The 288,358-nt window shown below is 39.0% G+C and overlaps 4 protein-coding genes and 1 pseudogene across 5 annotated transcripts; 1 reads left to right on the top strand and 4 right to left on the bottom strand.

The window, feature by feature from the left end:
* Nucleotides 1-18,885: 18,885 nt before the first annotated feature.
* On the bottom strand, nucleotides 18,886-22,899 carry IER5 (immediate early response 5). Its single transcript, XM_088154069.1, has one exon. It carries the CDS (start codon nucleotides 21,926-21,928, stop codon nucleotides 21,119-21,121), a length of 810 nt encoding a protein of 269 aa, XP_088010195.1. The 5' UTR covers nucleotides 21,929-22,899; the 3' UTR covers nucleotides 18,886-21,118.
* A 13,613-nt stretch (nucleotides 22,900-36,512) lies between these two features.
* On the top strand, nucleotides 36,513-61,635 carry STX6 (syntaxin 6). 2 transcript variants are annotated; one of them, XM_088153211.1, is made up of 8 exons: nucleotides 36,513-36,768; nucleotides 41,593-41,762; nucleotides 42,474-42,568; nucleotides 47,831-47,893; nucleotides 49,776-49,901; nucleotides 50,709-50,815; nucleotides 56,780-56,874; nucleotides 58,099-61,635. In XM_088153211.1, the coding sequence occupies exons 1-8, from the start codon at nucleotides 36,734-36,736 to the stop codon at nucleotides 58,173-58,175; spliced, it is 768 nt and encodes a 255-aa protein (XP_088009337.1). In that variant the 5' UTR covers nucleotides 36,513-36,733; the 3' UTR covers nucleotides 58,176-61,635. The 2 variants fall into 2 exon arrangements, with proteins under 2 accessions (XP_088009337.1, XP_088009338.1); XM_088153212.1 differs by having other exon boundaries at nucleotides 36,517-36,768; nucleotides 49,776-49,898.
* Nucleotides 61,636-85,229: 23,594 nt separating this feature from the next.
* Nucleotides 85,230-122,271, bottom strand: KIAA1614 (KIAA1614 ortholog). Its single transcript, XM_015890222.3, has 10 exons — nucleotides 121,440-122,271; nucleotides 119,093-120,070; nucleotides 116,189-116,252; nucleotides 105,683-105,826; nucleotides 101,500-103,106; nucleotides 97,504-97,690; nucleotides 92,295-92,550; nucleotides 91,068-91,195; nucleotides 90,201-90,385; nucleotides 85,230-85,930 (listed from the first exon to the last, which is right to left on the bottom strand). The coding sequence occupies exons 1-10, from the start codon at nucleotides 121,468-121,470 to the stop codon at nucleotides 85,737-85,739; spliced, it is 3,774 nt and encodes a 1,257-aa protein (XP_015745708.2). The 5' UTR covers nucleotides 121,471-122,271; the 3' UTR covers nucleotides 85,230-85,736.
* A 7,542-nt stretch (nucleotides 122,272-129,813) lies between these two features.
* XPR1 (xenotropic and polytropic retrovirus receptor 1) lies at nucleotides 129,814-229,447 on the bottom strand. The gene is made up of 15 exons (XM_088153466.1): nucleotides 228,978-229,447; nucleotides 213,342-213,393; nucleotides 181,907-182,008; nucleotides 178,975-179,198; nucleotides 176,359-176,508; nucleotides 175,827-175,910; nucleotides 174,642-174,723; nucleotides 166,662-166,849; nucleotides 161,506-161,685; nucleotides 159,218-159,383; nucleotides 158,254-158,448; nucleotides 144,221-144,387; nucleotides 143,040-143,179; nucleotides 142,005-142,226; nucleotides 129,814-135,615 (listed from the first exon to the last, which is right to left on the bottom strand). Exons 1-15 carry the CDS (start codon nucleotides 229,044-229,046, stop codon nucleotides 135,555-135,557), a joined length of 2,082 nt encoding a protein of 693 aa, XP_088009592.1. The 5' UTR covers nucleotides 229,047-229,447; the 3' UTR covers nucleotides 129,814-135,554.
* Nucleotides 184,859-187,786, bottom strand: LOC112541657 (dicarboxylate carrier UCP2 pseudogene; annotated as a pseudogene).
* Nucleotides 229,448-288,358: the final 58,911 nt, after the last annotated feature.

The following is a 288,358-nucleotide window of genomic DNA, read 5'->3' as shown; positions in this document are numbered from 1 at the left end:
GTTATCAGTGTTTCCTTCCTTCCTTCCTTCCTTCCTTCCTTCCTTCCTTCCTTCCTTCCTTCCTTCCTTCCTTCCTTCCTTCCTTCCTTCCTTCCTTCCAATATGAGGACATTGATGTCCTTTCTATCATGGAAGTAAACCTTCTGCTATACCAGTTCTTGCAGCCCCCCTGCCGCTTCTCTCCAACCTTTGGGACAGAACTGTCATGTGAGCTTCTGTGGAATTGCGGGGGGAGGGGGGGAACGGGACATTAGTGCAAAGACTCTTACACAAAGTGGGAAATTGAACTTACATACTGCTGGGAAAGGCAGGCAAAAAGAGTCCATGCAAGAGTAGTAATAGAGAGGGAAGGGGGGATCTGTGAAGCTGTTTTGTTTTGTTTTTTTCATTTCTTAGAATGAAAGATACTGAAGGAATAGCTTTGCTGCCCTTAGGTGATGTTGTCTTGGGAACAGGAAGGTTCATACAGGAGAGGATATGGGGGGAGCTGTCTCCTGAACATATGATCCAAAGAGTAAAAGCCCTACGATCTACGCTAGGAGTTGCTGCTGTATAATTTCACCTTGGGGAATCATTAAGACAGTGAAACAGGGAAAGGAGTGAGTTGAGACCGCTGCTGCCATTCCTTTCTTCTCAATCCGACAACAAACAAACAAAAAAAAATGGTCACAAGGGACTACTCTGGACAAAAACAGGGAAGATCCAATCAGGTCCAAAGCAAGACTGGACATTTCAGGAAAACATTCAAATGTTTCCCTTTGCACAGGCATCATTATTGATATTGTCCTTTTGATGGACAATATGGTGACTACAGTCCTTTTGCCTGCTCCATTTAAAGAAATGAAATGAAATGAAATGAAATGAAATGAAATGGGGATGCTGAGGGAGAGATGAAAATGTATCTCCCCCTTTCCCACCCCACAAAACAGGAGTACAGGAAAGGAATGGAGATTGCAGGTAAGGAAAGTGTGTGAGAGCCAACAATGTTCCCTTCTAAGGGTTTTCCAATCAGTATCAGAAGATAAGAAAAGCCCCTCTGGATCAGATCTATCTTGTCTGGTGTGTTATTTCCCACATCAGCACAGCCTGGTGCCTCCACAAAGTCTACAAGCAACAGCTTGAAGCCCCAACTGCTGCCCACAAACTAGCATTCAGTGTCATGCCCCTTTTGAACTAGGAAGAACCAAACCCATGTGCTTATATGTAGCCATGAAACCCTGTATTGCTTATTAGAGCGAATCCCTAGGACAGGCTTCCCCAACTTGATTTCTCCAGATATATTAGACTACAACTCAAAGAATTCCCAGCCACTATGGCCTTGATATCAGAGAGTACAACAATGATATTTTAATCTAGTGCTTCTTTCACCAAAAAAAAAAAACCTCTTGGCTCTTAATTCAGCATAAATGAATAGTGTAGATAACAGAAAGCAGTACATGTGGAAGGAAGGGGCTTCTTGTAATGAAAGTTCTTGCTATGAAAGTAAGTATATTAGAAATGGGTAAGTGTAAGATCAAATTTTCAGAAGACCCACTCTCCCTTCTTATCCCTCCCTCCCCACTTCGTTGGCCACCTGTGGCAAGAGAAGCATCTCTTGATCTCTTCTCTGTCCCCTGGGGATGGCAGGAGAAGTGGGTGGATGGCTCCTGTGGTTCCAAACCTGCAATCCCACACAGTGATCACTCTGTGGATTGCAGAAGACCTGCTGGTTTTCTGCTGCCAGGTATTGGCTTTTCTCACCCTGGTTCTCTCTCCCTGCCTACTTCTCACGTAGACAGAATCTCTATTCTGCGTCATCACAGAGGCAGAAAAGGGCTGGAAATGCAGCCAGACCATCTTTAAGTCAGCATAGCCTTTTGCTAGGTCACATACTGGATAACAGCACTATAGGGCTGTTGTGTGGAAGAGTGCAGTCTGTAATTCTCAGGTCAGACTTGTATTGCTGCTGTTGCTAAATCAAATCAGTTCAGTAAAGCTCTTTGGTAGAATAATGATTTGGTAATATCCTATCACCAATCATTATGCAGAAAAATCTCCTCTTTCACCCCTCCCTTCTACTCAGGAAGAGAGAAAATATTTCTGACACTTATTAGCACATTGCTTCCCAAATCCTGAAATTTGGTTTTGATTTCTTATAATTTACTAAATTCTCCCCAAAAGTATAAAAATTGCCATCAACCATTGAGCAAATCAGAAAAGACCAAGAGGGATTCCTTCTCATTTCAACTCTTCCTCCTCTTTACCCCTGTTTGTCTTTACCCCAAAGAAGCTAAGACATCTTTTATCACTCCAAGCCAGGCCAAGCAGTCTAGCACTGCTAGAAAGACAATTCTTTTTGTTGTTGTCATTGTTGTTTTTTTGTTTTTATCCTTCCAAACCCAGAACGTTTTTCTCACCAAGAAAGGAAACTTTTCTTTCTTTCTTTTTTATTTTCAGGCTGAGCTAGACACAGTACCTCTCATTAAGCACATCAGTCTGTGTATGCATGAAGGCATAAATGTTACATTTTAAAAATATTGGATTACAACTTTAGTTTTATTTCTCTGCTCTCCCTTTCTGTAGCTGAACTCTGTGTATGCACCATCAAAGAGAATCACTTCTCAAAATCCACTGCTTCCCCCACATTTCTTTTTTATAACACTAGCTTTCTCTTATTTAATTGACTGTATTAATTGCAATATATAGTGTTAATAATGCTTAGTAATACTAATAACAGACTATTAATTGGTTAAGAGTTTGGTGTAATTGCTAATATTGTAATTAGCAATACAAATACAAATGAATTATTTGTATTGCCTTGTATTCCGTTAGCCTCAAATATTATTTAATAAATTGTATTCATTGGCTATTAATTATAGTTTCATTGTTGGACTTCCAGAACACATAAACCTGTTTAATAACCTGCAGCAACCTTTCTCAACTGGGGTTCTATGAGAAATGGTGATTGAAAAAAAAATAGTTTGTCTTTTTACTTTGGGTACTGCACAATGCTAGTGTTCGCAATGCTAGGAATTTTTATGTGCTGCAACTCAGCTGCTGCGTTCTCTGAGACCTGAAAATTTTTTAAGGGTTCCACCAGGTAAAAAGTTTGAGAAAGGCTGACCTATAGTATTCAAGATCCTGACAGAATTGGCACTGCAGGATGTTCACATTTGTCACAGCTAACGAGAAACCATACATATCACTGAATGTGTGGTGGAAGAGTTTGCTACCACTAAATGGTGGTGACCAGGCAGTGATCAAGCAGTTCAGTTCTGATCTCTTAGCCAACAATACCTGTAAATTGGAGTATGAAAAATGGCACAGGAGTAAGCAAAAAGACGTCCCATTTTCCCCCTGCCCCGTCCCTGTCCTGCCATGTGAAACCCTTTGTTACTAGAAGCAGCAGAAAAGCTGTAATGCACTAATCTGGCCCAGAAGCAGAGACCCACAGCTGAAAGAACCTGACTCTTTCCCCCCATTTAAATCTACTTTCTATCCAGCACAGACAAGCGCTTCTCCAGAGAGCACTAGAACTGTTTTGTAAAAAGCAGAATTTAAAAAGAAGGTTTTGTGCTGTTTCAAAAGAGCACTAAACCCATAAGAAGACCACATCATGCTCAGCCAGCATTTTATGAAGACTTACCTGGGCAGCTACCTCTGCATAAATCAGGGAACCAGTCTCTCCTGAAGCCCAAGCCAAATGGCCACGGAAGGCAATGCCCAGCAACTGGCAGGGAAGGGGGTTGCCTACAGCAGCTTGAAGTAGCTAATAGGAGCTGGGCAGATCCCAGCCTATGACCCCCTAAATACAGTGTAAGCTATCTTTGCTGTGACTGAGGATGAGATGAAGGCAAGGTCATGCTGAAATATCTTTTAAAAATGCTTCACAGGGCACCTTCATGTTGTAGCCAGGAAGACATGAGGATGAGCCTTTAGTCGCATTCATTGCAACTCATGGTGCTGGAGTAGACTGAGGAGGGCAGGTGGGCCAAGGTTTGGTTCTGCCTTGTGAGATCCCCTTGAGGTCTGGCTCTCAACCTAAAGAATTCTCTATTCTTAACATTAGTGCTAGATAATTCCTCTCCTTGGTTTTTCCTAAATACCTGGTCAGCCCAGGCCTTTCTGCTCTAAAAACTATCCTGAGTCATTTGCTTTTGAGGACCACTAGAACACTGACCAAGCCTGCCAATCATTGGGTCTGCCTTTAGCGTCACTCCTCCTTGTTCAGCCAGACTAGATGAGGAGATCTGAGAACATTAAAGGATTGAGGATGGGAACTCTGAGATAGTACAGAGGACAAAATAAACATCTCTTCTATACCTACTTCAAAATTCCCCTTCTCTTGTCCAAGGAAGCCTGGTCCCTACATGCAAAAGAATGAGAAGGCAACAGAATGCTTTGATGGCAGAGGGTGGACTACATAATGGACTATGTAGTGAAATGTGATCCTACTTTAATAGGTATATCCAAAAGAATCAAGAAGAACAAAGAGGGTTAGTTGGGGTGGGTAAGCCATGTGCAAATAAACTAACTTTGAATTGTTTAACTGAAAACCTCTGTTACCATATTGGACCACTTACTGAGGTTCACATTTTTGAATTCATCAGTACACTTAAAGCCTTCCTACAAACAGCAGCATGGGAGATGTAATTTTCTCTTCTGATGTGTTAGTCATCTATCTGCAGGAAGGGTTGTTTTTAATATAGAAGAGTGTTTACTTGCTTCAGTGGAATTCATTTATCACCTCCGGGCTCCACTATCACACATTACGCAAGAATTCTTGCTACCTTGCTTGGTTTTCTGGCCAGTTAGATAGCTACCTGGGGACTCGTTCAGAGGGTATTTTCTCACAACACATAGTGATGATAATCCTGGATTCACTTGGTAGAGAGCAGCCACCCATTTTAGCTCTGGGTTGCAAAGATGCAGCCTGAACCAACAAAGGCTGATTATCCTTCCCCTCTTCGAGACTCTTTCCTTTAGTGGCTTCAGCTGCTGGTTTGGAGAGGTGCTGGGTTCCTCCCTGCCTCAGAGAGATGCTCAGTCCTGGGCCACGCCTGGCACTTCTCCCAGCCCTGTGTTGCCTTCCCACAGCAACAGTGCCCAGACAAAACAGCAGCTCCTCCTTTTCCACACCCCGCCAGCCTGGCGGGCCAGCCCTGATCTCCTCTTCCTGCATGCCTTGACCTGCTCTGATCTGCTTCAAAAGCCTGGCTCCCAGGTTTCCCTGGTAATAGACTGTCAGCAGCCAGCAAGGAAAGCTGGAAATGGAAAATAGAGGGCCATGGTGAAAGACACCAAAGAAGCTGCCCCTGGGGCCTAGCACGGGAGCCAAAAGCCAGGAAGGGCAAGACAAGGCGCCACGTGGGATGTGGACAGGAAATTCTGCTCTTGCGCCAGCTAGCAGGCTAGCCCCGGCTCACAGCTGCAGGGAGCCAGAGCAAGAGGAGGGAGACAGTTGGAATAATATTATTTCTTCCAGCAGCTGTACCTCATCCTTCCTCTCGAGCGTGCATGAAAACCAAGATGAGCTGTGGCCAAGGGTGCACAAAGCTATGTGAGGCTGCACATGATTGTGCCCTTTCATGCCAGGTTAATTTGTCCAGAATAACATTTTCCTATAGTGGCCAGTATAATTATACACTGCATTCAAGCCACTAATCTGTTCTTTTGGTGCTGAATGAATGCTCAAATTCACATCAGTGACACTGGATTTGCCCCACCAGAACTCCATGTTATTAGTTTTATTTGACTGAGCTGGGGTATCTGCTTTATAAACAGACTAAATTGCTGTGATCTTATGTCGGTGACTTTATGACAATAATACATATCATCCTTCTCACAGCTTCAGTTCAGTTGTATTTGAAAGATTTGCTAAGAGATAGTAATTCTGTCTTTATTTCTTTCATAAGCTTAAGCTACATTATGCTATAGAAAAGCTGCCATGTGTATTATGTGCAGAAATTAGCAATTCATTGTCAACTATTTTGGAAGTTGCTTGAAGGCACAGGTGGAGAAAGTGTGGTCCTCCAAGTGTACTGCAACTCCCAGCATTCTTCACTGTCAGTTGTACTGACTAAGGCTGTCAAAGTCTTAACTCATCAGTTTCTGAAGGGCCACAAATTCCCCATCCCGGCTTCAGCTTTTGTTGTCACAGAACTGGCATTATGTAGGAATTAACTTTATTTTCCTTTTATACATTGTATTTGTCTGTGTTTGTGCCTTCAAGTCAGAGTTGACTCCTGGTAACTGCCTGGACTAGTCCCTGCAGTTTTCTTGGCAAGATTTCAGAAGTGGTTTGCCATGGCCTGCTTCCTAGGGCTGAGAGAGAGGGACTGGCCCAAGGTCACCCAGCTGGCTTCGTGCCTGGCAAGTCTAGAACTCATGGTCTCCCAGTTTCTAGCCTGGAGCCTTAACCACATCCTCAAAATGTAAGTAAGGTGAAATTAACATATAGCATTCATCCTTAATCTATAGCTACCCAGGCCCCTAAACCAGTAGAAAAGGATTAAGCATTACAGAGCTGCCATATAATTTAAATGAAGAAATCCCACTGTGGAGTCCAAAAGCCTCAGGCAGAAACAAACTCACCATCCAATCCTTTGCACATTTACTCAGAGTAAATCCCACTGAATTCATTGCGGCTTACTTCTGGTTTCCAGTGAATAAAATTAGATCAGTCTGTCCCAGAGACATGTGGCTTCTTCCAGTAAAACCTCATCTAGGACAAGTCATCTGCTGTAGCCCAGCCTTGGGAGGCTCTTGGAAGAATGCCACTCATACTACTGTACATCCATCTAACTATGAGAAACTGGAAAATTAATTTGCTGGCTGGAAATTTAAATGGAATTTGGGCTGCACCCTTCAGGCAAAGGAGCTTCACTTCATATTCCAATGCAGAAGATACAGACCCTTCCAATCAGCTGGAGACCAGGGAAAGAAAAAACAACTAGCAAGGAAAGGGAATAAAAAGAGATGCATAAGGAAGTGGCGCTGAAAGTATTTCTTCCTTTAAGTGGAATCATAGGCCTTCACCCGTTAGGGACTTACAGCAACTTCAAGTCTGCCTGTCCTTCCTTCCTTCCTTCCTTCCTTCCTTCCTTCCTTCCTTCCTTCCTTCCTTCCTCCCATCAGTGTATATGGGACCCACTCACCAAGCAACTCTGAGCAGCTAACAAGGTTATCCAGTACAAGGATAAAACAAATAAAACCTAATAATGTAAAACATACTGCACCAGCAACCAGACACACAACTCATATAGTATAGACAGCTCATCTAGCTTCCTGGCCCAGAGCCTGGGAGAAGAATTGGGTTTTCAGGGCCTTGTTAGAGGCCAGCAGAGACAAAGCCAACCACATTTCAGGAGACAGGTTCTTCATCGGGCAGCCACTGTGACAGAGAAAGCATACCTTCCTACTGGGTCTCATAAGGTGGTAGTGTTTAATTAATAGAACCCAGAGCACCCCACCCCAGATCATATTTGAAAAGTAGAGATTACTGAAGTCAGATGGTCCCACAAATAACCAGGGTCATTGAAGAGCTTTATAGGTGACTGCCAGCTCCTTGAATTCTACCAGAAGCCCATTGGTAACCAGTGCAGCTCATTCAATACTAGTGTTACCTGGGCATTCAAAGATGTGTCCCATAACTACTCACACCACTGCATTCTGGACCAGCTGTAGCTTCTGAGTGGGCTTCAAGGGCAGCCCTGTGTACAGCAGATTGTAATAATCCAGGCACAAGGTGACTAGGGCATGAGTGACTGTGAGTAGGGCCCCTAATCCAGGAATAGGTGCAATTGGTGCATGAAATGGATTGTGCAAAGGTCATCCTAGCCACAGCTGCTATCTGCTCTTCCAGCAGGAGCCAGGAGTCTAGGGGAACCTCCAAATTGTGCACCAGTTCCATCTGTGGTAGTGCCACCGATTCAGAATGATTGATGGAAGATTTTCAGAGATTGTTGGCACCAGAACTCACAGCTTTATCTTGCTGTGGTTGAGACTAAACCTATTCATCCTGTCCAGACTTCCACAGCCTTCAAATACTGAAGGAGAATTCTAGCAGCATTGCTTGGTCAGCCTGGGCTGAGATATATAAGTGGGTATCAAAAGCATATGGATGATACATAACTCCATACTGCTAGATAACCTTGCCAAAAGCTCTCCCCTCCTACCACCCCAAAAGAACTGGCCCCAGAGGAAGGAGGAGAACCACTGCAACTCTGTGTCCAACACCTGCCCAGCTAGTGCTCTGCAGAGCTGTTAGGCTGGCCCCACTAGAGCCACTCCAGAAGGATACCATGATAGATGGTATCAAAAGCCTCCAAGAGCTCAAGAAGGACCAATATGGATGCACTACTCCCAGTGTCAATGATCATCCATAAGCACTATCCATGCTACTGCCCAGGCCTGAATCCTTACTAAAATGGGTTCAAATAATCCAGTTCCTCCAGGCCCTCTGAAACTACAGCCCAACTATCTCTGCTATAACAACTTGGAAAGTGGTTGGAAATGATCCAACAGCATTGGGATCTGTGATGGTTTCTTGAGGAGGGAACAGATCATTGCCTCTTCAAGAATGAATTTTCTCCCATTTGAACAAAGACAGCTGAAATAGAACAATTTCTTACGAGTATAAAACTTGGTTATTGCCTCCTGCCCGAACAGCCTTGGCTCATGGGGAGCATGTTAGATTACTCCAGGGCAATTATAGGGTAAGCCCTTTCAGGACATAGTTCCTTTGAAATATGAAGGTCTCAAGTCATTAACTGCTGGAAACCAGGCAAGTGTTTTTGCCTGCCTGGGATCATGAGAAGCAGATGTAGAAGCTATGCTTTCCAAGGAGCCTTGGGACCTGGCAATTTTAGGAAGAAGCTGGAGAAGCAAGTAGAAAACTACTGCCAGGCATACTTTGTGCACCAAATCGGGCTCCTTGTATATATGCTAGTTCTGGCCAATCTTGTCAGTCACAAGGCCCTTCCATACGAGGACTCAGAAGTGGCTCCAGACATCTGGGACCCCATGATGGTGGCTTCCAGCTGCAGGGTAATACAATTTTATATTTGAAAAGATGAAGCAGTGCAGAATTTCTGGGCAGCCTCTTTCCCTACTTGCCTCAGCCCCTACCTCCAGACTTCGGCTACCTTTAAGGGGAATTCTGGTTTGATGTTGAATTCTCTCTCTCTCTCTCTCTCTCTCTCTCTCTCTCTCTCTCTCTCTCTCTCTCTCCCCCCCCCCCCGTGTGTGTGTGTGTGTGTGTGTGTGTGTGTGTGTGTGTTTGCTTCTTCCCTTCTGTAGCGCAGGTGCAAAGCTCCAGGCTGCATGAGTATTTATTTCCCTTCCTTTTGTATAGAGTGAAACGATTGGGGTTACCTCTGCAGAGTTTCACCAGACAGCTTCGCCCTGCTCCAAATGTTCATTTTTTTGTTTGGGGCGGGGGGTTACATGAATACACCAGACAAGTACTGAAAACCTGGGCAGAGGCAAACTACCAATTTATTTCATTTCTCTTTCGAATGGAGTGCAGCTAGGGGATTTGTTGCTGCTGTTGCTGTTGCTGCTGCTGCTCAGAACCTGCAGATATACAGGTCAGGACACTGACTAAATGCTCTTTTTTGCAGGCTCCTATTGGCCAACTGGAGGGAGAACACTGATTGGCCCATTGCATTCCCATGTTCTGAGGTCTGCAAGAGAGACAGGCCTGTTTTGGGAGGACTGATGAGCAGAAAAGAAGTGCCCACAATGGCTGTTCTTGCACATCCTTATCTTGTCTTGTATCCACCTAAGTTGGGAATCTCATCTCCAGACTAGCACCCAGTTCTGGCTGTGAATGATGCACACCAGACAGGAAGACTGAATTGAAAATGAGGCTCAGCCCCAGAAAGCTTATGCATTCTTATATTTTGGAGTATGAGCTCAGACATCCCTGAGTGTTCAAAGCTCTAAGAATTAATTGCAGGGCATATAATGCAGACATTTTATGTGGGTATACTTTGGCTGCTTGCCCTGCCCTGATGCTAGGCAGATCTGGGCCAATTTGTAGATGTCGCCAAGGGATATGTGCGGTGAGAAACAAGACATCAGAGGTGCAGGTAGCAGCAGAGTCTTCACTGTCCCCATCTCCAAACATGCAACAGTCTGAACAGAAGCCCCTACCTGCAGGAATTTTGCAAACAATTCACCCATTTTTCAAAGTAACAATTTATGTAATGCATTTCCACCAATCAACACCTACATTATAATCCCCTTACAAAAACTCTCCGTGGCAGGCAAAGATTATTATTCACATATCTCAGGTAGAGAAAGAGGAAACTGAGGCTTAAAAGATACTCAGTTTTTGTCTGCCTGGCACCTTCAGGTGTGTTGGGACTACAGCTCCTAGAATTCCCAGTCATGATGGCTAGGCATTCTGGAAGCTGAAGTCCCAACCCATCTAAAAGGCATCAAGTTGGGGAAGGTGTTAAAGCAATTTGTCTGTGAAACAAGATAGCTCTAGCAACAATACATCATATTCTTAAACCCGGGTGGGCACCAATGGTTTCAAAGGAAGCTGGGGTAACCCAGTTTTAACAACCAATAGAACCACAACAAATTGATGCTAAATCCTTCCCTGAATTGTGGCTTGTCTCTCCCAAGTCCTCTATTTGGATATTTGACCCTCAGAATGATTCCAGTACTATAGCTGCTTGGCTAGGAGAAAAGTGCTTGGGAATGGGGCTAACCCAGAGATAAACTAGAGAGCCAGTTTGGTGCAGTGGTGAAGGCACCAGGCGAGGACCGGGAGTTCTAGACCCACCTTAGGCACGAAGCCAGCCGGGTGACCTTGGGCCAGTCCCTCTCTTTCAGCCCTAGGAAGGCGGCCATGGCAAACCACTTCCAAAATCTCGCCAAGAAAACTGCAGGATGATCCAGACAGTCACCAGGAGTCAAAACTGACTCGAAGACACCCCCCCCCAAAAGAGAGAAACTATGTGAGGGGTGAAATTACAGCCTTTCCCCCATCCTCAGATATCCTTCCCTTTAATTTCTTACCTTCATGCACACATAACTGTTGAAGATCAGATTTAACTATCAAGATCTGCTTGTAAGCCTTACTTTACTGCAACGGTATGATCTGAGAGCTGAGGCTAAATCTGCATCAAGGACTTTCTAGCCCACACTATGTCTCATCACCCATATTCCTTTACTGGCAGCAGTTTGTGCAATTGCAATAAAATGCTCCATTGTTCCTCCAACCCTAGTAGTCTTTCCTTTGCATTAGACATGTACAAACCTATCCTTAGGCTCAAGATTAATCCCCCCCAAAAACAAAGATGACAGCTGAGGTCAGACAATGTTGGCAGAAAGCGTGTGTGCGCAGTGTGGATGAAGAAGGGAAAAAAAATCCCCAGGAAGCTTCACGCGTTCCCCAAGCTAGAACGATAGCTGCAAAGAGCAGATGGCTGGGTGGGTTTTTTTTATGGCTGCATTAATAACTGTTGGCAAGAGAGCCAAAACCTCACTCTGCCCCAGCACACATGTGAAGGCAGGGGATACACACAGTGCTGGTGACACCGCCAAAATATCTTTGCTTTTGAATGAAAAAAACGGGGGGGGGGGCTACAGAATTACTGTTTTCTTGGCATCTGAGGTCACTTTGAAAGCTGGAAAAGAACCTGCCAGGAGTGTCCCTGGGTGTCATTACTTGAGGGTTAAAATCCTCACTACAGGTCACTACTGTAGATGGATGCTGCCATGTCTTAGAACTGTTCATCTGACAGAAAATTAAAACTGGGGACAGGGACTAAAGCGTTTCTTTCCAGAGATACAAGCAATATAACCTGGACTATTGTATGAATAAAATTCCTCACTATTTATTGTATCGGAGGAGCTCATGTTTTGTTGTGCAACAGAAAACAGAGCAACTTTCTGGAGTGTTGAGATTAGTGGAGTTTTGTTTTTTTTGGGGGGGTCAATTAATGGGATTTTTGCTTGTATTTATTATCTGTTCTTTGGTTTCTCTCTCATGTCAATAAAGGGTTAAACTATAAACTAAATGGCTCATTCACAGTTAAAGATCATTGCTGTTTTTTATCTGAGCTGCAACACAGTAGAAGCAAATAGTCACTGGGGAAAGAAGGGCTTCCTATTCCTTTAGAACAGTGGTGGGATCATAAGGTGGTTTACAAACTGTTCCAACCCTGGTCTTGAAGTCTCCAGAATGCCCCAGGTTTATGCCACTGAAATGGGGTGAAAAAGTGGCAATGTGGGTGGCACAATTTTTTCTGTGTCCAATTTAAGGCTTTCAATAGACACATTGCCTATTTTATGTGGGGGAGAAAGTCAGCTCCAATGACATCAGTCATCAGCTGGCCATGTCCCTCTGTTTCTTAGAAGCCAGCCAAGAAAATGCCGTCCCTGGCCACAAATGTTTGCCCACCTCTAGCTTAGCATTTTGTGTGAATCCAGTCAACTGTGACTGATTCAATAAACTGTGGTTTAAAAAGCCAAAGTTTAGCACAAAGAGGGAACTCAGACGCTAACTCCCCATCAAAATCCCTCCTCCAAACTACTGTTCACCATGCATTTTTCTTTCCTATGTACAGCAGGATTTAGATCATGAAAACAGTCTACTGCTATTTACTTCATTGTCAGCTGCTTTCTTTGATGGAATATGCTCCTTAATAAAGGACAATCCAATACAAAAATTGTGATAGCTCAACTTTTGATTTGAGCAAGTCATAACCATTGGAGGCATCTGCAAGGAGAGTCCCAGAGGTCCGAGGTCCAAGGCCAATGGCTTTGTTAAAGCTGACAGATGCCTCCCATGCATCTTCATCAAAGGGAAACTTGGCTCCCTTTTAGAGCTCCTCCCTTTTCCATTTCTGATTCCAGCTGCTCCATGTTAAAATCTGGCACACAGTCTCCAAAGAAAGGAGGAGCCCTGCTTTGAGATTCCAAATGTGCAGTGCTCCGTGTACTTTAAAAAAAAAAAAAAAACTAACCCCAACACTGTTGAGCAATTCTTGAAAAGTTTACTCTACCTGGTTCATATAAGAACTAGAACCATCATAGGAACTATAGCAAAATCCAGATTGCTTGTCTAGCAAAATCAGAGTCAATCTCATTTTGTTCTCAAACATCATCTTGGAAGAAAAGCACTTCCTTCCATCCCTTCTCTGCCCTACTCCATTCTACTTGACTCCCTCTCAGTTTTATGGTTCTTAAGCACACAATCTCACTCTGCTTCCATCTGAGCCTGTTTACGGTTGAGTCCTAGATTTCAATTCAGAATAAGTCCTTCTAAGTTTAATAAGTATCACTCCCTCCCAGAGAAGTGAGTGGAGGACTGTATCCTTACTTGCTTTTACTTCCAAAGCCCATATTTAGTAAACTGCCTTTTTGCAAATGAGCAGCAGCTGGTTGGAGAGAGAAGATGGAAACATTTTGACCTGCTCAGCCAAGGAGTTCTGTTTCTCATTACCATGCTTTGCAGCAGTGGATGGGTTCTAAGCCACGAGAGTAGGATTAAGATTGCCAGTCAGAAGCAAGGCACCATTTTCTTACTATCCTGAATCAGGACCATATTACTCTTTCCTAGATTGATACACAGACTGGCCCTGTTTTTCTTGAAGGAGCCTTATGTCTTAATCCATTGTCCAAATGTGAAAGAAAAGGTTCCCATACCCTGAATAGTTGTAGAAAAGGGGGAATTTCAGTTCATAGAATTATAACTTGCAAGCTACTCCCTAGTATTCTGAAAGCACGTGGGTCAGGAAAAATCTTCTGTTACTACACTTAGGAGTGATGGTCAAGGTACAAAATATCCCTTAAAACAAAGTGGTAGGCTTAGTTCTATCACAAACAACACCTCCTCTTCAGTAGTAAAGATGAGCCTTGAGTATGTGGGAGAGAGATGGTGTTAAATCCTAATCTGCTCTGAATTTATCTGATCTCTCAAGCAAGTGAAACATGGGTCCCATTGGTGATAATGCAAAATAATTGCCATAAATTAGCATTCCGTGAGCAGGTAGGCAAACAATATTAAGTTAATGAGTCAACACAGTGATGGATGTCTCTACAGATCTAGTATGCAGATTTCTAGTATGTCTGGAAACCCAAAAGTGCTTGGGCTACCTCTTGCTAGTTTCAGCTAATTGGTTAGCTAAAGTTCCCTAACCCCAATCCTTGCACAAAATGGCCCACAAGATGATTAATAACAGTAACATACAAAATAAAAGCAAGAAAAATCAAGAAAATAGTATTAAAAACTATAGAATAAATATAACATTTGGAGCACATTTACTGCAGCTGTAACAAATTACTTAATGAGATCAAGGACATGGACTTCTGGTAAAGTTCATCAGTTACAGGCTTCCTTTGGCAGGGAGTTCCAAATCCTGGGAAGGGTCTCCTTGAACTTTGCTTGATAATTACACATAAACAAGAGTCTCTTCCAAAAATCTGAAAGTCTGGCTTGTATAGGAAGATACAGTATGATCTCAAGTGGTGTAAAGCTGAGCATTCAGGTTCAGGCTAATCATGGGACTGAAATCAAATCCAGATAGGACTGTGTCCCTTTTATTGATCAGGGACATCTCTACCTTATCTGAATTAAGCTTCAGACTGCTATTATTCTAACCATTACCATGCACTCATTTAAAATTTAAAAAAATTCTTTGCATTTACATGGAAAGAAGAAACCGCATGTTACAGACAGTTTGGGAATATTGCAAACAGAGACAACATGAACTGAACAATTTCAGAAGATGGAATGGATTTGATGAGACCCTTAAATATTACAGTGTGATGGAGATGGAAATTAATACTAATGGATTTCACGTCATGGGATTAAAAACCTACCTTCCCAGATTTTTTTTTTGCTCCGAGTGGCAAAAGGGATACTAAGGAGCAAGGTGACAATATGCTAGTACTCCAGCTTGATGTCCTCCAAACTTTTAGCCCACAAAACAGACTGCCTCAAGAGATGGTGGACTTTCCTTCATCGGAAGGGTTTAAACAGAGATTGGATGGCAGTCAGTTGGGAATGCTGCACCATTAGGTAGGGATTGGATTAATCCAAGTTCCCTTCCACCATTTACACTGTATGATTCTATGAACATTTGTTATTCTGGATGGTATCAGGCTGGGAAACTCCTGTTTATAGCATACTGAATACAGCATGCATAAGCCTAATGCAGGCACACGTAGCATACATTTCTGGAGAAGTAAATTTCTTTCCCTCTCCCTTTGCTGTTCAGCACTACAAGGCTCTTGTGCCAGGCTAGCTGAAACCCCAGAGAGAAGCAACTATACTGCAAGATAGAGATTCACTGCAATATTTTATTGCCAGACCAGATTTAATCCCTTCATTTAGAACAGCTGAAGAATCACATCACAAACTGAATCCTGTCCACAGACCACCACTAAGTTGACTCTCCACTTCACCAGTCATTCTGAAAGTGGCAGAGACTTAACATTTAACTGCAGTCCCAGATATATCCATCTTCTTATCCCACCAACAACTTTACTGTTATTCTGATATCTCTAAATATCAGGACGGCCAGCTGTTTTTCAGTAAACTGCAGAAAGGTTGCATAAGGTATGCAGGCCCCAGAAGTCTCTTTCTCTCTTCAACAAGCTCACAGAATTCCAGACTGCTGAGATAAGCCATGGAGATCTATATAGATACGTTCATATTTTCCCAGGCTGGTCATCTAAGGTCATGTCTTTCCCAATAATAACAACTGTTGTCCCTCAACACAGCTTAGCTACAATTCTCATAATTCCTTGCTAATTTTCTAGCTATGAATTGTGGGGAAATTTGTGGGAGGGGATGGGGGTGTTTATTCATAACCAGCTATTCAGAGATACACTGCTTCAGAACAGGGAAGTTCCGCCTGTTTAATTTTGATATGGGGAACATTTTTCTTAAGGCAGGCTGTTGATCCATGGGGGAGGGAGAATGAAGGACACAGCAAACCAAGAACCATTGGGCCCCTTGTAAAAAATCTATGCTTCCTCTCCATATGCCAGTTTCTGCACTTGAAAAATCAGATAGTGTTGCAGTGTCTCTCATGATACCAGTATAGCACAGGGAGTCTTCGCTTGCTCCACACACAAAATGAAAGTTACCAGGCCCTTGGTGACTGCATGGACACCCCCGTGGATTTTTCTTGGTAACAGCCTGGAAACAATTTGCCTCTGTCATCTTTAGGGATATTTGCAGCTTTTCCGTTAGCCTGCAACCTGCTATGTCTTGCTGGTCTCCCAAGCACTAACCAGAAGCTGCCCCTGCTTAACTGTCACCTGATCATAGTTCTGTGCACGGGTTGTACCAACAATGCACACATTTTGTTCATCCAAAATATTTTTAACCTACCTCTGTATCAGGCATTCAGGTCTCTTTGTAGGGAACAACTAAGGTCTAGTTCAAATATTTGAAATTCTTCAAGTGGAAACAGTTGTCTATTTTCTGGACATCACAGATGTTTGGGGTACTTCCTGACACAAAACCAACATAGCAGAGAAGCTGAAATGGAAGAAAGCTCTCAGCCCAAGTTATTTCAGCCTCTGGTCACAAATTTTCTTAAAGAAATATAGGCAGGAGCTTTTTTATCTGAGGACATTTTTCTTAGCCTAACAGCAGCTCTTATTTCTCAAAAAAGTGGGCTTATTACCATTAACCCAGAAGGCAGACATAACTTACTATTCCTTGTCAATTTAATTTACTCACTCTAAAAAGACTTTCTTTGTTCAGTTGTAATTCCATTTATTTTGTTTGCCTCTCATATGGAAGTAAACTTTCCAGGTCACATTGTAATGAAACTTTTCTTTGCTGCTCCCCCTACACCTTATTCATAATTATCCTATTTTGGTCTTAATCCAACTCAGTAGCCTTCAGATTAAGGCTATGGGTCTTTTCATTCCTATCCATAATGGTCAGGGATATTATGGAGGTGGTATCCAAAATAACTGGAAGACACCAGGTTAGGAAAGCCTACTCTGCATTAGAAAAAGAACTATTTTATTCCACAGCTGGAGGAAAATGTTTAGATCAAAGATAATCTTCCTCATCCAGGTCCTTTCCAGGCATACTGGATTATCGATCCTATCATCCATAACCAGCAGAGTCATGAACCTGAGAGTGATATCTAAGGTACTCATTTGTTATAGGCAGGTAAAGATATTAATACTGAAAGCAGTCTGGAAAAAGAAAATCTAATATAAGCATTATTAGTGCCATTTACTTTTAACAATTTATATCCCCAAATTTCAGCACAGAAACATATAGATCAGAAAATCAGTTATAGCAAGAGCTACTAAACCTATTTTGGTGGAGTGACATTTACTGTTAGTAATTGGGTGGACCCTTTTATTTCCTGTGTCCTTGGTCATTTCCACAGAAGAGACTCCACCTTTCCCATAATTATTGTTAGCCTCTTTTTTTCCCCCATAGGCACAGTTGAATAAGAAACCTGCTTGAGAACTGTTACTGTAGCAGCTTCTGTATCCAGTCTAGTTTTCATTGAGGTGATTAACCAATGTTCATTTACAGATGGGGGCTCACATGAAGCAATGTTCCAGATGTCAACATCTTTAGTCAATAACGCATTCCTGAGAAAACCAGCTACCCTCTTCTGCACCACTATTAAACAATACAAGAACACGAAAGCAGAATGTTAGAAGCTGCTTGCCTGCAATCCATTTTCTTCCTCTAAAGACAAGAATGGGAATCAAGATCTCTTGAGAGTAAAAGATGTCCTTTCACTCAGCCCTCCGTTTCAAAGCTGGTAAAATGGCAAATGGGCACATTAAAACAAAACATCTTATACTACTTACCCAATTATATACATGCTTTTTGAAAGTAACCCTCCATACCTGACAATATCAAATTCTTAGTATAGCTTTCCCCAAACAGGTGTTGCCCAGATGTTTTGGATTACAACCTCTACCAGCCAATCTGTCCATTAGCATGGTGGAATAATAAGAAGTAGAGCCCCAACATGTCTGGACATGATCTGGGATCCCACAGTGCTTCCATGATATTCCTCCTTTGACTGAAGCAGCAACCATCCAGCTCTTCCTTCCTTCCTGCTGTTAGGGAAGAATGTAAGCAAACCACTAGCTCAACTTGTATTAGAAAACATTTTGCTTCCATTAAATTACTCCTCGCTTCCATTAGGATATTCCGTCAATAGGCATGCTAGAGTGAAAAATATGCAATTATACCATTTTCCTTTTCCACCTAACACCAAAGGCAGCAATGCCTATGGGCCAGTTTATAAACAGAGCAGGTTTAAGATGAATTAAAGATACAATTTATTTGCAACTTTTTGTTCTACACAGGTAGAAATTATTTTACAAACACAAACAGCCAGGAGCTTTCCTTAATTCTGTGTGCCACATCCACACATACCCAGTACCCTAAGGCTTGAAATCTCTTCTATTCATATGGTTGCTACCCATTTACAATTGCACCTTAATGGTGGTCTGGCACATAAAGATACAGAGAAGGGAAGGGAAGCTTAGGAAGGGAAATAGTGAAGCTAAAAATGTTATTTTGTAATTAATGTGTCATCTTTGAGACAGGAGCTATGGAGAGGGGAAATCAAAATTATAAGGGGCTAACCTACCTTGACTGCCAGTGAAAATTATTCTTCTCTCAAATCTGGGACATTTTCAATGGCACAGATGATATTGAAATCAGTGGGACTTTGGGCCACGGCTAACTTAAAACCCTATTAATTTTTTCTGTCTGCACTTTTCCCCCATAATTTTTATTGAAAGTTTTTATTACAATAGAAAAAACAAATACAAGCTAAACTCAGAGAAAGAGAAATAGAAAGAATAAAAAGTACAAAGAAAAAGAATTAAGATAAAAAGTATATAAAGAAGTGACTTCCAAACTTATGTCAAGTATAAACAAATTTGATAACTCTTCTCCCCCCATATGGTTCCAAATATTTCTTTCTACCATAATCCATCCCTTATTTATATTCATATCCATAAATCACTAACTTTTCAGTCCTGCTGTCAGCAAAAAGTCCATAAATGGTTACTGTCTGCACTTTGATTCACCCCTCTAGTCCCAGTTCCCAACTGAAGTGAAGCCTAAGTGCATTTACAGACTATTTAGTTAGTTGTTGAACTGTCTTTTTTTGTGAGTGTGTGTGTATATGTGGAGGGGGTCAAGGAAACACAGCCAAGAATAACCTACATCTGACATAACTTCAAAGAGTTGCCATGGCAATGAGACACTGTTAGTCTAGGCCACCATTTCAGGTGGAGATTCACATGACAGGATATTTCCCTTATAGGCATATTTCTGCCCAGAAGAAAAAAGCTAGAATGCATGCCTAATTTTCTAAGTGTTCTGCTTTTATTCTTTGTAGTAATAAATATTAAATTATTAAATCAAAATGAAATGTTCCAGAAGTAGTACACACCAGTCATTTTGCCTGTTTCTTCTATAAAACAAGCCTACTCAAAGCAATCACTCTTTTCAAAGTACATGGTACATGGAAGTGTAGAACTTTTCTAACTTGTAAGAATTCATGATGCGACCTCAGGATTTACTATGGAATTTATGTTGGTGAGGAAACAAAGCAAGTAGTTTTACCGGCTTCAAATCCTTCAGGCAGAGATGACAATTAGCATAAACAGTATTTGCCCTTGCAAGTTATAGACAACACAAAGTTTCTTCATTAGCTGCATTTAGGACAATACTGGGAGCTTGATCTGTGCCTGGTCAAAAGAGCTGTTCTGTCTGCTACAAGTCTAAGTTGCAGCTCTCAGACAGGTTCCTCAAGTATCCCAAGTGGGAGAATACTTACACTTTCCTTCGAGTAAAGCTGTCCATGGTACCAAACTAGCCTTCATCCATATATTGTGCCATAGATCAAGACAGGGTAGCCGTTCTCTTGCTATAAATGAGAAACTGGCACTGATTAAAACAGCAATTCCATAAGGTAGAGGTTTCTAAAGAACCTTTAGAGCAGTGGCTGGGGAATTCTGGGAGTTGAAGTCCACACATCTTCAAGGAGCCAAGGTTGAGAAACAGTACTTTAGAGTACCAGATTCTTCATGGACAGAGGTATCCAAGATAGCATCTATCAAAGTCAGATATAATTCCATCACATAAAGTGATGTTCTGCATGTAATGAAGGCTTACCAGCCAAGGGACTTTTATCTGCCACACTATACTCTGAAGGAGGCAATTCAGTCAGTTTCAATTATAGCTCCTGAAACACAATTCACATGTTACTTTCCCCTCCATCAGATTTGCAAAATGGGTCACTCAAGGACTGCCATTTGCCAATTCCCACGCTAAACTATTGTTTAGAAAAGAGATTATTCCTAAATTGCCCTTTCCTAGCCTGATGCTCTCCTGATACATGGGTCTGCCATCACTCCAGCCAGCATGGAGGGGTCTGTACTTGGCATCTGCACACTCCATCCCCAATCCTTGCCCAAATCCCCAGCCCAGAGATTGCAGAAACACATGTGTAATGTAACAATGTCAAAATATTTAATACGTGTTGCACACGCAGTTACATTTCATACAAAACACAACCAGAGAAAGAGCATACTGTACAAAACATCCATTAAGACCCACCTTCCTTCAAGGGCCTTTATATAACAAAGACCAGGAGCAATAAAAGCCCCAGGGAACTCCAAACCATAGATTTGTTAACACACCCCAGCAGCACCATCATCAATGCACCCTAGCAGGGTAAGAAAGCCCTCCTTCCTTTGGTCCCAAATGTCATCTGAGACTTATAGCAAACTGCAGTGGTTGCTTAGGGAACACGCTCTGCATGGTAGGATAACAAGGGGTCTGTTCTAACCTTCCCAAAAGCTTGAAGGTGGGGGGAGAGAGAAAGGGGGAAGGGAAATTCGGAGCAGGTGGAAACAAGCCGAAATGCTTTCATGCAGAATGAGACACTGCCGCCAAGGGCACTCAGGAGAGACGCGTGAAGGGGGCTGCTCTGATGGAGTCCATCACCACAGCCCCCGCCTCTCCTTAAGGAGGGGCAGCGCCTGGAGCGACGCGCAAGCCGGAGCCCTCGGAGCCCGCAAACCAATTCCCTCCAGCTTCTGAATCGATGCGGTCCCAAATTCTGCCCCCGGGATCAGCTGGGGAGGATGAAGAAGTTCAGAAGGCCACGATAGCCGTGCTCCAGGGGTTGAGGTTCCGCAGCACCGACTCCTCGCAACAGATTTGCCCGGGCTCTGCCTCAGCCGCTCCTGCCGCCTCCTCCTCCTCTTCCTCCTTCTCTTGCCGCCTTCCCCGCTGGCTGCTGCCTTCCCTCTCGCCCCCGCAGGACTTTTTGCTGAGTAGTCCAGAGAAACTGGAGCCGAAGATGCTGATGAGACTGGCCACATTGCCCGTCTCCATGTCGTCCTCTTCCTCCCTGCGGACCTTCTTCAGCGGCGAGCTCCCCGGAGACGGTTCCTCGGTCCCGCCGTCGGGCTTCACAGCAGCGTTCCGCTTTCTGGAGCAGTAGAGCGCAGGAGGAGCCTCCGCCGGCCGTTTGCCAGCTTCGCTCACGAAAGAGGAGCAGCAGCAGCAGCAGCCGCAGCAGCGTGGCAACCGCGGAACTTCCCAGTCCGGCGGCGGGAGCTTCCGGGACAACGGCGAAGCCCGGGGATCAGGCAACAACGCCGCCCGCGCTGGCGGCAGAAAGGCGCGAGGGGAAGAGAAGAAGGGCAGCGGCGGGTGCTCTCCTCCCTCCCCCGCGTCTCGGAGGGGATTCGCACCGGCGGCCGGCGGCGAGGGAGCCGCGGCGAGAGGAGGCGCAGGGGAGCAATCGAGTTCACTCAGGTAGACTTGCCGGGCGCTGCGCAGGACAAGCGACACGAGAAGATTTTTGTGCAATTTCACCCCGCCACGTTGACCCCGCGCACTGTACATCTTGCCTAGCGAGATGCTGACGATACGGTGAGCTTCCAGCTTGCACTCCATGCCGCCTTTCTGCCGATGCGTGGCAGGCAACTTACAGGGAATCGCCGCCAGCAGACAGCTGCCCTACACGAACAGGCGAAGGAAGCCTTCCCTAAAAAAAAAAAAAAAACCTAAACCGTTGCTCGTGCACACGCACAACACTCGGAGGTGTTTTTGTTTCCTTCCTAATCAATGAGAGCAAATCACAACGACATCGCGGCACAGAAACACCCGCCTGCATTCCACCACCGCCGAATGCAAACCTATTCGGGACGCGCGCCTTTTATATCGCCCCTCTGCGTTCCGACCAATCAGAACTCCCAGCCGTACCCGCCGTGCTTGAATCGTGTTTCCGCCAACCCCAGCGAGCCTCCGGCGCGCGCCTCCTTGCGCGTTCCCATCCCCGACCTTCGGCCAATGAGGAAGGTTGCGAGGATAAGGTTCCAGCGCTGCCTGTTTTTAAAAGAGGCAACGATAAACCTCGTGGGTTCTTGATAGGAATTGCGGGGAAGCCGGGCTTTATCTGGACACGAGTGTTCCGAGTTTCATCCTGGTGCCAAAGACATATATATTCGTAAAGATCCCGCGGCCACCACCTAGAGTTCTTCGATTGGGATTTGATGTGTGGATCTGTTGTTTTCCTTTTCAATTAGGTTCAGACAAACTGAACACGAACCAAAGCTACAAAGCTAGCAGATACCCAATGCTGGTTATTTGTTTTTCTTGTTAGTCGAACTGTCAACGGCTTCCCTCCTCTGCCTCTCCAAGGTTTAGCGTTAAAGTGCCTGCTGAATATGGAAGTGACAAGTTAACCCCTTACTTTCACTGTAATAGAAGAACAAAATAAGTTCACAGGAATTATTCAGAGAAATAATACTGATTTTGCATCATTCTAGGAAGTGCTTATTCAAAAAGCTTTGAACACATTATGTAATAATTGCACAGTCAAAATATGAATAACATGGTTGTATTCTAACAATAAATTCTCAGTATATCTACTAAGGTCAGGAATATATGGATGCCAATAGATTCCTGATTGCTTCAGTTATTCTTGCTTGATCTCTTTGGATTGTCTCATTAAACGGGGGGCGGGGGAGGTCTACAACAGTTCTGTTCCACCCACTGGAAGCTAAGTAGCAGACAGCACTGGATGACCATCTTCTCCCCTGTGCAATTCCATATTTCTACCGAGCCTCCAAAGCAGATTTGGACCACTTCTTGCTGATAAAACCCAACCTTTTCCCTGTTACATTTGAATTGGGAGAGGCTGTGCAGCTCCTAGACGAGTTTCTGAATGCAGCATAGGCTGGGTAGGGAGGGCCAGTAATAAATTAAGAACTAGTGATATAGTAGTCCTGTAGGTTGTTAGCTCCAAGGACCAAGAAATCAGTGTTTTACTTGTCCTTGACTGCAGTCCTCTTTATAGGAGTGGAAATGGAGTTTGGGGATTCACACAGAACCATCACTGTCACTAGAGAGCCAAGTGGCCGCAGTGATAAAGAACGCATTTTACTACGTTCAGCTGAAACACCAGGACAGGAATAGCTTCGCTTCAGGACCATAGGCAGTGATAACATCATGCCTCTATTATTGTCATGTATGCTATATGATACTATCCTTACATTTGGTCTGGAAGGCAGAGTTAGTGCAAAATGCAGCATCTTTGTACTGATGCAATACCATATAGCAAAGGATGTGTCAATGACTTAATGGACTTTACACCCAAATTTCCTCACATTGGGTGTAGCCCAATAGCCAGATCTTAATCTATTTTTAAAAAGTGATCTTAAGCAAAACTCCTTCTGCTTTTATCTAGAGCTGAGCTTCACTGAAATCACGTGACTGTTATTTTTTATTTAATATTCCAATACCATCTATGAAATGCAACCTAACTGCTTGCTGTCCAGATAATTCATTGCAAAATCCTATATATATTTACCCAGAGGTTCAATGGCAATTAAATCCAAATATGTGGGCATAGGATTACACTTTAAATGGGGTTTAGTATTTGTCTTTCTGACAAATACCACATTTCTTCACACATCTTGATTTTTTAGCTACAACATTGATTTATTTTTCTGATGAAGACTTTTTTGATTTCTGATTTGACAAATCTATATAAACATCAGTAAGTGAAGCTGGGCATATCTTGAGAATAAGAACATAATTGAACTCACTTCTGAGAAGAAATTCATAATATCAAGGATGAAACTTAAATCTGAGGCCCAGCAATTGTTTTTCTGTACCACTTCCTATCTAGAAAAAGGTTTACCTCTGGAAACTCAAGGTTAAGAATTCCTTTTTTAAAAAAAATGAATGTAAAGATTTGCTAGATCAGAACTCATTTAGTGATCTGTAGTTAAGCCTGTGCTTATCTAACCAGATATTAGGGAAAATTAGTAATAAATACAGGTTGATGTTAAATATCTTGTACAGAAGTAGAAGACAGAAATTTAATGCTGTAATTCTTTCTTGCTGACTGCCAGTTATTATTCCTGGATGTTGTCTGTCACTATGGTCTGTGGATGTAAATTTCCCTGTAGCCATTATTGAACAGGAATATTTCAATCATAAAAAGATTAAAACTTTGCAATAGAAACAGCAATAAGTTTCACTGAATTTATGGGCCTGAATTTAGGGAAGGCAGCAGAGAATTATAGTGTTAATCTGTTAGCAAAGATTATTTCCTCATAACTGTTGCTGGTACTGTACAGATGTCTGCATTCTTAATGGTCCAGAATAAACACAGGCCATGAGAAATGGCTATTTTAAGGTACAAGACTCCTTTTCCCAAACCAGATTCTGGATTCTCCTCATTAAATAGGGCATAAACCCTTTCTCAAGAAAGTATGAAAATAACCCATCACGATATATGCTATTTATAAAAAATAAAACCTATTCACCAAGATAAGTGGATAGAGATTTCCCTATCAATACAACAGTCTACAAGATAAATAAACTTAATGGGAAAATTTAATGACAGAATGAACTGTATTACATCAAATTTATCCAAGCTGCTTTTACATGTATGTATCTGAAAAATAAAAATAAATATTAGTAATCAGTAGCAGATTTAACAACAGGAAGTTTTCTTTTCATAACTGGCAGTTAAAAGGGCAGAACTGGAATGTATTTGCCTACTCAAAAATATCCACAAAACAATGACACAAAATCATTAATTATTGATATATCATCATCCATTTTCCATCTCCAGATTGCAAGCTTTTAAGATAATTATTTTTTTTAAACTTTGAAACTAGGATTCTTTAAACAATTTCTTCCTGTTATAAAGAGGATTTTGTCTATGTTTCAAAAGTAGTTTGACAGAAATATTTGCATACTCTAGAAAGCAATTTATCTCCCAAATTACTTTGCTAAAAAATTCCTTCAGTCTCTTCATCATTACATTACAGACAATATCACCCATTGGATTTAGCTTCCCACCAAAAGTGTAGTTAGTTTGTTCAACTAACAGTGTCTGGACTAACTACACTAAGGTTTGGTTCTGAGTCAGCTGAGATATTTGAAAGATGCTAAAAATAAACAGCTATTCAGTGAAAATGGCAAAAAGATAACAGGTAACAGTGAAAAGGCAGAAATGCTCCTATGTTGGCTCACTGTTCTCTATGAAGAGAACTTATAAAAAATTGTAAATTTTGTAAATGGGAACTGGTAAAAAATTGATTGAAGGAACAAGATTCCAGCTTGAACTTGATATACAGATAAACAGTGAATACCAGGGGCAGATGAATTGCATCCTAAAATACTGAGAGAAGTTGCTGGTACTAATGCTGTTGCTTAACCTCTATTATTTTAAAGAAATCCTGGAGAATGAGTAAAATAGGTTATGATTGGAGGTGGGCAAATGTCCCTTTCTTCAAAAGTTGGGGGAGGGGGAGGGAGGAAATGCTAGGGAACTACAGAATACTCAGTCTGACTCCATAGCTGGAAGGATTCTGCAGCAGGTTACAAAGTGATTGATCTGTAAGCAACTTGGAAAAAAATGCAGCGATTAGTAGAAATGATAATGGATTTGAAAGGAACAACTCTTGTCAAATTAATGTTAATGTTTTAATAAGTAGTGGGGATGCTATTTGCATAATATATCTTGACTATAAATGATATATGTTGATTTTAGCAAAACATGTTGATATTCTGATTAGCAAAATAGGTAAGTACAGTAGGTTGACTGGCATGTCTAAATGAATCTAGAACTGGTGGAAATTCATATTCAAAGAGTACTTATAAAACTGGAGTGAGATGCTACAGGATTTGGTTGTGGGCCCAGTATGCTTCAGTATTTTTATCAGTGACTTGGATGAAGAGTGGGGAATGTTTATCAAATCTGCAGATGAAACCAAACTGAGGGATACCAAATACTGTAGAAAACAAAAGCACAATTAGAAAAAATATTGACAGATTAGAGAAATACGCTAAAAATAACAGACAAATGTAAAGTTCTTCACTTAGGAAAAAGAAACAAAATGCTCAAATACAGCATGGAGTATAGCTGATCTGATAATAGTATATGAGGAAAAGAGTTTTGGAACTGTAGTTGGTCACAACCAGAATATAAGCCAGCAATAATGCACCTGCCAAAAAGGAAATGCAGTTTTAGGCTATATCAATATAACTAAAGTTTTCAAATCATGGGAAGTAATATTTCTACTCTATTCTGTATTGATCATACTTCATCACAAGTATTGTGTCCAATACTGAGCTCCACATTCTAATAAGGATTCAGACAAATTTGAATAGATGCAAAGAATGACAATGAAGATGATTAGGGGACTGAAAACGTTGTTTTGCAAGAAGAGAGTGAGGGAAGTTGTTCATCTTAGCTTTGAAAAAAGACAACTCAGAAGGCATATGATAGCTCTTTCCAAGAAGCTGAAAGAATACAATACAGATGGTGGTCAACATCTGTTCTCTATCATACCATTGTGCAGGACTTAGAATAATGGTCTTTAAGTTATAGAAAGATAGATGTTGCTTGATATTAGGAAAACTTCTAATGAATAGCAAGAACAGCTAAACAGTGGTTCCAATTACTGAAAGAAGAGGTGAGTTTGCCGATTGCATTCAAGCAGAGGATGGACAAACATCTGTCAGAGATGCTTTAATTTGGATTCCCATATGCACCAGGGGTTAAACAAAAAGGCCCAACTGCTGTGCTCTTCCAGCTTTGCTATTCTTTTCTTCTCAATAAATATGCTTAAATATGCATTACAATATAGAAAACATGTTAATAGTGGAATCCAAAAGTCAAAAGCAAAACAAAACACAATGCGAACAGTCTGTGACACATATAGCAAAGCAAAACCACTAGATCCTGTGGAAAGGCTTGGCTACTTTAAGGAGTTACGTCCAGGTACTACACGAGTACCCACGCACATTCCAGAACACTGTTTTGCCTTTGAATCCAAAGTACCGTACAGCCCAAATCTTTTTTAGTCCTTCATTGCTTGCATTACAGTCCCCAAATATGTACGTTTCAGCTTCTTGATCATCCCCTCATTGTAACAATCAGCCTTGTTTTCTAAGATGAAGGGACAATAGGCAAACACTGACGATGCATGCCCGTGAGGCACCCTTCAGATGTGTAAGGACTGAAATTCCTGCTAGTGTCTGGAAGGAACTGAGTTGATTGTCTGATGGACATGAAGTGTTCTGAACAGTCAAGGTTGGAGAAAGCAACAGAAAGAGAAGACAAAGACTGCAGAAAACAGGCAGTGACATTACCCTTTTAAGAAGACAAATGTTTTGGTACTAAAGCCCTCTCTTCTCCCCTGTGATTTCATCCTCCTCCTTCCTCCTCCCCCATTCCCCGACTGATGTAATTCTTTAGTAAATTTCAAACAGAGGCAGTCAGTCACATGGCTGCTTGCAAGGCCAACATCCTCTTAGGGGGCTGCATTGCCTGCCTTCTTGCCCCTGCGTGAGAGCAAGAGCCTGCTTTGATTTCCAGGGTGTGCGTGAAAGGGTTGTGGCTGCAGGCACACATGTGCCAGTGTTGCTCTTAAACAGCGGCTATGATTGGTTGCAGACTGTTTTTGTCTCTGTACCACGATTGGTTAGAATGGCTTACCACACACAGACAGACCCACAGGGGAATGTTAGTCTAGTGATGAGTAACCAAGCTAGTAATCGCATGTCCTCCTCTTTCCGGTTGCTTTTCTGCTTTTTCCTTCTATGGGCTCTCTCTGGATGTCTCTACCTTCCCAGAAAAATGCTCCCACCCACCTTGCCCGGGTGGGGTCACAGAGGGACACGGGGAGGGGGAAGGCTGCAAGAAAGAATGTACGTGTGTGCTAATCTCTCTGCGTGATCTTTCTGGTCTGGAAAGATTTGACAAACAATTAACAATCTTTCTCTCCAGTAGCTCAGCTGCTCATTCCAAAAATAGCTCCTTGGCAGAGGGAAGAAGGCAAGTCAAAGCTGACTTAAGAGGTGGCTTTTATGTATTTGTTTTCAATTCCATTAGATTTTTGCGGGGTGACTGCGGAACAGGTGATGATGGAGAAGGGGAAACCTTTTCACAGATGGGCTAAATCAAATCAGCAGGGAGCCATTCCCCTGCTCAGAAGGGAAAACAGACAGCCTGCAAGAAACCGTGAACAGGAAACAGCTTGTGAAAGTCATTTGCAATTGTCAAAGGTGTGCCTGCTGCCCATGAATGATTTGTTGTTCTGAGTTTATATTTATCAACCACTGGAAAAGCCCTTAGGGAGTGGATATGATTTGGTCGGACTATGCAGCATCATATCCTGGCTGCTCGATAACCACAGTTCACAGATAGAGCCTGTGAATTAATGCAAATGGGTGGATGCAAGCTAGAATTCAGGATGGGCAGTTCTAATCAGCAACATGTTGAGTGCTTTATATACAAAACTTCCACAATGAGGTATAGCTACACTTTTAGGACTAGATTCAAATTCCCACACTGATGAAGCCCAACAAAATACCGCTCCATCTACTTACAAATCAAATTTACAGGTTTAAAAAGGTCAAGTTCTGAATTGAGCTGGTTGCTATGGCCATGTAGCTCTCTTGGCAACAATACATCAGTGATTTGACATACCTTCTTCTGGGGTGTCTTTTCAATTTCTCTGTCTAGCCCACAACTTTGGGATTTCTTAGTAGCCTCTCATCCAAGCACCAACCATATTAGACCCTAATTCAACTTGTTGAGATCAGCCAAACTTGGCTAAGTGCTGCTGTGAAGATAAAAAGGGTGATGTAAGAGTCTTATAAGAGCAAATTTTAAGTAGCCCTGCTATGAGAGTGGGAAACAGGGAGGAGGGACACCACTGGCCAAGATGGCTTGGAATTCTAGGATCTCCCATGGAGGGTTATTTCCATAACCTAAATTTGCCCCTCCCAAATATTTGTTCCTTTGCAGACATGCATGCGCACATCTGTCTTGCCCCAAATACATTTTGCAGTGCAAAGTCTCAGTTACTTATTTATTTCTACCTAAATGGAGTAAGGTAAACGTTCTTCAATATTAGCAATGCCCTGCCTGTGGTTAAAAAAAAAAAAAAGCTTTGGGATGGATATGATGCAGCTCCATTGTATCCAGTCTTCTGGACATGTGGTTGGATGATCTTTGATGGCCCAATGGCATTCTACAGGGCAAATGTCTTGATACTCATTTCTCTCAATTTTGAATATTTGTCCTATGGCTACCAATGCCACACATCTAGAAAAAGCTTGTAAGTGGACAGGACACAGCCCTGTTACATCAAAGGGAGTTGGCTGGACTTACGGATGTATGATTTGGGATGGCCCAATACTAATTGTGAGACACGTCTCAGCTACAGCACTCCATCTATACAGATAACACAATCATTCAGTCTTCTACAAGATAACAGTATGAAGCTCAATGTTAATTTAAGTTGCCTTTTAAAAATGGATTAAACTAATTTGGATCTGCAATGGCTATTTTGCATGGATGATTAATTTGTGTCAAATTTGCATGTATTCTTAAATCCATTCCATCTTGTTTCCACCTGCAGCTATAAACTTTTATTTTTAAAAAGATACTCAAAGTTTGCATTTAAATACTTAGTTATATTCATGTTTACAACATATTTTATGCTAAATTAAGCATTTTTATGTGGGTGATCGTTAAACATTAATTTTTGCATGCCGTCTTGCATTCTCTTCCATATATTAGTCAAGGAAACATAAATCAGATCAATCCACTTAACAATGTGTGCTAACTGAATTATTGAATTCCTACACTCACAATAGCAACACGGAACCTCCATTTGCAGAAGCATTTTCTCTCTGTTTACCAAAGCTGAGAACAACATCAGTTCTCATTTTTGCATTTTTCAGAGGCCTCTTCTTGGCTACTCTTGAAGGCAGAATGCTATACTAGAACACCATAAGAGTTGAGCAGAATGAAAATATTAGTCGCTCTGCAGTGAGATGGGCAGTGACAAATTTGAAATAGAAATAAAAAATAGAAATTATGTCTGCACGAGTTCCGTCTTGGACTAAGATACCATGTTCCATCAGGACTAGGGCTACAACTGCAATATTGTATCCAAGGAATGTCAGTAATGTATTGATGCCCAGAAGGCCCAGAACAAACTCCTGTCATAAATCTTCTCTCAAGGTTTACACCGCAGGTTTTACAGTTATTTGGCCAATGTTTTTGAAGTTCCAATTTACTGATATTGCTGCAAAAATAGATCCTCCTCTTCTCTCTGTAAAAGCCACTAGAATAAACCAGAACAGAAATTAAGTATGTCTTAAAACCAGCATGAACTGCATAACACTACAATCTTCCTAGAGCAGACTTCCCAAGTCAACATTTATTGGATTTCAACTCCTATAATTCCCATCCTGCAGGCTTGTGGTTATTTAAAATAAACCAAGGTTTATTGTATTTTGGGTAGATGGGCACATTTGGAATCTTAACAAAAGTCTCAGGAGAGCCATCAGAGAATGGTTTTCTTAGGGGTTGACTTTGCAAAATCACTGTTGCAAAGCATACATTCACTTCTCGGAGCCCAGAGTTCTCTTTCCTCTTACATGCAGAGCACCCAAGAGCTACTCATAAAGATGGCTGGTAGTTGAAGGCTATGTCAATCTGAGGCACTTCCGTCTATCCAAAAAAATAATAATGAATCCTAGTTTCCACATGACACTTTACAGATACACATGGCCTAATCCTGATTTATCATCAGGGAAAGAGCCTAACCTATTCTGCAACTTGCATCATAACCTTGATGATGTCCTGGTGTTCAGCTATTAATATTAAAGTTTTCTCCATATTGTCTCATATTCTAATACACCCTGTGTCTGTAAATTCTGTATCAGAAGGGCAGAATCAGCATGAAAGGCACCCATCAGCAGAACAGTATGGTAGTGTGGGCAAGGTGAAGTCTTTATCCTATGCTTGGACAATTCTCTTTTTCCACTAAGGCAAAGAAGATCTTTGCTGCCTGAGGCAACCTTGCAAAGAGAAGAGCTGCCTCAGGGCTCTGCACAAAAATCTATGCCCAACCAGCTTTATTCAGCTGATGGAAGCTGTTGCTTTTCAGGGCAAAAGCCTTCTAACAAGCACCTTTGGTTGCTCAAGTCTGATTGCATGAGCTTGTGTGGGATCCCATGGTGTTTGTACATCTCGGAGAAGATAAAAGAATTCTCTCTGGCAACATGTCAACAACGAAGATCTTTCCCTACCAAATCCTTTCTGTAATGGGGAAAAAAAGTTTTTAGAAGATCAGAGCAGCCAACATGATAGGCTGCTTGAACTGCTGCTGGGTCTTGTTGTTTCTCTCACGACTGAGTAGAACTCCTATCGCGGTGCATCTTTGCAGTCCTGTCATCCCTTGAAAGCGTGTTGCAGTAATCAGCAGAAGCCCAAACAGAGGAGACGGTTTTTGGACTATGAAGAGAGGAAGGAGGCAGACGGTCCCCCTCTCTTTCAACTTTACTTGGGGGCGGGGGGAAGCCTTAGTAAGAATTTTCAGCTGCTAATAACCTAGTGCTGGGTGACAACGGAATACCTGAGGGAAAGGACGGTGGGCCTGAGCCTTGGGAATTCCGCTTCAATTCACAGCAAAGGCAAACAGGTCAGGCAAAAACATAACAAAGGAAGCCAGCAGAATAGACAGTGCCCTGCAAAAAGAAGTAAGGTCCAGCAGTTTTTGATTTTTTTTTAAAGACACAAAGAGACCATGTTTGTTTTGTGCCTCAAAATGCAATGAAAGTGTAGCCTCCTAGTAAAAGTAGGGACCTCATTCTGAAATCAGAGCTGCTTAGTGGGAGCAAAGAAAGACAGAGGGGAAAAATGGAGAAGAAAAAGAATGAGATGGACTCGGGAACTTCTCACTGGCATGAGCAAGAAACTGGGGCAGTCTTGGTGCTGCATGGTAAAACTGCTCCCTGACGCAGGCTTAATGACCGAAAGGTGCATTTGATGTCAAGATGGTGTATCTGTGCATTGGTAAAAGATGGACATACTCACAACCAAGGGCTGTATGCTGACCTCCTTGATGAATGAGAGTAACAACATCTAGCAAGATACATCCCACCATATAACATTTTGGTGCTTAGTTTTTATTTAGGAGAGAGACACTGATTTTGTAATGTTAGTTTTTAGCAGGCTAGATATGTCTCGTCAGTGGGAAAGAGCCATGCAGCCCTGAGGCAGATTGCTTTCTGCCACTAAGGTTGGAGTGGGATCGGTATGGCGACACAATTGGATAAGGCAGATTTTTATAATTTCATAGGAGAACAGTTGGCCTTCTTTTTCCTGGTAGTGCATTTTATTTAGAGAGCCAGTTTGGTGTAGCGGTTAAGGCATCAGGCTAGAAACCAGGAGACTTATAGTTCCGCCTGAGGCACAATTTCAGCTGGGTGACCTTGGGCGAGTCACTTTCTTTCAGCCCTAGGAAGGAGGCCATAGCAAGCTACTTCCGAAGCATCTTGCCAAGAAAACTGCAGGGATTTCTCCAGGCAGTTGCCAGGAGTCAAAAACTGACTCAAAGGCACCAAAAAAAAAAAAAAAATTAGTCAGTGTGGTTTAGCACAAAGATTGAGCTGCAGTATCTTGATGGTATGAGCTGGCTCAAGAGACACTGTGGATAAGATGAATCTAGGAAATGGCTGTCTGATTCTGAACTGGAATTCTTCCTCTCCCCCCCCCCTCCCCCTGCCAAAGCAGCAGCAGCGGAGATGTGGCTTTGAGGTTCTCCTAGACTTCACTTCTTTCTCAGCATCCAAGTAGCATTTGTAGCTTAGAGTGCTTTTAGCTAGACGTAATTGCCTGCTACCTCTCTTGGACAAGGTCGAGCAACCTAAATGAATCCATGTTCTAGATCAACTAGGTTGCTGCAATGTGCTCTCCATGGACCTGCCCGTGAAAATGACTCAAGTGCCGCAGTAACTGCAGAAGGCAACAACAAGAGTGCTGCCTGGAAGAAATTTTAGAGATCTTGTAAGACCTGCCCCTAAGGAAACTGCACTGGCTGCCTATATACTCCCAATCAAACTTGAAGATTTTAGTAATGCCATTCAAGGTCCTAAATGGTTTAGGACTTCAGTACTTGAAGAATCTGTTCTCCCAGGATATAGGTCTGAACAAACATTACAGGCTTCACAAGGGGCCCTCCTCAGCATCCTATGGCACATTATCTTTGTTATTTTTGTTGTGGTGCCCTGACTTTGGAATGTCCTATCCCAGCATCCACACTAGTTTTCAGCACTAGGTGAAAACCTGGCCAAAATGTAGGATTTAACCCCAACCTGGCTATGCCCTTCTGCTCCTTGTAAAAATCTGTGCCTCTCTGTTACTGTATTATGGTCCCTGCTGGTTTGTTTTTATTTCACTTCATTATTTATTTATGGACATAGCCGAACCTAAAACCCTTTGAATAATAAGCAGTTTAGCTAAAGAAACATTTAAATAAATAAAGAGTACATACATATACACCATTCAGAGACCATTTAAGGCTTGTTAAAAAGGCAGTTTAAGATTTCATTTAGTACAACAGCAGCCTTTTCTCTCTCCCCTCCCCGTTTTTTGTTTTTAAAATATATGACCGACCTAATAAAAAGGTTTTATAAATGCAAACGTTTGCTTGCTTATTTGTGACCTTGGGGATTGTTCCGTTTTTAAAAAAAATAGCTTTATTAAAATTTTAAACAAGAAAGATAAAAACTAACAGAAACTAATATTTAGAATGAAGAAAAGAAAGCAGAAAGGAAAGAAGGAAAAGACAAAGCCAAAAGTGCAGAAAAAAAAGAAAGAAAATATAATTTTATTTTACCTACTTGGAACCCAACAACTATTTTAAACAAACAGATATAATACCAATGTTGGAATTAATTAATATGGTCTGTAGCAGTTCTTTGACCTGGCACCCTCCAGATATGTTAGAATACAATTCCCATCATTCCCAGCCAGTACAGCTTTGCTGGTTGATGACGATCAGCATAATTGTCCACCACCTCTGGAGGGTGCCAGGTTGGAGAACTGCTGCAGACCATATTAATTAATTCTGCTAGTGTATAGAGAAATAGAGACTGTGCTTGTATCTTCTAACTGTTGCCCTCACCTAGCAATTTACAACAGTGCCTCTCTGGGAAGAAAATCTGGAAAAGCTGCAGAATTTTTGAAGGCCAGATAATCTCCCAGTGACTCTGTGTGGTTCACAAGTAAAGCTTACTCACAGATTGTATTATTAACCTTCAAATAGTAAATTGGGAAGATACCAGGCCAGCCCAAATCTAAGTCAGGGACATCCCCACGGGGGGCATCCAAAAAGTCAAGATGGCAGTCACAATTGTGTGACTGAAACCCCACTGCTCTTATAAGTGTTGCATGCAACCCATGTAAAAAAAGGGGCAAGACTCCAATCACATGGACACCATTTTGACTTTTTGGACCCTTCCTGTTGATGTCCCAATCCAAGTCCAAAATATTGTAACATTTGCCTCACGTGACTGATTTATATAGATGCTTTTAGACATAGATTTCATCTAAATGTGACACTTGCACATTTCCCAATCTGAACTGATATAAATTTGCTCAGTACTCTTGTGCTTTTATCTGCTGAATAACATGCAACTATTCAGCAAGCAGTCTTCTTCCCTTAGCCTACAGTTGGAGCATCAGCAGGGGAAATGTCAGTTATAACAGCCAGGTTCACATGTTATGCTAGCTTTAAATTAGCTTGGCTTTGGCTTATTGTGATGTTCAACCAGGCCACTGTGATTTCTAAATTATGATTTATGGCTTCATGTGTTAGGCAAATCCATCCAATTTAACAAACCAAAGCTAAATAAACTGTAGCTAAACAAACCACAGCTTAGTGAAAGAAACTTGAAAAAACAGTGTATAATCAAAATAGGAAATTCTGAGGAAGTAAAAACATACAATGGAGAGAAGCAACAACTCATAAAAGGCCTTTCAAAATGCAGAGGGTGGGAAAGTATTCACAAATACAACTACAATCATTATTTTATTTGCCAAAAATATGAATTCCCATGCTCTCGTAGATGGAATTATAGGGAGGGAGGGCTTGCTTATTTGAGTGGTCTTTGTATTTTCTTAATGCTTATTTAATAGTCCACAAATGCAGGAAAGTTTGAGAAACACTTATATAGATCATATCCATTTCCTCAGAGGCATCATCCTGAGTTAGTGGGTATATATACATATATCCTCTGGTTAGATGGGATGTGATAGTGACAGCAGCTATTTACAAAACAACAGTTGGGAATGATATATTGACTAAGTTTGTATAATACTCTAAGTCAACATATGACAGAGTGTGTTGTGTGAACTCAGCCATTGCAGTTTGTAAAGCAGAGTTTATGATTTAATTGCATGAATCAGCTGGTTGTGGTTTATTCAATAAACCATGCTTAAACAAACCATGGTTTTATGTGTCAGCAGAGACATTGTCAGTATGAAGGATAAAACTTGCAAGAACCCCCCCCCCAAAAAAAAAAATCTAAAAAGAGAGTATTAAAATGCCTGTAAGGTAAGGATACCATATTTGGGCAGCAAAAAATGAAGAGAGATACTTTTAACTCCTGTCAACTAGTAGTCCGGAATTTTGCAAATATGGTAGCCCTATCCAAGGACTTGCCAATTACCTTCCCCTTTCGAGGTAAAGCAGTTTTGTATTGAATTAGGTAAGCTGTTAAGCCAGGACACGGAAAACCCAGATCCATATTCACTTACAGTCATGGAGATTCACTAAGTGATTCTCTTTTAGTCCGCACAAGGCTGTTGTCCTCCTGGTCATAAAACTGGAAGAAATGCCTCATTAAGCCCCAGGAGGAAAGGTGGGAGATTAATCCAATGAATAATTAGCATATAATAAGCATTGCCTTTGATCACACTCAAGCCCTTTTGGAAAGACGATTTTTAAGTCACAGAAACCCAATAAACTGAGATAAAGAACCACCTCCTTCCCAGACTGTTTACAAATCCCCTCCGTTCCTGTAACTCCGGAGCATTTGATTCGACCGCACGCTCGGAGAGGAAGGCGGGGCTTCATGAGTTCCGTAGTCACGTGGGGCGAGGCCGATGTCCTTCTGCTCCAATAGGGAAGGTCGCGCTCCCTTCTCACGTGGAAGGGGCTCCTACGGCCAAGGGCGCTGAAACCAGCTGAGCAGAAAGAAGAGCGGGCGACTGAGAGGGAGTGTTGCTGGCGCTGATGCCCCTGCCCGTAAAAAAGGGCGAGCGGGAGTTGTAGCCTTGGAAGGGAACGTGCGGCCCAGCCTGGGAGGCTCTCGGCACGGCGCGGGGGGAAGCTTCGAGCCGAGCCCGCACGGCGACGGGCGCCAGACGTCATGTCCATGGAGGACCCCTTCTTTGTGGTGAAAGGGTGGGTGGACAGCCAGCGAGGAGGAGGAGGAGGAGGAGGAGGAGGAGGTGGCGGCGGCGGCGCGGCGCAGCGGGGGGGAGGAGGAGGAGGAGGAGGCGGCCTTCGCCAGGGTGTGGGTGGTATTCCCGGCCTAATCCTCCGTGAGATGGTCAGCCTGCCTCTGCCCTGCGTTTTAGTCGGAAAAGGGTCCTCTCCTTTGAAATGGTGCAAGTTTTAGTTTGTACCGCTTTGGACGTGAACCCGTAGTCTTTATTTCTGAGGGTTTCTCTGTCCCCCTCCCTGCTCTTTCTTGAATGGGGCAATCTTCCTGCTGTGCTTCCTGGGTTTTTGTCTTCCAAGTTACGTGTACGTGTGGTTGTTTAAAGGGGTAGGGGAAATGTTGTAAAAACGGCGCTTGCGGTTGTAAGGAGGTGTCGCTTCCTTTTAAGTGAGGATCAGCTCCACAGTAGAGGCAAATCTTGGTCTGTCTTAGCCAAGTCTCCATGCTATCTGGCAACTGCAACTCCTTGATAAAATCTCAGGCACAGACTTGTCTGAAGCATTGGTAGATAAAATCCTAATGGGATGCGGGGTGGGGCTAGGCTGGTTCTGCTTCCCTTGATCTGTATTATAGTCTGTGTTATGAAGCATGGAGGTTTGTACAGGTACAGTTGACCACCTTAATGAAAGATTTAAACAGTGAAAAGGAATAGTAGAAACGGGGAAAATCTAAATAGGTGACTTCTCTCAGTTAAACTGGGTAATAGCTGATCCACGACATATCAAATTAGTTTATATAGTTGTTTGATGCAGCATTTGTTTTCCTTAAAGAAGTTGGATGTATGAATGAAAGTTTTAGTGAATATCTGCTAGGGGTAACAGTAAAAAGATACTGCTACATCTAGAGACAGTGTATCTTTCAGTACTCCACACTAAGGAGTAGGGTGGTGCCAGGGCTTCGTATGCCCTCTTAATCCCTATTTTGTACCTCTCGGCCTTCTCCTAGTATGGTTGCCAAAAATCAAAGAATTATTTCCTAACATTTTGATGTGTAATGCATACAAAATGTAATGTAATTCCCACATTGATTTAAGAGAATTAAAAACAACCACTGCACCCTCTCCCAACTTTTCCTTAACCCCCAGGAAAAAAATCTTGCTCCTGTCTCTTTGTACCATCATTCCACTGTGATCCTTGATCTTATCCTAAAATACTGTGTGGCTTCATGCCAGCAAAATAATACTACGCTATTGTCTTTAGGTCTGGTTTATGAGATTTCCATTTGCACAGCAAGATACTTTTATACCCTGACAATTTTCAATGGCATATACTTGAATATACAACTTTAAAACATATATACTTAAATACACATTTAAATATTTTCCCCTGAATTTAATGAAGCCTCAAATGCCATATAGCTGAAGCATGCGTACAAGTTATTGTAAGAAAGAAATATAGGTATGTTTAGAATACATTAGATACTAGACAACCCTGTGACCTGTTGGGTCATCCTTTGAAAGAAAGATAGTACAGTCTGATGTGACCAGAATGAACATTTAATTTTCAGCTGACCAAATTTTTTTTTACCCCAATGGTGTACAATGATTATCTAAGAAGAGTATATATCATACATAGAAAAATAATTGTAGTGGCAAAGGAATGTCAGTAAGTCAATATTTACTTATCTAAACAGATAAACAGAGTGACCACAGACAGGTAAAAAAGCAGTGGGAGTAGGAGCGACTTCCAACTTCCTGACAGCTTCCCCATTGACTTTGCTTGTGGGAAGTTGTCAGGGAGTGTTAGAAATCACGATCACATGACCCCAGGGACCCTGCAATGGCCACAACTTTGTGAATAAAACTGGTGTGAGCATCATGGAAATTTCAGTTCCACAAGAGTAATGGGTCCTGAATTTTTTACACACTCTTTAAGTTACTGGATTTTAAGTATCTTGATTCAAAATTTGTTGTGGTATACTGCACTGTTTGGGCTAACAGATAAACACAATGAGAGTTTTAGTAGTATGCAGGTACATTAAATAGAATACAGTATGTGCACACATATGGATAGGCAGGAAGATTGCACATCATTCAGTTTTAATCAACCTTTCTAATATTTCTTTTTTCTACTTATATAAAGCAGCTTTTCTTGACCTGATCCTCTCCAGATGTGTTGGACAGCAACCCTCACCATCCTCAGTCAACATAGATGTGTTGGCTGAGAATAATAGAATTGTAGTCTAACACTCCTGAAAGACATTAGATTGGGGGAAGCTAATTAAAAGCTTAAGTGTGGGAATATATTAAGAAAAATAACAGTAAAATAACATTTGGTAACATGGGAATCATGTGTCTTCTAAGCACTGCAGTCTGTCCTCTCATGGAATAAAGAAAGAAGCTTTTCTTTTGAGGGCAGAGGATGTGCTTCACGTATAGGCTGCCATAAAGCACCTTCTCTGAAATTTACCTAGTGGCATATTATAAATTGACAGTTAACATGTTTTTAATGTCTCTTAAAATGTAATTTAGCAAATGAAACTTTCTCTATCCAACTTTTGAAATTATACATTGATTTTCAATAGAATATTTTTTCCAGTTGGAACTTTCTACACTGCAGTAAAATATAGTAGTTACTAACTTGTTGCATGTTCAGCTGTCTTTGCACAAGTTATATTTGATTGTGAAATACTATTATTGTCCCATACTGAATACACTATCATTTTGTTACTAAAAGGTACTGTATTTTGTTCCCTCATTTCACATGCTGAATTCATTATGTGCATAAGAGTCACTTACTGTGTAAATGGCATTCTATTAATATTTTGCTAATTTTGAATGAATCCTTGTGGGATTAAAGGCTGTAATGTTGTAAACTGTTTGGAGAAGCTCTTTTTCTTTCTCATTTGTTACCAAGGTCTCTCTAGTCAAAGACATAAAGGGGAAGGAGGGTAGAAAAATCTTTACTTTGCTAGTCTGGGAAAAAAAGACATCCTTTCACTGTCACTTTCTTTTTCCTACAACCAAATTGAGATGAATGAGAGTGTTTAACAGGGCCAAGTAACAAGGCATGAGCCCCCTCTCGTGTGTTCTCCTACTCAGAATTCCTTCTATAGGATTGAATTGCTGTGAGCAAATCCTTTCTTGGCATCCCTCTGCATTGTGTCATCACCTGTATGTTCACAACATTAACTTTTATCAAACATTTTGCTTTCTAACAAAGGACTCCCGTGAGTCCCTTCCAGCACACCTCTAGAGACAGAAAATGTATGATAAGTAGTATTTAAGATTTTCAGTAAAATGTTATACAAAGGTGTTCAATAAAATCTTATACAATAAAATGAGTACAGTGAATTTTCACCAAGTAAAATTTTGCTTCTTTAGATAATCCATCACTTAGATGAATGAAGTTGCAACATTAGTTCCAGAACAGGGCTGCATATTTTTTTAAAGTTTTATCAGTTGCAAAATATCTCAAAAATTTAAGGACAGAATCAACTGAACATTTTTCAGCAAATGAACACTTATTCATAGAAATCATTAAATGCTTAGGAAACTAGAAGAACACAGTTGCGTAGAAAAGAAAGGAGATGAATGGGAAATTCATCTTGTAGACGAATGGGCATAGCTAGAAGCTTCCTCTGAAGCCCCTGCTTTCCCTTACTCTGCCCTTTCTGGAGAGGTGAGGCAATGGAATCTTTGTCCTTTTAAACCCAGATTTGATGCTTCAGCTGCTGTGTTATGGAAAGTTAACAGTGTAGAATCTGATGTAACTGCATAAAGCACTGAGTAGCATGTAAGTTTTCTGACACAAATTTGTCTAAAATCAGCCCTTAGGATATTGAATTGCCAACATGTCAAACCAGTCTTCATTATAGTCATAGACCAGCATAATCACCAACATGTTATTTGCAATTTAAAAATATTCAGTGTGCTCTTTCCTGGACTGCCATAGTCTAGTCCAGTGTTTCTCAACCTTGGCCACTTGATGATGGGTGGACTTCAACTCCCAGAATTCCCTAGCCAGCATGCTGGCTGGGGAATTCTGGGAGTTGAAGTCCACTCATCGTCAAGTGGCCAAGGTTGAGAAACACTGGTCTAGTCTATCTGATATCAATGCATTCCTCCCCCTGACCCATCCCTTTTTTGCAACAGATCTTTTAGTTACTACTGATCTGGTTTTCAAACAGGACTTTTGAAGCCACTTTAGAAACTTCAGTAGTATTGGAGATAAAATAGGAGAAAAAGAGTTCAAACTGCCCAGAAGCTTTGTTAAGAAACAACAAACAGCCCAAGAGCCAATTTGTATGTATGTGAGCCACAGCAGTAAATATCTCTTCAGAAAAAGGGTTGTGGTTTTATATTTGTAGAGTTTAAAAACAGAAGAAGGATAAAATGTTCAGACCATTCCCCCCCCCCCAAAAAAATTGGGGGGATAATTCGTATCCATTCAGCACTATATTTTGTCTGGTTGAGAGATGGTTAGAAGAGTAAAATATTTGTCCTATTTCTTAGGTAGCTTGAAGTATAGGCCAGTTGGTACAATCTAATCTCCCCCTTCATACATAGCAGTAGGAAAAAATTATACAAATTGAACCTAGAAATGCACCATTATATAGATGAATGACTGCAACTCCCCATACATATTATTTTATGTGCATGACAAATGGATATATGCATACATTTCACTTTCAGGCTGAGGGATCAGTTTTTTTATTGATACACCGGTCTTTAAAGTGGAGCTTTAGTGTAGATGTATAATTCTGTATTACGATACTTACAGTTTATATGATGATACCTTCCATGTGGATACTCATGAAATCTGTCCTCCCTCTTTCACTTCCAGGGAAGTTCAGAAGGCAGTGAATACTGCTCAGGGGCTGTTCCAGAGATGGACAGAACTCCTACAAGATCCGTCAACAGCTACAAGAGAAGAAATTGACTGGACCACTAATGAGCTAAGGAACAACTTAAGGAGTATTGAGTGGGATCTTGAAGATTTAGATGAAACAATTAATATCCTTCATGTTCTTGGGGTCAATAGATAAATAAGCTCACAAAGTATCTAGGCAAGCAATCAAATGGTTTTGCCATAAAGTTATCCAATATAATAAAAGTTCTCCCAACTTACTTTGGAGCAATTGTTGAACCCAGAAATGCATAACTACTATCCTTTATAAATTTATAGGGTATACATTTATAACCTTTAAATGTATAGATTTGTAGTGTATAAATGTATACACTTATGCCTATAAATATATCCATTTATAATACATTTATTTGTATATATAATATATATATATAATTAATTGTATATTATATATATATAATTTATATGTAATTATATATATATTAATTATAATTAATTATAATTATAATAATTATAAAATATATAAATACATTTATAGGATATAACATTATTATCTACACATTTGCTTTCCTTTTACACCTTAGCAGAGGAAGATACTTTTAATAACTCTAAGAAGCACATAGCCAGCAAAAGACATGAGAATTGAATTCTGAAGCATTATTAGTAATGGTTTTAGCCCATGATCTCGCAAAACAGGAAACAAGAAAGCAAGTCACAAGAGCACAGTCGCTCTAAAAATGCTGATAGAATGAGTTTTTCCTTGTGTAGAAGCAATTATCAATTTTTAAAGGTTTCATAAAAATATATAAGTAAACATTGCATTTGAAATGTAATTCCCTTAACTGATTATTCTCAACGCATTGTTGAAGCAAATCCTCGGAAATTCAACCTTGATGCAACAGAACTGGGTGTGAGAAAAGCCTTCATCACAAGCACCCGGCAGGTGGTCAGGGTAAGGCATTTGAGTTCCTTGAGGAGGCAACGCTATGATAGAGTGCAAAAGAAATTCTACCTGCTTGTTAGAGCATAACAGTCTCTAATTCACCATGAGATTATGAGGAAGAATGAAGATATCTCTCAGAACTGCTGTACTTGAACAAAAACAGAATTGTGGTTGTGCAATGCAATATTTTCAAGAGCAAGTCATAAAAAATAGCTTACAATATTTATCTGTTTTAATAAAACATGAATTTGGCCGTGGAGATGGGGAAAGGATAGGATTTAGCACCGAGAGGCTTTTCTGTTGAAACTCATTGAACTAGCAAAAATAGAAAAACATACTCAAAAGATACATTTCAAATAAAGTGTTTCTGCTTTTTTCATATGCTGAAGAGGATTTTTGACATTTTCTACAATGGCAACCCATCACTTCCCTCAATATTATAGGGCAGAACACATGAAAGTACCAGAAGCAATGTGCTGGTATTTGTACCAGACAAGGATATTTTGGAGCGCATTCAGGTCTCTAGACTGTGGCATTAGTTCTCAAAATGCCTGCCTTAAGTTTTTTTAAAAAGCAGCATTTGGCTAATAAAGAAGGGAGCATGTAGTTAACTGTGAAATCATTGGAAAACATTGCCTATGTTTTTACTTTCACAATACAAACAGCTAATAAGGCTGCAGTCAACGTATCCTGGAACATACCCATTGAATACAAAGCCTTATTGTATAATAAATTAATTGTGAATAATAGCTTTGGTTTCATCATTGCTGTCCTTTGAGGAATGATCTGCCTGTAATGGCATCATATCAATCAGGCTTGTTAGGTTACAGCCCAGGGATTTCTTTTGCATCTTTAAAATTATAATTGAATTAGAGTAACATTTAGCAGTGGCAGATTCCCTTCCCACCTGCTAAACAATGCACCTGATATTCCTTACTCTAGCAGGTTGGGAGGTAGATTAATACTTATTTCTGGCTAATTAGTGTTATAAATGATAGTGTTATCACTGCCAGCACTAATCAAGCCCAAAAGAATCTGGGAACTCCTCTAAGAAGATTTGCGAAAGATCGAAAGCACATGTGATGATTCTACTTATTACCTTGCTTGAATAGGGTAGCACACAACAGTTTAGAAAAAACTGCTCTAGCAATTAGATTATGTTCAGGAAACATTGAATTTTAGATTAAAATAAGTTAATTCAATTGTAAGGCATTTTTGAGATTAGAACATTATCGATCTTTCAAATACACAATAACAAATATTGATGTTGACTAATAAAAGTTCATTTTTTATTACAGCTATTGTGTCTAAATAGTTGTGTGGATATGTTGAACCTACATTTTTGCTAGTCTTTGTAATATGTAATGGAATCTTTGCATTACTTTGAGTATTGATCAGTGACATGGCTCCTTTCTCTTGGTCTCATACATATATTTTATGTCTGGGTTCCCATATTTGTGTTGTTTTGCTCATTTGTTAGTCACTTCTAACTCTTTATGACCTGATGAACATTGTTGCTCCAAGACTGTCTTATCAGTGATTTTGGAGCACATTCAGGTCTCCAGACTGTGGCATTAGTTTGTTTCTCTTCTTTGAGTTCTTGTAAGCAAAAGCTATCAGTGATAGTATCTGGCCAGCTTGCCTTCTGTCAGCTTTTTTTTTTACTGGCTATGATTTTTCCAAGCATCAAGGTCTTCAGTTGTCAGCCCTTCGAGATAGGCCATGTAAGGATACAGATACCACAAGAAATATTAGAACTTTACTTTATTGATATAGGCTATAATAACAGAATCTTGAAAGCCTGAGGGTGTTTCCCCCTCCCTCCCTCTTATATCAAAGAGAGTCAAGGATGGGCAATCTTTAGTTCCTTTCCCATACTCTCTTGCTTTCCTGGCTAAGCATGTGTTTTACTAACAGTCACTGCATATTTTCTCCAAAGTCATCTCTACTACTCTACAACAATAACTTCTTACAATATATGCAAAATATTTAAAATTTAGGTTTATTATTAGTGCTTCCAATGAGCAGTCTGGTTTTATTTCATTTAGTATTGAATAATTTGTTCTTTTTGCAATCCAGTATACTGTCAACAATTTTCTTTAGTGCCACAATTCAGTGATATCCATTTTTCTTCATTTAATCTTTCCAATGGTCTAGCTTTCACGCCTATATCTTACAACTGGGAAAACAAGATACCTTTATAATCAGTGTTATGTCTCACACCTTAATATTTAGATCTGTCATAGACTTTTTTCCAAGTAGCAAACATTTCTCTAGTTTGTGACTACAGTCACCATCCTAGTAAATATTTGAGCTTAGGAAGATAAAATCTGCTATTAATTCTCCACCTATTTGCATTGAATTACATTATTTCTTGACATAATGCTGGTGTGTGTGTGTGTGTGTGTGTGTGTGTGTGTGTGTGTGTTAGGAAGCTACCTTTTGCACTGTTCTTTCACCTTCAACAAGAGATTCCATAATTCCCTTGCTTCTGGTAATCAAAATATACCATCAGCGTACCTGAGGTTCCTGATGATTCTACCAACAATTTTATTTCCAATTTCTATTTCTTTCAATCCAGAATTGTTCATGTAATATTCCGCATGTAAGTTAAATAAATAAGGGGACAGTATATAGCCTTGGTGCACTCCCTTCCCAATATGCTTCATATTGCGTTCTAACTACTGCTTTCTGGTTACCATAGAATTCCTCAGTAGACAGGTGTGGTGGTCCAGTACAGCCCTTTTTTAAAGAGCTATTCAACATAGTCAAAAGCCTTTGTATGATCAATATCAGTAAAAAAAAATGGACAACTTTTTGGAACTCTCTTTTCATTTACTCTTTATATGATCTTGGATGCCCTTGCCCCTTATAAATTTAGCTTCTACATGTGGCAGTTTTCGTTCACTGTACTGTTGAAATCTGGATTGCAAAATCTTAAGCATTGTTGTACTAGTATATGGAATAACTGAAATTATTTGGTAGTTTGAACATTCCATAGTACTATATTTTTGGTACTAGAATATACATATATATTTTCCAGTTTTTTTGGCCACTACTGTATCTTCCTAATTGCTTACTAACTGCATATAATATTTTATCTGTATCATGTTGTAAGATGTTGAACATTCTGCCTGTATTTCATTAACTCCTACAGCTTTATTGTTAGAAATTCTTTCCAGGGTTCATTTAACTTCACTGTCCAGAATGTCTGGCTCTAGTTCCATGATCAAACCTTTTGTGATGGACTGGAATGGAGGAAGGGGGGTGAAAACGGTGCTCTCGTCTCCAGAGCAATGCTCTGGAGATAAGCGGAGAAAGCTGGCGCATCCCTAAACATTCCAGAAGATAGTGAATAGCTGTGCCTGGGAACTAGTGGTCAGTCTGAAATTTCTGTAAACAGGCGCTGGCTAATAAACCTTGCTGATTGAACCTACATGATCTCCAGGAGTTCTTTGGACATGTCAGGCCTAGCCCAAAGAACTCCTGGAGACCATGTAGGTTCAATCAGCAAGGTTTATTAGCCCGCGCCTGTTTACAGAAATCTTCTCAGACTGAGTCTTCCCTTCCTCCATTCCAGTCCATCACACCTTTAGACATATCAGTTTTTCAGATGCTTTTTGTAGAGTTTTCTATATATTTTTGTCACCTCTTCTCTGTATAGTCTTTTTCCAGTAGATTGTTGTCTTGTTATCATGTACATTTTTCCATAAACATGTCCCTTGCTTTCTGTAATTTTCTTAAATAAATTTCTTGTCCTCTCCATTCAGTTTTTATCCTCAACTTCTTAGCATTGCTTTTTCTTCTTGCTGTTCTCTGGAATTCAGAGTTTAATTGGGCAAACTTTCTTCTGTCTCTGTTGCCCCTTTGTTTTGTGCCTTTTTAAACTATTCTCAACATGGCAACAGAAGCCATTTTGTCTTTTGCTTTTGCATTTTAGGATTTTGTTGCTGTTGTTTCATCTATAATGATGTCACAAAAATTCTTCAGAGTTCTTAGAATTGTGTATCAATTCTAATCTATTAAGTCTATATTTTCATAATTATAATGGAATATTGCTGAGATTGTATCTGGTTCGGTTTGGTTTAGTTTAGTTTAAATTGTAATTTGGCAAGAAGGAGTTCCTGATTTGAACATTCCGTATTAGCACCAGGTCTTGTTTTATACGTTATGAATAGAACTGCTCCATCTTTGCTTGCAGAGTATATAGTCAATTTAATTTTGTCCATCCAGTGACATCTCTGTGTAATTTTGGAAGAAGTATTAGCTATGAATACTGTATTTTCTATTAGTCTGTGTCCTGCTTTGTTTTGTACACTGAGGCCAAATTCTCCCATTATTGCATATGTTATTTCATTTCCAACTTCAGCATTTCAGTCTCCTATAACTATTATGATATCTCTTTTTGGTGGTGTTTCAACAAGATGTTGCAAGTCATCATAGAACTGTTCAACTTCCATTTCCTTTGCATCTGTGACTGGAACATAAACTTGGAATTATAATATCGATTAGCTTGCCTTGGATTCAAATTGAGATTATTCTGTCATTTGGGGGGTTGTGTTTGGATACTATGTTTCATATCCTTTTGCTGATAATGATGGCTAATTGGCTACTCCCTCTGTTCTACAATTTTCTTGTCCACCAGGGATCTGACGCTCTGATGTGCAGTCCATTTCACGTTGCCAATTCTTACACTGTCAGTGTTCAATCCTGACTTTGCTCTGACAATATCAAGTTTACTTTGATTATAAACTTGGCAATATTCCATGAACCAGTGATATACATACCTTTGCAGCATCAAATTTTTCTTTTTCCTCTGGCTGCATCAGCAGCTGGACATCCTTTGGGCTTTAATCCCGCCACATCATAAACATTAGTGCTACTTGTACAGTACATGGCCTCTGCTGTTCCTCAGCACTGTTGAATAACTTCCTAGCTGGAGAGCTCATCTTCCAATATTTTGTTGACATTGTCCTGGTTGTGAATGTCCATTTGGTTTTCTTGGCAAAATACTGGAGTTGCATTACCATTTCCTTTTCCAGGGGATTATATTTAGTCTGACCCCTGAAATAAATATGCAGATGAATATCTGCTTATGGGCCCTGAATTAATTCTTACAAGGCGTTTTGTTACTGAAACGTTCCCAAAGAAAACAAAGCAAGAAAAAGACAATGGGGTTGGGTTACATTTGTCACATGAAGTATTTTATGGTAAATGAACTACCATATCAGTCAATTATGCTAACTTATATTTTTTTTAAAAAAACAATAGGATATGAAGGATCAGATGTCAAATACTTCTGTCCAAGCACTGGCTGAAAAGAAAAACAGGCAGGTCAGTACTGATATTGGATTACCTTGCTTCTTGGATGCAGAATTTATTAGTTGTGACCGAAGTGTTTGTAGTAGATGTCTAGTTGTTGCATTAGCTGCTCATCTAAAAAGGGAAGTTCCCTTAGTTCAGAGGGCCAATGGGACTTGGTTCATGCTTTCCCCCAGGATTAATAGAAGGGGGAAATTCTTGTTATGCTCATATTAGTAATTCATCAGGAAGTGGATGCTGGAGCTGCTGAAGACAGAAACCATGAATTTCCAAATCTAGACATAGCTTTGGTGGAAGATGGGCTAGTGTGGGGTAAAAGCACCTTTGTCTTGCTGTGAAGAAGAGAAGCTGGTAAGTTCCCTGAACCTCTCTTGCACTTACTGAGAACTCAGGACGGTGGCTGATTGGATTTCAAATGAACAGAGAACTCCTATTTGTGTGCCTTTTAAGGTTGTATAAACAGAACCTTATTCTTAAGCAAGTATTGCCTGTATGTGTTAAATTGTGCGGGTACAAGCTCTTCTGAAAAACATAACCAAATCTTTCAGGTTCACATTGTTCTGGGTCTGTCATAGCTCTGAAACAGCAAAGTTAAGATCCAAATGTAAATTAAAATAAGCAGGGCTTTCTTCTTAGTCATTTGCCACCACTATACTTCAGGATCTCTTTAACTACTTAGTTTCAAACTAGTACACCTTTTTCTGTTGCCACTGTTCCTTTTATATAAGAAGAGGGAGATTGTTCCTTAATAATCTGCTTGAAAACTGACAGTGAAAGAGGTAAAGCTACAGCATTCAAAAGAGAAAATTATTGAGTCTTATAATTGAATGTGGTGAGATCAGTCTGAGCCTTGAGATTTGTGTGTTGTATTTGTCGATCTGTTTTACAGTTCTTCCATGCCACCATAATCTAGTACACAGCCTGGAGGTTTCCAAATTTAAAAAAAATACGATTAAAAGTAGTTAACAAAACAGTTTAAAATAACAGAGTGGGTTTGTTTGTTTACCTACAATGCTTATAGTCTATCGCCCTTGGTAGGGACTGAAAGAGATACAACAGTCATACGAAAAAAGAAGAAAAAACCCCACACAATTGATAATGATTAAAAACTTCAGTAAACAATCAAACAGCACTCCCCACTGATGCCTGATGGTGACAGTCATAAGCCAAAAGCTCTGTTAAGCAATACTGTCTTAGTGTCCTTTGTAAAAGAAAGCAAGGTGGGTGCCAACTAAATCTCTTCAGGGAAATGTTATTCCAAAGGGAAGGGGCTGCACAGAGAAACATTGCCTCTGTGCCCCCCCACCACTTCTCAGATGGGGAGAACCTTAAAAATCCCTTCTTAGGATGTGTGGATGGTTCTCCTTGAAGGAGAGACTCCTGTAGATACCTGGGAGGCAAGTCACCTTGGGCTTTATGTTATTAAAAGCAGCGCTTTGAATTGTACCCAGAAGCCATTCAAAAGCCAGTGCAGCTGTAGTAGGTGTTATTCTCACCTGTCAGTAGGTGGGCCACCACATTTTGCATCAATTGCAGCTTATGAAGAATGTTCAAAAGCATCCCCATTAAAGCATGTTGCAGTAGTCGAGCTTAAAGGGGGTGACAGCATAAGTTACTGTCACCAAGACCTCCCATTCAAAATTGGGCTACAAGTCAAAGCTGGGCAAAGGCTGTCCTAGCTTAGTCACTACCTGCAAATCTAGCAGTAGCTGTGAATCCAGGAGAACCCTCAAGTATCAGATCCACTGCTTTGGGGGAGTGCCAGCCCATCTAGAATCAAAACCAGAGATGACAGACAGCCAAGCTTTTTTTGGACAAACAACACCTAAGTCTTGCAAGGGTTCAGTTTCAACAACATGCATTAACTGGCCATGTGTTTCCTATTCTTATGCAGGTGCTTCTGGGAGAAAGTAGAACTCACAGCTGGAGTTCTGGGGCTGATAAATACAGCCGCTTGGATCGAGAATTGCAGTCTGCAAATTCGCACTTCATTGAAGAGCAGCAAGCACAGCAGCAGGTAGTCTGTGTCTGTCTGTCTGTACAAAGACTCAGCTAGCCACTTATAGAATGCGGTTTGTAGATGAGGCTTTCACCCAGAAATCTCACGGTCTGTAAGATAATAGGTGAGATTCACAAGCAAGCCCAGTATATATTCATATTTGTATTTCAGGTTGGGAGAGTCAGGAGGTGACAGTGAGCATCGTAGCAGGCACTCTGTTGCCTCCAAGGTGATAAGAGCATTTCTCTCTCAAAGTGTGTCTGGGTGTGGTCAGTTGTATATTCATCCCACATACACAACCTGACACAGTATCCAAATGAAAAAAAAGGGAAATCCAGGGAGACACACAGGTTTGATACCAATGGCAAGCATGAATGAATGTGCATGCACATCAGGGTAAAAGATGTCAGTGAACTGGGCTTTGGGACAAGGAAGCCCCTACCCTGAAACTTTGTATGTCATTCTCCAGTTCATCAATAACTCATAGCCAATTAAAATAAAATATTATTGAGAGTCTAGGCAAATCATGCACGAAGGAAAGTTTGAAGGAATTTAGTTTTCCTCTGAGATCTGGGTAAGCATGTAAGGTAGGCTATATCCTTTAGAAAAAAAGAATTTCTGAAGGGGGACTTAAGGATAATTTTTGTTTTCCTTCTTCAGTGATTTTTAATGGCAAGATGAACTTTTTTCTTCAAGGCAGTCTCTGGATGCTCAAGATATTAGCATTTTGCAGTCAGAAGCCAATTATCTTTTCAGTGCATAATTTGAACTATATAAATTTTTCCTCTCTTCCTTTCCCCTCATCCAACTCTCTGTTCTGGGTTCCAGTTAATCATTGATCAGCAGGATGAACAGTTGGAGCTGGTCTCTGGCAGTATTGGAGTACTAAAGAATATGTCCCAGCGCATTGGAGGGGAGTTGGATGAACAAGCTGTGTGAGTATTAAGCAAATTGAATCCCTGTACGCATAATATGAATTTCTTATGAACAGCCTTCTTGGCAGTTAAATCCCACTCGTGTATTCACTTCTTCATGTGCAATCTTCCTGAGGATGTATGAATAGCCATTGTTAGAAACAAAGTATTTGAGTAGATGTGCGATGGTATCTTCGGTGCAATTTATAAATGCTGTTCTTATTTTCTTACCCAGCACCAAAAATAATTGGCCTAGCTTAGCTTAGCTTGGTTTGGTTTGGCTTGGTTCGGCTCGGCGATGGTGGGGTGAGATGGTGTGGAATGGAATGGAATGGAAGTTGAGCTAAAATAATTGCCTTAAAAAATGGTTAACTTCCTTACCTAGAGCAGAATACTACAAATTGTTTGGTATTCACTGAGAATGCCAAGTATTTAGTCTCATTTACTTTGTTGTGTTTGTGAAGTGGAATCAGCAGCATGAGTCTACCTCATCTGTAGATACTGAACAGTAAAAGCAAAGTCATTTTGGCTTGACTTTCTTCCTTAAAACAAGTTTTGGATTGAACAAATGGAACTCAGAGAAACTGTATTCATTTGAAAGCTCTTGGATGTGGTAGACACTGATAGAAAAATAGTAATGCAGACAGTTAACGAGGGGAATTTACTAATAGAATCTTCTATTTAGAATGATAAATTATTTTATTTCTGGTGATATTGTTTCTCACGAATAAGCTCAAGCAAATAGTATATTTGCTTCTTAAAGGGTTTCAATAGTCCATTATTGTAATCCTCCCAATGCTGTCCAATAAACTTCATGCTTAAAATCAAGATTGTTGCTTTTCTATTTCATCTCAAAGATTAGTGTTCAAAAGCAAACATGCATATTGCTCCTCAGTTTGTATCTTTGTGATGCCAGTTGCTTTCCAGATTAGATATTATGCATATAATATATAGGGCCGAGCATCAGCAACTGGACACTGACTGAGCTGTGGAGCGGCTTCAGCAGCTCAGACAGCAGACCCAGAGGTGGCTTGGGCGACGACCGCAGTGGCCTGGGCGATCCCCATGCTGTCTAGAGAGGATGGAGGTGTGTGGAGTCCCTCCAGTGTATGTGAGCTAGCCATTCCCCCCCCCCAGTGTGAGAGATGGGGAGGGGAGTCCAAGGGTGGATGTGTAGAGCGTGTGTGAGTGTGTGAGACTTGGGGAGGGAGTAGGGGTGGGTTGAGTGCCCCCTGCTGACTAGTGGGAGAAGCCGGTAAGGGGAGCACAGTGGGTGAAGGGGGAGGGTTAGGGTTCCAGTGGTTCTGAGAACTGGAGCTGTAGTGCCAGGGAACTCGCCACCACCCCCTGCCTGATTGGGTGTGGCTGTTGATGTATGGGTGGATGGAGGGACACCTAGCCATTGGAAACCAGAGGGCTGGGATTGGGGGCAAATAGAAGCTCAAAGGAGGTTAGGGTGGGTTATACCATTCAGGTGCTGATGGGGAGAGGATGTTATGATGGGAGTCAGAGGGTGGGCTGCTCTCAGGGAAGATGCCCCTGGTGTTTATTACCAGTGGCGTGTTCCGGCTGTCTGGACTCAGCCCAGGCCCTGGGCAGCAGACCTACAGAGGCCCTGGCTTTTGGCCGCTGCTTCTTAATGCCAGGTCAGTTAACAACAAGGCCCCTCTTATATGTGATTTGATCACTGAGGAGCGGGCTGACCTGGCGTGTATCACCGAGACCTGGCTGGGCCCTGAAGAGGGGGGTGCCCCTTTCAGAAATGTGCCCAGCCGGGTTTTTGGTTTGGCACCAGCCGAGACCCCAGGGCAGGGGAGGAGGGGTAGCAGCTGTCATCCAAGAATCTCTGTTGGCTTTCAGGGGTGCTGCTCCACAAGTGACCAGTTGTGAGATCCTGTTCCTGAAGTTTGGGATTGTTGTTGCTGTACCAGCCTCCCTGCTGTGTAGCAGCTTCCCTGCCTGAGCTGCCGGAGGCCATTGCGGGGCTGCAGTAGAGTTCCCCAGACTTATGGTCTTGGGGGGGCTTTGATCTGCCATCTCTAGGGTGTGCCTCAGAGGTGTCTCGGGAGTTCATGGCCACCATGGCGGCCATGGGCCTGTCCCAGATTATTCACAACCCAACTTGGGACAGTGGTCTCACACTGGACTTGGTTTTCTTGTCAGAGCAGTGGCAATGTGATCTGAAGGAGGAATTATATCTGTCCCCCTTGTCATGGTCAGATCATGTCTGGTGGCTTTGGTATTCTCTATGCTACCCCCCTCTGCAGGGAGGCAGGACCCATTCAATCAGTCCGCCCCCAGCGACTGATGGAGCCAGTGGGGTTCCAAAGGGAGCTGGCGGTTATACCCGAGAGTGTGCTGCATAGTCAGTGGAGGCCTTGGCCGCTAACTGGAATAGAAAAATGGCCAAGGCCTTGGACAAGATCGCGCCCATGCGACCTCTCTTGACCCATCAAGTCCGACACTCCCCATGGTTTACAGAGGAGCTGAGGGTCTTGAAAAGGGTTAAGAGATGGCTAGAGCACCACTGGAGGAAAACAAGGACCGAACCCAACTGAACACACGCTAGAGCCACTATTACGGCCTACCTTGTAGCAGTAAGGGTGGCGAAATGTCAATATTTCTCTGCTCTTATTGCATCCACAGAATGCCATCCAGCGGCCCTGTTTAAGATCACCTGGCCCCTTTTGGGAAATGGTGGCCAAATTTTCTGGGCATCTGGAGGATAAAATCACTCAGATCCAGTTGCAGTTGGATGCCAAGCATGAGACATGGTCTGTAGAGATCCCCAGGGTACGGTCATACCCTGTTATCTGGGAATGGTTTGATCCTGTTGAACCCAAGGAAGTGGAAGGGTCCTCTGGATGGTCAGTGCCACCACTTGTCAACTAGATCCATGTCCCTCCTGGCTGGTCAAGGCTGCTTGGGAGATGACATGTGGGTGGGTCCAGGTGATGGTGAATTCATCCTTGAGAGAGAGAGTGTTTCCAGCTGCCTTTAAAGAGGCACTGGTGCATCCCCTCCTCAAACCATCACTGGATCCCACCATACTGGACAATTTTCGTCCAGTCTCCCACCTCCCCTTTTTAGGGAAGATGGTGGAGAAGGTGGTGCCATTGCAGCTCCAGAGGATCCTGGAGGAAACAGATTATCTGGACCACTTCCAGTCAGTTTTCAGGCCCAGATATGGGACAGAAACAGCATTGGTTGCACTCATGGATGATCTCTGGTGGAAGCAGGATGGGGGTACTGCATCCATCCTTGCTGTCCTTGACCTCTCAGCGGCTTTCGATACCATTGACCGTGGTATCCTTTTGGGCTGACTTAGGGAGTTGAGAGTGGGCGGCACATTTTTGCACTGGTTCTCTCCCTTCCTCCAAGGTCAATCCCAATCAGTGTTGATTGGGAGCAAGAGGTCCAGCCTGCGGCCCCTCCTCTGTTGGGTGCTGCAGGGTTTAGTACTCTCTCCAGTCCTTTTTAACATCTACATGAAACCACTGGGTGAGATCATCTGCCACCATGGGATGAGGTATCATCAATATGTAGATGATACCCAGTTATACATCTCCATCCTGGGTGACGTGAGTGATGCTGTGACCACTCTTTTGCGGTGCCTGGAGGCTGTGGGGGTCTATATGGGGTTGAACCCTGGCAAGACAGAGTGGCTATGGATTGGAAGCCCCTCTGTATCCAAGGATTTACCATCTTTTGGTTTTGGGTGGGATTGCACTGCCCCAGACAGACCTGATGAGTAATCTGGGGATCCTCCTGGACTCACAACTCCTGCTTGAGGAGCAGGTGGCACTTGTGGCCAGGAGGGCCTTTGCCCAACCAGGTGGTGCGCCAGTTATGCTCTTTCCTGGATCAGAGGCTCTCCATTCACATCCTGGTCATCTCTCAGACTATTGGAATGTGGTCTACATGCGGCTACCCTTGAAGAGTATCCAGAAGCTACAGCTGGTTCAAAATGCAGCCTCGCAGACAGTCTTAGGTACCCTTTACTGCAGGAGCTACATTAGGTCCCGGTTTGCTTCCAGGTCCAATTCAAGGTGTTATTACCTTTAAAGCCCTTCATGGCATGAGTTCAGGTTACCTGAGGGACCGTCTCACCCCCATCACATCAACGCATCCCACCCAGTCAGGCAGAGAGGGCATGTTGTGGGCCCCATCAGCGAGAGAATGTCAGCTGGTGGGGCCCAGGAGGAGAGCCTTCTCTGCTGTTGCCCCCACCCTTTGGAACATTATCCCCACAGAGGTGTGGCAGGCTGCTACCCTCCCTGCTTTCCAGAAAGGATTAAAGACCTGGCTCTGCCAGCTTGCATGGGGTGACAAGAATCTCACCCAATCCTGAGGGTGGCTGGTGCCTTGATGACGCCCCCCAAGCTACTACCAATTAAAAATCTATTCTTGGATTATGTTTATTTTCTATTTATTCAGGATCATTTTATACTGTATTTTTAATTGATTTTAGCTGCTTTGTAAACCACCCAGAATCATTTGTTAACTAGATGGGCAGTGACAAATTTGATATACAAATTAAATAAAGTATAAAGAATTTTTTAAAAATAAAAGTAGTTATGGAATGGGAAGATGCCAGTATGAACTAAGAAATTATTTTTCCATTTGAAAATATCCCTACCCTTGCTCTTCTAATCACCAGAAAGACAAGATATTTTTGAATGTACCTGCCGATTACCCCAGTAGATGGAAGAACAGTAATGAGCAGACGAATGGCCGAATGGGAAAGGGTTATGTATCCCCACCACTACTAATACTGTTGGGAAACAGTTCCATATTTCTTATGTAACTTCTTGGGCCTTTTTATTTTTTGTTTTTATAATATTTTTAATAAAGTTTTACATGGATAAAAGCTAATATAGAACTAAAAAGATATACAAACAAAAAAGAGAGAGAGAGAAAGAGAGAAAAGAGAAAGACATATAAAAGGTGACTCCCCCCCCTTACTCCAAACAAGTATAAACATTTGCATTAACTTGACACCTTCTCTAGTATTACAGAAAAAAACCTCTTCTTCCCATTTGTAGTCCCTTAATAATAGCCAAATTATACAAAAAAATAATCAATTAATCTTACACAGCAAAAGCATTAAGAGTACCAGTAATAATAACCTATATATTTTAACCTTAAACAAATAAATCCATTAATAACTTTCTCTAATAAGTAAAACATAAAAAATTATCCCCCAGGCATAATAGTAACATATATATCTTAAACTAAATCAAATAGGTCCCTTTTACAGTCAAACCTGTAACTTTCCCTAACAAATAGGACATAGAAAGTTTATCCCCAAATGAAAAAATCTTTAAATCCTCGTCGTACAGTCCTGATCATAAGAAAAGTTTCCAACAGTAACAATCCAGAATCACAACTTTTACAATTTAACTAAGTCCACTTTGAATTCCTTTTTCTTCTTTTTAAAAGGCTTGATCTTCAGTCGCGTCTTTAAATAAAGTTCCACATGATAATCTCTTATCATTTTCTCCCTGTGTTTTCATACTTTCTAGTTGGGCCTTTTTGTAATAATTGATTTGGAAGGCTGAGGCGTAAGAAAGTTCCTATAAGTGAAAGATGGTATGAGCTTTGTGTGAGAGAGACAAAATGAATGAATGAAGAAGGGAAAAATGTGGGGAAGGTGGTGACTTAAAGAGAGAAAGGAGAAGTGATAGCTACAATCAAGTTTTGTGAGGAAGTTGGCTCCAAGACTGTTTCAAATTATATCTACTTTTCTATTAGGTATCAACTTTTTGTAATAAACTTTTGCCCACCTTTTCTTACATGAAATTTCAAAGCGTAGGCCATTTGCGTCACTAGGGACCTCAAGCATCTTATATCATCATTCAGTTCATGTTTATGCTCCTGTATCAGTAATGAACACAGGAACAGTATTGGGCGATACTATAAAATGCTAGTGAGGAAATGGCTTTTGTCCATAGCATAATCAGTGCACTGTTCCTGTGGTTGCAGCATGTTGGATGACTTCTCTCATGAGCTGGACAGCACTCAGTCACGACTAGATAATGTTATGAAGAAACTTGCAAAAGTGTCTCATATGACTAGTGGTAAGTAGCCTGACATCTAACAAAAAAGTGTAACCAAATATCAATTTTTTTCCTCATGAATAGCAAGATAGTCTTCAGCGGCTGCAACCTCCACATTCTTTGTGGGTATCAATCCCAAACTACTTTTCTCAGACCTGCTAAGCTTATGCTGTTTGGGAAAATAAAAGTACAACCTTAAAGTCAGAAGATAGAAAATCAAAATAGAAAAATAGAGATTTAGATTGGCACCTGACACTTTCACAAAGCATGGAAGACCCGAATATGCTTCAGAGCACAGGGGTCAAAAGTTTAGGTGGCCCAAGCCTTGTCCTGCTAATCGCTTTCGATTTATTCTTGGTATCCATTATAAGTTTTTATGTTTTGTTGATCATCTTTTTTATTGCTTTTAATGTGTTGGCAGCTACCCAGTTGCATCTGTGAGATGGGTGGCCATACAAATTGAGGTAATAAACAAACAACAAATAATAGAAATACTGGCCAAAAAGTAATATGCTGCCATTTTAGTTCATGCAAAATTATTTGTGTCCAGAAAAAGATGCAACACGCTCTTATCCTCAATCTAAAGATTTTCAGGCATGATGAACAGTTGATAGCCAGGAACGAGTCTGGAATGAAAGGATTTGTGGTGAATATGCATAAAGATGCTCCCTGTGATCAAAAAATGTCTCCTATCACACAACTATGGATCTCACTCTTGGTGGTTTAATTGTTCATTTCTGCTGCTCTAAAGTGGAGGCATGCCAGGATACACATGCCTAAAAATAGTGAGTGGGACCAGGATAGAATTTACTGTCTGCTGTCCAGTTGCACATTTAATATTTTCCCTTTTTTTAACACTGCCATTAGAATTTATTTAACAATTTACAGGGATCTCTGGAGACCACATCCAAGGCTGTTGGGCTAAATGTGACCTAGGTTATGTGTGCTTCAGAACTTCTCATACCTTTCTAACATTAAGCCAATTCTCTTTAGAAAATTTTTGATAGCTGCTTGTTGTTCAAATTGTGTGCTCAAACAATAGCTTACGTACTCTTAGATCAGCCCTAGAAACAAGATACTTTTCTAATTGCATCAATAAGCATAATATGAACCTAATAATCTTTACATTTTCATTTCTGCAAAGTTTCAAGATTCTCTAACAGTTTTTCTGTTCAGGGATACTGTAAGCAACATCCTGGGAAGTATAGAACTAACTTCTCTTTCTCTTTATTTTCTTACTGACAGATCGAAGACAGTGGTGTGCAATTATCATCCTCCTTGTTATCCTTCTGGTGGTGCTTATTCTATTTTTTGTGCTGTGATAGTTTGGGGCTCAGATTCTTTTCCCAACTCCTTTTGTGCAGACATTTCAGGACACTGTTGCTGTCCACCAGAGAGAATTCTCATTGTGGAAAATACCTTATGAGAGTTTGATACTGTGCTCTGCCCTGGATGGATATCAGTGACATAACTCTCTGTCCTTATGGTTCTTCTTCTCATGATCCTCATCATATTGCTCAAGGAAGAAATGGACCATTCACATATACCCAAATTCCACTAACACTGGAAGTGGTTCCCCTGGATTGAGACATTGGACTCTTTTCCAATGCTCTACTGTGGGACAGGTGGTTTAGGATGGAAGAAACTGTGTGTGATCTCATTTCCATCCTGTTGCAGGTATGAGCCACCAGATGCCTTTTGTCTGCTTATCATAACAGGTCTCTTGGCAATGTTAAACCAGCATACACATATGTATGCACTCACACACAAGCAGATCTTGCAGAAACTATTCCATTGCCTACAAGATTCCTTTCACAGGCCTTTTGCACAGCCATGCCTGCCAAATAATCATGGATCTTTACAGGAGAAAAAAGGCCAGTTAGAGCAGCCACTGAATTCACACTGTGAATATTTGTTTTCTCCAGAATAGGATTGTGCACTTGAAAATGTCAAAGGTACATAGTTCAGTGCCCATTGTTGTAATGCTAAATAATGTTAAATAGAACAATAGAAAGTTACACACGGAGAATGGGAGGAAAACGGCAGGCCTGTATGTGCTGAAACAAAACTAAAATCAGTCTCAGTACCCTTGAAACCAGGGGAAATGGCAAATAGAGTTGTAACAAGTCTGGGCATTGGACTGGAATTCAGTTTTGCTTCAGAGAGGCAGACTGGCCCTAGCAGGCTAGTACAAGACATAAGCAAAATCTGTACAAGTCTGTGTTGTCGTACATCAGACAGCTGTAGTGACTCCACTTTTCAGAGCTGTAATCTCATTTTTTACTGCAGTGTAGAAGAGAAACTCAGTAGGCGTACTGTAGTTGCTAAAATCATGCGCTTTTTTGGGGGGGGGGAGTGAAATATTTGTGGCTTTGAATATCAGTTCTGAAAAAAGAAGCTTCAATTTGGGTCCTGCTAATTTAAGAAACACTTCTGTCTGGGTAGCTGTCAAGATTTAACCTTTAAGTGCAGGAGTGGGAGAAATGGTTTCTGCTCAATTGAGGGCCTCTTCCTTCTGTCTTGTGTATATATCATGGGGAGAATATATACTCCCCTGGATGCACAAGCACACAAGGAAACAAAGTTGCACAGCTCCTTTCGTGTTTTCAAAACTTAAATGTACGTAGCAAAATGCTCTCCAAAAGAATATGGAAGCATTCCAGTCCTTTGATGATAGAATAATTTTGCCATTATTTTGCCATTTTGATAATTGGGTGGAATTATCGTAGACTAATAAACAGATAGGATCATGGTTGCTCCTGGATCCTATCTCTGGACACTTCCCTACTAAGGCCTATTAACAGGCAGAGGAAACTCCATTTCCCTCGGTTCTGTCATAAGGTGGTTTATTTGAACTTACAAGATCATCACTTCCTTTCAAAAATGAATCTGGTATGAACTTTTGGAAAGTTCTGTCTAGACATCATGGTGACAAAAAAGGAATATTTTGGAAGGTAATGTGTGTTCCTTCACTAATTTCCAAGTGTGGTCAACCAGCCCTGTGCTCTTTGTAGTTCCCTCTTGCTTATTTTGCTAGGAGTGGAGATCCTGGATTCCTGCCAAAGTCCTTTTAGGCATTAATATGTCTCAATTGGACTCCATTTCCTTTAAGAAACCCACATGCTAAAAGTTGTCAATGCCCAGTACAATGATTGGTGTGAAAAGCTCCGTTTCATTTGCATCCAGTGAAATCTACACCAATGAGATTCATATATTCTATCCCCATTATTACTTCTGTAAGATCTTAATTATCTGAAGATTTTTATCTGAGCATGTGGAACCTGTGGGTTCTTTTTTTCTGCTCTGATGTTTATGTCAGGCTAATTAGAGGCATTTAGTTTGTATGAAGTTTTACTGATTACATTTCTAACATTATTTCAGTACAGCAATCCTCAGGTTAAGAACATCCAACTTAAGGACAACTCGTACTTACAAACGGGCTGCCTGTTACTAAAAATCGTGGATGGCATTCTCCTTCCTCAAGCTGACGAACCACTGAAGCTGCGCATTTTTAATATACAGCCTGTTTTCAGCAGTTCATGAAACATTGTGCTGCTTCAGCAGTTCATCAACTTGAGGAAGGAGAATACTGTCAGCCATTTTTAGTAATAGGCATCCCATTCATAAGTACAAGTTCTGACTTACGTAAAAATTTGAGTTAAAGGCAAGTTGCCTATGCTGCAATTGCTAAACTGACTTTGGGTGGAGATATGTGGGTTGAAAACATGCTTCTTCCAGCATTGAGTAGGAGAGGCTTCCAATCTCCCTATGTATTCCCAATATGAAAGTGCTGATTTCTTCATAACGTGGTTGTTGGTCTGCTTGAACAGCTAGAGGCATTGTAGGTCCAGTTTTCCATCTCTTTTTTATACCTGCTGGTTTAGAAGCATGTAAAAGAGCCCAACAACTGTGTTTTCTTTTTAGATACAGATATCTCTCCCCCATTCCTCAGGCCACCCTTTGATCCTAGAATAAGGATTCCAGATTCTTTTCAGGTTTAATTAGTTTCCATATTCTGATGAAATAATCAGAAGTTGATTGAGACAAATCTCAGTAGAGTCATAGCTGCTGCCTCACCTTCTTTGCTCCCAGAAAAGTGATCAATAAGAACAACAGAGTAGTACTCCTGAGCAAAGAGTTTAGATAGGTAGGGGCTAGCCAAAGGAGTCAGTGTTTCCTCTGAAATAGGTAAAAAGAATAAGATATCTTGAAAGCCAAGTGAAACACTTTGGTGCAAATTTCTCTATAAAAAAAGAAATGGAAAGAGTATGATTCCATGATACTGGTCAATGCTATGTGTGCTTCAGAAGCTTTTGCAATGTGTAGGAAGAGTGTACTGTAGCTGGACACAAAAATCCGGACAATCATGTGGTGGCAACAAATAGAAAACTCAGTCTTCATTGCCAGCTAGTGGTCATATGGATTCTTGCAGGACCGGAATAGCACAGCTATTGTCAGGCTTCCCTAGCAGGTTTCCCTGAAGATAGGAAGTCTGTAATTTTATTTATTTGCCATAATTTCCCCTTCACTTGCATAATTTTAATTCCTCACTCCAACTGCATATGTCTTGCAGTAAATCTGTCTGGAAAACAATGCTTTCAGACATGATCTCTTGAATGTTCTCTGGGCATTGGGTTTAAAATCCAAGAGTACTTTCTTAACTATTACTTAAAGATGTATGTTACAGACTCACCTTTAGACAGTAGTAAGAATTGAACCTAATTCAAAACTCTTTTAACATTCTGCAGCATGTATCATCAGAATATTTTAATGTTTTTTTTTTTAAAAATAACTTTTTTGTAATGCTTAAGCTCTTAATATTTTCAAGGGAGTGCTGACACTCCACCTTTCTGCAGTGCTGTGCTTGTGTGAATTATGTGGCTTTTGCCTTGAAATCATGGTTGTACTTAATCTCTCTTCTGACCCACCCCCTTACACTTCTCTAAAGAGGGAAAGTATTGAGCTAACAAAAGTCTCTGTAGCTCTGAATGTCCTCCTTTGAATGACTACCTTTTCAGTACTGCTATAACAAAGGGAATCTTTGTATATCTGGGCAATTCTGGTGCGGCTGCTATTCAGAACAAGCCGGGTTTTTGTTGTGAACTGAATTCCACGAAACAACTATTTTGAGATATGAGGCTGGAAGTGCTGCTTGGGAAACAAAAGAAGTATCTCCATCCCATGCCACTTCTACGGGAGGACAAAGCTTCGTTGCTCCAGGTGCTTCCACGGCTGAGGATGCAAACTGATCCAGTCTAAAAGATGACAGCATACATGGATCCACTCCTAAGAAAATGATTGTTTTAATTTTCTATGTTTGGAGTTGAACAATGGATTCGACAGGAAAAAAAGACATGTTTTAGAAAGATACACTCATTTCCAGATTGTGTGCCAGGTCATTTAAATATAACTTGCAATAAGCACTACTAAACTGGGAGAATGACATTATTCCAGGCTTTGAGTGTGCATGCCTCTTCCCTATCAACTCCCTAATGACAGATTTTGCAGGATTTTTACTCTGGGTGTGATTATATCATTCAGCCCCTCTCACTGCAGAGATGTGCCAAATTCCTTTATTTGCAAAGGTGGCTGCCACCTTCATACCTGCTTAAGGATCTGCTGTGGAAATGCCTTTTTCTATTTATTAAAAAGGCATATGAGTGGCCTCTAATTCAGACAAGGTGTCTCTGCTTTAAATATGTGAATCCCTAGAGTCATGTCATGAAATAGAACTTGGGGACAATCAGGTACATCCCAGCAGTTCAATAAAGTATATTTATACAGGTTTCTCAGAAATGTTCAGGCACGGTTGGTGTATTACATGCATTAAGCAGTCACTGGATGGACAGTTGCTTGCTTATAGTCCCCCCCCCCCATGCTCTCATTCATTCAGAACATTGTACCATTGTTGCATTACTTTATATGTGTCAAAGGACTCTACCAGGAGTAGTAGACAGTAGCTGCTCATTCTTCTGTGTGAGGCCTTTATGTTATCTTCTTAATTATAGCAGAAAAAGCTTGTTCCCAGTACAGTAATGCTGAATTGTGACTCTGAGCCTTTTGCAAGGTGAGGGGTCCACAGCGCTGCTTAAGCCAATTTACTACTTTCTCTTCTACTTGGCTTAAATTGGTAATTACTGTTGCCTGTTTGTTACTGCCTTTGAAGATCTCAGAAAAGGAGAGTAGAGCTACCTTTTCATTCAGTTGGATTCAAGGAAAATTGACCAGATGCCAGGAACAGCTTATAGAGGTGGAGGGGCTGTCTTTTCTCTCAATTGCTGTTCTAGATGTCTCCCCACCTAGCTGGACAGAAAATGTAAGTAGAATGGGAAAAGGTGTTGTGAAATTTTCAGGGATTGCTGACAAGTGTGACTCCTTCAGCTTGCCATATAGGAAGTAGAAAAGCTACACCTGACAAAGTGGCCTTAAGAGCTGGTGTGACATAGCAGGTAAGAATTTGAAATGCAAGTTTGGGAAGACTCCAGTTTGGATCACTCTTCAGTTATAAGGATTGCAAGCTGATCTTAAAAGTGAAAGTGAAGATTGACCCCCAGTGACTTCCTGGACATATTTTGGGCAACAATGTAGATGTGTTTTGCCATTGTCTTCTTCCAGGATGTTTTTCAAGTACTCAGATTGTCTTGCAACCTGGAATTTCTTGATGGTCTCCCATTCAAGTACCTACAAGCTTCACTTTGGGGGATGGTCAAGTTTTGCTAGGTGTTACCACTTGTATAAAATTAGGAGGCTGCAAGGGAAAAAAGCTGCTTCCTTGTTTCACATACAAACATCTCCCTGACACAGAACATGAGTTCAGTGGGACTTCAAAGGTTATCTAGATTAACCTCATGCTCAGAGCAGGATATACTAAAACATTTTGGACAGGTGGCTGTCCAGGCTCTGAACACCTCCAGTGACTGGCATAATACCAGTTCATTAGGCAATCTATTCTACTTGTTGACAGCTCTTAGTGTCAGGAAATTCCTCTTAATGTCTAATCTGAATATTTCTCTGTTTCAACACATTAGGTCTTACCCTCCCCTCTGGAAAGAGAATAAGTCCGCCTCCTCTATATGATAACCTTTTATATATCTGAAGACTGCTATCATATCTCTTCTGCAGCTCCTCTAACCATTCTTTGGGACTTGATTTCAGTCCCTTCACCATCTTCATGGTCTTTCTCTAAACTTGCTCCAATTTGTCAATGTCCTTTTGCACTTCAGTACTCAGACCTGGATGTAGTACAGTATTCCAAGTTGAGCCTGGTCAAAGTAGAGAAGAATGGGTCATGCAACCTGAACGCTGTGCTCCTGTTAATCCATCTCAAAATAAATTTGCCTTGTATTTAGCAGCTGCATCATGTTGTTGACTTAGTTTCAACTTGTGATCTAATAGAACTTCCTACTCCTTTCCACGTGTACAACAACCAAGCCAGGACTCTCCATTTCTATACGTGCCTTTTTTTTTCTTCCCAGAAGCAAAGTGAATAGGTAGGTAGCAAAAGAAAGAAGGAAAAAAATGACTTTATATTTCCCTTTATCCTGTGCATCTTGGTCCACTGTTCAAGCCTGTCTATTTTTTTTTTTTTTTTTTTTTTGCGTCTTCTCTGTCTCTTCTAAAGTATTAGCTGCTCCTGCTAGTTATGTGTTCCCTGCAGACTTCTTCCAGACTGTTAATAAGATTGTTAAGTACAGGGCCCAGGACAGAGTCCTGCGACATGCCACTTGATACTACCCTCCAATCTTACATAGATCCATTTATGAACACAATCTGAATGTGGTAATTTAGCCAATTATGAATCCATCCTACAGTCGTAACATCTAACCCATATTTTACCATTTTATTAATGTGGATATCAAGAGAGACTCTATCAAGCAGAAGCTGTGGTCAAGGTACACTATTCCTCTAGTATTCCCCTGATCTGGTAAGCTATTAACTCAGAAGAGGGGGTATGGTTAGTCTAACATTATAACAAACCCATGCTGGCTCTTGTTAGGTGTTGTGCTCATAAATGATGGTTTAATCATCAGCTTGAGGACTGCACCCAATTTTCACATCAACCTGACAGATCTTCCCCTGTTTTGAAAGTAGGCCCAGCAGTGGCTGTCCTCCAGTCTTCTAGGACCTTACCAGTTCTCTTGGAGCTCTGGAAGGTTACAGTTAGTTGTACTGCGATCTCCTCTGCTAGTTTCTTGAATATTCCAGAATGCAATTCATCTGGTCCTGGAGACTTGAATTAATTTAAACTAGTGGAGTATTTTTTTTCTCATATATCCAGAGTTGCAGCTCCCTTCTTCCACAAGTGACACAATGAGGGCCAGCTAGGGTTTTGTTTCCTTTCTGAGAGAAGACACATATAAAATGCAAATTAAGATTTTCTGCTCTCTCACTATCACCCACTTCCAGTTCACCCCATTCTCCTTGCAACAGACCTACAACCTCGTCTTTCCTTTTGTTTCTGTAGTAGCCTGAAAAAGACTCTTGCTTTTGTTGATGGCATTTCTCACAAGCCTCAGCTTATTCTCATGTTTAGCCTTTCTGACACAATCCCTATAGCTTTTGGCAATTGCCTTATATCCTCCTTGGGTTACACACCCCTCCTTCCAATTTCCTATACAAGTCCCATTTTCTTTCAGCATTTTAGAAAAAACTGTGACCTCGCTGGTCTTCTGTTTTTCCTTCTGGTAGAAATTGTGTGTGAATGCACTTTCAGTAGCTTGTTTTTCAGGATTTCCCATCTTTCCTGGATGCTCTTTCAGGATCTCCATGCATTGAGTCTGACCCACCTTCCATCTGAGTTCATCAAAATCTGCTTTTCTGAAATCCAGTATGCAAGGCTGACTACTGTACTACTTTCCTTTATATTATAAACTCAATAAAACAGCCAATTTCTTCCAAAATTCCATTTACTTTCACTTCAGTCATTTCCTCCCTGTTGGTTACATACATATGTACATACATTTATTTATTTATTTTCAATTTTTGATGCCATCCAACTCCAACCAACTCTGTTCCTTCTGTGTTCTGACAAATGAGGTTGTCACCAAGAAGGGACAGGAATTTGTTGGACTTCTGATTCATGACACACATTTCCAGCAGATATCAGGGTAGCTGAAATCTCCTACTGTCCCTATTATGTGCCTCTTTGAAAGTTTGGTCATTTGGCTCAGAAAGGCCTCATTCATATCTTCTGTCTGTCTACTTGGGCAGTTTACAATAAACTATTACATTCATTTATAGTTTTTATAACCCACCTCAATCCAAAGACTCTAGGCAGGTTACAATAGAGTAAAAAGGTAAAATAGCGTACAAATATGAACCAACCCAGTGACCACAAAATGGACACAGTTAAAATCAACTAAGGTTGAAAGCTGAATTAAATAGAACCATGGTGATTCTTCAGCTGCTATGGGGGTGGGAGGAAGCTTTTTGAATCTCTAGAAATAGACAATTCCTAAGGGTGGGGGCTGTCATGGAGAAGGCTTGTCTTGTCTGCATCCCCCAACCTTAAATAGAAGGGGACTCATAAAAGGCTTTCCTGAGATATTCCCATTGGATGGGCAAAAGCAATTCTGGCATGGCAGTGCTTGATGTAGCCTGGTGCTATGCCATTTAAGGCTTTGTAGGTTATATCCAGCCCTTTGATTTGGGCCCAAAGCTGACTGGTAACCAATGCAGGGACTTCAAAAGGAGCAATCTTGCCAGCAATCTCACCACCATGTTCTGGACCAATTGTAGTTTTCAGCGTATATTATAATAATAATGCAACCAAGCTGCGATGAAGGCGGGAACCACCATTGTCAAAGCCTGGGCCAGTTAAGGTCAAAATTGGCACATCTCTCTAGTCACAGCCTCTACCTGCTGTTTAACTCCTACAGTATTACTTGCTTTTCCTTTTATTCTTACTCAAATATTCTCAACAGGATTTCTGTGTTTTGATTCATGAATTTCTGTGCAGGCATATGCTTCCTTTATATACCCTTGGTATACCTCCCTTTTTATTGAGTTTGTTTCTTCTGAATAAGCTGTAGTTTTCCAGGCTGTTCCAATCATGTGTGTCATCCCACCAAGTTTCATGATCCCCTACTGGCTGTACAGTTGTAGTTTCCTGCCAATGTCTAAGTCTCCCATTCCAGTCTTACACTTTTTCCTATGCCTCCTGTGGTTGTTGGCCATGGATTTGGCAGTATAGTAGGTTCTGGACTGCTGCCATCCTTTTCCATTTGCTCTACTTTAACACCCTTCTGATGATGTTGGTGTGGTGCCTGCCGAACACATCCTTCCCAATCTTATGAGATGTAACCTGATCTTGTCAGAAGCCCTTAATCTAGATAGCCCCATCTATGGTCATGGAACCCAAACCCTTCTCAGCCACACTAACTATGTAGCCAGTTATTCATGTCCAGGATCCTGTTTTTCTTTTCACATCTTGATCCTCAACTGGAAGAATTGACAAAAGCACTATCCGCTCCCAGTCTTCCTTCTTAATGCCCAGAAACTCATAGCCCCTGGAAATCCATTCAAGGCCTCTTCTGGCAAGTGTCATTCATCCCCCCCCCCACCAATGAATCATTAGGAAGCGATAGTTATCAGTGGGTTTGAAGAGTCTCAGCAGCCTATCACATCCTGAATACAGGCTCTTGGAAGACAAGACATATCAGCCTGCGCTATCTTAAATTCTTTGTAAATGAGAGGAAATTAGCTAAATTTTGGAAACTCAAATCTTTCCCTTCCTCCCATGTAAAAGAACTTCAAAACTAATGAATGTGTTTGTGGTAGTATTATAATCTCCTCCTGCATATCTTTGTTTGAAGTAGATCATACTGTTATATTTACTCATTACATGGCAAGCTAATCAGGTATGCTTGATCATGGAGGTGATGGTGCAATGATGATGTGTTGGCCTGCGTACGTTTCTTTGAATTTGCTTTAAAAAGCAGTTGGGATATTTCTATCACACTGGGAAAATATTTGCTCTTTTAATCGCTACTTATGGACCACCCAAAAGGAATTGAGAGGAGCCTTCCATTTGTCTGCTTTACATTCTAAGTTTCTTAGCTGTGAATGCAAATGTTGCAGAAGAAACATTTTCAGAATTAATCTGTGGCCAACGTTTCCAGTGGGAAAATCTGGGTGAGAGATAATTACATACAGCCTTGTTTCTCTGGTGGATACAGGGAATACAGCTTAGTTTCATCAAATTTCTTAGATGAAAGCATCCTGGCATGGAGGCAAAGAAGCTACTCCAGAAATAGCACAATTCTGAAAGGTCAGCCCCTGATTCCTATCCTGGCTATGCAATTGAGTCCTGGTTATATTAAAACCAAAGGATGTTGCTTCAGTGTGTAAAAGATTGAAGTACTACTTGTGATTTCAACTGGCGGGAGTGTTGCAGTTGGTTGGAAAATATGCTAGGGACAGGTTTGCTCTTTTCATTTGTTCTAAGCACTTGAGGGGACAGATATCAAACCCTTACATTGTCTCAGATGATACCAGTACTTTGGAAAATAATATTATTCTGTCTTAACTATTCCTTTCAGAGCACAAGGTTCTCAGTTTCATGTTTTAAAAGACATTCTTGTATCCCATGGGATGAGGTTCTGTACCTCTTCATCATTGAATGGGAATTTGAGTCTTCATCTTGCCAGAATATTACACCAGCCAATATTATTACACCACTCTTCAGATCTGGTCCCAAATGCATTTTATGCCAACCACCGTGCACTCATTTAACACAAGACTGTATATTATTTGCCCGAAAGGACAACAAACCTGAACTCAAAATAGCCACCTCCCCAAGGTGGACAAGAAATGTCCTGGGCAATATTCCGCCTTCCCTATCTTGTCAACTTTGGTTTGCCAGCTACAAAGAAAATCAATCCCAGATCAGAGGTGTGGATGTAATACATTTTTTTATGCGTACACATATACTTGCCAGAAACCACATTACAAAAGCATGTACAGCCAGGCCAAAAATTAAAAAGCATTACCAATTAAAGTTGATTTCCTGAAAAATAAAGTACCCCATTATTAAACTTGATTTCTTATCTGCACATTTTCTCCCTCTGGTACACAAACTGTTGTCATATGCATGACAGAAATATAGAGAGGAGCTGGGTGGCAGCCCTGAGAAGGGAATATAAAATGGGGAACAAAAATGAATGGAGATGAGGCAAGGATAACTGAACTGGAAAAGAAGGAGAGAAACTTTATCTGGACCTTACAGAAAGGCTTAACATTCAATAGACAAACAGCACCTATCAAACCATAGTCAATCATCCAAGGTTCCCAGGCTTTTCAGAAGCAGTCTCTGCATTCATCTGCCCCTCCTGTCTATTTGTCATCAAGTGTGTTTTCCTCAGGTAAGAGACTCCACCTTCACCATTCATGGGTAATTATTTTGTGTGGAAAAAAACATATGTATTTTCCACAAGACCAGCTCATGACTTTTAGAATGGCTGTACCTTCTGGATGGGTCCTGACGTTGCAAGGTTGTTGAGCACGCCAAACCCTGCTACCCTTATGCCCCTAAACCAGGGTTTCCCAAACTGTGAGGTGTACCTCCCTTGGGGAGGTGCAGACAGAGTCCAGGGGAGGTGTGAAGAACATTGTTTCAATAAATCCATCTTCCCAAAGTTTCATTGCATTGTTTTCATTGTTCCTTTGTGTTCATTTTGGTGTTTGAATTTTTAAGAGAGGTGTGTACATTGGGAGGTGTGATGCCAAAAAAGTTTAGGAACCCCTGCCCTAAATGGACCAATCTGGCCTTTGTGCCAGTTCACCACCATCACCCATGGATCTGAACATGGTAAATAATTTCATTTACATATCTGTCCTCTAAGCAAACAAACAACAAAAAAAGTTCTTACTAAATCTGTCTGACTAGCAAAAGACCACCTGGTTACAAACATGCAGGGCAACAGCTGACCTCAGCTGATCTCAAAAAACCTAAGCAGGACTAGACTTGGTTCCTACTTTGATGGGAAACTACCAGGAATTCCAAGCTGTAAACTAGACAGAGAACTTGAACAATCCTGCTTGCTGATGGCAGTGGCAAACTGCTTCCAGACTGCCAAGAAACCCTTGCGATTACATCTGTGAAGTCACCAGCTCAAGTGGAAGGAGACTAATCTTTAAGGGCTCTGGAATGTGTGGGCAAACCAAAACAGTCCTATCGCTCCATGATTGAATTGGGTCACCTCCTCTCCAGGCAAGAAGACAAAAATCATCTTGCTTCCTGCCCAGAAAGATGACAATCGGGTGCTTTGCAAATTAGCTAAGTAAGCGGAATATTGCTTGGGCTGCTGAATTGTTTCCATAATGCAAATGATATGGCAGGGACTTGTGGAGAAATCTCAAGGGGGACGCCCACCCAGAAACAAAAGAGCCATTGTGGAAAGAGCAACATTAGAACGATTGTTATGAGGAGACCAGGGGGGAGGGGGGACAGTTCTTGCAGAAAGGAAGAAATGATGCTGGGGCATAAGTAGTTTGAAACCCTTTTCTCCTGATCACAATGTTATGAGACCAATTTGGGGGGGGGGGGACATGTATCCCAGAAGACTCTTAGCCACTTATTTTGTAGTTGTTCTTATTTACTTCCTTCTGCCCCACATCTGGTGATTCCAAAGACCCCTTGCATATATGAATAGGCTATGCAAAGCGTCTGAAAGAGGTGCTTCACAAAACACATTAATAGAAAAGTGTTTCTCATTGTAATAAAATAGGCAAATTCTGGAAAGCTCGCATGGCTGGAACCGCCAGCAAAGCACTCGTGGATAACCAGGATTGTCTTCAAAACAGCCAAGCAAGCTTTCCAAAGGACAGCGCTGCTTTAATCCTTCAAGGGGAACTGCTTCCTTTCTCATGCACTCAAGCGCTTTGCAAAGCACCTCGGTCAAATAATTTGCACAGCCCTAATCTATATTAATTAAAGACCCTGCAAAGTAAGGGCTTTTCAAAAATTGGACAATGTTGCTGCTGAATTTTGGTAATGTGATACTGGAGTCCTTTGGAGGGCCATAGACCTGAGGTGCAGTGCTAGGGGGCAGCATGAAGTCCACAGGGTTACTGTGTTTGCATCGATCGAGATTGTTCCTAGCAAAATCTGGCTGGCTTCTGCTTTTGTTGTTAAACTCTAACAGATCTGAAATGCTGGCCAAAGAGGCATCATTTGCAGTGTGTCAGACACAGTCATTCCTTAGGAGCCTACATGTTTTTAAACAACTGGATGATCCTTATCTACAAGTGATGCATGCCCAAATACGGCTCTCTTTGCAGAGATTTCTGACCATGCCCACTCTGCGCGAGGCTCTGATTTTATTATAATTCCTTTTAATATACAATATATACTTAGGCATTTTTCCTGATCAGACCTGCCTTTCCAAGTGTCGTTTGTGTTGCAGATTTTACTTAATTCGTGCAGCTAGTAAGAAGGCATAAACCAGTGTTGCCATATTTCAGTACAAAAGCATAATATTGCAAATCAGTAAATGATGGAGGTTTTTTTTTTTTTGCAATAGTGAATCTCGGCTTCTTGGCTTTTTTCTTTTTTTAAACATATACCTTTACACATCTTATCTGTAGTTCCATCTTGTCAGCAGTCGGCCATCTGAATTGTCTGTTAGAGGGAAGGAAAAGCTGACAGTTAAATCTGAGTTTGCCAGGGTGGAGCCAATACATCTGGGGATGCTATAATGGCACCACCAGGCCAGCCCCCCTGCTTTCCAACAGATTAACTAGAGCTACCAGATTGTGTTGCAAAAAAGGACCATAAGATGATAGCGAAGAGATACCGGAAACCAAAACGCTTTGCTTCCACTAGTGCTGTCTAGATTTTTGCAGCACAGATCTTGTAACCCTAGGTTATCCCCCTCCCAAATTAAACTAAAACATATCTCCAGCTGAGGAAGGCTACCTGCTGTTCCCATTGGGCCTCTGCCATCTTGATTTGGCCGGAAAGGAGCCAGGAGACCTCTGGTGGCTAAGCTATCCAAAGCATGGCAACCTGGAAAGTCAACTGATCTGGAACCATGGGGGGAGAATGAGAACAACAACAGTGGGGTAGAGAGGGAAAAGGGAATCCACAGTTCTACGGCATGAAACTCCTTTCATCGTAAATGCACGGGACTGGGTGAAGAAACACAGGCCTGTGTTTTTCTCACTCATTCTCTACTCTGAGTTAGTATACAACATTTTCCTCTCTCCCTAGGTACCTGTATGAGTCAGGCAATCCCTACCCTTTTTATGTGTGCATCCAAGAAGAAAGGGGATTTGAGGGGGAGATGGCTGCTGGAGAGTGAGGGAAAAATAACCCTACCTTTTGTGAAATGAGTAGCTGTTGGGAAAGGAAACTGGGTTCAAAAGAATGGTTTTGTATTTTGGATTTCATTTCTCACCTCCGCCTTACAATCAGGTTCCTGGGCAAGTTATTTAGCTTTCAGCTCACCCATTTACCTTCTCTGAAGTGGAAATAGGATGGCCAAATCCACCACAGTAGCCTCTAATGAAATTTAAAATGGCAACTCTACCCTCCACCCGCACTCTTTCTTCCAAGGTAGTTAGAGGGCTTGAGTTGGAACCGTTCTCCCCCTCCTGAGGGCTTCACTCGGCAAAAGCTAAATGCCATTCAAGGGAAAAGTGGGAGGCAATTATGTTCCAGTTCACAAGTTCTGTCTTGAGAAGAAAAGCTCCACAAGAAGCCAAACACTGTCCTGTTCTCTGCCTCCCCTCCACACACATTGCAGGCAATCGGTCCAGACACACTGAAATAATTAGCATTGGAAGAACAAAAGCTAAAGTTACTCATCCAGGGAACAGGAACCGTACTGGTGGGGGGGTGGGGAGGGAGGCAGCTGGAAGAGCTAAGCACAACTGGAGCTGGGCAGGTGGCTTCTTGGCTTGGCTGCCAGCCCAGAATTCTTGGCCACATCACAGCTCTCTTTTGTGTTATTGGAAGCCTCTGGCAATTGCAGCAAGATGCTCGCCTGCCGTTGGGCCCTGCCGGGGGATGGAAGAGCTTTGAAAAGAGCCAGCAAAACTAGGCAATGTGGGGGCAAGAAGAGAGAGAAGCAGCACATGAGAAACAACAGCCCAAATGGTGCTGCCGGAGGGGGCAGTGAGTGAGATGGAAAGGTATCTAAGGAGCCTCCTAGCTAGTGGGGCAAGACTATAGCCGCCAGAGATGCCCTGCAGGCATCGGGTGCAATTCGTTCACACGGGAAGTCCTAAACCATCTTGGAAGAAGCTGTTGTCAAGAAAGCTCCATAGATTTGTCCACAATCAATGCAAAGAGAAATGTTGCAACAAGTTTTCCCAAAAACATTGGAGAAAATGGAGAAGACGCTCCAAAGAGCTCAGTGATTGAATGCATAGCATGCTTAGTCAGCACAGAATGAAGTCTGATCCCTTTTTGGGAACCCTGAGAAGAAGAATTAAATGTGCTATAAAATGCCACAGATGAAACCCTGAGCAGGAACCCTTTACATTGCGACCTTGTAAAAAAGCTGTCCAGGCAGCTTTTTATACTGGTATTTCTAGACCTCTGTAAAATTTATAGTGAGAATGTGATAGAAGGATCCTCCTTCATTTTACTCAGTGTATCTGTTCTTCTGAGGCCCTGCTACTCCTGCCAATTGTGTGTGTGCCTTCAAGTCAGTGTTAACTCCTGGCAATTGCCTGGACTAGTCCCTGCAGTTTTCTTGGCAAGATTTCAGAAGTGGTTTGCCCTGGCCTCCTTCCTAGGGCTGAGAGAGAGGGACTCGCCCAAGTCACCCAGCTGGCTTTGTGTCTAAGGCGAGACTAGACCTCAGAGTCTCCCAGTTTCTAGCCTGATGCCTTCACCACTACGCCAAACTGGCTCACAAGACTACTGACTTTAAAACGTATTTTGAGAGCAGGAAAGCTTGTTGCAATCTTTGCTCTAATGGTAAAACACTGTGGTTTTGAATGGGGTGGGGGCTATTTTTACTTCTACTCCCTGGCTTCAGCTATTTTACATAATGGTGTGCCCACTGTTGGTTGGTTGGTTGGTTGGTTGGTTGGAAGGAAGGAAGGAAGGAAGGAAGGAAGGAAGGAAGGAAGGAAGGAAGGAAGGAAGGAAGGAAGGAAGGGTACCCCAGTGTTTCTCAACCTTGACATCTGCTCTAACCACTGAAATGCTACCCACTGCTGTTCTAGAGATTAGACAAACCAGTGGTTCCTTGATCCTACCAGAAACAGATTGATAATATGCAGCCACCACACAATGGGACCCCATCCAGAATTTTCTGGCTTTCAGACAATAAGCCCCTTCAGCCAAACCAATTCCATATGAAATCCCCGCAGAATAGTCATATAAACTTAGTGCACACAGAACTATGTTGTTCTTATTCCACCTGAACTGTTCAGGTTCCCTCCAAAGAGGACAGGTTATGGAAGGCGGCCACAGATTAATTAATCATAATTAATCATCACTGTTAGTACATATAGCATTATTTTGCATTGGTGTAACCCAGGTACTGTAACTCTTTTTGGCTGTCTCTTCTCTCTCGTTTCTCCCTTTCAACACTGCAGATTAGGAAGAGCAGCGATAATTCTGACTCTAAAGCAAATGCATATGCGGAATGCAGCCATTGCACCCAAGACGAGAGAAATAATTATTATGGAGCGGTGATTAGCTGGTGGGCCAGATGAGAGATTAAGAACTTTCTGATCAATTAGATCACCGTACCTTATTGTGGCATTTTTTAATTTTTTAATTATCTAGAAAGTTCCACTATATAATAAGTTTCTTATTAGGTGATTTACCATTCACTCCCTTGACAATATGTAAAAATTTGAATTGTGGAGTGCATTCTGCTCTTTGTTTAGTTATAATTCTTATTTTTTTGAATATTCTCTTCCAGAAAAGCACATTTTTTTCATATATCCACCACATACAGAAAAGAAATTCTTTCTCCTGACAACCCCCCCCCCCGAAAAAACTTTATTGAATAATTGTGAGATATTTGCACTAGTCTTATTGGAGATAAATGCCAAAAATATACATTTCTCTGCAACTCTTATATAAAAGCTGATAAAACAACAACCTGATTTCCAAAGTTATTGCCATTTATCTCTCCCATTTGTTTCCCTAAGTCTATGTCCCAAGCTTCTTTTAGATTACAAGAAGATCACCTATTTTTTTCTGATAATATCATATCAAGATTGTTCTTTTAGGTTAGTAGGGGAGATTAATTATTAATTTTTCAAAATTTGTGAAGCAGCACGATGCTGAACATATTACATCCTTATTCAAAAAAGATTTGAGCATAAACCAAGATAAATGCAAACGAAGACAATTGACAACTAATTTATGATTGTCTCTTCCTTTGTTGTTGTTTAGTCGTTAAGTCGTGTCCGACTCTCCGTGACCCCATGAACCATATTGCGCCAGGCCTTCCGGTCCTTCACTGCCTCCCTGAGTTTGCTCAGTTTCATGCTCATTGCTTCAGTGATGCTATCTAACCATCTCATCCTCTGCCGTCCTCTTCTCCTTTTGCCTTCAATCTTTCCCAGCATCAGGGTCTTTTCCAAAGAGATCTCTCTTCGCATTAGGTGACCAAAGTATCTGAGCTTGAGCTTCATTATCGATCCTTCCAATGAGCAATCAGGGTTGATTTCCTTTAAGATTGACTGGTTTGACCTCCTAGCAGTCCAGGGGACTCTCAAGAGTCTTCTCCAGCACCACAGTTCAAAGGCATCAATTCTTCGGCGCTCCGCCTTCTTTATGGTCCAGCTCTCTCAGCCATACATTACTACTGGAAAAACCATAGCTTTGACTATGCGGATCTTTGTCGGCAAGGTGACGTCTCTGCTTTTTAATATGCTATCTAGGCTTGCCCTGGCTTTCCTCCCAAGGAGCAAGCGTCTTTTAATTTCATGGCTGCAGTCTCTGTCTGCGGTGATCTTGGAGCCCAAATAAATGAAGTCTGTTACTGCTTCCATTTCTACCCCTTCTATTTGCCAGGAATTGATGGGTCCAGATGCCATGATCTTAGTTTTTTTAATGTTGAGTTTCAAGCCAGCTTTCGCACTCTCCTCTTTCACCCTCATCAAGAGGCTCTTTAGTTCTTCTTCACTTTCTGCCATTAGGGTGGTATCGTCTGCATATCTGAGGTTGTTGATGATTCTCCCTGCAATCTTAATTCCGGCTTGTGATTCTTCCAGCCTGGCATTTCTCATGATGTACTCTGCATATAAGTTAAATAAGCAGGGTGACAGTATGCAGCCTTGTCGTACACCTTTCCCTATTTTGAACCAATCGGTTGTTCCATGACCGGTTCTAACTGTTGCTTCTTGGCCTGCATACAGATTTCTCAGGAGACAGGTAAGGTGGTCTGGTACTCCCATCTCTTTAAGAATTTGCCAGAGTTTGTTGTGATCCACACAATCAAAGGCTTTTGCATAGTCAATGAAGCAGAAGTAGATATTTTTCTGGAACTCTCGTGCTTTCTCCATGATCCAGCGAATGTTGGCAATTTGATCTCTAGTTCCTCTGCCTCTTCGAAACCCAGCATGTACATCCGGTAGTTCTCGGTTCATGTATTGCTGAAGCCTAGCTTGTAGGATTTTGAGCATAACCTTGCTAGCATGTGAAATGAGTGCAATTGTGCGATAGTTTGAGCATTCTTTGGCATTGCCCTTCTTTGGAATTGGAACGTAAACTGACCTTTTCCAATCCCGTGGCCACTGTTGCGTTTTCCAAACTTGCTGGCATATTGAGTGCAGCACTTTAACACCATCGTCTTTTAGTATTTTAAATAACTCAGCTGGAATACTGTCATCTCCACGAGCTTTGTTGTTAGCAATGCTTCCTAAGGCCCACTTGACTTCACTCTCTAGGATGTCTGGCTCAAGGTCAGCGATCACACCAGCGTGGACATCAGGGACATTAAGATCTTTCTTGTATAGTTCTTCTGTGTATTCTTGACACCTCTTCTTAATCTTTTCTGCTTCTGTTAGGTCCCTGCCTTTTTTGTCCTTTATCATGCCCATCTTTGCACTAAACGTTCCTTTCATATCTCCAATTTTCTTGAAGAGATCTCTAGTCTTCCCCATTCTATTGTTTTCCTCGATTTCTTTGCATTGTTCATTTAAGAAGGCCTTCTTATCTCTCCTTGCTATTCTCTGGAAATCTGCATTCAGTTGCTTATATCTTTCCCTTTCACCCTTGCTTTTCGCATTCCTTCTTTCCACAGCTATTTGTAAAGCCTCATCAGACAGCCATTTTGCTTTCTTGCATTTCTTTTTCTTTGGGATGGTTTTAGTTGCTGCCTCCTGTACAATGTTACGGACCTCCGTCCATAGTTCTTCAGGCACTCTGTCTACCAAATCTAATCCTCTAAATCTATTCATCACCTTCACTGTGTACTCACAAGGAATATGATCTAAGTCATACCTGAGTGGTCTAGTGGTTTTCCCTACATTCTTCAATTTAAGCCTAAATTTTGCAGTAAGAAGCTCATGATCTGAGCCACAGTCAGCTCCTGGTCTTGTTTTTGCTGTCTGAACAGAGCTTCTCCATCTTTGGCTGCAAAGTATGTAATCAATCTGGTTTCGGTATTGACCATCTGGTGATGTCCATGTGTAGAGTCGTCTCTTGTGTTGTTGGAAAAGAGTGTTTGCTATGACTAGCTTGTTCTCTTGACAGAACTCTATTAGCCTTTGCCCTGCTTCATTTTGTACTCCAAGGCCAAACTTGCCTGTTATTCTGATTACTCCTTGACTTCCTACTTTAGCATTCCAATCCCCTATGATGAAAAGGACATCTTTTTTTGGTGCTAGTTCTAGAAGGTGTTGTAGGTCTTCATAGAAGCGGTCAACCTCAGCTTCTTCAGCATCAGTGGTTGGGGCATAGACTTGGATGACTGTGATATTGAATGGTTTGCCTTGGATACGCACTGAGATCATTCTGTCGTTTTTGAGGTTGTACCCCATTACTGCCTTTCCGACTCTCTTATTGACTATGAGTGCAACTCCATTTCTTCTAAGGGTTTCTTGCCCACAGTAGTAGATATAATGGTCACCCGAATTAAATTCACCCATTCCCGTCCATTTCAGTTCGCTGATTCCCAAGATGTCGATGTTCAGTCTTGTCATCTCATGTTTGACCACATCCAGCTTGCCTTGGTTCATAGATCTTACATTCCAGGTACCTATACAATATTGTTCTTTACAGCATCGGACCTTCTTTTCGCTTCCAGATACATCCACAGCTGAACGTCCTTTCGGCTTTGGCCCAGCCGCTTCACTCTTTCTGGAGCTACTTGGAATTGCCCTCCGCTCTTCCCCAGTAGCATATTGGACACCTTCCGACCTGAGGGGCTCATCTTCCGGCGTCATATCTTTTAGCCTTTTAACATTGTCCATGGGGTTTTCTTGGCAAGGATACTGGAGTGGGTTGCCATTTCCTTCTCCAGTGGACCACATTTTGTCAGAACTCTCTGTCATGACCTGTCCGTCTTGGGTGGCCCTGCACGGTATAGCTCATGGCTTCACTGAGTTACGCAAGCCCCTTCGCCACGACAAGGCAGTGATCCATGAAGGGGTCTCTTCCTTACTATATAACATTATTGCAAAAATCTCTTGTTCTATAAAAGCTTGATCTCCCCATGACTTCAACTGAACATTCCTACAGTATAATTCTTTTAAAGTCCTAGATATATAATTAAGGGTGTTAGGGAGGAGATACCCTCAGTGTTGCACCTACCATTCTCCAAACCTGAAACATAGCTTTTGTGAGTATATTATTTATGTTATTTTTATAAGCTCTTTAGCAAGAAAAATGATTTGACATACAGATTTATCAAGCTTTTATATAGTTTCTAACAATACCCACTGCCTTGTTGGATTTTCCCTTATAAATGGAATAATATTTCCCAAATGTGCTGCTTGATAATACGTTTTTAGGCCTAAAAACCTGCATTCTCCTTGTTTTTCAGGCCTTTAAAGAATCTATTAATTTTGTAGTATTGATACAGAAGGTTTTGATTTTTTATCTGCTATAGCATTAATAATTTATACTGAAAAAGTTTGAAATAAAAAATAAATTGAAAGAACCATCATTTTAACTGCTGCAATTCAATCAATTTAATATTTAAATATTTCTTATCCAAAGGTTCATTTCTTTTTTGTTTCTTTTCCTCCAAACTGGAATAAAGTTGTTATTGTAATATTTATGCCTAGATATTTAAATAATTTCTACAGCACCAATATATTTAAAATGTTACGAATCTCTTCCTGTGTATTAGGAAGTGTATAGAAGAACATCAGTTGTGACTTTTGAAAATGTATTGTTAAACCTGACATTTCTGCAAATTCTTCTAACTGGATCCTAACATATGTTGCTGAATTGCTAGGATTTGAAAAAGTAAATACATTGTCTGTGGCATGTTCTTAATAAACACTAAGCAGCTAAACAAAGTTTATTTTATATAGCTGTTTTTGGTGTCAGTTTGTGTCTTGGAGGTTGCAACATGTTTCAGAAGGCCTAGGCCTCTCCAGATTGACTATCAGATAACGGGCTCAAGGTCTGGTTATGTTTCTCAGTTAAAAGTATTTTCTTAGGGAAAGATGTGGCAGCAAATACCAGTTGAAAGGCAATTAAATGCTGCATTGCCATGAGCTGTCCTGGTTGAATATGGTAGATCTAGTGGTAGACAGAATCTAACAGATCTTCAGGAAAAAAAAAAAAATTCTGACTCCAAGGCACAGCCTCTGTATTACCACCTTTGCTTCTCATTTCAGGAAGTGTCATCAGCTAACTATTAGAAATATAACATAAGGTTACCCCTTTTTTTTCAATAAAGTGAAAAGTTACAGATACACTTAAAAGTTACACTCCCTATCTAGGAATCCTTCGCCATGACCTCTGATTACAGAACCTGTCTTGCCTGTTTCAATGCATAAATAATATTTCAGGTCCAGGTCAAGTTTGTGCAACGTTCTTGTTTGCCAGGCCCCCAAATTGTGATACCATCAGAGTTGAGACGATCCAACAGGGGGAAAGATGGTAATTATCAAGAATTCACAATTATGTAACTGCAATAGCAGCTCTGATGGTCCCATCTATTACCTACTCACCAGTAAAAAAAATGTGGGTGATCCTGGACCAGTTGCTGTCTCTCAGCAGTTACACCAAGTTGCTCAAGGGTGAGTGAGTCCAACAGTTTATTGAAAAATTTGTCTATTGTACCCAATGTCATAAAGGCATCTATTTACTCCACTGAGTCATATGGGATATGACAAGGACTGTATTCTTGCCTAAAAGAACCCCTAGTCGGCTCACAATAGAACAAGAGTTGTACTGTAGTTGGCTCTTTTTATATTTGTAGGGTTAATCACCCCATGTGATTTGGAAATCTGAAACATCAAGCTTACTATTGATTATAAAATTAGAGTAAATCTGTAATTTTAAATAAACAAATAATCCAACTGAACTTGATGAAATCTGCATATGCAATAAACCCTTCTGAGAAGACAATCTTGGCAAATTTCAGATAAATATACATGCAGGGAGGGGTGTGCAATGCTTCTTTCTTTATATATATTTAAAAGGAAATAACTATTAGTTAGAAATGGATAAAATTTGCAGACATATTTGGCTGCTATGGAAAAAAGACTGTACTGTAGATACCCTTTTGTAAGCAAGGATTATGTTTATAGTTTAGGGATGGCTAAAAAAGTTAACAAATCCCTCCCTCTAGTGTTTGATGAGTAATTTCTATAAAAACCCTGTACATTTGAGACACCAAATTACAAGAGGAGTGCAGAGCTTAAGTGTTAGGCGCTTAAGCTGATTTTGCAGCAGGAAGCCAAAAAAAGATTTAATGCTCACTCACATCCCTTTGTTCTGTAATAGATGGCATGCATCCAGCTTGCATGACAATGTGGAACTTGAGACACTCTAACAAATAACAGCAGGAATAATTAAACTTCTAGAAAACAAATTAAGGAAGGCTTTGAATGAATGGACTAGAACAGAAAAGGGAGACGTTAGAGAAAGGATTGGTGGGAACCTTTAAAACAGGGTGGTAATAATTTAGGGCTTAGAGTTGTACCCTGTGTGCTATGCAGCACTCTCAGAAGAAAATGGGCAGGGTCACAACGAAACAACAGTTAGTATTTAATGGATTAATTGATTACGTGCCATCAAGGCATTGCGGACTCTTAGCAACTACAGTGGTACCTCAGTTCACGAACTTAATTTGTTCCACGATTCTGGTCATGAGCCGAATTGGTCGTGAGCCGAATCAAATTTCCCCATAAGGTTCAATGTAAATTAGGTTAATCTGTTCTGAACCATATGTATTTTTTTTTAACCACAAAAATATGAAACAAAGTACAGTACGGTACAGTATGAAGAGAGAGAACACTAACCTTGCTTGAGGTGACACCAAAAAGCTTCACAGCAAGTGTCTGTCTGTGACCACGATCTCACCTAGAGGAAGTCACGACCATGTGTCAGAGCAGGGAAGATGGCCGCGGGTTGTGTTTGTCATCCAATGCGAAGTTCGCAAATGGAAGCAAAATTTTGCAAACGCTGCTGTTCGCAAACTGAATTGTTCGTGAACAGAAGCATTCGTGAACTGAAGTATTACTGTACATAGATAGATTTTATCCATGACAATCTGTCCCGAAGCTGGTATTTCAGGTTTTCCAATGTTGCACTGGTGCACTCATCACCACTGTAACTGAGCCCATCCACCTTTCTGCTGGCCATCTTCTTCTTTTTCTTTACACCCAGCATTGGAGCCTTTTCTAGAGAACTGGGTCTTCACATAATATGTCCAAATTGCAGGATTGCATTGGATTAAATATCTGAATAAATAAATATGATAATCCTGATAATGGCTACCCAGATGCTTCCAAAAGGTCCTGAAGGACATGAAAGCCTTTGCAGACAGGATAGGATATAGTCATCTGTGTATGTGTGTGTGTGTGTGTGTGTGTGTGTGTGTGTGTGAATGCAGATGTATATATGGGTATACATAATGTCAACATTGCCTATATTTTCTGAGAATTACACTGTTCAGAAACAACATACTAGATTTTGTAATCATGGGAGGGGCATTTTAAAAAGACAAAGATGTGATTTAAAATTCATACTACCCTATTTTTTTATTTATCACTTTTTTTAACATAGCCCCAAATATTATAATTTTCACTGACAAATGAAGACAGTTCCGCAATCCATCTTAAAGCCTGAGGGGGCTTTTCAAGGGAGGGAAGATATCATGCATATCTCCTGACCCAATTATAAAACGATTATAAAAACATTGTTTGCAGTAGATGTCATGCATATGATGTTCAGAACATCAGCATGAAGTCCATATATACCCTGCCTCTTTCTCCTGTCATTACAAGCTCCTACTGATGCACTGAGAGGTACAGAAGTTGCACCCCACTGGATGTTTCAAATATCAGAGGTAATGCGACATCAGCAGCTCTGCCAATCACATCTTAAACAGCAATTCCCCTATTGATACTTTGTGTTGGGAGAGCACCAGTCATTCTGAGGTTAGTATGAGACAGCAGTGGGTATGTGCTTCAACATCTGGTTATCTAATATCACCACTTTACTATTTATACAACACAGCAGGCTAAGATGTTGTTGGCTGCTTTGTGGCACAATGCAGTGTGTAAACCCTACTAATACATTTCATAAACCATGGCTTAGCTAACTCTGGGCTAGTCATTGATAGTAGCTGATTAGCTGGGGTGGCATTGTGAACTGCCATCTCATGGCCATCTAGGAGAGAAGAGGCTGAGATGGGGGGGGGGTCTTTATGCATTCTTTGCCCATGCCACTAGCATCTCTGCCGCAGTAGGATGAAACACTGCTCTGCAGTTGCCTTCGTTCAAGAGAAAAATTTCTGTAGTGGCTAGGTGGCTTCCTTATATTTGTCTCTTTTTTGCCATGCAGGCAGATAGCAAGGACGTGGTAGCATATATTGTATTCTGCTCTTGCAGTGACCCTAAACCAGCCTTTCTCAACCTTTTTACCCTGGAGGAACCCTTGAAATAAGTTTCAGGTCTCAGAGAACCCCTGCATAAAAATTGCAAAAATGCAAAACCTTCACAATACAATTCACTTCTAACCTACACAATCCACATTTTACAATGTTTACAAAAACAGAAAAATAGCAGGCCAGCAACTGAGTCACAGCGCTTAAGATCTATATCTATCTATCTATCTATCTATCTATCTATCTATCTATCTATCTATCTATCTATCTATCTATTTTTCTATCGGAACCCTAGGGAGCCACGTGTTCTTCCCCCTTTTTAACCTAAAGTTATTGGAGTAGGGGGACCCCTACTCACATCATTTGTACAATGATGTACATGCTACCATGTTGACATCATCATGGCTTGTTACAGACACCATTCATTCCACATATGCCACTTTCTTGGTATGCATGATAAAACAGTTCAGCTAATATCAAATTGGGGCTGTCCCCAATTATCCAGTTAAGGAGGGAGCTTGTACAGATCTTTTTATTCCCCAGGTGGTGTGAGTTTGGAAGCATCTGGATTTGGAGAACACTGAGATAGATAGATAGATAGATAGATAGATAGATAGATAGATAGATAGATAGATAGATAGATATAGATATAGATATAGATATAGATATAGATATAGATATAGATATAGATATAGATATAGATATAGATATAGATATAGATCCCCATATCTGACTGCTGAGCAGGAGGCATCCATATTTTCCCTCAAAACCTCTGTTAATGCTTTTCATATCATAAATCTACATTTTGTTGACAGGCATCAAAGTTGTCCCTTTAGAAGTTCAGTTTTGTAATGCAAAGGCCAGGGATGCTACCATTCTTCAGGATTTGTAATTAACAGTCCTCCCACTATGACCACAGTGTTTCAATTATTTTCAGTGAGGCTGATTTTTTTTTTCCCACTGAAATTTGCTTTATCTGAAATATGTATAGGAACAGTAGAAAAAAATGGTGGGCCTTTTAGGTTTTCTGCCCAGACACAACAAAGTTTTGAGCCTGCCCTGCCCATCAGCAATTGCTCCTTACTCCTTCCTTCCTTTTCTCAGCTGATAGGAAAAGGCCACAGCTTTAAAGTCCTTATCTCCCTTGGGCAGAACACAGAAATACCTTGGTTTCCTCTAAAGCATGTTGAAGGCTTTGAGTTAATCTGTTAGGGAAGGCACATCAGTGTTGGAGCTGAAGTAAGCACGGGACTGAGGCCAAGGCTAAATGGATTGGGCCACCACTCCCTCTCCTAACTGTTTACAGAGTATTCTTGAAATGAGGAGGGGTGGAGACCATCTACAATTAGGCCATCCTGACTTTATATAACCTTATGTAATTCACTCACTTCATAAATCTGCTCTCCCATCATCGATTCAAGCCAAGAGCACATAGTTGCTTTTAATAAATAATTTAATCAGAGAAATACAGTGAACCAAGGTAGAGAAGCTTTCCAGTGTTGTCAAAAGCAGCCCGTGGCCATGGGTCACGGCTGAATACAGATCAATCATCAAAAAGAGAAGCCTCTCCTGTCACAGTCGTTTCCTGGGGACAAAGCTGATGAAAGAACCTGGTCTTTGGGGCTATAGAGACTATAAGATGGCTCAAGACAGCCACACTTGCAGCTAGAAACTTACATAACTGAATATTCCTACAAACAATCAAATCAAAGATCATTTTATCTTGTGAACTCCATGTGCACTCTAGAATGTCCAGGGACAGGTTTACCATTTCATGAGAACCAAGTTTTGTTAAGAGCTGAACATGAGAGATACAGGAATATGAGATTCAAGCTGACTTCTAAAATTGGGTTGCAGGTTGGAGAGTTTCTCTGGTACAAAGTGAGAAAACTTTCTCCAAAAATAAATTCAATATTTTTAAGCTATGAGATTCTGCAAACACCAGGAATTCTCAGCTCTGGCCTGTTGAAGGAGCAAAAAAATCCAGAGTCATATAGCTTTCATTGCAAACATAAAACACTTAATATAGAACAATCAGACAGAACTGTCTACTGATACTGCTGCATGAGTTTGGGCACATAAACTGATTCAGAATTGATTCTTTTGTGGATGTCTGTAAAGAATCTTGAGGTTTGTAAGGGAACTGTAGGTTTTCTAGTAAAGAGTTCTAACTTCTTTAAAGAATCTCAAATCTTAGAATCTTTCCTTGTAAATAAAGGGCATGGCGGGAGGGGGGGAGATAAGAATTCCATAATAGAGGTCACTTAATGCTCTAGCAGCTCCCCAGTTCAGTCAGCAACCTCTGCATTTCTAGAAAATTCCCCAGGAGAATAATAGTTGAGGCTGCGTCCACATTATTCTTTAACAAAATGAACAGACAATCAAACAATGATATCAAACAATGAGCTATATTTAGAGCAAAAGCAAATTATTAGCCTGAATGTTTTTAAAAAGCTTTTATGAACACACCCAACTTGTTATGCTTACAATATGAATTTAAGATGATCCAGCATCCTCCAATTTTTAAGTAAAGGGTTTATGGGGACGTTGGTGGTCAAAAGATAAGTCTTTAACCACAAATTGTTACCTGATGCCCACCTGATTCTATGTGCAGGGTAATGCCAGATATCTAATTCCTATTCCTTGGTGATGGAGAGAATCCAGATTGCATGGCCAATCTTTGCATAAATTAAATATTTAATACACACCAGCTTCAATTACAGGATAACCCATGGGGTTGGATTGTGCCTCCATCCACATCCAAGTCATAAAAGCACTGAGACAGAGATGAAAACTCCAAGTCTCAGGTAGGCTTAAGAGGCACCAGAAGTTCCTTGCACTGTTCACAAGACAAGCTGCCCGTTCAAGCTTCCCTCGCAAGCATCTTGCCTTCTGCTACTGCCGAACAGGTCTCTGCCTCAGCACCCTAAGGGAGAGAGTCTCTGTCCACAAGAGCAGTTCATTGATCCGGGCTAGGCCCAGCCCAGCAACCTTGGCACCATTTACTTCAAGTATCTCATCCCCGACTTCTAGGAGTCCAGCATAGAGTTTAGCTGTACTGGTGTCTGCCATCTCCTGAACATAGATACCTGTTAAGAAAAAAAGAACACAAAATTACATTCAGTGTGTTAGTAAGATAACCATTTCTTGAAATGTTACAACTACGGAGTAGGGAAAATGTTCCTTCCTCAAAATCAGAAAAATGCTTGGGGGGAAACTGAAAGACATGTAACACTTCTTCACTGAACCTAAGCTTATTATATCTTCATTCATCATTTAGAACTTGTTATACAAAGTCACAGGTTTCCCTGCTTTATGTGAATTTGCTATTATGCAGTTGAGCATTTTCATCCAAGAAGTCGCTTGATGCAAAAACAAAAATGCTATAATGTGATTTGCGCCAGCATAATCAATTTGCACTAAAAATCTGGAAACATGCCAAAACTTCTTCCCGCCAAAACCACTTGAACATTTTCCTGCCCAAATCCTTTCTGCCTTCATGCATTTACCATTGTGTTGTGCAATTGTCCTAGCTGTGTGTTCTGTCTCCCACTTACTTCTGAACTTGCAATAGCTATGACTATTACTATTTCTACTGCCATGATGCATTTTACCACATGGATTAGAAATCCAACTGTAGAAAAGATAAAGAAAATTTTTTCACTGTACATTAGAAAACATGTTTGAGTAATGCTCAGTGCTTAAGTACTGCTTAAGAAGAAGCCTCTAAAAACTTATAAGTACATTTGAGTTACAAAATTTTAATACCATATCCTGCAAAACACCATTTTTATCCACTGGTTCAGTGTCTCACTTTATGTGAATTCCCTTTATGCGAGGTTTTCAGGGAATATAACTCCAGTTTAAAGTGAGGAGAAGCTGAATATTATGCCCTTTCTGACTAAATGATAGTCAGAAGAATTTACCTTACTTCTGACCAAATGAATATGTTTTGCCCTGCTGTTGCCACATTAAATCTGTTTTTGAAAGGCAACATTTCAAATCCCATCCAGGCTAAAATTTCAAGTAATACACACTAATGCTATGGCTTCTACATTATAAATGTCAGCTAAAACTGGGGCTATTTATGTATATTTAATCTGGAAAATTGTATACATGTCTACATCTTTACACAGAAATGTTATTCATTTTTATCTCAAGCTGCCCAGCCTTCAGTTTGGATTTATATTCCTACCAGTCTGGAGGTTCCTATTATACAAGATGGGAGGCTATACAAATCTTTTAAATAAATAAAAAAGTAGAAATAAATACTTCTGGAATTATGAGCCCTTTCTAATAATGCAGGATTTTCTACTATAATTTAAAGCAGGAATACATAAAAGTTTATAACCCTAGACCCCAAAGTATGGCAGAATATAAAGGAGTTAATGTTTTGCTCTCTTAACATGGAAATTGCCAAATACCTTCATAGGCTCAGCTATTAAAACCAGCTCCACATTTGTCAGGGCCCCAACACACAACTTATGTTTTTGTTTGTGCTGAAAGCTATTTTATAGCCGGTTACAGGCAAATTGTAAATGAGGTCTCAAGTGTGCTAGCCCAAGCAAAAAGAAAAAAAATCTGGTAAGAAAAGCAGCACAATAAATAAGAAAAAATAGTCTAAATCCATTTGTTGAATTTATATCTAGCAACTTCAAGGCTTCCTGGGAAGGGAGAGCTCAGAACAAGAAAATGTTCAATTGGACTATGCCCCAATTCATTTTAAATATTTTTAGGGTGGAGGTGGAATCTAAGAAATGTAATGGAAAGAGTACATTCCTGGAACCAGAGTGCTTAACGCCAGGACAAACATTTGTCATCTCCGTCACAAATATTGCAACATTCCCAGGAGCTTGCCTGGGAAAAAAGAACCTGAGGACACATGTTTCAAATTATTCCAGCCATCTGACCTACTTTAGACCGTCCTCTTCTTAAAAAACACACAAAACACAAAAACACCAGTGAGATTCTAGCATAACAAAATATTTGGTTGTGTTTGAAAACAGAAAACAGCTTTTCTGTTAGTGCTGTAGAGCAGCATATCAAAGTAGGATTGTCGCCTAATAAGGAGCATCTAGGTGGCTGGATATTTCAAATGTATTTCTTCAGAAACAAAGGACAATGTTCAGGGAAATGGTATCAGTGGATGAAGCAATAACACACACGCACCAAACTGTAGAACCGATACAGGCCACCCTGGTTTTGAACCGCATGGCTGCTTTTAACTTCCATTTGTGTGGCATCCCTATTTTTTGGCATGGCTGCACAGTTACACAGCTACACATGTCGTTTGTCAATTTCAACATAATACCAAATCATAATTAGAAAGGATTTCAGGGGGTCATGCTGCCATGTCAGTGCAGGCGGTGCCACTTAAAAAAGTTATCTGTTCTTTGAGGGTATGCTTTTTGGGGTTCCGGAATTTTTAAAAAATGAAATAGGTTTGCTGAATCTTGTGGAAGCCTGGCACATCTATTTTGCTTGAAAGGGCAACATCACCGTGCTTTGCTGCTATAACTCAGAGAAGTGATCTAGGGACAATCTTGGCACCACAAAAATGGTGCTTGGGTGCATATATCCTGTGGCTAGTTTGTAGCTAGGAAGTTACCATCCTTGGCTTTGAGGGCAAAGCATTTGTAAAAGAAGTAATGTCATTATAATTGGCATAAGACCTAGACTCAGAAGTCCATGTGCAAAAAAAGAAAGAAAGAAAAGAAAAGAAAAGAAAAGAAAAGAAAAGAAAAGAAAAGAAAAGAAAAGAAAAGAAAAGAAAACTTCCAGGTCCAGAAGAATGTTTTAAGCCTAAATTAACTTAGAGTGTACAAGTCAATGAAGAGGCTAGGTTGAAACTGGTTGTTTAAGAATGCCTCTGAGAAATGTCCCTTCTTGTTTTTCTACTCTGTAATATAACAATGAAGGAGGCAGTGCAGAAAGAAAGAAAACCTATCTTTCTCACCAAAGGAAGAACATCTCTTTGCCGCTCAGAATACTGAGCAAATCTCCCTCTGGAAGATTTTATAGGGTGCAGGGTTATATATAGGATCTGCTTTAGCAAAAGAGTTTCCAGAGGCTATTGACTACAGTAGCTTGGGTTCCTTGTAGACTGGTTCTTTGGCTTGTACTTGCAATGGTACATAGAAGATGAATATCTATTTCAAAGTCCTATATTCAGGAAGTGGTAAACACTTGGATTCCAACAAAGAGAAATAGGCGATTCTTACTCTGTGGAGTTATAGCGCATTCACACATGTCATGAGAATATAAGATTGTGAAAGAGAAGAGGAGTCAAGGTAGTCAGATATCAGAAGAAATCCAGTAGGGTTATATAATTCCAAGAATACACTCTCACATATACATTGGGAGTTTATGATTCAGGAATCACAGCATCTGTGAACCTGTCAGGGTATGTACAAAGAACATTATGTGATATTATTACAGCCCTGTATTTTCTCTGTTGCCATCTCATGCCACCAAAGGATTTCCATTCCCCCAAATCATGACTTTGTTTTGTGTGTGTGCACAGGTGTAGTGCTATTGCTTTACCTTTTACAGCAAAGGGTTCTAGAATAGGAATAGATAATGCCTAATGATGCTATCTATTCCCAAACTTTCTGTTCATCCCTTGTACTGCCTCCACATGTACCTTTCCTGCACAGGTTGCATTTTATGTTTATATAATTGGACAGAATCATGCACTAGTACTTTTGTACATAACTTTGAAAATAAAAACAGGGAAAGGGCTTTTAATACAGTAAATATACACAGCAGGTTTACCAACATTGTGCTAATATGCTTTCATGGTACATTTAAGATACAGTGTGTTTACAGGAATAAAGTATTTGATATACTGCAATTATAATTCTATATTATATATAATTAAAAATAATATAAGTTGATTGCAGAAGATTGTCAAAATGTCAGAGCACAATGGATACTAATGTGGAAAAATAAGAGGTTCCCTTCTATCACCCAAACCAGCTGAAGGGTTAATATAGATGAGGTATTATATATCCTGCTTCCTTTCCTTTATTTGGAAAGCTCTAGTGGATAAAGACAGAATATATTGACTATTCCTACAACTAAATACATGGATTCTATTTATTAAAAATACATAAACCCAGTTTTTAAGTTCATAATGTAAGTGTGGTTTGGTTTCTCAACTGAAAGACTAGGAATACAAATTGTAAAATAAAACAAATGCAAGCCAGCGTCCTTCCCCCTCGCCCCAGCAAAGAAAAAAAAAAGTAATAGTAGAACATACAATTTAAAAATCATAGAAAGACTCCAAGAAATGATTTTAAAAAGTAAGCCAGGGGTCCATTTGTTCAAGGTTTCAGGCCTTGGCCACAAAGCACATACCTGTATCAGGCCGACCATTCCCTGAAGAAACACGAAACCCAAAGTTGCCTTGTGGGGAGCGCTCCAATTCTAATTGGCTAGTTCCATCGGGAAAAATCGCTATCACCCGCCCAACGGTTCTCACCAAGTTGGGGGATCCAATGTCCTCTACGCTAAGGGATCTTCTATGCTGTGTCCTTGTTTTCCTATGAATGGGGAAAATATTCTGTCATACTCAGAAAGGCGTATAATCTGAAGTCAAAGAACAGGGGACTATTGTATCACTGATCATCTAATTTAACTGCTTTATCACATCTTGGTTTTTAATGAAAGCAGATTTCCAGCTCACATGATGATGGGAAAGGCATTGAAGGGAAGGTGACCCTACAGCACAAGTAATTGGGGTTCTTGGGAAATAAGCCTTGCAGACCAAGCCTAGACATGCCCCATATGTACAAGGAGGCTTTCTACAAAGTAAATATGCTTACAGCATTATTCATTAGCATCTTTTCAGTCTCTGCAAATTTACTTTTTGCTATTCTGTGTTTAAAAATTTTTACCACATCATTCCCCTACTTCAGGGCATTTTTTAAAAAAAATTGTTTAAAGTCAATTCTAGAAGCATCTGATTATAAAAAGCAAAATATGTATGTTGTTCCATCAGCTGGCATTCTGCTAGGGATCTCTGAGATTCCATCCTCTGGAATTCCCTGTATAAAATTATTTGAGCTGCATATCCAGGAATAGCAAGCAGATCACCTGCAGACAGAGGCGAGTTGCTGCCTTCAGTGTCTCAAAAGAAATAAGTGATTACCCCCCACCCAACACATAAAAAAAAGCATTTAGGATGTAATCACAAATAGTCACCTAAAACATCCCAATTCTCACCTGTTAGGAAAAGCTTCCTCATCCTTTGGTTCCCCCACCAGGTAGACATTGGACCGATTGTTCCTGCCCAAAAAGGAATGCAGATTTTGAACAGAAGAGGCTTTTCTTGGTTGGTAGAAAGGCGACACCTAGTGGGAGAAAATACTGCAAATCAGAACAAGTACTGAAGAATCAAATTGCAGGTATGTTGGGCAAAGAGGAATGAAGTTTCCTGACTGTAAACCTTGAATTATCTTGATCCTTCTGGAAACCAGAAGAAGTAAAAATAAAAAAAGGGGGGAGGGGGCTACTGGATTTGCCTTCATTAACGTAACAGATTAAACATGTTTCACAGATCTAAATTCTAGTGCTTCAAGAGTATTGTATTGTCACAACATAATCATGTAATGAAATATTAGGTACATGCATTTATGAAACTTTTACTTTGGGCAAATAATAAATATTTAGCAGGGACCAATAACTCAAAGTGGGTTTTCAAATGACAGTGCCACTCGAATATCCCATTTATCAGTCACCCAGATGACATCAATGTCATCCAGGAGACAACCATGAATTTGTTTGTTCTTCTCTTCTCACTTGCCTACTGAAAAAAAATAATTTTTTCCTTGGAAACTCTGCATATTACTACTATTGTTTCGACATATAAAACTTCAGCAGCACTTTTGTAGTCCTTAGAGACGGTCTGATTAGAACATTTTCTTAAAGGAGCAGTTTCTTACTGTGTCTTATATCATTGATGGACAGCTAGGCTTGGATACTGGCATGAGCTGGTTTTCTCTGATGTTCCTTTGATTCAATGGAAAAAAAAAATAACTGAGTCCCTGTATTTGAGATTTGAGAAGCAGGAACTGCAGAAAAGTATAGAATCAATATAAGGAATGTCTGAATCAATGGCTAGGACAGTTGGGCTTCATCACTGCCTCAAGGAACTGGGAGCATTACAAATTAAGATGGTCTAAGATGGATTTCAATGGTGTCATATTGTAAAAAATGAATATGGTCTCCAGATGCATACTTGGCTTACAGGTGGACCTTGGGTCTGAAAATGTTGAAACATTCATGATGCTATGTAATGCAAAATGTAGTGAATAACAATATTTTATTGATATGTCATTACTACAAGACTCATATTTCCCTGGAAAATAGTTTTAAAACTGTACCACAAAAACTAAGGTAGATTACTGCTGCCTTCTCATAAGATCTAATAAAAACACAGTTTCAACTCACCATCTGTAAGGACTGTAGGGAAGGTACTTTCTTCATTTTTGGAGAACAGGTGGTATCTGGACCAGGTTCCATGTTGGGAATTGCAGCTCCTGATTCTGGCATAGAAAGCTGTTCCATGCTATAACATCGGAATCTGCCCAATCTTTGTTTGGTGCTCTGACTCAGAGTGGTGAAGAATTTTTTTAATCCTGATGTAGAAGAGACTTCTACTTTCTTGGTGGATTGCTGCTTCTTTGGGTAGACTTCTAAGTGTTTGCTGGAAGGCAAAACAAGCCAACCAAGAGAATTACAAACCAAGAGTACCTTCAACTTTATTTACAATTTTCAGTGCTCAAATGAGGATAATGAGACCCAGTTTGGTGTAGTGGTTAAGGCATTTCTTTTTTGATGTGATACTATTCTGGGTTTTCAAGAGTTAGTAGAAAATGTTGGGAGCTGGCTAGCAAAATTACAATCCTTTTGATGGTGTGCATAGGGATAACTCCCCCTCTATATACATTTCTCAGATTTATAAATCAATTCTTACAGAAGGTTTCCAAAAGCAATACTGTCCCCTAGGGCAATAGTTTATTCTCCTTGCCTTCCGTAAGAGCAAATGGTAGATATTTATCCTGCAGAATGAAAAGGGATGCACTTAGAGTCATCACTGGTGTAAGAGATGCTACTGAGAACCAAACTTCACCCTTTCATTTGCTCTTTCTTTATTAAAAAATACCAATTGTTCAGCCAAATCCCACAAACACTGGCTAGAAATAAGCCCCATTGTATTCAATTATGTTTTTTCATGATAAAGAAATATGGAATGTTGTCCTCTTTGTGTACAAAATAACTTCTGCCAGGCACAAAGCCAGCTGGGTAACTTTGAGCCAGTCCCTCTCTCTCAGCCCTTGGAAGCAGGACACGGCAAACCACTTCTGAAATCTTGCCAAGAAAACTGCAGGGACTTGTCCAGACAGTTGCCAAGAGTCAACTCTGACTTGAAGGCAGACACACACACATAGATTCTGAAACCAAAGAAAGTTTTCAAAGTCAAGGACTTTCCTTACTTTTCTCTTCTGCCCCTTCCAAATGCATATATTGCATGCTCCCCACCCCACCCCACCCCAGAAAATGTATTCTGAGAATCATCCTGGCTTGAGAGTTTCTGTTGCTTTTCAGTAAAACTACCAGGCTTGTGCTGGCTTAATTTGTTTCTGGCAATGCCAGACAGAATTTCATTAGATCAAATTATTTTATTATCAGGTTAAATAGTAGAATCCAAACTAAGCACACAGTTGATGCTGCTAAACAATGTAACTACTTGAGCTATCAAAATGGACTTGAGTATATTGAAGAAACCAGTAGTATGCCATTTTAGATATAATTCCTGGATTAGAAATAAGAGGCTTAATTTCTGTGGATTGAGCTATCTAGCCATAAGAAGAACTTTCAGCTTTGGGCAGGAAGGGAGAAGTAGGTCAAAGCAGATTTCAGAGTGGAGAGGGAGGGGGAAACAGCAGGGAAGGCAACAGGGCTCAAAGCCTACTGGCAGCACCAACAAGGCAATATTTGCCTGCTGTGAGAGTGAAAAGCCAAGCCTGAAAAGCAGAAGGCACCTGTGGGGAGAAGCGCAGCAGACCTAAGCAGAGGAAAGATTGTAGCACAGAGAGGCAGAAAGCAGACATGCGGGAAGCATTTGCTACTAACAAACTGAAAGAGCTCCTCGGTCTGTACTGCTGCATCCCCTGGGAAGGAAACCAGCACAACGAATTACTGGAAAGAACCAGGGAGTCTTATCAACATAGGAAGTTGGTGTTCCCTCTTAGCAACTACATAGACAGACCTTCTCCAGGATGATGCGCTCCCAGCCTGGCCCTTCAATGATGCACCCATCGCCTTGTAATCAACTCCATCCACCTTGCTGCTGGTCACTCTAACTTTTCTCAGCACTATAGATTTTGTAAGAGAACTAGGCCTTTGCATAATGTGTCCAAAATATGATAATTTGACTTTGGTCATTTAATGTATGTATGTATGTATGTATTTAATATTTATTTATTGAACTTTATTTACTGGAAATAAATAGATCAAAAAAGTTCATTTCCATGGAGCATCGAAAGAAAAACCATTGCCCTGCATGATTCGGATCTTTTTGGGTATAAACACATCTCAGCATCTCAATACCTTTTCCAAGACCTTTATTGGTATTCCACCAAGTGCTAGTGCATGTATCATGACTGCTGATTCCTTTACTGTTGATAATGTTGATCCTAAAAGGCAGAAGCCACCTACCACTTCAGTATCTTCATTGTAAGTTCTAGGGCTGGTTGCTGTTGCTGTTCTCATTAGTATGGTTTTCTTTATATTTAATCTTTAATTTCTTTAATATCTTAGCCTCATTTGTTCACTATGTGAAAAATTTCCTCAATATATATTCAGCATATAGATTGAATCAATAAGGAGACAGTATATTGCCTGTCTCATTCCTCTGCCAGCTGGAGCCAGCCTGTTTTGCCATGTTCCATCAAAACTATGTGGCTTTCTGTCCTGTGTTTAGGTTTTGCATGAGGATAATGAGATGTTCTGGGATTCCCATTTTCCCAAGTACATTCCACAGCTTAACATAGTCAACACAATCAAAGACCTTTCTATAATCAATTAATATTTACTTCTTGGGTGTATTCTTTGTCTTTATCAATTATTCAGCATGTATCAGCAATAATATCTCTTATTCTTCAGCCTTTTCTAAAACCAGCTTAAATATCTGTCATCTTTCTTTCCATGCAGGACTCTAATCTGTGTTGGATGATTCTAACCATTCTTTTGCTAGCATATGAAATTAATGATAGTTTGCTCACTCTGTTAAATCTCCTTTCTTTGGTATTGAAATGTAGATTGACCTCTTTTAATATGTTGGCCATCATGCCATTCTCCATTGCTGGCAATGTTTGGTTAGAGATTTTACTGATTTTTCTTCTGTTACTTGCCATATTTCTGTAGGTATTCCATTAATTTCTGTAGCTTTCTGAATTGGTAATGACTGAAGTGCTATCTAGTGTTCTCTTCTAGTATCAGAGGTTCTTGTAAATAGAGAATAATTCCTCAGGTATCTTGGATGTTGAGATTTCTACTGTATAGAATTTCGGTATGGTCCTTCCATCTTTGATCTTTTTTGAATCAATTGCTATTTATTTATTTGTCCATTGACTTCCTTTAGCATACCAGTTTGAGGTCAGAGCCTTCTTATGAAATCAGAGATCTTTTGGAAGACTTTGTTTTTCTGTGTCTGTTTCCACTTTTGATGTCTTTACAGATGTCATTATAATACTGCTTTTGTCTCTTCTAACAATTCTCTAAAATTCTTTGTTAAATTCCTTCCTGAGACTTTTGTCTTCTCTTCTCTTCTTGGCAATTTCCACTGTTTGTTTTGATGTCAAGTTTGCTTTCTTCTGTTTCTTGGTCTTTGGCAGCCTGTTTTCACATTCATCCTTAACAGTTTCAAGTTAATTTCACAGTAACTCTGGTTCGTAATCAGTGAAGTTCAGGACTTCAAAGCAATTCCTGATGTGCTCCTTGAAAGTAGTAGGTATAAGTTCAACATTATATTGTGGAATCCATTTGGCTTTGCTGTTCCACTATAGCTTGACTTGGAATTTTCACATGAGCAGTTCACATTCAGCCCCTGTAACTGAGCTGTTTCACCTTGTTGTACCAATAATATGGTCAATTTTATTACTGTATACTCTATCTTGTAATGTCCATGTCCATAGGCATCATTTTGGTTGTTTAAAGACTTTGGTTGTTCAGAAGAAATAATTGGATTGGAAGAAACTGACAAGTCATTCTCCTGCTTCTTTTCCATTTCCTTGGCCATACAGTGTAACTACATTTTCCTCCTTACTATTTCCAACTTTGACATTCTAGTCTCCAACCACAAGCAATATACCTTGCTTGCATATTCTGTTGATTTCAGATTAAACTTTTCCTGCATGACAATATCAGCACCTAGATGCCCCAAAACCTTTAATCTGACTGCATCGTAAACTCCATTAATACTCTAAAAGATCCTCAGCTCTTCCTGAGTAGCAACCTAAGGAGCCACCATCTGGCACTATATTATCAGTCACTTTATATTGTCTATCCATGTGGTTTTCTTGATAAAATACAGGAGTGGTTTACCATTGCCTTATCCTGTGCAGTGTGAAACAATACCTTTGTCATTGACACTAAAATGGTCATCTGCCTTCAGCATCTTCCTATATTGCTGCTACCCAAAACAGGTACCTGTTTGCTTTAACTGGGCAGCTGGAATAGCTTAAAAGCCTTGGGTGATCCTGCTGGGGGTAATTAACTCTTGGCATACAGTCCCAGCATTTTTTATTCATCCCTCCTAGGAACACCTCCCACAACATGAAGTAGCATAGCAGGACTTGAGGGAGGTTCAACCAATCTACTCTACAAATTAACTGAAAGTGTCCAGACTTCCTTTTGAATGCAAATATGTGTCCTCCACAGAAAATATATCCTTCACAAATAATGCTCAGATGCTGTGTGGTCTTGGAGAAGTACCTCATATCCTAAACCTACTTTGCAGAATTGTTCCAAGGATAAAAAGTGGGAAAACACAAATTAAAAAGCATTTGGCTGAGCTTGCTAGCCACACCAAATATTAGAATCACTCCCCTCCTGGCAACCTTTTCCATTTCCAACAAGCCACTTGCTACTCTGTAGGCCTTTCCTTTATAAAAAGAAGGGGACAAATTGTGAGGGTGGGATAAGGTAGGGAGCTGGGGGGTGAACATATATTAACTGGCTGATCTTTATTTTCTTTGGGATATGCCATTACAAACAGAGAACTCAGGAACAAAGCAAAAAAAAAATTTGATTAAATTGTGTCTTGGTCATCAGAAACTTCAGCTTTGGCTAACCTTCATCAGAAGGGAAGATTAAGGGGCAGTAACAACTCCCTCATTTGCCAGGCTGGTGGGGGATTATGGAAGATGAAGTTCAGCTGATCTAGAGGACACCAAGTTAGGGAAGGCTGATGGACAGAATCTCTCAGTAGCAGATCATTTGGTCATGCTGGCTGGGAAGTTCCAACATATAAAAATGGATTAATTTGGAAAAGACTTGTTTTATTTTTAGAAAAATGGCATTTGATCTTACAAACAGCCCTGTTCTATGAGAACCCCGCTTAATCTTCCTGACAGCATGATATATTTTTACTCACCGTTGAATAATATTTGCTTGCCCGGGTTTTATCTTCTGCGTCTCTGCTACTGGAGCTTCTCTAATGATTGACTTAGTGGAGATTGTGAAGTTGGTCTCTTCAGTTGTCAAGGAGAGATTAATAGCAGTGGAACTGATGACATTGGGAGCAACAGGGGGAACACCACACGTTGAGGATGATGGACCTACTGCAATGATACAGATACTTCCAATTGCTGTTCTTAGAACACCTTTGGGGTGGACTTCCACCTTCGGCTAGTATGACAGGACATAACAAGTAATTGCAGCTTAGCACATAAAATAATTTCTGGTATACATCCTTTTATCAAAGAAAATGTTCTTAACACATATCAGATGCCAAGATCCAAACTGGAAAATCTAAGGAGAGATCTTACATTGACACATACCTCCTTCCCCCAACACAAAATAATGGTAAGAAATGGTAGTTCTTTGAAGATACTGAGAATTTCATTAGACCCTTCTGAACTCTCCACATTCTCTACAAACGTAGTAATAATTCATCCAATTTGACAAAAATATAGGCATATCATTAAATTGTTACAAAACATTCTGGCTTTTTCATTTCCAGAATATTCCAGAAACAGGCTTAAAATGGACTTGTTATATAGAAAGCCAGAAAAAAGTAAAAGAAGTCATTTTATTACGTCTTACTCTCAAATTTCACCTACAGCTTCCATATCAAGATTTTTCTAAGACTTGGTGCTAGTTTTCACATATGAAAATAGTAACTTTAGAGCAGCACTCTGTAGAAATATGCATAACTAGGGTGTTAATGTAGTTTAGCAACTATTGTGTTTATGAAAACTATGTAAATTACATAACCAGCAGTATCATAACAACAAATCTCTGACAGCTGACACCAAGCACTCTCTTCAGTGGAATGGAGGAGTATAATTAGAGCTACAGAAAAATTACTTGCAAAAAAAAAAAGCCCATTAAAATTTTTTCAGCTGAAGTTTGTTTTTAAAATTCTCTGAAAAAGTTGGGAAATATGCAAGCTCATCCTGATTCAAGATTGTAGAGGGAGGGTTGCATAAATGCAAGGAAATTTATTATTGAAGCCAATTGGTCAATCAATTAATTTTACAATTTGGCAAAGGTAAAAGATTTGTACAGAAAATATTAGCATAGAAAATCTTGTTGATTTCTGGAAAATGAGATTCTGTTTAGCACCTATTTAGTATAAGGAGGAGAACAGAGGCAAGTCCCATTGTCATTTGTTTGGCCTCATGCAGTGTACTGGGGGCTGGTATTCTGCAGCAAGAAACCCTTTCTCTTGATTAGGCCAATGATCTGGTTTAGAGTTCTGATCATCCAATTTTGAAATTATGTGGAGTTCCTACAAACTCAAGGAGAAAAGGTTTTGCTCTGGAAAATTTCAGCCTCCAGCAAATGGAATTATCAGAGATAGCAGGATGATAACTGAATGTAGGTGAGGGAAGGAAATACTTGAATATTGCTATTACTTTTCATTTTAAGGAAGACATAACTCTGGTTGAATCATTGTATAACTGCAATTTGGGGTTGCTGTTTTTTTGAGATAGATAGATAGATAGATAGATAGATAGATAGATAGATAGATAGATAGATAGATAGATAGATAGATAGACAGACAGACAGACAGACAGACAGACAGACAGACAGACAGACAGACAGACAGACAGACAGACAGACTGACTGACTGACTGACTGACTGACTGACTGACTGACTGACTGACTGACTGACTGACTGACTGACTGACTATTTATTCATTTTTGGCCAGCTCTTTTATTTTTGCCTAAGATTATCAAACAAGTTGTTCTCACACAATTCCTTCCCCATCTGTCAGCAAATAATTTCATTAACCCATTTCAATTATGGCTTGGTGAAGATCATTCCACTGGACTGGGACTGACTTAGCTTATCAATGATTTGCAGTTCCTCAATGGCTCCAGTCTTACGTTTTCCATCACACATTTTAAGTTAAGCAGGAGAGTCTTTGCTCTCAGCCCTTCCCTTCATCTGAGGGTGCTCCTCATGGTTCAGTTCTAGGTCCCCCTTTGTATCCTTTGTCACTAGGTTTTCTGTTCCTTTTCATCAGTAACTAAAAATAACCATCATATTTATACCAACGACATCCAAATGTATTCTTCTGCTCCAGTCTGGGATGATGCACTGCAGTCTTCCCTCTACAACTACCTTACTGGGATTTCTAAATGGACCTGTTCCTTCTGCCTTAAACTCAATTCTGAGGAAACCAAACTACCGTTTTCCAACCTGGCTGACATTTCTTGTTTCTTTTATTTTCAGGATTGTCAGCTGCAGGCATCTTCTGTGGTACAATATTTTGGGAGTTCTAATTAATGGGAAACTTTATTTAAAGTTGATAAAACTACAAGTATTTGTAACGTACATCTTCTGAATTCATTTATTTCTTACTACTGAAATGGCTAAGAAGTTAGTTCATACCTGAAGTAGTTTTTTGTCTAGTTTTTGCAGTTCATTACACATCCCTTCATGATGCTGCTCTCCACCCTCTGGTTGGGTTTAGAATGGTCTGTGTAGTTTACGGACCTCTCCTGAGTCACCCCTCCTTTTTCTTTTCATCAGTCCTTTATGCAGGCTAGGTCTTCGGGAACATTACCAGTTTAAATTGCTGGTGCTGACAGGAGCATCCAATTCTTGAATAACCTGATTACAATTCATGATTCTGGGTGTTCACATACATGTAACCAGGGCTGCCCAGCTTTTCTTTGCATCAGAATAGCCATCTCATGTTTCTGAGCTTTTTCCCATCTAGCTCCTCCTCTTTGGAAGTGACTCCCCCTTCAGCTATACTTAGGTTCTGATCTTCTAAGACAGGGTTCCTCAACCTCAGCAACTTTAAGGTGGGTGGACTTCAACTCCCAGAATTCCCCAGCCAGCATGGGAGTTGAAGTCCACCCACCTTAAAGTTGCTGAGGTTGAGGAACCCTGTTCTAAGACTTAAAAATATTTCAAAATGCTTCTTTTTTCAGGACCTTTATGAAATTGAAAGAACTTTCCAGTGGCAGTATTTGATGCTAGTTAAAGTATGGTAGTGTCAGGATTAGATGTTTTAAATTGATTATGATACTGTTTTATTGTTTACATTGGTTTATGCAGTATTGCAAATTATACCTTTCTTTGTACTGTGCTTAAGTATAAGTGCATACTAAATAAAAATACCATTACTACTATTTGCATGTATAATCCATAAAAAGATAATAAATCAGTTAATGTTTAAGGAGCCACAACATTCTTTGTTGTTTCTGCTATAACAGACTGGAGCTACTAACTACCCCTTTGGAATCTGAACTCTCCAAATTTAAATATCTTCCACAGTCTCACAGGTGTGCAGTTTGGACAGTATCTTGTACTTTAGCTCTTTTTCTCTGGTAGCTTTCTAGTCATTTTTATTGTAATAGTAAAATTGGAAAATCACTGAAATGCTCATTAAAACTGCATTGTTTACTATACTTCTTTATATAGTGAATAATTACATAACAGGATATGCTGTGACAAGAATTAGCAGTTAGCAGTACACAAATTAATGGAGGATAAGGCTATCAATGGCTACTCATTGTGATGTCATCTTCAGAATCAGGCTGCATGCCTCAGCATATTGGAAGTCAACAAAAAAGGGAAATGTATAGCCCTTGAGTCTTGCTTTTGGGCATAAGGATTTGTTTAACTATTCTGGAAAGTAGATGCTAATGAGATATGGGTTTTACATTCTTTTAGATGTTCTTCCAGCTTCTCTAAATATGTTCCACTAACTTTGTTTCCTCATTGTTGCTTACCTCTTATATCCTCACTACTTCTTCCTGTTCAAATTTGTGCAAATACCCTGAATCTTCACATTCAGATCAAATGTTAGGTAGCTTTCAATAAAACAATGTTAGCTTGAGTATACATTTTTAATTCCACTGCTGGAGATATTCCCTTTTTTATAATCAAGTCAACATGATCTCTTACCTTGATTTTTTCCCTTCTTCTCACTCTCCTGAAGCTGCTCATCTCTGCCAGTTATTAAGGTTTGGAGCTCTGGCTTGGTAGATATGTTATTGTGATTATTGGAGGACAAAGCCAGATGTTTGGAGAGTATTCCTGGATTCTGCTGGCCATTATGCTCCTCCAGCCCAGATACACCCACATCCTGGAAACCACTAGAGGCAGCTGAAATTGATGGTTGGTTGGTTTTGTTTATATGCCCAGGATCCTGTTTGATCAACTTGTAGCTGCCTGTTAAAACAGTTCTCCTATAATTCATGGGGGAGGAGTGGACTTTTCCATTAATAGGGGGTGCTGGTATTAGATTCATTACATTGTAGCTGGTGGCCACCTGTTTTGTTTGCTGCTCGGCTTGACATAAATTATTGACTGGTCTGTTCATAGGATCTTCTACACCATCATGGGAAAGCAGCTGCTGAGAATAGATGGGAGATATGGGTTCCCTCAATTGGGCACCATGTACTCTTGTTTGTGCTTTGGCTTTGTCTTCCTTCGCCACTTGACACAGATCTACCAGTTGGTTGCTTCTGGAAACGGTGGTTTGGGTCACCTGATCTCTTACCTCAGAGTCCCCCTGCAAGCTGCAGTTGTTTGCTTCATCAGTATTTGACCCAATGTCCATTCTGCTTACGTTAGGAATGTTACCCCAGATAACTTCTTCACTAGTTTTGCAGCTGCCATTTTCCCAGTGCCTATCCCTGGTAACAGTATTGGCTTTCTTCTCTGAAGGATACAATGGCCTGGGGACACCAAGCCAATTTTTGATTCCAAATTGCTGACCACTGATGCCAGCTTCTTCACTGTCTGTCCTGTAGCTGTCTGATGTGTCAGTGGTACTGCCTAAAGCTGAGTCCACATCTTCAGTGCAAGTAACTTCCCCAATATATGTCTCCCTGATGCATTCTGTATAAACACGCTGCCGAGAAGGAAGGATCCACAATGGAGTCCCTTTGGGACCCAGAGACTTTGTTCGTGAGTTCTCCTGGGAAGCACCAAGCTCTTTGTTTCCATTAGTGTGAACAGCATCACTGCCTCCATGAAGGACATTAGCACTCTCATGCTTGCCATTCCCAGTTTGCTTGACTCTAGTGTCTGCTGAATCGTTGATATAAGACCCACAGGCACTACATTTCCTTTCTTTATTTTCCTGCAGAGGCTTCCCTTTTTCAGAGCACCCTCTGTTGCTCTGGTGAGTAAGCATTTTTGCTACCTGTCCCATGCTTTGATGTTCCCAGACAGGTTTGCTGACGTTACCATCTTTACGCTGGAGGTCACCATTTATATAGTCAGAAAGATCTGGTTTGGAGAGCAGTGGGCCCCGGCCAAGAGATAAGAGAACTGAATCTAAGGGCCGTTTCTGGCGTTGTTGCAGGCGTTCCAGATAACGAACCTCAGCATCCCTTGCAGATTCATCCTCAAAACGCACCCGAGAAGGAGATGGCCCTCGCTTTCTCTGCTGCCCACAGCTGGATTCTCCACTAGATGAATCACTCTGGTTTCCACTAGTATGGATATTTCTATCGTTCAAAGCAAAGTCTTTTGCATCTGCAGGAGAGAATCTACAAGTACCCCTAATGAACAAAAGAAAAGATTTTTTTTCTTACTTAGTGAAATTATCCACTTTGCTACCCTTTTCATCTATGTTCAAACCTTTAGCAGAAGCGCCATTTGTCTTAAGGGCCACCAATTGCAGCCTAATGAAGAACCAAGCGCTGTAATGTTGCTCAAGTCTTCTGTATCTAAACTTATTTGCATAAGTTGCATAAGTTGCATATTAAAAATTTGCAATATTTGCTTAATATGCATCTAGCTGCTTGTACAGTCATCAGATCATCAATAAGAGATCTAGCATTTTGTTACAACCGTAATATCGTAGGAAACTGCTGACCCAAATAACTGATTGGATCTGGAGCAGTCCTTGCATTCTGTAACTGTTTCCAATGGTCTCAATAGTGTGTAACAAATCAACAAGATGAATTTATACTTCTAAAATGAAGAACAGCATAGGATTGGAAAATGGCAGTGATGAGCTGCGGAAAGCAACTAAACAAGCAGTTGAAAGTGCTCTGAGGCAATATAAGACATAATAGAGTAATATCTGAGGTCAAAAACTAGTCCCAACCAGGGTCTCCCATTCAGCTGCAAACCAAGTTCAGATCTATTTATTTTTACAGGCAAAAGTAAATAATTATCAGGCTCTGGTAGAATAAATGTTACAGTGATGAAAGGGCAATGCTTGTGAATGCATTTAAAGTAGTTCATTTTACAACTATGTGTTGTAACTTGCTGGGTTCCACAATATTCCTTCCAGGAATTGAAGTGTTCTGTATATTTTTAAAGAAGGGGCCAAGATCCAGTGAGGGCTCTTACTGAAAAGCATGGAAGAAATGATTATTTTTGCCTACCCTCTTTCCCTTTTGCTAAAGAGAAATTAATGAAAGCACTCACCACATCTCTCTTTTGCAGGAATGTCCTTTGAGGAGAGTTCCATTTACAGAACTCAGGATCTGAGACAATGACTACTAATAAAATCTTTCTATACTTGCCACTGTCCCTTTAAGTAAAAGGATTGTTCCTTTCACTTGCACACCCAGTACTTAATTCATTCAATTACAGATAACAGTCAACATTTCACAAATATGCCAAATAAAATATAGACAGCTCAAAGAACAATCACTCAGATATAAAGTTGAGGTTACCAACTTCCTCCCTGCTGTTGCTAAATAGCACTCCTGTTATTTCTGATATTTCTGCACCAACTACCTACAGCATACATGGGTAGCCAAACACTTATTGCTCAATCCACATTTTATAAATAAGTGTGCACAGGATCACTTCATCTTGATGTATCACTAGCCTCTAAAGCATCTGCTTACCTCATCCTAACTTTCAGGAAACCTTTGCTCTTGAGCATTCATCATTGGCTTATTGCAACATGCTCTCCGTGGGGCTGATCTTGAAACTTCAAGGGATGCAAAATGCAGCAGCCCATAATCCAGTGGTTGAGAACCGCTACAGCAGAGCTACACCAATATTACATGTACTATGTTGGTTACCAGTTTGTTTCCAGATTCAATTCAAGAACCTGGTCATAACCTATAAAGCCCTACATGGCTTAGGTTCAGATTATTTACAGGATCATGTCGTCCAGAAGGAATCTACTCGATTCCATGCTTTGGATTCCCCTCAACAGATCGAGGAGAATAGATCTGGAAACCAGTCGTTTCACTAGCTGCCTTGTCATTGTAGAATATGCTGTTTCCTGAAATCCACATAGCCTCCATCTTCCGCAGATCTTTTTAAGAGCATTTGGAGATTAAGATATGCAATATGGATTATCTCTAATATTTGTTTTTGCCATTTCCTTATCTTTATATTATTGTGATAATTATGTTATGATGATTTTTTATGGTATTTGGATGTTAGCTGCCCAGAGTCTCTGGAGCTGAGTGAGATATAAGTGTAAGCAAATAAATAAATATTATTTATTTCGTTTGTGTTTGTAATAATTTCTGATGTGTTTGGTATGTGAGAAAGTTTGTGCATATCCTCTTCTAACGCTGAAAGAAAATTGAAGCACTAAAGCATACAAATATAAATATAAATATTTAAATAAATAATATAAATATAAATATAAATATAAATATAAATATAAATAAATAAATATAAAGTTCACCATACAAATAGCAATTTTTATTTATTGTCTAAATTGTCCCATTTTTTAAAAAAACTATGTTTTATAAAACTACCGTGGTATCTGAAAACATTTAACTCTTATGCATGCTCATCCTTATACATGTTATTGCAAAGGATATCAAACCACATGATAATGAATTCATTTCATTTGAATCTCACTCTGTTCCTTAATTATATCTGAATCAAATGTTTGTGTTTACTTTCACTGTTTCCTTCAGGTACATCATTTCTGGGCTCTGAAGCATATCTTTTTTATTCTTGCACAGCATTTCATTTGTAAGATAAAAACTTTAAATGGTTTACAGGTGCGAAGAACAAAGAGGCTGGAAAGCAGCTAGAACTGAACGGCATATACCGGAAAAATAACCCAAACCTTCTCTACTAGTTCCTCCCTGCTCATGCCAGTCAGGTCCAGATCCTCGAGCTATCACGCGGAAACAACTGAGCTTACCTCTTTTCTGGGGGGGCGGTAGGCAGGATGTTATGGCTGGCTCGGAGGGGGTTTGTCCTGGCCTTCATACGCGCCCTCTGCAGCAGCTGCTTGGCCTGTTCATGCCTGGGGCTCAGCTCCAGCTCCTGGTTAGGAACAAAGACCCTGCAGGAAAGGCAGCACGGGACAAAGAATGGCGGGTTGGGGGAAGGGGGAAGTAAGGATTAAGAGTGGTTTGACGGTGAGAGTGGCAACAACAGTTGTAGAGGCTGGATTTAGGGCTTCCACTGTAGCCTGACTTAAAATAGGTGGTACTTTTCTTGGCCAATATATTCTTAAGATTAGTGATCAGACATCAGACTAGCCAAAATATCAACAGTAAGATCAATGCCTAAAATTCATAAAATAAATATTAAGGCAGACATTCATTTATATAAAAGAGTAAAGGGATGCACATTATAGTAGAGTAAACAGCCTGTGCCCCATCCCATTATTCTAAGTAAAAAAGTAGAGGTAAAGATGGCCTGAAGATGGCTTTGACTCCTTATGACAGCATCTGTGCAGCTTTCCTGGCACTGTTTACAGAAATGGTCTGCTTTCTCCCCCTACCCACCCTTTTTTTTTTTTTCCCATCCCAGTCCCCCACCCAAATACTAACCAGGCTGATCCTGCTTTCCCTCTGAGATTAGCCAGAGTCAAGGAGAGTAGTCATGTTTTTAAACAGTGAGAGGGGGACTTCCAGCATTGGAATTCAGCTAATGGAGTAATGGTTGTAAACTGCTTCAGGATTTTTACAGCAAAAAATGGCATACATACATTTTAACTCAATAAACAAACTACTAAGGAGAACTTTACAAATTGTTCTGGGTAGAAATATTCTTTAGCAGGTATTTCACAGAGAGTACTGTATATCCCACAACAGACAACAGACAACAGACAACTGAACACAGTACATGATGCACTTCTGAGGTCTGGTGTCTCTTAAGAATATACACATAAAATAGTACATAAAACTGGGGAAAAAATGATTTACAGATAAATTGTAAAAGAGAACTTCTGAATCCTGCCTGCTTCCACATTTCAAAAAAGATATGACTTCTGTAACCAGCAAAATATAAACAACATAATCCAATATTTTCATTAAGGCAAATTACAATGTCTTTCTACAATTACAAATTACAGTAAGATCCTTCGTTCTTCATGGAATTAACTCCTCTCCTACCAATATTGCCTCAGCTTTTTGTTGTTCCTGACACATATAGAAGCTGATATTGCTGCTTCCTTAAACATTTGTCCTATAGTGGCTTGCTGTCTTATCGTGTGACCCATTTTTCTCCCCTAGTGAGCTTAGCAACACACACACACACACACAATCTTCACTATTATTTTAATCAGCTTCACTTCAGCTGATCTAAGCTTAACTCTTTCCTAGAATGTGCATTGCACATGGAGGCTAGTAATACACATTCAGCTTGTTTTTGCAGATCTCTTTCAGACATGAACAGATAAAGCATGCCCCAATGATGTCCAGCAACCCATTTGAAATATCATACTTCCTTTAAAATTCCTCAGACATTGAGCCTAAAGAAAAACGTCCAGTGAGTTACTTTATGCATCCAGGAGTGCCTGTTTATTTATGTGCATTTTTTAAAATATTTAGCCTTTCATTCAGCAGCTCAAGGTGGAATACATAGCTCTCCTATGATGTAGGTTGGGCTGAGAGAAAGAATAGCCCAAAGCTATGTAGTGGTATCTTCCAGAAGGCTAACTGGGTGGCAGACTTAGCCTTATCATCCCAAATAACATTATTCTGATAAAGCAAATTCTTTAGAAAATAAAGCACATAATGACATTTTCCCCAAAAACACTTTGTTTCAAGCACCTGTATCAAAGCTCTCTCTCTCTCTTTCAAAACACACACACACACGGGTCCAAATCATATTATGACTTGCTTTCTAGCCTCGTTTCCATTACACAGGATCCTACCTTCTTGAATTTACAGTTTCAGAAAGCTTTATTTTGTAGAGCCTACCCTTAGAATGATATATACAGTCCACCTTCCTCTTCTTAGGTTCTCAGACCAGAGACATATAGAAGTTACATACACCATGCCCTTGTTTTACGAGGTTTTATAGAAACCTTCCTTCTTGGATTTCTCCATTTTTACACATGGTATATACCCTGTGTGGTGTTTTACTTATGCTGATCACCAGGAGGCAGCATAGGACTGGTTTTGTCCTGACATGGGACTCATCAGGCATAGGTAGCCATAGATCTTTACATCTACCAAGAATCGAACTCATAGGCTGTTGTACTCTAGATTACTTCCTTGTAGGGATTCAAGAAAAGAGAAAGAAACAATCAAAGATCTCTCCAAATGTCTAGCCCATCTCTGCAGCACTGCACTGCTGATATGTATACTCTACTAACTTTGGGTTAAGGTGTTTGGGTTTTTTCCCAAAGAGGTAAGAAGAGCAAGCAATTGGGTCAAATTTTTGAAATTGTTTTCTATATGAAATGAATCTCCAGACCCCTTTTCTCCTCTCCTTTTTCTTTTTAAAAATATATTTGGATATTATTTTATTAGCTCTGTTTACCTCTCTTTATTTAGTTTGGCATTATTTATTTATTTAGTCATATTTCAAATTTGTCATCACCCATCTCACTACAGATAAATAAAATACTTTCTAAAGGTTTGTTATCTATTGAGCATTTGTGCATGTGTGTGCCTTCGAGTCAGTGTTGACTCCTGGTGACTGCCTGGACTAGTCCCTGCAGTTTTCTTGGCAAGATTTCAGAAGTGATTTGCCATGGCCTCCTTCCTGGGGCTGAGAGAGAGTGAGTGGCCCACGGTCTCCCAACTGGCTTTGTGCCTCAGAACGCCCAGTCTCCCAGTTTCTAGTCTGGTCCCTTAACTACTACAGCAAACTCAACATTTAGGATGAACTTTATATATAAAGTTAAATTTCAGAAATATTTTGGAATTGATCTCTCTGCCTTTTAAACTGAACATTTTCTTCTTTTCAAATGACCTATTTGATGACAGGTACAGTATGTTTGATTTGTATTTTGAATATATATTGCAGTTTCAATTTTTTATTTATATATATATATATATATATATATATATATAATACTTGCACACATATTCATACATGGGAACATGCTGACCTATTTGCTAAGAATTTCATGCATTTCTTCTGGATGACTTGGGAACATCTAAAATAAATATGTTTATGTTTATTACATATTAACTTCTAATCTGTACTCTTTTTGCGTCACTCTTTTTTTCCCTCTAGCCCTGCTCTGCCCTATTCACTCTTGAGTAGTGCCTATGGCATACCATGCAAAATAGAACATGACCTATGACTAGTGGTCACAGAATGTGACTACTACTAGCATTACAGGATGGGGCAAGTGATTAAATCCACTTTGCAATGTTGTGAAACAAGTACAAAAGGGCGAAGCTTGCACTGTAATAACATGACACAGGTCTTGTTATTCCTGCATCATTGTGTTTTGGAATGGACAACTATGCATAACTCTTCCCACAAAACGTTTGTTTCCTTCAGGCCTACAGAATGATTTATCATTAGAGTCGATGTAGCGTAATAACTCAGGAGGTCTTGATTCAAATTTTACTTTAGCCATAAACCAGTTATTGTGCCATTTGGCAAGCCATTACTTCTAGTCTCAGCCCTCCACAGCAATAATTTTTGGATAATGCTGACCTAGAGTGATATACAATATTACATACTGTACCTGAAAGCTCACGATTATCAAAGGCAATTTAAAGACTAAAATGGGCCTCCCAAATGAGGTCATTTATGCATTTTCATTGGTCCCCAGAGCTGGCAAAGCACCCACCTCAATCTTCAAGGTCCTCCCTGGACAACAGGAGAAATCTAGCATGCAGGTTGTGCAAATGTCATTCAGACTACATTTATTTATTCTGAATGAGGTTACCCTGGGTCACCACTGGCCAATACCCATCCTGTTCAGATGGTAAACTGTCAGCTGCAGATCACAGTATAATTTCTTATAGTACGGTCTCCAAGTCTATCCATCCAGAAATTTGAGCTAGGCCTGAGAGTGATCACCTACCTTTAGTATTAAAATGTAGTTCCCAAATGGTACCTCATGAATCTCTCTGAGGTACCATCCTAATGGAATCATTGAAATCCAGACCTGTGAGGTTAACATGGAATGGGCAAACCAGAGAAATGATAGTTAACAGGTATAATTCAACATTAGTAATTCCTTATTGCTATCCTAGAAAGTTGTGGGACCTCAAGCTTGAGGGAAGGCAGTGGCTTGGTATGACAAATCAAATCAATCTTTATTACAGTCATCAACCAGCATAATTGATATGACAAATTGGTATAGAATCTAAAAATCCCAAGGCAGCCAGCAGGACTATTTTAATAAGAGGTTATTTGACCAAAGATGCATAATAGCCAAAAAAGACCTGATTAATGCATTCCTCAGTCATAAAAAAGATCCTTCAAACAGCTCTAGCAGGGCTATAATGGAAATCCAAAAGAAATATGTCTTTTGAATAAAACAAAAGAAGTTGGCAACAACAGCAGGATGATATCAACTGATATAGGCTGTAAAAGCTGAAAGACTTCTCAATTTTCTGGCAATTCATCATGAACTACCAAGACACAAGCCTGTCTGGATTGGCTTGTTGAATGCCAGTGGATGCATGGGAATGATTTTTCCAAGCCTTATTTGATGCACCAGATTTATTTATTTATTTATTTATTTATTTATTTATTTATTTAATACAATTGGCCATTTGCCAATGACTGGGCAACTAATGAAGGCTAAAAACATCCAGAAAAGAAAAATGATAAAATAATGAAACATAATATGGTACAACTGGGCCAGGGACCAGATAATTCACATCATACAGTAGACTCATCTGATTTCCTGGTCCAGTGCCTGGGGGAAGAACCAGGTATGCAGGGCCTTCTTAAAGCACCTTGATCTATAACCAGAAATAGATTGGTAATCAGTGCAACTTGTGCAGTAGAGGTGTTATATGGTGAGAAGGAATGTTGACCTGTCCTTGAAAATGGGGAAGGAATGAACAAATTATTAAGGGAAGACTTTCAGAGAGGTGACTAAAGAATGAGTAATAGTGAGAAGTTCCCACAATCCAGGAATAGATTTGTGTAAAGGCCCTCCTAGCCACAGTTGCCAATTGGTTTTCCAGCAGGATCCAGAAATCTAGGAGAACTGCCAAATTGTGCATGAGTTCTGTTTGGGGTAGTCAACCCCATCCAGAATTAATGGGGAAAAGCAGCCCCCAAACCCATAGCACTTGGTCTTCCTAGAGTTGAATCTAAGCCAGTTCATCCCCATTCAGAGCCCCATAGCCACCAGGCACAGTGACAGAACACTGATGGCATCACTTGATCAGCCCAGAGTTGAGATGTAAACTGGGTATCAACAGCATACTGATAATATCTAACCCTATGTCATCAGATGACCTTGCCCAACAGCTTCATGTAGATGCTAATAGGAGCGGAGAGGGGGTTAAGCCCTCTACATTGTAAGGGCCTAGGGCTAGATCTCTTCCCCTTATCAATATCAAATGGAACCAACTCTGAAGAAGGAGAAGAATCACTTCAACAATTGTGCCTCCCCCTTTGCAATTCCTTAACTGGTACAAAAGGAAACATGATCAATAGTTATTGAAAGCTGCCAAGAGATAAAGAAGGGGCAGAGTGGATGCACTACCCCATCTCAAACTTGCCAAAGATTATATACCTGTGTGATCAAAGCCACCTCAATACTATATCCAGGCCTGAAGCCCAACTGAAAGGGGTCTAGATAAATCTGTTTCCCCAGGGTCCTCTGAAGTTGCAGCCCAATTCCATTCTCTGCAACCTTCCCACCAAAGGGACCATTGCCTCTTTAAGAGCCAGTGGACTGATCCCCTCACTTAAGACTGAATTTACCACCACTTGGAACCAAACAACCACATGTTTCCCAAGAAGCCTTAACCAACTAGGAGGGACATGGAGCTAATAAATAGGTGGCCATCCTCACAGCCTCAAGGACCCTATCTGTTTTCTTGAGACTTACAGACTCAATCTCTTCCTAAATAACCTGGCTAGACAGTGCCTCTGTTACCTCAAAAGGGTGTGCACAGTCAAAGTCCAACTGAGACCAGATCCAAGCAATTCTATCCACCAGATGGCTAGAAGAATTTTCACAGTGGCTGTGCAGATGCTTTTCAGATGAAGATGATGTTCTTTATCTGCAGATATCCCTATCTTATATGTATTATTATTTGTTCTTCAGTGTTGGCCTACAGCTTCACTAAAGCAAAGCAGTTGATTAATTAGCTAAAGTAGGGGAAAGTTTCTAATAACAATTATGTCCCAGGAAAATCAATTAAGATTACTATTGACTGGTGGGCCCCTAGTTCTTGCATCTGTATGAATCTATATTGACAATAGAGCGCATGACCCCAGAAGATTGGGATGTTGCAATAGTTGTCCCTACTTTCAAAAATGGAGATAAAAGCAAGCAGACAAATTATAGGCCCTTATATCTTCTAAATATTATTAGCAAATTATATGCACGGTATTTATGCCGGAAGTTCTGGATATATAAGTATATGGGGCTCAAGTGGGACTTGGTTCCAGTTTCACTTCCCATGAAAATGTGCAACCTGGCTTTCTAAGAACCGTTTTTCTGACCCCAGGTTGTGTTCAGAATGCAGCCCTGAAACTGGAGATAGAACTGCTTAGAATAGAGGCCAGAATTTGGGAAGCAATTCTATTCATCTAGCTTAGCTGTTTATTTATTTAAATAATTTATATGGCCACCCATCTCACAACAGTGACTGTGGGCGGTGAACGAAGATTAAAAACAACAGCTACAAACAATGACTCATGACACCCAAGGTAAACAATACATCCCAATCATAAAAAACTACATCATCAGCAGAGCTTGCCTAACCTCCTGGCCCAAAAACCTGGGGAAACAGCCATGTTTTCAGGGCCTTACAAAAGGCTAACAGGGTTAGGGCCATCCAAATCTCAGAGAGGACAGATGTTGCCACAGAGAAAGCATGACTCCTGGCTCCAACAAGATCACATTGTTTGCTAGAGAGGCTCCTACAGAGCTGATTTCAGAAAACACAAGGGACAATTATAGACCTAAATGATTGGTGAATATTATAAGTAAACTGTGTTCTTTTGGGCTTGTCACCTGAGTTTTTCCTAATATCTGGGCTGGATAAGGCCAAAGAAATAATTAAGCAATGGATCAGTGCTGCTGAGCTTACTTTTGATGGGCCTTCTTGCAAGCTCTTTAATGCTTTCCACTCAGCAATCCTGGAGTGTAGATTCAGAAAAATTCCATTTTTACAGAGGTTATGCCCGTTTGGCTCAAGCAAAATTGAATTCAGGAGCATGTTTTTCTATGCTGCATATTTTATTCTAATCCAAGAGAAAGACTACTTCAGTGGCTTTTTAAAAAATTGTCCAATCAAACTAAGACATTTTATATAGGTTATTTTATATGAGACAAAATCCCAAAGTTATCTATCATGTTACCAAATTCTACTACCTATTGATGAGGATATGCCATCAGAAGCTCACCATTATAAAACAGGATAGCTAATCTGGATATGTTGATAATCTAGATATGTTGATATGATTTGGGTACAATTGGATACTAATGTTTCTCTTTATCTGTACTATTACTGAGTCTGGTCTATGACCATAATACAATTTTGTTGTTATTGCTGAATTATCATATAAGGTTGTTACTAAAACTGCATTTAAAGTGCTTTGTAAAGTCTTAAATAAAATGTTCAAAGTCGAAGTATTGCTTAGTCTAATCAACTAAAAACATCTAGATTTAAAAGGGAGAAGATATATATGTATATATTTTGTTGGAAAGTTTGCTCAGTTCTTCAAGTATAAAAATCCAAGATATGGAAAATATTTAAAGCAACATATTAATAAATTCAAGATGGATGGATGGATGCATGGATAGACAGCAAGATATGTATGAATTATATCACTTTGGAGCTGCGTTTGATTTGACATATGATGATATATTAGAAAAATTATTTCAGTTCAAATATTCTATACACTTTTCCTAGAAATGGATGCTAAGTATTTGTGACATTGCATGTCCCATTTTTCAGAATACTACCCCTTTGAAATTGTTTATATTCCACACAAACCTCTTATCATGTTCACAAATTTGCTATGAAAGTCAGCTACAGAAGTATCATCTTGAGATAGTAGATTAAACTCATCCACAAATCTACCCCAATGTTCTCGTCTTCCAACTTTATTTGCCAAATTCAGAAAATGTGCCTATACACACCTGAAGTGCTCCTAAAAACTCCCTCCTTATCCTGATTTTTGTTGTTGTTTCTTAGTTTAAAAACATTAAATGGGAAACTGGTATGTTACAAAGCAAAATATCAACCCCTAACATCATCTTCATTTACAGAAAGGCTATGGGCTCTACCTAGGTTCCTTAAACATTGCTAAAATGCATAATCAGTGGATGGCTGCAATTCAGTGCTTAGTTTGGAAGTGATCCTACCTGTCCAGAATAAAAAGACTGAAATAATCTGGGATGGCACAGGACATCCTAAGGAGCTAGATGCCATTCATGAAAAGGCAACTTTAGTAGTTCACAGTGATGCTGGTATTTTGTGCCTGCCATGCATATGTGGACGCTGTTCTGAAAGCATATCCACAATACGGCCTCAACATTCTGTGCATGCTTTCCAGTCTCAAAACTTTGCCTGCTGCCGTTCTATAGTGCTACTTTGCAAACATTTTTGATTATTTAGCTCTCAATTAGTTCAGTTCAGTCAATTCATTACAGTCTTAGACCAGTACAAGCAATGTGTCCATGAGTGCTCTGTGAGTACTTATAAATCTATCATAAGAGACAGTAAATAAAATTTAAGACAAAAGTAAAATACATCTATAAAACAACCTACTAGAATCTGTGAGTGAAGTCCAAAAGGAGTAATCTATGTCTAGGTTATAAGGTAGTATCTAAAATTACAGTATATAAAATGTGGTAATATCTAAATTTACAAAAATATGATGTATCTAAAATTTACATAAATGTTATATGTAAAATTACCCCCCAAAATGATAATATCTAAGACTACATAAAATACATCTGTGTAGCAGGAACTTGGCCCATCAGGGTCCAGCAGACCTTACATGCTGCTGCACAAAATCTAGCCACATGTGCTATAATAAAAAGCTGTTCATCTGTAAGCAGCATCTGGATATAGGCTGAGTCTGAGTGACCAGGATATCTGCTGATCAGAGGGAGGATAAATCTGGTTCGCTGTGAAAGGATCAATGAAGAAGGACATGTTTTTTGGTTTCCACCTCTCCAGAATCACAGGGGCAGAGCCTTTCAGCTCTCAATTAAAATACAGAGTTCTGATTGTCTCCAAGGATTAGGTAAACCAAAGAAAGCAACAAGGGCGACTGAAAGATTAGAAAACAAGTAAATTATACCCTTTGGATCAACAATCTTTCTACATCTACATACTATTCAAACATCTACATACTATTCAAAAGAGACAAAAAATCAGAAGATCACCTCACCAGCAATCATCACCAGCAATCATCACCCAGATAAGCAAAGGTTACCACCAGGCACACAGTCAAGCAGGAAACATATGCCAGTCCAAGAACTACCAGAGGAGCAAAACAAAACCCCCACCCTTACCAGCACTGGCAAGGCAGGCCACAGCACATAAATAGACAGCAAACCCCATCCCATTTTAGCACTGAAGATGTTACCTTGCCAGGTAATGAACTGTTTGCAAGAAAAGAACCAAGCTCAGAGAAGCCCAAGGACTCCATAATCTTTCTCTGTTTACAGAACTACCTAAGTATGGCTTGAAAAAAGCTAGATATTTTTTCTGCACATTAGTATGATAAATGTATATTCTGGGCAAATGCCAAGCAGAGAAAGTTGTAACATATGTTGGTAATAATGCCTATTGTCATTTAGAAAAACACCTCTTGCCCTAACAGAGAACTGAAAAACCGATAGCTCCTTAGCTTAGTCAAATGTTGGACTTTGAAGAAGCAGGATAGGAAGATTATTAATGCTTTTGAACTTTGGTATTGGAAAAGACTCCTGAGAATATGACAGCCAAGAAAACAAACAAATGGATCATTGAACAAATCAACCCAGAGTTGTCACTCGAGGCACAAATGACCAGGCTCAAATTATCCTACTTTGGACATATGCAAAGACTGGAGAAAGTTCTAATGCTGGGAAAGGTGGAAGGAAAAAAAAAATGAAGAGGGCAACCAGCAGCAAGGCGGATAGACTCAATTACAGTGCTGATGGGTACGCTATTGGAAGACCTGAAAGACCAGGTTACGTACAGATCATAGAGAAAATCTATGTGGTCATTAGGGGTTGAAAACGACTGGATGGCACATAATCAATCAATCCATCAATCAATCAAACCTTAGCTTGGTAGCTCTGGAATCTTACCGGTAGCCTTTAGAATCCTGTAAGGAGACACTAGAATCCCAGTCTCCATCATTCAGCAGAATCTCTGTAATCATGTGACAAAAGAAATATATAATTAATTTTGTTAACCTTATTCACAAGAAACATAGCAGGACATTAAAAAGATACTCTTTGTTTCAGTGTTCTTCAGTGCCAACATATTTTATACACTTTTTCATCTGAATGTGGACCTAGTGATCTTTTTGGTCATCCACCACTCAATACTTTGCCTACAAAGGAGGTATTTGCCACCAACAATAATTATTTAAATCATTAATTTATATTATGAATTTTTAAGATAAGGTGGAAGGGGGGAAAATAAAGCACAAAGTAGATAAACAGGGAATGTGTTAGCCTCCTAGAATTAGGTTCCATGTTCCATATTTCATTAATTAAAGTAACTGAATATACTATATAATTTTAAAAACTACAGATCATTGTTAAAATCAAGTAATATATGAATATCAACAGCTATAGTCAAACAGTATAAATAAAAAATGAGAGAGTAAGTTCTGTCTGAGAAACAGATTTTAAGGTAAAGAGAAACTCAAATGTCATATGTGGTACAAACTGGTATATAGAGTTAAAACCCCAAAATTGTTTCCAAGTTGAGTTAAAATCTGTATCAGATTTACTTCTGAAATACAAAGTTATTTTAAATATTGAGGCATGCTCCCACAACCTAATTAGCCATTCTTCTGCAGTAGGAATTGAGCATACTTTCCAATAGTAAATATAGAGTACCTTTGTAGCAGTTACCATATACAGAGCTAATTTAGTATACTCTGTGGGAATGTGAGATTTAGTAATATGTAATAGAAAAATAGAAGGTTTGAAATTCAGCTTTTAAAAAGTGTTTCATTCTGTTATAATTTTCCCAAAATTGTTGAACTTTACAATATTGCTAGCAAATCTGAAAAATGATCCAACCCAATCATGACATTTTCAAAAATTTTTAGAGAATGAAATGTCAATTTCAGCAAACTGCTGGAGTATTATATCAACAGTAAAACATCTTATACCAGTCTTTCTTCCCTCAGTATAATATTGTGTGAAAATTTAATCTTCTTCCACTGACATTCCTATTGTGGCACATCAATATATTTAAATTCTGCTTCCATTTAATCATACATTCTTTAACTTATACAATTTCTGAGCCATATTTCACCAACAATTTATAAATAAGGCCCAGACATGCTCCAAATTTTGTGTTATGAAGTTTTCAATTCAGGCAAATCTCTAAGCGTTGCCCCCTATTTTTGCAATTCCTGCTTATTTGAAGATATCAAACCACTGGTTTGGTGGTTCTGACCATTCTGAAGAGTGGGTCTCAAACGATTTTATCTTTGTCTTATTAATAATCAGATCTTACAGGCTATATGATTTGATGCCTCTCCACTGAGTGAATTTCTTTGTGCTTTCTCCTTCATGAAAATAAATATTCAACAATGAGACAAGAAATAAGTCTGTACTAATTCTTTTCCTGTATTTATCCCAAACTTTTAAAACTGCTTATTATTGCAAAAAAATAAGAGCCTGGTAGCACCTTTTCTAACAAGTTTTATTAAAAAACATGAATTTTCATAAGCTGCACTTCGCTTCATCAGGTGCACAGTGATGCCTTTTAATAAAATGAATGACAGAATGAATGACAGAAAATGGCCTGACCATGAAATGAGAACAGATGTGTCTTTGGACTACCAACATTTCCATGGAAATAGTTATTAGAGCTGTTGATACTTCGAAAATTATTCAGAAGTGCTTCAGACCTTGCAGGATTCCCCTTGTAATATTTAAAGCAGCCCAACTTTTTTCAGGCTACTGTGTGCCTTCTTTAAGGCTTGCATAAGAACCTGGAAAACATTGGGCTGTTTGAATGAATAGGAGAGAAGTGCTGTTCTCAGGGTTGGACATGGGCTGAAGCAGTTCTTTTGAATCATTTTCCAAGCATGCACAGTCTTAAATGGTATCAACTGAAGTGTTGTGTAAGTATCAAATTAGATAGAACATTTTGTGTGAATTGGAAGTCATGCCAATAAATCAAAATCCAAACAGCAGTTCACACATCTGCTCACTTGCTTCCAACATCAGATCTAAATGTTTCACTCAAATGATCTCCCTGATAACTTCACAGATACACTTATCTCATAATCCTATTGGAGGATGCTGAAAACTCTTACTCATTTACATATATATGTACTGCCATGCCCGTTAGAAAGGAGGATTTTAACTAATTGTCAATATTTCCAAGTATTCCCTAGATAACATGTGTAACAGAGAGTTGCAGAAAAATGTCAGGATTCAAGTTCATAATGTGTATGTATGGCCCCTTCCTTTCCCTACCCACTGAGTTTAAAACCAATCATATCAGGGTTTTTTTGTTTTGATTTGGTCTGGTGTTTTTGCTTTTTTTTTAACGCAGGGATTGGAGTGGGACCGATCAGGACCACAACGAAAATATAATTAGTGTCACATTGCCTTCTTTGCTAAAGTCCCATAGAAAATCTATGACTATTATTAATGGATGTAAGGAATGAAGAGTGAAACACATGAGAAAAACTCAAATCCAAGGCAAAATGGCCTGCCCCCCCCCCTTGATTTTGGTTTTATCATCAGATTTTACTTCTCCTTCTCTTGGAGATCTAGGGAAAGGGGTTAAAAAAACAAAGTTTAGATCAAAACTGGAGCCTGGGATATCCTAAGCGATTAAATGTGCAAAAAGTTTGGAGAAGGAGCTGCAAAGATCAAATGGAGAGGGGCGGGGAAAAGATTTGGTTATGTTATAGATTCTCTGCTGTCAGAATACTTTCTGAGACATTTTATCACCTACCCAAGTTACACAGATATTTTAATTTTTACTACCCCATTTTCATCACATAAACATACCATTTTTAGACCCATCATTTCCAAGGTCCGGGATTTCTTTCCTGTAACTATTCAGAGTATGCAGTTCCTGTGAGTAATGGCTATTCAGTTGTGATGTGCTCAGCATCTCCTGCAACATAGACCGGTTTCTTTCCACTCTCTCTGCTAAAGACAAAGTACTGAAATTGCCACTGCCGCTGCCAAGACTGTCCCAGCTATCCGTTCTCCAAATCCTCCCAGCTGATGCCATCTCAGAGGTGTCATTTTCTTTCATAGAGGAATTGCTTTCTAACTCCTTCGGCCGAATGAGAGGGTCTTCTCTACCATTTGCTTCTTCAAAAGATTTTGGGATAAAGGAAATATCCTTTAAAGAGCCAGTTCCACAGATGGCACTTAAGGATGCTTTTTTTGTAGTGCTTCCTAAAGAACTCTTTTTATCTGGTATATTTCTTTCTGGGAGCCTCCTGAATTCTTTTGGTGAGCTCATCCCTGTGGAGTCTTCTGTTCCCATAGATTGTGTTTCAGAATCATTGATGTATGGATGTGGAAGGATTGTTCCCTGAGATTCCTCCTGCATCTGATGTGGATAGTCAGTGCTGTCCAGCAGCACATCTGTCAAGTAAGTGCGGATCTGAGCTTGTGGCTCCACTACTGCATTCTGAAGAGCAGGCTCTGTTGGTGGCTCTCCTTTGCAGGCTTTGGCCTTCTTCAGAGATGCCTCTTCCTGAGGTGTTGCTTCAGGTTGCCTGTTTATGAGGTTCCTTCTCTCTTTCAGAGCTTTAACCTTGGACTCCAAAACAGAAGTGGACTTACTTATAGACCCTTTCTGTCCCACTGGAATCCAGGTTGGCCCACTGAGAGAAAAATTATTTACATGTTCAGGGCGCTTGTCAGGCTGTTTGGGTCTAGAAGTACTTTTAACACACTGCTTTATGCAGCCCTTTCTTTTTTCAGTAGAGACATTTCCCTCCATGATCTTGTGTCCAGCTGGTAACAAACCTTTTGGGGAAAAACAAAAACTGTTTGAGCAAAAGCCTGCTTGCTTGGCTTGGGAACATTTTCCAAAGTTAATATCTGCTAGAATGGGCTGACACCTTCTGTTTGGGGAAAGACCTTTGTTCAGAGCTGTATACTAAAAATATTAGTACTTCTCAAAATATGCAAAGTTCTGCACAATATAATCTGACCTTCTGCAGTTTTAAGCAACATTTACAAATTTCATTAATTGTGTATGCTCTATTCTAGTTTCCTTAAAAGATGAGAAGGGGAAAACTGTGTGGTGCACTAGCTCTCTCTCGTTCCTGCTGTCAAGAATGCATCTATTGCATGCTAAAATAATTAAATAACTACATTAACCTAATCCATTTTTTTGCCAAGAAAATATGAACTTTACAATCTGTACAGTTTATACAAATTAAAAATTACCAATGTTGCATTTTTATCTTGCATACTAATATTTTACCTAGTCTGGTTCTGCTAATCGTTTGGAAAAACAAGAGGTTTGCAGGGCCCTAAACTCTTCCCTTATTCAGCTCCCACACTCCATAACCATGCAGGCATTATTCCAAGTATATATCTATAGTTACTGAAACAAGTATGTAATTTTAGTTACTACATTATAAAAGCTTGCTTCTGGCCATTGGTACAATGCCTTGGGCCACAGTATTATAAGGTAATTTGGAATTAAACAGATTCGTTCACAGGTAGAGTGGCTTGGAAGGAAGACATTTGAGATGCCTTGGTAGACATATCTACCAGCTCAACAAGGGGTGTTATTGGAAGAAGGGCAAAGAAAGTGTGTCCTCAAGCATATTCCAAAAGCAATATGTGAAAGTGTGGAAGTAAAGCTGAGGAAGCAGTGCAGAGAAAAGGCCATCTTATAGGAATTCTACTTAATGATTACAAATAAGGGCCTGTAAATATTGGACTTGGCCCAGTAATAATTTCAGCAACTCTGCCTCTGGAGCCAGGCTGCCTTCCAAGGAAGTTCCAGAGGACATTTGCCTAACCTCAAATTAAATAAGAAGTCAACTGTCCTAGCACTAGAAAGATCCCTTTTCCATAGAGCACTGCAAATTTATTGGTTTAACACTCAACACCTTTTGATTAGGGAGCTCACTGAGCTCAAATCCTTGATTTATACATTGTTGGGACACTCTCTGTCCATCCTTACCCAAATTTTAACTAGGATAAAACTTTTCCATGCACTTAGCAAGAAAAGAGCAACAGATGAAAGGTTTTAGTGGAAGAGCAACAACGTTACCGTCCTGAGACCAATAGATACACTCACCCAGCTTTCTGGAGTTCCTTCAAGGAGCGGGGGGCAGGGGGAGGAAGCAGGATAGGAGTACCTATTCCCGAAACTCACCTTCCTGGGAAGACATTTCTCCTAGGTCCATCCAAGCCAAAAAGGTTTGTGAGAATGGCAGCCCATTTCTCAGACAATAGATACTGAAGAAAGGAGGCACTAATTAAGCTTTGTTAATTCTCAGGAAAAAGAGAAGACTTTCTTCTAGCTTGTTCCTTCCAGCTTTCCGAAGTGCAGATCATCTTTCCAAATTAATATTGCTGAGCAAGATACGTTTTTTCCTGCTTTCTTATGGCCCAAGCTACGATCGCTCGAGCTGCTCATGAGAAAAAGTACTTGTGACCCTGGCAAGAGGCCTCAGAGCTGCATTTGAAGCCAAGAGCAAACAAGAGCACAGCAGCTTAAGCCTCCAATCCTCAGTGGGATCTACGGCTCTGCCAAAGTTCAGCTGAAGTCATCCAGACTAGGAGAGCCCTGTTAGGCCTCAGCCTGTCTTTAGGAACAGAAACGTGCTTCCTGCAGGGGCTTTCGGAGCGTCACATCCCTCAAAGAGAACTAGATGCGAAGAAGGGAAAAGGAGGGGTAACGCCTCTGCTGGAGTTGGAGAAACTCTTCTCAGCAGCAATATGACCTCTCCTCCCACTTTCCCCTCCTCCCCCTCTGCTTCTTCCAGCCAGCCAGCTGTGTGCAAGGAAAGCCTTCGCCTTGGGAGCAAGAACGGGCTTTTGGCCTCTGGAAGCTGCATACCAGGGAATCCAACCAACAATCACTCCGGCTAACCGCAAGAACAGGCTGCTCCCAAAGCCTTGCCTGTTTAGCGGGGCTCTGAGTTGCCATGGCTACGGCTCAGTGGAGCCGTCCAGCAGGAGGAGGGCTGAGGGTGGGAAAAAGGCTCCAGTGTGGCCCAGGGAAATTTCATTCAAAGATATTCCTGTGACTTGACTGGCCAAAGAGCATTCTTAACAAATTTACAGCATGTAACTCTATACTTCAAGGCCAGATCTTTTTCCTAGCCTACTGAAGAGCACTGTGAGGAAGAGAAGAGAAAGCAGAGAGGAGGAGGAGAGGGGAAGTTAGGCCATCTCTGGGTGCTATTCAGGAATGACCTTTTGTTTAGCTTCCACTTTTTGTAAAGACCTGGCTAGAATTTTAAAAACCTTCAAAGGTTTAGGAGGGCAACAAGATGTAGAGGCCATTTTGCAGTGAACTTAATACATGTAATGAGCCTAATACATATATTTAATTTATATGCAATATATATCATGAGACATACTAGATGAGAAGTAGAAGAAATGGGAATTAAAATTGCTGGGAAAAATCAGATATGCTGATGCCACTTCCACAAAGACTTAAAAAGTCTCTTCTGGAAGGTAAAAGGAAAGACAGCAAAAGAGTCTGTTGCTCAACATAAAACAAACAAACAAATAAAAAACCAAAACAAACCCCAAGACAATGTCAATAGGCAGTGCCAACCCAATGCAAATAGGACAAGTAGTTGAAGTAGTAACAGACTTTTATCTTTTGAGGCTCAAAAATTCACAAGGATGGTGACTGTAGCCAGGTAATAAAGAAATGTCTGTTATTTGAGGAAAAGGCTGTGGCAAGTCTAGACAAAATATTAAAGTGCAGAGATATCACACCACCAACAAAGATACATATTGACAAGGCTATGGTTCTCCCAGTTGTAGCATGAAACTGAAAGTTGGATGATGAAAAAATTATGCCATGGCACTTGAGATGGCACTTGAGAAAATTGTTGAGAATATCTTGGGCTGCAAGAACAACATATCATTCAGTACTAGTGACATTAAACCAGCTTTCTCCCAGGAAACACTATAAAATGAAGCTAAAGCTTAGATACTTTGGATACACATTGGAAAAGCAAGAGAAGATCCTGATCTGGGGAAAATAGAAGGCAATTGAAAGAGAGTCTGACAAGCAAGGTTTCTAGATTCTACCATTGATGACACAAGCATAAGCTTACAAAAATTAAAAAAAAGTTGCTAATAGGCAATTCTGGTGAAATCACGTCCATTGAGTCATGAAGAAATGGAAGCAACTGAATGACAATACAAAAAACTCTGAGATTTTGTTTCAAATAAAAGTCTAGTGCTCTGAAACAACCTAGGCTTGTTTATATAATACAATAACAACTTCTTAAGTAACCACATTTTTCTAAAACATAAGGGAGCAGGCTTTTATCTGTAGCATCTTAATTTGGTATCTCTTTGCAAAGAAGAACTGAAAATCTGGTTAAATTGTTTATTTTGAAAGCAATATCAGGATGTAAATGAAAAAGAAAGTTACTTTTGTGTGCACAGAACTCTTAAGAGTATAAATTGGCATGTCTTGGACTTGCCCTGAGGAACTTATAATAAAAAATGAAATATAAATGAAATTACTGAGAAAGGGAAGTGGGGACAAGAGTATTCAGGAGAGAAATAATTCATTTGCTTCAGTAGCACATACTTAGGGTAAGTACCATTCAGTCATGAGTATCTTAGCTTTCTAGTGAAACCACAGCAGAGACAAGATTTAAACCAAGGTCTTTATGATTCATACTGAGGTTTTTTTCTGTGTCTAGATATCTAAAATATAGGGGATAATAACCAAATATTAGATACCTGTTTGAGTTGGGGGTGTCCCAGAAAGAGCAAGATCAGTTTTGGAGTATTCCTTCAGCATCCACTATCTCTGGATGGAAATGCACCGGTTATGGCAAGGGATGCATTTGCGCAGAGTGCCAACTGTGACCCTTCTTCAGCCAGTCAGACTCAGCAACAGATATCCATGCCTTGGTTGCAACCCACCTTGATTACTGCAATGTATTTTACATTGGGCTATCCTTGAAAAATGTCTAGAAATTGCAACTGGTGCAAAATGCAGTACAAGGCACAGAGCTGATGGCTGCCTGCACTGATCTGTGCTGGCTATTAATTGCTTGTGAGGTACACTTTGAGATGCTTGTGTTAATCTTCAGAATCCAAGATGATTTAGGGCGTGACTATCTGAGGGCCCCCCTCTCCCACTATGAACCTTCCTGATTCCTTGGGTCAGCAGGCGAGGCTCTTTCTCAGATGTCCCTGCTGCTGCCAGTAGTGAGTTACCAATAGAGGTGAATCTGTGTAGCTTAGGGTTGAACTGTGGAGTCCTTGGGGTTCTCTGAGCTTGGTTCTTTTCTTGCAAACGTTTCATTACCCGACTAGGTAACATCTTCAGTGCACTACCCTAGCCGGGTAATGAAACATTTGCAAGAAAAGAACCAAGCTCAGAGAACCCCAAGGACTCCACAGAAGTGAGTTATTTGGCACACGAGAGATGGCCTTTTCCTGGGTGGTTCCCAAGCAATGGAATATGGTGCCTTTGGACCTTGCTCTTCTAATACTTAAAAAAACAGCAAAAAACCCATCTAAGTTTTTAATTGTTACTTGATTTTAATGTTACTGATTTTTATTGTATTGATTTTACTGATATTATTTTTAAAAAACATTCTCGGAAGCCACTTTGAGTGTTTATACAAAGAAAAGGCTTGGCTATGAATTAATTACTTAATGTACAGCAGTATTTAAAATTTCTAAATGCACTTCTTCCTAACATAGCCCTGATGAGAGGTTTCAGTGCTGTTCAAGTGATTCTGATGAGGGCATTTCCTGTGAGAGTTAACTTTTAAGTGCAGTTGCAGCTCATGAGAGACAGTAGTCTTATTCCCACTAGGCAAAAGGGTACAAATAATGCTCAAATTGTAATTTTATTTTTATTTTGGAAAACTGTTTAAGTGTTAGTGACCAGATGAGGTTACTTTGCATGCATCCTTTTACTTTAATTCAATTTGGCATTCTTATCTGCTGTGGATTACTGTACAGTGTTTTTCTATTGTAGGAAAGTACATTGCCAGTAAGAGTGGGGTTTTAAAAAATAGTAGGATTAAGAGGCGTTTATGTAAGGCAACATTTAATATGGTCAGCCAGAAAAAATGTATCTGTATGGTTTGTCAATCATCAGTTAACATGTTGTAATGTGGAAGCAACATTTTGAGCTATAATATATAGTCTAGATTACTCCTAAGAAGTATATTTACATAACCCCAATGTTTACATATTTTACTTATTCTTTAGAATCAGTATAGAAAGATTTTGCTTATATCAGTGGGTTCTTAAGCTTTGCCACAATGGACAACCTGAGGTCAAAAAAACCACTCTTCATGGAATGGTTTAGGCGGTTTCCTAAATCCTAAATACAAAACAATTCAGCAAGCAATATTCACTGATGGCCTTGGCTTTGTGGTAAGCAGAACAACATAATAATTTAAAGACGTGCCTTACCTGAACATCATTGGCTACCTCAGTTAAATCCAGCAGCTGTCAACCGCTATGAATACCAAAGAAGAATCTCACTAGATAAAATGGAGAATCACTCTTCATTCTTGCCCTATTAGTTGCTTTGTCTCCTGCACCCATCACTACAAGGCATCTGTCCCAAGGGGCTGGTTTAAGCTGTGGCTTTTGATATTCATGATTGGTTTCATAATCCTGATAAAAAAGAAAATCACTAGGATTATGAAATTGTTTTAATCCACTCCTGTCCCTTCCGTGGCTGTTGACTTCAGTGTGTAGGGAATGCAACGAATGCCACCAATCAGCTTTGCTTTTTAAAAACATGCCCACCTGATATCAACTCTGTTAAATTGTGCTAAATGTGAGGTCTTTTTTTATCCCTTTTTATTAATTCTAAGTGGCAAAAAAAAAAAAGCTTCAATTTTCAGTATTATCCCAATTTCCAAATCTCATCCAATCGAAGTGGGGATGGGATGGGTTGGGATGCCAAGGATAAATTGCACTGAGTTTTGTCCGCACACTTATAATGACAGAGGACATGTGTGACAGAATAGTAGGGGAAATTACAATATTGTTTTTATTAAAGATGGCAGAAGAAATGCATATGTCATCCTGTGTGTGTCTGTTTTCACCTTTTGTAAGATAAGGTATCCATTTCTGACTGCAAAGTTTTTATTATGACTTTTTGCAACATCCAGGGTTACTGAAGGGAAAAGAAGCTTCACCACAAACTGTGGCCTTTCAAGTGTTTGAAATTTCTGCTTTTTTTAAAAAAAATTAAACCTATACAAGTAATCAGTTTAGACAGTTTAGACTCTGGCCAAAGGGATTTGTCTAACAATGAAGAAAGTGTTTAAAAGAGAGATATGCAAAGAGAATGGTTAAAAGGAAGAAGTCGATGATGGAGGCCAATTTAGGCTCTGGACCCTTTTAGAGTTTGGCATGAAATTCCCAAATAGATTACCTCCAAGGAATGCACAGTTCAAGGAGAAAAGGCTCCCCAGCTCTCCAGTCTGCAGCTATAGATATACTGCATTTTGTATATTGTCCAGGTTTAGTTGCTAAACGATTGGTGCTTTAACATCTGCACACCTTGAAACAAACATGAGTGGCTACATTTCTCCTCTATACATTAAGCTGATCAGAACACGTTTTACTCTGCTGCTCCCATCCCAACTGATCTTGCAGAAACTGTACTGCAATGGGGTAAAGCAAGGCAGATTCAGTGTTACTGTGACAAACAGGAGACAGAGCTGAGCCATAGGGCCCTAATTACTCTTGTTTATTTCAATTGGGATTATGAAACAAAATGGCCCTGTAAATTGTTCTATGTTTTGATTTTCTAATAATAAATCATTTTGGATGAACTATGCTCACTGCCCACTCCACCAACTGATAGATTAAAAATATAATCAACTCCATTGTGACCACTGAAATGTGTAAGAATAACCTACAGTTGCAATCAAAATTATTCAACCCCCATTGCAAATCAGATTTATTGTCAAAATGTACAGACTTTCAGCTATTTGCAGTGAACAAATCAAACAAAAGCAATTGAAATAGCTCAACACAACAAATGCTTCAAGTGGTTTCCCCAAATGCAACTGAAAATGCAACTTATGACTTCTCCAGTCTCAAAATTATTCAACCTCCTGAATATAACCCCTCACAACAGCACAAATATGCAAAACCAGTGTTGTCTCACGCACACCTGATGCAACTAATCAAGGGCTTCATTAGTTGCACCAGGTGTGCTTGAGCTGGAACACATGAAATATGCGAACTGGCTAGGGGTTTGTTGAGTGTCACATTTGACTGCATGTTAGAAATATGGCTAAGTCAAAAGAATGGTCCAAAAAGCTAAGAGAAGAGATCATTGCCCTTCACAAACAAGGAACAGGATACAAAATGATAATGAAGGCACTGAATGTTCACCGTTGGAAGCATAGTTTGCAAGTTCAAAGTTAAAGGAACAGTGGTTGCACTACCTGGACAGGGCAGAAAAAGAAAACTATCAATGGCTGCAACCAGATTTCTGAGAAGGCAGGCTGCGAAAAACCCTTGAGCGACTGCAAAAGACCTGCAGCAAGACTTGGTGGCAACAGGCACCGAGGTTTCAGTGAGCACAGTAAGGCACATACTAAATGCAGAAGGTTTCCATGCCAGAACTCCAAGACATACACCACTACTGACCCAAAAGCATGAGAAGTCAGCTCCAATATGCTCAAAATCATATAAATAAGCCACAGAGGTTTTGGGATTCTGTTCTGTGGAGCAATGAAACAAAACTGGAACTTTTCAGCCTGATGGATCAGCAGTATGTCTGGAGGAAGAATGAAGCATACGCTGAAAAGAACACTCTGCCTACAGTTAAGCATGGTGATGGCTCAGTGATGCTCTGGGGATGCTTTGCATCCTCTGGCACTGGAAACCTGCAGCGTGTGGAAGGCAAGATGGATTCATTGAAGTATCAGGAAATCCTAGGAGAAAATGTCATGCTGTCTGTGAGGAAGCTGAAGCTTGGGCGTCATTGGACCTTCCAACAGGACAATGATCCCAAACATACCTCAAATTCCACCAAGGCTTGGTTGCAGAAGAAGTCCTGGAAGATTGTGGCCATCACAGTCATCTGACTTGAACCCCACAGAAAATCTCTGGTGGGATTTGAAGAAGGCAGTTGCAACACGCAAACCCAGGAATATTACTTAACTGGAGGCCATTGCTCATGATGAATGGGCTAAAATTCTGCCAGAAGCTGGTGTCTGGCTATGCATCTCATTTGCAGCAGGTCATAACAACAAAAGTGTGCTCTACTAAGTACTAAAGATGCTTGCCATGAAGGGGTTGAATAATTTTGAGACTGGAGAAGTCATTATAAGTTGCATTTTCAGTTGAATTTGGGGAAACCACTTGAAGGATTCGTTGTATTGAGCTATTTCAATTGCTTTTGTTTGATTTGTTCATTACAAACAGCTGAAAATCGGTACATTTTGACAATAAACCTGATTTGCAATAGGGGTTGAATAATTTTGATTGCAACTGTATATGGTAAGCCTTTTTTGTATTAAATATACCATATGCAATCTCTAGTGTGAATATGCTGATGATCTGCCCCTACATGTGGTATAGTCATAAAATCGTACATATTTAAGACTGTATAGATTCATGTGTTTTGTTCTGAGTGTTGATACAATTTATTCTAGGTCTATCCGCCAGCATATTAGCAATTAAAAAGTGAGGAAGCCTAATTCCCTTGATAGCAATCTGGAAAATAGGTATCCTAGCACATGAGACCACTGGATTTAACTATTCTTCCACTTCCTGGCTTGCCTTCATTGTCCAAACAGCTAAGGGCTTTTTATGAATAAAAACAAATGTTGTATCTGAAAATAACATTTCTCCCCTAACTTTTGGAAGGGTCTGTTTTAGCACCATATTGCATGCTACACATTAGGTCTGTACAGCACTTTGGATTTGATTCCAAAAAGGTACTTTGGAGCATGTGGGAACACAAACATAGTACCATATGTCTTTAAGGTGTCACAGGAGTTTTCTTCTTGTTTTTGCTGCAGAAGAATAACATGGCTGCTATCCTTTGGAAAAGTTGAATTTAATGGATAATATACCTGGACAACACTAATATGGGAAATAATTATGTTCTTGATTCTTTTCTGCAACAGCTCAGGTTCAAGTGATATGAGAACTACACAGATGAACTATCGGGGAGCATCAATTATGCTGCTCAGGTAGTGTAAAAACAGTATTTGCTGACTAAAGCTTAAATTCACCAGCGTTTTTTTTTTCTTTAAGAAGGAAGCAAACATGGTCAGTAATGATAGAAATTTATCCTAATCACAATTTTTTACAATATGCCCTAAGGGCAGAATAGAAATCTAATCAGCAAGTAATAAATGTGTAAAAATATTGTTGTGGAATCCTATCCAGATTCACAGGACTTGCACCAGCGTGATCTATGTGCCTAGTGTGATCAGCATCAATGTTTAAGAATGAAATCAAGCATTGAACACACATATAGTGTACAAAACCAAACAGGCAAGCAGTCATTGGAAAACAAAGCTTGTAATAATGAAAAAGACAGATTAATAAATCAATCACTTTTTCCTTTTAAAAGCACAAACCACATTAACTCTTTTTATACAACCATCTAAGATCTATGAAACAGTACCACATTGTGCATTTTTTAAACCTACTTATCAAGAAAGTTAATTCCACACTTCAGAAAAGTCTTATATCCATGGGAGGAGAATAGGGGAGGGAGAAGGAGACAGCTAATAGCGCAATCACAGAAAACATCATTATGAGTCCAAGCAAGCGGCAAGTCTTTTCTTCTCCTTTTCCACTGAACCAAAAGAGGAGTGGAGAAGGGGATAGAGAAAGGAAGAAAGTAAAGAGAAAAGCATCCACAAGAGGACTATATCACAATCCATAGTTACTTTTGACACCTACAGCTTGGGTTTTGTAATATATAATAATCATTTAGACCAACACACCAGTAAGGTGAAAAATGGGAATGAGATAGAGCTCAATATAGCAGCAGGGCAAAGTTGGAAATTAAAAGGCAAGTTTGTTGCCATCTCCAATCATCATTTCAAGAATTCTTACAGTATAAGGCTGAACGCTTTAAACATGGTGGAGACAATTTACAGCTTAGCATGGCAAATGGACACTATCGGCATATACAGATACAAGGATTGCAGTTCATAGCCCAGTTATCAACCCTATAGCTCCTTTACTCTACCTAGTCCAGCAGTGTAAAGAAAGGAAAAAAGTGGTTTCTCAACATCAAGTTCATAAAGATTTGGAAGCAGGATATATCCAAGCGCGCACTCTCCAATTAGAACTGGCAAAATTATTTTGGCAACATTGTTGCTTTCTCATGTTAAATCACTCATACTGATATAAGGAGCAGAAAAAAAATATAGGGGAAGGTATTAAAAGCATAAAAATGAGTCTTTTTTCCATAAACCAAAAAAATCTTCTTTCCTTTTTAATAACCATTTACAAAAAACAATATTTATGCCAGAACAACTTCTTCCAACACATACTGACCAACTTGTTTGCAGAAAGATTAAAAAAATTATACAGGGGACTAATGTAATCGCCCAATTTAGCATGGTGCTTAGAAAAGGAAACAGTTCTGTCTTACCTGGCAACTGTACCTGACTGACTGAATTGCTCTAGATCTAACAACAGTAGTAGGTTCTAAAATCTGGAATTCCAATTTATGCCTTCTGGCTTTTTTATGACTCTTAAGAGAAAAATGAAATAGTCAAAAGATCAAGTTTGTTATATATCATGAGCAAATCTTCCTACCCAAGTTAAATTTTTCCTCCCTGCCCTTTGCAGATTTATGATACTGCAAGATTAGAGGCCTCATCAATAACGCTTCCTTGAAAAGGAAAATATGAGACAATAAAATCATGGATTAAAACTGTTCATGTGTATGTTTTGAAGAAGCTTAGAAATATCTAGATGCTGAAAGGATGCTTAGAAATATCTAGATGATATGCTAATTTAAATATAACATTTCTCCACAGAAAATAAGTATACTGGACAAGTTTTTGTTCAATGAAATTTTTTTTGGGGGGGGGACCAACTTCCTTAATGATGAAATTGTTTGATGTTATTAAGAAGTTTAAAAAGTAAATGATCTATACAAAGCTGCTCCTTCCACCCCTTCCATATAAGCTTGTCATCAATTTCAAACCAAAGTCCAGAATAACACAATGGAGTTTGCTACAGGAATGATAGCAGGGCATTCCCTACTTAGACACCAGAACTATATACTTTTTCCTGAATAATGCTTAAACGTCCAGCATGAGAACTTTTATTTATTTTTCTAGAAAGACCACTTGCTTGGGACAATTAAGAAGATAAAGAAAATTGGGTAATAAAAAGCAAAGCATGAAAAAAGCCTTTTTTTCCCCTTGTATGCACAGAACAAAGCCTGATTCCATTGCAAGAATATTCCTAATGCTCTCCACAACTGGGCAACCCTTGTGGAGAATGGACAGTGAGCAAGGGAATTATTTTAATTCAAATATAGCAAAGTGTTCTCCCTCTGACAAAACAAGGAAAGGTAAAACTCCTTTGAAAGAGGAAAACAAAAAGTAGCAAAGTGCTTCTCCATATCCTCACAAAGATGCTTCTAACCACCTTCTTGGCAGAGGGTCAGTTCCATTCTATTTCCACAACAGGTGAAAACCACTTCAGAAGGCATTAGTTCCCATGAAGTTCATATATATTTCTCTTCTCCCTCTGTCACCTAGGTCAAAGAAAATCTAACCATTATGTAACAGTACATTAATTCTATTTGCCAGAGATGGAAAGGGTCAAGTAGAAAGACCAAAAGCATCAACCCTTTTTTCAAGTCTTTAATTTTGTGGGGAAAAAATCTTCTAAATGTTTTTGGCCAGTTACAAGGTATTTTCCTACACTCCAGGAAAATGGAATCAGTGTCCTAGCTATCCCAATAGTCCATCTTACTGATTCTAAAAGCTCACTACATGAGAAATTCCAATATAATGGTTTTAATGAACAACAATTCTGCACTGACCATCCACAGGAAAATATGATGAACTCTGGAGATGAACCTCTACATTAGAGAGAGGTGTAAATCCCAACTTCTTAAGTTAGGCTACCAAGCATAAATTCTTCAGGACACATATTTTTTTCAAATATCCATGCTGAACATCCATGTGGGCTTTATAATAACTAGCTTAATAAAAGTACTCGTATTCAAAGATTGTAGGGCTTCTTGATGACAGCAGCCTTGGGGGAGGGTTAGTTAACGAACTTGGCTAATCACTATATAGATTCAAAGAACACAATATACAATGTACGAATGCTAGTCAAGTTCTCTAAATCTAAATCTAAATCTGGATTTATTGCTTCCATGTAAAATGCTGTATTATGCACAAGGCAGTGACTTTTTTTCATCAGCTGATGGTGGTATGAAAAAAAAAAAACATTGTTGATTGTGGTATATATGCTCTTCCTACTCTTGATAGGCAAATTATTTCAGATTGCCAATACTTCTAAACTTATTCAATCAAAGGTGACAATACAACACACAAAAATTCTGAATTGATACCAAAGGGAAATATAACTTCTAATACTCCATTTTCAGTTATATTTATAACTATCAGCTGTCTAAGTCTTTCTCTTTAGACTATCATGAGCTCACCAGCTCAATTTCCACCATCAGGCTGCTCCTTCTGCTTAATCCTCATATGTCAGAATCCTTCTGTATATCCTGAATAAATCTTTCCATTTTATGTCTTTGGCAGGAAGAACTTAGGAGACTCATGATTTATTCAGATTAGCATTCCTTAAGCAGACTGACCTCTCATATTTGTGCAACTGAATGTATAAGTAGTTGCCATTATTCACATAAAGTTGTTGGTAGTACTGTATTATTGTAATATGTAAAATACAAAAAAACAAAAATCATTGGACTGCAGACTCCTCATCTTGCTACAAAACAGGATCAGCTTAGAGGGAGAGTCCTGGATTCCAAAATCCAAATTTTCTACTAGAACAGCCTGATACTAGAATACCAAGCAATAATTGCTACACAGCAGAAGCACAAATAATGCACAACTCCAAGATCTAATTGCATTACTACCACAATGCCCTAAATCTTCTACCAAGTTAAAGCACAATAAAAATAACTGATTTAAAGTCTCATTCTACAACTCTCTTGCCTGTCAATGGGCCCTGATTTGAACTTAATTTGTTTTGCCAGAAATTTGTTTTCTAGTTCCTTATGGCTACAGGGATATTATGCATACTATTTTTAAGTCACAGTTGCCTTACAAAATAAATCTTGTGAATGGCTTGAAAGATAAAATAAGGAAATAAATTATTACAGACACAATTATGAATTAAGGGGAAAAAAAGGTTAAAAGAGGAGTCCTCTTTGCTTAAAAGTATGCTTGTGATTTGCAAACCAAAGATTATACAGGAGAAAGGAACTACCATCTAAAAACCTAAACAAGAACAACACAGTCCTTGCTGTGAAGTCCTATATCAGGATCAGAGTTAAGAAAATCTGAAATAGCTTCTCCCATTATATGGTGGTGATCTCACAAATGCACACATTGTGTAACAGCACATTAAGCTTTCATTTGCTAATATGAAGTACAAATGCTTGGCATACACAACACAGGCTTTCTACTACAAGGAGAGGGTGTGGTCATCTTAAGCATTCATGCTGCTCTATCCTATGGATGCTGGAGGCCAATATGGAATTAAAAAAAAAAATCAACTGGAAACTTTTTTAAAAAAAGAATTTACTAAAGCGTATGACCATCTACCATAAGTCCAATTAGCAGTGCCACTCATAATGCTTGTAAAAGTCAGGCCTAGCACCACACTGGAAATCTAGGACTTGGGGTAGGTAGGTTTAAAAAATGAAACAAAAGTTAACCTGAGGATGTTCTTGGACAGTGATTGTCAGACAAGTCTTTGCCAAATTATGGCAAAATATTTTTATTTATTAAAAAAAATTAAAGAGCCCTTTCTATAGCAATACCAACTTCCTCAATTTTTAGAGACTACACAGCCTCCAGATGACATAAATGACAAGCTGTTGAGTGTCTGCCTAAACCCGGTATATACTGCTGAATGAGTAATCCTATGTCTCCTACAAGACAGACATTGTCTCAATCAGTTTTTTTTCCTCTATTATTTAGCTGAAGTGAATGAACCATACATACAGGAACTCCCTATTTAAAAATGGGATGATGTCCTGGAGACTCAGCTCATTAAAATGAAAACCATTCTTAAATGTACAAACAAAGGCTTTCTTGCATGGATGTCTGATGAACTACACAGGATTAGCTCTAATTTTTTTCCAACAGAAATCTGGAGATCATGTTACTATTTCTGTGGAGGCACGCATACAAAGATGATCTGGCTAAGGAAGGTGACAAGGTTTCTGCGGGACCAGCAGCAGCAAGTAAAACCCAACAGCAACTTTGGCTTAAAATCAATCAATCAATAAAAAGAAGAAAAATAAAAAATCAGACAGGTTAAGCTGGTGCAAGTTCTCTCAAAGAGGTATTTTAAAGGGCTTAACCTTGCAGCAAGAGAGATCCAGGATCTACATCCCCTCCTCCCCAACCACTTGCCTTTTTTTTTTTTTTTTTTTAAAGAGTTACCACCTTCATTGCACAGGACTCAAAACCATTCTCATATGGTTAACTATCATAAATAATGTGAAAACTATGTGCAACAAATACATCATATTTCAAAAAAAATTATAAGAAAGTTACATCAAATTAAAAAGTAGCTTCGTGAATGAAGGTACTGCTCTAAGTGCACTTTCCCGGCAAGTGCAGCCAGTGCCTTGGCACCGGATATGAAAGAAAACACCAAAAACCAGAGCGCGAGCCAGAGTTAAAAACGCTGGTCCAGTTTCAACCAGTCAAAACTGGACTGAGCAGAGACCGAGTGATTTCTCAGTAAAGTCCCATTAGGGAGTCCAAATGATGCTTCTTCATCCAGATTATATGTCCTTGAAGAGATTGTAAACAATCTTTAAGACAGCTCCTTCCTTAAATGTCCCTCTGATTGGCAAAACAAAGTTAGATTTATATTTTAAAAACAAGAAATCAAATTAAAACCAGAAGAAAAGAAAAGAAAACACAGTGAGCTTGTTGGAGTCCATAGGAACCGGTCCGGAAGAGCTCAGAAAGTGTGTTCAGATTTTTCTCCTGTTTTTAGCTGGAACTATACCAGAGGATGGGCTGGGTGGCATTTGGGGTTGGGGAGGTAATAAAGCATGAGGGATATGGAACTTTGCTCTGTGCGCATTTCATGTGTTTGCTTCATCATCTGTGTCTTCTATTAATACTTTGGTGTCATGGATCTTCGACCTGAGAAAACAGAAAATTAAACTCTGATTAACAGTTTGTTTATTTATTTGATAGATTGGTTTATATAGCCACCTGTCTCACACAAGTGACTCCGGGCATCTTACAAGATTAAAAGAAACAACCCTCTCCCAAACATCACCCCTGGCACCCAAGGATAAACTGCTAACCTCACTCACCATCAATACGAGCAGAGTTCACCTACCCCCTGACCCAAATACCTGGGGAAACAGCCATCTATACATTCAAAACAAGATATAAGCAAAGGAATTTTGGCCAGGCGTATAAATCTTTATTGAACTGAATAAATATTATATATCAACAGCTCCCTCTGCTGAGTACTTGCCAGTATGAAAAAAACCCAGAAGATAAAGCAGTTCTACTGAAATGGGCATTCACTGTATTCACTGTTCTCACAGAATAAGCAAAATGATCAATTAGAAGCTAAGTTAAACAGTGATGCTCCACGATCAGAACATATTTTACATCTGTTACAACCTTCCTGTCATGAATGATTTTATTATTTTTTTAATTCAAGGGGAAAAAAATCAATTGAAACCCAAACACTGAGTCTGTTGGTATAGACATCTTTGTTTCCAATCATTATTCTAGTCCACTACATGGACTTGAGGCAAAAATAAGAAAACTAGCCAGGGAAAGCATGCAGAGCATGGCTTCTGGAATTCCTTCCAACCCCATTAGTAGCACTGGTCATAGCACACATACAAATATATTTTCTTCTATGTAGCAAGATGATATACTGAATGCTCATGTGTGTGTTTCTGCCCTTATGTTTGCATTTCTACATGTGTACTGGGAAGCACAGGGCAGGCTGCATATGCTCCAATCTGGGTCATGTGACCCAGAAGGAAGGGGGCTTAGACTGGAGGAACTGGCTAGATTGTAAACTGCTGCTGGTCACCTACCTCTTCTATAGGGGTATATTCCAGAACTTTTTTCTGGAATGTTTTTCTTCACAGCTCCTGGTCAAATATCAGTACAGTGACCCTTCATCCTTTATTACAAGTATTACTTATAGTAATTAGTATAGTATTACTTATAGTAATACTGTATTATCAGTACATTGACCCTTCATCCTTTATTATAAGTGACAGTCCTTTATTTCAGTCTTCAGAAAGACTGTCCTTTAAATTTATTTATTTTTCAAAAACTCACTTTTGTCCTTTATTTTAGTCATTTAACTTTTACCATACAAATGGTACCACTTAATGTAGTATTTCACATTCATGTGAAAAATATAGAAATTGAATTGTCTTTTTAAAATAAATTTACACATACTGTTTGATTTTAGATATCTTTATCAGAATATGTGTTTTTGTAAAGCTTTTCTTGGTTTTGCTCTTGAATTTTCCTTTGTAAACCAAAGTTATAAACATAAAAAAAAAATTTTTTATCCTTATGAACCTCTTTCAGATTTGCCCCTTTTTCGGGTTTGTCCTTTATTTTTTTCCAAGAAAATATGGTCACCATAAATATCAGCCAATTTTGGACTTGATCTTTCTTTTACCAGCTTCTTCCCCCATAGCAAATTTGGTCCTGTTCTTTTCCATTTTCAGAGAGTTCTCTGGTGATGGACAAACAGAGTCCTGAGCCCTTTTGCTTAATTTCTTTCCAATATTCTGTTGGAAAGAATCAAAATGGCAGGCCCCTGAAGTTCATCTTTCCCTCTCATCATGAAGAAACAAAAAGAAAAAATGTATGTGTGAACTAAAGAGAATAACTGAGAATAAAACAGTATTTTGCTTTTGCTGTGTATATGTGTGCATGTGAAAGTGTCTAGATGTATGTGTTAACCTGGATACAAAATGAGAAAATGAATAGGGATTTTAAATGTAGTTTCCAAACTTTTTTTTCAAAATCAGCATCCTGAATTTCCAAATCCATCTGAGCCAATACACTGCATATGCCTTCTAGTTTGTGGCATGCAGTAAATAGAATGTTGGCTTGCAAAGTAACCTCTAGATTCTAGAATTTGATTAGATTCTAGCAGTAGGGTTCAGGTTCATTCTAATCTGGCAGGAAAAAAAATTCTGGTAGAATGCCATGAACACATGGACATGAACAAGATGAAACAGAACTAAAAAAGTGATGAGGCATTTAGAGACCCAAGAAAGAATGAAAATGGTGACTTGGGAATAGCTGCTTAAAAAAAAGTCTGTTATTAATGTTTTATAGCAATGGCATGAATATAAATCTAAAACCAAGACTGATTGTTTATGATGAAAGATTGGCAGGAAAGGATTAGTGAAAAATTCAAGAGTGATGAGAGGTTCTGAATGTGAGACAGACCATTTTTTGGAAGTATCAAAAATGGATTGGAGGAAAATGGTCAAGGAAGAAGAGGGAAAAAGTGAAACAAGAGTGAAAGTAGAATAACTTCAGGAAGATACAAGTATATAAAGAAGTAATATAAAATGGATTAATAGAAGCAATTAAAGAGGACATGGAAGCTTCCTAGAATAGTGTAAAAACAATTACATTATAAAGTGCCACATAAGTGTGTGGAATCAGGCTAATAGGGAGTATACAGAAGTATGCTTGTTGGAATAATAAAGTGAAAGAGAATGAGGATGAGAAAAATGCATATAAAAATGGTTGCTGTGAAAAATGAGAATATGCAAACACAGAGACACACATATATAAAATCAGTAAATACAGAAAATGAATTTCAAAAAATATAGTCAGAGAATAAGGACTGGTAAAAATTAAAAGTGGCAGAGCAAATGAGTAACATTTTGATGGAAATAAAAAATGGTTCTGGAAGTAGAAGAAGAGGGCTAAAGAAGGAGCCTCCAGCAGAGTGAATGGAATTAAAAATAAAAGCAATGAATGCTGGAAGGAGGTATTGCTTTTTGTCAAATAAATTCCAATATATTTAACTTTTAGTAGTAATATTAAACCCCATTATTTAGTACAAATACAAGGTATAGATTTTTGACTATGAAAATCATACTGGAATAAGAAAATTAGGCAGAAGATAGACCCTGCAAAGGGGCAGTGGCAGGATCCACCAGCTCAGTGCATGGTGACAGCTCAGCAGCTGCTTTATTAGGAGTGCAGTACAGGTAGTCTTTGACTTAAGACCATTCAATCAGCAACCATTTGAAGTTATGATGGTGCTGAACAAAGGGACTTACAACTGGTCCCCAAAGACTGGGAGAGTAAAGAGCTCTTACAGCTTGAGGACAGAGGAGAAGCAGGAAATGAAATCCCTTGTTTGGATGCTGGCTTGAATTTAAAGCCAAAAGCTGTTTACTAATACCCCAAATAGTTATTTCAATCAACAGCCAACTAAAGGTTGGTAATAACTAAACAAATTAATTTCAAATGCTTCTTGAGAAATATGTGGTAAAACTACAAGAAGGGGTATCAAAAGCTAAATCTCCAGAGAGACAGAATAACAAGCACTGTACTAAAATGGTTTGGACAGGACAGCAGCAAATGCAGCAGTAATGAAGGTTGAGAAGGGAAAAGAGACAGTAAGAAAGGATAGAAAAATTCCCCATCCCTGGGTGTCATACCTTCACAAAGATGGCACTGTATATTATCTTTCTTGCCTGAGCACACATGATAAAAACAGTGGCAACTCCTATATTTTGCAACAGGATGATCTTGTTGTGAATGAAATGCATAACCGGAAGGCAATTATGCATTCTCTTACCCAGCTCCTGTGATTCAGGTATACCAAGGCAATCTGAGAAATATTATATGGCTCCCAAGTTACCATGGCTATAAGATAAATTGTATTAAATGTTAATGCTGTACACTGCCTTTGATGTACCAGAATAAAAAGGGTTTTTATTGAGGTGATTTCAAATTATTCCTGGTTGGGTTTTTAAAGATAACTGTATTTGCTCTTTACTGAAATGGAGAAATCAATTTATGGCTGTAGGAAAGGTCTGTGGTCAGAAAAGAATATGCGCTCGTAACACTGATAATCAGCTGGAGATAAAACATGGAGCTCAATTACTCTCAAGGTCAAATTATGCTATATACAACTCCTCTGAACAGAGAAGGGAGAGGCAGGAGTGGTTGAGACGAGAATTGTAAGTTAATGCAATAAAAGGTATGATTTATTCCTTTAAATTTTCCCCCCAAACTGAGCAAAATCATATTCTGTTGACACTGATGCTATTGAAGAATATAGAAGAACAAAACAGCAGTGGATCAATGTGGTGACAGGTCAAGACCCCTATAGATAAAAAGGACATATGATAATCCAGCACAAAATGGCGGAAGGAATAACTCAAAGATGAACATGGCATGAGTGCAGCTTGCCTAGAATTAAATACACACTTACCCAGAGGAAGAACTGCCCCTACCTCTTATAAATCTGACAGCACTTGATTGATAATTGTGTAAGGCCATAAATAAATGATAACAATCCTATAACTAAAACCAAGGGATATGCTCATCCACAACAAGACAGCAAGCTATTGGAGGACATGATTGAAGACCAGTTGGGGAAGATCTTTCAGCTAGCCTGGCATCTAGCCAGAATGCCCAGGCTCCCACTGATGGCAGTGGGAACAACAGAAGGTGGTAGCTTCAACAGATTATCAGAAGACTGAGTTAGATTTTGAGTCTGTGCAAGAGGTTATCGCCTCTTATGCAAGAAACTGATGAAGGTTCCTTGTTACAAGAGTTATAGCCCTGAGGGAGCTGGAATCACAGCAACTGCTAAATACTTCCCCTGGGTATTACTGCAGCTAGAGTCATCGCTCATTAGTAGTGAGTCACACCAACTGGTACGTATGCAAAGATCATGCAGATTTGGTGTACAGGCTTCAGCTCAATATGCCTGGAAATATTAGAATGATCTTAATGTCAGAACCTCCGCAATCAAGCAACCATCCTGCTAGCTTGCTTGCTTCATTTCTGCCATTACAATGCTAAGGCTGGTGGGGGGAGAGCTGTTAGGCACAGGTGGACTGTTATCTAGCTCTCAGCGTGAGACCAAGAGATAATCAGTGACATGCACAAGACAACCTGAGAAACAGAAAGGGGGGAGGCGCAAGGAGAAAAGAAATAAATGTAACTTTTGGCTCAGTTTCATGTGGGCTTCAGTTTCAGCAATGTTCTTGACCTGCACACCAGTCTTTAATATATGAACTTTCCTTTGAATCCACAGTGGTGTCAAGGGGGGTTGCTTTCATTGGGAACTGTGCATTGCAGGTTATTACACTTAATTCCATGCTGTATGTATGCAACAGATTTTGAGATAAACTGAGCAGGGCAATAGATTTAAACTAGAATTGGGTCTTTGGACAAAACATGGATAAATACTGCATATAGCTTTGTAAATTATATTATCCTCATTGTACTATGCATCTTTATAGCTGAATCTAATTGGATATTGAATGATCATAAGAATGTAAGAGTACCCTTGCAAAAACTGTATCACATGCTTATCACAAATTCTAGCCTTCCTACAGTTAAGTAAGTTAGGTGCATTCTGCTCTTGTCACTAGGCAGTGAATTAGTATCTAACATAATGCCAGCTTCACTTAGTAACTTAATGACCTTCTAAGCATCTTATATCGAGTACAGATTTCTTCTCCTTAAAAGAATGCCTTATGCCCTGAATAAAGAACAGCTGGCCCATGAATAAAGTTCAGTCTACTAGATATTTCTCATTTCTTGGAACCTGCGGGGCTCCAAGAAAAATATGGCCCTCCCATGTCTGTTCTCTGGGACACAATTACTTCAAAAAAACTGGCAGCACCATGACGTATCGCCCTCCCAAGATTTAACATGTTCCTCATCTTCCAAAATGCTGACTCTCTTCAGACAAATCCTGCACAGAGACTGAGAATAATCTCTCCCAGGTTCCATCCCAACAAAGGAATATCAATCTTTTGAGTAGAGGAAGGATTGATAAAAGGCAGCATGACACAAGATTTGGAGGAATAGATTTAGGACTCTCTGAAATGTATCTAATGCCAACAAGCCTTTGAGGAAGAGAGAATCCAGTGTATCAGTTGTACCACTGACTTTTAACTTAAGCGCATGTGTTAATTAAAAAAAAATAAATTATTAAATTAAATGTATTAATTAAAAAGCATTAAGAACTCTTAACCTTAAGGAAAGCTGGGTATCAGAAAGCAGTTTAAACTGGCTTCATATGTGGTAGGATGTAATAGATGCAACAGCCAGTTTTCTTTTACTTCTCCCATATTAGGCGTGTCTATCAAGTCTAATTTAGCCTCTCCTAATTTCACGCCCTTCAGAAAATTTAGCACTCTCTTTGGCCATTTCAGCTGGGAATTCTGGAAGTTGCAACCCCAAGAATATCTATCTGAAGGGTAACATGTGGAGGACAGCTGTTCTAATCAAATAAGAAACTCATTGGGCTATAATGTAACACGTACTGTGAAGCAAGACGTGGTCTGTGCAAGGACACACTGTGGCTACGCTTCCAAGCTCTGTTTTTCTGGCGGTTTCGGACACCATCCTCCTGGTCCATCATCTGTTCAAGCAGGGTCTGATCATCTGCATTCAGTGGTGCCACTGAAATGTCCCGGACAGCTCGGAACTCACCACAGTTATTCAGGTGCTCATTCTCTAATCGGAAGAAATTCCACACAAACCGCCTGAAAAGTGGAGGAGAATAAGCAATTAAAACAAAGATTTGAAGATATTAATGTAGATCTAAGACTAATGCATAAATATATTTTATAAAGGAAATAAATTTTCCCCTTCTTCCAAAAGGAGTGACAAAAAGGAAAATTAAGACCGGATAACCTTCTGCACTAATTTCCCAACTGACTAATCAATACGTTTAATTGTTTGACAGCTTCTTTTTTTATAATGCAAATGTAACAGGTGACACACTGGAGGAAAAAAAGGATCAGATTTTCAGTAAAATGAGTTCATATGAACATATACTAAACTTGGATACTGACGCCCAGTTCCCTTACTCACTTAATCACAAATGCCTCAAAATATTACTGTGAAGATGAACTGTATACAGCAGTAAAATACAAAAGTGGTAAATATTAAATCTAGATATGATCCACATTATATAAATACCAAGTTTTATTGTGGTAAAAAAAATGCAAACTACACTTACATAGATACATGTCATAGTTTATAACCTCTGCTAACTGTAGTATAGAATTGTCTTAACTAGCTTCTGGGATATTTCTGATATTTATAAACATGGAAGTCTCAAATCCTGATTGCTAGAGACCATATCCAATGTCTCTTTTGATTTCTGGTTTCTGCTTGCAATTTTAAAATGCTACAGAATATTTGTTTTGGATGCTGCAAGGATTGCTCAGCTGAGAATACTGATCTACAGATGTAGAGGGAGAATAAAATATTATTATTTTTAATTATAGAGGGTAAATGGCAGTCATAATTTACAAAGCTTAGTAAGTATTCTGTTAGTGGATGCCTCTTACCGGAAAACCTCAAGTGGTGCAAATACAGTAGCAATGATGTCACCAGCAAAAGGGTGAATTTCCATGGTAGTCAGAGAGATCTGGATAGTCCACGCAAAACGTAGAATCACATCCTCTACAATGGCACAGTAGTAATAGGCCTGACAAACAGACAGCATAGGCAGCTGTAATACTGAGGAATAATATCCACCTGATCAACCTCCAAATAAATGTCTACAGTTACCCAGTCCTCCAGTTGCTGACTCCGCCCACTAACTATGGTACCCGTGCAGTCAAATGGTCATTATCTTTCATATGTGATATAAGTACAGTATCATAGGAGGTGAGTAAAGTTCTAGCTGTGGATTGGTTGAAGGACAAACATTACATTAACTAAAAGGGCAGCAATGGTTTCATTTCTGATGGTTTGCCAGTAAATGACCTTGATATTCTTTTCCAAATATCCTGTTGTCATGGAACCATAGACCTTTTGAAACATACTGTACCATACTTGTACTCTACAATCTACTACTACTTGCAAGAAAAATCTGAGCATTATTAATCAAAGACGACAATACTTTTGGTTTTTGGTTCTATTGTACACTCTTCTACTGGACAGTGATATAACTGCAAGAAATATAGTAAACTTTCATTTTATGTTGGTATCCTTGATGCCTTGCTGTCTCTTGCACATGAGGACTTCCGCATATTATACATCCCTTTTTGCCAAACCACAACATAACCAATTATTAGATTCCAAACATGCTCCCATCAGTTCAAACAAAACTTAGGATCATCTCCAGAGCATCTGGTTATTGCTTTATGCCACTCAGAAGCAGGGGAGCGGGGGGGATGACTGTGCATGCTTGAGAGACAAAAACAGAGAGAAAATGCAAGAGGATCTAAATATTCAGCCTCCAAGGTGCAGGAAGGAAAATTGGAACAAATATTGCTGCTCCTTCTGTACTAATTCTTCATGTGGATATCTATTTATTATTGATCTTCCAAATATGTGTGGTTTTTAAAGTGGAATCTATTTTAGCTTAATTATCTCTTTCAAAGCACATTTGTACAATCACTGTACAATCTAGATAATGTTCAGTTTAAACAGAAATCAGTAGCAGGAGGCCTCTTCAGCATGCACACTTAACAGTTTCAGTCTCCCATAAGCATTTTCAAATAAACACTGCCCATATACGCACTTTTTGTGGGTATACAATCTCTTCCCGGAGGAAAGTATTTTCACCAGCATTCTTGTCAAAAAGACCCCAATCCATCTTCAAGTCCCAGATAAGGGTATAGCAGGAGCTAATGAAGTAGAAGACAATCCACAGATAGAAGAATACTTGGTAGTCATTGTGTTTTTGAACTACAAGAAAAAAACAAACAATAATATTATATGAGACTATACAGTACAGTCTTCACTCCAGAGAATGGAATTCAGATAATTATGTCTCAGATTCCTTTTGCAGTGAATGGTATTTTATATAAGTAGCACCCATTAATATTGTACTTAAAGAGATACTAATATAAATTTTAGGTATCTGCTTTCCATGTCAATAAAAACAGACCTTGATTATTCATATCTGAGTAACCACTCTGAATCTTATGAAAGTATAGTTGGTTAAAAGGAAGTCACCTTTACATGCCACAGGGAAAGATTCTGCACCCCACCCCACAAAGCTCATAAAAACCCACATTTGTAGTAGTGAGAATGGATGTTTATTTTTCTTTAAAGGGTTGAGGCTACCAAGAGTTTGGGTATAGCTCTGCTATTCATTGTTGTGTTCAAATATTTTAAATAGCTACTCCTCCTAAGAAGGAGTTATTATTATTTGACTCTCTGAACCTTGTAACTGATAGGTTGTAATGTGTGTGTGTGTTTTTAATGATAACAAGATGATGGGGCTACACAGGTGAGTATCTGATGACAACTGTGGAGCACAAGTGGGCTTGTGTAGTAATGAATGGCAGAGTAGCTAATGACTGATTAAAAACAATTTAAAATGACATGCAAATCGTATTTTTAAGGTGCCAAATATACTTTTTAAAAAGAATAGTTAATATGAAATTATTTTAATATATTTATACTGATCTGACAGTCTATAAAAAGAATGCTCATTGTGGATGTCACATTAAAATGGATGTTAGAATTCTTTAGAATTTCTACTTAATTAAGAAAGAGCATTATGCTAGTAGGAATTGCTAAATAAACCACAAATAGGTCTGATAATGGTTTGATATATACAGTGGTGCTTCAAATTTTTCCTCAATAAATAAATGAATAAGTACAATGTTTTTGACTCATTTATTTACCTGGGTTCTCTTTATCCAGTTTTAGGACTTCTCTGGAAGATCATCATGTTTTAGGTCATTTTTTGCAGAAATACTAAAAATTCAAAAGGGTTCACAAACTTTTAAGCACCATTGTAGTTACACACGAATTCTTGTTTTTTCCCTGCATTCTAAGAAAAGTCACTGAGTGCCAGTGTAGTAAAATAGTTAAAGTTTGGATTAGGATCAGAGAGCTCCAGACTCAAGTCCAGCTTCAGTACACTAAGTTACTTTGTATATGATACTATCCCTCAGTGAATCCATCTCAGAGTTGTTGCTATATGGAAAAAACTGAGGAGATAGTTCTATGTATGCTGCTTTAAAGTTCTAGTGAAAAGATGAATAATCTAATAAATAAATATGCAAATAAATAGCCATGGCTTACAGTTCTAGTTTGCAAGAAATGAAACAGAGCTCCCTGTTTGTGCATAATACTAAACAAATGACAAGAACCATCTGGGTTTGTTCAGCAATTCTTACTGGCAAGAGACCCTAACTGGAACACATCTTGCTGAATCCTGCTGATCCACATGTAAGCCAGAATTCCAGAAAATTATTATTATAGTGTGCTAATGCAGTTAATGTTTTTTACCTTTAACTTTTAATTAAGGAAGCCTTTTCCATCTAAATTAAGAACATTTCTCAACTAAGTATGTTTGATAAATATCAAACTGCCCCATTCTGTCAAGAAACTATCAGATTTTACTTTGAGCTTTCAGTTATAGTCATCAAAGTTTCTTTTGTTCTTTCTTTTTGTGGAGTAGGGTTGGGCCAAGGAAGAAAGAACCCAAAAAGAGCAACACTGGAAATAACAAAAGGAAGACAAAACATAGATAACCTCAGAAATTGTTTTAAGAGTACTTGTAAAAATATTCTGTAGGAATACATTAAAAAGGAAAATATTGAAGATGTCCACATGCAACACAGAGATGCAAGTTCTGATTGTTAGAATGAAACATTTAAGTGAGCTCTATTTAACATGGCTTTTGATTAATTTTAGACCATTGTTTAGTAAACCTATGAAGCACTATGTATGGGAAACTTGATTTAAATAATCATACCCTTAGTATGAATAATTATCTGCCAACAAAACATTTATCTGAGACAGCCAGGTACCTTCCAAGAGTAGGGTGATAATAAGATCATGTATGTGAACTATGTTAAGCTGTTAGAGAAACTATTGCATAAATGCAGATTGCTTTTGTTATTGTAACCAATAAGGATGTCATTCACATTTTCTCCAGTAGATGGAAATGGATGCTTTCACATACCGAAACATGGAACTCAGTGTTGCGTGCAAAAAAATCATTTAAATAATAATAAGTTCATCATTCCACTTGGCAGTTTTACCATACTGCAGAGTACTTTACAACCAACAGTGAATAGAGATGCTACCCCAGGGAAAAAAGGGGAACTTGACCCCTACTTAGCCATTTCTTAGAATAAATCCATGAAACTCATTCAGACTTAGTCAAGACTATCTTAAATTCCACATATAGTATACTTTTTAGTACAGTAAAAATGCTAAATCTGGACGCAGTGTTGTTTCATCTTATTCTTACATATGTATTTACATTTTATACAGTAAAGTCTCCTCTACAATGGATTTTGAACACATCTTTTCCTATGATCAGGTAAGCAATATTGCACTAGGAAAAGATACACTAAAGTTGAGGTTAGCCTGCTCCTTCTTCATCCATTAAAACTGAGTTCTAAATAAGCTCAAAACATAGATGCCAATTACACTAAGCTTGTAAACTCAGGACCAAGCCCAAGTTAAAAGGTTCTTGCTCTGGCCAAAGGGGGAAACAGCAGTCACTTTTTAAAAATAGGTGATAGGTAAGTTGATAAAGCTGCACAAGAATATACCAACAAAGACATTCAAATACTGCTGAAATAAGGAAGTCCAATGCAAAAATTTATAAAGGCAGGAGATAACAAGTTTATCCCTGAGCTTTAATTGCCAGACTCATCACAAAATGCAGCACAAATATCAGGCTTTAAAGGCACTGCATCTCTTACATGAACATGTAAGCAGTGAATGAATGAATATTCAAGTCCATTTTGTAGAACACGTAGGATAAATATTTAAAATTCAGTTGATATCAGCTGAAAGATTTAAATCATTATTTTGCATTAAGATTGTTTTTGAACACAGTAAAGTCCAGATAAAACAGGGTCTGCAATTTTATACAATCTAGGTCACACTTAGTCTTTGAGTGTAATGCACAGGACTACACCTCAAAAATGGATGGACCAAGATGATGAAATGGGTGTCAGGACAAAAACTAAATGTATTTAATCCTCCCCACCTATTAAAAAAAATATCCTTCTAATTAATTCAAAATTACTTTTCAGTAGCAACTTTTGGAAGTGCTCTGAGGACTACAGGTTATCTAATCCTAAAACAAAACTACCTCTAATAATAATAGGAGAGTTATGGTAGAATGTCATGTGCAAAACTAGATTTGTTTTTGACTTTGTAATCACAGATCCAAAGTAGCAAATGTGCCTGTTCTGCTGAAACAGACTAAGACACCATATTAGACCTTGCAGCATATTTTCATAAAAACACCAGCTTTACTACAAGAATGTTTCTAGCCATAATGTAACAACATCAGACTTTAAAGATGAACAACAATGGCTGCATTCAGCCATTGTCATTCATCATTAATTTTAATAATCAACTATAATGTATGGTTATGTGCACAATGGGAGTGATCGAATGCGGAGTGCCAGGATTTCTACATGCATATGGAGAACAAATAGTAAAAGCTTCAGTTTCACTGTAATAGATTGTTTTTAAAATAGAAATCAGAAGCTACAGTTTAGAATAAACCTAACTTTGCTAAACAAACCACAGCAACAATGCTAGCTTTGAAGTAGGCTTGTTTAGCAATTGTCTACAATTAATTTTAACTCACAATACCTGGTTTACACATTATGCTAAGCCATGATGCAGTTTGCCTATTCTGAAAGGGAGGGAGCTTAGTTAACATGTGATTATACCCAGTATTACTTACCACTATTAGGAGCGTGCCATAATAACTATCTCCTGAACTTATACTTATTTCTGCTGTATTTCTATTATTGGCTGCATTTTTTTCTTCCTGAGAGAAGAAAATAGGAGGGTGGATGCTTGAATTCATCCACTGCACAAATTCCTGGTCATACACATAAATTTAAATTAAGGCTTACTGTTACATGCAAACCCTGTCCACTTCTCTTCATTTTCCCCTTGAAGATGACAAAATTAATACAGATCCAATTACACCCTTAAAAATTAACTTAATTTTTGAGAGGCTTGGATTTGAATACATTAAGAAGGGAAAAATAGGAAACCATTACTGATCTTCTAAGCTTTTATTTTTACTTAAATTATTACATTTAAATTATTGTAAATCATTTAGAGTAATTAAGAGTAAAGCACTGATTTAATTAGTTGCAACTGGAAACTAAAAACAAATAAACTGAACATAGAACACTGTTCTATGGTTCTCAAATTCTGTATTTTAGGGAAATGTAAAAAATGAAAGCTGAAAAATAAGGTGAGTTTCACTTGGCTGTTGTAGTATATTTACGTATTGGGGTTTAATTCTAGAGATCTAAGTAAAAATAGGTAATTCTGGAACCATGTGCTATAAGAGAACACACCTGCTATCACAGAAGATACTCTAACCCTCATCAGGTACAAACTGTTTGTCTTGCAATCAAATGTGTCTGTAGTGCCCACAGGAAAACTAGTCAAATATCAAAGGAAGTGTCTAAACAGTTCAGACACTTAATACAAACTGCTGAATAATTATAACATGAGCAAAATCACTCAACTTTAAAAAGAGATTGCAGGTTTTAAACCACAGGAGCACTCCTTGCATCATTTACAAAATACTCTTTTAAAAAAAAATTACAAACATTGATCACAAATTTTCCCAATTTCCCAAAGAGCCAACATTTTCCTGTATGTTCCAAAACTGTATCACTGGACATTTGAATATGTAAAGGATCTAGAATTCAAATGATCTATTCTCCACACACATTTGAATTATTTTCAAAAATGAGTAAGTTACACTGAGAAAAGAGAAAAATAGGAGACATCTATCAAATTATTCTTGCAGGATCAGCATTTTCTTCTACTGAATCCTTAGGCCACAATTCTCTTTAGTAACAATCAGGAAACACTATGATGTCTTGTAGAATTACTATAGTGCATACATAATAACTATTGGAAAAAAAAAATAACCACAAATAAGGGAATCAGAAAGCTTCCCAAGAAAACACCTTATAAAACACCTTATAAAAAGGAATCAGTTCCTGAACCATTTGGTCTCACCTTCCGAATGTTTGCCTGCAATGCCCTTAACCTCTCTCTCAATATTCATGTTCCTAGGATTCAGTTGTCACTTTTCTTCCCTATTGTTTCTTCTCATTGATATTCAGGTGATGTACCAAAATGATGTTGCTCTAGGCAAGCAATTATATCTCAATCTCCGCTAGCGAATCCTAACAATTCTCTTCAATGCTGTTCAAAAAATCAGGGCATTGGTATTCCAAATAGAGCCCTCGAGCACTACATGTCTGTTTTATTGGTTGAAATAAGCCATGGTACATGCACTTATGATGTCTGTCTGCATTAAAAAATACAGAGTTTCTGCTTGTGGCCTTTCATGTACAAAGGCATTTGAAACTAAATCAACACACTGGATAAATTAGATTTAGGAAAAATTTGTTATGCTTAACTCCTGACATCTATTATCAGTTTAAAATGCAGCAAGATGAGATTTAAAAGGAGTATTTTCTTATCTCTTTCAAAATAGTACTTATTTCTATGGGATTTTTGTATGAAACATGGAAAATTTTATTCTATTCCTATTGGTATAATAATTTTTACTGTGACATTTCTAGCTACAATTTGCATATTTAATTCATTTTATATGGTTATTATCCACATTTCAAAGAATGTATTAACTAAAAAAATAAAAGTCTTCTGACATTTTAAAAATGTGTAACTTAACATGTATACCTGATGAAGTGGACTATTTTGATAACTATATTAACAATATATTTGCTAGTTCTAAATAGCTTGAAAACTAGTAAGTTAATATTTAGAAATTAAATAAGTAATAAGATATAATAAGGATTCCCTGTAGTTAAGTTAGAATCCTGGGGTATGTTCCTGCATTTTTCTTGGTAATGATATAGAAATATTTTGCAATTATCTTCTTTTGAGATGTTTTTGGTGAGTATTATGGACTGAAAAAGTCTCCCAGGTTAGGTAGCTCCATTACATTCTGGGAGAAAACCCTGGAATCTCTCATGTATGTGCTTAAAGATGTCTAAACTTGGTGGCTCCATGTGATCGCAAGAAATCCAGAAGCTGGCCAGCCTGAAAGCACTTTGAGCAATATGATTCTGCTATCAGGGCCCCTCCAGAAACAAGGACTGCTTGGTTAGGAAATATTTATTTCTTTTTAAACCTAATCTGCTGCTTGTTTGCTTGGTGATTTATTTATAGTATTTAAAAAAATACAACCAAAATAAAGTAAAAAGTAAAAAAAAAAAAAAGAACAAAGTATACAAGAGATTATAAACAGGTTGAATAAAAAATTCAAAGCAACATTAATTTAGTGTTGCATATATTAATTTAAGACTTCAGGACCGTTACTAAAACTAACTCAATATTCAGTAATTAACTAAAATAGCCAGCATAGTATGAATCATATGTCAGAATGAAGAATTAAATAAATTCTGTCTAATCTAAAAATTCTATGCTTATTTAAAGAATTGAAATAAAAAGTAATAAAGTAAAACATCATGTTAAATCCCCAGGTAACAAATCCATTTAACAGTAGTATTAAACCCTGTTATTTGCTATAAATCTGGGTCCTATTCTTGGTAATGAGATATCCTGATACCAAGCAATAGTGCTGTGTGTGTGTGTGTGTGTAGTTCCCAGTTTAAGAATGAGTTCTGTTCCCAAAGTCTGTCCTTAAGTCAAATTTGTATGTAAGCTGGAACAGTATTATTGTATAATACTGTATAAGTATCATTGTGTAATTAACTCGAACCATTGTGTATTTAACTCGAATTTTGCTCCAAAGACTCCATTCTTAACTATTGGGCATCCTTAAGCCGGGCATTCTTAACCTGGGAACTATGTGTTGGGGGGGGATGTGGATGTGTAAATAAATAAATTCTGAAGAATTCCTTGGATGAGTATCTATAGGAACTGTGTATAATCTGTGTATAATTTTAATTTCTATTCTTTATTTGCTAGCTTTACTCCTAAAGTTTTATTTTCTTGTATCTTCCTTGCCAATGGTTCTACCGGAAGTAGAAATAAGGAAGGAAAGATTTCTTTACTGAACATATCAGGCAGTTGACAGCCTCTGAGCAAGCAGGAGTGATGTTTACATCCATTCATACTTCAATTCCTTTATCCCTTTTTATGGCAGGAATGGGATCTCTTCCATGAAGAAAAATCTTTGCTTTCCTTTTCTCACTTCTCCCTTTCCCTTTCCCTTCCATTGGTACTTGAATTTTTACATTCTCAGCATTTCTACTGAGGTAATTCTCCCAAATTAGGCAGGAATCTTAGACCAAGTATACTTTTTTGCACATGTTCACATGTTGCCATTACTCAGCAATTATTTTGGTGGACAGGATTTGCATACTATATCCACTATGCATACAGAATCATTTCTTCACTATAAATTGTTAATGTTGGATTTGCTGCCAATGAATGATCTTTGTTTACTGTTAAGTTATCTAGGAAAGGCAAACAATATATTCTGCTCAATGTAGCTGAGGGGAAAAAAAATCAATGCTGTGTGCTATCGAAAACTGGCATAGAATACAATGGGTGTGATAAGTTTTCTGGGAGGGTCAGCCACTGTAGATAGCTGTGGTTTCTGCTAAATGTTGAACCATGATAGCGAGACCAAGAAACTGAGAGTTTATCAAAACCTGCCTTAATTTTAAAGTTAAGTACTACAGGCTGTATGAATTAACATTCATCTTGCAGCATTGCCACCTACAAGTCACAGGCTTTGCATATCTAAGCTGTAGCCAATTTAATTTCAGGTTAGGCTAACACATTCTCAGAGCTAAACTGGGGAGCAAAGCATACATAAAAGACCTGAGAGTAAGAATGGACAGAGCTGTCCATTTTAACTTGACTCATTCATGAAGAAATCTTCGGTAAATTCTTATTAAAAATGAAACGAAAATCATCTCATCCATTCCTATCTTGGGAACCCTATACTGAATCCTACAATGTAACCCCAGGTGCTGCACCTACTTCTGCCATCTCTTTTATTAATACAGAAGCACCCTTCAGAGTGTATCATAGAAGCCAGGCCCATTCAATATTGGTTATTTATTTATTTGATCCCACAGAACTCCACACCTAATTAATCTCTCGCTCTCTTTCTCCCCCATGGATTCAGTCTTTGGAATACAGCCAGAAATTTCAACCTCAAAAATCAGTGAAGGAAAACAAGCCCATCAAAACAGGTGTAATGTGTTGAGCAGCATCCACACGAAGTAGTATTCATTTCCAGAGTAGAAGCTTAACACTCTCACTTCTTCCTGAAGTCAGCAACTGGCATGTAAGAGCATAAGGGGCCAGGCCAGTGGTGGGGGGTGGGAAGGTTTTAAAAAATAATGAATACTTTGGTTACCATAACAACCATGACAGGTCTGTTCTTTAGCAGAATTCTGACAGTAAGCAAACTGTTTCTCCCCCACCCCCCGCCCTTTCCTTCAAGTGAACATCCCTTCAGAAATACATCAATTCTAAATTCCAGAGAGCTAGCTTCCACATTTCCTGTCATTTTATGCTTCTTTCTGGTCATTTATATTTCAATGCCTTGGAACACCTGTGTTAAAGGTGTTAATCTGATATGTCATAATTGTCTCTAATTTTAACATTAAGTTTTGGTTAAACAAAAGACTAAAGAAAGAAAAGGATAATTCAAACACATTTTTGAAAAATGCATTCTAAGAAAGCTGATTTCAGTTACAACAAAATAAAACTGTTACTTAACACATAGCAATAGTCATTCCTAAAGAGGAAAGTTTCCCAAGTTTTGATACTATCTGACAGGGATTTGTTCTTTGAGTGCTTATGCTTTTTGACTTGCTATATCCAAATCTATTTAAATTATAATTTTAACCTTACAATGAATAGAAGATAAATGACATCATCTCCTGACCAGTCTAAAATTGTTCTTATAGCCACATGGCTTAACCAATTCTCATAACATTTTTTAAGTAAGCTAATTTTATACCAAGCCTTTTACACAGGCTTTTTGAAAGCCTAAGTTGAAAATTACAGAATGGAAGCAACTTAAATTTTACAAAATACATTATCAAACCAATTAAGCTAGTTTTAGGAATGAATTCAATTATTCTTGAATAAAAATCAGCCTTCTGTGATACTGCAATGCTGAGAAAATGGCAATTTAAATATCCAAAATGCAAGCCAAACTCAAATCTCAGTAATAATACAAATGTACAGGCATTATTTTTAAGTCAGAATAATAAAAATTAAAGAAGTACAAAATTTACTAGGTCACACAGAGTGGGCACGAACTATTCAGTGTCATCTAATGGGACCTAAGAGATATACCTTCCTTGGTCCTGCCACTGCCCTTTGGAAGGAGCCCCCCTCCCGGTTCAGGTGGCCCAACCCTATTAGCCTTTCATAGAGCCATAGAGATTTTACTTTCCTCCTGTCCATTGGGACAGGATGCTAAGTAAGCCCATTCCGCTGAGAAAGTCTCTGTCATGCCTAGGCTCAACTATGTGGATTTGTATAATCATGGTTCACTATTTTGATTTCTATTACTTTTGTTTGATTTTTGACTCATGTATGCCACCCAGAGTCATCTGATCAGTTGGGTGGTCTTAAAAATTCTTTAAATAAATAAATTCTGATACAATAATTATTTACTAATTGTATCTGTTTTATATTGGCATATAACATTTGTTTTCAAGATGTAGTAGACTATAATAAACAAAAAATGTGACTTATTTTCTTGAGGATTTGGTAAAATTCAAGCATATGAAGAGTGAATATTGGGTATATGCATGGACAAAGAGGCAAGTAAAAACTCTATATCAAAGAGAAAAATCTTTCAAATGTTGTATCTTTGCCATTTATTATCCTATGTTGAACAACTGTCTAATTCATGTTCATCACTCACTGAGTATGATTCTATCAGGTCTTGAAAACATTTCCTCTATTTTCTTTTTGTTAAAATGTTCAGGTATTATATAACCATTTATACAACTCTGGAATTAGGTTTCTTTGCTCTGGGTTGTTTCCAGAATTCAGAATAACTCTGACTATATAAAATCTTCTCAGTATTCCATAAACAGGCCAGGCACAGAGGGAAAAAGGCAGAAAAGGGGATGCAGATTTTTGAAACCAGCTTCTTTATCTAATCATAGATTTTTTTTCTAACCATTTTTCATGCTCTACTTTTGCTTCTAATTGTAGCACTTCTGGAAAAGATTTTGGTTGCATTTCAGTATCTAGTTAACCCAGAAGTAAAGCTTTACTAAAATGAATGAGACTTACTTCTGGGTAGTCCTGTATAAAATGCATTGCCTGTGAAATTGGTGCAAACTGGCTGAAAACAGTTTCTTTTAAAGCCTCAAATACTGTTCAGTAATAATTCACTATACCAGGAATTTCTCTCTCTGACATATAGTATTCTTACTGAATAAACAAATCTAATAAGATTTTCCTACATTTTACCATGATCTTTCTGAAGACAAGGGTTCTTTAGAGTATGCTGTGTTAAAGTGTTGATATTTTATGCTTCTGGAGATAAGGATAAGGTGGGATGTTTCCTCCACAGACACCTTCAAGCAGCAGCATCCAGCATTCCCTTTCATCTTGGCTTTTCTCCAGGGAATACTTTCTTTCTACCCATTTTCAAATAAATCCGAAGTACCACCTTCCTTTAAGGCCTTATCCTGCTGAGACTGATCTCTGCAATTTGGAAGGAAAGCTAGCTAATTTTTATGAAGCCTGTCTCTAACCTTCACATATATTCTTTTGATGTTCTGAAAGTAACTTACCTAGGGCTATCTCTACGTTGTATATCATTGGCCTGGTTAAGAAAGGTATAATAATTTGTAAAATATGTAGGCAATATAAACTGTTGATTTTGACAGCTCTTTATCCCTCATCTCTTTAGATACATGCTAGACATTCTAATTTCACTTGTTTCTGTCCCAATAAATAAACTATAGACGTCTGGTGATTATTCTTGTTATAATAATTAATAGTTATAATTGATGAGGATAAAAACATTTGAAACAAGAATTCATTTTGTTTCTTCTCAGTGTCTAAGGAGAAAAGGAGGCTCCACCTCCAGCACAATTGCATCCTCTTTTTTTCTACCTTTGAGTGAAAGGCCGTAGCACTCCCTTTCAATTTCTTTTCAATATTGTTAATTTTGATACTAGAAGTGTAATGCTAACACCCTCAAACTTGCATGTAAACATTTGGATTTTACTATGATTTTCGAGTGTTGATCCCACTTCATTACCATTAAATTGGCAAGGAGGTCAAGGGTTCTGCATGAAACCTGATGTTAGCTTAAAATTATAGGAAATATAAATCAACTGAAGAAAATTATAAGTTTATTGGGGGAAATATAGTAGAACAAAGTTGGCAGTTTTCCAATTCTGCCTACCTATATATAAGTAAAATATGCGCAAATACGGCTAAAACAGCATGTATTTTAGAATAGATTTAAACCTCTTGACAGGCATAACAGTTGAAAGGAGTGGGGTGAGGAGGACAAAGATACTGTAACTGCTTAAAGCACAAGGTACTAAATGCTTTATTCTTCTGTTAAGAAGAGCAAAAGGAAGTCACTGTGGTTTCCATGAAGATGTGGGAACATGATGGTTCAGAGATCTGAGTTTGTAGATTAATAATTTAAAAGCAATTTCCAATCATTCTGAGTATATTGCTGTTTCTCTCTGTGTGTAAAATCAATAGGCACTTTTCTAGAACTGGGTATTTCTCTTCACATTCATCAGATAGTGATATATTTCAGCTTCAAGCAGCAGAGTAGTACAACTGCTATCAAGAGGATACTAATTACTACAGGTAGTCCCTGGGTTAAGAACACCCAGTTTAAGGATGACCCATAGTTAAGAATGGAGCCTATTTTAGCAAAATTTGTATTAAATACACAGTGATTGCAGCTAATTACACAATACCACTTATACAGTATTATACAATAATACTGTTCCGGCTTACAAATTTCACTTAAGGACAGACCTTGGGAACAGAACCCATTCTTAAACTGGGGACTACCTGTACATACCCTCTTGAAATACCATAGATTCTTCTAAACATCTATGAGCTAAACTGTTTTTGTTTATAACAAAAATACATTTGCATAAATCTTAAGAGATGTTTAAAATGGCACCGACTCTATAAACACAGAGCAACTGATTTGATTGGAAACAATTAGAATCAATTTACAGCCCTAAACAGATTCAAAACTCATTTTATAACTCTTATTGCAAGTATGTGTATGTTACTTGTAGTCATCTCTACTACTTTCATGTTGTGGGACCAAGGAAGCGTGCCTTCTCTGTCACAGCTTCTGCCCTCTGGAATAGCATCCATCCAGAGATATGTATGGCACCCTCTCTCTTAAGAGAAGGCTCTTAAGACTTGGTCTGTTCCCAGGACTGGGGTCAGATTGTTTATGGAGCTCCTATTGTGTTTTTGATTGTTATAGCTGTGGGGTTTTTTTGTCCAAACTGTTATGTTTTGCTGTTCTATTTTTAACTGTTTTAATTTTGCTATGTTGTAAGCCACCCAGAGTCTTTGGAGTAGGCAGACATGATAAATTTAATAAATGGAGGAGGAGGAGGAGGAGGAGAAGCAGAAGCAGCAGCAGGAGAAGCAGGAGAAGCAGCAGCAGCAGCAGAAGAAATCATCATCATCATCATCATCATCATCATCATCATCTTGCCTCCATTGGTTTTTTCCATAATTAAAATTTTGACTGAAAACTTCTTTGGGAATAGAAAATGGTCTTTTTTATATAAATTGTGTGTGTAAGTGTGTGTGTGTTTATGCATCATGCATCCTGATGGTACTATTAAAAAAAACTGTGTAATAATTTGGAAGAAAGGAACTGAAATGATCTGATTGTACAGAATTATAATAAAAATACCATTGTTTTAGTGAGTATAGAGGATTTTATTTGTTTCACTTAAGTCACTGCTGCTTAGTTCATCAAATTCCATAGCAGAATGGGAAAAAAATTGGGTAATTTTCTTTTATTTAATTTACTCAGAAGCTATTCTTGAAATTTAATATAAACTTCTTAAATATATACAGGTAGTCCTCAGTTAATGACCATTCATTCAGCGACCATTCAAAGTTATGACAGCACTGAATGAGGAGACTTACGGCCAGCCCTAGAAGTTGCAGTCACTGCGGCATCCCCATGGTCACGTGATCACAATTCGGGTGTTTGGCAACCAGCTTGCAATTACGATGGTTGCAGCATCTTGCAGTAATATGATCACCATTTGTGGCCTTCACTGCTGGCTTCTGGCAAGCAAAGTCAATGGGGAAGCCAGCAGGAGGTCGCAAATGTCAATCACATGATGTTGCACCTAATGACCATGCAAGATTTGACTAGCAACCCAACTGGAATGGCTGTTGTAAGTTGGCGCAGTCACATGACATCGCACTTGATGACCGCATCAATTAGTGATGGCGTTCCTGATCCCAATTACCATTGTTACCTGTACCTCATAAAGACACACTGTCAACAATTCTGAGAAGTCTCAAATAAACTGGCACTTAAAAGCAGAGACATAGGACTCATCAGCAAAGACTCCAAAATAATACCTTTGTGGGTACTGTAAAGGGCTGCAAATGTCACCATAAAGAAGGTAGTGGAGTATTTCCCAGCATTAACCAGATGGGGAAAGGCCCGTTTAGTATCACGGTATCGGCGCAGGCACTGGACGAATCTCAGCCAAGCAGGAATGCACTGAACAACTGCGCGCACACCATAAGCATAAGTGTGGCATGTATCAATACCTATAAAAAAAGACAACTTTCAACTGGCAAGAAATCTCTCAGAAAATGATCTTGTGAATTGCTGATGAATAATTCCTGTTAATATTCAACAATGTAAATAAAATACTTTAAAGTACCCAGGCACACATAACATAACATACACTACCTGACAGAACTATATATTGGGACTCTAACAAAATATTATCTTATTTCAGGGCACAAACAAGTATGTAGTCACTAAAACTGTTAAGTTTATACTCAGGGCTGTCCAACAGAGAACACATTTCATAGAACATACTGGGGTTGCATGCAAAGGTGATGAATTTACCTAAAAACATACTGTTTTCAAATGTTAATATTCATCTTATTATATATCTCTGCACTCTATTATACAGTATCCTACTTTTTAGCCTTACTTTATCTTACCTTACTATATTTTATCTATTTTATCTCACTGTAGTCTATTTTATCTTATTTTATTGTACCTCACTTTATTCCATTTCATTGTATCTCACTGGGGCTGATGTCTATGCTTTGATATGGTCAGTTGACTAATCAGTAAAGTATACTATTAAATGTGTTCACAGATAAGGGACTCTTGGAAAATGAAAACTTAGCAAACGAACAATTATTTATTTCCACCACCCCACCCCCACTAAAAGAGACACTGAATATGTATAATAAATGTGATTGTATGGTTGCACTGAATAAATAAAACTCAGTTTTGTCTTAAGTATACAGTACACACAAATCTATATGGCAGTTACCAAATCTCCTCTCACTGACATACCTGGATCTTCCAGCAACGCATCTTTAGCTTTCCACTGGAGCTCAAAGCTATAGAAACAAATCATGTATTCGAGGTCCATAAGTATTACAGCCAGACTATTAAGCTGGTCAGCGAGCCAGAAATCTGCAAAACCCACCTTATGGAAGGGGGCAGTGAATACCCGGAACTACAAAAAATGAGAAGGTTCAAAGTACAATATTGTAAAACCCAGACCCAGAAAGTTGAAACATTTTCTTAAATGGTAAAACTGCATTACAGAAATTATTCTATCATTCAGTTTTACAAGGCAGATGTAGAAACTAAAGGATTTCTCAGTGCAATTCTATGTAAATAGCATGTCTATTTATTATGAGCCTGATTTGTCCTAATGCAGAGTACGCAACAATCAGATGCCCTAGTTCAAACCATTTTGAACTTAAACTTCCACTAATCTCTGTATCTATAGCCAAAGATATTGGACTGAGGGAGGTGAAGTACCTAACTTTTAAAGTGCTTTGATCACCTCCACCATTATACTTTACTATAATAAATGACAAAAATAAAAATTATGGAAAGTTTGCAGATAGTGTTCGACTGAGAATTTATATTCAAATCTTGCTTTACATTTATTATAATAGCATTCAAATTAAAACTGCATTATAATTAAGAGTTTTGTCATTAATTGCAGTGGTGAAATGGTTGTCAAAATTAGTTGACATTGACAATTTTATAGAAATCTGTTATGGATCATAAAATACTTTTAAGTTTAAGTTGTCTATCTCCAAGCATCAAGTGTTGGGAAACTGCCACTAAGGACCACCATTGTGGAAATGTTTGCTTTCACACACTTCTGCAACCACAGCGGAGGAAATAGTAAAAACAGATGTTTCTCCATCTCAGTCCATTCTGCCTTCAGCTATGTGCTTCTCAAACTCGGCCATTTCATGCTCCATTTATCTTGGATTATAGCTCTTCCTGCATGGTTAGTTAGAACAACATCATCCAAATGCTAAAATGGCAACACCAAGATCTATATAACACAAACAAGCAGGGGGCAGAGGATAATGTTCTTGCTGGTGATATTTTAGATACCACATATGTCTTTTAGATTCCTCCACTCAAAAATTAAACACATTTTGCCAAAATGTAATTAAAAAAAACTTTATTCAGAAACTTCTGACATTTCTGCTACTTGGTAGCAATAATTCTTGTCAAAGCATATACAAGTCTAACCTATGGAAATCTTATAGAAATACAGGAATCTGATTTACATATAAACCACATGAAATGAGGCAACATACAAGATAGTTGTAAATATAATACATATATTTCTCTATGAATCCAGAAGCATAGCTAGTTGGATCAAGTTCAGGATGAAAAGGAACAGAATATTCATGACAAATGATCAAATATTGTAGTCATTCAAACTGTACATTTATTTACAGATTAGGTTGCACTGTACCATCATTTTGAACTTTGTAAAGAACAACTAATTATTCTCCTCCTTCAATCTTCTCCCCTTCCCCCCAATATATACTGGTTTTGCTAAGATGCAATTGGACCAAATTTCAGTTCCCCGCTGATTTCAAATCAGCCAAACTCAGTCTGAATGTTAATTATCAATGTTATGAACATTAAGATAGAGTTCAGTGATTCAATTCTAACACCTTCAAGGAGCTGAGTCAAATGCTACAAGAGAATGAGTGAGTAAAGCAGCACTCTCAGTGCTGGCAGGATAGGATACAATGGAATGGAAAGGAGTTCTTCAGTTACTACACTTGCAGCAGCAATGAGAAGCCATATCTATTACAGGTGTTCATTGTTTTGGATATAAGAACAAAATACAATTGTTACATTTTTATGCTCAGGACAAGATTATCCAAAGAGTAACACTGCTACTGGGATGGTTATGAAAGTGCCAGTGTACACTGAAATTATTTTACAAGTGTCAGAGTCTTTCTACTAAACAGTTTAACAGATAAAACAAAAGAATTCAAATACATATGATCAGTTGGTATCTAAAATGATACTTATTTCAGCAATGGTGATAGAACTATTATATTACAAAAAAATGTAATGATTTTGCTATCAAAGACATGGTTATGAAATCTTCAGTCACAAACTCTGTAAATTCAGCGTTTACTGTTCAACCTACTCGTACCACTAAGTTTAACATACAAACTGCCTGTGGATAAGCAATGCAGGTAGCCCACGTAACTAAATCTGAGAATATTCAATTATAATATTTTTGGTAGGAGGAGTGGTGAGACAGTCAGTTGCTAATGGATTTTAACCAGATCTCAACTTACCAAGAGTTTAAGCAGCCAAAATCGAGATTTGTAGTAAAAGGTTTTTGTAGGATTGATAAGGAACAGCAGCATAAATCCATATAAGATAAGTGGGTTTGCCTGCATAGGAAATCCAGTGCTATCTCCATATATACATGCCAGCAGACTCAGGCACCATAGCATTCCAAGGAATCCAGCAATCTAATAGGATTACATTTTTAAAAAATGCAAATTTAGCTGTAAGTCAAGAAAAGGCAGAACATAATATATATGAATATATTACTGCAATATTACATTATTGTAAAATGTTAATATTTCCAGATCCAACTCAAAGTTCTGATTTTAAGTTTTAAAGTCCTACGTCATTTAGGACCAGCCTATTTGGTAAATATGTCTTCATCCCTTCATACAAACCCAATAACACTGAATAACAATTCTAACTCCTCCACTTAAGTTTCAGTGGACACTGCAAGATGTTTTAGATGATAGTAGTATGTGTACCTATGGAATACCCTTCCAAGAAAGTATTAGCTCATTTCGCTGCTGTTGATACAAAGGCCTTTTTAAAAAATTTTTTAATCAGAATCAAGAAGCTATATTATACTATTCTCCTGCATTGCTGATGATCTTATGTGCTTCTGTTGTCTGGTACATTTTGATGTGTTTAAATGTTTTGCTAAGATTAGTTAACAGGAAGAATATTTTAAGAATATCAGGCAGGACAATAACATTTCAGTCATAAGTACAAATAAGTACAGGGGCATGTAATTTTGATAAAATTAACCATAATGAGCTTGTGTCTTCATTGTGTTTCACCTGTAGTCTAGTAAACAGATACTCAAGAATACTAGCATAAGTTAATTTTCCTTTTCTAATCAGATCAGTGTTTGACAATCATAATTTTTAACTTGGAGCCTTGCAATTTCAAAAGATGGAAACTTTGATGAATTGGAACAAGTTGCTCAAGATTTTCAACTTATTAGTATATCCCATGACTGGAAATATATATATTTTTCAGACCTTGTTCCCCATCCCTATCCCAATCAGATGCAGAAGATGGGAAGAATGTGGGGCATATGAATAATAAGGTGGATAGCAGAAAGATTTCAATACCAAGTTTCATGTTATAGTAACCTCCAGGTTGGATTACTGTAATATGTTGTGCATATCTTTCTAAAAAGATATTCTACAATTTTCAACTAATACAGAATTTGGCAACTACACAGAGTCTAATTGGAAATAATCACATTGGCTGACTATTCATTTTGAGTTGCTGTTGCTTACATTTATACTTCTAAAGAGCTTGGAACCAAAGCTGGTTTATAATGTTTCATATTGTTTTTAGTTGATTGATATGTTGCTATTTTATCTCTCTCAAATTTAATTTTATGTATGTATTTTATTGTTGATATAATTCTATTTTCTACATTACCCTGGATGAAAAAAGTATTATTTTTTATTGATAATTTTAATTTATAAGGTCATTCAGACTCATCCTGAATTGGGTAGCCTTATAAATATAATTATAAATAAATGTAAATAAATATATTAAAATGACACATAATAAACATTCCAAGAGGAAGATGCTTGGCAGACTCCCAAACAAAGCAAACATATCTGAAGATGATCTGTATTATGCAATGCAATATATTTGTACAACATTAAATTTTAAATGCTACCTGTTCAATAAGCCATTCAAATGCAACAGTAGTGCTGTAATTACTAACATTACATAATATCCACCCATCAAGCAATGTTGCAATGCTATGTAAAGAACAGAAAAAGAGTAAAAAGCAATAAGCAAAAGAACCAGAGGCAGGAAAAAGAGGAAAGGCAAACTAACTAAACCTAATTAACTATTTGTTACTTTTCCATACCTTTCTATCCTTGCAACCATCCTTGCTTCCATCTTATCCATACACTGACTTATACATTGCTTTTTGTCCTTTAAATTTCTCACCTTTCTTTTCCTGAGCATCTCATCTAATAATGCTACCTTTAACTGTAAGATTTCAATTTGCAACATTAGTTGATTATATTATTATTTTAAACATATCTGTACATCTTGAAAATGTATTATAAGATTTTACAATATCCTCTAAAGATTGCACTTGCTTTGAAGTAGTAGATTGTACTCTGGGGACTATAAGTTTGTAAATAAAGACATATTCCTCCCCTCCCCCCCCAAAATGTAACAAGGAGTTGTGAGTGTATTGTGTTAAAGCATGAGGGATGGAGGAAAAAAAACTGGGAGACGAGGAAGATGGAGGAGGAATTGACCTAATGAAGTAATTAAAAATAAATGGTACATATTGGAAGAGTGTGGGGATGGCATGAAGGGAAGGAGAGAGGTAATGGATGAAGTATGGTTACACAGCTTCTTTCGTGTATTACACTGGGATGTTTCAGGAGAAAGAAGTGTCCTCTTCCCCAAAATACTCAGAAGCTATATAGCTACATAACGTATCATTTGAGGAATGGACTACCAGAGTCTGAAACTGAGCCATGTAGCATTACAGTACATACCTGTGATGGAGTGGAATTATGAAGGCCAGGCTCAGGGAAAAAAACATTTTCTTACATCTCCTGAGGAGCGTGGAAGATACAAGAGGATGAGACTGGCACCTCCCTGAGGAATTCACAATGTTGTGGCTGGCATTACTTGGGAGCTGGGGTTTCAGTCTGGGAAGACTGATGTCAGGCCTAGCCCAAGGAACTCCAAGAGACCATGTAAATTCAGTCCAGCTATGTTTATTAGCTACAACCTCTAACAAGAATCTTCCTAGACTGAAACCCCAGCTCCCAAGTAATGCCAGCCACAACACTGTGAATTCCTCAGGGAGGTGCCAGTCTTATCCTCTTGTATCTCCCACGCTCCTCAGGAGATGTAAGAAAATGTTTTTCTCCCTGAGCCTGGCCTTCATAATTCCACTCCAACACAATACCACAACAAGGGAATGCTTTGGGAATGATGGAAAAGAAACTAGATATATTCCTCTCCATTTTCAAATGAAATATTTTGTTGCAGTTCCCTCTTGTTATAAATCTAATACAAGTAACACACTTACTTGTATTAGATTTATAACTAACTGCTTAATAAGTAAGTCCAGTTGCTTTTCAAATGAGTTAATATGAAAAATAGTGTCTTATTACTCATCCAAACATGTTTCTAATGAAAAGTTTTCACGTCCTCCAGAACTTCTAGATCTTTATGATAAAATAAAGACATCCTTGAACAAGTATAGTTGGGAATTAAATTGGATATTTTCCCACTATACACATCTTATGTCTGGTTAGTAGAAGCTTTACAATTAAGCTGGTATAGAAGGATAAATGTTGCCTGCTTTGTAGTAAATCAGGCCATACTTTTAAATTTAAAAAATGGTTACCTACAGTGGGGCAAAAAAGTATTTAGTCAGCCACCAATTGTGCAAGTTCTCCCACTTAAAAAGATGAGAGAGGTCTGTAATTTTCATCATAGGTATACCTCAACTATGAGAGACAAAATGGGGGAAAAAATCCAGAAAATCACATTGTCTGATTTTTAAAGAATTTATTTGCAAATCATGGTGGAAAATAAGTATTTGGTCACCTACAAACAAGCAAGATGTCTGGCTCTCACAGACCTGTAACTACTTCTTTAAGAGGCTCCTCTGTCCTCCACTCATTACCTGTAGTAATGGCACCTGTTTGACGTTGTCAATATAAAAGACCCCTGTCCACAACCTCAAACAGTCACACTCCAAACTCCATTATGGTCAAGACCTTAGAGCTGTCAAAGGACACCAGAAACAAAATTGTAGACCTGCACCAGGCTGGGAAGACTGAATCTGCAATAGGCAAGCAGCTTGGTGCGAAGAAATCAACTGTGGGAGCAATAATTAGAAAATGGAAGACATACAAGACCACTGATAATCTCCCTCGATCTGGGGCTCCATGCTAGATCTTACCCCGTGGGGTCAAAATGATCATAAGAATGGTGAGCAAAAATCCCCGAACCACATGGGGGGACCTAGTGAATGACCTGCAGAGAGCTGGGACCAAAGTAACAAAGGCTACCATCAGTAACACACTACGCCGCCAGGGACTCAAATCCTGCAGTGCCAGGCGTGTCCCCCTGCTTAAGCCAGTACATGTCCGGGCCCATCTGAAGTTTGCTAGAGAGCATTTTGATGATCCAGAAGAGGATTGGGAGAATGTCATATGGTCAGAAGAAACCAAAGTAGAACGTTTTGGTCTAAACTCAACTCGTTGTGTTTGGAGGAGAGAGAATGCTGAGTTGCATCCAAAGAACACCATACCTACTGTGAAGCATGGGGGTGGAAACATCATGCTTTGGGGCTGTTTTTCTGCAAAGGGACCAGGACGACTGATCCGTGTAAAGGAAAGAATGTATGGGGCCATGTATTGTGAGATTTTGAGTGAACACCTCCTTCCATCAGCAAGGGCATTGAAGATGAAACATGGCTGGGTCTTTCAGCATGACAATGATCCCAAACACACCGCCCGGGCAACGAAGGAGTGGCTTCGTAAGAAGCATTTCAAGGTCCTGGAGTGGCCTAGCCAGTCTCCAGATCTCAACCTCATGGAAAACCTTTGGAGGGAGTTGAAAGTCCGTGTTGCCCAGCGACAGCCCCAAAACATCACTGCTCTAGAGGAGATCTGCATGGAGGAATGGGCCAAAATACCAGCAACAGTGTGTGAAAACCTTGTGAAGACTTACAGAAAATGTTTGACCTCTGTCATTGACAACAAAGGATATATAACAAAGTATTGAGATGAACTTTTGATATTGACCAAATACTTATTTTCCACCATGATTTGCAAATTCTTTAAAAATCAGACAATGTGATTTTCTGGATTTTTCCCCCCATTTTGTCTCTCATAGTTGAGGTATACCTATGATGAAAATTACAGGCCTCTCTCATCTTTTTAAGTGGGAGAACTTGCACAATTGGTGGCTGACTAAATACTTTTTTGCCCCACTGTAGGCATATTCCTGATAAAACAGATGAAGTACATACCTATGATACTTATTTTAAAGAACTGTAACATCATTATTATTTAGCTTCAACAATTTCTCCTTGTCTAGGCTACAGCTTTATCAAATAAAAATAAGCAAATGTATTCTATCACCTATTAAGGCATTTCAACTCTCTTCAGATTATAGAACTTACCTCAAAAAGATGCTGATGGGACAAATTACTGCGGGGATTGAGTTCAAAGATAAGAACATGATTCACTCCAGCTTGCCTCCAGCCATACGTGTTAATGCCAAGGAGAAAAAGGAATTCTATCAGAAGAAAGCCACCTCGATAGATCCTTATCAGTGGCCACACGTTCGATTCTTTCATTTTAAACACACCTATCAAGTAAAAGACCCAAATCAAACATAAACAATGGATAACCTACTAGAGATATCTAAGCAATTCTTTATCACAAAGGACATGTTCCTTCTTCTATATAAAATATCAATAACATGTAAAACATGACACTACTCAAATCCTTTCTTAATGCCTAGAATTATAATTTTCAGCAGCCTAAGAAAAAGTACTGAAATGTGATACCAGAAAATCCAAATTCTGCAACAGATTATCTTTAAAAGGCACACTTCCTTAATTTCAACCTATTCAGCAGTTATATTCCTTTTCTGATCAGGGCAGAGAACCTGCTGTCCTGCATATTTGTTAAACTACACTTTTCATCAGCCTGGCCCAACATGTGAAATTGTGATGAATGCTGGGAATTATATTTCAGCAACATATGGAAAGTTTCAGCGGGTAGGAACACCTGGCTGATCTTGTCTGGATTCAGAAGGTAAGTAGGGGCAGGCCTTGGTACTAGGATGACAAACCAGCAGGGAATACCAGGATAATAGTAATGGCAAACTACTTCCATACTGTTGGAAGAAATCTTCATAGTTGTGTCCATGGAGTCCCCAGGAGTATGCCTGAAGGCATCTTTACCTTTTAACATTTGATGCTCCTTACCCATGTTTATATTGAGCAACTTTTATTACCCAGATGGAAACCTGAGGGTGACTCACACATGACTTTTCCTTTTTCAATTTACTACAATATACAGTCCTAGCTGCCATGCATAAACAAAATTCTTAATATGGCCATTTCAACACAACTGCCAGCACCAGCAGGAGGGTATAAAAGTTCTTTCCCTTTGACATTCCTTAGCAGTTGATATTGAGAAGGATACTACCTTTAGAGCTGGAGATTCCATACAGTCCACATGATTAGTTGCTATGGATATAGTCTGTCCTCTTTTAAAGCCAACCAAGATAATGCCTATCACTATCTTATGGTAGTAGATCACACCTGTATTATGTAAAATACTCCCATTTCTACTTTGAATGCCTTAATAATCTGTTTTCTTTGATGACCTCAAGTTGTAGCATTATGAGAAAGAAAACTTTTTGCTCCCTTTCTTCACACCATTTATGTATTTACTTACCTTATTTATATATCATCATATTCCATATGGACTCATTGCCATCAATAATAATAGTAACATTATTTTAAGAATATTAGGCATGCTGATGATAAATTTTAACTAAATGTCCCCAATTTATTTACTTAATGTATTAATAATATAATCACAAAATTTCATATACCATACAAAGTGATTTAATGATTGATTGCAGTTTTTTAGGTGAAGGCTAGCATATGGGTTGTTCAACAGAACATGTACTAAAGTAAAACAAATGCAAGCAATACAGAAGGGACAACTGACAATGTGAATCTATTAGAAGTAAAAAAAAAAAAAAAAAGAGGGGAAAAAGAGAGCATGATCTTGGGAAAAATTTTTAAAAACATATTTTAAAAATTTCTGAGAGAACAAACACATAGCCTAGCAAGTAAAGTAAGGCAAAATGTTTGGGATAATAGTTAAAATGCTATACTGGGAACAGATTGTTCTGCTTTTGTCAGCTGGCAGTGACTATGTACGTTATAGTTCCTGGAAATATCTGAATTAAGGATATAATGAATAACTTGATAACTGTGCTAACTATTCTGACAATTTTGGACAATTTCCAGAAAGTCATGTGTGATAATGCAATCTAGTAGACAATCTGGGCCTAATTCCTATCACTACCAGTCATCATGGCCCATAGCAAGGGGTTGTGTTAGCCAAAACATCTAAAGGACACCAGGATATGATGTTTAGTGAATAATTTTGTGGCATTCATCTGAATTGGGATGTTCTGTAGTATGTGAGCAACAGTTCAACATTAAAAGTGTTCTGTACTAAATAACTCACTTGTTTTTTGAGGAAAACTGAAAATGAAAAAAATAAAAACTTTCAGAACCCTATTCCACAATTGACAGGTTAGGTCAACACATTACATGGTGCTACATTTTATACAGCAGACTTCTAAATTTCAGATACATGTAAGTGTATCTAAAGTTCCAGAGGGGTACATGCTCTAAACTGCATATACTCTAATGTTCAGACAAGAATTCATGAAACATGAATATGCAATACAGAGAACCATACACACGAACTGAGAAGCTTCCCACAATTATCTTTTGCTTTACTTTTCACAACAATCCTAAGGGGTAAAGGCTATCAGATCCTTTGCCTTAGGTTAATTCTTAAAATATTGGTTATAACTGCAATTTCCTTGCCAGAAATAGTATTCTGTATCCTAGGTATGGTAACATGAGCATAGTGGAGTATGCTTAAAAAAGCTGCTCTTGAAACTTTGTGAAAACTATGTTTTCTAATTTATGTAGACTCTAATTGTTCTAGATTCATTTATTTTATGAATTCATTTTTTTAAAAAAAAAGTAATATATTTTATTTTTTTCTATCTTATCTATATTTTCTTTGTAATAGAGCCTATTTAAAATTTGCTTCTGAACAAACATTCACAGGATTGCTGTCTAAAGGGTAAGAACCACAGAGTTTTCATTCAGAACTAAATGATGCAGGACTACTTCCTCTATTTCCTTACTTGGTTTTCAAGAGACTGTAGAAGAAGCTACTTAGGACAGTTACTCCTGCTATTTCCCTTTATAGGCTGTTTTTATTTCTCCATGAGTCTCCGAAAAACAGTATTTCTATTCTTCTCAGTTTTTAAAAAGCAGGTATAAGTGACAAGATTGCTAAACAGCTGATTACTGCCATTTAGATTTCTCATGACTGGCACCATTTGTCCCATGAACCACTTAATACTACTTCAGTCAGAAAATTTTAAACAGTAGTAAGAAAAAAATTGATCTTCTGTATATTTTTAGATCTACAATGCCAAGTACCTTAAATTATAACTCCTTGAAAGACACATGAATATAATTCAGCTTTGGAAAGATAAGGAATATTCAGAATGTTCAGCATGGGTATTGTAAGTATGGTGATCATTATAAATTAGTAAATACAAAAGAACTGAGAACACTTCAAATTCTCTTCTAATGAGCCTCTCTGAGTACAGTTACAAACCCAGTGGCAGACCTAAGTAGCAATTTGGCACAAGGAACACACTATCTTCTCTCAATTCCTTAACCAAAATATGGAAGATAATCCCATGATAGAAAAATAAATCAAGACGACCAAAAAGGCAAAGCATAAAATCATATATAAAATATATAAGAATTTTGTCTTTGCATCATAACCTGGCACTCACTATATATAAAAATATAATTTCAAACATTTTTATATATAGTGAGTGCCAGTTTATGACACCAAGACAAAATTTTTATATATCTTATATATGATTGAGATTTAGAACAGATGATCAGAAAATCAAAAGGGAAGCAATTCTGTCCAAAATCCTACATGGTCAATCAAGAACTAATGTGAGATACAAATATTCTTAAAATGAATGGAAATAGTGATCACATTGACAAGAAATGGGAAACAGAAATGGGAAATTCCCAAAGATGCGTAACACAGGCACATTTGATTTCAAAATGGGAACAAGATCCCAAAACCATGGGATCAACAATAAGACAGTCAAATAAATCCAAATGCTTGGTGTATTTATTTGAAACTTCTAGAATGCATATCATGTAATAGGGGAAAAAAATTCAGTCCCAAAGGATGCCAGCATATCTAATAAGCAGAACCAAAGAAGCTATACATGGCCAGAAATATTCTTTGGAAAATGGAAATCTTACTAAAATGAAGAGAGCGAAGTGGAACGTATGATCTAGTCAACAACACCACAAGATGTGAATAAAGGGAAAAAATATGCATGCTTAAAAAATGATTCAGAAGAAGTGCTTCAGGCAGTATTTCTCTGCTGTTCATTAAAACAGTCCACTTCCAGGTTTCTGCATAAGCGTGAAAAAAAGATGTGAATTCTTTAATAGTTATATTAATTTTAATGAGTAGATCCCTTAAAGTAGCAGCATCTTGTGGAATCCTGAATAGCAGAGAGGTCATGTATTCACCAATGGTCCTAAACACTTCTCCAGAAACATTTTCAAGGCATGCACAACCCTTAAAAACATTTTCTCTATATATCAGATGCAGGAAACTAGCAAGCAGTTGGATTTTAAAGAATGAAAATGTACTGAAGAAGAGTCATTGCAGAGAACTTACTTCAGATGGGCTCAGGACACTTTTAAACTAAAAACAAAACAACCTAAAATAACTCCCCCCGCCCCCAAAGAACAGATCTATCCACTATTGTTATCATTGCCTTTCTGTGCCCCAGGTACCAAAATAGCATTTTAAAACATATTTAGGGTTTGGGGCCATAATAAACATTGATGATTTAAAACCAGCAGGTCTTAGCCACCAAAAAAAAAAAAAAAAAGCCATTCATCCTGGATTTGTAGGTAATTACTAAATCAGGAGGTAGAGGCCATAGCCACAACAGCCTTTGCTCTGTGTTGGCTGATACAATAGCTATGTCCTGTCCTAGATCATGAACGTGGCTTATATTCTTTTCTCTCTTTTGGACAGTTATAAACTAATGGGACTGTCCTAGAAAATAACTCAGAAGCCTCAGCTGCTATAAAATGCAGTTGCTCACTTGCCGATGGGAAAGATCAGTTATAGCTAGGTAACACATATATTGAGGGAGGTGCGTTGGCTGCCAGGTCCAATTCAAAGTGCTGGTTATTACCTATAAAGCCCTTATTGCTTGGCTCTTGCTACTTGTGGGACCACCTGTTCAAAGCTAAATCTGCCTGTTCAACATACTTTGGTCAGAAGGGCACGTTGTAAATCCCTCCATGAGATATTCAGGAAGTCTTACTGAGGAGTCCTAGCAACAGTTTCTAATTAGCCGATAAGATTCTTGGCTATTTGCAAAACTCAGTGTGAGAAATGACAGGACAATCTTCCCCTCTTCTCACTTCACAGAAAGCTATTTATGATTTTTCCTCTGTCTGCCTACTTTTGTACTCAGCTACAGCTCAGTTTGGCTGGCCTGTTCCCTTTTTATTGAACCTCTGCCATTGCTTTTCCAGCTTAGCTTACTCCTCTCCAGTTGATCCCAACCTTTACAGGTTGCTTTCAACATTGGGATGCAACTATTTAGGAGTGAGCCCAGACATATTTGTCTAAGAGCTTCCCTTCTCCCTCCTTTCTACCACTCTGTTATTACTCACTGCTGGTGGCTGTTTTGAAAATACTAGTTTCTAAATGCTACTATTTCCACGTGTGAAATTTTGTACAAATGCTAGGACAAATGGTTTTACCATATGATCTCAAACATCTGAAAGCAGGTGTTCTCTTTAGGTCAACAGGATTTGCTTCCAAGATACTGCTGAAGATCTGACTCAGAGAGATTCACATTATTAAAAGAACATCTTATTCCACTGCTTCATAACTTTTATAAAAAGCTGTACTGTATGTAGAAGCCTTCTGAATTTGCTTTAAGCATATGAAAAGCTGAAAAGATCATCCTGGCATCTCACATAAATTATGACCACCGATTTCAATACTAGCCATTTTATTTTATTTTATTTGTTTTTATAACAGGTCTATGACTATGGCCTTGATTTTGTGGACCTCAACCCTGTAGGCTTCAGACAGAACAAACAAAATTTGGTAACAGATTTCACCCTAAGTGATGAAATAATCTGTTGTTTGGCAAATCAGTGTGGATAATGTTCATTAACTTTACACACGTTTTATACATTTAACATATATTACAAGGATTTTATGTATGGGCAAAATCTCAATCACCTTTTAACAGGCATTTGACTGTAATGGGCATTGCTCTCCCCCATTACTCTGTTGAACTGAGTTTACTGTACTATAACGCTGGACTGGACTAGAGTATCCAAATGCCACTCCCACTCCACTATTCACAACCAAATTTTGCAAAGCTGTTTAGGAATGAGATTATGCTACTGCAAGCCTCATTTAGACTACAATATCCTCTCTCCCATCAGAACGCTTGTGTTTTCCACTTTCAAATTAGCAATTGAATACGAACACAGAGTTTGTTCTAAGAACACCCAGAACTGAAATAAGCAAATCACATAGTATGAAAAGATAAATTAAAAAGTATTTTAAAAGCTCATTCACAGAGAGGAAATTGAACACGTGGTTATCCAAAAACTGAATTACTGCTTTAAGAAAAGTACACTGAACATCCAATTTCTTTACTGTGTTGATACCTCTATCTGCATCCTTTACCCAGGGCCACTGCCAACCTGTAAAGTGCCTTTGTGCAAAAGGTTTTTTTGCCGTCCCTCAGCAGCCCTGCCTCCTCCACTGCCTGGGCCACACAGCCTGTGCAGCAGGCCCCATCCACCACTCCACTTCTTTCGTGTCCTCCTGCTGGCACCAGTGATGGTACTGTGAAGCGTGTGGAAAGGCCAGGAAGAGGTGGGGGTGGCACAAGTTACCCTTTTCTCCCACCACCTAACATTCTCTAGTGCTTTCCGGTGTCTTTCTACTCAGGGAACAGAAGTTGAATTAATCTGCCCTCCATCCCTTTTCATTGATGCTCCTTCTACAATGTCCATCTGGTACCCCCCTCCCCCGTGTCATGGCATCTTTGTGCAGAGTACAACTTGCACACCTGCTTGCAGTGGTCCTGCCTATATCCCATCTCTTCCTCTGTTTGTGTCTATCTTTCTTTACCTCTGTGTGTCTGCTAATTTTTTAAAAATCATAAACTCTAACCCTAAAATAAAATTTATGTTTCCTTTTATGACTTTTTCCCCCCCAAAGTATGGGTTGCAACCTTTAAGGAGGTCACAAGAAAATGGATGGTCACATCTTTCTAAGGCGGCTTGCCAGTTTGATGCAAAAAAATACTGGATGCACAGCAATGCCACTTCCAGAGGGCATTTTTTAAAACACATTGTTTTTTCCCCTTTCAAAGGAGAAGAAATTATGCCTGGAGGGCATTAGACTTCTATGCAAAGCTCTAATCATCTGACATGATGGAGAGGAGAGGAGAGGACAGGAGAGGACAGGAGAGGAGAGGACAGGAGAGGACAGGAGAGGACAGGAGAGGACAGGAGAGGAGAGGAGAGGAGGGGAAATTAGGGCTGTGATTGTTATTTTAGCGTGGCTTCCATACGAGAGAGAACAACAAAAGCAACTTTCAGCCTGCCAGTGTTTTGCAAGCTATAGCATTTAAGAACAGTTTAAGAAAAACTGATTTAAGGCAAGGATAACTTTTTCTTTTTTTTCCCCTAACTCTGGTGAATAAGAACAGCTATCTTCAGAATAAAATAAATAAAAAAGAGATTTCAGGAATTATGCAAAAATAAACAAATTCATATAAAAATATGAATTTAAAATTAATTATTATAAGTTTATAAAGTTATAAGGCTCTATGATAATTTAGTTTGATATCTTAATAGTTAATTATTAAAACTAAATGGTATATTTATTTTCTGTGCAACCCTAACCCCAATAAAGCATTCACTTTATTCATGGAGGATTGTCAAATTCATTTAAAGAGATTAGAGTATTGCAAGGCTTAAGACTAATTTACACTTGATGTATGAAAACAGCTGAGTATTATGGAAGAACTCAGTTTCACTGTTTCTACAGGATCAATAATGTCTGACTGAAAAAAAGTTTATCCAAAATGTCAGTTTAATACCTTTATTTAGATTTTGAAGTGAGCTTGGCTCACTCATCCTATGCTAACATTAAACCTACAAGAAAAACAGTCATCCAAAACCCTGAATTCAAGTTGCAAGTCAAGTTTACTATTAAAAACTAACCTGAAAGTATGAGGGTGATATTCAGCACAATGAATATTCCACAGAATAACCCAACCCTGAAAGTAGTCCATGCTGGTGCCGGCTGCAGAGAGAACAGAACATTTTTGTTCATTTTTAATATCCTTATAAGATTATAAAAGTCTTTCACTGACATAATGAAACTTATTGATATATAAGTTTGAGTTAAGATGCAGGCAAGCCAATGACTGAATCCCTTGTACATGGATGTAAGCAGCAGCAATACATAAGCAAGAGCGGTCAAAAGAGCTTTTTATAACACCAGGGAGATAATTAAATAGTTCAGGTCACTGCCAGACTTGTGTGGGCCTTAGGATAATACTAGTGATACTCCATTACTATAAAGATTTCATTAGTATGGAGTAACTGCAACCAACAGTCACTTCTCCTTCTATGGCAGTATCAGTGTTGAATGGGATAAGCATCATGTAATTGCTCAGTTCTGACTGGCTTGAGGCATATATCATGTTTTAGTTCTGACAATGCTATGCATAGCATTTGATGCCTAGTACTGCTGTTGATAAAACATGGCAATTGTTTAATGTCAAGAAACCATTTAGCTCTCGTGAATGATTGTGTCAATGCTACTACTGAAAAGCCTTTCTTGAATGGAGAAGCCGAGTAGCAGCTGGAATGGTGCTAGGGCCAGTATCTAATCAAAATCAAAGCAGCAATTGGGTGATTAAGACAATGCTGATTGGGAAAGGGAAGCAGTGTTAGACAAGGAATCAGGCTCAACTGGCCTCAGCAGACATAAAAAAAATCCATGGCCTGAAGGAATATTTTGCTTATGTCTTAGAATGAATGATCGAAATCTCTAAGAATTACTTAGCTATACAAAACCCTCTGTTGCTCTCTTACTGTTGCTGTTTTACAGAGCTCTTTGCCTATGAGTTTTCATGGGAATAAATAGCAGAGGAAAATAACAAAATAATTAACTGGAACTGGAATGAATTACAGGACTGAGTTGAACACATATGCACTTTTTTATTCTAGCATTCTTTCTATTCTACACATTAATGTACTCTCAATTAACAAGATTTTTGAAGTGAAAGTTACAAAGTAAAAAGTTAAAGATAACTGAAGATATGGAGTTGATGTCATCTCTTCAATGAGTGTCCATCTATCAGATGAAATATAGTGAAGCACTTCTTATATTTCCATCACCTGTGCTGCCCCTAGTGGTGGGACACGTAATCGTTTCATGGCCTTCTGTCGGTCTCCATCTTCCAACTCATTGGTTACTACTGTCTAAAAAAACAAATAGATAAAAAGAAACTAATATTTTTTTAAAAAAATTAAGGCACGCATATTTACAAAAGTGATATAGCAGAATATGCAGTTATCCCATCACAGATGAAAGAGGCACTAAAAGTTCAAAAGCTTATTTTAAAATGTATCAAAAATCACTTTAATTAGTAGGATTTCAATTCCTACACAGTTATAAATAAAAATCTGTCATATTAGCATTGGAACAACCTGGCTCATAAACATACTATTTCATTCTCCTGGAATGGGTTGATTTAAATGTTTTCTGAGGGATATGTGTATTTCCAGGTGGACTAGTTAGAAACAGAAGTAGTCAATAGTAGTCTGGGCAGTTCATTTCTGGAAATACTGTAACATGAACCACTGCTGGTCCATTTTGGAAGAGGAAAATAGGATATTCCAGAGCCACCCCTTACACAATATACTCTACCTCTGTTTCAGAGATGAGCTGGTTGATTTTCTTGCAAGTATAGAAAGGAGCCACTTCAACATGAGCCACTCTCCAATCTGCACCTCGTGGTGTCTCCAGGATCTTATCATGTTTCTTCAAAATCTTACGGAACCCTGTGAAATTTAGATTCTAAAGGTAAAGAAAAAACACAACCATGTTATTTTCTTGATGTCTGTGCATATTTCTCTTTTGTTTGATATCAGGGAACTGGGAAGGGTAATAAATGTCAGCAGGAAGAAACTACAAAATCTTTCCCATTGTTTTTAAACAAACATGTTTTACATTTTTCTATCCATGCTAATAAAGCCAGTCCTTTTTTGCTTTAAAAATTAACGAAAGATCAGCTTTGAAAAATCATATATTCTCTCATAGGATATTGCTGCAATATAACCTCATCTTGTAAATTGCATTTTTAAATTAAAATGCCAGAGCTGAAGTTTGCCTGTATCCCATATTTGGTTGTCTTTCAGTTTTATACATAATCTCAGATGCATAAAATTGATTATAGTTACTAACAGCAACTCCACACTTCATACAGACAAAAACACAGGATTAGAAACCAAGCTGACGAACACTTGGCATATAAAGTACCGTTTACTGGGAATAATCATTATTGCAGGAAGTGAATATTTAAAAAAGAAAGTCATTGGATTATCAGAAAAAGCAAATAAAGAATTAAATATTAAGATATGCAAATTTTCACTTGTTTTTAATTCATTGTAGTACATGGGAATGAGTTAAAATACTGGTAGAAAAATCTGTTATGTTATTTTAAGGCTGTGGCATATTATATTTCATGTTATATTGCATCATATTGCATTAAATCATCAGAGAGATGGAAAAGTGTAATTTATTTTAACGGTGTAATTTATTTTAAAGATATCTATGTGTGTGTGTTGTGTATGCTTTTATCTTTTTTATTTAAGCTTCAAAAGGAGTACAATTAAAGAAAAATCCTTAATAGTTCATGACATGATATATAAACTAAATAGCAATAAAACCATATCATTCTATTACTATAATATAAAAATTATATAGTTTAAAAAAGAAGCATAACCTGTTATATAAAAGCACTATATGGTAAAGAGAAAAAAATATTCACAAAACCAATCTAAATTTAAAAAAAAAAAAAAAAAGAGGGAAAAATCATATAAAATGGGGGGGGGGGGTTAAAGGTTCCTTATAAACTAGACATCCAAAAGATAATTTATTTGGAAAGTTATCCCATTTAGGCTAGGTTGGTAATATCAGTTCCAAATCTGAAACAAAACAAAACAGCATCAAAATATGGTGCCTATGGGAAAGGTTACAACAGCTCTACTGAAATTATTTTCAATTAAATTATGCCTGGAGTGGTTTCATAATGGAACTCAGTAGGATGGAAAGGCAAGGAAACGATCTGGAGATGGGAACAGGAAACCAATATATTAATGATCTATATTATCTTTAATAAGAAATTTTAATTATTCTCTCTTGAAAAAGCCCAGCATTCTGCCTCCCTGCTCCCACGAGAGCTATACCTTGTTCACAAGCTAAATGAAAAAAAATGAAGTCATGATTTCAGGCATAGATTTTCTTTCTGGCTTGAATAATTTTAGTTGCTCTGGGAATAATTACAGCTTCTGACAAACCTCAGCGAGCTGAAGTGTTTGACAAGCCTATTACTACCTCACACTGTTGAATTCTTGCCAGAAACTTGCTACTCCAACTGCAGATTTTGAGCAATAAAGAGTTAATCATAAAAAATATTCAACTTCTAGGAATGCAGTCAGAGGAGAAATTTAAAAAGTAACTGCTTCCCAAGCAATCCATATAGTATGGAATATTACCAGACATAAAGATCACAGAGCTTCTCCCCAACCTCTTTCTGTCCAGGGTATTTATTTGAAGACTATTGAAAAGTTTTTCCTATTTGTCAAATAAGGATGTAGTAACTAACCAGTGCCAGAGGATAAAGAACAAATTAACTATTTATATAAATGAAGGTCTATAGGTAGCAAGTCCATCTCTTTAATTCAGAGAAATTTCCAGTGTGCAGTAGGGACCACATCTATCATTGTTAGGAAGAGACATTCCACTATCTGCAATGACATGATTTTCATACCCTTTACAAGGTTTTTGTGGCAATGCATATGTTCCTGTGTCTACACCAGAATGTGGCAATCTATGGCTAAAAGATGCATGCAGCCCCATTTACTTCTTTATTATTCCAGACAGTATCTGAAAAATTAGGCAATAAATAACCTAACATCTGATTTTTCATATATTTGTGGGAAACAAAAGAATATTTTGCTAGCCATCAGGTAAGTTTAAAGCATGCCCATTGAAAGCTTATCTGAACCTGGTCTAAAAGGTGAAATGGCATGTTGGAAATTAATTATGGACTCAAGCTCTTCATATACATCTGCAGCTCATTCATAACAATACAAGCTATAAAGTAAAGCAGAATCTGAACTAATTAAATCTTATCCAATAGCTATATGTTGAACCAGATTAAAGACCATCTGGAATACAAAAATTCCAGCAAATCACAGTCTAATCAAGATTAATTCCATCTTAATCACTAGAAACATCCTTTAATGATATGATCCATACCTGATAATTCTGCAGTAAGATGAGGCTGAGGTAGAACTCACTGAAGGCCAGTTTCAGGTCTTTGATGTTCCTATGCTGAACTCGTTCCTCATGAGACAGATGGAAGACTGGCTTTTTACGTTGTCGCAGGGTAGTAAGACCACTGGTTTCCTTTTGTGCATCCAAAGTTGACTGCAATTCATTCTGTAGTGTAGCAAATCTGCGCTGAGCTTCTGCCAGTTTTTCTATGGAATGAAAATACAGAATATGTTTATATATTATATTAAATAAGCTCAACATAAATAACATGGATCATGTTGCTCTTCTCCTGAAGGAGCGGGTACACAGCCATGGTGTATTACAGCACATATGGATAAATAATAATAAAAAGAATCCAGTTGTCATTTGATTCTTTTTTTCCCTGCAAGATGATGGGGGGCTGTAGTTCATTTAACTACAATGGGGATGGGAATAACTAATTCATAACTCATAATGCAAGTGTCCCTCATTAAGAATCTTGTAAACATACAGGTAGTCCTTGACTTACGACCATTTGTTTAGCAACCATTCAAAGTTATGGCGGTACTGAAAAAAGTGACTTGTGACTAGTCCTCACACTTATGACCTTCACAGTATCCCCGCATTCATGTGATCAAAATTCAGACACTTGGCAACCAGCATGTATTTACGATGGTTGCAGTGTCCGGGATTACATGATCACCATTTGCAACCTTCCAAGCCAGCTTCCAACAAGCAAAATCAATGGGGAACCACATGATTCATTTAACAACCACTGCAAAAAATATAGTAAAATTGGGTGCTGTCATATGATGCCTCACTTAACAACCACATCACTGAACAATGAATTTTCTGGTCCCTATTGTGGTCGTAAGTCAAGGACTACCTGTACAACTTTAAATGACAATATAATTAAAACGTATCTGTCTGATACCATGATAACTCCTAAGTTTTTAATGTTTCTCCTTGAAAAGGGGTCAGAAAGTAAGAACTGACTTTCACTCATTGTCATCCAAAGCCTAGTTCACAAAAGAAATTAATTTTCCTGATGCCAAAATATAACACTGCAGTCCACTTATAAGCATTTATTTATATTAAAAACCTACTGACCACTAGTTGTACTTAGAACTTCTTTCCATGAAGAAAATATTACAGCTTTTACTATCTACAGCTAAACCCTATGAAACGGACTACATATGTACAAAATCTGTCCTGGAATGAAGTATTCAAGAGAATTCAAATACATTCTGTTTTCCTCTAGGCCATGATATTCTGATGTGGTTTGGTGGTTTCTGAAAGTAAATCCTCCAAACTGGAACAAGCACAAGGTCTTCTGGGGTGATATGGCCCTAAAATAAGCCAATTTCATCTGGAACACCTAGAACCTCTTCTAGTTTGGGAAAGTTACTTCTGAAAACCACCGAACCACCCCCAAAAGATCAAGGTCCAGAAGGAATTTTGCTGCCATGCCAGAGGAAATTGGAACATTCCAGAGTTTTCTAGAACATTCTTCTCCTGGATTGATGAATGTTCACTTCCCTAAAGCATACTTAGTCGCTCACAATTTTAAGATTTAAAGCAAGCATTTCAAAGAGGATAGTACTAACCCCATCAATAAAACCAAACTGGTATTCAAGACTAATCTACTACAAAATAATAAAAAAATAAAAAGCTATCAAATATTTATTTATGATTTAGATGTATAATTTATTTCACTTGTTGTCATCTATGGTTTCCAACTAAAATTATTCAACTGTATCATCACTGACCTATAATTCATTCCAAACAATGGCAATTGTCTCTCATAAAATCTGGATGATCGGTCCGTATGTCCTATCATAGTTCCAAAACTATTACAGGTATATACCAGGAAAAAAAACTGCAGCAGATATAGGTACAGGTATCAGATCTAGCATCTGATCTAGTTAACAAGATGCTAACTTTAGGCTATGTCTCCTTTGACAAAATTGTTTCATGACTTAATAATGTCATCCGCAATCTCAGGAATTCATATACTTTCCAAGGTGTTATATGCCATTGTTTATCAACAATGGTCTACTGCACTTCCACATGGAAAAACAGACCATCCAAAAGGATAAACAGGCACAAATTGAACATCAGAAGCATTGCTGAAAAATTAATGCAAAGATATTTTAATTTCCTAAAACACTTTATCACTGAGCCTAAAGTGTTAATATCTGAGGCATCAAAGCCTCAAAGTTGAGAGTTTCAATGCTACCTTCTGACCTGTGGGTTAAACAGGGATATTATATATAAGAATGTCTGCATTATCACTATTTTATGAATAGCTCTTTTTTAAAAAGAGATTATTACATTTTGCAATTTCCTTTGATTTCACTATTTACATTTACTCCATCTCTTTACCATCCATGAATAAATACATGATTGTAACTCGAGGGACACTTTATGTATCTGATAAAAAAGATTGCAATCCAAGAAAGTATATGCCATAAACAATTACTTTAGGCATATTATAATTATTATTTCACATGATGGGTACCCATAAAAAAAGAACTTAGCATTGTCAGTAGATGCACAATATAGCATTTTTTAAGATATAACACTAAAACAATTCTTTAGTATTAGAAACATGATTCTTGAGGTGCAGCTATTCCTCATCCCCCTTCTAGGATAGCTGAGAGCTAATCAGAAATTCACTTTTAAACTAAATACATGATAATATTCTACTTTAGGAGAATTCTGGTTAATTTAAAATATGCTTTGGTTAAACAAGGTAGGATTATGGGCCTAGTTTCTTTTACTGACCAAAGCTGTATATTCTTATCTTGTTCCTGGCAGAGTAAAAGGAGCTTCTGAAATAGGGTAAGATAAGAGGAACTACTGCAGAACATGGCACCTAGCTTTGATATGACATAGGGCTCTTAGGAATCTGATGGTCCAAAAGACTTCTTACCTGAATAAAATGTGTTGATTTTGGCAAGCTCTTTCTCACAAGTTTGAAAAAACTTTTCTTCAAACTTGGCAAAATATCTCTTTACTGTATCTTCATCAGTGACTGGGGAAAGAAAAAAAAATAGAATTTGTAAGAGGACTTAGAACATTAAAATCTATTCTGATTTTAATCTTAGTTTTCTCAATTAGTATCCATGGAACCTTTTCCATGGAGGCAAGCCATTTCTTGGAAACAAACAACATTGTCAAGGAAAATAAAATCACAAGACTCCCTGAAGAAAAAAAAATGCCTTGAAATTTCAATAAATATTTCTCTTAGTTTTTCTATTACCACCATTTAACAGGTACCCATGACAAAGCAAGGGGTCAGGCACACAAGAATTATTATAGCAGAATTTCCCCCTTTATTTGTTTAATAACAGAGACCAGAAAACCTGTCAAAAGAAGCACAAACTATAGTTTATTACTGAGCTAACCACTCTAATGGATGGGGATTGTATTCCCTTTCTTTTTATCCTGTAAATTAATTGTTTTTATTAGAATAAATACCCTGGCTATATTTAACAGATTTGAATTTACTTAGAAAATTGTTCAAGGGTTTTTCTATTGTCACAATCATACAATGGCAAACTATGGCAGGCTTAATAAGAAATCAGAACAGTACCATAACTTGTTGCTTAAATTTATAAAGCCTGTCTCAATCTAAGCATTTATTAAACATACAAAGGGTAATCTCCATGTGTATTACTGTATCTATGCACAATAAAACACAGAGATATTTTATAAACATGTACATTTCAAAGACATGATTAAGCTGTTTTGGATGTGCTTTACAATTTATTTTCCAGGGAAATTTTAAAAACTACACAAATCTGATTAAGTTATTATTGCAAACATCTCATACAGTAGGAAGCAAGGTGTGGCCAAACTAAGTTTACTTTATATAACTTTTGCGATAGCAGTGTAAAACTTGTTCATAGAGTAAAAATAAACTTGATGTATACTGAAAGGCCTTAAACATTTTGATAAAATGGATGCTATGCTACTTAATATTTAACTAGGGCACCTTAACTAGCAAAATATAGATTCTCTGTAACTAGCAAGATATAGATTTCTCTGTAACTGATAACAAATCTCTAAACCAGGACCTCTGATTTATTGCCACTAGATCTGCCACTGCAAGAATTCACAATTTATGCAATATTATGGATGTATACTCAGGAGTAAGTTCTACTGTGTTTAAAGGAACCTACTCCCAGACAAATTAAGACTGCTGCCTAATCAATGAATAAACAATATTTTAAGCATGATTATGCTTCCCTCTCAAGAAAATGTACAGTATTTCAAATAATCATAAAACATAATATATACCATCAGTTTAAAGCCATATTATACACACTTTAAAAAGACTAGCATTAAGAATTTATCAGAGCAATTAGTAACAAGTACAATGAAATAAATAGATAAATGTATATTTAGAATTTTCAAAGCAACAACTCTCTTTACTTTTGAGTGGAGAAGGCATAGTCTATGACTACAAAGAAATCTTGCAAATCTTTCTTTATCAATGGGTCAAAGAGCAGGACCTCATTTATTAATTGTAAAGCCCAGGCAGACTCTAATGGATGCAGGCAATCCTTCCGATAAGCTGATCTCAAAACATTCAGGGTCTAAAGGTCATACCCACACCAGCCTTTCCCAAACCAGAAAGAGTGAACTTCAATGGTCAGAATTCCTAGCCAGCATAATTACTGATGAGAACTGTAGGAGATTTCTATAAGGCACCCTGATTGGGGGAACACTGATGGATAATTTAAATTACACTGAGAAAAAGACAAGCAGAGTGACAAATACTGAAAAATTGCAGTACTTCCACATACATAATCCCTAATATTGTTCTTGATGTAATATTTGGTATCCTCTGAAGTACTTTAACCCATCTTAAAAGAATCCCCTAAACAGAACATGCTTCAATCATCCAGCCTGGATGTAACCAGAGCATATAAACCACTTAAAAAAACAAACAAACTTTTCTGTGTCAGCATTATTGAAAAAAGAGAGAGATACACAGTACAAAATTATTTTTAAAAGATCTGTTATCATTTTGCAACATCACAAATGATTTCACAGAAAGCTCACACAAACAAGAAGACACAATGACAGTTTCTGTAATTTTAAACCTAAACAAACTACTGGTAGGCGAGAACCCTAAATTAGCCCTTCAGAGAACTGCTAGAAATGGAAGTTTTTGTTCAAAGAGAGAAGGATGGAGGAACAGGATGGAAAATGGACAGTAGCCAAACTCTCTTGCAGCCCCAGGCTCTCAGTTAAGCTCTGAAATGCAAGTGGGCAGTTCTAAAGGATCTACCAATTCCAACAGATGGAGAAAGATTGCAGTTCTAAGACATCTGAGAGAATATCAAGCTGAAAAAAGCTGATCTCTTCTAACCTGAGTTCTGGAGGGGACTCCTAGTTAATTGGCCAACTGAACCAAATCTGCCTATTTGTTTTTAATGGTTATACAAAGTATATAACACAGAACTAAACAGGAGCTGGCAGATAACCTTCTGAGAGTTGAGCTGTGGCATTCTAGATTCTCCAGCATTTTAATAAAGTGCCCTTGTCCAAAACCCAGACCTTAATAGGGGAAAGCAAAGCAAGACTGGACAGCAGCATAGAAAGAATAAATCACTTTTAAAAAGACAACCAGCTGCAGTTCCTGCAGGTCCTGAATTAGCAGCTCCAACCATGTTATGACACAAATAATTCTAGAAGAATGTTAATATTTTAAAATGGAGAAGGCTCTGTGGAGACATAAAAATACATAGATTGAGGGGGGTAAAATTCATTCATAGGATTCAGGCATGTGTACAAGAGATAAACTGTGCTTTGGCAATTGGCTGAGAAAGGAATCTCCCGCAATCTAAATGCCACCATTAGACTGTTGATTCAGCTATTCATTGGTCACAAACAATACCACATTCCAGGAGCCTGGCTGAAGAAACAAGAAAACCAAGAATCCCATCACTTGGAAATGCGCCAGGGCACATTTCATACCACTTTTGTACTGGCTGGGAGCAGAATTCATATAAATGGTGCTCACTACACTGACTAGGGGGACAATAACACTGGTACAGAAGCCAAATCTGAATGCAGAGTGGCAAGGCATGTTATCTGTCATGAGGCAGTACTTCAGAAGGTTATACTTGATTAGAACATATTCAGTGGAATTCACGACGATATATTGGGAAACGCCATTTCTAGAGATCTCTGAGCCCCTTTTCCCTGGCAGTGGTCTTGTATGCATCCAATGTCCACTAGTACCATCTGCCAGCCTCGATCTGGATTGGACCTGGAACCTCACTTTCCTCACATCTGAGAACTGGGCCACCACCACTTCTCCCATGGTACAACCAGCAAGAAGCCAGCTGTTGATGCCAGTATACTCTGAGCCTTTGGTGTAGAAGTGTTTCACCAAATCACACAGCCTGATATGGATCAAGGGAAACTCATCTGGTGCCAGCCATAGGGCAGCTATAGAAGGTCTTGAGCCCTCTTTCTTCACTATCATGATCATGGTGCCAAAGACTCCCTTGAACTCTGTTCTTTCCTTAGATCTGCAACCTTACTTTTGTTATATCAAAGGGGAAAGTAATCAAATCTGCAATGCAGGCAGCTGTCCCATCTTCCACATACTTGCCGGTGGCCACTGGAGGAACACTGGAAGGCTTGAATCCAACTCATGTAATGGCTTCAGGCTGGTTTTAAAGAGGGGATGAAGGATTTGAAAGTAGCAAAGAAAAACTGCCAGGGACTGGTAGTAGAAAGACCAGAGGAATGAATTCTTCCCTAATCTTATTTGAGTATATCAAGATAGTGGCAGTTTGATCAAGCTTCTCTAAAGGTTTCCCATTTATCATATTTGTTCAACAGCAATCCAACCCAACTCCCTTGACGTTCAATAGAAAGATGGGCTGAAAGTTGACACAGAATAATCATAACATTTGCTGTCACCAAGGGAAGAGAGAGCAGAGCGTTGAGTGGCAGCAGTGGCAGTGTTTGGGGAGCAAGTGAAGTGGTGCCCAGAATGGGCAGGCTCACAAAGTCCACTTTCAACAAACACACATAGCAGCTCACAAAGCAGCCAATGCAAGTAAAAAGCACTCCTTCCCACTGACATCCTCCTTTTAGAGAATGTGGCTGCTTAACATTTTGAGAGGGATAACTTAGTTGTCCCAACATGCTATGCAAATAGCCCCTTTCAAAGACTTTGCGCAACCCTGTTATGTATTAATAATCTGTTGTATGTGCCATACTGAAGAGGAACTGATTGATTTAGGCGACAGTTTGCTAAACTTGTTAAAGGTTACAGTAGGCTGTGAACTGAAATATCTTGAATGCTTTTAATGTAGCTGTAACAGATGTAAAATCATTTATGCTGTATTTGGGAGCACTTGAGAGGGCCTTATCAGTTGCTGCTGTCAAGTTCTGGAAGTGCTTGTCAATGGAAGCCAGACTAGTTTCATTTTATATCCTTTTGTAGGCAGCCTCATAAGTTCATTTTAAGACAAACTTTTGATCTTTAAATTGACATTAGTATTCTGAAATACATTTTAATTGGTGGCTACTACTGATTTTTAATTTTACCAGTATCTTTTTATTTGGTTTGCTTTATGCTTTGCTAATATATTTTACCTTGTATTTTATGGCTATTAATTAAAATATCTGAAGGAGATCATTAAAAAATAATTAATATATTTTTTCATTTGAGAACATTTCTCTGGCATCAGACTCAACCAGTAAGTGCCCACTTGCAACTCATCAGGGGATCAGATATACTCCCCTGTGTTCCCCTCACCTCAGTTCTGTTACCTTTTATTGATAATATGCTATCAAGTTGGTGTTAACTCTTAGCAATCAATTTTCTCCAGGATAACCTGGCCCTTTGGATTTTCCAAAGGTGCACCCACGGCTGCTGTAATTCAGTCCATCCACCTTGCCGCTGGTCATCCTTTTTTTCTCTTTCCATCCATCTTTCCCAGCATTATAGACCTCTCAAGAGAACTAGGTATTTGTATGATATGTCCAAACTACAGTAAACTGAGCCAGATACTTTGTGCCTTGAGTAAGAACTCTGAATTGATTTAGTCTATGTGCCATTTGTTTCTTGGCTATCCATGGTATTCTCAGGAGACTTCTCCAACAACCGAGTTCAAAAGCTTCAATACTCTATCTTGCTTCTTCAAAGTCAAAGTTTGCTTCCATAGAGTGTCACTGGGAAACCATTGCCTGCACTATTCTGATTTTTGTAGCTATGGACACATCATGCCATCTGAACATTGTTCCCAAGTTCTTCGTTGCTACTCTACCAAGTGCTAGTCTGTGGCATAAAGATGCAGCCAAAAGTGTTGACAGTCCTCCACTTTTTCCCAAAGAATCCCAATCAGCCATAAAATAAGTTGAAACTGACACAAGAAAATAGCATCCATCATTCTTTATTCCATAGTCCCTAGAGCAGACACTTTGCTTTTGACATATGACTTAACATATTCTTATAAAGTTGGAGGAAGAGGAGAAGAAACAGTATTTCATGGTCAGTAATAGAATGATTCCAGTCTTTAGTCATCTGGGATGTGTTATTAATATGTGTGAGTAAAGAAGCCTTTCACCCGGGACTTAAGTCCCAGGTGAAAGGCTTCTTTACCTCTTTGAACAGTCCACCTGCGCTAAGGACAATGACATAGGTTCATCCATTCCTATAGTTGATTTTGATTAAGTGCCATCAAGTCGTTTTCAACTCCTAGAGACCACATATTTTCTCCATGATTATCTATCCCTAACCTGTTCTTTCAGGTCTCATTATCACAATAACCGAGTCCATCTACCATGCTGGTCATCCTGTTCTGTTCTGTTCTTTTTTTCTTTTCTGCCATCTTTTCCAGCATTAGAGCCATATCCAGAGAGCTAGGTCTTCTCATAAATTCCTAAATGGTCTGTAACGACTACAAGACTTATGTGATCATTTCTCAAATGAGTCCCTTGAGTTTCATGGATTCCTGAGACCTCAAATCCTCCAGAAGCCTTAGCCATGTATAATGCTCTGATACAACTTCAGAGACCATTATGAACCCATCAGCACCTCATGAGCAAATCATCCCTGGGCAGAAATTAAGGTTTGATCAAGACTTCATGTAGGTTAAAAAAAAATGATAGTCACCTAAATGTATTGGAAATATATAGGCATCTGAATAATATTTGATAGACAGATAGATTTGTAACTATTTACTGTTATAATGATATACTATGCTGTTTTTTTATTTTCTTTGTTGTATTTTTGTCACTTTTTGTAATAGCACTTTTTAATGTTTTTTTCTTCTTGATAGAGTATTATTTTTGTGTTTTCTTTTTTGTTATTAATTAAAAAGCAATAAAAATTTTATTAAAATTTTTTTAAAAGGTTTGATCAAGACTGCATGCAAGCCAAGGCAGATTTAATTATAGCTTTCAAACATTACAAGTTCAGCAATGGTCCCACTATTAGCGATCATGTATTTGATCTAAAAAAAAAAAAAGCTAAACAATCTAATTAAAAAAAGAAGCAGCACATATTTATACAAACCAATAGAGAATGACTTATTCAAGCTACAAAAGATAAAAATGTTATCCTTTTGGGGAAGATAACTGCAAGCATCTCAACCAAAAGGGTGACCTGGCCAGAAACTAAGATTCCACCCAAGAGGTAGGAAGAGTTTTATAGCATGCTGTACATGCTCTCTTCACTGGCCATTTTCTTCAACCTGTGTTTCTAAACAGTATTCTCCTCTGGCCACTCCCTCATTTGGAAATTGTTAAACTAATTAATCAGTTAAAAAATGGGAAAGCTCCAAGCAGTGACCTGATACTTAACTAAACTGTTAAAAAGCAACACTGAATACTATGTAAATATATTAACTCACATGAACTAGAAGAAGCTCTGAAGGAAACATTCAAAACCAACTGGACTACAACACAGAGTTAGGTTATCTGTCTCATTTCAGCAAATATGTAGCAAACTGTAATATTAGAAAAATAATGGGAGAAAATAACATTTTTCCTAAAAGCAAAATTATACTGTACTAGTTCTAAAGATTCAGAGTTATACAACAGAACTACCTACTTGTTTGAATGAAAAAAAAAAAGTTTCTGAAAAACAAAATGCAAAGGAGAAACATTTCTCAGAAAAGCAGCATTAATTTAAAAGTTCATTCCACAGCTGGGAGGAAAAAAAATGTTTTGGACAGACACTCTGTCCAGTCATATTGTCACAGATACAAAAGTAGGCTGTAAACAGCAACTGACTTCAGCGTGTTTGCAAAGATATTACTTTAGCCAGGCTGGAAACCCTTTCAGGAAAAACAAAATCTTGAACTTCTACCAAATTCCTCCCCTGCTTTTTAGAGTAGGTGGCCCAAATTTGACATTTTACTTTAATGTTAATAAACAGCATATTCTGCTTTCCCTAAGTCAGTATTTTATTCCTCTAGTCACATTTTCATGAACAGTAATCAAACAGATATGATATTTAACATCTACACGATATTGTTCTTCAAATGTTATTATGCGCATTCAGTTTTCAGTATGGTTATTCACAACCAAAGCAAGAGCTACTTTATCCCAAATCTCCAACAGTTCTAAGTTAGGTGTACAGAGCTGTCTTCAAGCTACAGAGAAGCCAACACACATCAAATCTGGGCAAACCCTGTAACCTAATATCAAGAACTTATTGTTAAAAGATAATAGAGCCAACACTTTCAGATATTTTGCAAACACACTGGAATAAACCATATAAAAAATCTTTAAAACCATCAGCCTGGATGCAGGGTCACTTTCAGCAAACAGAAGGCTCTTTCCCTCTAGATAAAGCTTCTGATCCAATAAAGTATTTCTACTGTAGGAACAGAGATGCCAGCTTGTTTTGCTGGAATGCTGGAAAACTGAGAAAAACCAAAGAATACTAAAAAGAAGCCAGCATTATATGAATACCTAGCTCTTTTGAGAAATCTATAATGCTAGAAAAGGTAGAAGGAAAGAGGATAACCATAAGCAAAACAGATTACAATAGCAATGGGTGCACCATTGGAAGACACAAAGGGCCAGGCTGAGGACCAATCATCGTGTACAAGGATGATCTAAGTGGTCACTAAGAATCAACACTAATTTAATGACACATAATGATTTTTCATCCAGTTCACTACAAGCCCTAACCCTACAATATCATTACTACCTGCACACACAATAAGTTACCCTTCTAATGGTGTTCATACCAATAGTGCCATATGTATAGGAAAACTATAGTATTTTCTAGCTGTATCTAGTTCAGCCACCAATATAACAACGATGTTTTCCTTGATAAAGTGAACAAGCTGTAAACAATACTTGCACTTAGCTCCATAACTCTTTATTTTATTGTAATTCTCACTGCTGGTTATTTTTATAAGATTGACAGGAAACATACACAATATTCAAAGTTGGTGCATGAGTGAAAATTATCTTCTAGATATTTGCAGTCATGCATAGTGAAACAATACTTAGGTAACTGGGTCAGGGAAATGACATTTCCCAGAGATTTATCAAAATATTAATCCTCCTACAATATACCCCACAAAATTTCTGCACACACAAAATATATAATATTTTTTCCTTCGGCATTTTTGAACATGGGACAGAGAATACAAATCAGTGCAATATGGATACACAAAGACAAGGACTGAGTCATCTGTAAAATGGAACAAGCAATGACAGTGGTTTTTAAAGCAATCACTACCTCTCCTAGGTCAGCTGAGAAACAGACTCAGTATTGTTAATTGACTTAACAATACTATTAATGGGAAATCTTTGTTTGAGAAACAAAAATCTGTCAACCTCAGGAGCTGCTCATATGCCTTCAGTCAGCAGAGATGTAATCATACTGTGCCTATATGAGGGTGGAAAGTCTGCAACATTAACATAAACTAGGTCTGGAAAATGCACCTACCTTAGCTCAAAACAGTTATTTCAGATTTGAAAGAGATGCTTTGAGCTCAACATTTTTCAGATTCAAAATGTATTACACACCCCTAATTCCTTATTCCTAGACAAACTGACTCAAATTAGATGCTATCTTGAAGTATGTTCACTTTCTTTTGAGTGGATGGATAATAAGTGGAAATCACTTCCCAATAACCTAATTGAGTTGTTGCTGAGGAAGGAATAAAACTTGAAAAACTAAGACTGAGCTGGGAATTAAGGAGCCTTAAAACTGCTTTATCTATCTAAGCTGTATTCTGATTGATTTCTTAGTGAGAATACATTGTAGTTCAGAAGAATAAAAAGGCTATGTATGTCTGCACATTGTTATGAGATGTTAATTATACATCCAATGCCCATAATCCAGTATGTTGGGTTCGATTGTACAAAAGTCCAATAAAACTTTAATGTACTGCTAGAAAATGTACATCATCTTGCCCTAAGAAATTAAAAGAAAAGCAAGCAACAGTGACAAAAAAGACAAAAGAAAAAGATGCATTAAAATGGATGCAACTAAATACGATGCATTTAAATAAGAAGACAGCAAATACTGTGTATAAATGCTCAGACATCCTGGATAAATAGATGGAGAGCTTGATTTCACTTGGAATATTCTAGGCGTAATTGTTGCTTGGAATCCCCTGTACATGGCAAAGAACATGTAGTGACCCCTAGCTGCTACTGAATCTGCTGTTGTTCCAGCTAGTACTTCAACCTCCACCAAAGGGGCTCTTCTATTTTTGGTTCAGGACTGGGCTGAAAAGGGACATAAGGGTGAGTGTGTGCCCTCCTCCCTTCTTCTGGAAGTGGAATGAGGGTATTCCATGTATGCCATTAATATTTGACCATTATAAATAGTTTGCTACCTCTGAAGACACTGGAAGCTAGTACTCGATTGGGTTTAACATCTTTAGCTTTTCATTTAGCATTGATCTTTAAAGACATCATGCCTCTCACTAGGGATCTATTAAGCAACCCGGTAGGAAAATGACCACTTTTAAGGTCACAATTCATGGTGCAAACATACACCTTTCACAGGAATGCAGTGACAACATGGGGGAAAGGTTAAAAATATTTTTGCCCTTTCTCCAGTACCATCCTCCCAAATAATAAGGCCTGAGGGAAAACTCTGAGAAAGGAAAATGAATTAGCTTAGTCATAAAACTTCTTTTTTCGACATCAGATTTGTCTGAGGACATTAACCACATTATAGGAAGCTTATGACTACCATACTCAACTGTTTGGTTTTTACTTTCCTGTTGTACATATTACATCTATTTTTGTTGCTATCAAAATTCATAATCCTACTCAATTGAAAAACCTGTGTTGAGAGAAAAAAAGAAAGCTATGGCATTAGCCATCTCTCAGCACAGTCACATATACACTGGCTTCTCAAGATCCCTGGGGTGCTGTTACTTTCTATCATTAATTCTAGTTTGTCTTCTAAACTGACTCATTCAAACTTGCATAATGAGGTGGTATTCTACCACCTCAAGCTTTTTAGTGGCTCATTATGCATGCTGAATAATTTCTAATAGCTAGGCAAGAAAAAGGATAACACAACCATCTTAGTGATACTTTCATAGAGCTTTTACTGTAGCTGCATATTCCTGTTTACAGGTAACTGTATTACAGCCTTAGTGGCATCATTATTTAATGACATCCCATGAAGGCATGCAAAAAACTAAGCAACAAGCATGAAGATGCAGTAATGCCTTATGTCAATTCTTCAAATTTCACATGAGTCAGGTATACAACAGGAGAACCTAAAACTGTTTTCCCAGTCCAATAATACTAAATGCCTCAGCTGGAATTTGATGTGGCCTGTTTTTATTTAACCCAACTGTTATTAAGAAAACTGTATACCACAAAATAGGATGAGAGCCAAAGCAATGCTCTAAAAAACATAGTCAAAACTTTTAGCTGACTGACATTAGATGTTATATAATAGCTTGATTGCACAAACACAAAATATGAGGGCTTAATTTACATGCTGCCCAAATAGTTTATTACTTCTTACAAGAATAAAAAGAATGAATTAAATACAAACAAGATATAGGTAATGAAATTTTAAATTGATTAAAATATTTAAAATTCAGTACATCTTTCCTCTAAAACTCCATATTATCTTTTCGTGAGCATGAGGAAGGAAACACAACACAGTATATTTTATTTTATTTAAACGTACATGGCCATTTCTATCTTATACAAGATAATTCTAGGTGGATCACAATAATATTAAATAAAAACAGAATAAATAAAACAAACCAACCTCATAACAATACCACATATCCCAAGCATAGTGCCACAATATGACATAGACTCCCATGCTCTTACATTTGCTGGACTAACTTCCATCCTAGCCCAAAGCCTGGGTGAAGAGCCAGAGCTTCACAGCTCTATGAAAGGCTAATAGGGTGGGTGCCCTCTGAATCTCAGCGGGGAGGATGTTCCACATTTTATGGTATACATTCTAGGATTTGGTTCCTTCATTGTGTTAAAAAGCATACCAAATCCTGATCACAAGCAACTAGATCTATTAAAACAGATGGGGTTTCCATTTCAAGTGGGCCTTAGGAAGCACTGCTAACAACAAAGCTAGTGGAGATGACAGTATTCCAGCTGAGTTATTTAAAATACTAAAAGACGATGGTGTTAAAGTGCTGTACTCAATATGCCAGCAAGTTTGGAAAACGCAACAGTGGCCACGGGATTGGAAAAGGTCAGTTTATGTTCCAATTCCAAAGAAGGGCAATGCCAAAGAATGCTCAAACTATCGCACAATTGCACTCATTTCACATGCTAGCAAGGTTATGCTCAAAATCCTACAAGCTAGGCTTCAGCAATACATGAACCGAGAACTACCAGATGTACAAGCTGGGTTTCGAAGAGGCAGAGGAACTAGAGATCAAATCGCCAACATTCGCTGGATCATGGAGAAAGCACGAGAGTTCCAGAAAAATATCTACTTCTGCTTCATTGACTATGCAAAAGCCTTTGATTGTGTGGATCACAACAAACTCTGGCAAATTCTTAAAGAGATGGGAGTACCAGACCACCTTACCTGTCTCCTGAGAAATCTGTATGCGGGCCAAGAAGCAACAGTTAGAACCGGTCATGGAACAACCGATTGGTTCAAAATAGGGAAAGGTGTACGACAAGGCTGTATACTGTCACCCTGCTTATTTAACCTATATGCAGAGTACATCATGAGAAATGCCAGGCTGGAAGAATCACAAGCTGGAATTAAGATTGCAGGGAGAATCATCAACAACCTCAGATATGCAGACGATACCACCCTAATGGCAGAAAGTGAAGAAGAACTAAAGAGCCTCTTGATGAGGGTGAAAGAGGAGAGTGCAAAAGCTGGCTTGAAACTCAACATTAAAAAAACTAAGATCATGGCATCTGGACCCATCAATTCCTGGCAAATAGAAGGGGTAGAAATGGAAGCAGTAACAGACTTCATTTATTTGGGCTCCAAGATCACCGCAGACGGAGACTGCAGCCATGAAATTAAGAGACGCTTGCTCCTTGGGAGGAAAGCCATGGCAAGCCTAGATAGCATATTAAAAAGCAGAGACGTCACCTTGCCGACGAAGATCCGCATAGTCAAAGCTATGGTTTTTCCAGTAGTAATGTATGGCTGTGAGAGCTGGACCATAAAGAAGGCGGAGCGCCGAAGAATTGATGCCTTTGAACTGTGGTGCTGGAGAAGACTCTTGAGAGTCCCCTGGACTGCTAGGAGGTCAAACCAGTCAATCTTAAAGGAAATCAACCCTGATTGCTCATTGGAAGGATCGATAATGAAGCTCAAGCTCAGATACTTTGGTCACCTAATGCGAAGAGAGATCTCTTTGGAGAAGACCCTGATGCTGGGAAAGATTGAAGGCAAAAGGAGAAGAGGACGGCAGAGGATGAGATGGTTAGATAGCATCACTGAAGCAATGAGCATGAAACTGAGCAAACTCAGGGAGGCAATGAAGGACCGGAAGGCCTGGTGCAATATGGTTCATGGGGTCACGGAGAGTTGGACACGACTTAACGACTAAACAACAACAAAGCATTTCTTCTTGTGACCAGTTGCTATTGTTTACATAATTCAAATGTTAACAAAAAATAGGAAAAAATGTTCAAATCCTGTTCTGGCGCTCTTGGGGAAAAAGTCTAATCTTTCATTTGTGTTTTAGACAAAAAAGAAACAGAGGGAAAACTCTTAGTATTTCCTTCCCCATAATATCGCAGAAAACATAAAGTCAGGTAGAGACCTTCACGTCAAAAATCACACCTTCCCTATTTTTGTCTCACCTGGGTATTAGGTTCGCATCTCAGCATATGAAGCATGTATGCAATAAATATATCTGCAAATAGTATTATCAATATTGTAAACCCTTTTCATATTCTTCTTAAACAATTCAAATGCTATTTCATACATTTTAAAAATTAACTTCCACTCAGAGTTTTGAGATTTTGCTTCAGGAGGCTGCTAAACATATTAGTATAACTCTTTCACCTAATAGAGATATTATATTATTTTATTCAAGGCAAGGCAAGTTATGTGACAATCAAATGATCTCACTATCATATAACTATTAAGACACAGATTAAGCAGACACTGGAAATATATCCAAAATATAGTTAAAAAGTGAATGATAAAACTTAAATTAGTTAATTGTTAATATGGAATATTTATGTAACCAAAGTGATAATTTACTCTAGCAATATAGTCAAGCCTACTTAGCCACAAAATTATTATAAGACAATGTAACTGGCTTCTTAACATCATAATTGTGTTTAAACAGGCTATAGTACAAACTATTTGCTTAAGCTCTTGTCCATCAGTGTATCTCAGGAAACATGTCGAAACAGATACAACTGTGTGCAACCTGTCCCAATAAATCTTCAGACTTGTGCAATGTTCCACAACATACTTAGAATCCAAGGGATTTTCTTCTCCTTTTTTTTTTACAGCTGCAATAACAGCCACCTGAATCCCAGCCAGAAGCACTATTATGGGCAGCAGTGAAAAAGTAAGGTCAGAAAAGCAGGGCACAGCACAGAGACTTCTTGATCTTAACCATTACATTTCTAGATTAAAACTTGTTTAGACACTTGATAAATTATGAGACACTTCTGAATTTGGCCCTGTTCTACAACATTTTTCAGGAAGAACCAGTTTACATTATAGAAAGAAATCTATACTGTATCTTGAACTGTTCACACTAACAGCATACGCTTAGGTAAACAAATACTGAGTAATCACTGGACAATTAAATGCAACAACATGTTCATAAATCATAACCTTATGTACTCAGTACAGTACTCTTTCCTACTTTGCCTAGAACTTCCAAGGTAAATTGGAGCCTTTGCACTTAATATTTAAGGCTCAATTTACATTTTCAGTCCAGAGAAGCACCATGAAAATACTGCCCAGTGAAAAAAAACTTGAACAAAGTACACAAAATAGTGTCAAGCAGACCACAAAAGAGTTCCTAGACAAGTTGCTTTAAGATACCAACTCAAAAGAGCAGTTAACAGTAGCCATTTCCATAACAAAAACAAAACCAATGCTCTGTTGAATCAGCATTTATATTTGTGTACAATTTCACAGCTCTAGTTACAACTCAGTATACCCTTCTTCCACAATGTTCCAGTATACCCTTCTATTAATAACATTTTTCAACTATAAATCCTTACTGTATCTTATGTTCAAAAAAAATGTTACAGACACCAATGATTATGATACTGTTCAAATACATCCATAACCTAAATAGCAAAAACAATTTTACTTAATGAATGTCTTACTATATTAAGACCAAAATAACTTTTTGCCAATGTTACATTATCATTTTCTTGAACTGTAAACCCAAAATATAAAAGCTAAGCTTTTATTCTGAAAATGGGTATTTGTTAACAGGTCTAGCAGTGATATGAGTACATTGGATTTACTTAAATTCAGTTGGCAATATGGGCAGCATAGTTCTTTATTTTATTTCTGAAACAACTTACTATAATTAACATGAATAAGCAACAGTCAAATATAGACAAGATTCACTGCACTCTACCAATTAAGTGTACTTAAATTGCTAGTTAGAAAAATTTAGATAGACAAACTGGGCAGCTAAGTTTTGAAGTTGGCGCCAGAAATCATAACACTCCAAGCCAAAAAAGCCGACTCCACAGTAAACATGCCAGGTATGATCTATGTCCGGCACTTACTCACATGATTTGGAATTTCAGCAACAACTATGCAAACTAAATGAAGGGGTTTTCTGGAGTAGTTTATACTGAGCAGGTGAGTTATAATTAAGTGTACGTTGCTTTTTTTAGTCCAAGATTTTAAGAAAAGCAGTACAAATACATTCTCCAGATAATACAGAAAAAGAAGGGAAGGACAATTATCAAGATGGCAAGTAGTGATTGAGATTTGGGAAGGAATGTTCATTTATCCATTTTTTAAAGTAATCATAAGTCTTTCCATTTACATCATATTCAGCAGCTATTTCTAAACATCTGGATTAAATTAAAATAATTAAGAAGCATGAAAATTCACACTCAGAGAAGTAACGTATTTGATAGCTACATACACTCATACCTTCAAATGCAAAACAGAATAGTTGATAAAGAGGCAGCTAACAGCAAATCTTGCACAATGCATTAATAATTATTACAGATAACAAAATTATGCAGAAAAGATTCTGTTCTAACCCTACAATTGCAGCAGTGGATAAATGTTCTCCAATATTGAGAAGCACACAATTTTAGGCAATAGCCACGAACCCCACTGAATAAGCCTTTCATGTGCTGCAGCATCACCTGAGATTCTATTTTTTCCTTAATGAATGAGCATGAGTTTAAGAAAGACGACCCAAATGGGACTGACAAGCCCTTTGACTGCCTCCATTATGTTATGAAAGTTATATCCTTCTGTTTGATGAACAAGCTGAAATAATGGCAACTGTAACAAAAGACTTGTGTCAGTGAGTGCATATAGCAAATTTCCAGACCACCTGAAACATTCCTTTTTAAAATGGATTAGCGGTAGCTCCTCTAGCTATACGAAACAGCTAATGCAATACATTTCATTTCATTATCTATCTTCCCCATGCATAATACAGGTAGCCACTGACTATGTTGTAAATGCAATGAAAAAAACTTACAATGAATATTTCACTTAGACTTCCATATTTATTATTTTATCTCTCTTTCTAGTAGAAAGATATTCATGTTTAATGTTTATGAAAATCTGTAGACATGATACAAACTCATATCCAATAATGGAAAACCATTTTTTCAGGAGTCTACTACCAGAAATAGATTATTTCTCAAGTCAAGTTTATACCTACTGTTTTGAACAGTATATTAAGAAAACTTGCTGACATTTTATATCAACACATACTATTTAAGCACCCATTCTGGAAGAAAGCAATGGCAAATCACTTCTGTGTTGTTGCCAAAAATCAATAACCCTACTTGAATATGTATCTATGAAGTAACAGAACTTGAGTTTGACTTGAAGGAGACTTTACCTTTACTATAAAAGTATTGATGTATTACTGCTTTTACAACAGTGGCACTTATGCTATCAAAATAAATAATGCTTCAGTCAGCATGAGGCTTTTTTGAAGTGGCCTTATAATTCTGTAATTCCCTCCAAGTAGGACTAGGACAGCTTTTAAACAATACCAGCAAACAAGTAATATACTGCGGCATGCTGCTCTGATTGCTTCCTTTGGGTCTTTTTATGGGTAGGCATAGCTAACAAACCAGGAACTCTCTCTTGTTCTGAAGAAATTATGGATTGTCCTCAGGTTGCTTTTTTTTTCTTTTTTCTTTTTCTTTTTTGCTTGTTCTAAGACAAACCTACCAGAGTCCCTAACTAATAAAATGTACATGGAGTATCCCACAACTTTTCTATCTGCATCTGGTTCCAGAAGGAGTCCACAGAAGTACATGCAAGCAGCATGTAACACCACACTGCTGGTTCTACAGAAGGAAGATCCAGAACAGCACACACCAACATGTTGTTGGCACATTTATAAGCCTAAGATAGAGTAGTGCAATCAGTACTTTTAAATCTTTTCAAAAATACTGATATTTGCTTAATACCAGTCTTTCTTTTATCTGCAGAAGAAAATCTGATCCAGAATAAGCTTCAGTTGGAGAAGCTTAGATTATATCTTATTTTTAATCATCTAATCCATCAATAAAAAGACTTAAATTATTCAATGTCATTTTAAAAGATCAAATACTTTATGAATAAATCAAAACATAAACATTTACAATAGCTTGGATTCTAAATCTTTCTGCCTCACATGGGAAGGAGATTATAGTTATTTGATTATCCTACAGTACAGAAATGAATCCAAATCTAGTGACATTGCCTATACATATAAGTATCTGGCTAGCCAATCAACATTTGATGATAGTTGCTGGGGTTACCACTACTACAGTAATTATGGGAAAAATCTGTGTTTACTTTCATGGATGGAGTCTGAATGATTTTCAATATGAATCCATATCCCTGTAATAAATTGCAGACTGAAAATAGGAAGCACTGGAAACATAGATTAACACAATTTCTCTGTATGAGCAAAATGGCTGAACACTCATAGATAAAATTGTTTTTTCTACATGCTGGGGTTTGCTTTCTGGCCCTGAGATGAACAACTAATGAACTGCAACATGCTTGGGACATATAACACTATCTATTATAACTGCTAACCGTTGGATTTTTTCAGTATTCAGGAGAAGTACGCTCAGTTCTACATTCAGGACAAGTTAGGACTTTTAACAGTAGAAAAGCTCCTTCTGAGAGGTTAGTGTTTATAAGTTTATGCAGCTACCTATAAAAAGGTCCAGCTGGTTGCACAGATAACATTACTGTCCCATCTACAACACTGTTAGAGAAAAAAAACTCATCCAGGAGGAGCTATCCAAGGTCCTGTTCTTCCTGCCTTTTTCATTACAGTAGAAGGTGCCACTAGAAGGTCTTTGTGCAGATTTTTGTCTACTGCTCTTTTCTCTTGAAGCTACCTACAAGTACCTTGCTTGCTATAACTTTCTCTGCAAGCCTCTGGTTGCCATACATGGGCTACTGTTTCCACTACAAAAAAAACTTTCTATAGCTATGCAGAGTTATAAGCAATGTTCAGAACCAAGGCTCAGTGTGAACTATGATTAACTTCAAGATAAGAAGTTCTTCATTTCTACCTACAAACCATATAAGTAGAAATTAGTGGCAACAGAGCAGTAGAATCCCAAATATAGTAGATCCTGTGCATGCTGGGATAAATATTTTGAAGAATATAGTCCCACCCCCACCTGTTCTCTGGGAAAAGGTGGATAGGCACCTTTTTGGAATGCAACCAGAGCTAGCCTCAAACTGAAAGAAAGCCCAAAAACATGTCTTAATTTTCAGAAAGCTGGGAGAACCCAGGAAGAAGAAAAGTTTAAGTAATTTGCATAGGGAAAATGAGTTGTTAAGCTGAAAGTATAGCAATTCAATAGGGAAACCAAAGAATAGATCTTTGCCTTTTATAAATAATAAGTGATCTACCAACTCAGTGTCCAAATGAATTTATCTTCTCTTGTTACTGCACAGGAAACTGACTCTTGGACAAGTATGGCCATTTCATAAGCCTCTGACTGCAAGCTGCCCCATAGCTGAGGATACCTCACCAAGTAATATGCCACCACTTAATGGATGGGATAGTTTGTCTTTTTCTCTACCTGTTCACTGTTCCTGGATGACTTCACAAACCAGTAATTTGTGCTGCAAATGCTAAACATGGGTACCTCTTCTCCTGCTCGTGGTAACTTTCTCTTTCCCAAGGTCTTCCTCATCACTGCCATCAGGATTATGTTCTCCTCTGGCTGGCATTCCAAATACTATCCTGAAATTTAGGGCTGTATACAATGACCAGTGGTACACCTTTTTCCTACATAACAGCTCGAATTAGTCCACTATGCTTTCATCATTTGTTGACTCACTTCTAGTATGAAGTGGAGAGCTTCCATAGAAATCACAACTGCTTTAGGTATTTTTGTGTGTCTTATCTACCCATCTTGATTCAGGCCCATTTCAGTTATTTTGCTCTGCAATTCCCATAAACCCTAAACAGCAGAGTCGACTGTCAATTATTATGGGGAATTTCAATCCCAAATACCTTAAAGTCATGATTCATTATTCCAGCATAATAATGAAGATCACCTAAAGAAGAATATAGTGCTTTTGGCACTATTTTGGTGGCTTTCAAGAACACAACCACTACCAGCTGCAATATAGCATCCTTCTGATCCTGAACAATTGGGGTATTGCATATCAAAATTCTAGCTTATGCACAAGTCTTTGTTCTGCTATCAGGAATCCAGTGTCAGAAATACAGACCTCCCCATATCTGAACCCTGGGGCTATAGAATGCCAAACTCTGCTTCTTACACAGAAGCTGATTACACCTGATGTTGTGATTATAGTAATCTGCAGTATTAATGAAATTCTATGGAAAAAAATGTTCACCCACTGCACTGTATTAAAACTCAGAACAGTTTTCATAGTAAGATGAACATTTTGGGCCTTCCATCTCTTTGCACTGCCTTCAACATGAACTCTTCCAAACTCTGCTGTGGTAAGCATACAACCATGAGTAAAATGATGAGCGGTCATCCATCTCCCTTTATTTCTGACACTAGCCAATCATCATCACATGAAGGACAGTCCATCTATATCCTGTCTTCAAGTCCAAACCTGCTAACTCCAGCTACAAGAATTTTGTATGGAACAAATGTATTTTAAATATTAAACACTACCTTGCTAGAGCCTAGATTACTGTTAATGTCGGCTGCTCTTGAAAAGCCATAGGTAACTAACAAAAAAGAAAAAAGGTGGAGGAGTATTGTTGTCTGAAGCATCCTCAAATTAAATTCACTGATTATTAGGTTATGTTGTTTCCTTTATTCCCTAGATAACCTGTATGTATTCTGCAGTAGAAGTCATTAGTGTAGCTTCATTACCTGCTAAAAAATAAGATTCTTTTGTTGAAACATATGGATTGTATTGATTTGTGCCCAAGGATATACTTCAAATGGGGAAGGGGTGAACTGCCTATCAAACATGCTTAAGAAGTTTGACCTTTAAAATATTAATATTTCAAGGTTGTTTTATAGCCCATTCAAGTGTATTTCTTTAACCTTATATGCTTGGAGACCAGAAGAGGAGTGTTTGATGGGAAATGATTACACTAAATGAAATGTAATTATCATGCTTTCAGTTAAATGCTTTATTGGCTTGATACAGGACTATAATGTGACCAGCTCGCTGCCCATGCCCTTTATCCTTTCCATAATTTCTTTACCAAATTGAAGAGGATTCTGGAAAATATGTCAATCCTGGAGAGCAAAAATAGCCTTAAATATTCATATATTTAATATGCTTAATTTTTCCAGTTTTAACTACATTTTGAAGAACACAATCATGAATCAAATAAAACAATCAGTGATCAAATAGATAATATGATTTCATGAAATCAATTCAACAAACATCATGGACTTGGAGGTTTGAACTTTAAAGAGAATTTTATTGTGTTCACAGCTTGTTTATTGACACGTGTAAATTGAGAAATGTAGTCTGTTTCCCTCTTAATAAGCAAAAATTGGAAATGAACAAATTCTGACTTGTTAGGAAGTGAACATGTGAGAGTTCCCATTTTGTACATCATATTAAAGAAACAAAGCACAGAAGATGCCTCAGTAGTTGGTAGCTGCTCCCACTGGCAAGAAAATCCTAGCCAGAATTATTAAGCAGTTTGTACAACAAGCACAGTGTTTATTTATGAGACAACATTTTGAATTGTGAATCAGCATGACAAACAACTGAAGTTACTATAAAGAGAAAAAAAGTTATCTAAAATAACCAATAAACTGATACTTACTGAAATAGTGTGATTTATGATCCTCAGTCAATAGTTTGGATTGTTAGAGAGCTACTTTAACCCTTAGATAAACTTGATTAATAAATTGGAAAATATTTTTTAGAATTATGCATTTCCTTCACTCCTGGAGCAAATTCTTTTCTTAACTATGACTAATCAACTTATCAGCATTATTTTAGCAATTAAGAAGAACTCCAGTTTATATAAAACAGCATCTTAAACTTTAATAATCTTGTTTAGCTATGAAAATATATCTAACAACTGATTTAGGTGGCAATTTTGTGTTGGAACTATTATAAGCAGAGATTTATTCTATTTAAACTTGAGTTACTTAAGCTTTCGGAACTTAAACTGTTAAATAAAATATTGAGATCCAGTCACTTTTTGGTCTTGCTCTTTGGCAAGCAGCAGGAGGAAGATGGCGAAGGTCTGGGGCAGCAGGGTGCAGGGCAGCCCAAGGGGCAGGAATGGGAGTTGAAGCACACACTGCAGTCATAAATGCGGGTGGGCTGCCAAGCACTCTAATTTTGATCATGTGACTGTGGGAGGAGGGGCGCTGCAATGGTTGTAACTTCAAGGACCGGTCATAACTACCATTTGTTCAGCGCCATCATAACTTTGAACGGTCGCTGAAAGAATGGTTAAGCGAGGACTACCTGTATTGCCTATAGACACAGACTTTGTATGGACAAGTATAATGAAATATGGGACTCATTTATACAAAATATAGTAGGTTAAAAAAATGATAGTCATATAAATGTATTGGAAATATATATGCATCTGAATTATATTTGCATTTAGATATATATAGATTTGTAACTATTCACTGTTATAATGGTATATTACATTAAGTTCTTATTTCTTTTGTTGCATTTTTGTCACTTTTTTGTTATAGCACTTTTTAATGTTTTTTTCTTCTTGCTAGTGTATTATTTTTGTTTTTGTTTTTTCTTATTAATTAAAAAGCAATAAAATTTTATTTTAAAAAGCGAGGACTACCTGTAATGCTCTCACATATGTGTCTGTTTTTAGGATCAAAAACATGCCTAGCTTTACTATATTGCACCTGGAATTTATAAGTAACAATGCACAGTTGTCTATACTTCTTAGTACAAATATGAGGCATATTCAATACTCCAAGCAGTTGTTGATTAAACTGAAATATGCTTGTCTGGGTTTGAAAATATATTAGGGATGGCCTAGTTAATACTGAGATGGGAGATAACTATGGACTCCCAGTAACCTACAGCAATGGCAAATTTTTAAAAAATCCCCCAAAGTAGCAGCAAACTAGTTTTGTAGTATTGATAGGAAACCTGCATAGCCAGGTTCATAAAGCCACCAGGAGTCAATTTCAATTCAATGGAGACTTTGTAAAGTTTGAGCAAAAATCCCCTTTCTCTCCAACAGTTAACATTTATTTTTAAAAAAACACAAAGGCAATAACGGCAGTTTTATTTATAACTGCTCAGTAGATAGCCTACACTATTTTAAATCAATTTAATCTATATGCATGTACACACATATGCAGATACCATCTCCAATTACTCATATAGGTTTAGAGTCTGCAACTGAGAATAATGTTAGACTCAGTTCTTAAACCTACTATCATAGATCAACTGTTTTTTTAATGTGAATTATCTAGAGTAGTTTAAATATAGAGGGATATAAATTATGTAATAAATAAAATAACAAATTTATTTTCTACAAGTACACAGATAACAAATGTTTTCTCACAGAGAGGTAGATTTGTTATTACTATCTACTAAACATAAACTACCTGAACATTAGACAAATTTATTTTTAAAACAAAAAAACCCCGAAGCCTTTGTAGAAACTGTTTTATTGCTTCCCTTGAAAAGGAATGTTGTAGAAGTTTGCTTAATATGAAGGTAGTAAATAAAATCTAGTCATTATTTACATCCTGTGATAGAAACTAGACTCTTTTCCTCACAAATTATCTAAAGCTGTTGATAACTAAGGGCCAAAAAAAAAGTTCTCAAACTTAAGGTGTGGTGAAAAAACAATATAGCACACATTTTAAATACTATTTTTTTTCTTACACAGAGAGGTATAGGAACTGTGACATATAGAAGTGTGTGTTCAAATTACAATACTCCCTATATTATAATTTCCCATCCCCACAAAAAGTCACAAAGCCTCAAAACTCCAAATATGCCCACCAGCCCAAAAGAATAGTAAGTGTACACTTTCCCTATTCCCTTTTCACAAAAGCCAGCTATATCTATAACTACAGATGTAAAGGAAGGGCCACTTAAAGATGATTGGGTTTCTCCACTGCATTAAGTTATGACCTGCTTAAATATTGTTAACACAGTAAGCTGCAACTTGCAGGGTTCATATAGGAAGCTAAGCCATAAATGAGGAGTGGATAACCTTTTTTCTGTCATCCTTAACAGCAATCTGTTGGTGGCTGAAAAAAACAATGAGTGGTCCAAAGCCAAAACTGGACAGAAATCCTATATCTTTCCAATACTTTTTTTTTTTCTTTCTAGCATTCTTTTCTCTCCCAAGTTTCAAGGATAGCATAAATAGCTCTTACTAGGTAGCTCATCCTTTCCTACAATTATGTTTTGCACACTACAATGACTAACTTCATACAACACCGTTAACCAAAACAAGCCACATTATGGCCTAGTATGATGTGAGAGAACCAATTTGGTGTAGTGGTTAAAGCACCAGGCTGGAAACCAGATGGGTGACTTTGGGCCAGTCACTCTTTCTCAGCACTAGAAAGAAGGCATTGGCCAGTCACTTCTGAAAATCTTGTGAAGAAAAATGCAGGTCAGGCATTTGTTAGGAGTTAAGACTGACTCAAAGGCACCCCCTCCCAAAAAAAAGATTTCAGGACTTGGTTAGTATGCAAATTGACTTGTGTTTCTTTGCCAACTATAGTTTAACAAATTGAGTTTGTTATATCCAAACTGACACACTGTGTCTGATATAAACAGAGATTATTAAGGAGAGTTATAACCCAGTAGCAACACAGCTGCAGCTGGACAAGCCTGGGCATAGACAAAGGTTTTAGCACATCTACATGTTAAAACATGTCTTCACAGACTTCCCTTCAAACTAAGGTGTGAACAGATAACTAGAAGCAAAGTCACGTTTAATGAATTTTAAGTGGCTTTACATTCAAAGGCAAACAAGAAGGAACGTTCTGACCATCAGAGATACCTGTTGCAAAACACAACCAAGATACTAAATTTCATTGTGAGGTATGTTAGTGAAATAAAAATGTGCAGTACTGAGCTTTTTCTTTACTACTAGACTTCAGCCATAATCAATGCCCTTGCAAGCTTCAACTATATATGAACTGATGAACCTTATTCTTCTAGTTACTTTATCCTTCACATTGTTGAAAGATTAAGGGCGGGTACTCTAGTAGCTTATCACCAAACTTCATGATTAATTACTCATATACTGGTAAGGTTAGCAGGATTCTAATATGCATGTCATACAGTACATAACTTTTCAATCTTCCTTCCCAATCCATGCCATGTACCTTAAAAAGCTTGATTTATATCAAGGAAAAGACTTTTTTTTTTAATCCAGAGTAAATGTTACTGAAGTATAAAGTACTGCCATCTCACTACAGTTAACTGCACAGTGGAAAAACAAAGCACACATATACTAAAAATATATTGTGCATATCCCATCTTTCTAATGTACAAAGTGATAGCATTAAGTGCTAATCTGAATTGGCAAATCAAACTACACTTATTGTTCACAGTAGCATAAAACCCCTAGCGTGCTTAATAACCCAATGAAATGTCCAATGCATAGTTTTCTCTATGAAGTACAATGCTTGAAGTCCTAATATGCCAATTTTGGGTACAAGAATATTAATGCTCTTTTTTCATGTACTTGTCATTACATAGATACTCCTGCAGCTCCTGAACACAGCTTCGCAAATTAACCATGTACTGTCATAAATGATTTAGCACTGGACATGTTCATCTGGGGGGGGGGAAGGTTAATTTGAAAATTTTCATTCCTGAAAAAGATGGACAATAGGAAGTAGTTGACTTTTATTCTGTATGTTTTTACTTACTTTATTTATTTACTTTAAAACCACTGAACCATAAAAGCAGTTACCTAAATGTTCTCCTTGGCATTCTTCCTATAAAAACCACTATGTGGTGCAACATCAAAGCAAATCAACAAAATTAAACTGGCATTTCTGTCATGAACTACATCACAGGAGAGTAAGATTTCTTTGGAGGGTTTTCATATTGTTACAAGAATTCTAAATCATTTCTATTTTCTTAATTTTTATCACAAGGGCTCTTAATTTCACAGGATGCTGGTAAGCTATAGTGTGATTATTTAAAAAGTTACAAATGCTATTAAAATATATTAATCATCCTTCAAAGAGAAGAAAGTATTAAGTCTTTAAATCTGAAAAAAAGATTTAGTGTGAATTGATTAAACAATGTGACAGAAGTGTATTTTTACAGCAAAGCACTAACAACTCATTAACAAACTATTATTTGCCAAAGTGCCCATAGCAACTGCCCATGTTAAAATCAGAAGTGATAGTATAAATGTTTATTGACAAACTGTATCCTCATGATGCAGAGTTATAATATCCCCCAAATAGTGTAACAGAAAGTGAGAACAGTCATTTCAAGTTGTAACAAGCATAGGCAGTTAAGCATAAGCATAGGATTAACATAAAGAAATGTTAATTCTAAAGTGGCAAATTACTGAAATACAGTGGTACCTCGGGATACGAACTTAATCCGTTCCGTGACTCTGGTTGCAACTCGAGTTGGTCTCAAGTCGAGGTAAAGTTTCCCATAGGGTTCAGTGTAAATCTGGTTAATCCGTTCCGCCCTCCGAATTTGGTCGCAACCCGAGGCGAATTTCCCCATAGGGTTCAATGTAAATCCGGTTAATCCGTTCCGCCCTCTGCCCAAATTTGGCCGCAACCCGAGGCAATTTCCTCTTCAGAGCCTGACTCCCGCCAAGCCTGCTCTGCATTTTCTTTGGAGCCATGCTAACACGCACACCAAAAACCTTCACAAAACACCGCAACACACACCACGAGCCTCACCGAACATCTCCTTGCTACCGCGACCTCGCCCACAGGAAGCCGCGACTGCGTGACAGCAGGGAAAATGGCCGCGGATCCGGTTTGTAAGTAGAGGCAAGTTCATAACCCGAGGTAAAATTTTCCTGCCGAAGCTGGTCGTAACCCGAAATGTTCGTTAGTAGAGGCATTCGTATCCCGAGGTACCACTGTAGCAGCAATTTCAAGATGCCTTATCAGTAAAATTCTATTGCTTACATGTGAGTACTTAGTGTATGTATGGGGTAGGGAACTGTGAATTGTTTCTCTTTTTTATGGATCTTACAAACATACATAGGGACAATGCTCCCATCTGAGCATTAGGCCTTCCACAATTCCCTCTTCTTACATTTTTGAGCTCAAGCTTTGTAAACTTCCTTGGTTGTTAGACCTTCCTTCCATTTCCAAGAAGCATCCTTTAGCCTCAGCTTGTTGGCAAGCTGCCTCTTCAGTCACACTAGCTCCATTAGATGCATTCTGGTTTTCTTCCACACCGGTGTTGCTTGGAACTGTGCTGCTTTAATTTCTTTTTCAAGACATTCCAGCTGGCCTTTGCCTTTAAGGCTTTTTTCCCATTACATCTTCATTATTTCTCTTAGTATATTAAAATCAGCCTTTTTAAAATATTTTATGTTTTACTATTTTTTTAATCAAGCTTTTTGTTAAATCAAAAACTCTAACAATGCATGGCCACTTGTAGTCAAAGTTCCCACCACTTTAATATTGTCAGTCAACTTCTCTCTGTTATTTAGGACCACATCCAAGATAGTACATTCCTTAGTGCCCATCTCTGCATTTTAACCCATCCAACTATCCCATTAGAGCAACAAAGATTCTAAGAAATTTCTCAAGTATGGATAATTAGAATAAATAATATACAGGCGTGCCATAAACTGCACTGGTGCTGAGAAGAGCTGTATTCTACTAACCAAATAAAGATAATCAGGGTCCAGCAAGCCATCTAGCATAAAAGCATTTGCAAGGACAGAATTTAGTTCCCTTGCTCTACCACTTCGTAACATGTTCCCATCTAAGGCAAATCAGAGCTGCCATAAGCATATTAATAACTTTCTTAAAGCAAGGTTAGAACACTCATTTGACTTTAAAAATTATGCACAAAGTTACAGAAAGCTACAAAATGAATCAAATCTCTGAGCTTCCAAAATCCAGTTCATATTGAATTACATTCATTTAATCTGCCTGTCAGGAAGAAATGCTGGCAAATATTTCTGAATTTATGTTAATATACTATAGAAAAAAGAGCCATTTACATAGGTTTGTCAGACAATATTTGCAAAATAGATCTTTATGCTTTTTCTAGTCTATTCAGTTAAGATGCAGGCTGACCTTATATATAATTGTTTTAGATAGGTACCACTGCATCAGGCTTGATACCTGATGATTGTATGGACAAACTTTCTTCATCTTGACTTGTCTCTAACATTAACTCATAGCTCTTTCAAGGACACCCCAGTAATTTCCTTGTTTCTGTTCATCCATTTTATCAGTTGCTTTACCCTTCTTTCTACTTCCCATAACCTTGCCAAACATAATCATTTTGCTAGTCCATCTTCTGCTTGCATCACCTGTTGAACTTATGTGAATTTCATTACCTCAAGTGAATAATCAGTCTTTATTTAGTCCAGGATTGATTGATTGCTTCTTACAATCCATGATACTTAGTAATTGCCTCCAAATTCATAATTCAAAGACACCTATTTCTTTCTTGCATGTTCAGTATCCAGCTGTCACGGCATAGTGTTACCAATGGAAACACATTGCTTTAACAATTCCAATCTACACTGTTACTGAAATGACCTTATCCTTCATGATCTTGTCTAAGTCTGTCATTAAATCAAGAAAGCAAGGCAGAATACTGTTTATTCTTGAGCCAAAGAAAGCAAAACTACATATCACTTTTACTTCACTGTCAAGTGCAAATTCACTAAGCACGTTGGTTCACGTTTTCCTCTTAACATTTAATATTAGTTCAGATTTTTCACTTTCTATTTTCTGTTTCCACAATGAGCTCTTCTAAAACTTCTTTATGTTTGTCTAACAAAGTTGCATATCTGCATGTCTCAGATTGTTTTGACCTTCAGTTATGATTCTAGCTGTCACCTCTCCCAATGCTGCCATTATTATGATGTATTTATTGTACAGGTTAAACAGATAGGGGGCCAATATGCACCCTTGGGAGTGCCCTTCCTTATATATACCGACCCTGTTCTCCAAATTCCAAATTCAGCTGGTTCCAATTCTAGTTCTATATACAAATGCCTCAGATTATAATGCCATCTGTGCCAAATCCATAGGGCAGATTACTGCCATTACTGCCATTAATTCAATCAGCTTTGCACAAAGCAACAATGATACATATCCAGTTATGTGAAGTAAAATGAAATAATAATTTTGCAACTCACTAGTTTCTGTCAAATTTCGCTGTACTGTACTGAAGAAAATCCTTCTAATCCAGAAAATTCCAGTATCTGAGTTTTTCATATCTAAACAACCCAAGAATTAATGTCATCTAGTGTCTGACCAATTTCTTTGTACGCTGATTTTAAAGAGAAATTATAAGAACACAGCAACATGTTTAGTACTAACTTAATATAATGCAACATCTAGGTTTTCACTATTTGAACAAGTAATAAGATATCCTTGTGCAGTTTGGAGACAATGCTTTGAGACTAAGACAATAAGAGGGGAGAGATAAAGGCCTTTTTCTTTAATTATTTCCCAGTTACAACAGAATGTAAATTAAATAATCATGCATGTTTCTGTGGGTATTTTATTAGTATTATATTCTATGTAAGCTGCTGAGAGGCTTTCGATTGCATTGGGATATAAATGTGAAAAATAAATAAATAAGCCACAAGGTTTAAGGAGGAGTATAACTGAAGTGAATAATTCATGACCTGATTGACACATGCAACTCTTGAGGCCTTATTTTATGACATATTAATACTTATATAAGCAAAAACTTAAACATTTCTAAAGCAAAAAGCAAAAATCAAGTTAGTCTACTTCCATGATACCCCTGCAGCCCACAAATTAATAATAAAAACATTGCAGCTCCAGCCACAAAAAGATTCCATATACCTACTGCAACCAAAATCAAGGCTACAGTGTAATGATTAAAGTACTGGACTTGCACTGGGAAATCTAGGTTCAAGTCCACCCTCGACCACAATACTTTACTGGGTGACTTTGGGCTAATCATTCTCTCTTAGCCAAACCTACCTCAAAATATGGCTGTTTTAGGAAAAAGTGGGAGGAGGGAATGCTGTGTATATTCTCTGGAGCATCTGAAGGAAAGGTGTAATACAAATCTGACAAAAGAGTGACTACTGTATATGACTATATACAACTTTTGATGAAAACTAGTGTCCAGATAAATGCATTTCACCATGGGAAAAAAGAATTCATGATTTTTTTAAAATTTAAAACTGATAGGAAAAACAGTAGCAGACTTTCTAACATTAGCCAAACTAAACACAGTGGTTTTACTAAACCTACCTCTACCTTATAGCTATATAATTAGGGATGTTAAACTTTTGGCAAACTGGATATTTCATAAGCTATCAAATGCTATTGTAGTATATACTGCATTCCTTTATCAAATGGTTGTTTTTAATTACAATCCTAATCCAGCTCACTCAAAAATAACTCCTTGAAAATTCTGTAGATTATCTAATTTGAAAACTGCAGTAAACAAATAAATGTTAATATTCCAAGAACCATAGGAAGCACTATAAGAAATTAGGAAGCACCACAGGAAGCTCTATAAGAAATAAGAAAGAAGCACTATAAGAAATAACCATAGGAAGCACTATAAGAAATCATATATAGTGTATCATTGCTTCACTCAACACAACCAAGAAACAGGCTCTGTCATGCATCCAGGGCCCCATCAAGGAAAGAGCCAAGTCTTCAAGGCCTTAGAGAAGGCCAATGAGGATGGACCGAATCTAATTTCCAGAAGGATGACACCACAGCAAAAAAGGCTCTCCTTCTGCACCATGCCAGCCAACACTCCTTAGCAGATGGGACCCAGAACACAACCCTCCTGCCAGATCAGATAGGACAGGTAGAAACAACCAGGGAGAGACAGTCCCATAAGTAACCTGGCCCAAGCCATAAAGGGCTTTAAAGGTGACTACCAGCACTTCCAATTGCACCCAGAAGCATACTGGTAGCCAATGCAATTTGTGGAACAGTGGAGTCAAAAAATTAAGATTAAAAGCTGTATTTCTGCCTAATTATTTCACAAAGCGCAGACACACACATGCATGTATGTTATTTTACTCAATATTCGTATCTAGAAAAAAAAATAAATTTATTGCTGTTTTGGAGAAATCCATTTTTACGATAATGCAAATACAGCCAGATACAGGGCTAGGCAAACATTCCATTCTATGAATTCTTCTCTAAGATGATTTTTGTACATGTTGGACTGCACTTCACAGGCATGCAAAAATATGGTTGGTGCCATTTTGCTCAAACACAAATGTGTTGCCTTCTGTTGTATATATGCACAAACATGGTAACTTCCATTTGTGCATGTATTTGTACCCCTTTCCATAAAGCTGGAGTTGTATAAATTAGAACTTAAATAACCCAGGGACTTGTAGCTTTTAATTTAGCATCAAGATGCCCATGTGAAACAGCAGCATACCCCTTATTACTTTCTCCTCTTCCTCTCATGCAACAAGAATGCAGTTACACCTGAGTAGATTACTTGATTTTTGTTCTCTGTGTGAACCACAAACTGTGATTTGAAATAAATTATATTTAATTTCTACAGATAAACATACTTTAAATGCTGTGCTGTTTTATGTCTGTGATTCAAGAAAGAAAATAAAATTTTTAGCACCTACTTTTGGAAAGACACAGAAAATAGTGCAAAAGAGAAGTTTTAATTTGACTTCTGAGAACACTGTAATGAAAATTCAGGGTAAGAAAGAACATGATGCAATACAGATTCTGGCTTACAACATTGCAATGGTGTACAAAACATTTCAAACTCAAACCACTCCAAATTTAAAACACCCCACTGTACATATAAAACAGTTGTTTTGTGTTTGAAATGGATTGTTTTGATCATTTTGAAGTATTTTCAGCTCAAAAACAAAATGGTCAAAGGAGCCCATTTTAACCCCAAACCACTGTTATGAACTTGAAACAACTATTTTGAATGTGAAATAGAACATTTCAAAATCAAAAAGGTCCAAATTTGAAAAGTTCTGCACATCACTACTACCTTGCCAGTTTGAGATAATTTTTGTCTATACAGAAGGTGATATCTGGATGCTCACAGGGAACTACTGAGCTAAAAATTACTAAAATAATTATAACTTGCTTACCTTCTATAGAAGGGGCCTGGTCCTGAGCAGCATACAGCATCTCTTTGAAAGCCTGTCAAGAAAGGAGGAAAATTAAATTTGACAGCACAAGCACATCAAGTCACTTTGATCTGCCTACTTCAAATCAATTAGCAATTAAATCCCTTCATCCTTTACGGTTAACAAACAAAACAATGGAATGTAAATTTAATGTTATTTTACTTATTACCAATGTCAAATGAGGTAAATTCTACACATTAACCAAAAACATTTAGTACCAGGAACACATTGCCATACAAAGCAAAGCTCTGCTATATTTTTAAGGTTCTCTATTTTCTATTATCATTCAAATTAAACCTTGTAAGGTTAAGTTGGGAATTGGGGAAGAGGAAGAAGCATCTCAGATTACATTAGCAGCATGAATAAGCACAATAGTAGTTTATAGTATTATGCACTAAAATAAGTAAAGTCACTGTTATTTTTTCTGTCATATCTCTACTAAATTACAAATAAAATACATTTTATTTAATGGTAATGCACTGTAAGAATAGCAGGATTGAAAGAGATGACAGCTGAAATTATCACAAAGTAAAAAAAACTTTAAATGTCAGACATGCAAATAAGATAACATCATTAGATGAAAACTCAGACAAACTGATTATGAAAAGCCAGGTTAAAGCTAAATATTAAGAGCCCAAATATAATGTCAACCAGCATGTTTAGTGAACTTCCAGTTGATGGTGAAGGGATGATAGATGGCTTTATTTTCTTGGGCTTAAGAGTAGATAAAGATGGTAAGGGTGCTAGAGAAAAAAATAAAAATAAAAAAATAAAAAAATAAAAATAAAAATAAAAATCCTTGAAGAGATGGAAGCTACAGCTGGTCCAGAATGCAGCCGCGTGGGCTATTTTTGGAGCCCCAAGAAGGGCCCATGTAACACCGTTGCGCCGTGAGGTGCATTGGGCTCCAGTTTGCTTCCAGGTCCAATTCAAGGTGTTGCTTATCACCTTTAAAGCCCTACATGGCATGGGACCAGGTTACCTAAGGGACCGCCTCTTCCCTGTGACTTCATCCCGTCCCACCCGATCACACGGGGAGGGCATGCTTCGGACCCCCTCGGTAAAAGACCAATTAGCGGGGTCCAGAAGGTGGGCCTTCTCTGCTGTAACCCCTGCCCTTTGGAATATCCTGCCCCCGGAGGTGAGATTGGCCCCTTCACTCCTGGCCTTCCAGAGAGATCTGAAGACCTGGCTCTGCCACTTGGCCTGGGGTGGGGAGGGAAGTCACCAAGTGTGGGGATGGCTAGCCCCTTAGAGGCCTGTCATCTGCAGCTCTGGTAATCATCGGCCTCTTGGACTTTTTCTTTTTTGGTATTGTTTTGTATACTTTTTATGTTTTATATATTTATTGTTTTAATGGATCTTGTGAGCCACCCAGTCCCCCATTAGGGGAGATGGGTGGAGATAAATTTAATTAATTAATTAATTAATAAAAAGAAAGGCAATTACTACTTTTGACAAAATTATGGATAAGGATATTTGTATGATAATGAATATCAGAGTATAGGTAGTCCCCAGTTTAAGAATGAGTTCTGTTCCCAAGGTCTCTCCTTAAGTCAAATTTGTACGTAAGCTGGAACAGCATTATGGCATAATACTGTACAAGTAGTATTGTATAATTAACTTGAACCATTGTGTATTTAACTCGAATTTTGCTACAATAGGCACCTTTCTTAACTATGGGTTGTCCGTAAACTAGGCATTCTTAACCCGGGGACTACCTGTAGTTAAAACTATGTTCTTTCAATTATAATGAACTGTTGTAAAAGCCAGACAGTAAGAAGGGATGACAGAAAATAAGATAAACATCTTCAAATTATGGATCTAGAGATTATTATTAAGAGCACCATAAAATGCAAGAAAAAAACAATCCGTCCTGGGCCATAAAAAATACTCCCTCAAGATTAGTGAGCAGCAAGCAGAAGCTCAGAGTATGAACATGTGATATGAACAAATGATGAACTAGAAAAATGATTATTCTTGCAGAGGTCGAGAAAACTAGAAACAGGGGAAGATAACAGATAAGGTACATGGAAAAGATCAAAGAGATAACAGGACTGTCCTTGGAAAAGGTATGCAATGTTGCCGGAGACAGGGTGAGATTGCAAGCATTTGTCCATGCAGTTACTAGAAGTTGAGTTCAACTCATGTGGCATCTAACTGTTGAACTATGGATTTTAACTTAACAAATCAAACTTTAAGGCCTTAGCCTTTCATCTAAAAGTAAGCAATGAATGATCAGCAGTCACAGTTTAGAGGGAAGCAAACAGCAATATCAAAACAGCTCTGAAGAATTATTAGCTGAGGTTTATGGCTTTGCAAAACAGATACAAAGTCTAAAAGGATGCCTGGAAATGAACATGGAAAAATGGAAAAACAAATTGCTTTCAAAACTTCATCAACTGACCTCCAAATTGCAACTGATTAACTGCATGCTGATCTACATCACAACAGTTTCATACAAATTCTAGAATTATACTTTATTAAATGAAAAATTCATACAATTACAAGAGCCAAAGCCAATTCCCCCATCAGCTGGGACATTTCCAACACTTCAAGTTACTGTTATTACTTTTGGCAAGTCAGGTAAGTTGTATCAGGAAAAGAGAGCAGAGCAAAATTAGTATCAACATTTTTTTTCTTTATCACTACTAATTCCATGCCTTGCAATATTAATTTACACTAAGCTTCAACAAGCAATATATTTGTACCACAGGTGTTGTTGAGTTTTACTAATGGCTCAAAAACATTTTCTTATATTCTTTAGAGATAGAGATAGAAAAGAAGCATAGAAGTTACTTCACAAGGAAACATAGGGCCTCAGCCTCAAATCTATTTCCCAGGAGTTGAAATGTCTATTTGTGCCAATGGAAGTATTTTTCATTAGATTAATTGCCACAGGCAGGGCAGGGCTGCTTTTATTAAGGGTGGGAAGGATTTTGTTTCCATGCTTTAGTTTGCATAGCCCTTGTCAATGTTGTATCCTTCAGAAAAGGACACTGCCAATGTAGCCAAAGTTTTGAATAATCTAACTTCCTTGCTTCTGTACAAATTGTACATGTAAGCTTAAAATCAAGACATTTAACAGCCCAGACATAATGCTGCTTTCCATATAACCAGTGTGAAAAAAATTTTTATTAAAAAGAAGAAATTTATACTTTGCATTAGTTCTATATCTGAAACTTAACTTGCTAAACTACAAACCTGATAAAACTATCGTGATATTTAGAATTCAGTTTGTAGTCTGGCACACGGTGAAGACAAGATTGCACCAGCAGATTTCTGATGATGTGATGATGTCATCTTCTTCTCTCCCTTCCCATGTTCCTTCATAATCTTCTCTGAAGAATTAAAGATCCTCTGAGGCAGACTGGAGATGTAGGAGGGAAGGAATAATGTCCTACCACCACCACTGATACTGCTGATGGAAGCATTCACCCATTACAGGTAGTCCTTGGTTAATGACGGCAATTGGGACCAGAACTGCTGTCGCTAAGCAACATAAAGTGCATCACGTGCTAGTACCGCTTAGTGATGGCAATACTGACTCCCAGTTGCCATTGATAAGCGAATCATCACAGGTTGTTAAGCAAGAATGTCACATGGTCACCATTTGTGACCTCCTACCAACTTCCCAATTGACTTTGCTTGTCGGAAGCTGGCTAAGAAGGTTGCAAATGGCAACCATCTGACCGCTGGATGCGGTCATCATCCGTAATCATCATAATCAGGTTCTCATTTTTAAAGTTAAAAATAAGCCAACTCAGTTCAAGAAACCTCCTGTCTCTTCTCTGACAGCCCGCTTTCTCCATACTAAGTCAAGAACATGAAGACTTGTTTTAGATACGTTCTTCTCTAATCAAATACAAGCGAAAGAAAAAAAATTAGTAATCCAAACTCTGCAATAATTTTAAAAGTAATCAGGCCGCTCACAGCCATGACTATCATATAAATAACTAGCCTATAATACATTTCTGCCATATTTAGTAATAAACAGTACAGTGTATCTACAATAATTAAACCACAATACAATAAGACCTAGACACTCTCCCCAGTGTATCAGACTGAAATGTTCCACAATTTTCAAATCTAAACCAAATCTTCATGCTTCAATATGAGCCATGTGTTACTGCTTTTAATTTGCCATTGTTTGAATGCTGGTTATCACCTTTAAAGCTTTTAAGGTATAGGGCTAAGTTAATTGACAGATTCAATAGGGTTGGGCACGCCCTGGGTCCCATCTCTTAAACAATGCCATGGAATCTAGGTGACATGCCTTTCCTGTCACTGCACCTGCCCTTTAGAACAGAGTTAGCACCAAGATACAGATAGCCTGGCCCTGGCCCTGCCTGTTTTTCCTAAAGTCTTAAAGACCTGGCTTTAAGAGCCAGTTTGGTCTAGTGGTTAAGGCACCAGGCAAGAAAGTAGGAGCCTGTGAGTTCTAGTCTTGCCTTAGACACGAAAGCCGGCTAGGTGACTTTGGGTCAGTCACTCTCTCTCAGTCCAACTCATTTCACATGGTGGTGGTTGTGGGGAAAACAGGAGGAGGAAAGCGTATTAGGTATGCTTGCCGCCTTTACTTATAAAAATAATAAAGGTGAAATTTTAAAATATAAACAAACATACATACATACATATCTATCTAAAATCTTTTCCAAGTCATTGAGTCAGGAGGATTTGTGATCCTGTCTGATTGTCTCTTTATTGGATTGGCAGAATTTTTGTATTAGTTTTATCATATTTTAGCAGAATTCTTATATTAGTTTTATCATATTTTATACACTATAAGAGTTTAATTTTGTTCTACTTGTTTGGCGCCTATATAAACCAATCAACCAATCAAATACTTGTCTGCCCTACTCTTTATTCACAGCCTTTTGCTGTACTTCCTTTCTGGAATGTGAAGCCATTTCTAGCCAGGTTTGAACCAATGTTTCAAACATTGGTTTGCAGTATTTTGTTAATTAGCTGAAATGAACTGAGACTGTTTTCATCTCCCCCAATAAAGAATGTCTGTGTCCATGCAATACAGTGAACTACAAATTAACCAAATTTATAGCCTAATGTGCTGTGCAAAGCCAGCCCACAGTTTATTATCAGTGCATCCTGTGAACCCATGAAATTGAGCTAACTATAGTTAACTGAAGTTTGGTAAGTATGCCATGCAAGCATAACCACCAACAAAACATGTCATATGTTTAAATGGACCAGTGGGAAGGTTCCATGTTTGTCACGACAGATATCCTGATATTAGTTATAACCAGCCAGATATAATTGGACCATAATTTGCCCACTACTTTATCCAAGCAGGTTGGCCCTCTTTCAGTTGACTTATTAGAAACCAAATTAGCATTAACTAGTGGTCAGTGTAAGAAGAGTGGGAAATTGGCAGTATATCAAGAACTCCCAGAGTTAGAGAAAGAACAGGAAGTAGGAACAGTATCAACTTTGTAATTTTTCTTCCTTTACTATGACATCAGAATGCAATCAATTAATGGGTAAAAAGGAGAAATGTTATCTACTGGGGAATGTTCTTAAAGTGAACATGTTTATGTTTAGCTATAGCTTAATTTGAGGGGGGAAAAAACCATTCAATGATAGATCGTTTTGTTTCTTATTCCTAAAATGTGAATCCAGCCATCTCTTCACTCAATCAATTAATTTACCTTTGTGGGACAATAGAACATTTGATCGCTCATCTGGGAGGGCATGTTTTTAGTCCTTCCAGCTAACACATGGAAACGGGGAGGCCCAACATTTCATAAATATCCATTAAATATTTAGAACTGAATGAAGGTATATTAGATTTACCGTAATATTTTTTTTTTAAAAAACTGATAATTTACTAGTGGTGTACTATATCCATAAATTTTGTTAAAGAACCCCAAACTCTGATAGTTATAAATAAGGCACAGTATGTTATCTGTATGTATGTATGTATGTGTGCCTTCAAGTCAGTGTTGTCTCCTGGCAACTGCCTGGACTAGTCTCTGCAGTTTTCTTGGCAAAGTTTTTTTGGAAGTGGTTTGCCACTGCCTACATCCTAGGGCTGAGAGACAGTGAATGGCCCAAGGTCACCCAATTGATTTTGTGCCTAAGGTGGGGCTAGAACTCAGAGTTTCCCAGTTTCTAGCCTGATGCCTTAACCACTACACCAAACTGTACTGTATGTAACAATAACTTGTATTCCACTCTGGATGTGTAATGGAAGGCATGTGGAAGGAGGATACTGGAATGGAAGATCAAGGTTATCAGGAGGGAGGGGTAACATTCCTGAGCAAGCACTTCCTCAGCCCACAGGACCGTGAGAAGGTGAAGAAGCTGAGACTGGCCCATCCCTAGAGTCTCATGGGGTATAGCCACTAGTTGCTTTAGCATAGGTTTAGTCTGGCAAGATTCTGTCTACTAGGTACAAGCTAATAAAGGAACTATACTGGACTGGACTGCTTTGTTGACGTTCTTGGGCTAGGCCTGACAGGATATAACAACAACTTATATTCCACTCTGGCAACCTTAATACCGTAAATGTCTTTACATAATCAATAAAATAGAAATCAAATCAAAGTTTATTGATTAGCCCTAAGGCCTTATCAAAATAACAATTAGGCAGTAAATAATTAATAAAACTCTTTACAAAAATAATATAGCAAACAGGTTAAATAAAACATGAATAAAAATAGAGTAATAAGTATAAGTAGGTATACACGTAAGTGAAAATATAAATCATATTTCCATATCACCCCAGCAATTCACTCCAATCGACCCCATATATGTAGATCTCAAACGCACTGCTTTGCTTAAAAACAAGGCTGTGTTATAGATTATTTTTGGGTTTTGACCACACATAAAATATGTTATTCTAATATGTGAATCCCAATGGGTCATAGAAAGAAAAATGTATTTAATCAAAACATTATCCAAGAATTTGAACTGCATATCAATGGCTTTTTTATATCCAATAAAACAACTACAGCTGAATCCAATTTATTACTTTGCATATTGAGTATATCTACTAACAATCTAATATTACCCAATGCTAGATGTTCTTCTATGCAATTGATTGGGCAGGATACATTATTAAAGATAATACAGTTATTATACAACCGTACTTTGAAATTTAGTTTTATTACTAACAGAATTTATTACTAACAGAATGTGTGTGTGTGTGTGTGTATCACTTATAATGTTAACAATATTTAGACTGATTTGGAACTTGTTGACGTATGGAAATATCAAAATGGTAACTCAAAAGAATATACTTATTTTTCTGAAAGAGACAGATCTTAACATAAATGGGACATGTTAAGATGGGACAAATTAAAACTGTCACTGTTAGGGAGAATTTCTGTGATAAAAATGAATGTTTTTCCTAGGATGATGTTTTTGTTTCAAACAATACCTGTTTTGACAAATGATGTACCATTTAAGCAAGAGCAAAAAGATTTATCTAAATTTGTATGGCAAGGGGAAAAAAACACAAGTTCAATATAAAGTGTTACAAGATGCAAAGGAAAGAGGAGGACTGGGCTTACCAGATTTGAAATTGTATTTTGCAGTTTGTTGTTTGGTTTGGATGAAAGAATGGGTGTTGCTGAGAAATAAAAGACTTTTAGAGTTAGAAGACCACAACCTGAGCTGTGGATGGCATGGATGTTTATGGTATGATAAAGTTAACATGAATTTTAAAAACCATTTTATCAGATGTGCCATACTGAGAACATAGAACAAACCCAGACTGTGCCCAGAAACATCTCTATGGATCTCAGCACAAGAAGTATTTTATAGAAAGAAACAATAGGCAAAGACAAATGGTTAATGTACAAAGGATTACTGGAAAAGTCACCAAGGAGAATGTAAAATTAAATTAAGACAGCAATTAATGGCAGAAGGACATAGCTGTCAATGGTATTCTCAATTACAGTTACCAGATTTAAAATGGATAAAAAGACGTATGGTATGGAGCAAAGTAAGACAGAATTTGAATTAAAATTGTGTACTGATGATGAACATGTAATTGCTAAAATGTATAAACTTTTGCTGAAATTTGAAACAGAGGAAGAACAGGTTAATGAATGTATGATAAAGTGAGCTAAGATTTTGGTTATAATATACAGATGGATCAATGAGAAAGTATGTGGTTAAAAGGGCTGAAATTTACATTATGTTATGATCTTAAAGACAATTTTTAAAAATGATGTATCATTGGTACATGACGCCAGAGAAATGATCCAGAATGTATAAAGGCATTTCAAATGTATGTTGGAAATGTGAACAACATGAAGGGACATTTTATTATGCTTGGTAGAGATGTAAAAAAGCTTTTTAAAAATTGGATTCAAATACACACATTAAGAAGATTTTAAAGATTTTTGTTTAGATTTTTTATCCCTTTATTAATTTTTATAAATAAATCAAGGTGGCGAACATACCTAATACTCCCTCCTCCTATTTTCCCCAAAACAACAACCCTGTGAGGTAAGTTGGGCTGAGAGAGAGTGACTTTAATATGCAATTGAAGCCAGAACTTTTCCTTTTAGGACTGATGGATAAACAGTTAGAAAAGAGCCATGGAAGATTATTTCAATATATAATTACTGCGGCGAGATTACTATATGCACAAAGATGGAAAGATTCAGCATTACCCACCATGGAGGATTGGTTGGTGAAATTGACAGAACTTGCTGAGATGGACAAACTGACTTCTTTGATTAGAGAAAGGTAATGACATTCATCAATGACTGGAAACCCCTTATGGACTTTTTTGCATATGAAAGAAAATGATTTTGTGATTTATGATTTTGATGATTAGAAAGAATAGATCATAGAAAGAAGGGAATTATGATGAAATCTTAGAGAAAGGGGTTTGATTAGAATTATATTATAACTGCCCAGAGGAAGATCAGAAGCCACTACTTTATATATTTTTTATTTTTTTTCTTATATCTTCTTTTTTCTTTGTCTTTTCTATTTTTCTTTTTCACATTTACTTTTTTTCTTTGAATGCATTCCTTTTTTAATAAAAACTATTTTTAAAAAAAAATATGTACACTGCAAGAAAGCATATTGTTAAGTTTGCACCCTACCAGTAATAACAAATTAGTATTTTCTCTGGAAGAAAGTATTTTTCTTAAAAGGATGTTATTTCAGTATTTATAAACATTAACTTCTGTCATGTTAAAGTGCAACAAAAATGCCTCTCCTTCCTATGGAATAGTAGTCACTACCTTTTAGAAGAGGGTGCTGTGTGATACCTACCAGCACAAATACACCCATCAAAATTTTCCTTGGTGCCCATCATGTTCCATGTCCCATCTGATTTTATTTTTGTTTTAGTTACATAAATTAAAGGAGAAGATAGCACACTGCAGATGAAAGTACCACATTCAGTATTACATTTCTAAAAAAACTTATCAACCTAAGTTGGCCATATAAACTTCCTTAAAAAATGAAAATGTGGGCATTTGCACCCAGTGCTTTGTTTAAACACATGCCCACTTCTACAGGGGGAAAAAAAGGGTACAGAGGATGGCAGGGGGAAACCGTTGCCATTTACATCCTAGCAAATGATTTTGTTTTGGTGGCTGGTCATATGTTTCATTTTGTGAATTCCCATTCTCAAGAGCTGCTGGGACTTGGGCAGTGTAAAAAAATAAATACATAAAATATCCCAGATATGTCTACTTAATCAATCCCACAACAGCCAATATAGGTACAGGTGATCAGCCTTAGAAAATTTCCAGCTATTCAAGCTGCATCAACCAGAGGTGATCCCATATATCCAGAAAGGGCTCCAGACATCTCCACAAGGAGTGTATCCATAATGTAGCCAAGAGTTGAATAAATATAAGTAATTTATTCTTCTATGTGCTTTCAAAGGTACTCAGAGTAAGCTTCCAAAGATTCCAGTATATTCTTACCAGACGGTAACAGACATAGCATATACAACTTAGAATATTCTACTTGGACAGCTGCCAAAGACTTCGTGTTTTCTTTATTACAAATTTTTAACATAATAGTAAAATCTGATACAAACTAAACTTAAAAAAAGAAAAGAATAGAGAGGAGGAAAAAGTGCAAGGAAAAAGAAAGAAAAGAAGAAAAAGAAAAGTAAGAATATAATAAAGAGAAAATATATAAAAAAGTGACTTCCAACCTTCATCACAACAAGTATAAACAAATTTAGTAACTCTTCGCCCTTTCTAAAATTACAAACATTTATTTCTTCATTCAGGATTGTAGGCAGATTCACCTAGCACTTTCAGACTTGTCATTCCTAAGGTCTCTAACAGCTTAGAAATAGTTAATGAGCAATTTCTGAAAGTGATTAGAAAGTGAGGTTTGCAAACTTAGCGTCTTTTAAAAGTCTCCATTGCAGTTGCGAGCAAGATGGCTAATCCATCATCTCCCAGCACTCAAACCCATGGAAAACCACTGTCCTGCAGTCTCCTTGCAGGGACCACCCATCTGGAGCACGTGTGGGCGATCTCATGTCCTCTCTTTATCTGGAGAGGTTCCAGGGAACTGGTCTACTCATTAGTTCCTTGGTCTCTGCCACATTTGTCAGCTCCACTTTTGCGGAGATGTCTTAAGTTCGCCATACCTCCCCTGAAAGTCCTAGGTATCATCAGTATGTTGATGAAACCCAAGTACAGCTAGTCCCCATCTGGTCTTTGCCACGGTCATCGGTTCTATGTCTTTAGCTCACCATGCGCTTCCCTGGAAGTACCTGGACAGCTACCAAAGATTTCAATGATATAGAAGACAGACTGTTTCATAGCTATCATTGCCACACAACTACTTGCTGTGGCTTGTATTTGACACAGCTCTATGAGGTTTGTGCCATCAGCATTCAGATTATAATCCATCCACTTCATGAATTCAATTCTACAGTAATTGGGAACTATTAGATCTACCTCATCATTCCAGGGCTTTAACTGGAATTCCAGCTACTTCACTCAGAATGCTCCAGGGAACATCCAGAAATCTCTGGGATCTCTTAAGTGTCCAGAATGGATCATCCCTGCTGAAGACTATGGTCAATAAAAAGCTAACTAGGAAACATTGTGATCATAATGGGCTCACGAAGAACTCTATTTTCTACAAGATCTACTATTTCTTGCTTGATTTAAAACACTAGACCAAGAGTAAATCCTGCACTTTGCGTATTTATCTCATGGTTACCAAAAACAGTATTAAAATTTTCCAGGACTACTGACAGCTTGTTCTGATACCACATTTGGGATACCTTAGACAGCTCCTACAGGGAAACTGACAGACCAAAAGAACTCTTTCTTTCTGGACCAATACTAGATACAAATATTTAGTCCTAGTAACTGAATAAGCTTGTGTCTTAATAAAGGAGATAAATCCCATATATCTGACAGCAACATACTACAACGCTTCAGTCTACAGTAGTGCTACCTTCCATTTGAAAGTGGCCAGAAGTGGGGATAAATTTAACATTTCAGTTTGTCTATTCTATCTATCTATCTATCTGATTTATATGTATATATTTATACATCTTTCAAGTCAAACTGAATTTTCTCAAGGCAGCTTGCTCTAAAACTCAAATAGTAAAATCACTGCCCTTTAAAAGCCTGGCAAGAGAGATGTGTCCTTACAAATCCTCTAAATGCAGAACAAGTTGGGGGTCAAATGTTATTTGATTAACAAGCTTCTTGAAGGTAGGGGGAGATCTTCAGAACCACCCCTCCTCAAAATCTTAATATTCAGACAGGTTCATAACAAAAAAGGTGATTGCTTGTAAAGCAACTTACAACCATACTTCAATACATGCAATGTAGTTAGTCCTGGATGGCTTCTTGCCCTCCTTCTCTTTTGCACCAACTATAGCTTCTGGACAGAATTCAACTATAGTCTCACAAAGAGTGCAAAAACAAATCAAACTGGGCCTCTTCATTTACAAATAAATGTGAATCAATTTTTAGACTGTATGATTTTCTTGAAAATTCCATCATACCTAACAAACTTAAACTTCCTTTATATGGCAAAATCATATTAAGTGAATGTGCCCTTTAAAGCAGAAACCTTTTGAGTAGCTCACTTTCCTCCCAACATAATAGCCATCAAGAATAAGCAAGCATTTCAGCAAATACTGAATCTTTAACAAGCATGAACACACTTCGGGTGACATAAAAGGCATGGTCTAATTTACACATCTTAGTAAGTAATATTTTATGCAACCATACTTGCTTTTTAGATTTTTTATCTCGCCTTTTATTATTTTGATAAATAACTCAAGGCGGCAAACATACCTAACACTCCTTCTTCCTCCTATTTTCCCCACTACAACAATCCTGTAAGGTGAATTGGGCTGAGAGTGAGTGACTGGCTTTCATGCCTATTTTCACACTTTACTGAATAAACCACAAATAACTGGTTTCGAACCAGTTAAGTCACAGGTAATGGTGTTCTAGATGAAGCACACTGGTTTCAGAGCCAAACCATCCTCTAGTTCAGAGGATTAACTTTAGAAACCACCAAACTGCCCTTGGAATGACTCAGTCCAGTGGGAAACATTCCAGAGTTCTCCAGACATTTTGCTCATTTGACCAATGAGTGGTGAACATTACTACTTTTAACCTTTCTGTTTGGAGAACTTTTACAGGGCAAAATATGTATAGTGGTGCTTTAAAAGTTTGTGAACCCTTCTGAATATTCAATATTTCTGCATAAATATGACCTAAAATGTGGTATGTTCTCCACACAAGTCCTAAAACTAAAGAGAACCCAATTAAACAAATGAGTCAAAAATATTATACTTGCTCATTGATTTATTGAGGAAAATTATTCAAAGCTGCATATTTGTGTGTGGCAAAAGTATTTGAACTTCTAAGATCATTGGTTAATTTGAAGGAAAATTAGAGTCAAGTGTTTCAATAATGGGATGATAATCAGGTGTGAGTGTGGGAGGTCCTGTCTTATTTAAAGAACTGAATTCTGGGTATTCACTATCAAAGTCTGATCTTCACAATACAGGTATGTAGAAGTGTGTTATGGCTTGAACAAAGGAGATTTCTGAGGACCTCCAAAAAACAGATGTTAATGCTCACCAGGCTGGAAAAGGTTACAAAACTATTTCCAAAATATTTGGATTCTACCAGTCCACTCTCAGACAGATTATGTACAAACAGAGGCAATTCAACCCCACTGTTACCCTCCCCAGGTGTGGCTGACCAAGCAAAATCATACCAGGAGCAAGGCATGTAATATTCTGGGAGGTCTCAAACAATCCCAGGGTAATATCTAAGGAACTAAAGGCCTCTCTTGCATTGGTGAATATCAGTGTTCATGAGACCACCATCAGGAGCACACTGAATAACAATGGTGTGCATGGCAGGGTAGCAAGGAGAGAGTTACTACTCTCCAAAACATTGCTGCCAGTCTACAGTTTGCAAAAGACCATGCGGTTAAGCCAGAAGGCTATTGGAAGAATGTTCTGTGGATGGATGAGACCAAAACAGAACTTTTTGACTTGAATGAAAAGCATTAACCTTACCCCATCTGTGAAACATGGTGGTGGCAGTATCATGGTTTGGGCCTGCTTTGTTGTTTCTGGACCAGGATGGCTTTCCATCATTGATGGAACTATGAATTCTGAATTGTACCAGCAAATTCTATAAGAAAATGTCAGGTATCTGTCCATGAACTGAAGTTCACAAGAAAGTGGGTCATGCGGCAAGACAGCGACCCAAAACATACAAGTTGTACAACCAAAGAATGGTTAAAGCAGAAGAGAGTTAATGTTTTGGAATGGCCAAGTCAAAGTCCTGACTTTAATCCTATAGAAATGTTGTGGAAGGACCTAAAGTGGGCAGTACATGTGAGGAAGCCCATCAACATCCCCAAGTTGAAGCTGTTCTGTAAGGAGGAATGGGCTTAAAGTCCTCCAAACCAATGTGCAGGCTGATTAAGAGTTATCAGAAATGTTTAATTGCAGTTATTGCTCCCCAAAGGGGGCACACCAGTTACTGAAAGCAAAGGTTCATACTTTTGCCATACACAAATATGTAGCTTTGGATCATTTTCTTCAATAAATCAATAAAAAGTATAATGTTTTTGACTCATTTGTTTAAATGGGTTCTCTTTAGTTTTAGAACTTATGTGAAAAACATCATGTTTTAGGTCATATTCATACAAAAATACTGAAGATTCAAAGGGGTTCACAAACTTTTAAGTACCACAGTATCTTACGATAAAGGCACCCATTTCATTCCTTAACCCTCCAAAAAATCTAGAACCAGTTTCTCCCAATTAGTTAAGAGGCTAATGATTCCAGTACAAAAAGCACATACTCAGGCCAGTGCAATAAAAATCACTAAGATCAGGACAAGCTAAAGCTCCCCACAAAAAACCCTATGCATCAGATTACTTTGGTAAGAAAAAGCATGCCAGACATATAAATGAAAAATTGAAATGTTTAATTACTGAAAGCTTCAAAGAAATAAAATACAATGAATAACAAAACTACAGCAAAACATAGGGCTAAAGCACCTGATGCAAGCCTTGAACCTGATGCCTAATCCATCACACCCAAAGAAATATCATGGAGCTGAAACTATGAGCTATGCAAGCTTTGTTCTAGAACTATTTCTAGGAATCACCACACCCACAAGGACATCATTGACCAGGATCACTAGACCTTAACTTCAAGTCCAAGAAATGCAAAGCTTTAACATTCAGAATTGTATCAGCATATAGCAAATTCAGTGACTAATTAAGGATAATTATCAGTAGTTAATAGAGAAAAACCCCAAGTGTCAAAAGTGGAGACTGAATAACCATGGGATACAGTGCCATCTAGTTTCCTTCCAAAGCAATTCAGACAGCCTTTCAGGTGCCTTCCCCTCCACTGTCTTCTTTGGGAATAGCAATATCCCAACCAAACATCCACTACAACTGCCTACTAACAGAAGTACTCTGGCCTTCAACAAAAGAAAGACCGCTTAGCAAAAGCTACCGTTCTTCCTTCATATTCCTTTCCATCTTGATTAGTATCTCAAAGCAGAGCATCAAAGCACAAGCATTATTTTTAGGAAATCTGTGGCAAAGGAAGCTGAAATAGAGACAAGTTAAGGAAGAAAGCCTGCTGTCCCTGCAGACTTGGATAAATGCATGTGAACTGAATAAACAGAGGGAATGAGCCCAAACAGAACAGCAGAATGCGGCTCAGGAAGGGAACGGTGGAATTGTACTAGGGAAGGTAGGATGAGCTGGAAGATCACTGAAGCATCTGCGATACCGCTACGCCCAACCGAGGGTGGGGGCGGGGGCTCCAACGACTACATCAAATGGAGACTACTGAGAGCCTTTGCATCAGACCCACCGGCCACCAAAATCGCAATACTGTATTTCCATTCAACTCGTTCGGTCGAGACATTTCACCTTCTTTAAGTATTCGTTCTCTGCACCGGGTGAGCCCCACCCCCCTCACTTTCAAGCGCGCATTTTATCCACATTTTCTTCCACGGCCCCGAACACAGTCCATAGAGCCAACCTCTCAGATGCTTCCCGCTCTCGCTCCCGCCAAGGCTGCTCCTGCCCTTTATCTTCCCTCCTTCTCTAAAGAGTAGGTACCTCATACTGGATGTATTGCTTCCGCCACTCCGGAGTGATGTGTGCGGAAAGGTGCTCGGCGAACTTCATGCTGCTGCTGCTGCTGCTGCTGCTGGCGCCGCCGCCACCCCCTTAGGCTTCTCAGCCTTGCCTGCCGGAAGCACTGCCTCGCTCTTCAGCTTCGCTCGGGCGCCCCAGAGCCTGCTCAACAGAAGCAGGAGCCGGCTGAGGTGCCGCTTGTCGGCGCTTGAGCTGCGGGCGACGGGCACGGACGCCTGCGACCTCCGCCGCACATGAGCCCCGTCACTGAATCCCTCTCACACAACAACGCAGGCCTAGCGCGCTTTCCCACTTCCCGCTTAGGAATGCCCTTGCGCCGCTGCCACCGTCGCCCGCTGCGGCCCCGCAGCTTCCTCTGGCGCTCCTGAAGGAGCGGCAACCTCCGCCGCCATCTTTCCTCTCCTCGGTTGGCCTAGGCCCGCCTTTCCACACTGAGAGACCTGACGTCATCGCCACAGGAACCGCCTCCCTCCCCAAGAGCAGACGTAAGGCGAAAACAAAGGGGGGGAACGAACGCTGCTATCGGCCACGCCCACTTCCCCTCCTCACCGCCTTTATTCCCATCCTACATAAACGGAGCAAGGGGGTATAAGAAGCTCGAAGAGGGCGGAGCTATCATTCCGGCACGCCCACGGCACGCCCTGAGCTCCTCGAACAAAACGGGATCTTAAGGAGGGGACGCCCCCTTTTCTGCCGTGCAGCTGTGAGTTGGGGACGCTCAGAAACGTTCTCCGCGGCGCCCTTGGCTAACGTTGGAGCAAGAGGGCTTGGAATGTTGGGTTCCCCTCGCTTTATCCTAGGGTTACGTTCCCCGAAAACCTCGCTTGAAGCGAGGGAAAGCTGCATTTTGTAAAATAATGTTATTAAAATACCGGTCCAGAGAGTGATTTTTATACGTGTAATTATCACACAGGATCTTTCATTCTACTCCTTCCCGATGAAATTATATATATAAAATTACATACATATGTATGACACTATGTAATAGGCATAATATTCACCTTTTATCTCCCACATAAAGATTGACTGATTTTGTCCCATCAAGTTGTTTTGACCACATGGATTAGAGAACATAAAGATTGATTGGTTGATTAAATACCACCAAGTTTCTGCATGATGATCTGTCCCTAACCTGTTCTTTCAAATCTCCCAGCGGTGCAACTCATCATCACCATAACAGTCCATCCACCTCGCTGCTGGCCATCATCTTCTCTTTCCTTCCACCTTTCCCAGCATTAGAGCCTTCTCCAGAGAGCTGGGTCTTCACATAATGTGTCCGAAGTAGGACAATTTGAGCCTGGTCATTTGTGCCTCGAGTGAAAACTCTGGGTTGAGAGAACATAAAGAACAAGTTTATATTTCCATGTGGATGCTCACAGTGTGTCAAGCCGCTGTACTTGGCATAAATAATCCATTTGAAAGTTCCTAGACAGTCAGAGTTCAATGGCGTTTGGTCCTAAGACCAGAAATCTTAAAATATTCTACATACCAACATATCCTGACAGAACCTTCAGGACAAATAATGTGTAAGAACTTAATTATTAGGGAATAAAACAGTATGAATTTGGTGAATCAGATCATCCTGATGTATCTACATTGCAAATGTATAAATAATAACAGAGCACGTGGTGCAGTTTAACTAAGTACCCAGTCATAATTTAACATCATCAGTGGATAAACCTATATAGGGACTCCACAGGTCAGTTGGATATTTTGTATAGGGAGAGAAAGAGACAGACAGACAGATTGATTGATTGATTCATGGATGTTGTGCCCATTTCCAACTCACAAAAGAATACTCTGATATAGAAATCCATGACAATACAGTACTTTGCAAAAAAATAGTGTGGCCTCACAATGCACACTAATTTTTTGTGCCTAGAACCCAACAAGTGTCTTACCTTAGGATTCCTGTTGTGCATGCACACATACACAAACCTAACCTCCAGTCCATTAGGACAAACAAGCATGAAAAGGAAATTACAGTACATGCTGCAGCTAATAGTGCTGGCAGTTCTGGATTTGTCTCAATTCTCTTAAGTTAACTTAAATCCTGCCCAGGAACTGGAGAGAAAGAGATGTACCCACAGCAGCTTAAAGTGGGCAAAGTAACTGGGCAGATCAACCACTGATGTATCATCAATGAAGCATTCTAGTCCACGTTCACAGCAATAACTGTTTCAGGAGAAAAGGGAAAATACCACTTTAAAGCTGGAACAGCTAAAGATGACTTAAAGCTGCTTCAGCTGTGGGCTGGGGATGAGACAAAATGAAAGCAATGTCATATAAAAACAATTAGCAGGGCATGTTTGGGCTGTGATTAGGAGGGTGTAAGGATGAACCCCAGGAGAACAACCTTGCTCATCCTTGCGTAAATAACCACAGCTTGCTGGATCAGACCAAGTAGTGCATTAGTCCAGCACAGAGATCCCAATAACCTCTCAACTGCTAATACAAGCACAACATGAGGACAGTATAACTTTCCTGCTAATTTCCCTCAGCTACTGTCACTGAGAGGCACAGAGCTTCTAGTAAGGAGGTAATACTATAAATAGCTATTATGACTAATAGCCATCAACAGCCATAGTGTCCATGATTTAACCTAAACCAGGTTGATGGCCTGCTTTGAATACTATAGTGTTATGCTTTTATAGTTAGCTCTTACAGGCACTGAAAAGGGAAAACATCCTTTAAGTCAGGCTGGTCAGTGACTGTTCAGTGATGTTTTCTTGGCAACAATATGAAGAGGTTTGCTGTTACCTTCTTCTGGAAAGCTTTTCTGACTTCTGGGTCAAGCCTACAAATCCTGGATTTTCCTGGTGGTCTCCCACCCAAGGACTAATCCTATCTGATCCTGCTTAGCTTTTTCCAAGATCAGCCATGTCTAGCTAGATGTTTATATCCAGGTGAGCTGATGACTATAAGCACTTAGTATTGTCCTAATTTGTGCAAGAAAATCTAAATAATTCATACTGTATTTATGTGAAGCACTGGGGGGAAGTGTTACACTGCAGCCTTTCTCAATTTCATTCCCTCTTGACATATTGGACTTCAGCTCCTAGAATTTCCAACCAACATAGCTGTTAACATTTTTGGGAGTGGTGGTGGTGGGGAAACAAAGCTGAGGAAGGGGATTTACTGGTTATACAGAGCACAGTATATTATAAACACCTTATGGCGGCTCTCATTGCACAAGAGATGTTCTGAGTGGATTAACATTTTTATAATCCTTTTGAAACAGCCTGAATGTAAAAGAACTCTTAAGTAGCATAAAAAGATCAGCTAAGCCATCTAAATTATTTCTTAACTTGCTGTATTGAAGCCATTCATTTATCTATTTTCACATTGGCAAAGCAATCAAAATCTTCCCTAGCAGGGAAAGAAGAGAGTGGAGGTAGTTTAGGGCACAATCTTATACTCTAAGGTATTCTAGCTAGATTATGTGGACGAAAATGTGTTAGCCCACTTATCTTGAAATGTGCCTCCACCGCTGGAGATACGTACTGTGGATATGGTGGTGCATTTCAAAAATGGTTTGTTTGCATGGCTGCAAAAATCCCATTGGTTGAGGACCGAAATCAGGGCAGGAAAAGCAGAGGAGCAGCCGTACAGTGAATCCCACACATATCAAATTCTGATACTATCCCATTGTCAGGCTTCACACCAAAACTCAACAGTAAATTAACTTCCCAACAATTAACCCTTTGTTCAGTGCTAAACTTGATTTGGCAAATGACTGATAAGACTCAGCTAAATTAGAATCTATAGCACATAGAGCACACAAGATTGAACCCTTGGCACAAGTTGATTGCCACCGCAGAGCAAAAAATTAGTTTTTATCCATTCTGATTTAACGTGTACTTACAATTACAATATGTTTACATAACAGTTCTTTCTAGCCTAGGAACCACTGGTTCCCACCTCACCAGCTTCAGCCCTTATATCAATGTTAGTGCACTGTTGCACCAACTTCAGAAGTGATTCTTAGGAAAAAAATCAATCATTTCCATCCTCCTCTGCTTTCATCCTTCTCTGCTTTATTACACTGGCTGTGTTTGTACAACACTCTAATTCATGGCTATCTGAATTATGAATTATTAAGTTCACTTGATTGCATGACTCCGCCCAATTAATTGAATCAAAACCTACCGTAACTATACTAGCTAAGTTCCCACAAAACACTAAACCACAAACTAGTCAGCCATATTTTACCTTAGCATGTGCTAACCCAGCTATTACCAGAATGAAATATAAGATTTGGATTAATTCAGACAAACTGCATCAATCACAGCATGCCACCACCAACAGATAAACGTGTGATATATGGGAAATTAATCCATGCAAGAAAATGCAAGGAGGCAAGTAAATGTCCTGAATCAAATCTTCAAACCCTTTGGCATCTAAGTCAGAACAGTTGCAAGTGATTTTTATCTTTGCAAATAAGTCACTGCTGCCAAAGTTTCTAGTAGCTGCCTTGGGGACATAGATTAATAAGAGCTCTAAATGCTCAGGACAGCATTGCTGCATGATATTATGTAAATGTATTGGCAGCATTGAACTTCACTATGTTTTCCAATTGTACTAAGCCATAATGTGGTTTATCTGGCTTAGTGTATTATATGAATACCATTACCATGTTTGAACTGATTATGGCTTAACACGATGAGTAAACTACAGTGGTACCTCTACTTATGAACACCCCTACTTATGAATTTTTCGAGATACGATCAGCTCCGGCCCCAAAAATTTACCTCTACTCACGAACTCGCCTCGACTTACGAACCGGATCCGCGGGCATTTTCCGCCCGTTCCACATGGTCCGTGGCCATTTTCCGCCCATTCTACATGGTCTGCGGCCATTTTTCTGCCCATGCCACGTCGTCCGCGGCCATTTTCCTCCCATTCCACGTGGTCCGCGGCCATTTTTCCGCCCATGCCACGTGGTCCGTGGCCATTTCCCGCCCGTTCCACGTGGTCCGCGGCCATTTTTCCTCCCATTCCACGTGGTCCGCGGCCATTTTTCCACCCTGCCACGTGGTCCGCGGCCATTTTCCGCCTGTTCCATGTGGTCCGCGGCCATTTTTCCGCCCATTCCACGTGGTCCGTGGCCATTTTTCCACCCCTGACACGTGGTCTGCAGCCATTTTTCCGCCCTGCCGCATGGTCAGTGGCTGTTTTTCCGCCCCTGACGCGTGGTCCGCGGACGCCGGAACAGATTAATGGTAATTACATTGAACCTTATGGGAAAATTTACTTCAACTTGCGACCAACTCGACTTGCGATCAAAGTCACGGAACGGATTAAGTTCGTAAGTAGAGGTACCACTGTATATTAAAGTTTCTCAATACCACTACCATCCCCACCACCGAAAAAGAGCTGTGATAAATATAAAGTACTTCCAATTATCGGTGCAGACAGTAAAGAAGCTGAAATTAAAACCAGACAAAACTAGGTGTTGTCAGTCAATAAGAAACCAGTTCTGGGACTGATGTTCAGATTATGCTGGATGCAGTTACAATCCCACTAAAAGAGGGGGACAGCAGTTCAGGAGTGCTGCATGACTCTCAGCTGACACCAGATTCACAGATGATGGCAGTGGCAAATCTTGCACAGAATTCATTATTCCAGACTTAATATCAGTTTGTTTCATATTTGCAATTGTTTGAGAACTTTTTAAAATGCTCTTTTTAAAATATTTCTCCTAAAAGCCAGTGTGGCACAATTGCCATGAAGTTGGTTTAGGACTAGGAAAACAGAGGTTCAAGTCCACACTCTGTAATGGAATTTTGTTATGTGACTTTGGGCCAGTTATTCACCCTGTTACCTGGGGAGATCCCCATGCAGGATGGTTTGAGCTCCTGCAGAAAAGGTAGTATAGATAATTGGAAGTACAGTGGTACCTCTACTTACGAATGCCCCTACTTACGCATTTTTCGAGATACGATCAGCTCCGGCCCCAAAAATTTACCTCTACTTACGAACTCGCCTCTATTTACGAACCGGATCCGCGGCCATTTTCCCTGCTGCCACGCGGTCGCGGCTTCCTGTGGGCAAGTTCGCGGTAGCAAGGAGACGTCCGGTGAGGCTTGTGGTGTGTTTTGTGGCGTTTGGAAGGTTTTTGTGGCGTTTGAAAAGTTTTTGAGGTTTAAAAATAAAATGCATATGTTTCAGAACTGTTTAGCCGTATTTACACTGAACCTTATGGGGAAATTTGCCTTGTGGTGTGACCAAATTCGGAGGGCGGAACGGATTAACCGGATTTACATTGAACCTTATGGGAAACTTTACCTCGACCTGAGACCAACTCGAGTTGCAACCAGAGTCACAGAACGGATTAAGTTCGTAACTAGAGGTACCACTGTACTGTATATCTAATTCATCATCATCATTATTCTCATCATTCTATCAAAAAATGGAATCAGGTAAGGCATGGCACTGAGACTTTGTAATACCTCATGCTTCCTCAGTTGAAAGTATAATATTACAGACTTGCTAGAAGCAGGATCAACCTGTATGAGTAATATTTTCCACTGGTTCCAGTTTTTCTCTCTACCCAATAGAGTTCTTATATCTAGTGAAAAAAATCCATCAATATATGAGTTGTGCTTATAGTAGCTTATGGGAAGTCTTGGAATTAGAATGTAGCAGGCTGGAGAAGGCTCGGCAGTAGAATTATTATTCTCATGGTTTCATGTTTTGGAGCAGTGTGTGTTCAATCAACTCTAAGGGACTTAATAACAGTTCTTTTCTAAGATAATTCAAGGACAGGCTCATTCAGCTGGTCAGGCATTCAGCTCAGAGTCAAAATGTAGGCATATAGTAGGGATTTTCCCCTCTAAGCTTCTTCTCTGGGTTTCATTGATTCGCTATGGAATTATACACCTTGTGGAATTGTATGCAACTCTTTTCACTTTCTTAATTTTAGAAGGCAGGTTTCATTCTAATCATTATAATTTTTAACCATAAAAATTGTATAAGAAAGTTACTTATAAATTATACATCGTAAGCACACAGTTGAACATAACTGAGCAATCTGTACCCTGTTGTATTAAAGGAAGGAAATTCTATTTTACCCTGCCATGTTTTTCTTGTGTTGGGGTTTCCTTTCTCAGTTTGGGTTGTGTTCCTAATGGGAGGCCAGGATGAAACTAGAACTGTCTGTTGCATTCCCTCTTTACTGAGGAAGCGTGATATTTATTCTTTATATGCTCATCCCAATTTCTTGTTCAAACTGTAGACAGGAGGTGTAATTGTAAAGCTGTTTTTAACCAAGTCTGCTCAACTGTGTTTCTTGATAATTTTTTTGGTATGGCATATTTATTTATTCAATTTGTATAGTCACTCATTTCAAACAAGTGACTCTGGGAAGAATGCTTGCCAAGCTACTTCCATGTCAAATGTCACCTCAAGTACAAGTTTGACTAAGATGTGCTGGTTTTCATGATATATTAAAGCCTAGCATAGTAGGCTTAAATCATGGGGTAAGATCAGCATCTTAGCCACAATTTGTGCCCATATTTAGTAAATTATCTGAATAAGGGCAGGACATCCAAAGAGCAAAGACAATTTGGAATTGGGAGGCTTGGGGTCTGCAAGGGCAAGGGAGCCCTGCCTTGGTTCCCCTTGCCACACCTTCAACAAACCTGATTGCTGGTGGCTCTGGTAGAAGCCCTAGTGGAGAAGCAGTGCAGAAGGAAAGAGAGAGAAGGAGCTACAACTGGTACTGCTGCCACTACCCTCTCCTCTCCTCTCCTCTCCTCCACTGCTGCTCCTAATTCAGCTGTTTCCTCAACAGCACCACCACCACCCATCTCCTCTTCCTCCTTTCTTCAGTTGGATCACCTAGAAATGGAGTGAGGAAAGATTGGACCATTCAATGGGATTCGGGCCCCTTAGAGGTCCTTGGCAGCTACCGCTGTGCTTGCTAATAACTATTTCCTTCCTCCTTCCTGCTTGTAATGGTACATGGGAATGACCTTGGGAGACAGGAGGAAGAGCTGCAGACTAGACAATGGTCAGATAAGAGGCAGCTAAGCCCGCAGGAGGAATGGGGGCATGGGAAACATCTCAGAAAGAACCCTCCCTAGTTTCTTGGACTGTAAAGGCGAGGGGGGAAAGATGTACTTTCAGACTTGCAAGATTCTGTGAATGTAACCTTACAATAAAGTTAGAGCTAGTACTTCTGGGTGTGCTTCTTGTCTGGACTACCTTGCAAGGCTGACACCGTTTGATAAGGGTTGAGAAGAGAAAGGCTTTCAGGTGAGTGAACTGAGGGGATTCTTCTGGAGGTGCAGGTGTGAGTACACACCTACATGGCTGTATTTTGCACAGGAGGAGGAGACTAAGGGCACCTGAATTCTCTCATCATTGGGCGGGGGGGACTCTTCTGTGGATTTGTCTTGGAGCTCAGAGAACTGCTCTTTCTTCAGGCTTCTCAAGGAGAAAAATAGGGCCACTCAATCCACAATATCTGAGCTGCTTCTTGTTCTTTTTTTCACTCCTCACAGGGTTTTAGAGGATGGTGTTAAATAAGGATCTTAAAAAGCTGAGGGGTATCATGCATTCCTCCACACCATTCACACTGATTCAGACCCTAATAGGACCACCAGTTTTTATTTCTTGTATTACAATGCTTTTAAAAGTTCAGAAAATGTCAGCTGGTTAGCCATCTCAAAGGTGACTGGAATATTGGCCATTTCATTCTATTCTAGAATAAAATGCTAGAACCCTGGACTCTATTGCTTCACTGTTTAGGAGAGGGAGGTTGTTATGCTATAGAATGTTTGCTCCCTTGGTATTAATCAAAGTTCACATGCCAAAGAGAAAGAGAGCTAAGGCAAAAGTTGATTGTCAGTTCCTTCCTACCACCACTACCCTTCCATCTGAAGTAGAACAGCTCAGAATTCTACCGTGTTTTGCATCATATGTACATAGTTTATCTCCTGACAAATTAGCTTGTCTATAGAGAAATAGGATGGACAAGAGGAAGCATGAGGAAGAACGGATTTGGGAAGATAAGAAACAAGTGAGTGGAGTCCAGTGTGAAACGACACACCATCAGTAGTTTATCAGCATTTGGAATGTAGTGGATCTAATGAAGAGAAAGATACTATTCATATTCTCTCTTTAAAATTCTTGAAACTGCTGGTTGATAAACTTGAGACTGAACATTGCAATGCAGATATCAGAGATTACTGAATTATTAAAGCTACTGCTATTAGAAAATATTGGCTGTGTATGCAGGACATGCTTACCCATATATAAATTAACTACGGTTTAATAGCCCAATGTTCTGATTTTATGTGAACGTTGAAGCATAAATAACCACACAGGCTGTATTCACATAACATGCTAGAGTAAAATATGGTTGGCTAGTTTGTGATTCAATCTGTCATGTGAACACATGCTATCAAGTATTCTATTTTTGTTCCCACTGATCCCAAGGACAAAAGTATTAGCTAGAGGAACAAGATTTACCTACACAAAACTTCTTCATAAGTATTCAAAAAAATGCTGCTTTTACTTTCTTTCCTTATAATCTGTGAGCGAACAATTTCCTTCTTCTGAGGCTGATCCAACAACCATAGCAGATTACCTTGTGCTCAATTACAGCATGATATTATCTTTATATTAGGTTTGTAGAATTATTTTAATGAGTGATGATCAGTGATCTTCAACAGAAGCTTTAGTATCAGCAGTTGAAGAAATACTGACCTTAGACAAAACTAAAATCTTATCGCTACTTGATACACATTTCCTGAACAAGTTGTACTTTAATATATTACTTTTTGTAAACAGATATGTGGGTCACGAAAATCAACATCATCATCTCCTGAAGTTTCATTGGTCAAACTGGTTTGCTTAAAAATAAAATTATTGTACGCCAATACTGCACCAATGTATCAGGTTTTTCCTAGAACCAACATTAAGGGCATAGAAATAATGAACTAAAATCTTATCCTATACCATCTCTCCTGTTCTTAGTATTCAATTATTTGTCTTTCATGCATACTGATATACATAGGCACTATAGATCCTGGCAAAGTTATGGCATTTTTAAGGGCTATGCTCACACAATACATTTGGCTATAAGTTCAGTTAGCAAGTTTATAAATGATGCCATTTTTACCACCGGTGAACCTGCCCTCTGCAATTTCTTTTACTTTTTTATTAATGCAAATAGTACCTCATCAAGCTATTAAGAGTGGTTGATAGAATAACAGAAGTAATAAAATCTACAGAGTAATTATTATTCTAAAGGTGATTATTACTCTAAAGAATAATTACAGAACTAAAAGGCTGGTGGTTATGCAGAACATGCTTACCCATGTATAAATTAATTATGGTTTAATCAGCCCAGTGTTCTGATTTTATGTGAACACCAAAGCATAAATAACCACACAGGCTGTATTCACATAACATGCTAGGGTAAAATGTGGTTGGTAGTTTGTGATTCAATGTGTCATGTTAAAGCCATATTAAAAACACAAATGTATTACTGTATATATAAATAACTTGATAAACTTAAAAATTATTTCAACCATCTGTATTCATGGTTTCAGTCCTGGAGGACGTTTTTAGAGACAATATATTAAGAACAACTTTCTTGATATAATAAAAATTGGGAGCAGATTTGAATAAAATGGCCCTTAATTAGGGAAACTCTTCCTAGAAAACTTCCTCTTGTATTAATTTGGTTGTGCTGTTTCTCAGTACCATACAGGTTTTAGGTTTCTATGTTGTTTCATTCAAGGATTCAGTCTTGGCCTATCAAGCAGGCACGAGGCCCTTAGTTGCATGGGATCCCAAGCCTGTAACAAGAGCTTCTGAATGTCCTGGACCACTCATCTCAGAATTTAAATTGCTTAGGGATGGTCACTTTCCCACTTTACAGCTCCCTCAATTGGGAGACTAATTATAAACCCTATATGGGTTTGGTTGGTGGGGAAGTTATGTGGTTTCAAGGAAATGTACAGTTCACACTGAGCAAGGAAGACAATAATTTTGCTTGGATTCCCATATTCGTTAGGTAAGGAGAAGATTGTGACTACCAGCAGCTGCTCCAATAACTGGCACTGGTATGGTAACCACCAGTAGATTCTATCATAGCTGCTGGGCTAACTGGTTCATTGTCTGCATTAACTGGTCCCTCTGGGTCACTACTTGGCTCTAATACTGGAGTAAGCACTGGCAATTTGGTTGATGGTTAACAGAACCACCAGAGGATTTGTCGCCATTGTGTTAACCCTTGATCTCTACGTCATGGCTCTCCTCCTGTAGCAAAGGGAATAAGAGTAGAGCAATCAAGCTGTCAAACTTCAAACCTAGCCTCAGTGGTAAATTACTGATCTCCTGACACTTCGTTCTTAACTCAACTCCTCAGCTTGAGTTATATTTAAAATAAGAAAAAAAAAGATATATGAGTAGGAAAAAAACAAAAATAACAATAAAATACAGCAATTATATTTTATATATTATACAATAGGATAATAATACAAATATTACAATTGTAATAATACAATTGGATTTTTAACCAAAAAAAATTAAATTTTGACCACACAGAATCATATTGTCCAGCTTTTTTCATTGCATTGATAAAGAGGGAATTCAAAGGATTGAGAGTGCAGATATTTAATCAAGCCAACCTTTGGTATCAAGTCTCTTTCCAAGAACATTTAACAATCTTTTTGCAACAATCCAGACTCAGCAGGTCCAAAGTTATAGATAGAAAGATTCCAAATTTTTGAAGCATAATTTAGCAACATATTAACTTCTTTAAGTCTTAAATCTCTTCCAGAAACCTGATTCACAATATTAAGAACATTCAACCAATGGAACAACTAGAGGGCATGACCAGATCATATGTATTAACATGCAAACTGACTGGTCTTCAATATAGAAATACAGTGGTACCTCGGGTCATGAACGCTTCTGTTCACAACCAATTTGGGTCATGAACAACACCGTTCGCAAAATTTTGCTTCCGTCCGCGAACTCCGCATCAGGTGACGAACAGGATCCGCAGCCATTTTCCCTGCTGTGACACGTGGTCGTGGCTTCCTGTAGGGAGGGGGACTCTCCCTCCAAGCAATAACCGCCTCCCCACCCGCCTTCCTGTCCCCCACCCCAGAAGTTGCCTCGAGCAAGGTTAGCGTTCTCTCTCTTCGTACTGCACTGTACTGTATTTTGTTTCACATTTTTGTGGTTTAAAAAAAAAAATACATATGGTTCAGAACGGATTAACCGTAATTACATTGAGCCTTATGGGAAAATTTGATTCAGGACGCGACCAAAATCGGTTGGTGACCAAATTTGGAGAGGTCAGAACGGATTAATCGTATTTACATTGAACCTTATGGGAAAATTTGATTCAGGTCGCGACCAATTCGGCTCGTGACCAGAGTCGTGGAATGAATTAAGTTCATGACCCGAGGTACCACTGTATAGAAAATATAGAAAAGTAGATAACCAATCCTTTTTAAACATCTACTAAGGAATCCAAAAAAGATTTTTTTTTAATCAATCTCACCTGAAGATCATAAGAAACATATTTAACATTTTTTATATCTGAGACCATTGACCTGTTAGAACGGGAAACTCCATTTCTGTATTCCAAATTTCTTGTAAGTTATCAATATTTTGTAATATTTTTCATTGTTGATAAAACTTAATTATTGATTTTGCTTCTAATCTCTGCTGCCTCATATACACATTTTATCTAATATATTCAAAACCATAGCAATTTCTAAGGCCACGATCTGTTCCACACTGAGAATGTAACCGATCTTTTAACTGAATATATAGCCATTCGCAGAAGTTTTAAAGGTATCACTAGCAATAAGCTGATCTAGAGTATTAACCCATTTTCAGCCCAGGTTTTCCAGAAAAAAAAAGCCTTTACTGGCCTATTTTAATTAAGGGTCAATCTTTCATGAGGACAAAAGTCAAACTTTAATTTCTTTCCCAATAGCATCCAGATATGTCTAGCTGCCTTTAAGGCTGGTAATACAAAAAGTTCCAGCTATAATTAGAACACAACACTTGCTAAGATTCCTGAGGTTTCAAATAATAACTGTCCAGTTCTGCCCATAGTGGTACCCATTCTATCTCATTTTCATTTCCATTCCACTGGTGCAAAGGAAAGTCTAGAAAAATCAAAGTTCCCATGTTGGAGTTGTCAGGTTCGGTCAGCACGAGGTTTCAGGGAAGCACGGGGCTGCAGGGAAGCTCGCAACCAGACCACGCGGAATCCACCGGCGGTAGCTAGCGGGGAAAAGAGGAACCGAAAGCGCCGCTAATTAACGAGCCACCTGCGGCCAGCTAAACAGGAAAACCGCAGCGGAAGCTTTTAATTACGAACTGATAACGGCGCGAGCAAGCAAGGAACGGGGCCGCAGGGCAGCGAAACAAGATCGCAACGCAGCACAGAACCCGCGGGTCTGCACGTAGCAGGGAGGGGCCAACCCAGCCGGAGGGGGACTGGCAATCAAGGACAATGGACTCTGACCGACCCTGCCATCATGAACGATCAGGGGGGACATTGGGGGGCCTAATTGCCCACAGCCGCAACGCGATCACGAGGCGGGAAAAAGCGCGGGAAGGGGGGAATATAACAAGTGATGCAATTGTACCAAGCCAGTCCTGGCTTTGCTTGTGACTACTACGTTACGCATGAGTAAACCTTCTTTGTGAACCACACGTGTCACGAGAGTTTCTCTGTCGAACGGGGCAAATCTCACATAAAGCCAGGACTCACCGTCAGCGCTACCCGGTACCACCGAGGAGCGTTTTCTTTCTCAATACAGGCATGACCAGCGACGAGGAATCCGTGGGTCAGCTGGAGCGCGAGGGATCCAGGCTCGCGGAAGGGCGGTCGAAGCCGCCCGGGAGCGACGGGGCAGCGGCCAGGGCCGGGCGCACTCCATCCGAGCGGTGGTCGATGGGCGTGAATCAAGGACCAGACGATTCGGGCGTTACGATGACCCGGGGTTCGGGGTGCCAGGACCGTGAGTGGAGCGAGAAATTCGCCCGACTAGAGGAGAGAGTCGAGCGATGCCTAGACGCCGTGGAGGCGATGCTCCAGACCCTACTGCAGAGAGTGGGGCCACCGGCGGTAAACGAGGAGGCGAGCGACGGGGGGGCGGTCCGACACCCCCGCCGGCACCACCCACGGCGCCCCGGTCGGAGGACCAACGGGCGGCAGACGCCCTGAGACTTCGAGGTATCACTGGGAAGTTCTCAGGGGACCCCGAACAGCTGCCGCACTTTCTGACGCACGTCAGGGGGTTCATGCAGAGGGGTGGTCACCTATTCGCTAGAGACGAGGACAGGGTATCCTACGTGGCCGAGCTGCTAGATGGCCAAGCCGCCAGCTGGGTGATCGGGCTGTACGATGCCAACGCGGCGGAACTACGGAGTTTCCCGGACTTCATGCAGGCGCTCCGGGACAGATTCGAGGACACATTGAGCGCCAAGCGGGCGGAGGACGACATCCTACAATTCAGGCAGCGGGGCAAATCGGTATCGGAATATGCCCTGGAGTTCCGGAGGTTGGCCGAGAAGCTCGCGGACTGGCCGGAGTCCCTGAAGGTGAAGTATTTTAAGAGGGGACTCAACCCAGAGATCCTGGAACGGGCACTGGGGCGGGACGACCCGGCCACAGTGAAGGATTGGATCTGGCTGGCCGGAACGGCGGAATCGGCGTGGCGGCAGATCCAACAGAGCACAAGACGACGGGACCAGACGAGGGACCGGCCGAGGGAGAGGACCCCGAGGAGAGACGGAGCGGTCGACGGCAGTCCACCGGGAGGCGAGAGGCGACCAGAGCCCCGAATCTGTGTTTCCGATGCGGAGGCAGAGGCCACCGAGCGGCGCAGTGCCCGACGGAGCGGGAAGGCGCCCCACCACGGCCCGAAGTCAAAACCCCGCGTGCGAACGGGAAAGGACCGGTGACCGACCGCGGAAGGGGGCAGTGGCGGCGGTGACCGAGAAAGGACGCAGGGGGTGGTCGACCCCGGAGACAGCATCCTCCGGAGAGGACTCGGAGCCGGCGGGAAACGAGGCGCGCTCGCACTGAACGGCGTCCCAGTGCGAGCAGGGGAGTCGAGGCGCGCGGACCCAATAGGAGACGAGGACTGCCCACCGTTCCGGGTGAGGATACACGTCCGGGGGTGAGATCCGGTGGGTAGGCGCAGCTACGGGCGCTACTGGACTCGGGCTGCACCCACTGCTTGATGCACCCAGCGGTGGTCTCGGGGCTCGGGCTACAGCTGAGGCGCCTCCGGGAGCCCATTTCATTCAGCCAGTTAGATGGCACGCTGGCAGGGGGACCAGCTCAGTATTACACCGAGCCGGTCCAGATGACGATCGGGAGTCACCGGGAAGAACTGAGGTTCGTGGTGGTCCCGGTGGCCGACTACGCGGTGGTACTCGGCTTGGCGTGGCTGCGGCGGCGGAACCCACGAGTCGACTGGACGGCGGAGGCAGTGCGGTTCGGGGTCGACAGACCGGCGAGGGCGAGAGCAGAGGGGACCGAGCCGTGGAGACGGAGGCAGCCGCAACCACCGGCGGACAAGCGGAGGGTCCGGGACACCGGGAGACGGGGCGAGAGCAGATGGGGCCCGAGACCCGGGCGGCGACAGCAACAGCAGCAGCAGCAGCAGCAGCGCCGGGACCCCGGAGACCCGCCACGATCCCGAGGCGAGGGAGGCAGCGGCGACTGGCGAGGCAACCGCAAAGCGAGGGGCCGGACCCGGGGAACCCCCGACGGGCGGCGGAATCCCGAGGCAGTATCGAGACCTGGCGGCAGCGTTCGGGGAGAAGGAGTCTGACCAGCTCCCACCACACCGGCCCAGTGATTGCGCCATCGAGCTAGAGCCAGGAGCGACCCTGCCTAAGCCAAAAATGTACTCCCTGTCGAGGAGGGAGATGGGAGCCCTGCGCGAGTTCATAGACAAGAACCTAGCACGGGGATTCATCCAACCCGCGAAGTCACCATTAGCGGCCCCGGTGTTATTCCGGGAGAAGAAGGACGGCTCGCTCCGTATGTGCGTAGACTACCGGGGGCTGAACGCAATCAGCACGGAGTACAAATACCCCCTCCCCCTGATGAAGGACTTGATGTCGCATCTGTCGAAGGGGAGGGTGTTCACAAAACTGGACTTGCGCGAAGCCTACTTCAGAGTTAGGATCCGCGCAAAAGATGAGTGGAAGACGGCGTTCAACACCCCGCTCGGAAGCTACCAGTTTTCCGTGATGCCGTTCGGATTAAAAGGGCCCCGGGGGTATTTATGCAGCTAATTAATGAGGTGCTGCACGACCTACTCTACCGGGGCGTCCTGGTCTACCTGGACGACATCCTCATCTACACCGAGACCCTGGCGGAGCACGTGAGCCTGGTGCGCACGGTGCTCCAGAGACTGCTGAAGGCACAGCTGTACGCAAAGCTCTCGAAATGCGAGTTCCATCGAGAGCAACTAGACTACCTCGGCTACCGAATATCCAGCCGGGGAATTGAGATGGACCCGGCGAAAGTAAGGGATGTCCTGGGCTGGGAAGCGCCGCGAACCCGGAGGCAACTCCAAAGCTTCCTAGGGTTTGCGAACTTCTATCGTCAGTTCATCCCGAACTTCGCCCAAATCGCCCTTCCCCTAACCGACCTGCTAAAAACCAAGGGCACTGGGAAACCCCCAAGCCCAGCATGGCACTCGCGTGGACTGCAGAATGCCAGGGGGCGTTTGAGGAACTAAAACAGCGGTTCACCGCGGAGCCGATCCTGCGCCATCCCGACCCAGACCGGCGGTTTATAATCCAAGTGGATGCATCAGACGTGGCAACGGGAGCAGTCCTGCTCCAACCCAGCCCGGAGGGCCATCCACCCGTGCGCCTACGCCTCCCGCAAATTCACCGAGACGGAGAGGAGGTGGATGGTGTGGGAGAAAGAGGCGTACGCGGTCAAGTGGGCGCTGGCCACGTGGAGGCATCTACTGGAGGGGCAACTGAACCGTTCGAGGTGTGGACGGACCATAAGAACCTCGAGGCCCTGAAGACCCCGCGTAAGCTATCCCCCAAACAGGCACGGTGGTCCCAATACTTCGGGAGGTTCAGGTTCACACTGAAACACATCCCCGGGAAGCGCAACTTCTTAGCGGATGGACTGTCTCGCATGCCCCAACACGCCAGCCTACGGGAGGAGATCGTGGACTCCGTCATCCCCGCCAGCAGGCTGGCTGCAAAGGCGGTGACCCGAAGCCAGACCAAGGGGGAGCGACGGGACGCGGCGTCTGAAGTAAGGCAAGGGTTCGCGGAGGCAGCGGAGCGGGACGGTTGGCTCAAGCAGAACCGAGAGGCGCTAACCGGCCAAGAGGGGTTGTGGTGGCACGAAGGAAAGCTGTACGTGCCCGAGGGTTGCCGACGGGAGGTCATGGAGAGAGCCCACGACAGCCGGAGCGCGGGGCATTACGGCTTCGTAAAGACACTCCACTTAATCCGGCGGCAGTTTTGGTGGCCCACGCTCCGGAAGGACGTGGAGGCGTACTCGGGGGTTGCCCGGTGTGCGCAACGGCGAAAGGAGCCAAAGGCAAACCTAGAGGCCTACTCCAGCCGGTAGCGGAACCCGACGGCCCTTGGCAAGAGGTCGCCATGGACTTCATAGTGGAGCTCCCGGAGAGTAAGGGGAAGACCGCCATTTGGGTGGTCACGGACTTATTCTCCAAACAAGCGCACTTTGTAGCGTGCCGGCGAGTCCCCACGGCCGAGGGGCTGGCGAAACTGTTCGTGCAACATGTCTACCGACTCCACGGCGCACCTCGACGTATCGTCAGCGATCGGGGCGGCAACTTCATCGCGCGGTTCTGGCGGGAGTTCCTGAAGCGGGTGGGGACGAAACAAGCCCTATCCTCCGCGGCGCACCCGCAGACGGACGGAGCCACGGAACGCCTGAACGGGGGCTCGAACAGTACCTGCGCTGCTACGTGGGGCACCAACAGGACGATTGGGCGGAGCTACTACCATTCGCGGAGGTGGCATACAACAACGCCGTCCACAAGAGCACCGGGTTCTCTCCGTTCAAAGTAGCCACCGGGAGAGAATTCGTCCCCATGCCGGAGCTGCCTCAGCCGGAATCCCAGATCAACTCCCTGGACGCCTGGTTCGCCCAAATCGACGAGACCCGGCGAGCGGCGCACGCGGCATTGCAAAGAGCCAAAGCCGACTACAAGAAGCACGCGGACCGCAAGAGGAAAAGTGGAAAGTGGGGGACCAGGTGTATCTGTCAACCAAAAACCTAAAGACGCACCAGGCATCGAAAAACTCAGCCCGAGGTTTGTGGGGCCGTTCCCCATTTCGGAGATCATCAATCCGGTGACCGTCAGGCTGACGCTCCCGAAAAGCCTCGGGAAGATCCACCCGGTGTTCCATTGCAGCCTGCTAAAGTTGCACCAGCCGGGGAACGCCTGGCACAAGGCGGAGGGAGTACCACCACCCATCATGGTCGGGGGGGAGCAGCATTTCGAAATCAACCGGATACTGGACGCCCGGAGGCACAAGGGGCAGACCCAGCTCCTAGTGCAATGGAAACATTTCCCCAAGTCCCACAGCGAATGGGTGAGTAAAGCCCACATAAGGGCGCCGGACCTAGTGCGGGACTTTTACAGTAAATACCCCGGGAAGCCGAAATAGGACCGAGGGGGGGAGTTGTCGTCAGGGGGGCGGCATGTCAGGTTCGGTCAGCACGAGGTTTCAGGGAAGCACGGGGCTGCAGGGAAGCTCGCAACCAGACCACGCGGAATCCACCGGCGGTAGCTAGCGGGGAAAGAGGAACCGAAAGCGCCGCTAATTAACGAGCCACCTGCGGCCAGCTAAACAGGAAAACCGCAGCGGAAGCTTTTAATTACGAACTGATAACGGCGCGAGCAAGCAAGGAACGGGGCCGCAGGGCAGCGAAACAAGATCGCAACGCAGCACAGAACCCGCGGGTCTGCACGTAGCAGGGAGGGGCCAACCCAGCCGGAGGGGGACTGGCAATCAAGGACAATGGACTCTGACCGACCCTGCCATCATGAACGATCAGGGGGGACATTGGGGGGCCTAATTGCCCACAGCCGCAACGCGATCACGAGGCGGGAAAAAGCGCGGGAAGGGGGGAATATAACAAGTGATGCAATTGTACCAAGCCAGTCCTGGCTTTGCTTGTGACTACTACGTTACGCATGAGTAAACCTTCTTTGTGAACCACACGTGTCACGAGAGTTTCTCTGTCGAACGGGGCAAATCTCACAGGAGTCACAGCTTGGAAAGAGAGAACCCTAAGAATCATTAACCCATTAATCTGTTCAAAACATTAGCATAGACATCTCTCTTAGAATAAATACCAATTTTGGAATTATATTCATTTTCACAGCATTTATTCTACCCTATAAAGTCACATGTGTTTTCAGCCATCTATTAATATCATTACTGATCTGTGTTACACAATTTAACATGTTTACTTCTAAAAAGTATTTAAAAAAATATAATCACCCCCAGCTACTTAAGAGAATCCAAACAATAAGCAAAACATCATTTGCCATTTTTATATATTTCTATAGAAACCATATTACTAACTGGCAAAATCTTAGATTTGCTCCAATTTGTACTATATCCAGAATCCCATATTGCTGTACAACCTCCATGGAATTAGGTAAGCCTGTGGTCATTCTGAAGGGCCATAAAGACCTGGCTGTTCTCCCAAGGTGGCTGGAGCCCCCTCCACTCAATGTTGCATGTTGGTAGAATGTTTTGGGTTGTCTGCTGGGTTTACCATCTTGCTCTTCTGTCTTTTGCTTTTGTTCTAATTTGGTTTTGTTGTTTCCTATTATATTGTTTTTATATTGTCTGCTGTATCATGAGCCATCCAGAGATGTTTGGAGTTGGGCGGCATAAATTTAACTTTATAAAGTTAAAATATAAGATTAATATAATGCAGAATATAATTTGCATACAATAATGGCTTATGTTCAGTTGTAGCCATCTGTATGCATTGAATGACACCAGATTGTTTAAAAAAGAGAAGCCAAAGATTCCAAAACCAGATTTAACGTCCCTGATGGGTTCCACAATATGCCTTAGCAGATAAAAATGTAAACTTATTTGTAATAACCAAACAAAAAGGACTATATAAGAAATAATCCAGGAAATGAAAGAAATCCACATTTTTCCAAATAAGTTCTAAAAATCTAATTTATACCATATAAAACCCTTTTTCCATATCCAATGGGAAATTGCCAATATAGCAGTTTCAGGTTTCTCAGACTGAATTGTTAAAAGGTCTGCAGGTAAACTAATATTACTGGATGCATCATAACATCTTCTGCAACCCATGAGCTGCAATGCAATCAACATTTTGCCCCACAACAGTAGATTGGCTGCTGCAGTGCAAAGTCAAGGACTTTTATATTTACCTCAAGGGTTTAAATTCCAGACCTCTTCCTCCCACCCTTTTGAATTAACAGATAGATGGCCCAGAACATGATGGCCTTAAAGTTGGCATGTTTATGGAACAGTCAGCATTAGCCTGTCAGGCTCAATGCTTATAGGAGTTCTGATTTTTCCTCTAATGGAGGAGACATAGGAGCACATACCATACAGGTCTTTATTTCTAAATATGCAAAATAGAATAAATTTGGAAATTAATATTGTATATGGTAACTGCAGCAAGATAATTGTATGCAAAAAGTTAGAAAAGCAATGAAATGCCTACAGTGGAAGATTGGATTATAAAGTTAGCTGAACTTGCAGAAATGGTGAAGCTGACCAGTTTGGTCAGAGAAAAAACAACAAAGATTGTTTTGAAAGACTGGAACCCTTATATGGACTGAAAGAAGGAAAAAAACGAATTGATGATTTCAGGATTTGGGGGTTAAAAATGAGAAAAGTTTAAGATGATAATTACTTGATAGAAAGTTTAAGATGATAATTACTTGATAGAAAGAAGGGCAGAAGGCACAATTCTGTGTTCTTTAATTTCTTTCTTGTTTCTCTATTTCTTGTTTTCTTCTTGTTTGTACATTGAAAATTTCTAATAAAAAAACAAAAAAACAAAATAGAATAAATTATGCAACTCAGAATTACATTCAGCATATGGATCTTCAGTATATCCCAATATGAACTTTGGGAGTAGGGTTTACATCACTGCCATAGACTTGGCATAGAGTCACTTTTGATTGTGGCAGAATGCAAATCCAATAAATAAATCAATTAAGAGATGGATTTCTCCCCTGAGTAGAGGGTTAAATGAGATTATCCTTTCAACCCCCATATTCTAGGATTCTATGAACTGAGAGAAGGGACAGTGAAAATGCTACTTAGAAAAGCTTCTGTCATACATCTTTTCTTTGTAACATTGGTGTAAAAAGGCCTTCTGCTATACCACAGATGCCTCATATATATCCTTATTATGCCCTTCCCATCCTTAATAATGCTCATTTTTATGGTTTTCTTCCCTACAAATACAGTCTTTGCTTTTTTCAAATGTAGATAAAAAACTGTGAGAAATCAGCTTCCTGCTCCTGTCTTGCACCTTTGTCAAATTCATGTAGAATCCTTTATAAATAGAATAAGTCTTTCAAGTAATTACACTTTTAGAGTGTTCATGTAGTGAAGAGAACAAAAAGGAAATTACACTTTTAATCTTATGTTAAAGAAGGTTGGATGCATATATGGTTTATAAAGGTAGGTGTGTATATGTATACAATTTAAATTATTGCTTTTCAGCTTGTAGGATATGTCCAGTACAAATGCATTGAGTTCTGGCCTGATGTATCCCAATTAAAATAGTTTTGCTGACAATTTTTTATAGAGGAGACAGAGAAGAAAGCTGTGTTCTCACAACATTTGTTAACTCATTTAATTAACATAATTGTATGGGTACACACATTAACCCTAAATGTCATGGTCTGGGTTCACATAACACACTAGACTAAAATGTGGTTGGTTAGTAAGTGGTTCAATATTATGGAATCCCAGACAAAAAGGTCACTCTGTATTCATCAACATCATTTCCATCTCCCCATCCTTTATAATCCATACCGTCATCACTCCTCAATTGAACTACTGCAATGCAATTTACATGGAGGCTGCTTTTAAAAGCCACTCAGAAGTTACAACTGATCAAGAATATACCAGCTCATGTGTTAACTGGCACACATCAACAGGACCATACTACACTTGTGTTACAGAACCTGCATTGGCAGGCTTCCAGGTGGGATATAATGTGCTAGTTTTGATCTATATAGTCTGATATGGCTTGACACACAGGCAGCTTCAAGACCATATACTCCAAGTAGAACTGTCTTAGCCAATGGAATCATCTCAGTAAAAGCAGATTGAAATGCCCAACTTCCAAGAAGTGAGAAAGGCTGAATCTGGGAGGCACTGCTTGTCTATGGCACCATCTGATTTTTGAAACAGTGCCCAGTTGACATTCAGTTTGTTCCCTCTTTGATAACCTTCAGAAAATCACTCAAGACCAAGTTCTTTTGCAGAGTGTTTATAAATTGAGATGATGCTATCTGGATATATTGAGTTATTGACAAAATGAAAGTGTTGATTCAGTGGGGATGTGTATTTATTTTATTTTTATTTCTAATATTAGTCTTAATTTACAATGGATGTACATCAAAAGAGAAATTGGAAGCTTTAGGAACAAGATGCTGAACTTGGGGGAGGGGAAAGAGAGAGATTAAAGATTGGGATTACTTCCGTGCTGTTTTCAGTTACCAACCCTGCTACAACAGTGTTTCCAGGTTCTGTGCAGCAGCACTTAAAATTTGTTGGATGATGACCTGTGCTGTAAACTAGACTTAATGAGCATCTACTTCACCGTACTAGAGTGCTCTGTAATTTGATAGATATAGTCTTCCACATACTAACCTTTATGCTCCCCTACACCCATCTAATGCTCCTTCCTCTTCTTTTAGATTCTTTTAGACTCTTGTTTTTACATATACTGTTTTAATACATATATTTTTGTATCTTTTAGCTTGTCATAATTTTTTTAGACACTGATGTATCTTCTATGCTTTTTAATTGACTGTACCCCACCTTCCTTGTGCTGGTCTATGACTGTAATAAAGATTTGATTTGATTTGATTTGATTTGATTTGATTTGATTTGATTTGATATGAAGGTTGGGATTAAGGCAAGAATTCCTGCCAATGGAAAGTAGCCCAGCTGCATGCAATGTTACAACAACCTGAGATTGCCCTGTCAAAATTCAGTGCCGAATGGGCTATATTTTGGCTGCATGATTTTAATCTACTCTGCAGGTTTGGGAGTGATGTTTACTGTGGGAATGGGAGATCTCCTGCTCCTATCCCCATCTTCCAGAAAGCCACATATACACACATGTACAATTGGAGGTTGTGGCTTCCAACTTCTCAAATGTTGCCCACCCCTAGCTTAGTGTTATGTCTAAACCTAGCCATTGGGTTTCAGGGACTTGGCTCAAGATTGCAGGGACTGTCTAAAGAATTTCCAAGTGAACATACATGGCTTCCACTGGTATCTGAGCCCTTAAATGCAATATTGCGATGCTGAACATCTAGTCCTATGCCTACTGGATTGAAAACAAGTAGGATTATCCAGATGCAGTGCCTAGGATGGAGCCTTATGCCCCGGCACTGCTGGGAAACTTTGTCTTCATTTTGGAAGATGCAATTGGTAAAGTAGAAGCTTCGAGATTCTAGTTCTCTGCTGGAGGGATTTGAGCACCTTATTCCATGAACAAAGGCAACTATCAAGTTGTTCTTCTATAGCTAGAGAATGCTTTCCCTGAGGTTTAACTGTAGGTCAGCTTGAAGTTTACACAATCCCCAACACAGACTATTGCCAAGGTAACTGGGAATTGGGACAGCCTCAATAGCAGTCTTAGGGCTAGCACAAGGCCAAAAGGGAGCCGAGTCTTTGCTCCATGTGAATAATAAACTATCTCTGGTAGCCCATGTTATTTTCCCTGCAGTGAGCACTTAAGTGATTTTTGAAAGAGAAGTTATTTCAGATATCCAGATCCAGATTTTTGCTATTACAGTTAAAAGATTACAAAGGTAACAGAAGCAAAGCTTAAGCTCAAACTAAAAAAAAAAAAAAAATCCTGAACAATTGTATCCCATCATGCCAACCAAGGATCACAGACATTGCCACCCATGAAGCTCCTGATTTTGCTCAGAAAAAAAGTGTATTTTTCCAAAGAAATTAACACAGGGATCTAAAAGAAAATAGAGCTGCAGTACTTTTCCATATGCCTGCCTATAGAGATGTTTCAGCCTGCTGAGACAAGAATTTTTTGGCTTAAAGAGAGTAATGGGAGTTCTAGAAACAAAGAGGTTCTGAAGGCAATACGTGTAATAATTATGGTGATAATCATTTTTAAAAGCAAGTGATCTGAGCCAAGAATTACTACAGGAATTAGTGAGATACACCACCGAGGTTGGGTTGCTGTGACACACTCAACCATAGTAACCAAGATTTAGTCATTTAACCCAATTTTCTAATTTTGTATGGTATTTCAAACCATAAACTAACCACACAGGGCTGGATTTGCACAATATCTTAGGCTAAAATATGGTCGGCTAGACTGTGGTTCAGCAGGTTCTGCAGATGGGACAACCGTGAAAAGAGATACCTCTGCTCAAAGCTCTGATAGAGCATTAAAATCACTGAGTCTCCTCATCTCTGTTTCATTCCTCATCACACTGTACATTCAAGTTTACCTCCTTCCCCACCTTTCAGGAGACTGTTCTCTCGAGTCTGCCTTTCCAAGTTTCCTATATTCTCAGCTCCCTGTAATGCCTCCCTGCTTTTCCGGTCCTCTTTTTTCCTAGACCTCCCTACTTGACCTGCTTGAATCTGGAGTCAAATCAGCTGAGCCAAAGATTAAGCAGCCAGTTTGATCCTTGGGCACTTCCACACTGAGCTTTGGTGCCACATCTAAATTGGTGCTGTATTCCCGTAATTGCACAACATTATGAGCATTCTGGCTCAGCCAAAATGCAGCTCAACATTTTGTGATGTATTATTTATTTAAATTAGTTATAGCTGCCCACTCTGGTAGACTCAGGGTGGCTTACACAACCCAAAAACAACATCAGTTAAAAAACATACAACAACACAAACAGTCTGGACTACAGACACCATCATAATAACAAAGAATCACAACAGAGGTCCCACAACACATTAACCCTGGGCCTGAGTTCAAAGCCAGCTCCTGAGTGCTTTTCAGAACCCCAGGAGGGAGGGTGTTATCCATATCTCTGGAGGGATGCTGTTCCAGAGGGTGGGGGCCACAACAGAGGAGGCACGCTTCCTTGGTCTTGTAAGATGACAACATTTAATAGAGGCGACCTGGAGTGCACCCACTGTGCCAGAATGTACTGGGCAGGCAGAAATGATTGGAGATAGGCGATCCCTTGTCTATCCAGATCTTATGCTATGACTTGTAGCACTGGAGCTCAGCAGTGCCTGGAAATGGGTCTCACATTGGCCGGTGCTATGGTTGCCTATTGCCTATCCTCAGTCCCCGGCTCCTTAGCTCTTCCCCCTCCCCCTAGCTGTGGCATGTGATGTCCTTGCACCAGGCTTCATTGTGTCTTGATGCATTTTTAAAATATATTTTTATTGTCTCTTATCTCCCCCCCCCCCCCCGCCCGCACCCTGCATACACACTCCCAGTAGATTACCAGGGCTCATCAGAATGACTGATTGCCATCTAGTCCTGCTGATCTACTTGGAGACAAATGACACCTCTAGGACAGGATTAATGTTTCAGAGGATTACAACTACTTATAAAGCCCTGGGTAAGATGGTGAAGGAACTGGAAACTCAAGGGATAAGACAAAGCAGGATTCTGGAAATGAACAGCTGGCTACGAAGCCAAAAACTATTTGGATTTCTCAACTGCGGCCTATATTACCAGTGTAAGAAGCTCACAGGCAGTGATGGGCTGTTTCTAAAAAGGGCAGGGAAAAACATGTTCAGCAACCTCACCATGAGGGCTTTAAACTATACCAGGGGGACAGAGGCACAGATTCACAGAATTACTGGCACTAGAACCATAACTGCACATGATAATGGAGGAAGTTCAAGGCTGGAGAGGGTTCTCAGAAAATAAATACAGTAAGTAGTAAATAGGAGTTTACAAATACATGCAAGGACAATGGACTAATTCTGTTGAAATTAAAAACAGGACAAGGAATGATACATTGAAATGAAAAGAAAGGAAAGGAAATAGAACATGCTGTTCTAATGAGAGCTGAAGCAACTGCTTTTCTTCACCTCACTCTGACCCTGTGGATAATATCACTTCAGTGGGTTGTTTATGCCCTGTTCTCTGAAGTTTAACTGGTCAGAATAAGGTCATATTTTAATGACTAAAAGTCAGGAAATGTCTCATAAAGCAAAGAAAGCTGCTTTCCCTCCACTCCAGGCAGGGAGCTCTTCTCCAATAGACAGAGAGGTAGACAAATGATGGACAAGTAGTCATTGGACTTGCCTGAATCTTCAGTAAAGGACAGCTCCTGCCATCTCTGCTGGATCTGCTGAAATAGAGCAATATTAAGTCCTGATTTATCTGTTTGTGTACCTGAGGAGGAAGAAATAATGGGCTTTCTGATTAGGGTTAAAATGCAATCAATGTGCAAAGACTCTGAGAACAGATTTATGGGTTTCCAAACTGGCATGAAAGGTTTTCATGAAGATCTGTTTTATTTATTGTATTGCTACACAGTACAATTTTTCCTCCCACAGGACTGGAGAAATTTTTCAGGAAAAGGGTTCAGAGACTTAAATTAAAACCAACACAATGAAACACTGTTTTAAAATAGTACAGAAATTATTCATATCCTGGCATAGCTTACTATTTATAAATACCTAGGTGAACAGTCATGTCTAATTGTTTTCTGAAAGAAGCCAGCATTTGAGCTAACCAAGCACATAATTGGAGCACTGTCCTCAAGAAAGCCATACTCCTGGTCCTTGCATTGTGAGCCAAATCCACTAGTAGGATCACCAGCAGGGTCTCCCCAGCCCTGGCTTGTGTAGACATAGCCACTATGGTTCTTAAATTGTGATTTCTGGCTCAGCATGGGGGAAACTTTTGATCCTGGTAGTTTTCCAGATCATTGGTATTAAAAGTATATTGAGTTTTTGTCTCCTATCTGAGTACAAGTTCACAGTGAAGCCTTTACAAACAAATCTCTGCCTTTTAGTTTTAATGAGGCAAATATTACATTTATATCTCAAGCTGCCAAGGATGTTACTCACTGTGCTAACTATAGATACATTTTCTTGATGTGGATGCTAAGATTTTAACAGCTACTTTGGCTTGTAGATTACAGGGTATTCTTCCAACGATAGTGCATCACTGCAGGCTAGACTTATGCAGGGCAGTCAAGATTCTGACAATATCAAATTTTTAATTGTTGTTCTTGGTTTAACCCAAAATAGACAAGACCCAGCAGCTATAATTTCTTTGGATGCCGAGAAAGCCTTTGATATAGTCCCTTGCATTTTTGAAGTAGGTTTTGATTTCTTTAGAGTTTTCCCAAACTTTTATGTTTTGGATTGATATGATCTATTCAATTCCTAAATGACAGGTGACTATTAATAGCATGTCTTCTCCTTGGTTAAATTTATGTCAGGGTACACACCAAAGATGCCATCTTTTTCCTTTTCTCTTTGATTTGGCTTTAGAACATTTTGCCTGCAAAATTAGAAATTCAAAGAACCGTTGAGGGTGGGGAAAATAAAATGTTATTACATGCTGATGAGTCTGCAGCTAACCATAACATTGGAAAATTGGTGACACATGCATTGTGTTGTCACGATGCAAACCCTGCCTTTATGTGCTTGCATCCCAATATCTGGCAAGAGTACATAAAATCAATTTTTTTAGATCATGACATCATGATGCCCATTTTGTAACTTGTACCCCTACCTCTATGCAATACCTATGGAAATTATGTTGTACATGTGGACCAGGAATCTCTATTTGTAAACTTATTTCATTAAAACATGAGTTTGGGAACCTGTCTGGCTACTCTACAAACTGAACTATATCAAATCAAATTTTATTACAGTCATAGACCTGGATAAGGAGGGTGGGGTACAGTCAGTTAAAAAGCATAGAAGATACATCAGAGTCTTAAAAAAATCAGACTAGGCACTGCTGAAATCTAGAAAATATAAGGACTGGATTTTTAGATTTTGTTCAAACTCCTTTGTTTATCTTGTTACAAGAATCTTCAGGAACACTTCTCAACTGGTAGATTTGAACTTTCCCCCTGTTTTTACACAAATAAAAGAAGGCCTAGAATTCCGTTGGGTGTTTGAGTAAAATAAATGTTATTAGGATGAACCTCATTCCAAGATAGATTTATGAGAAAAACAGAAAAAGAATCAGCCCAGATATGCATCCCTTGCTTCAATATTAAATATTTAATTTCATTAAGGTGAATGTACAACATAACTTGATCAATTGTGAGATAATATTTTGTATAGACTGTAAGACCTAATTCTTAATAAAACAAAGATACTTTCAGGATGCTTTCCTTGAAATAGTCAGAATCACCTTACTGGTTTCAATATTTCAAATAAACAATAAGTATAGTTCAAAAGGAATTTCAAAAATAGGACAAAACACTTAGAAACCTGACTGAATTTGGGGGGGAAATTGCAGTGCAAAACTGAGAACATTTGCTGGGGCTTATTTACAAGTTGTTATGAAAATATGATTCAGAAACCAAACAGGTTAATGCTATGTGATTAAATGGATGCTAAATTTAAACAGCAAAGTTGATAGGCAACAACAGCAATATGAATAGAAAAATATTAAAGTAACCATGAATATTACACTTACAGAAAACTGCTACAAGATGTGTTACCACTGGTGTATTGCCCCAGTGCCGATTGCCAAAATAGATAACTCATTTTCTAACAACTGTTGGAGATGCAATAATTGGGTCAGGTCACTCTTTTATATTTGATTCTGTGCCATTCTGGAAGATGAAACAAATTTTAAAGCTTGAATTCTTTTTCCTGCCAACTATTTTTCTGTTAACATTACTGACCCTTATATTCCTACAAGTTATAACAAGTTAGCTCTGTATGTGATAACAGCTGCCAGGGGACCTTTGTGCCTTTTATTGGAAATTCCATGTAATTCTCTCCTTAGAATGGTGTTTCTCAACTTTGGCAACTTTGGACTTCAACTCCCAGAATTCACCTCCCAGCATGCTGTCTGGGGAATTCTGGAAGTTGAAGTCCACACATCTTAAAGTTGCCAAGGCTAAGAAACAGTGCTTTAGAAGAAAGGAAAACTAAGGTATGGAACTATGCATCAATGTGAAAAATATTTCCATACCTGAAAAACAACTCCGACACAGAATTTAATTCAGCTTGGAAACTGACTTGTATTACATCCAAAGTTTCGGTTTTTCTTAACATGAGGCTTTAATATATTAGCTTCTGCATGAATTGTTAAATAAGTATAAAATTTTTAGACTGAATAGAAAGTTTCATTAATAATTCATTGTGACTTATGATTCATATTATACTGGCCACTCTAGTTAATTACTGATTTATCTTAATAATGATTTTGAAATTTCAGATTAATTAATATAAGAAAATGTAATATAGTATGCAACACTGATTTAATGTTAGCCTGAAATTTTAATTTTATACAGTTTATAAATCTTTATTTCTGGTTTTTTACTATTTTTTCTGTATTTCCTCTTGGTAGTATTTTTAAATATCTACTAAAATAAATAAACAAGCAAAAATAAAGAATACAAAATAAATTATCTCTCTTCTTGTCAGGGTAAAATGAGCATTGCACATTATTACATTAGATCTACAGTATCTTATTTTGGATGAACACAGCTCTGAGGAAGCTGTTTTTAAAAATTTTGCAGAATTAAAACATGAGTTTGATTTACTTTGATGTGCTTTTTGGCAGTGTATTCAACTTCAGCATTTGTTATCTGATTTATTTGATCTAAGTATGATCACTACTTTTGAAGTTCCACAATGGTTAGAAATTCTGGAGGAATTAACTGTGGCTCCTTTATAGGAGGTTGAAGAAAGTTGATGGAATAAATATTAGTTATTTACATGACCTTTGGAATAGCAAGATTGAATTTCCTATCATAGCATATCAATAGAGGGTTGCATTAAAAGCATTAATTAGTTTCCCTTGATCTTAACTTGTTGAACAAAAAATGTTCAATAATGGTTGGTTACAATTACTCTGCCGCTGAAGTGTAACTCAGGAGGTGGAGCATTAATTGATATGGTATGCTCTTATCCTGTTATTGCTGCATTTTGGCCTGAGAAAAGAGGATTGTTAATGTGGCTCTGGATCAACTGCTCTATGTTAAAGATGCATATGTTTTTCTTGGCTATATCACCCGTATTTGCAATATATTAACATATAAAGAATTATGCATCTGGGGAGCATGGGACTTGGCTAAGAGAATTATACAATATTGAAAAGCGATATCTACACTTGGTTTGCAGCAATGAATTGTTGACGTGTGTTGTCTGTCAACTTTCCAGCTGTAGTCTTTTTCAGTGAAGGGCAAGGAAGAAGAGTTTCAAGCAATAGGGCAAAGTTTTTGGAGTTGTTCTGTTGTAATTCCCAGGCTTTTTAAAAGTTTCATTTTCCCTCTTTAAATTCTGTGCGTGCCAGTTCTGAAATTATGTTGATCCCTTAATGCTGCTGTCTATATTTGTGGGGTTTTGTTTTGTTTTTTGATCAGTTTAACATAATTTAAGAAGCATAAAAAGAGAGCCAGGACACAGTGGAAAGAGCCACAGCACAAAATGGGAGAAACTGTTCTACAAGGATAGATAGGAGCAGGGCTTGCTGTTTTCCCTGGATTAAGGTATGGGCTATTTTGGTTAAAGGAAACTATGAGGCCCATGGAAAAGGGTATTGAGGCTGTGTTGGAGCCTCAGGCTGCCCATCCATAGGTTAGTGCAATCTGAATCTAGCTATGTATGACAAAGTATATGTGTTATTGAGGCACAGTATACGGTATATCTGGAAGCCAGTTTCCCAGTATTCCCTTCATTTCCCCTTACAGTAATGTACATGTGCAGGAATTGGTTTTGTCTTTCCGCTTGCCACTTATGAAGCTCCCCAAGCTGATCTCTAGTCAGAGATGACTCACAATGACAAGCACATGGTTTTTCAGCTAAGGTACCGTTCACAATTGCCATGTCACACACATTTGCTCCCTTGTGACTATTTCTGATTATGTGCGCTGGGGAACCCAGCTGGAAATACAGCCATGAAAAAGCCACTGCACAGAAGAAATTAGCTGGCAGGAGAACAAACATTCTACTGTGTGGTAATTGGTTCCACTTTTCAGCACGGTTAGCCCAAGCAGTAACTTTCCATGAAAAAAAACTGCCTACTCAAATGTTTGGCACTCAAGATGGTCTCTATCCTTTCAGTATGGACTAATATTCATTTGCATTAAAAACTCTTGATTCACGGTGGGCAACCCTGTGTATGGAGACCCCTAAAAATCTGCCATCAAATTTAATGACAAAATTATTTTTGGCAAGAAAGTGAAGAAAAACTGGGAACTGAGTTAAAACCTATAATCTTACCACATCTACTTTCCAAAACTGAAAAATGGGCTAAAAATCTCAGCTCTGACTACTCAGGGAACATTATCACATCACCACCCTAGCCTGTGGTTGTCAGTCTCCAAAACATAATTTAAAATATGCTCTAGAAGTTTTTTGTGATCTCTTTCATTTGCAGCCTGACTTTATCAAATCTATTGATAAAATGTAATTGGTGTTGATTTAACTAGTAAAGGTTTTATATATATTGCTAACAAAATTGTTTGTGGTAATTGCTGCGGTTGCTGCTTCTTCATTTATACCAATCAAAGCTGACCCAAAACATGAGGTTTCCCTGGAAAGGGGACAGTCTCCTTTTCTCTAATCGCCTTAGCAGTGAGGCTAGCTTTGATCACACCTCTTCAACGTTGGCATGCCTACCAGTTCAGAAGTTGAAACAAATGCCGCATTCATTCAAAATAGGTCTTCAGTCAGCTCCACTAGCCATTTTTTTATCCTTCAATTGGAATAAAGAGCAACTTCTAGCCTAGCAGTTTCTACTTGGAGCTGGTGGGTAGAACATTAAGGAGCAGCCATACATGAATCTAGATGATGGTCTTCCAACACACATTTCCTGCTGCCTACTGCTGGATATGAAAGATAGAAGCTGAGGTGAAAGCACTAAGAAAAAATACATGCCAGGGCTCAGGACTCTCAGGGTTATATTAGAAGAGAAATCCTATCGATGGGAAGGGTCAGTGAAGGGTCGATTTCTCTCAACCAGTTAAGAGAAAGAAAATAGAAGTCTATATTTAGTTTTCCAAGGAGATTTAGTTGTCTGTATCCTCAAACCCGACCTGGGAATCCTACCTTCACCATTGCACCTGTTATACAGGGATGGAGTGTGGGATAAATACTAGTCTGTAGGATTCCTTCAGCCTTTGATTGCTTTTAAGTCATTCCTAGAGCAGAACCTGAGATTACCCAGCCATTGTTGCTTCCTATTGCTTGTAATGAAGGTCCTGTCTTTGGAGTTGTTGAAAGAGCTGCTTGTGCTTTTGCTGCTTGCTAAGCCCCACAGTCCATCCCGGCTTGATTGCAGCCTGGCTTTTCAGTTCCTGGGTAGTGAATCAAGTAGAAGAATATTGCTATGTTTCTACAACAGCAGAAAATCAGGTACATATTCCTGTCCTATCAATTCAGATGCTTTATTTTCTTCCCAAATACTATAAAACAAAAAAAAAAGTTACAGTAGAGTACTGCAAACATGTGAAAGTATGCACCTAGCAAATTTATAAATGTGAGCCAGATCCTCTTCTCCAAGAGGAGAAGGATAGAAGCAATTTTATCATCCTGAAACAAGATGAGCCCCTACCCACCACCCGCAAAAAAATAAAAATAAAAATAAATGATGGTGATAATTCAGATTACAAGTCTGAGCCTGCCATCCTTCTTAGGAATGATAAAATGTCTTAAAAAGCTAGGTGGGAAAACAGTTCCCTGGAAGCATGGCCTCAATAGTCCCTTTTCGTACAGAACAGAAACCTCTTGTAATAACTCTAGAGATGGTGCAGAAGCAATAGGGCAGTTAGGTATGGAGTTAGCCTAGAACACAATATGACCACTTTTTTTTTTAATTAAACATTTATTTAAACAACCAAATTCAAATGATTCAAATGGAAGTTTAAAAGCATTACTAAAAGCATACACTACTACACTGAGTAAAAATACAAGATAAAATAGACCATAAAGTATATAATAAAAACAATAACAGGCAGTAAAAAGAATAATAACATTTAAAAGGTATCAGAGCAGAATGAACAGATCTTTAAAAAATCTGGGGAAATAAAATGTCTTTTATCTGGCACAGAAAAGGCAGTAGAAGAGTACCAGGTGTATCTCAGTTGGAATGGTGTTCGTAAGCCAGGGGGCTACCACTGAAAGGCTTATTCCTGGGTAACCTAAATCTTTGCCACAAACAGTCAGTTTATTCAGAAATGCTTCGCGTGGATACTTTACGTAACCCGCTAATAGCAGCAGTGGTGCTGCTGTTCTCTTTTGCCTTGAGCAGCTCGCAAAGACTATCTGCAATGCTATTTTTTTCCTCAAACAATATCAGAAATTCTAGCATTATCATGCTTTTCAAGATAACCTTTAACCTTTTTTTTTTATGTATGGTCTATGAATTTGGAATGGTCAGACACCGTGGCTTTTCTCAAGCAACCACAGTGGCATTGAGTTGGGCTTAAGTTTGCAGTATGTACCCAAAGGAAGGATCAATTAGTCATTGCTAAGAGGCTCAGAAGGATGTGAAATAAGGTGAAGTAAAAATGTTATGGCATGGCAAGGAAATTAGAACAAAACAAAGAAAGATACCAGGTCAAGATTTTGATATAAAAGTCCATTTTAAAATTGTTTAAAATGTACTATATGCAAATATGGAAAAATGTTCCATTGATCAGTACAAATTCAGATATTTTAGAACATGTATAGATGTTACTGAGATACGTACAAACCAACCAACCAAAACTCATGCTAAAACAAATGTAATATCTTTAAACATAAATATAATGAAAGCAACACGGCATCCTAACATACTGAAATTGTAAACTAAAATGCCTGGCTGTGCTTCAGTTACCTATGATCCTCTTCAACCTCAGAAATGGTGAATCAGCATGTTCTAAAGAGCAGAAGCTGCACAAATTTTTCACTATAATGCATTTTCTGTTTGATAAAATGTAGCTCAGTCAGGAAGGCTTCCAGTAATCAGAGCCTCTGTGCTGGACTGCCTTTGAATAAATCTACTCATTGGGCTCATATTCATCACATTCTCCATAAAGATGCTGTTTGTACACAACTTGCTGATGGATGAGCAGGCACACCTGGAGTGTATTAGCAGGAGATGGGGTTGTAGCCCTGTAGGAAATCTACCCAGTTGGGTTTCAGGTCCTGCAACAGCCACAACACCAAGAATGAGAAAAAGGGATGGCCGTGGTTGTGCACAAGACTCTTGCAGTGATGGGAAGCACTGCCCTAGAGGTGACTGGATATGAGCACGTTGCATAGAATTGGGTCACATTAACAAGTTAAGGCTATTGTTGGAGTTCTGATCACATTGCTGGCTGACAGCAGTTCTGTGCAAGCTCCTGGATCTCATCTCAGGGCTGATGTTGGAGTTCCCAGGACTGTTGGAAGAGTCAGGGGAGTCTGCTCCTCTTGGTCCTATGAGACCTCTCGGTGATGTTGGTACAACCAATCAAGTTATTCTTTTGGGCTGCAGGAATGCTAATGGGTTGGGGGCACTATGTTACAGAAGTTCCACTCTTACCTGAGTGGAGGTTGCAGTCGGTGGTGCTGGGGGAGGAGCGCTGGAGCCCTTGGGTCCTCCAGTGTGGGGTTTCTCAAGACTTGGTGCTTGGCCATATGAAATTTAACATCTACATTGCTATACACCTGCTTGGGGGAATGCCTTCAAATGAGGAGGATTGGGAGGAAGTGGAGTCAGAGGCATTCAGTAGCAGCAGCTCTCCTGCTGGAAGTTCCAGCAGTACAGGAGCCAGTAACCCTATTCTAACTTTGATAGACACAGACGTTCACCAGGACATCTCACCAGCACCACAGACAGTAGCTCAGACTCAGAAGTTCAACCACTTAGTCATAGGCTAAGGTGCTTAATGAAGATGCAGGACCAGAGAGTTGAACTCTGCAGATCTGAGAGGCTAGTGCTAACTGAAGAGTAGATTCTGTAGCTACTGTTTGAGGCGTCTCTGCTATGCACTGGGCAGAGGCTCAGCATGCCTTATTTATTTCACTTGGGGCAATGCTGAAAACAACTTATCAAAAATGTAGCTCCTGCCTATGAATAATTTCCGTTGCTGTGTTTGGGATTTCCTTTGACCTCATCTTTTGCTTCTTCTCCTGATTTGTTGCCCGTCTGACCATGAGCACAGTCTATCCTCAAAATGTTGCAAAAGGACTTTTTCAAAGGCTCTTTTGCTGTAGCCAGTTGCAATAAAGTCTTGCTTACCTCTGCCTTGTGGCAGATTTATAGCCTGCTAATTTGCTTCCAGGCAGCCAGGCATGCCAGCACAAAAAAAAATACATGAAACCACTAGGAGAGGTCATCCAGAGGTCCAAGGTGAGGCATCATCGAAATGCTGACGACTTTCAGTTCTACATTGCCATCTCAGGCTCAGCTGGAGATGCTGTGGAAGTCCTGAACCTGTGCTTGGAGGCTGTGAGTATCTAGATGAGGGAAAACAAGCTTAGATTAAATTCCTCCCAGAGAGAGTTGCTACTCATCAATGAAGTTGTTGTTCATCAACAGCAGAGCACCTTATCAATGTCAGTCCTGATAGTTATTCTGGATGTTGTCACACTCCCTCTAAAGGAAGTGATTTGTGATTTGGATGTCCTTCTGGACTATTGGCTCCTGCTTCAATAGAAGATGGAAGCTTTGGCTGATGCACAAGATATGACCCTACTGGGACCAGGATGCTCTGAAGATGTTAACTCATACCTTGATCACCACTTGGCTGGATTGCTACATAGTTTAAAATTTTAACAGGCTCACCTTAGGGCTTCTAGTCCTGCTTATGAGATGGCAGTTATTACAAACCAGATAAAAAGCCCTCTGTTACTGTTCTTTCCTGAAGCTTGTTTATACTAAACTACATTTTCAGGCATGAATAATTGCTGATCTGATGAAAGAAGAAAGAGCAAGAAATCAATGTACTCAACCCTGTTCTCAAATGCACTTAAGATAGTTAAGTCATTAAAATGAAATAATTACAAATGCAGCCATCAAAGAACTGATGCTAAGTCCGCTAAAGACTCAACCTAGCTTTCATTTTTCAAGAAAGCAAGATAAGAAACTATTTTTAGTGTGCTAAATTGCTAAGCTTGACAGCAGAGTTAACAACAACAAAAAGAGGATGGAAGAAAAAAGCCAGATTGATATTGGGTATTGCTACCTTATAAGAGGAAAACAGAGGGAAGGTACACCTATTTCTTTCATTTGCTGTTTTTTTCCCTCTAGATCGGCCTTCTGCAACTTGGTATTCTACAGATATGTTGGAACTTTAACTCCATAATTCCCAGTCAACATGCCCTTTGATTGAGAATGTGAAGAGTTAGTTATATTTACACTACTACATTCCCAACAGACTGCTAGTGGTATACAGCAAAAAACACAGAATAAAATGCTGTGCAATGTAAGAAAAAGCATATAGTTATATTAATACATGGATTAATTACAGCAACTATATTATTAATGAAGTTATGAAAATCTGCTGGTTTTAAGTACCAGTTGCTTATGGACGGATTCTAACCTCCTTCAGTAGCTTTATTACTTATCTGAAATTTTCTTGTGAGCTTGACTGAGAGGAACATTCCTCCTCACAAGGAGAAGGAGCCTGATCCTTCCTTCCTATTACTTTTTATCTCTATTATTTGCAATTGAAATTAGAATGCCTAGTAGTCTCAATAAGAGAAGGTTCTATTATGGTGGCCAATAGCATCATGGTAGATGGTGGATAGTCTGCTTTGCTTAGAAAAGCCAAGTCAGTGCCACCTACCCACAAAGAAAAGATCCTATATGATCCTCAACATTTCCAATCAAGGAGGTGTCATGTTAATGAGCAATCCACTGGATACAACTTTCTTTCATGTTACTACATTGACAGGAAAGGTGGCTCCTACATTTATGGCATTGTTAAAGACAGAAAAAGATATATCAAGACAGGAAAGGAGATAGCAACCTTGATTTATTTTCACATATTTGGACATACTTGCTTCTGTTGATAAGCTGTTATAATGACCTTGATTAAAATTCTACTAACAGTCTCACTTGTTACAGCAATCTTTTTATTCAAGGAACCTATCTACGAGGAATTAGAGTAGTAAGACCATACATCACATTAAAAACCTTCAGTTGTGTAATGAAATTCACTTTACTAAAAAGTGAATTCCAAGCACATTCTTCATAGGCAAAATCATGTATTATATTTCAATTGTTCCTTTGGGCCATCAATTTCCATCAGTAGAAACTACAATATTCTTAGAAACTCAGCATTATTTGTTACTACAAGAGATTTTTCTGTTCATGGTTTAAAAATATCATTTACACAGTAAGTATTTGCTAATAAAATTGAGCAGAAAGTATGTGTTTGCTTCTACAAGTATTATAAACACTTCCTTTCAACACTTTTCAGATCTTGCTGCAAGTGTAATCACAATGCTTTGATTTTGTACTCTTGAATATTTTTTTCTTTACCATTCATTCTTTGAGCCTCATTTGCCTTTAATGTCATTTACTTCAACCATGACAATAGTGAACGTTATCCATGAATGAAAACTGATTGATGTCATGATATGCATTTGTTCACCAACAGATGCATTGAAAAAATATTAGAGACTACTTAGAAACATACCAGGATGTGAAACACAGTCAGGTTTTGCATAGAGGATAACCAAGAATGTTAAGGATATGCATGTTAGAAGTGATTTTGATGTAAAAAATATGCTATAATTGAGCAGAACCATCATAGACCTTCTATCAATGTGATCACTTCCATGTGGCCATTGGGTCTGCAAAACAATTGGTTTTATTAATCTTGGAGATGGACACAGATATTCTTGATAAGATTTTACCACATACAAGAGTATAAATATAGTAATACAATGCCCAAAATTTACATGGGCAAGACCACAAGAGCCCTTAAAATAAAAATTGGGGAATATTTAGGAAATACCAAAAAAATACAGAATACGCACTTCTATAATCTCACTGGAAAAAAAATCAGATTTCAGAGTTATGATTTTAGACTACAGTTCAACCTAAGAGTAGCAATGAAACACCTTCCTGAAGAAATAAAATGGATCCCCTAGCCCCAAGCCTCATGAAATAGCCTGATCCCCAAAGCACTAAATAAAGACATTTAATACTAATCATTGGTTTTATTCCAAATATTACATTTTCTCTCCGTCTCCCCTTCACTCTTTTTCTACCTCTATAGCATTGTCTACAATTACTTTAGTTCTCTCTTTCCATTTTGTTCAGCCATATACAGTCAGGTTCTTTTCCATTTAAGCATAGAACAATTTTCTCTCTTTTTTTTCTTTCTCTTAAAAGATGCCTTTTAATAAAATTAATATTATTTAAATAACATTAAATTTCTGATTAAATGAGCTGCAGCTCACAAAAGCTTATGCCTTTTAATAACATTTGTTAATCAGAAAAAGTATTACCAGACTCCTCCAGATTTTTTGAATTCCAGCCAGTGAGTTAAACAGGATATGTGGTATCAGGGATCAAAAATTTTTTCAGGTGCCATAGTATCTCAGATCTCTCTGGCTACCATTCAGCTCTAGCCTGGATTGGCTATTCCAAATGTGTTATCAATGCCACACTACTTTGTAAAATCTCTTTGAGTGCCATTTATATCTTCCATGTTCCTACTTTCTGAATTTCTATTAGTATTCATAGCTTTCCGGAGCTCTAGTCTAGTTATAATCTTGCCCTTGGACTTCTCTAGTGATGGCATATTTAAATGGGTTTCCTCCTGTCTAGGACATATGCCTTCCACTGTTTCTGGACAGTGTTAGTGGAATTCCTTACCTAACCTTGACACACTTCCAAAACAACTTGATTCTGCACAAAGTTAGAAAGTGGGAGTGATCAGTTGTTGTTGCGCTACTTTGGGAAGAAAAGTGGTATAAAAATAAAATGAATCTTCATCACCATCAAGTGTATTTTCTCCAGCTCGGTTACCAGCTGTACTTTTCATCTCCTGGCTATGTTCCAGAACTATATAAAATGAGTATGCCTTTAACTATAACTGCTGTAAGATCGGAAGTCGCTTCTTTTAAGTATTTTTTTTTCATTTTCTTCTTCTTTACTTTCTGTTGTTTTCAACACTTTTTTCCTTTATCTTTCTTTCTTACTTCTATATTTTTTCATGTTTATCTTTTAACTTTGTAAAAAATGTCTTTAATAAACATTATATATATAAAAAATAAAATGAGTAGGTCTTGAGTGCTCAAGCACTCATCAAAGTAGAAAGGTGGAATATAAAATAGGAAGAAAGGAAGGAAGGAGGGAGGGAGGATTATCTTCTCAAGGCTAAACATTCCCAATTCCTCCACTCTGTCTTCAGTGGACTCAGTTTCTAGTCCCCCAATAATTCTTGTTGTTCTTCTCTGAATTGTTCTTGTAGGGTGATGCCCAGAAGTGCCAGAGTATTTGAAATGGGATCTGATTAAAGCAGAATAAAGTGGAACTTTTACTTTCTGTGATTTGGAAACTCTACTTCCTTTGATGCAGCCTTAAATTTCATTTACCTTTTTTGCAGACAAATTGCACTGCTGGCTCATATTCAGTTTGCAATCAATCACTATTCCAAGATAACTTTCACAAATACTGTTACCAAGCTAGGTATGCCACATCCTATAGCTGTACATTGATTTTTGTTTCCTAAATGAACAAATTTACATTTGTCTCTGTTAACTTTCATTTGGTTATTTACATTCTATTTTTTATAACCTATCAAAATTGTTTTGAATTTTATTTTTGTCTTCTACAGTATTAGTTATCACATCCAATTCTGTGACATTGCAAATCAGATAAGCATTACCTCCACCCTTCATCAAAGTTACTAGTAAAAATGATCAAAGAGTTCAGTATCTGGGGGAATTCCAACTGATGTCAAACTTTGGTTTGATGAAGAAACATTGATAAGCACTCTTTGAGCATGATTTTGAGCCAGCTATGTATTCACTTAATTATTATGTCATCCAGCCCACATTTGCTAATCAGAATATCATGGGGCCATGTTATCAAATGCTTTGTTGAAATCAAGATATATAAATATACAGCTTTCTCATAATATGCTATAGAAACCTATTCAAAAAATGAGATGAAATTCATTAAACAAATGACAAATCCATTGCGCATACAGATTTATCTGTATGATCTACTCTAAAATGTTCTCAAGAACTAATATCAGGCTGACAGAAAAGGCAGCTAGATAGATGTCACAAGTGTGAGCTTGCAAGAAGTCAAAGAAGCAGTTAACTGATAGGTAGTCCTGGTAAAATGATGATCATAGGGTTATGAAGAGCCCAAAGTGACAGAACAATTGAATGATAAATGTCAGTGGATTTAATACATCTTAGGAATTGTTCTGTCACATTTCTTACCCTTATCATCTTTACAGATCACACATTTCACAAGCCAATGAGTCCGATGTTGACACATATTATTTTGGTTTTTCATAGAAATGAATCACCAGCCACTATAAGTTTGGCTTCTTGAAAGGTGCACCTGGATTCTCACTGTACTTTAGGGATCCACCATCTTATATCTTGTTGAGCAATGACTTTTTGTTTCTCCTTGAAGGCTCCGAGCCTATTTCTTCTGTTTAGGTTGAAAAGCAGTTTACTATCAGGCCCTAGCCTGATACCTCATTTTCCTCAAAAGAGCAACATAGAGGAGTCTGGTATTTAAGATGCAAAGAAGCTAAGATCCAGTATTAACCCTGAAAGGACAGATGCAGGCTTTATTACTCCTGACTATGATGCTGAGGATTTGGACTTGGAATTAGACACAAGGCCTCCCAGCCCCTAAGAACACAGAACAAAGGGGAGAAAGTTAGAAACTAGCATGATGAAGGTTTAGCTGCTTATTGAGGAAGATCTGAGATGAAAGCTTTGCAGGATTGCAGCCAAGTAAAATCAATTTCACTTGGGTGGGGATTATAGAGGACTGAGTTATTTAAGGCTGCTAGCTTATCTTTGGTGCTGAGAGTCTCTTGTTCCTTATGTGGCCCCTTGACCAATGTCTGTGACCTAATGTTGGAGTGTTTCCTGAAATTCTGGATGCTGTAAACTGCCTGGCACTTTCAAACTTGATGAAAGCCCTCACAGACTGATTTATGGATTTATGACTGGGTTCAGTAATAAATGAACTGAATTATGGCTGCTTTGCTTAACTCTTCTAGCTATGAAATTTCTGAGTTTCGGTAGTGCAGAATGTCTCTTGCATCTGATAGTAACTCAGCTGGGCTTGCTCCTTTGTTTAGCTCTCTTCCTTGTGGAGTTACTCCTGCTGTAGTGCCTCCTTTCTTTGATCTGATAAATATTTATTCCCTCTCTTCAGAGGGGGAAGTATGGCTACATACTGTTCCAATCCTTTGACTTTCCTGTAAGAAGCTTATACATGCAAACTTTATTTCAAGTAGGAAGACAAATATACCACAAAAACTGCAGGTTATAACAGCAGCCTTCTGTCTATTCATCTTCCCTTTGTTCCTTAAGGTTTCACCAGTAGAAAGTTTTTATTTATTCATATTCCATTCTCAGACTAGCCCTGCATATCCTGTTCATTTAGAAGAAATATTTCTTAGGAATTACCCTGGCAAGCTTTTGTTTGCTGTTGCTGTATATCTACTTAATACTTGCTTGCTCCTTGGAACTTGGTTGTCTTATGTTCATCCTACAGTCTCTGCTTACTCAGCAGGGACTGAATATGGGCATTCATCCAGGACACACCCTTTGCAACCAGCAGTGCTTTAGGAGATGGGTTTTTTAAAGTCTTTTTTTATCTTTCATAGCTAAGCTTGTCTTAGTCACTCTTGTTTCTTATTCCTGTTGAACTCCATTGGCAAAATCATATTTTCTTGCTTAGTTTGCAATGACTCATAACTTGCCACTTCTGTAATATATTAATATCCACTATAATACTATAGTTAGCATGCTATTAACACTGAAAAGGCAGATTCAGGCTCTATTAATCCTGTCTCTAATGTTAAGGCTTTGGACTTGGAATTAGACACAAGGCTTCCTAGCCCCTAAGAATGCAAAGCAAGGGATAGAGAGCTAGAAGCTAGCATGATCAATTATATCACCCCCTGGAATAAGGAGAGAAAATAACAAAACCTGCTTTTGATGTTGAATTTGGCATGTGTAAAATGCTTCACATTACCTGGGGAATAAGATTGGGAAGATCTGTAATCACCTCACTCCCATTTTTGCTAAGTTCTAGTCATAGATCTTCTGCATCACTGTTTGGCTTTTAGTAATTCACACAGCAGCCCTGTGTTATTATTCTTATATTATTGATGTGAGGCTGAAGCTGAGAAAACAGTAACTTCTCATGGATGACCTAATTCATGATTGAGGTAAGATTTCAGCTGGTGACTTCTTTGGCACACAGCACACAACCTACAATAATATACAGTACAATACAATTGTAATACATGTTGTATTGCAACCAAACCAGTACACATCCTGTCAAGTTCTGCAGGTTCCCCAGACTTTTGACCCAACTCTCCTTTGAGAGATATATAGATATATGTACTAGCTCTAGTTCCCTCAAGAACATCTGTGGCTGTTACTAAGGAAGCAACTAGATCTGACAGAAGAACAGACACAACTCTGACCTTTGAAACCTGACTCTTCAAACATGTAGTAGGCTTAAAAAATTACAGGCCAATCTTGTCCTAGAGGTGCTATTTGTATTCTCACATCTGCTGTCATATTGCCATGACCTGCTTTGATCCGAGAAATGTCTTGTAGCTGGGCTTAGATGTATTCTCAGCTGACATAGAGGGCTTTCCTGGGAAGAAAACAGCCATGAGCTGTAATGACAAATGATGGTTGATCAATGTCTGCTAGCCAGCAATACATGTGGCAAAAGATAGAATAATGGGCTTTATTCAGCAATAGACAGAGTGGGACATTTGTCCAGCTGGATATTTGACCAGATGTTGCACATGGGCCTAGGAATAATAGGAAAGTTGCTGTCCAAACTGCCCTGCAAAGCCCTTACTTTTGGGAAGGGAAAGTAGAGGTAATGGCTGGCAGCTGAATGATGGCTTTAACCATAGGAGAGATTTAATTATATGCTGGGATTGGATTTATGTGCTTTTGAGAGTTTCGTGCAGTTTTTCTAATAGTGTTGAATAATTTGCATTAATCATGGTGAGGGTGGAAGGAGCAAGTAACATTCTATTGATTTTTTTTCTCTTTTAGCCAGTGTACAGAGATTCAGAGCAACGTCTCCCTACAGCATTAAATCCCATTCTAAAAACACACACAGTAATAACAATATGAAGTATAATTGTTATGGATTAATGTAGATGGATTTTATAAACCAGAAGATCCTTACACAGAACAATAGATGAACCACATTTTGACAGATTAAGGGCAAAAGAGACAACCTGGAATGGCCTCTGGGGAAAAGGATTAGCATAGGTTCTGTATTCTTTTTATTGCCAGATTAAAACATTCCAGGTTCCCAGTCATTTTAAGAAGAACTTTGAAATGTTTTGAAGGAATTTAAACTGGGTCCATTTAAAAACACACACACACAAATTAGTTGCACCCTGGCCTAACTCAGATGAGAAAATACTTGTTAGAACTGTTGACACAAGGGACTATAAAGTTGGAAGCTCCATTGTCTGTAACCTTGGACGTTAAAGCTCCAGAGGAAGTAACCGTTCCACCAACAGCTCCAATACAGCCTGCAACTGAGCCAGTAGTGCAGACAAAGAGTCTATAGAGACTTGTCAGAAGTAATTCTAGGATCCAAGCCAGGAGCCTTATCCTGTAAGACGTTATTTTCTTCAATGAAAGGTTAAGCTAAAGATGAATAATCTAGTCTTGGAAATATAATGTCCCTCAGTTTGTTCTTAGGCTTCCTTGGATCATTTGAGCTTATTTTACTCCTAGGACCGGATGACTGTGTTTGCATGATATGTTTACCCACAGATAACTGTATTTTAGCATTGTGTTGCGTTAGTTCAGCCTCTTTGGTTAGTGTATGGTTTAGTGTGACATGCAAATGCAGAAAATTGAATTCACTGAATAACCCTTGGCTTGGTTAACTATGGATAAACATCTCATACAAACACAGCCAATACATATAGCAAAAAGCTCTTAAGTAGAAAAGCTAAACTTTTACGATGTGCTTCAGATAAAGCTTGGTAAATTTTAATCAAAGCTATTTATTGCAGCAAAGGAAAAACAAATGAGTAATTTTTCACATGTCCATCAGGCGTTTAAATCCCAAGTACATGGGTCATTTTATGACTGGGGTTCCTGAAAAAAGGACCAGCTGGGTTTGCAGAACACTAAGTTATAAACTAGCCACAGTAGCTGGGGGCATACAATATGCTTAGTTAATGTGACTAAGATTTACTGAATTAACACAACTGCTTGGGCTGACACTCTGTACTGAATTGTAACTAACCACACTGCACAAAATATAGAACTAGTCAACCACATTATTTCAGAACCAAACAAATCATAGTATGGCTTAGGGCTATCCTACCTATCCTAGGACTACCAGGTTTGAGCTGTCAACATCTGGATGAGTACTAGATGGCAGTGAAGACTGTATCACTTTGTTCTTATCTAGTGGTTGCCTGGAGTTTTGCAGAGCAGATCTGGTAACCCTGCCTAGTCCATACATTACAATTATATATGAGTTTTGTATTTCTGAAACCCAAGTTCCAGTCTGGATTCAACCTTCAAACTTCATTGACCATTAACTCTTTAAAAGAATATGAATTGTTTAACTATTATGTAAAACAGGCTTTGCTTAAAAGTTGAGAACCATTTAGCCCAATTCAAGCACACTTTAGCTGGCTCTTTTCTTCCCAGATTTCAGGGAACAACTATAACTATTTGAATTCTTAGCACCATTGTATTTGTGATGTAAATTCAGCCTTGCAACTTGTGTAATAGACATATTTGCTAAAAAGCTAAACACTAGGTCCTTGTGTTGCTTGCTATACCAGTATGTAAAATGGGATTGCAGTCTTCTCCCAGTTCTCTTGCTTTAAACAGGCAGATATCAGAAAAGAAAGAAAAGAAAAAGAGAGGTGGGCACTTAGGTGTTTATGAATCATCCTTCAGCTTAGGTTCTTGCAAAACAAAAAACCTACAAACATTTAAAAGGCAAAACAGAGATTTTTGTAAGATCAACACTGACTGGGTTCACACATTGCACTTAAGCCATAATGTGGTTTGTTTGCTTTGGATTAGCCTGTTGTATGAATTCAGGTGGTGTAGTTTGTAAACCACTATTTACTCTGTTATGTAAACTTAGACAATTGTGGTTGTTAATGAACTATGGGTAACCAAAATACAGATAAGTGCAATATATGAACACAACTACTGCCATCTTCAAATGCCACACCAAGAAAAACACCTTAGTAGGCAAGAATGAACATGACAACTTTTTAAAATTCTTTGAGATACAGATGCCATTGGGTCTCACTAACTTGGTTTAATTTACTTAATTTGCAACAAATCTAAAGTACTGTATCCACCTTAATGGAATTCAAGACTGTAAATGGTATAAACAATACAATAAACCTAAAACCTGAGTTACAGAGTGGCACAGACGGAATAAAATTTAGAAGCCATACACATTCTTAATTTTTTTAAAAAAAACTGTTTGGGAAAAGGGTTTTGCTTAAAAGATCTTGAATTACCAGAAAAAAAATCCAGGAGCTTTCCTGACTGCATTTTAGCAAGGATGAAATGCACTTTATCTCTTTTCCTCCACAAAGATTAAGAAGAGCTAGATAATTTGAATTCCGGAAGGTCAGTCTTGCTTTTCTCATGGTATATGTGTTCTTGAAGATTTGCTTTGAAAAAAGGGGGAGAAAAAAAGCATGTTTCAAGATTCGGAGGGAATGTATCTGAATTGGTGCAGGCAGTATCTGCAAAAGACTTCAGTTCCTATAGCCAGGCAATCACCTTTGGCAGCCATACCAAAATCAAGTCCTGGAGTGTCTTTGTTTTTATTATTTATTGATTGCAATTATTTATCATCTGTTTACAGGATAGCAGTCCTCCCAAAGTAGCTCACAGTCCATACAAATCATTGTAGATAAAAATCCAAGGATTACTTCAAACAAACCCTTAGAGGTTGAGGACAAATAGTGCCAATGTTTTGGCAGTAGAAGAGAGGAGAGGGAAGAGTCTAACCAAGCAGGCTTCTCAGGGGTTGCCAGTTGCCTCCTTTCAGGCTCTTGTTCCAATTAGTTGTTGGAAAAAACAGCTTTGTTAACCATGTAAAAATAGGAAATGTGATACATGGGGAGGGGGGCAGGGTTGGTTTGTTTTTTTTAGTTTGGGCCAACCCAGAAACATCTTTTCCCACATCACAATATACCATGGTTGGTCTTCATCCTTGTTTGTTAAAGAATTTATGATGGTCCAGTTCACATGCACCAAGAAGCCATATATTTTTAGTATAGGTGAATTGGTTTTATTACTATGCAAACTACCTTGAGTTGTAAGAAATTAGGGCAAGATACAAATGCAGTAATAAACAAACAACAAGCAGTATATCAACATTACACTCCACTTTTCACAAACCATGCTAAGCCGGAACCAAACAGATCTCATTATGGTTTCATCGGATCCACGCAGCCAGCTGCTGGTGGCCAATTTTATGTTATATGGCCTGATTTTAATGCCTTTTGCTACGTTGTTTGGCATCTGGCTAAGCCCATGCCTTGAAGTCTCCTCTGTTCATACCGGGGAGATTCAAGGTCTTGCCTGGCCTTGGGCTGCTTGTAGTCCTGCTACGTTCCGCTTTCATTTGCTCTCAATAGTGCATTGTGTTCTCAGGCACATGACAATCTCCTCCTGTGCCACACTCATCCTTCCCTCCCACACACATCCTGGAATAAATAAGAACTGAGACAGACAAGGGTTATGAACAATCATCTAATTCCCATTACATTTTATTAATCTGTACACTCTTTCTGGAGTTTCAAACATACCTCCCTGGATCCAGAATTTGAAGTGGTTGTCTTTGTAAGACCTTTTTGCCCTTCTACAATTGCCCTTCTTTGCTAGCACAGCTGAAAATGTGGCTCTTCTAGTCAGATCCTTTGAATAAACATGGATTATTTCCAGTTGCCCTATTCTACCCTGGGTTTTGTTTACGAAAACAACTTCCCTTTTTAGATATGAAATGATCAGAAATGGGAGCCTTTGGAAACATTTTCCCTTCTGTTGGAAGATATAGCATCCTCTTTACTCTTAAACCCCCATTTTTAAGCAAGAGCAAAAAGGTTTGCTTTCCTGCCTACAAAGGTCTTAACACTGCAAGGGCATTATTAACCGGTGTTAGACAAAGCTTGGATATGCAAAACTGAAATATATATGCCTACCTCTTATTGGCTGAAAAACTGATTTCACTGGAAGTGGAATGTGTTAGAAGCTTGTATTAGATTTTACTTTTATAATCAAATTTCTGAAGGAAGGGAGGAAGGGAGGAAGGGAGGAAGGAAGGGAGGAGAAAGAGAAAGAGAAGGAAGGGAGGAAGGGAGGAAGGGAGGAAGGGAGGAAGGAAGGAAGGAAGGAAGGAAGGAAGGAAGGAAGGAAGGAAGGAAGGAAGGAAGGAAGGAAAGGGTTAGAGGCACATGAGGCAGAAATTCTCCTTGTTGCAAATGCCCTGGGACCAAGTTTAGATCAGCACCATCACAAAGGATGGGAGGGGGGTAGTTACTGCCATGCTTTGCTGCCTGCTCAAGGGAATTGCAAATTGGAGTGGGGGGCACTGGGGCTGCCTGCTTACCCGAATGCTGGAGAGAGAGGAAGGGGGAAAGAAATGCTTGCGAGCATGTATTTATTATAGATCTGCATGCACATGCGTGCATGTGCATATAACGTGCCCAAGCCAAGGCAGTAACATGACAGTGTAGCTGTAGTTCCAGCAAGTACCATTACACTATTTATTAGGTTTTATTGCATTATTTATTTTCAGCTCCAGACATGTGGTTCTCCTACTCATTGTAAGATTCTCTTGGCTCCAGGGCTTAAATTCCTGGGCAGAAGGAAGAACGGACTTATTTCACTTACGAATCTTTATATACAGTTTTAAAAATGAGTCAGAGGATCAGTCACCTAAAATGAGAATTTCAGAAATGTCTCTCCTGCCCTACTCACATTGGTTCCTTATACAATGTTTGCAGGACACACTTGAATCAGAAATGACTCAGCCATATGTTAGCCTAGTGTGTTGTGTGAAGTCAGTCCATGTTATTAGTTTATAATTCAGTGGGAGAGGCAAACCGGGTTGAGTAAGCCATGATTAAATTAACCATGGTGAACATGTTATGTAATACAGACAATGGATGTTTTGTTTGGAATTACCATTTTTTGTTTACTCACTTTTATGGGGAATCCACCATGTTAAATGTTTGCCTTCCTATCTTTTCACTGTTGCCAATTTTAGCTGTCCCATTTTTTTCCTACATAAAGTAGAATTGCATCACTAGCCTATCCAGTATGAGCAAGCAAGTTATTACTAAACTATATAACTATAGATATATAGATATAGGTAGTTATTGGGTTTTTAACCACAGAGGTGTTCCAAACACAGCAGCATGTCAGATTTCTCCCTGACAGGGATGCTGTAACCAATTAAACAAGCACACAAGAATCTAGGAATTTCTGATACATAATTTACTGTATAAAAACTAAGAAGCCATTATGAAAGAATTCCAGTGACTGCTATGTGTCAGATCAAATTCATATTTTCGTACCTCTTTCTCACAACTGAGAAAGAACTGAATAGAGCTGGAAGAAGTCAAAACAACTCAGATCAATTTCCTTGGGTATTAAACTGGGATCAGAATTGCTGAGAGAGAGAAACAGTAGCTTCCTGGAAGTGCCTAGAAGTTTTCTTCACCTCTTATAGTTCCTGTTCAGTATTTACAGATGAAAATCTGATGGATTCACATTTATATAGACAGATCCTATCCTTGGATCATCTTCACCAATGATCTCCAGCTGCATTTGCGCTGCAACTCTCAGACTCCCCAGCTAGCATTTTGTGAACATTAGTATTTAGAAATATACTTTCTCTTGTTATATGATTCATTTCTATATATTATAGTCAATAGTCATTAATAACTATAGATTCTTTTAAAGTCATCTAAAGCTAGCAGCCATCATCACATCTTTAGAAATTAAGGCTAAGTTAAATTCCTCAGCCAATATTTTGTTCAACTGCAGGAAACTCTTTGACTTTTGCAACTATCTTTCCAGCAACAGCCTACAATATAATAGTTAGGAAAATTCTTCCTTTCTACCTGACTATTGTACAAAGGTTGTTACGTCAAGACAAAAACTATATATTCACTTTACTGGACTCTGGGGTGTCTTCAGAAGGTGAAGGAACCACGCCTGGCTGCATTCCACATATTTTGTCACATTTGGCACACGTTCTGTCTTCCTCCCTATTTCTGCTGCTCTCCAGGCAATGCTAGGATGGCATCTGTCTTGTCATAAATGATTAAGGAAGGAAATGCTGAAAACCTGTGCTGGTTCACTCTTATGGAAACCTGAAAGAATGAACTCACAGATGGCATCTTTCAATGTCTTATGCCAAATGAAGTATTAAAATTATTGGAATTAAAGGAAGAGATGGCAAGTTGTAAAACAGGCATAAGTTACTCCAATACTGATTCTGGATTTCTTACAATGAGTTAAATTCATACTAACGCTTATTGTATATTTGTTTCCAGAAACAGAGTGCTTGAGGTACAAAATGTCAAACTATTCTGTCGCCTCCCCCGTTCCCCCACATGTGTACATGCTCAGAGATCAGTCATGCTGATCAACTGGTTCTCCTCCAAAACTAATGGTAGACAAAATTCCATTTATTTTTATGTCCAACCACATTACTGAAATACTTTAATAATATACATTCCACTACCTTAACATTCTGCTATATCAATTTTATTGCCCCAGATCTAACCTCAATGAAAGTGAGCAGGGAGAAGATCTTTTAAATAATTTTTAAATACAATTTAAGTGAAATAACTGACAAATCGTCACCTGGGTTTATTTTTTTTATCAATTTTCTCATGATCTGAGTAGAGAAAACACTTGTAAGGATCTTGTTAATCTGGTTTGAATTTGCCACATGGCTAAATCAAAATTAAACATACCACATTATGTCTTAGAATGTTATGTGAACCAGGCCATGTCAACTGTAGGAGGATCAGCTGGTAGGATGTTCAGATAGGCTGGTACTAGAGTCCAAGAGGTCTCCTGAACAACGGCTTTACCAGAATTTATTAGTTATCCCAGTGATGTTAATATCATCCACTATTCAGCCCGTTATGTGTGTCCATCTCTTGTCCCATTCCTAAAATCACTCAAAGTTCTGGACATTTCACAATCTTTCTCCCTCGCTGGATAATAGTTCTTCCCTAGAGAACAGATCTTCTGGTTTCTTAGTCTGGTCTACCTCATAGGGCTGACAGTTTCCTATCCATAAGGATCCTTGCCTTGTCTCTCCTGCCTTCTCAAGAGAGATAAGGCAAGGTTTCAAGGAGCTCATTCCCACGGATTCTGATTTAGTCACATCTCTCTCCTCCCCAGCCCACTTTTCAGAACTCATTTGTTAGGAAATTCTTTTCCTATCTTTCAGTGTACAGCGAGTTCTTCAGAATAAGCAGCCAACCTTCCGCACCAGATTTGCACCAATCTGGGATCAGCACTGACTCCCTATTCCTATGATGTGACAGCTCTCAGCAGTTCCTCTGCACTTAAGCTAATTAATTTCAGGGTCAGCTGTACAGCAGAAAGAAAAACTGCAAAAGTAGTTCTGCAGTGTTAACACTGAAGTTGCAAGGCAGGTAATTTCTGCAGAGGACATAGGGAATGGCCTTGAAGGACGGAAGAAAAGCCACTACCAAGGCAACAATCAGACATGTATGGCTTGAGTTAGGGTTAGGGTTAGCCTTATCTCCTGCCTTCTCAGTTCTCCCCCTCCTGCAGAAGTCAGTGTTCCATAGCCCCTTGTCTTAACTAAACTGCTGTTTTCCAGCCTGTTGAAAACAAGGTGCCATAACCATGGGCCATTTCCTTGTACATTTTAAATTGATTTTTTTTCCTTGCTGAGAAAACAAATGCAGTAAGGCAACGACAAAGATCTCAGTGTTCCACCATTGGTCAGCTGGAGAAAGTGTAGTTAACTCATAGGAACCACTGACCATTGCATGGATGCAATGATGAGGACAAATACACAGTGGTGTGAAAATGCTTCTGAGTGTTGGGGGATGAAGCCATTGGTGGCATGGAAGCTGGCTCAGATGCTGTGAGGAGGGATCTGCAAATGCGTGATAAAGAAAATAATTGATTGTCCTTTCTGCTTATAAGGTGGCCAGTCACTGATAAGCTTGCAAGTATTCAGCTTTCCCTGCCTTCTGAAGTAAACAGAACACTGTGATACTGTATGCATTAGCCATCTTCAGTGTATTGAGTGCTTTCTTAAAATGCAGGATGCTTAATTCCTTCTGTCACCAGTTTTCTCCACATTCATCATCATCTGTCTCTGTGCTATTGTACCCTTTGTGTCTCTGGTGCCAATTGTGCAGAATACAAGGAAGTCTTAAACCACTGGCAAAAAGCAAGAAGAATTCCCAAGACGTTGTATTACATTGCACATTTTATAACATTATTGCAGCAGAGATGAGGAGAAGACACAGACCTGCTGTTTTCAGGAAGAACTGATTTCCACCATAATATGCAGCAATGAGAGACAGATGATGTACACTCCCAGATTCAATTTCCTACATGCCTCCAGAGAGCAAATAGCTGTGCCTGCTTGGGACAAATGGGCCCTAAATCAAAGGTGCTCCTGGAAAGCATGTGGCTATGTTTAATCTTGGGTGAAGACTATGTCAGATCAGCACTTCAATTAGTGTACTGGTCAATGTGGTCTTCAGAAGTGTTATAACTACAGAATCCTAGGAACTGCAGAACAAGATGATTTAAAGAGGAAAATGGGCATTGATTGCTATGAAGGCTGAGTAATGGATGACAAGAATGTAACTGTAAATAATACTTTAAACTGATTCAAATCTTGGAGACTTCCTAAAGGCATAGCTGGCATAGGAAAATGCAAATATAGTTGTTGTTTTTTAAAAAGCGTGTGAAAAGAGGTAATAGAAGGTTTCTTAAAAAGTGTTTTGGTTTTAAAAGGCTAAGTTAGACATAGGCAATAATAGTGAAATTTAAAGAGTCACATTAATATAAATTATGTGTAATTCAGAATAAGCCAAATCCACCATATTCCCCATTCAGCAGAATTAACCACATGATTTACTCTATGATACATTCTGCCCATATTTTATGCTGAAAACCAAATTTAAAAATTATAATTATGCAAATACTATCAAATACAAAATTACCCTGCCTGTCCACAATTAAAAACACTTAGATATAAATAGAACCAGGTATCAAATATGTGTCATATATTCAGCAAATATTCAGAGTAGTAAAAGTAGAGGCAGAAATTATTTATGAGCAGCTTTGTTTTACACATTATCGATCATGGATCCCTTAATATTGTTTCACTTGGTGTGAACCAACACTTATATTTAAAGTATTTAGAAAACAGTGTGATTAGATTCATATTGTAGCCAATTGTTTGCGGGGCGGGGGGGGGGGTCAGCCAAAATTCTAAGCCAAAGGCAATGGACCATGGCTTAATCGAATACATGAACCAGTCTGTGAATTGTACAATTGGTTGTTTCTCTCATCCTCTTCCTGCTGAGTATAGCTACCTCACATTGTTCATAGCTAACTGCATTCCATCATCCTTACCTTTTCTACGTGGCGGAGTGAGAATGCCGAAGCCAACTTTCAAACAAAACAACCTTGTTCCCCTAACAACCTGTTTGGCGTTGTGGAAATGTTTGAAAATTATACCTTTGTTCTCAAATGAAAGGAAAGTTGAAATGGGACCCTCAACCTTCTTCTAAACAACCTAGAACCTAAACACTGAAAAGGCCTCCTTTTCCCTTTGTAATGCAGAATTAGAGATTTCAAAGCTCCATTGTGTATACCAGTTAATTGTATGAAGATATTTTTATTCCTATGGGATGAATATAATGCTTAGCATCCTTTGTTGGGGTTTTTATTGTGGTGTTGTTGTTCCTTACAGCTTTTGGGTTTTTATTTTTAATCCTAATCTTTGCATTGACTTTTCCAAGATGGTTCTCTAGTAATAGACTTATTGTGGAATAGCTCTAACAAATGCCCAGCTACTGACTATCATATATGAATATATTTAGGCATGACTGTAAAGTGAGGGGAACAACTGGAAGAGCCATTCTGTAGTCATCTGTTTTCAAGGAAAGGAACATTTTCATCAGGCAGCAAAAAGAATTACAAAAAAGAATAGTAGCTACTTCACACATAGCTGTACATTTTTTAATATTCAGAATGAGTCACAACCGAAGGTGTAGACCAGCCTTTTCAGACCTGATGTCCTTAGAGAAATTAGGGTCCAGCTCCCTCCAGCTTTAGCTGCGATTTAGGGGAAATGTGGGGTTTTTAAAAGGCAATGTCCCATTCATAGGTTTCTTAATTCATGGTCTATCTAAATTATGGCTGAAGGTCACCAAACTGTGCATTGTTTTGGCATATAGACCCTGTACATAAAGAGGCTGGTGCAACCTGACCCAATGGCTTTTAAAGCATAACCTCTTGTATAAAGTAGATTTCAGCTACAGGCCAAGTCAGGCTCATAGAAACTCCCACAAACTAGCTCCAGTTGAGACAATTTGTTAGTTTTACTTTCTGTTCAAGTTTTGTTCATCTGAAATTGAGGGAATTTTATGCTTAAGGGGAAAATTTAAGGCAGGTTCTATCAAAGGGCCATCTTTCTGGCCTGTTATCCTAGCTGAGTTTACGTGGTACACTAAGCTTTAATGTCATTTGTTTGGTTTTGGCTTAATGTGTTGTGTGAAACTATCCAACTGTGGTTTATTCACAATCCATAACCAAAAAATAAACCTGTAATGCAGTGTTTCTCAACCTTGGCAACTTTAAGATGTGTGGACTTCAACTCAAGCCTGCTGGTTGGGGAATTCTGGGAAGCTGAAGTCCACAATCTTAAGGTTGCCAAGGTTGAGAAACACTGCTGTAATGTAAACAGGGGCATTTCCCCAAAAAGATCTGGCACCAGTTAGAAAGCAGCTTTGGATGTCTGTGTTCCCAGGACATTAGCAGTGTTGGAACACTAAGATTATTGATCTCCAGTTTAAATGCATTGTAGCTGAAAAGCCAGCATTTTTATGTTTTTCCATTTCCCCTTTGGAGAGAACTTCAGCCTTATTTTTCTTTATAACTCCTGAACCGGCTAGTTTAATGTTTTTGCGGGAATCCTCAGTAAATCCAGAGGGATGTTGACAAGTGTTGTTAGTCTCCCCACTTTCTTCAGCATTGGTGGAATCCACCTGCAATGCTTGTCGGCTATTTCTTTTTATTTTGGGCAGAGTGGGGTCATGGGAACTTGGATGCAAGAGAATCTGCAGCAGCTCAAAGTAGGACATTGGATCTTTGAACATTTTAAAACTTCCCAATAATTACAGTAATAATTTCACACAAGGCAAAGAAGCGCTGACTTTTTGATGGCAAGGATTTGTGCCTCTGATGTCCAGGCCTAGTACACAATCCTACTGCCCATTTAATTGCCCATATTATGTTCTTAATCAGTTGAACTAGTGAACTGGCCTAAAAATGCAGCTGTGTTCCAAACCATCAGAGGAACCTGGGATCTAAAACATGCCTCACATCTTCCCTAATTGCTTTTTGAACATTTATTTTAGCAGGATTAAGCAGCTGGATTTAAATTTAAAAGCTGAATAGAGTTTCTCTCTAATTGCTTCAGCTCCAAGGACCGGCTTTTCAAGCTGCATCTGTTTTGGCATGCACATTATCTTAGCTGCTTACTTGGAGCTAAATTAAATGACAGGCTGGGAGAGAACAGTTGGACTTGCCCTTATTTATGCTATTGTAAAGCAAGAGTTGTCATTGTGTGGAGCTATGTAAAGAGTATTTGCAATTGTTGTTGTTGTTTTTTTAACCTGCTGCTGGCTAGCATGTGTTTGGTTGCTGTGCAGGGCGCTTCTAGGTAAATGGGGATAATTGTAACCTTTTCTTTCTCCTTTCTTTTTGGAAGCAAAACTGTTGCCTCAAACGGTGGTGTGTCAGCATGACCCTGGCATTCGTACAACTGTTGGCTCTACCACTATGGGCTGAAAGGTAGATTCTCTCTAATTGAAAGAAAGGGAAGAGAGAAAGCATGATTAAAGAGAATTGCCTTTGTCTATGTGCTAGAGGTTCTCCAAGCAATGCTTCAGCTTGTACTTAAATAAGCATTCAAACAGGAGGAAAAGACAGCCTATAGATAGTCATATAACATTCAGGCTCCCCTCTCGCTTTGGAATGGCGCAGTCCCCCACTCCCTATTCAATGGTCTCCCAGCCCTACCTTTGCAGTTGGCTACCTTTGAATTCTTCCTGTTTCTCCTCCCCTTTCCTTCTGCAAAGGGAAATTCAATGGCTGTTTTGTAGGACTGAGAGAATGAATGCAGCAGGCATGAATACTGTAGTGCAGCACCTACAGGATTCCAGCCTGCAACCTCCCAAAGAGTTGTCCTGATTCCCCCTCCCCCAAAATTTTAAAATCATTAAAACATGAGACCTCTCACAAGAATGTTGGAAGATTTGGGCAGTCTTGTATGAGATCTCCACCCATTTAGGCAAGAGGAAGGATATAAATGATAAATGATTACAGTATTCCTATTGGAAACATTTGAAGGAAGTAAAAAGACATGTCTAATCAGATGGTAACATCTTCCGAAAACACATTTTTAAATACAGATTGCTAAAGTTCTTTAGAGATCAAAGCTCTTTTAAAAGAAACATTTTGTCTTATATCTCCCCCAAGGATCTCCTAAAATGACACTTGTGCATCTTTTAAAACAAGACAACAGATTGTAGCACTAAGGCTGTATGGGCTAATTTCATGCTGTCCTCAATATAAAATGTGAAAGGTACCCTGCAAATGGTTTGTTGCAGGAAAAAAGGGAGGCACCAGTGAGGGGAGGGGGTGAGAAAGAAGGGATGGCCCAGCTCAGTTTCGCCACATCTACCACTGGTTTCAACTTTACCCGCAGTATTGAATAGATTCCTTCTATTTAGGACTGTATCTCTAAAAGCAGAATGGTTCCCCATTCCAATAAACAAAATATGCTTCTTGTTCTAAATGCACATCCAATGATTAATTAATTAGAAGTCACTTTATTAATTGATTGAACCTTTATAACCAGGCTTCAATCCTAGTTTAATGTCATAATGTTTCTTTTTTCTTTATTTTTATTAAATATTTTAGAAAAGATAATAGAGATAGTTTATTTAAGAAAACAGATACAGAGCATAAGAAAATAAAGCACAAATAAGTAAAAAGGAATCCAGAAGTGTCTAGGAGGCTATGATTTTCCAGTATATCATTAATGAATTATGAACAATTGAATATATCACCTTTTGGGCGAGGGGTGGGGGCAAGTCAGTATTGATACCTGGCAATGGCCTGGAAAAATCCCTGCAGTTTTCTTGGCAAGATTTTCGGAAGTGGTTTGCCATTGCCTCCTTCCTAGGGCTGAGAGAGAATGACTGGCCCAAGGTCACCCAGCTGGCTTTGTGCCTCATGCTGGACTAGAACCCATGGTCCCCCAGTTTCTAGCCTGATGCCTTAACCACTACACCAGACTAAGCATCCAGGCTGTAAGCAAAAATGAAAGTCAAGAACCATAGTCAACACAGTATGATTCACCCAATAAAATTTGTAAACTATAATAGATTGAGTCAAAACTGAAAATCTCTTCTGATTTAAATTTCCCATTAAATTGAAATATAGACTCTATACATAATATCATTACTTTCTTGATAGATATATGACTCCTGCTGTGGAGAAAGGCAGTTAACTTTTGCAGTGCCACTGATTAAAAATAAAACAAAATTAAAAATCTCTTCTCATACATGTATACAATTTTCTGCATTATTCAAATGGCAGTGTGAATTTGCTATAGACATTACACAGGGGAAAGGAAAGAAAGGTGTGACATTATAACTATAAGCATTTCTGTACAGGTATGAAACTAGGCAACCAAGGCATATTCACCATGGAGACCAGGAAAAAAATTGCACCCAGTGATTAAAGCTAATTTGTTGTTCCTTGTATAAGCTCTCATCTCATGCAATATTCTTGCTTGAGCCATGGATGCAGAATAGACCTGCAGCTGTGATCAGATATTAACTTTGCCAAATGTCCAAGAATTCTACAATTCGCCACCAAAAATCAGAGGAAAAATCAAATATTTGAAATGCCAACTTATTTTGCTTATATTAAAAAGAGGAATAAAAATCCAAAACACAAGAGAATAATGAGAAAATTCACCCCATATGTTATATTTAGGAAATCAGTAGGAACTGAACCAGTGAGGGAGTCAGTAAGAGAAGATTGCAAGGAGCTGCTATTCCAAAGCAGAAGCCCAGAGATTCTTTACAATTAAACTGGTAGTTTAGTGTATTGGCAAAGAATCTTGGACTTTATTGCAACTCAAGTGCTCTAGATAAGTTGGACAATAGCACCGATATCCCAGTCCTGCCCCACTAATGGCCTTGGTGGCTGAATATGATGGCACAGTAGCCTGACACAACTAGAGGGAAAGCTGGTCTAATGGTTATAAAACAAGGGGGATGGCCTTTCTCCACTTTGGTTTAGTTATTTGCTTTAGCTAAAGCTCAAAAGCAGATACAGCCTGACAATCAACATTTGCAAAGTGATTCCAAACATTTTTTGTTTTAATTTAGAGGAAGCATCAGAAAGTTCAAAATGCAGTCTGAGCAGAGCTACGGAAGCTTTTGGGTGCCTAACCCATTCCAGCATGCTATTGTTTTCAATAGAGAAGGTTAGATAGTGCTTATTCAGTGATGGTTGATGTAGTGGTGATATTAAAGGAGCCCTCATTATACTGTGGCTAGATAGGCTTCTGCTGTATCCCAACCTACCTTCTCTCTGCCAGCTCGTGTGCACCCTTTGGGACATAATTACATGGATATAGTCCTTTCAGAAGTGGAGCTGCCCCTCCAGCTTCATACTGTGCTGGCCAATCGAGTTAGACCAGGGTTTCTCAACCTTGGCAACTTTAAGACGTGTGGACTTCAACTCCCAGAATTCCCCAGCCAGCATATGCTGGCTGGGGAATTCTGGGAGTTGAAGTCCACACATCTTAAAGTTGCCAAGGTTGAGAAACCCTCAGTTAAACTATACAGAATGCAGAGCAAAACATCACCATCAGATGCCGTTTTTGGAGGAATGTAACAAAGGGGCTCCTGTTACACAAAGGAGCCAAACAGGAGCACTGCAACTGTGCAGACCTTTCAGGGGGAAGAGGCAAGGTAATAAATAAAAAGCATCAGCAGCCATTCTGCTGGAGCTCCGATGTTATAGAAGTGCCAGGCAGAATTCTGAGAGGGAGTGAAAAGAAAACCAGTGAGTTCTGGATTCTCAGAGAGTGTCCTACGTTTACCTCTGATGCCACCCAATTCAGACAAAGGATGAGACAGAACTACATGTTTTGAGCTGACTGGGTTTACTCTTGAAACAGTGTAAAGACCTTGTGCGTTTTAGAATGTGTGTATGTATATATACAGTCCCATAATTTCCACTACATTCCCTTGAAAAGAAATTGGCTTTGTAGAAGGTTCTCCTGGGACAGAGACGGTATATTCAGATTTAGTAAAATCTATCTGCCTGTTGAAGAATTCTGTTCAACTCAGTAATTTCTGTATTTGCCAAACTTGCCCAGTGCTAGAGAAGAACTGTCAGGGTGAGTAAGAAATAAG

This window comes from Python bivittatus, unplaced genomic scaffold, assembly GCF_059951505.1.
Source record: "Python bivittatus isolate LINGU-HERP-01145 unplaced genomic scaffold, Pbiv_v1 ctg000700_np1212, whole genome shotgun sequence".
In the NCBI taxonomy this organism is placed as follows: Eukaryota; Metazoa; Chordata; class Lepidosauria; order Squamata; family Pythonidae; genus Python; species Python bivittatus.
This window is presented reverse-complemented; position numbering and strand designations above follow the sequence as displayed.

Bases quoted from the DNA above. Each gene is read 5' to 3' on its own strand.
- IER5 (XM_088154069.1), bottom strand. From the start codon at position 21,928: ATGGAGTGCAAGCTGGAAGCTCACCGTATCGTCAGCATCTCGCTAGGC.
- STX6 (XM_088153211.1), top strand. From the start codon at position 36,734: ATGTCCATGGAGGACCCCTTCTTTGTGGTGAAAGG. The intron at 41,763-42,473 runs ATATCCTTCATG...ATTATTCTCAAC, and splicing joins AGATTTAGATGAAACAATTA to GCATTGTTGAAGCAAATCCT. The intron at 49,902-50,708 runs GTCTGTGTCTGT...TCTGGGTTCCAG, and splicing joins AGCAAGCACAGCAGCAGGTA to TTAATCATTGATCAGCAGGA.
- KIAA1614 (XM_015890222.3), bottom strand. From the start codon at position 121,470: ATGGACCTAGGAGAAATGTCTTCCCAGGAAG. The intron at 92,551-97,503 runs GTGAGTAAAAAT...TTTGCCTTCCAG, and splicing joins CAAGCAAATATTATTCAACG to CAAACACTTAGAAGTCTACC. The intron at 91,196-92,294 runs GTGAGTTGAAAC...TTCTCCCACTAG, and splicing joins CCCTACAGTCCTTACAGATG to GTGTCGCCTTTCTACCAACC.
- XPR1 (XM_088153466.1), bottom strand. From the start codon at position 229,046: ATGAAGTTCGCCGAGCACCTTTCCGCACACATCACTCCGGAGTGGCGG. The intron at 159,384-161,505 runs GTAAGTTGAGAT...CATTTTTTGTAG, and splicing joins TTTGGCTGCTTAAACTCTTG to TTCCGGGTATTCACTGCCCC. The intron at 142,227-143,039 runs GTAAGAGGCATC...TCCACTTTTCAG, and splicing joins GCACCACTTGAGGTTTTCCG to GCGGTTTGTGTGGAATTTCT.